The 243793-nt window shown below is 43.9% G+C and overlaps 1 protein-coding gene across 1 annotated transcript; it reads right to left on the bottom strand.

Annotated features, from left to right (window-relative positions):
• Window positions 1-10221: 10221 nt before the first annotated feature.
• Window positions 10222-184240, bottom strand: DGKG (diacylglycerol kinase gamma). Its single transcript, XM_054982781.1, has 26 exons — window positions 184083-184240; window positions 138858-139208; window positions 134930-135006; window positions 120765-120930; window positions 115868-115930; window positions 113980-114237; window positions 106361-106531; window positions 99916-99965; window positions 97657-97731; window positions 96461-96580; window positions 88063-88180; window positions 84230-84318; window positions 83113-83229; window positions 76322-76420; window positions 75501-75617; window positions 73196-73269; window positions 71961-72035; window positions 70980-71065; window positions 67797-67886; window positions 65504-65664; window positions 60783-60847; window positions 46669-46759; window positions 31344-31545; window positions 20918-21038; window positions 19685-19745; window positions 10222-18083 (listed from the first exon to the last, which is right to left on the bottom strand). The coding sequence occupies exons 2-26, from the start codon at window positions 138922-138924 to the stop codon at window positions 17985-17987; spliced, it is 2712 nt and encodes a 903-aa protein (XP_054838756.1). The 5' UTR covers window positions 138925-139208; window positions 184083-184240; the 3' UTR covers window positions 10222-17984.
• Between the last annotated feature and the right edge of the window lie 59553 nt (window positions 184241-243793).

Here is a 243793-nt window from a genome sequence, read left to right as displayed (position 1 = left end):
TTTTGTGAACACTCGTGGGGCAGTGGATAGGCCAAAGGGAAGCACCTTATACCGGAAAACCCTTCGCCGATAAACGAAGCTCAGGTATTTCCTGTGCTCCTCCCGTATCCCCACGTGAAAATAGGCGTCCTTCAAGTCAAGGACTGCAAACCAATCCCCCTTCTTCAGCAAGGTGATCACAGTTGCCAGCGTGACCATCCTGAATTTGGTAACCTTGAGAAAGGTATTAAGGCCCCTCAAATCTAAAATGGGACGTAAACCCCCATCCTTCTTGGGTACCAGGAAGAACCTAGAGAAGAACCCTTTCACAGATTCCTCATAGGCCACCTCTTCCACAGCACCCTTGGCCAAGAGCGACACGATTTCCGCATCCAGCTCGGCCATAGTGTTATTCACAGCTGTCAGGGGAGAACTGCACCTAGGCAGCTCAATGAATTCCAGCCCGTATCCCTTATCAACAATAGTTAAGACCCATGAGTCAGATTTTATTGACTCCCACTCGAAGAGGAAAGGCCTCAGTCTGTCCGAAAAATTTGGGGATACGGCTGGCGTGTCCCGTCAGTACTGCCTTCCGGGACCCTGCTGATCCCTCTGCTGGGCCGGTGGCTGTGACGGGCGAGACTTGAACGGCCTACGCCTCCTCTGTTGTTGTGCAGGAGGATAGGTCCGTTGCGGGTAGGCCTGATATTGCTGGTAGCCCGGGTGCTGCTGCTGGTACCTGCCCTGGTAGTGATATGGGCCGTACCGGGGAGCGTACCGTGGCTTGGAAGTGGGTTTGTCCAAAGGAGCCAGCCCCAAGGACCGTGCCGTCTGTCTGTCCTCCTCCTTCTTTTTTAGTGCCTCGTCGGTGGAAGTGGAGAACAGCGAGCCCCCTTCGAAGGGCATACTCTCTACCCTGGACCGCACCTCGTGCGAGAGGGTGGTGGACCTCAACCAGGAGTGGCGCCTGAGGACCACCGCTGAAGCCATTCCCCGAGCAGCAGTGTCGGCAGCGTGGCTCCCCGCGTTCATCTGTTGCTTTGACAGCCGCACCGCCTCGGTCTGTAGAAGAGATACCACCGCCTTCTTGTCAGGTGGGAGGTCACCAACATAGGATGCCAACTTTTCCCAGAGATAAAGTTGATAACCAGCCATAATTGTCTGGTAGTTGGCAATCCTAAGGCCCAGAGAAGCGATCGAGTAGTGGCGCCTGCCAAGTGTGTCAAGCCTCCTGCCCTCCTTGTCTGGTGGTGCAGAAGGCGGGCCCGAACGCCGAGGATGGAACTCTTCCGTGACCAGTGAAGAGGGCGGAGGGTGTTTCACCAGTGCTTGTCAGGTGCCCTGCTTGATCTTATAAAGCTGCTCGATCTTCTTGGAAGTCGCAGGCTGGTCACAGGGCACCTTCCAAACCCTCTCCACAATCTCCTCAAGGCCTTCCAGCATGGGGAAACCGATGGATGCTGGATTGTCCCCGTAAATTCTTTTCAGGAGTTTGTCCTTGGTCTGGGGGGGTTGCCGATGAGATGTCCATCTCAAGCGCCTGCGCCATCCGGGCCATCTGGTTTGAGTAGATCCTCAGATCTTCGTATGGTGAGCTGGTGCTCGGCGCCACATTGTCATCCGGCGAAGGCTCGGAGCAGGACTCGGAATGGTAGTCCCCCATGCTCTCCCCTTCTTCACCTTCGGAACCGTGCTGTGATTCCTCTCCCTGGATCGGCGGAGGGAGCCACACTTGCCTTGATGTAGAAGGCCTCGGTTCCGAGTAGGAAAAACCGGCAGGTGCCCCTTCCCACTGGCAGTGGTACGTCGGGGGGGAGATAGGAAGCCTGGCGATGACGGGAAGCGATGGAACGGTCGGAACCGACACTCCCCCCGGACCGACGCCATTCACGGATGGAAGCAGCAGCGGAACGACGGGCAGGCGATGGCCGGCTCCTACTCGCTAAGGGGCTCGGTTCCGGCCCCGGAGAAAACTCGCCCGGCACGACCTCAAACGCCATCGGTTCCGGTATCGGTTCCGGGACCTCCTCCGGTTCCGGGGAACCCAGGTGAGGAGAGGGCGTGCGAGGGAGTATAATGACGTCCTCTGGTGGAACGGGACGCGGTGACCGGTGGCGATGCTTAGTTTTCTTTTTCTTGGCCGGTGGTTCCGACGAGGACCTAGGAACTGAAGGGCTCTTCATCATTGAAGCAGACCTCAGCTTCGACCCCTTTGCACTGACCGGAATCGAACCGGACGTCGGCTCCGACCGGGGGCTCGGCACCACGATCCTTGGTCCCGAAGAGGGTGCTTTCGGTTCTGAGCGGGTGGAAGATGCGCTTCGGGGCGGCCTTGCCGAACCCTGCGCTGGTGAGGCCGCTCTCGACGCCAAGGCACTTGGGGGCCGCGATTTCGACCCCGACCTCACTGAGACCACCGAACCCGCTCTAGATCGCCGTTCGGCAGAGGGGCTAGGGCCGGCCTTGGACGAGGGCATCGGGGTGGCCTCCGACATAACGGACTTCCACAAGGCGGAGTTCAGCCAGGCTTAGCGATCTTGCCGGGCCTTGTGGGTGAACCCCTGGCAGACTTTACATGCGGTCACGTTATGGGTCTCCCCCAGGCAAAAGAGGCACAGATCATGGCCATCAGTTTGTGCCATCTTCGTGTGGCACTTCACACAGCACTTGAAGAGCACCTTTGAGGCCATCTCCAGGGGCACGCTAAAGAGGGGTCAAACAGTCCGAGTCGTAATTACCAGTTTCTAACAAAGTCCGAATCAGCAACAGTTCGTAGTCAAGAGTTCCGAAGTCAAGCCAAGAGATCCAAAAAGTCACAACTATCCAGAAGATCCAAAAACACGCCAAAGGTGACAGAGCAACGAAGCTCACGTTCTCTCCAAGCGGCGGCAAGAAGAGAACTGAGGGAAGGGGCCGTTGGTCGCTGGAGGAGCATGTGACCATTTGGGCGGGAAAACGGTCGCTGAGGCGCGCGACAAACGGCCCCTTCGGAGCTATAGAAGCTGTAGAAAATTCTCCGGCGGCTGGCCTGCACCTGCGCAGTCCCCATGTGTGGAGGCACAGAAGAACAAAGATGAACAGATTGTTTCCAGGTTTTGCCTTCTTATGGAAGGGTCAGGGTTTTCTTCTTCTTATTTAAGGCTTATCTTTAATTTGAGCATATTTCCTGGAATTATGTAAATGTGTCTGATGTTTAATGGTGGACAACATCCTCTGAAATGGCATCTTAGAGGTGGGTCCCCAATTTTGTTGAATCTTTGGGCACTTTTGGACTTTTTGGAATAGGAAGTGGAATCCACTGCAAAATTTCTGCTACAGGAAAGGGGAGAGGATCATAAAATGGCTGCCGTGGGGTGCTGGGACTAACCACGGAATGTTGGGAAGCTGCAAGGCAGACATCCCTCTAGGATGGAGGCAGCTGCCTCTGCTGCACGAGTACTTCCTGCAGACAAAAAGGTGATACCTGCAGCAGGATCCTTCTGAAGGATCTCCTGCTCCAATGAGTTGGAGAAGAACCCAGAAAAAGGGAACATTTGCTTTGTAAAAGGCACAAATGTGTGCCAGGAAATGTAAAAGTGAAGGATCACTATCTTATAGAAACAGGCTGCTTCTCTTTTATGCCCACAAAGAGCCAGGTTGCCATTGAAATTAAATGATCATGATGCTTCAAGGTTATCATCCCACACAACTGAGTGGGTACCACCGGAAGCTGTCCTTTGATTCTCTGCAGGTTCCATGGCAACACTGCAGGATTATCATAATATCTGATGAGAAGACAAGGACTTGTCTGATGAGGAGACAAAGATTTATTTTAAAATAATGGTTTCAGCTGGAAGTGCTGTTGTGGATGCATGACAATGAAGAAACTATCCATCCATCCATCCATCCATCCATCCATCCATCCATCCATCCATCCATCCATCCATCCATCCCTCGTACACTTCTGTCATTTAATGTGGCCTACAAGGTGCTTAGCAATCTTTGTGCCAGTTAGGCTACAGAACCCATACTTTCTGGGTGGATCCCAGTGGACTGCCTGACATAGATGGTGGCTTGGTGGATCTCAAGAGCAGCATACTTTTACTTGTGATCTTACGTTAGATGACTTCAACTACCAAAAGGCATAGAATGCTAACTGGGATAGATAGTAGCAAAATACCGCACTAAACTTAGAAGGAATGGCTTCCTATCCCCACCTGTTTACAAGGCACCCTGCAGAGATACGGCCTTTGGTCATACTGCTGTTGTTCCTGCCATTCAGGTCAGAAGGAAACTACTTTAGGGTATTTTTTACACCAGTGAAAGAGGATTTAACACTTTGCTCTATTGTGGCTGATGATAAGCTAGGTCAAAACTCAAAATTATGTGTCAAGGAAAATAAACACTGCAATCAGAATAAACTGTGTAAATGAAAAATATTTGTGTGAACTGTGTATGTTAGGATAACAAGACCCAGATTTTTAAAGAATCTGAATGTTCTGGTCAGGACAAAAATGTGGAATAATGCAAAGTAATGAAAAGAAAGAAGAGCATTAATGTCCACAAGAATTAGAGGGGGGGCGGGCAGAGAAAAATAGTCATGGTAACGGCTAGAAAGCTAGAAACCAAAGTTCCATTTTCTGGTCAGTAAATTGCCACCTAGGGTTGCTAGCCTCCAGGTGGGGCCTAATATTTAGACCATAGAGAAAATCAGAATGAGTTCAGCAGCACCTTAGAGACCAACAAGATTTTCAGTGTAAGCTTTTGAGAGTCAGAGCTCCCTTCAGCAGACTCCTGAAAGCTTACGCTCTGAAAATCTCGTTGGTCTCTAAGGTGCCACTGGACTCAGATCTTGCTGTTCTATTGCAGGCCAACACGGCTACCTACCTGAAACGATGGAGAAAATGGCAGCTTCTTCTATGATATCACACCCCTGCTGAGTTCCCTCCCCAAATTCTGCCGTCCTCAGACTTTACCCCAAATAGCCAAGAATTTCCTTACACAGAGTTGGCAACCCTATCGCCAGCCCTTGTTTTATAAAAGTGTCTTGCAGCACGGTCCTATGTAGAGTTACACACTTCCTAGCCAGTGGTTTTAGAAGGGTGTAACTCTTCTTAGGATTGTACTGTTTGCAATAGCTCATGCTTACACACTGTCAGCAGCAGCACATTCTGTCTGGATCCTCTAAAATTTGGACTAGTTGGGCGAGGCTAGTCAGTAGAGCATCAGAGTTTTCTTGGGGCGTCTGGTTGGCCACTGTGTGAAGCTGGATGCTGGACTGCAGGGCTCTTAATCTGATCCTGCACAGCTGCTCTTCTTATGTAATCCTCAGGATGCAACATAAATTGCACAGCACCAGATTCTGCTTGTGTGGTGGACCACATACACCCAGCCCTGCCTGGTTTATGAGCTGGATAGATGGGGGGAAACTCTTTAAAGTAATTATTTCCTTTCTCTGTTATACTTGTCTGCTGAAGCTTTGCAGCCCCACGCTGTTGGAAAGAGGGGAGGGCAACTTTGACTAAATTTAGCTCCCTCTCAAAAAATCATAGGCTCTAAATTTAACACAATACCTTTCACATGGAGATTTTTCTTTGGTTTTGGTGGCATGTGAGTTCTTTCCTGCTGCTGCTTTTTATTTTTGTTCTTTAGAAGGAAAGGCACTGATTATTTTTATCTGAATCTTTGATTTATTCAGTGACTTAAATCAGGCTTTAAGAATGGCATGTGCATTTTAAAAAATGAAGGGAAAGTATAGGGACTTTGCCCCACCTCAGATGACTTGTACTGCTGGCTTCACTGACCTTGTCTTTGGACTTCAGCTCTGTCCAGAGCACAAAGAGAAGGAAACCCAGACCATCCTGGGATGTCGACAAATCAGTCTCATTTGAAATCCTCCCTTCTGCAGCATCATAATTGTCTGGAGAAAAGACTATTAATATGCGTGTGAAGACATGGAAGAACTGAGTAAGCTGTTTCATAGATAGAATTTTTTTTATTTACTTAGACAATTACATTCCAATTAACCCTTATTTTTCACAGGAACATAGAAGTAAGCCTTGTGTAAAAACTATATGGCTCAGGGGCTAGAATGTTAGCCTACTTAGACTTGAGAGGCTTGTTGTGATCAAATCCCTGTTCATGATTGTATAAAGTGTCAGTCTAAGAGACCCAGATTTTAATCTCCACTCTGGTCACTGGGTAACTTTGGGCTAGTCACACACCCTCTCAGCCTCATCTAACTCAAAGTCTTTCTACACAAGACGCCTTGGCGCGTGTTTCTCAAATGTAGGGAGATGCGATGTTAGCTAGGAAGCATAGTTTTAAAAGACAGAGGTGGTGGAGATCACACCTCAAAAAGTTTGTTAATTTCATCTTCGTCTCCCTGAAGGCTCTGTCAATTTCACCTCTTTGTCTCTGTCTTTTTAAACTATCTTCCTGGCTAACATTGCATCTCCCAACATGTGTTCTTCACGTGATGGAAGTCTTGTGAAGAGAGACTCTCACATGGATGTTGTTATGAAGGTAAAATGGAGCAGAGGAAAACAATATTATAAGCCTCTTCTGCTCTCCACTATAGAGGAAAGCAAGGTATAAATATCTCTATAAATATGTTCATCTATGAAACTGAATGGGTGACCTTGGGCAAGTTGCTTTTTTGAAACCTAACTTAGTTCACATGGTTTTGGGAATAAGAGGGGAGAAAGTAGAACCCTGAATGCTGCGCTGAGCCCTTTAAAAGATGAGGAGTCAATAACTTGCAAGGACTGGGATCTAAAAAAAGCGAGGGAATGGACTGCCAAATATGTTCTCAATGATAACAGTGGTAACAATAAAAAAGTATTATGGCGCATATAGTTTTGTGAGCCCGCAGCTATAACGTACCCACCTTGAACATTAGTGTACAATTCAGTTTTGAACATGATGAAAGTTTAAAAGTGAATGAAATTGATATTGCTGTTATAAAGCAGGAGGAAACCTTTTGTTATACAGGAATGTGGACTCTAAAAATAGCATGAACATCTACAAAGATGGCAGGAAGGAAGGGTGCTAAATATGAGGACTAAAATAGGCATTTGTGGTTTTTAATTAAAAAAAGAGTACTAAATGAGACAGGATCAAGTGTTATAGAAACATGCAGAAAGGGTGGATAGAGAGAAATCCCTCCCCTGCATCGTAATACTAATTTGATGTTATCCAATAATTCTGATCAACAATAGGATCAGAACCAATGAAAAGCGATATTTCATGCAACTAAGAACTAACATATGGGATCCTCTGTCCAGGCTGTGGTGATGACCAATAGCTTGCATGATGCGAGAACATTTAAGACAACTTCAAGGAGGATAGGTCTACCGATAATTATGAACCCGGAGAGCTAATTGGAATCTCCAAAGCCAGAGTCAGGCAATGTGCCTCCCAGTTCCAAGTGCTGATGACAGCTTGTAGGGAGAGAGCTGCTGTTATCATGCCCTCTTTGTAGGTACACATGAGTGTTTGGTTGGCCATTATTGGTAAGAAGATATCCTGCTGCCCAGGTATGCCTTGGCATCCTTTTATCAAGTATAACTCCAATTCACAGAAAGTCACTTCTCATTCCAGGTGATTACAATAGGACAAGTCAGTCTTAACTCAATTTTCTGATAGATTTCAACAAGACTTGGTTGCAACTAACTTGCTCTGGTTCAGGGCCTCAGTGAGGTATGGGGAGGGAGTGGGGGGAGATATGTATAATTGTATTTATTTGTCAACTTTATGGTTCATTCTTCCTTCAAGGAACTCAGACATTTTAGCCTCACAGAAACCTCATGAGGAAACTTAGGTTGAAAGGTGAGGAGATACTTTACTCCTGGAATTCTACTGGAAGGGGTGTGTGTATTGAAGAGATGGAGCAACAACTCTTGCCTCTCCTCCTCTCACAGTGGGTAGAAGATGTTAAAAGAAATGGAGATCCTGTGTTTATTTCAGTTTGGGATTTCCCTGTCTCTGTAACACAGCAAGGGCATTCTGATATCAGGATACACAGTCATTAGATCAAACCCTGTTCCACTGTGAAATCTGAATGCAGGAGGTCCAACAAACTGAAGTTAGTTGGTTGGCAAGAAATGATGACATCAAAGCAAGGATCCAGTCAGTTTTTCTACTAGTGAAAAAGAGAGGAGAGTTGCCTGTTTTGACCACCAAAAAGACTGTGCTGGAGATCACAGGACCTGCATGGACAAAAGTGATGTGGGACAAAGGCTGTAGTAAGGAAAGGGTTGCACAAGAAAGCTGGATCCAAACCAAGGTTTGTAGCAGGTTTGTTAACTGTAATTTACATTCAGTGTGGTTTGTTGTAAAGTCTGAATTCACAAACCACAAGAGACACTAGAGATAAAGATGTATTTTCTGCTGGGAGATAGCAAGGAGGCAAGGACTAGACAAACAAGAATCTGAAAGATACATCTGGTAACTTCAGTTTACTGCACAAATAAAAGTTTATTGGGGCATCTGAATGCAGCCAGAACTTGCCAAGAAAGGAAATCTCAGATTATTAAAAAAGTGTGCGTGGTTAATTGACAATGCCAAAACATCAGATTTTGTTCAGGTTTGGACTGGCATTTGATGCTGTTGATTGCCATAGGTATTAATTGTGGGCTTGATTCTGCCAATGACTTGTTATGTTATGCTCTTTTGAAAATGCAGACAATGGCATGAGTGCTTAGAGAGAATAACTTTGCTAGCTACTGGACACATCCTTAGCTATAGGCTGGCTGAACTCACTGTTGGTTCCCTACATCTGTGATCATGGGTAAGATATGCAATTCTAATCGTGCGTGCATGTTTCAGAATGTATTGTGAGTCTTTCTCTTGCAAAGTGTTTTAAGCACAAAAGGCAATATGAAAATTGACCATAGTCAGGAGGACTGAAAGGAAACTAATTAGCCCAATTTCTCCAAATAAGGTTGGAAGAAAGAAGACAAACAGACTGTAGGGCTGGACTGATCTGGAAACACCTCCATTGCATTCAGTGTCTACTCACTATTCTATTTGTTGAAAAAGAACGTGAAGCAAGTTTTCAGTAGAAGCTGAAGTAAGCACTGTGCTGATTGGCTGACTCCTCATGGGATCACCAGGAAACCTCCCACCTCTCCTTAAAATAATTTTGCATGGTAAAAATGTTTTTTTTTTAATGAACAATGCAATGAATGAATGAGTACATCCTGTGCACTTACAATTTTTTTAAAAGATAGCTTGCTTGGAGTAGGATGGGAGAGGCAAAACTGATGACCCTTGGTGGTAAGCAGATTTGTCATTCCACTTGTAAAGCCTGGATTACCATGCAACTAAGGGATATGCTATGAGTTCTGCTATTTCTGTTATTACTCTTTGTCCACTACATTTTTTCTAGTTATCTGCTAAGTCAGCTAACACTAATTGCTAAGTTAGACATATAAACTGGAGAAAATCTTGACAATAGGAAGCAACTCAACAAAAATTTTGCACCTATTGTACAAATACTGTTGTAACAATAGGTGCAGCCCTGACCACAAAATCCCATCCCTGTGTGGAAGATACCCATGAGAGCCCCTCAGATTGATCTGAGGCTGTGGCATACCTTTTCCCAATGTAATTGACTCCCTCTCCAAGGGGAGCTGCAGTTCATCCTGTACGTGCTTGTGGAGGGGTGCTCCACAGGGCATGTAGCAGCTCTGAGGGGTGAGATTTGCATCAGGAAAACAAAGAGAAGTATTAAATCCCCTTCCCTGCTGATATGATCCCTCCACTGTGGTGGCTGTTAACCCTTAAAACACCCATGGGAGATCCACTGACATCTCCAAATATTTAGTTTGATCCTGGTCTCTGCTTTTTACCACTCTTTGTGTTGAATCTACATGTTTGTGTTCCAGCACCTGTGCTAGCTAAGGAGTAACATTTTAGCAGATGATTATCTGGTGATCTTCAGAGCTTCTTTCTCACTTTCACTGTACTTGTCTTGATAATGAACACTGATGCTCAAGTACCTTGGTAAGCGAGAAGATACAAGACAGCTGAGAGTCGAGAGATCTGCTTGTCCTTCACAAGTGATGAGCTGATCATTCTCTGGGGAAATGGTTCTCAGGGAATTCGTATGGTGGTGCCCAAGGTGCGCACGTGACAGAATGTGATTTCCACAAAAATTGAGTACCCAGAAAAGGGCCACAGAAGTGATTGCTACTTCTATTACTCCAAAGGCATTCCAGAGTCAGCTGTTGTGAGAGTCATTATCATTTTATTTGATGTAAAACCACATCAGTTAGGATTTATATATATAAACATGGGCTACATTACACAGCTCAAACAATTCCATGCAGGGAATCACAAGTAGATTCATGGGAAAGGAGGAAGAGTAGGCCACGCTCAGGAAGATATACAGTACATCTCATGGAGTGTGTGGTGGGGGACAGGGTTAATCTGCTTTCTGTATTCACACAATACACTAGGAGGGAAGTGTGCATTCAGTACAGCCTAACAGAGAGATGCTGCATTTTGCCCGTTTACAGGAAAGGTTCTTTCTGGCTGTGTGGACTTGGTTAGTGAGATGCTAGTGATAGTGCAGTCCAGTCCAGTCACTTCTCCTGCATCAGAGGCAAATTTTATGAACACCACCACCTGGAGTTTTGTTGGTGTTTTGGCTTATTTGTATGCTGCATGTGTTTTGTGAGACTGTTGGCTTGTTCCTCCAGAGAAAGCCTTCTGGAGATAGACAGACACCTGCCCCCCCCCCTCACTAGGCAGTAAGAATGACAGAAGCATACGCTGATTTACCCTTAGTCCATATGGGTTTCAATAGCAAGGACATGATTCCTGAATATAAGCACTGCAAGTGATGGGTACATCAGCACTGGGATAGATGCCTGGTAATTCAGCACCCCTGTGATCAATGTTAACAGTTAATTCAGTCAGCTGCTCCATATGACATCAGAGAGAGTGCATGAATTTTTTTACACAAGTTGGACTGGTTCACACAAGCATGTGCATTGCTCAGAATTTTCATCACTCGATGACTTGACTCAGCTGAATGTGTGAAACATCTCCTTGGGAAAGCACTGCATATGAGTAGAGACTGGATGATGCAAAACATCTGTCCATGGTGATGAACCTGTGATGGCTCATGCTTCATCATTCACACATGCAAGTATCAGCTGAAGCGGCAGTCAATGAGTGATAAGCAAGGATGAGCTAATTGGTCCTTAAGCCTGTCAGAGCAGTAGTGCATGAAAGAACTTCTTGTGGAATGGAATTGTTGAGTAGCAATCCCCTAGAATCCAAGGCGGGTGGGGGGGGAGACTATATTGGGCTGGTTCATGCAGGAACAGGACTGAGAAAGGTAACTTGGCTGTTCAGCAGGCATTTTACAACAGAATAACCCGGCCTAAGGGAACAGCTGCTCATGAAACTGATTCAAGCTCAAGGTGGCACATTTCCACATGACAGGAAACAGGGTAAAGAAAGGGACAATCTGGGGAGAAGCCTCCATTCTGGGCAGTTATTTGTCAAGGTAAATTCACACCATTTATCTAGGCAATATCCTAGTATGCACTTCAGAACACTGAAGCACAAGACAGGGGATGAGAAGAGAGCAACAATGCTGGGTTTGTGAGGAACAGAGGGAGAGGGCAAGGAGGAAGATTGACAAACAGGCAGGGAGAGAGAATGAAAAAGAGCAAGAAATAAGTATGGTCCAGCAAATAACAGGTATGACTACACCTGGAACCGTTACCACAATGTTATTTCTTGAAATTGCTTTCCTTGCTGGGTTCTATGAAACATTTTGTTTGTAGTTCCCCAAATTCCTTGGCCAAATCCTGCATGCATAAAACTGAAGGAAAGTTAACAGAGCTGTTCTCAGTCACCTCAGAGTGCAGCCTGCTTTCTGCAAAGTGCTGAGTCCCCAAAGCCTCAGCCACATGAAATAAACCATGCTGGTAATCTCTCCAGAGGCGCTGATGCCACTTTCCACCCGAACGGCCCAGAGGAGCTTGACATGAATCGAGCACCAACTGTATGCAAAGGCATCTGCGACATTCACAAATAAACCTTGCTTTTGCTGGCTGTCAGCCTGTATACTCTGCCTGGGCTGAAGATCAAGCAGGGCTAATGAGTCATCACCTGGAATAAAAATCCCACAGCTGGAATTCAGCTCAGTCATTCTCTTGACAATGCAAAAGCCAAACCAGGATCTGACTTATTCTTGAGCCACCTCAACCCTGCACAGTGGAAGGAAAGGTTGCCACCTTTTTTCCCCCTAGTAGGGCACTTGGTCTTCTAACTGTACCAGGAAGCAAAAATCCAACAGATAGTTTTTTATGGCATGCAGATGCAGTGATGGAAATGGCTTTACCGTTTGAATTTCTACCCCCTCAAAAGAAATGACAATTAGGAATAAGGAATAGCTGGTCTATACCTTGGAGTTGGCTTCTTACACAAAAAGCTGCTGTTTATACACAGGTACTTATCGGTTCACAAGTCACAGTTTCGAATCATTCACAGTTCTGATGAAAATGAGAAAATAACTTTTCAAGCTTTCTCATTCCAACACTTATGAGATCATTGATGAATCTATGGATTAAATTAGTCTCTGTGAGGCAACAAATAAAATCAGAGACAGTGAGAAATTTACTAGCCTATGAATTTATTCTGGATATGTTTAGATCTAAGCAAGGCAAAGAAAGATCAAGTATATATATGAATTACAGTTGGTAAACAGTCCTTGAAAGCCTGCTTGTCCTATTACAGATATAATCCTATGGACACTTAACAATAAATAAGTCCCACTGAGACTTGTTATTTCTGCATAAGCTTGCATAGGACTTGCCTGCATTTTTTTAAATGATCAAACACCAGGAAGATATTTGGAAAATATTGGCATCAGGTTAGAATTTCATGATAAAGGTTAGCATCCTTTATGGAAATAGGCATGCCATAACTATTTACTGGCTACTAATCTGCAAGCAGAATGCTACGAACCATTCTATGTACACATCTGAAGAGATCTAAATAAGAACACAAGCCCAAGGTGCTCATTTTTAATAATACTAAAGCCACTATAGTTTTATGGATTGAGTACTGGATTTGGTTTCTCAACTACATTTTGTTCCCCATCATTGTTCTACCCACTAATATGCTGAGAATCTGATGTTCTACTCCTCGTATCCTACCTTTCTACCAATTCCCACTGAATTCTGTAGAAAGCTATTACATGGTTTGCTCTTTCACAGTGTGTTTTTCATTTCTGCATATGTTTGCACCTTACTGTCCACTTATTGATGAAACTGGCTGCCGGTGCTGTGCCCTAATAAAAGAGTCTGTTACAGGCCAGTGCCTTCAATTGGCCAAGTTATCCTTGGCACCAAGTAGAAGGCTAAGATTAATTTAAATTATGATCGTCTGATTGTGGCCAGATCATTTTGTTTTTAGAGCTGCTGTAGTGCTCTGGAACAATTTCTGCTGCCCAAGCTCCTCTCCTTAATTGAATGTTTGCCTCCAGTTATTTTCCTTTCATATCTGTCAAGAGTAGAGCTTGCTAGATAAATCATTGTTGTTTCTTAACTCTCTAATATATTTTGACAATTTTTTTCGGCAGACTTTTAGACATTTGACAGTAGTCTTTTCCTTTTATATTTTTTGCTTGGTTTCTAGTGTTATCCTAAGGATGCCTACTCAGAATCTTATACCGGTCTATTCAATGGACCTTACTCCCAGGAAAGTGTTTTAGGATTGCACAATTAACATTCTAAAGCTGGGCCCTGTTTAGTGGGGCATTGTTCCAAGTAAATATATTTAGAATTAGACATTACAATTCTATGCATGCCTAGTTGGGAGTTAAGTCCCACTGATTTCAGTGAGATGTACTTCCAGGTAATTATGTAAAGAACATAGCAGATCGTTCACTCATTAGCTTTTGTATGCTAGGAAGTTATTCATCATGCCTATAATTCCTAGGACAGTTTTTTTTCATTCACTCATTTTTTGGATCTTTTATCACAGGAGTTAGTTAGAAGACATAGTTATTCTTTGGATGCTAAAAATTATGGACAAGCACTTATATACTGCTATCACTTTAGTTGTCAGTCAGCATTCCCCAACATGACTTTGAATCAGAAGCAGTGAGTTTCCCACAGGGAACTAATTTTCCAAATCCACAGGGCCCTAATTGGGTTTGGGACCATGGCACATGGGGGCTTCAGCTTCCTTCTGCACCATTTTCCTGTCCTGAAATGACCCCAGGGGTGGTATTTGTCCATTGGGAGTTGCATGTGTACTGATGGGCCACACATACAGCTTCCCAACAGAACAAACTGAGTCCTCCAGGACTATTTCATAAAAGGGTAGTGCACCATGGTCCTGTTCTAAATTGGGGCCCCATGCATAAGTTCCTAGCAGGGAACTCACACTGATATGTGACAGACTGTTTCAAAATCAGATTGGGACTGCAGACCCAACATGTGGAAAACTGTAACTTGTAATTTGGCTCTAACACTGTTCCTCTGGTTGGATTTCTATTCAGACTTTAGGATAAACATTTACGAACAGTTCTTTATACAAGAATCTATAAACTACATCCCACCGTGATTCTTTTAATGATCTATCATAACAAGAGTGTCCCATATCAGAACTCATTCCGATTGAAATGCCAGTTATCTCTGGTTAAGCCGTCTAGATTTAATTCTATACTAATCAAGCTTCTATCAGTCAGGTATCATTTAAGCAACATTCTCTTTAGTTCTTCAATATGTTAGTTTGCTAATCCTGACTCAAACCCTCTAAGGGATTTAGTTTTTCATGGCTTCCCCAAAGTATCCTAGAAATGGGAATTGTAGTTTGAGGTTGGTGAGAATTCTGTTAGGGATCATTAGACACTCCCAGTCATTCCTGAATTACCTGAGGACAGGTACTTAGAGAACAAACCAGTAAATCTGTGATGCAGATGTACCCTCTGATGGATAAGATGCAGATGTTCCTTTATCACTAGCCTGAATCCTGGACCATGGGCTCTTGTTATTGTGAGCATTATCTTTCCATCTGTATCTGGTATCTAATTTTACTTCATCATCGCCTTACAGGTAAACTGTGTTAAGATTTATCTACAGGGAATAAAAACTCCCAAGGAGACCAGCATTCCTATTTTCTTGTTCTACTTTAGCAACCCATAATCTGAGACTTCTGGCTGTTGTGCTCAGGAGAATTTCTTTTTGCTTCTTCTTTACTGTATGCTCATTAAATTACACCAAACCAAAGAGCAAATCAATGGCAGGAAGAAAACTATGTTTGAGAAGAGAGCGCAAGCTGTATTTGTATCATGCATATTTTGATCATTCTGATTAAGAACCAAAATAGAGAAAAGAAGAAAAAACACAGAAAGGGTAAAGATGTTCAGAGACAATTAAGTAGAGCATGAAGGAAACTATGAGAAGGATGAAAGACAGGCAGGCTACATAATACAGCTCAAAATCCCATGTGGGAATCTCTTGTCCCACAAGGGCTGCTAATTCTGGGTTGAGAAGTTTCTGGAAATTTGGGGGTGGGCCTGGGGAAGACAGGGTTTGGGGAGGGGAGGGACTTCAGTGGGGTATAATGTCACACGGCCTACCTCTCAAAGCAACCATTTTCTCTGTCATCTGGAGATCAGCTGTAATTTCAGGAAAGCTCCACATCCCCCCTGGAATTTGGCATCTCTAAGCCCCACATAAGAACAACTAGCACATGGGCACACTGTCTGTTGCATGTAAATAGGTTCTCTATGGGAACTGCTCCACGGTATCAACTTGATAAGTGGGCTAAAAACTCCTGAGAGCCTGTAACTAAAATTTCCTTAACAACAGGCATTTATGTGGAAATATAAGAACCAGCCCCCATATTCATTACACTTTATTCTACATTTCACTTCTAAAACCATCAGAGTGCTCTCAGATACATAGCAGCAACCTAGATAGGGCACAACTGAAACGTTTCAGCCCCTATGAAGTCTGAGAGGACAATACACAATGTCTACGGTGACATACTATGTTGTCATGGATGCCAAGGTCTCTACTGATCTCCTTATCTGGAATGTTTCATTATTCTTCCAAGTGATGGCAGATGACTTCATTCAGAAAGAACTACATTGACTGAGAACATTATTTCTTCTTATTGAATAAGTTAAAAAATAGGCAGAGTTCTGCTTTCTTGACTTTTAAAGAACAACTAGAAATCACATTCTCTATGTGGTCTGGACAAAAAGAGTGTCAACTAACCCTTTAATATTCTTCTATGGTTAAAGGTGTATGAGACTAAAGTCCAACAAAGATATCTCACAAAGAAAGGAATTTACACAAGAACAGCTTCTTCTGTCCCAGGGTATTTTTTCTTTGATGATATAATAAAAATTCTATTTCATAGGTCTGTTTGTCAGCTATTTGAAACATAGTACAGTCACAAGCTATTGACCGATTTCATCCCCTTTCAATTAAAACTGCTGATCACACTAAGAAGGTACGTGGGCTACTGTAAATAAGTCTAGCATAGATTGTGGTGAACGTTCCTGACACCTTCTACTTTTGGCTAATTCAACATCTGATTGACAGCCTACACAGTTAAAATAACTAAAGAAACAAATTATACCCGTTTCCATCTCGTGTCTGTGAACTATTTACAATTCTTTTCTGTGCCGTAATGTTACAGAAACGAAATGCATGAAAAAGGTTCTTTCTTTGAACTCTGAGCTTGAGACCATGAGACCAGGCTGGCCTTTTAAAGGCAATCAAATGTCTGCTATAGAAATTGCACATGATTTTGTATTAAAGTCATATCCCAGGTTCAGGCTATTGTCATGCACTCAATACTCAGCCTACATTATTTGCCACTGGATTAAATCAGTCTCACGAGAAACACTTCAGAAAGCTCTCTCTTCATAGAAGCTGCCAGGAAAACTGAGACATTTCACATATATTAAATGCATTCAGGCTGAAGTACCCACTCCCCAACAAACCTCCACATGTTAAAAAAAGAATATAGTAATATTAACACTGAGGTCTAACATCTAAGCTCAAAGGATTCTCAAATTTTGTCATAATTTTACCAAACTGCACTTGGCTAGTCATACATTTTAAATACCCTGAGTTTGCTTGCTGCTTCCAAAAAAGGCTCCAGCCTTTTACTCATTAACTCACTCTTTCTGGTTTCCTCTTGGCAAGGATAGCTTTCAGTATCCATGTGTCTCTGAAATGGAACGCCTAACCAGCTTCTACTTAAAAAAAAGTTACAACCAAGCTAGCAAAAGACGTTGTTTCAAGAGCTGTGAAAACAATGTACCTCCTCCTTTCTTTTCTTGCCTCCGCAGTGTTTTCTAAACGAAGTAAAAATAAATAACATTTCTAATAATGTGTAGGACCTGGTGATGACCACAAGGGCAGTGCAGTGAGATGCCAAATGTCTTCTGACATACTTTGCAAAATAAATAAGTGAACCTTGGTTTCTTGCCTAGTTTAATGGATCAACAGCAACTTCTGGGGTTCTAAAGTGTCCAAATAAATGGAAAAGATCCCAAATTCCATCTGCAGCACTATGTCAGACATGCCGTTTCGATGTCTGTTTGTTTGCTTTCTGACAGGGCTGTGTACTTCATGGATATGCAGATCAGCTTTCCTTCCAAAAGGCCCAACTTTTACCACAGCCCAACCAAAACAGCTGAATTTTCCCTTCTTGAACTGTGGCATCATGCAGGAGAAAAATCCTCCTGAACCACCAATGTTAGTGTTATCCCTGCCAGTGATATTTAGAAAATGTGGCTATGTGTGCATGTATATACAAACCCACATCGCTATTTCAGTTTGACTGCCGAATGTCAACCCTGTTATTTTCCACTAACGGTTCATAATGCTGCCTCCAGACTGATGTTTCCAAAGCAGATACAGAAGCCAGGAAATCTGAAGGGATGAAGGTTTCTTTTCCACAGGCTTTCCCTGTGAGTTTGCCTGGCACAGAGAATGGCCATTTTTGAAGAGTATTCTTTGCTTGGTTGCAGATTAATCTCGAGTTCGGTTTTTTCTCCTGAGGAAGAAGAAGCTGGTCTTTTGGGGAGGGCCTAGCAACATTGGCACTTGGCTTTTGTGGGTAATTTTAATCTGAAAACAAAAGAATTAACATCAGTAGTGTCTGGATTAGACTTGCTATTTCCACACAGTCAGTATTCCAAGAGGCTACAGAGAGGGAAGACTTTTTTTTTGTCAGCAGAACTAATGATGCCGTATTCTCTACTGCATTCGGAGTTTTGTGAAATTATGGACAAATTTACAGATCAAGTCTGCTGCATTAGAATCTGGGTCTAAGTGGAAGGGGAGTAGTGCTTGAAGGCTCAAACTCCTATCCACATAAAGCTACTGCTTAGAAGAGTCACCTCTTTGGAATCCTTGATCTGAGGCTAGACTAGACATAAGAGATTCATATGTATTTATTCACACCTGCTCATTCTGATGCAAAACAGGAGGCTGGTTCTCTACTTTAAAAAAAATATATAGTAGAGTATGAGAGTGTGGAGAGCTAAACTCTACACCTCCTGGTTGATCATTATGGGAAACAGAATGCTGGACTAAATGGATGACTGATTTGATCCAGTAGGACTCTTCTTTTTGCAACTAGAATAAGCTGCAGCTGTGAAAAGACCATACTTTCTGTTCCACCTCCTCACTTGATACTTGAGGCAGCTGGTGATGCTTCAGCTAGGAAAGAATTCCAAGCAAGGAAGGAAAGGACAAGTTTGTCAAGTTCTCTAAGTAAAACGAGCAAAGGTGTTTATTAGAATACCTGTTGAATGAGAGTGATGGCTCTGAGATAGTCCAGTCATTAAGCTCTATGGGTGGCTGTGGAGGCAGCAAAGGATCAGGGCAATCCCAAGAGATGGCTCAGGAGAGGCAGGCTTGCTAAGAAGCCACATCAGGCATTTCTTGTTTGACCAACCATCTGTCACAAGGTTAGGGCCTAGAAGGCATGTGAAGGCTGGGAGGGAGCTACTATAGAAAATCATGCACAAAGCGAAACCAAATCTCCAGATGTCCCCAGGTGCTCAGCACAATTGTTTTTGGGAAGATCTGTAAACAACCACTAGGCTCAATTACATCTTTAGCTGTACTGTGTAAGCCTTTATATGGTCAATAAGAAAAATACCCTTGGTGCCATTCCCTTAGCACATCAGTCTTTTAAAAGTAGACACGAGTGCTAAGAACTTATTTGGCTTATTTTGTAACATTCTGATTTCATCAAGCACAGACAATTTGTGGACCATACTGTTCTTTCAACATGTTTTACACATCCTCCTTTGATCCTCAGGTGGATGACACAGATGCAGATACACTGAGCATCTCCAATAATCTCCAGAATGTTACCGTGATGTACATAGCCATAGACATTTCTATTTAACTTATCTTTGAATTTCCATTAGGAATACAAATCTGACTGCAATGTCTGTCATTAGGACATGACATCAAAGGAAATAGGAAAGCATGACTCCTTTTCCTAAAATTGCAGGAGGGTTTTTGCTAAGGCATTTTAGATGTCTAGTTTCTTTATTTCCTTTTGGAGTGGAAATTTCATTTGAAATTCCATCCTTTCTCAGGCTCTGCTAGGTTCCACCTGTATTATAGTATCTAGGAGTAAGCATTCTATAGTGTATAGACTGACAGTGAGCTCCATTCATGTCATGTCCTTTTCATGAGGTTCAGCTACTCACTGTGCAGGGGGGCTGCATCCAGGGCTCTCCATCCACTTGCATGGGCAACAGCTTGGTTGTTCTGGAAAATGCAAACAAGACACAATGGAGACATTAAGGGTGTGACAAGTGCTTGTCCGGCAGGCATAGTGCTCCCCTATCTCCCTGCAAGCTGGTAATAAAAGATTTATGACAAAGAACAAGGTTAGATGCACAGGCTAAGCTTTGGGAAGGTCCTGTATTGTGTGTGTGGGTTAGTTAGGGCTTCTAGTAATACTGAACGTGGAGATGTCAGCCAGAGTTGGGTATCCTGTTGATGGGTGGGTACAAGGATTGCAATAAATTTGAATAATTCAGATACTTAACATACTTTGCCTATCACTTATATGATCCTGCATGGTGAAAAGCTACAGTGGGTGGTGGCTCTTATACTTTTTCTAGAATATTCTCAACGTACAAATAATCTAGGCTTTTTTTCTAATCTAAAACTTGTCTTTGTGTTTCTGTTAATATTGTTGTGTCACCCCCTTTTCAAGTATATCTCTGCAGCCTTGAGGGGGCTAGGTACTTAATGATCAAGGTAGTAGACACAGAAATGCATTCATGAATAGGCTCTTCCTCACAAGCAGGCTATAATCCTAGATCCTGTCTGGAGGAGATTTTTGAGCTACAGCCTCCTGTTACCCTTCTAAATTGGCCACTCATGGCCTCCACATCCTCTCCTGAGCTGCACCCTGCAGCTTGGCCACTTCCCACATACATCTGGTACTCCATCTGCAATGCAGAGTGCTGTGTGGGCCTGTTAGACCCATTTCAGCCCTATGATTATCTTTGTACAAGATATAAATCATAGCATGGAAGAGATGTCAGAGATTCCCATGATGCTTTCCTATCAGTCTTGTGAATTATTATTATTTTATTTATTCATCTATATTCCACCTTTCTCATTGGGATCCAAAGCAGAATTTCATGGTTCAAAGACACAGAACCCTGTTCAGAGCTTCCAGGAGGCTAGAGTTGCTAGCTCTGGGTTAGGAACTTCCCGGAGATTTGTGTGTGTGGAGCCTAGAGAGAGTAAGGTTTGGGGAAAGGAGAGACCTCAGCAGGGTATAATTCCATAGAAGCAATCCTCCAAAGCAGCCATTTTATCCAAGTGAACTGATCTCTGTCATTTGGAGATCAGTTGTAATTCTGGGAGATCTCCAAGCTGCCCCTGGAGGTTGGCAACCCTAATTTAGGCCCAGGGGTAGGTACCTGATGGTGACGGAGGAACACTGGGCCAGCCTCTTCCCAGCACTTTTCAGTCCTGTATAGATCTGCCCCATCTCCATAGCCCCTTCAAGTCCCACGACTTCCAGGAGCTGATCACTAAGGTCTGAAGAAAGAGAAACATATTAATAAAGCAAATGAAAGGATGCGCTGGTTGCCTTGTACAGGCATAACACAGAAGGGAGTGTCATGGGGGAACTGTAACAGAAAAGAGAGTCTGCTGAAGTTCTTTGTCAGGTTCTCTATTTGTAAGAAGGCCTCAGGCTCAGTCCCTGGCAACTCCATTCTTAACTGGACCGAACAGACTTCTCTCTGAGGGTAAAGTGATTCTTGATGCTGCATCTCCTTGACTAGAATTCCAGATGTGTAATTTGGCCCTGAGAAGCACCCATTGGGAGAGGGTGAGTGTGTGATGCTAGGGAAGGCGGGGGGAGGGGGGAGTCAACTCTTCCCTCTTCACCATTCCCCTGATCTAAAATATCCTCTTCCTGTGTAGGTTGCTGTTAGCTCTGTAAAGGGAAAAAACAGGTACCCATGGCATGCCCATTCCCCCTTCCCCCACTATGGTTTGAAGCAGCCTGGGGCATTGTCTATTGCAGAAATAGCATGGGGGAAGAGTTACACAGCACCCCTTACCCTGGGCCCAGTCCAAACTGGAGCCCTCTGCAGCTGATTTTTAGGGCCAAATGACACCCTTTGAGTTCCATTTGCAGAACTGCAGCATCATGGATACCTTTATCATGGGACTAGGAGTAGAGTAGGAACTACTGGGCTGAATGGTCGGAGTCCACATGAAGCAGTTCCCAAAGTGTCAAAGCAAACTAAGGATACTTGCTTGGTTGGGGGAAGTGGAGATATTAACCTGGAAATGGTCTCTGTGACAAATGGGGTTCCTCTCTCTTGCAGGTTCTCTCTCAGAAGCCCTAGTACTGATGTTAGGATCACACTGTGGCACAAGCAATAGTTGTGCCACCTGTCACTCATGATCTCAGGGGTGCTTTTTGCACACACCTGTGGCAATCATACACTCGCATTCCAAAAACTATTCCAATCACAGTAACCCAGATAACTGGGGAAAGAATAGCATTTTCCCAGCAACAACGTATTGTTCATTGTCTGCTAGAAAAATGTTTTATCCTTAAAATAGAAGTGCTTCTTTTAAGCAGATCCTGGGCAGCAAGTGAATTTGTGTAACTGGTAATACCCCTGAGCAGTTCCTATTCATTCCAGTGCAATTTGTAGAGAATAATCCTTTAAGGAACCACTATACCCCTGCACTGAGACTATATTACCTTGCACATCCCATTGAAATGGAGACTGTTCAAAACCAATCACACACTTGATGCATAGGAGCCAGGCAACTTCTCTCAAGCAAACACTCCTGTTCCAAGGATACAATATTGTTCCAGCTTTCACAATGATGACAATAAAAAAACACTAGGCCTTGCTGTGTCCCTGTGTACAGTAGACTGAACTCAGCTGTGTGTATATGTAGTTCCCACCCCCTGCCTTTCTATGCCTTTATTGTGAGCAGAAAAGAGATTGTTCCAGATCAGCATTGAAAAGCAGAAGACATACATGGGAAAGCCAAGCAAGCTGGAGACACTCATCTGTTTCACGCTCAATCATTTGTCCATGCCAAGTGTGCACCTGCAGCTCTTCTATCTAGAACCAGTTCCATTCAGTCACTTTCCCTCCACATTGTCCCAAGCCAGCATTTTCAGTTCCTTAAAGCTAAGCCTGGCTTGAAAGTCCTTGAGAAATCATTGTTGGTGGCCTCATAATATCTCACAGCCTGGCTTTCCTTCCTTTGCTCTGGGGAGACCATTGGATTAGTATGTTCCATCTCCAGTATTTGCCAGACTCTAAAACTCAGAGCCAAGCTACAAGTGACGCCTTACACAGGTTGGACACTTGTCAGCTTCCCTCAAGTTTTGATGGGAAATGTAGGCATCCTGGTTTTATAGCTTGGCTCTCCATTACAGCTGCAAGACCAGGATGTCTACATTTCCCATCAAAACTTGAGGGAAACTGACAAGTGTCCAACCTGTGTCAGGCATCACTTGTAGCTTGGCTCTCAGTGTCAGAATGTTTTTCTAGTATGGTTCTTTTTCCAGGGATCAGGGAAAGTAATTAATTTATGCATCAGAGCCACTTGTAGCTCAGATTTCAAAGGGCTCTACTGTTGCATAGGTATGTGTGTGCTGCCAAAGGCCGCCACAGATCAAGCCGATAGTGGACTATATAAAAAAGCTACATCATTAAGCCAACCCTTTCACGTGACTGAAATATGATTTCTGAATAATCAGGGTTTGTGCATACTACAGAAGTAGATGTTCAAAATGGCAATCATCAACAGATCTGACAACCACCCTCTACCAACTTTGAACTGATATGCCAGTGGATTAGTTTTTGAGCAAGTTACCCCTTATTACCAAGGTGGGCAAAGCCAAGGTTGTATGCAGCAATACGCTGCTGCTGAGTGCCAACTTTTTCATGAACTGGACTTTCCAGGTGAGTGTGGGAAAGTGGGATAGGAGAAAAGCCTAGGTAGATTGGATAGGAACTTCAGGTCTTCTGTTGTTGACCTCTGCTACATTGCTTTGAAGCTGCCGTTCTCCAACAGTTGCCTCTGTTACTGGAAGACCCATTTGGAAGAAATATGACTTGAAAAATGTGCTAACTTCTGCTCCAAACGGGGCTTGTACCAAAAGGCTTGCTTTGAGGATTGCACTGTAAATTATTGCAGACCTTGTTGCCTATTTGTTTCTGCCTCTGTCCTTGACACTTGCACATTCACATGCATTAGTCATGTTTTGGAAGGAGGGAGGGAGGGAAGGCGAGAGTGGGGGGGGGAGAGAGAGCACTTACTGTTCCACCACTTCTGCAACTTCCTTTCCCTCCTTACATTGTAGCCTGTGGCGATGTTAAAACATCCTCTTAATTAGTCATTCTGCCATGCCTAAGTAACGCCTGCTATGCCAAATTCCTTTCCAATGTTTTCCGTTTTCTCCCACATGTATATAGATAGGTCTCTCTCTCATATTTTCAGCCAGTGACAGAGTGTTGCAGAGGAACAGGCCCTGTGATCTGCAAATTGAAGGCTTTTCATGGCAGAGCTTACCTTTTGCCTGCAGCAGCTCCACCCTGCCCCGCTGAGCCAGCGTCATTATTAGCTTAAGCCCATTAATATTTAATTAAATTACAAGATCCATTTTCTATAATGCCCCAGACTCAGAGGAGACTGGCAGGGATTGATTAAATATGCAGCCTCTAAAGAAATTCATGGTACAGAGAAATAACAGTCCCCTGAAAACTGCTGATTTGGAGTGTGGCATGTGTTACTCTCCTTCCTTGAGTTCAATTTATTCATGTTTGGAAAAGTGAAAAGATTGGTAAAAGTACAGGGAATTAAACAGGTAGAAAGGACTCAAAGAGCAGCATGTAGTCCACCCTCCTTCTTCCCAAAGGACTCAGCCATCCATTTTATCTATGTGCAATCCATGGGTCAAACTGGAAAATTCAGAGCACTGTGTACATACAGCACAAATAGACTGATTCTTGCTAAGAAACTGAGCCATATGGGGGTGTTTCTTTAGCAGCAATGTAGGCACTCTTACTGTATCTCCCAAGCCTGCTGTTGATGCTCCTCTTGGGTGTCCCAAGGAAAGGCATCTAGCTCTTCCTTCTGGGACTTCCTTCTAAAAGGAAGCCAACTATGTTGGGTACCGTCAAAGGTGAGTTAGACCTGCTCATTCAGCTTATGAGGATAATACGTGGTAGACTATCAGTAAAAGGGCTGGCTAATTGTCAGCGTGTGCTCTGCCACATCTGCAAAATCTGTTTTGCCTCCTACTGTCTCTTTCAGCCTCCGGCTTGCTCAACCAGCTTGGGATTCAGTCAGAACCTGAGGAGGAGTGTCACACTTCAGCAACCACCCGTTTTTTTCTAGATAAGGAAGCAGAGTTTCTGCTGCAATTCAGCTCCAATACCTATCTTGAATGACTGATCTTGGTTTCCTGGATTCTGAGAACCTTTAATCCCTGTGAAGTTACTATTGGCCATACATGTCCACATTAACATGCTTGCACTGCTTATTTGTTTTGTAAAATGGCATTGGGTCAAAGATTGTACCTTCTAGACCATGCTATAATTTGTTGCTGAATATAAGAATCGCACCCATTCCTTACCTTTGAATCCAATCTGACTATTACTGCCAGAACATTTGGGTTTATGTCATAATCTAATTATTAACAAGATTCTGAACACTGTAATTTCCCTTTATAAGGCCAACTCCAGTAACCAAGATGGGAGGGGCAGCAGGTGGATCTCCTTAGTGTATTACAGTCTCCATCAAGTGTTGTTTTGACCTTGACCTGTAATCAGATAAGACCTGGCACTTAGTTGTCAACTGCAGGCAGAGGGCCAGTTGGGCTCATTTTGATATTAGGATACAGGACTTTGGAGAACAAGGTTAAAAGCCATGGGTGGGGCAAAGTTTCAGCCCAGAAACCCGCCCCCCCCATCTATGAGAGGCAAAACTCATACTTCCTTATCAGTGTAGGGTCTTCTTAAGTTTGTAATCTGTTCATGTGCTGATCATTTCCCTGATATTAACCAACAGGGAAGAATTGGTAGATGAGATGAAGGTGGTGGGGACCTTAGGGGGAAGTGACCATGTCCTCCTTGAATTCCAGTTGCTGTGGGGGGCCCAGGAAGTTCATAGCCAGACTCGTAGGTTAGATTTTCGTAGGGCCAACTTCGATGAACTCAGAGGCTTGATGAGAGTCATTCCATGGGGGAATGTGCTGGAAGGGAAAGGAGCAAGTGAAGGGTGGGCCCTTCTCAAACACGAGCTTTTGCAAGCTCAAGCCCTCACTATCCCAGCAAGATGGAAACATGGTAAGGGCTCCAAGAAACCGATGTGGATGTACAGAGAGCTCCAGAATAAGCTAAGGGAGAAAAAGGAAATGTTCAGGAAATGGAGAGAAGGACAGACCTCTAAAGAGGAGTATATGAGGGTTACTAGGTACTGCAGATCAGCCATCAGAGAGGCCAAAGCTCAGTATGAGCTGGGTCTGGCCAGAAGGGCTCACTACAATAAAAAAAACTTCTACAGATATGTGAGAAGCAAACGCAAGGTAAAAGAGGCAATTGGACAGCTGTTGGGAGCAGATGGAGAAACTCTGATGCAGGACAGAGAAAAAGCAGACAGGCTTAATGACTTTTTTGCCTCTGTTTTCTCCCTGAAGAACTCAGGCATATCGAGAGATAGTAGAAAATGTGGCAGGACACCTGAGTGGCTAATTGACATTGACAGAGAGGTAGTGGAGAGGCATCTGGCTGCACTGGATGAATACAAATCCCCTGGGCCGAATGGAGTGCACCCAAGAGTGCTGAAAGAACTTTCTAGAGAACTTGCAGAACCCCTGTCCATCATCTTCAAGGCCTCCTGGAGGACTGAGGATGTGTCACAAGATTGGAGAAGAGCGAATGTTATCCAAATCTTTAAGAAAGGGAAGAAAGATGACCCGGGAAACTACAGGCCGGTCAGTCTGACTTCTGTTGCTGGGAAGATATTAGAACAGATTTTAAAGGGATCAATCTGTAAGCATCTGAAGGATCGCTCAGTGATCCGGGGAAGTCAGCATGGTTTTGTTCCTAACAGATCTTGCGAGACCAACCTGGTTTCCTTCTTTGATCGAGTGACCAGCTTACTGGATCAGGGGAACTCTGTTGACGTGATTTATCTGGATTTCAGTAAAGCTTTTGATAAGGTCCCCCATGACATTCTGATGGGCAAACTGGAAGACTGTGGAGTGGACTATAGAACAGTTCGGTGGATAGGGAACTGGTTAGAGGACCGCACTCAAAGATTGGTGGTCAACGGCGTTTCATCAGATTGGAGGGAGGTGTCCAGTGGGGTGCCGCAGGGCTCAGTTTTGGGCCCGGTACTTTTCAATATTTTTATCAATGATCTGGATGAAGGAGTGGAAGGGCTGCTCATTAAATTTGCTGATGATACCAAACTGGGAGGAGTAGCAAACACCCAAGAAGATAGAATTAAAATTCAACAAGACCTGAATACTCTGGAGAAGTGGGCAGCTGTGAATAGGATGCAATTCAACAAAGACAAGTGCACAGTATTACATCTGGGCCACAAAAATGGGAAGCACAAATACTGGATGGGGGATACACTTCTGGGCAGTAGTATATGTGAAAGAGATCTTGGGGTAAGAGTGGACTGTAAACTAAATATGAGCAGTCAGTGTGATGCGGTGGCAAAAAAGGCTAATTCAATCTTGGGTTGTATGAAAGGGGCCATAGCGTCGAAATCGCAGGAGGCCATAGCCCCTCTCTATACTGCCTTGGTCAGGCCGCACCTGGAGTATTGTGTGCAGTTCTGGAGGCCTCACTTCAAAAAGGATGTGGCCAAAATCGAGAGGGTGCAGAGGAGAGCGACAAGAATGATCAGGGGTCTGGAGACTGAGCCCTATGAGGTAAGGCTGAGGGCCTTGGGAATGTTTAGTTTGGAGAAGAGGAGGTTGAGGGGGAACATGATTGCTCTCTTTAAATATTTGAAAGGCTGTCATTTGGAGGAGGGCAAGGAGCTGTTCCAGTTGGCAGCAGAGGGTAGGATGCGAAGCAATGGGCTTAAATTACATGCACAAAGGTAACGGCTGGATATTAGGAAGAACTTTTTCACGGTCAGAGCAGTTCAAAAGTGGAATCAGCTGCCTAGGGAGGTGGTGAGCTTCCCCTCACTGGCAGTTTTCAAGAAGAGGCTGGATGAATACTTGTCAGAGATGCTTCAGGCTGATCCTGCACTGGGCAGGGGGTTGGACTAGATGGTCTGTATGGCCCCTTCCAACTCTATGATTCTATGATTTTCACCCAAGGTGTCAACAAGATGCTTATTTGTTTGCTGAGGTTTCCTAAAAACTGTCCGGCTACTATCAAATGAATTAAATTTCTGAACAGAAATTTTAATCTGTACCTGGGAATTTCCTGAGGGAATGGAAATCCATCCTTGCCTACAAACAGCATGCTAAACTAGAGAAGCCATTCTCCTGCAGAAGAAAGATTTCCTTTTCCTCAGAATTATTTTGCATAGCAGGTAAAGTTTTCTTGTCACTGCATCTTCATAACACAAAACTTCACTGACTGAATTTCTACTTATTTGCTAGCTGTTAAAAATTTGAGCCTTTTTAAAAAAACAGCCTGCAGCCCTTTGCAGCAGCAATCCACCCCCAGTGAAATCTAGACCTACTTCAATCCAGAATCAGGACTGGGTTTCGACTGTCTAGCTACCTGTTAAAAGCCTCTTCCCATGTCCTGCTGGCAGAGCTGAGGCAGGTGGCCACCAGAGATGGGACTTTTTATTGGTGGCACTGTGCCTTTAGAGTACTCTCTTCTTGAGGCTTCCATGCATCTACCTTACTTTCCTTTATGTGCCACGCCAAAACATTTTGGTTGCTTCCACATTTCCTTAATGAGACGGCCTGCTAATGGAACTTTGGTGGGTTATCTCACTCATTACAAACGTCATCGTTTCCCATGCGTGAGCAGGTTGTGATGGTCCTGGGTTTTGAGCGTTTTTTGTGAAACTTGTTTGTTCCGTTTTCATTTTTGATGCCGCTTTTTTCGCGCTATTATCTAACGTATCAATGCATCTGGAGGCTTTTTTGCGCTTTTGAAGTGCCCTCCACAAATCCCCAAAACCTCCTCTTGCCATTACCCCTCCCACACAAGTGTCTGGCTCACATGCGCAATCGTGTAAGTCCTCCCTCCCTTTTTTTTACTTTTTAAAATGGTCCTTGTGCTATACGATACAGAGCTTGCTACACTGAATCACTCAGCAATCAGACTATCAGTTTAGGAAAACATTGGGAACAGAATGCCATTTCTGATTTTATTTCAAACTAGCATTAAAGCCTGTTGTTTTGGAAAATATAACAGCTCCTAGCAGCGCTTCCCCCCACTCCTGCACCTCTCCCCGTAGCATTAGTCAAGAGGCAGATGGGGAAGAGAGCAGGGGCTCCCTTCTCCTCTGATCCCTCGGCCACTGCTTGACTTGTGCACAGCCCTCTCAAGACCCCACCAAGGCGGCAGAGAGCACCACCCCTACTGCTGTGGGACGTTGGGAGGGCCTCACTGCTGCACTAAGAGCTAAACTACAAGTGATGAATTACACTTGCTTGGCAAGTGTAATTCGCCACTTGTAGCTTGGCTCTGAGCCTTCCCGCAGCCTGTGCTGAGCTCTTCCAGGCCTCTAGAGGCTCCAAGGAGGCCGCAGAGAGACAAACCATTTTGCCCCTCACTTGCTTCTTATCCCTGCATACTACACCTCCGTGGGGATAAGGAGTGAGTGCTAGGGAACATGGTTTGCCTCTTATATAGTAGGATATGAAATCGTGCAATTGTGCTACTCTGCTGTTTGCATATTTATTAAACATTTTTGCATTTAAAACTTCGGGAAATCAATGGTAGAGAATGGAGTACTACACATGCCCAGTTTTTACAGAAACTGAAAGACAGGACAATGATATAGCGCAATCCCGCATGCGCTCTAAAAAAAGAAAAAAAGGAAAGTTGGGTGGGACTGCACCAACATCATTTGTGATAAGGTGCAGAAATAACGCACTTTCTGTTTTGGGACCTTTTTTTCTTCTGCTATGAAAACACACAAGAAACGCATGAGGATGCTGCATATGGAAGGTGAGTTATGAAAGCGGGTTGGGAAGACTCACCTTCGGGACAGAGAAAGCCTGAAAAGAAAGGAACATGTGGAAGCAACCTTCATTTCAATCCAACCTTTTAACTTAGGGGTCTTTTTAAAGCTGTTTTTATGAGGCTTCTTGCCTGAGGTTTGTTTTATAAATATCAATTTATGTTGCTAAGCGGTGTTTGATGCCATTTTCATTCACTGACTTTTTTATGCTGATGGTTTCATGATTTTATTGTATTTTTTCATTTTGTGAGCTGCTTTGGCTAGGTCTCTGGAGAGGTGCACATAAAATGGATGAATGAATGAATGAATGAATGAATAACTTTTAAAATTTATTTATTTAATTTATTCATTTAAGTCCCAATGGGGACCCAAAGTGGTTTACAAACTTTTCCTCTCCACCACTTTATGCTCACAACAACCCTGTGAGGTAGGTTAGGCTAAGATCACTCAGCAAGCTTTCCATTGGGATTCGAACCATGGTTCTCAGATCCTAGTCTAACACTCTAATTACTACACCACACTAGCAATGCTCGTTGGCAGTTTCAACTGGATTAATGGGGACATTTTCATGCAAAAGAATTACACAAATAAAAACAGATTAAACATAAAATATGGGTAAATAACAGAAATTAGTGGGAGAGAACTTTAGTCTCACTGGGCATTTTATCTTTGACTAGTGGGATGCCATAGGCCAACATAGCTATGTCAAAGGACAATTACAAAGTGAAGTGGTAGAACTCAAACTTGTAAATAAATGTGACAGAGTATCGCATTACTTGAGTAATAAGCACAAAACCTTTGAAGTTTTTCTATGCAAGACTTTTGAAAAGACTAAGAATGGTGAAAGGACTTGGAATAGTTCTTGAAGCTCTTCCATTCATTTTAATGGGACTTGTACAGGGTTACAGTATCTTATTCATTCATTTACATGACTTATAACCTGCCTTTCTTCCAACCAAATGGGACCCAAGGTGGCTTACAAGAAAGGATTTAAAACATCACATACAGAACAATAAAGCCAAGAAGAAAATTAAAAAACTTAGCACAAAGGTGCAAAAATTGCCATGTACCCCCTCCCAGCATGCCCTCTTGAATAACTGCACTTTATAAAGCCTCTTAAAAGATACAGGACCGTGCAGTCCTCATGGCCTCAGGAAGCCCATTTCACAGCACTGGCTCAGCTTGACTGTAAGAACAGCAATTCTCAGCTGTTTTACAGCAGGGTAGAGAGATGGGAAATTGATGGGATGACCAGAGCTCCCACATGAGCTCATACCAGAAGAGAGATCTTCAGGTATGAGGAATCCATCCAGGTCATGAAGAGCTTTAAAGCTCTTCACGGGATTGTGCCTTTGTGAAGCTTTTGAATAAAAAAGTGAAACTGTCTCCTGTTTGGATGCCTACTGTATTGACAACAAGTCTGGAGGTCAGGATAAGTTGAATTTCTGTTATTTATCCTTCTCAGAGAGTCACTTTGGTTTGCTGAGCATAGATAAACTCATCACTTCCACTGGAAGTGCCTTCCTTCAGCTGCACGTCACAATAAATTTAGCTCTTTGGATGTCTGAACATTGACAGATATTGATTGGTTGTGGGACTTCTTTTGTGGCAGAATATATCTTAAAATATCTCTAAAACCGTATGTTTCTCCGACTGCAATCCCAATGGTAAGAACCTCACCTTGGACACAGAACTTGAGCTCTTTGGCATCTGTAACGACTGAGGATTGTAACTTTTCCGGTACTTTCTTGCTCATCCGGTTATAGCTGCGTTGTTTCTTGGTTTCCCCCCAGAGGTTGGAGCCTCCATACATGCTGGGAATGTTGAGGACTGCAATACCCTCCAATGAAGTGCTACTCAGATCCAGAACCGTTCCATCACACTGGCAGATGGGGAGGGAGACAAAAATGTTTAATGTGGATTGATAGGCGCTGAACATTCTGGGTTGGTGTTTTTACTGTGTAATCCTTAACAAAGTCACACCCTCTAAATCAATTGAGTCATTATTATTCATTTAAAAAAACATATTCCAGATGCCTAAAAATCCAAGTAGCTCCCACTATACAAACAATACAATGCAAAAATATACCACTATCAACATACATCATCATGGCAACAATATAAGACAATGGGGTTTTTTTTTTGGAAACAGAAAGGCTTTGCATTTTGTCTTAAATCTTAAGGACACAGCTGAAAAATCCCTGCTCTGTTTTAAGCATGCTTACTGCCAGAATCTTGAGCAAGACCCTGCTGAGAGATCTTAACAAGCAGAATGGGGTCCATGTGTATTCATATGTGGATACAACTTTTCTCACACCTTTCTAAGGTTTTGAAGGTAAAAACCACCAGCTTGAATTAGGCCTAGGAACAAAATTAAACCAACAATAGTTGACATAAAATATGTGAATATGTTCCCACTTCCCTGCTCATGAGGCACAGTATCTGATACCAGCTAAATGCCATTTTTAAGGGCAGCTTCGCCATGCAGAAAACATTACAGTAGTCAAGAGCCCTTTTTTCCAGGAAAGGATGCAATTGCTTATCAGATGCAACCATTAAAAATCACTTTTTGTTGTAGCTGCCTTCTATTGATCAAATAGTAAAGTAATGATGAGGCCTGCAAACTCTTTTTGACAAAGTTAATCACTGCCATCACTATCAGACACCTACTAGAGCTTAAGTTTCCTACCAACAACTAACTATCTCAGTTTTATCCAATCCTCCCGCTTAAGGAGCTCAAGAGTGCTGCACAGGGTTATTGCCTCCTATTTTATCGTCACAGCAGCCCCACAAATTAGGATAGGCTGCTAGTTAACTAGCCTAAGGACACCTAGAGAATATGTCATTTTGTCAGAATCTGAATTCCGTTCTCCCTAGTCCTAACTCTCTAGTCATTTCTAATACTGGCAACATCCACTCTGGTAGATTTGTTGGTACTTTTCATAATTGTGAATGAAGCCAGAAGAGTGACCAGACTAAAATTTCCTTGGGGAGACTGTCCCTATACTGTGACTACTGAAACATATTTCCAGATCTAGTTTTAATTTGGGAACCTTTATCACATACCACACACATTACCATGGTTCTTATTTACTGGGGACAGTCCCAATTCCTGATCAAACATTGCCTTAGTTTGGGCCTTTATGTGGTGACTTGTCAAAATGGTGTGTGTGAGACAATTATTAGCATTCTCTTTCAGCATTCAGTTTCCTTTATGACTGGGGAATGGTTATGGATTCTATCTCTAGAGCACATTCACTAAGGTGTTATTCAGTACACAGCCTGCAGTTTTCTATCCCTGTAACTGCCTACAAACCTACACACCATAAACACGATTCCTGATTTTTTTGTAGGACAACAATATTTTTCAAATATATTTTAGCCAAAGAACCATCACTATCCTGGTTGTGGCTGTTTGCACTAAGGCTGCCTCACCTCCCACCGTGGTGGGATGTTTTCTGTCAGCAGCCTGTTTTGCCCACTGCTTTAAAAAAAACCAGCAACATGAGCACATTACTTCTGGGGGAATCCATGAAGTGACATAGCGTAGCTCAAGGAATCACTGGAAATGATACCATACAATTTCCAATAATTCTCAGAGCTACCATATGTCATTTCCTGATTTGCCCTGGAAAGGATGCAGCGATATAGCTGACATTGCATAACCCCATTCCCCCCCCCCCCAAATCCTCCCGCTGGTTGCTAAGCTTGACTTGGAAAGCCTACTTTCCACACAGTTATTTGTACTGGGTCCAATGCTGTTGGGAAGTAGGGTTTTCCCTCACTTCCCCACAGCATCATAGTTTATTTGTACATCTGGATTTTTTCCAGCTTTTCCTTAACCTTGCACAAATCTGCCATCAAGTTCCCCTGAGCTGTTTTTCAGAAGGGTTGCACCCACAAACCCCTGTAGGGAGGGTGTGGCCATGCACCAGTGGGATGGGCTGAAGGTTTCTGTCATGAGACCCAGCACTTGGGAGGGAATCCAATACCCTGGGTAGCCCCACAGTGATAAAAGAGCATTAACACTAAGGGGAAAAGCCTCAGTGGCTGACTCATGCCTGGGTCAAGTAGCATCATCGAGCTGGGTACATAGACAGGTGGTTCACTGCAGCTTGGCTTGGAGTAGACTGGATTCTCCCCTAACACACGGTGGAAGGTTGGGAAAAGGGGGCACCCTGTCTGGAGCTTGAACTACATGCTAGTATTTTGTAAGGTGGAAAGTTTCAATAAAGGAGAAACATGTTAGCTGTAGACTGCCACCTTCCATTGCTTGTTTCGCTAGAGGGAATGCCGGGGCATCCCAAGCCTCCTGTGAGGTCCAGACAGAGTCCATAAATGATGGGATGATGTGCCCTGTTGCCTCTCTTTTCTTTGGATCTCTCTGCTTCCAGACATAGAAGAACTGAGCTGTTTGATTCATCTTTACATATGGGAAAGCTTGACTTAAAGAGATTTGCTACAAATATATTTCAGAAATTCTGGGCACCATGAAGGAATAGCAAGACAGCAGCAGAAACCTACATTAAAAAACAAATCTACTTTGGTCTGAATATAAGAATGATAAATAGCGAGAGGTGGGTGGTGCTTCAGACCAGAAGGTTGCCGACAAGCTAAATTCTGTCAGTTCTGTTGTTTTTTTATGGGCACATTAGAATTGATCCTCCTCTGTGTTTGGTAGTGGAGGTCTGGTAGGCTGCATAATGTGATGTAGATGCCATATATTCACACAACACAGGAATGAATGCCCAATGGACAGCGAGTGTGTTTCCCTCTTTAACCCGGCTTTGTCTCTCTGCCAGTGTGCTACAATGGCCTCTTTGAGAAGGGGCAGCTGATGGGTTGTTGGCAGGGAGACTGGAAGTAGAAATTTGCAACTGGGGGAAAAAACAGCTTCATTTCCAGGAGTCTATACCGTAACTGATGCCAATTTCCAAAACAAAACTGCTATTTCTCTCTGCTCATGACAGATGCCTGGAGCCAGAGGGAGGGCAAACTGTTACTTTTAGCTTGAAACACAGCCAGATTAACATTTTGCAGCCCTGAGATTGCCATTTCCTGAACATATACTTCCAAAAGATCCAGAATAGGGAATTGTGGGCCACCTATTTCTACCAGCATTAAGTCTAGGGGCATCTCATTTTTCTATACCCAGAAAATGCAGTGATGTATAGAAAGGAATCTACAAAAGGTTAGAGAACAGAACTAGCAAATTAGGATTCTTTTTTGTAATTTTTTTTGTCTCTGGATATACATTGCATAATCTCACTGCCAGTGCTTAATTCTAAACAAGAGACTCAAGTGTCTGTGAAATTGGTATTAATTAACCTGAAGGCCTTCTTCCTAATCCTAGTATGACTGTGATTATCTGTGGAGGGAAAGGCACTTTGCACATGTGCAAAAAAAACAGGGTTTCTCACCTGTAACTGTTGATCGTCGAGTCTCTTCTGTGCAGACACACATTGGGACTGCGCAGGCGCAGGCCAGCCGCGGAAAAGATTTTTCTAGCTTCCAGAGATGTGAAGGGGACGTTCGGATCCACCGCGCATGCGCGCCGGTGTTCCCGCCAATTTTGAATGCATATATATCCGAACGTCCCCGGCATTCCCTCAGTTCACCTGAGCCGCCGGAGAAACTAAGTTAACGAAACACTCACAGCGGGGCAGGCGGGAGGGAATGTGTGTCTGCACAGAAGAGACTCGACGATCAACAGTTACAGGTGAGAAACCCTGTTTATCGTCTTCGTCCTTCTGTGCAGCCCCACATTGGGAGAGTAACTAGCATCTCACCAATGGGGGCGGGTGTGAGTGTCTACTTGAACAAGGACTGCAGGACAGCTGTGCCAACAGCCGAGTCACGTCGTGCATGCACATCCACAGAGTAATGCCGGATGAAAGTGTCCGCAGAGGACCATGTCGCAGCTTGGCAGACGTCCTGGAGCGGCACTCCTCGCAGGAAGGCAGCAGAAGCAGCTTGGGCTCGAGTGGAATGAGCGGTAACCAACAAGGGACACTGGACTCCAGCATGCTGATAGCAAAGTTTAATCGTAGACACAATCCAGCGAGAGATGGACTGGGCAGAAGCAGGAGAGCCCTTGCGAGGGCCAGAGTAACACACAAACAGGGCAGGAGACTTCCTGAAACATTTGGTGCGGTGCAAATAAAACAATAAAGCACGCTTTACATCCAATGTGTGTAGTGCTCGTTCCCCTTGGGATGAGGGCGTTGGAAAAAAGGAAGGGAGGAACACCTTTTGCTGTAGGTGAAACCTTGAGACTACCTTAGGCAGAAACTCCATGCTAGTGTGGAGCATGACAGTACCAGGGAAAAACTGCAGAAAGGGAGGGTCACACCGCAGGGCGGACAGTTCCCCCACACGCCTAGAGGACGTGATTGCCACCAGGAAAGCCACCTTCTGAGTGAGCAAAGGCAGGGGGCAGGAAGATAGAGGCTCAAAGGGCTGGAGCATCAGTCGGGAGAGAACCAGGGAGAGACTCCATTGTGGAATGGGATGGGCCCTAGGAGGGAAGGTCTTGAACAGGCCCTTCAGAAACTGCTTGGAAAGCCAGTGAGTAAAAACGGTCTTCCCATCAATCTGCTCATGGAAGGCAGAGATTGCAGCCATGTGGACTTTAACACTGGAAAACGCAAGGCCCTGGGAGCAGAGATCCAGGAGGTAGTCCAGGATGACAGGGAGCGGGCAACTAAAGGGAGAAACCCCCTTTGGGGCCAACCACCGGGAAAAACGTGACCACTTCCTCTGGTAGGACAACCTGGTGGACGGTTTCCGGGCATTCAAGATCACCCCAAGCACCCCAGAAGAGAGGTTCATTCCCGGTTGCCCAGAAGCCAGGCAGCCAGATTCAGTACAGCCACATCGTGATGCCACACCCCGTCCCTGGTTAAGAGGTCCGGGGCGTGAGGCAGGGGGAGGCATCGCCCCTGGGACAGGGAGAGCAAAAGGGGGAACCAATCCTGGCGAGGCCACCGAGGGGCAACGAGGATACAGCGGGTTCGGTAGGCCCTGACCCTGGAAAGAACCTTGTACAGGAGCGGAAAGGGCGGGAAGGCATAAAAGAGCCCTGGGGACCAAGGTATTTGGAAGGCATCCCCTAGGGAGTGGCGGCCAATGCCGGCCCGGGAGCAGAACAGCGGGGCCTGTTTGTTGCGGGCAGTGGCGAAGAGGTCGACCAAAGGCGTGCCCCATGTGCGGAAAACCTGGTCGAGGTAGACCCTGTTTAGGGACCACTCGTGCTGAGGCAGAAACACCCTGCTCAGCGCATCTGCCGAGGTGTTGAGCTCCCCGGCAATGTGCACGGCCCTGGGAAGGACGTTGTTGGCCACGGCCCAATTCCATAGAGTCGTTGCCTCCTTGCAGAGCTTGAGCGAGACCGTTCCCCCCTGCTTGTTGAGATAGTAGCAGGCCGTGGTATTGTCCGACAGGACCTGAATCTTCCTGTTCCGAACGGCATCTGCAAAAGAAGCGAGGGAGTAACGGATCGCCCGAAGCTCAAGAAGGTTGATATGCATGGATGCCTCAGATGGGGACCAGATGCCCTGAGCCGAAAGCTGTCCACAGCGCCCCCCCCATCCCAAGTTGGAGGCATCGGTATAAACTGTGACCTCAGCTAGGAAGGGGCCAAAAGGACAAACCTCAGACAGGTTTCCAGGGACAGTCCACCAGGCCAGAGAGCGCAGCACCACCCTGGGAATGGAGAACTTCTGATGCTGGCCCATAGTGAGGGGGTTGTACCTCCGGACGAACCAGTTTTGCAGAGGCCTCATATGCAGGCGTGCAAAGAAAACCACCCCAGTGGAGGAGGCCATAAGGCCCAATAACGTTTGGATCAAAAGGGCAGTTTGGTAACGGTTATGCAGGAAATGACGGGCTAAGGAAGAAAGCCTGGTCAGGCGATCTGGAGGCAGGTAGGCTCTGCCCCGTGGTGAGTCTAGATGAACCCCAATAAACCTAATGGCTGTGCCCGGAGTAAGGATGGACTTATCCCTATTAACCACCAAGCCCAACTCAGCCAGTACAGACAAAGTGAGGGCAATATGGTCCTGGAGAGAGTCAGCTGAGGGTCCCACTAGGAGCCAATCATCCAGGTACGGGTAGATAAAGCACCCCCTGGACCGTAGGTATGCCACCACAGTGGCCATGCATTTCGTAAAGACCCTGGGCGCAGAGGCCAGCCCAAAAGGCAACACCGTATATTCATATACAGAATCCCCATAGGCAAACCGCAGATACTTCCTGTGGCCCTCAAAGATGGAGATGTGGAAGTAGGCGTCTTTCAAGTCTAGGATAGCTAACCAGACGCCCACCTCTAGGAGCTCCATGACCCGTGCCAGGGTCAGCATCCGAAACTTCTCAACCTTTAAATAGCTGTTGAGGCCCCTAAGGTCCAAAATGGGCCGGGAACCTCCATCCTTCTTATCCACAAGGAAGTACCTCGAGTAAAATCCCCACGGGGAAGCAGCGACATTGACCACCCGGACAGCACCTTTGTTAACCAACTCTATAACATTATTGTACAACATAACATCACAACATGGAGAACAACGGGGAGGGAGAGAGAGAGGAGGTGCATCTGTAAACATTAACTTGTAACCATGGGCCACAATGGACAGGACCCAAGTGTCAGAAGTAACACGTTGCCAACAGGGCAAAAAAGGCCGAAGCCTGTCCAGAAACTGGGCAGCAGAGGAGGCGTCCTTGGAGGCCAACAGGGGAGCGTTCAGGCTTAGTCAGAAGACCGAGGGCTTCTGCACCGAGGTCGAAGGCTTGGGTGAAGAAGGCTGTTGCCTGCCCTTGGACCGGCCGGAGCGCCGGGAAGAATGACGCTGCTGGGCTGAATAGGATCGGTGACCGTAGGACTGGCCCGAGAAGAAGCGCCCTTGACGCTGCTGGTAAGGTTGGTAAGGGGCCTGGTAGGATCGGAACCGACCATAACGATACCTCGGACCCGATGACTGAACCGAGGGGGCGACTCAGAGGGACTTGGCCGTCTGCTGATTCTTTTTCATCAGGGAGAGGGATTCATCCGTCTTCTCCGAGAAGAGCTGGGGCCCCTCGAAGGGGAAATCCTCCACTTTCGCCTTCTTTTCAGGCGGCAGGGCAGTGGACCGGAGCCAGGCGTGTCGACGCAGGACCACCGAAGTCACCATCGAGCGCGCCGCGGAGTCGGCAGCATCCTTGCCCGCTGTCATCTGCTGTTTTGACAGCCGTATGGCCTCTGCTTGAAGGGCCTTCACCAAGTGGCGGCGATCCTCGGGGAGATCGGAAAGGTAAGAGGACAGCCGTTTCCAGAGGAACAGATTGTAGGACCCCATAATGGCCTGGAAGTTGGCAATACGGAACCCCAAAGACGCGGACGAGTAGAGTTTCCTGCCCATGCCATCCAGCTTCCTGCCTTCTCGGTCCGCCGGCGCCGACGAGGAACCGGAACGGAACCGAGCCTGACCCTCCTCAGCCACGATTGAGGAGGGTTTCGGATGACTGAAGAGGTACGGGCAATCATCCTGCTTTAAACGGTAGTACCTCTCTACCTTCTTTGCCGTCGCGGACACGGACGCCGGTGTTTGCCAGAGCGCGAGAGCGCTGTCAACAAAATCCTCCACAGGGGGAAACGCCACCGACGCGGGGGACCCGGAATACAGAGCCTCCAGTAGCTTACTCTTGGGCTTGGAGGTCGTGGAGGAGACGTCTATCTCCAGCGCGGCAGCCATCCGCACCATCTGCTCGGAGAACAGCCTGTAGTCGTCATTCGGAGACGATGAACGGGGCCCACCCACGGTGTCATCCGGGGAAGGATCAGAGGCCGCATCTGAAGAACACTCCGACGGGGACGCCAGACCTTCCTCATCCTCGGAATCTGAAAACTCCGGCGAGGTTTGTGTCGGAACCGAGGACCGGTGAGCGCTCGGGGCCGATGGACAAGTCGCCGGAACCGACGGTCGCAGAGGCAAGCCAGGAGGTGGAGGAGCGGATGCCGGGAGCCCGACTGGCTGAGCCGGAACGGAAACCACCGGAACCGAAGGGTGCTGCAGGAAGGGCAGCGACTGCTGGAACCACGCCACAAAATCCTGCCAGGAGGTCATGTTCCCAATCCCCGCGACAGGCTGGCAAGGGGGCAGAGGAGCAGGCACCGGGGCGGGCCAGCGAAGAGGCATCGGAACCGACGAGGTAGACGGTAATGGAACGGAGGCCTCCGAAGGCGCCGGGGCGGAAGGCAGGGAGCGTTCGAATGACTGGAACGGTTCCGTGAAAGATGGGAACGACACGAATTCCTCGGGAACCGACGGAGGAGGCGTGCAGGGAGGAGACGGGGTGTGGAGACTCACCACATCGTCAGGGATCAGGACCGGTCCAGATGGAGTACCAGGGCGCACAGTCGGAGCCGGGGATAAAGCACGGCCCTTGGCCCTCGATTTCGCCTTGGCCTTCTTGGGCTGGGGTTCCGAAGCAGCCTCTGCGGCCGAGGGCTTGGAGGAGGACTTCGGCTTGGAAGCGGAACGCTTCTTGGCCTTCCGGTCGGAAGGACGATCCCCGGAACCGGAGTCAGGTCAGGCCTCCGGAACGGGTTGCCCCGTCGGTTCCGCGGGGAGCTGCTCTGGCGACTTACGAGACGGCGCCGGCGACGGAGCAGCGGAGCGGGGTCTATCTCCCGAAGAGCCGGATGGCTTGGGGGGGAGAAGGTTAGCATCCCACAAAAAAGCCCGGAGCCTGGCCTTCCGATCACTCCTTGCCTTCGGGGTGAAGGACATACAGATGGAGCAGCGCTCGACAACATGCCCCTCGCCCAGGCAGATGAGGCAGAGCTCATGGCCGTCCGAGTGCGTCATTTTAGTGCCGCACTTAAGACACTTCTTAAACAAAGAAGTTTGGGACATAATGAACGGTATCTCCCACCGACAAGGGGAAAAAATACCGACCAGAAGATCACAATCTAAAACTCCGAAGAGACGCTGAGAGGATAAATGCTAGACAATAGAACCTTTTCGTACGGCGGCGAAAAAGGAACTGAGGGAATGCCGGGGACGTTCGGATATATATGCATTCAAAATTGGCGGGAACACCGGCGCGCATGCGCGGTGGATCCGAACGTCCCCTTCACATCTCTGGAAGCTAGAAAAATCTTTTCCGCGGCTGGCCTGCGCCTGCGCAGTCCCAATGTGGGGCTGCACAGAAGGACGAAGACGATCAGTCTCTTCTTTACTACTTACATGTTTGATGATTGATCCCAGGAACTGAAAACCGATTCTGGGGCTAAATCCTGATGAAGCCAAGCATCAATCAAGTGCTGCCTCCTGCAAAATGCCTCAAATGCTTCTGGTGAGATGTTTGCTTTATCCATTCCACTTCTGATTTCATCCTCTCAGGCATGAAGCCTTATTGCCTTGCAGAAAATGGAATCTTCAAAAGCAACCACTCTATTGAAAGACAGCTTTGTATTTTGCTAGGCTGGCTGGCTCACAGAGCAGAGACAAGCCAAAAGCAGACTCAAAGGTACCAATTCTAAGAACAGGGGAATTTTTTTTGTCTAATTCGTATCGTCAGGAATAGGCAATTTCTATGGTTTACTTACATATAAACTGTTCCTAAATATCTACCTCCTGCCTAGAACACTTTTCCACTGCCTCTTTGCTCTGAAAATTAAACCTTTCCTAAATGCTTTGCTTAAATTCTCCTTACTTATTTATAGGTCATTGACCTAACATCATTTATGAAGAACTGTGTTCAGCTTTTTAAAAGTCTGATTCTAGATACTTTGGTAAACACCAGAATTTCAGTGAATGATGCAACTTTCAGTAATTCTTATTTCATTTGATATTCATATTCTGCTCCCCCACCAATGGGAACACAAAGCTGCTTACCACATTGTTTTCCCCTGTTCCATTTTTATCCTCAAAACAACAACCATGTGAGGTAGATTAGGCTGACAGTGACAGCTACAATGTCAACCAGTGAATGAGCTTCCCCAGTAGAGTGAGAATTTGAACCTGCATCTCCCAGACCCTAGTCTGACAATGAGATCCGACTTCCAAGCAGAAGGCAGGCAGATCTATAAAAAACACATTTACTGAGAGGTAAGTATCCAATTATGGGTTTTCAAGAAATAACTTATGATATGATACATTATATTTACTGGTAAGATTTTTTAAAGGATGCCACTGGGAAATGTCAGAAAACTGACATCTATTGGGAAATCTCAAGATCAGCTGAACACCTTTGTTAAATGACAATTGTTTGTCATTTTTAATTTACTGTCGTATTTAACAGAAAATATCTATCACTGCATAGCTAGCTGAAATAATCATATGCTCATCCCTTAGGTCAGCCTCTGCAAAGAAACACGTCTTTCATTACATGTTCATCCTTGAGGACTAGTTCTTACAAATAGGATGAAATTGTAAAACTGATCCTGCTTCATATTACATAATTAAATGTTTCCCCTTGTTAAAAAATCATACACATACATTTTCTCCTTCTAGCAGTCTAAAAGTGCTTAAATACAATTTTTTTTTAAAAATAGTGTTATCAGGAAGAAGGTAGACTAGAACACTGACATCTAGTTTCCTTTGTGCAGGGAGGAAGGAGCATTCAGTCCCAGGAGATGGTTGGAAGCCCTTGAAAGGCAACCTTGCTGATGCCAAGTAGGTTTAGGCTTGGCTGGTGTCTGGATAGTAAACCTCTGGGGAACTCTTATGTATGCTATTTTGAGTTCCATGATGGAAAAAATGTGCTTTGTACATGTAATAAACAAATGATATGAACTTTATGGGTCAGGTCATGGTATCTGCATACATTTTTCTGACTTTGGCAAATGGGATCCATATAATACAAAATTAACTGGTAACATACATAACTAATCACAAAGTGACAAGAAATACACATAGATATACAAAATGGGGGAAAATGAGAAGATGTTGCCCAGATGAAAAGGATCTAGGTAAACAGTGAATCATAACTGAACTGAATACAATTTCAGCAGTTTATGACTGGTAGGATGGAGGATGTCACTTTTTGGTCTGCATTTATAATAGCACTGGATGCTATCACATGAGAGGTAATTGTACTGTTCACCCAAAGCACCCTTTAAGGAACAGAGAATGACTGGCCCGAGGTCACTCAGATCCTAGTCCAACACCCTCACCACTATACTAGTGGCATCTTTAGAAGATAAAATAGGAGAGGTAGGGAAAGAAAGGACACCTGTCTCCTCCTCTTCCTGAGCTGGAAGCAAAACAGGAGCTGCAGAGTGAGGATGGAAGTCATAGAAAAAGGGAACAGAAAGGAGCCATAAATAAGCACTGAGCTGCACGTCATGCTCACATGTGGGATTTCTGGATTAGACCTTGCCTGTCCTTAACCAGCAATGTGGATTGGTGAGGACTATTCCACGCTGAAGCATCATGAACTGGTGCTGGGATGGGCTGATGCTTTGAACTGTGAGTCCTGGAAACAATTCTCTCGGTTCTTTAAAATGAATGAGAACAACCTGGATGAGACTGCAGGATGCCAATTGTCCTCAGATTTCATGACCAACTTCGCACAGTTGTGTGGTTCCTGAGGTACACTCCTGCAGTGCCACAGAGGATGCTGGGGAGCACCTCTCAGGTGGTATAAGGCCTCCAAGCTGTGGTGTTCCAAGGTATCCTGAGGAAAACGATCCTGAGCAGCTGAGACTAAACCAGGAACTCGTCAATATATGTGCTGTTGATTTATGTGGTGAGCTGTTAAGGCTACATGTCAAAGTGTTTCCTGGCCTGCATAATATTCCTAGGCTCAGGAGGGATCCCACCCACTGAGGCCAGCCATTAGCTGCCCCTGACCTGGAAGGACTGTAAAGGCTTCCAGATTGCTGGGTGTTCATTTGAGCAACAATGGTATCTCTGTGTCCAACTCCTACTTGTGACTGCAAATTGCTGGTGTCTGGTTCCTGCTTGGTGAATGTTCAAGGGTTAGCATTGAGACGAACTCATTGGCACCCTTAAAAACATTGCCACCCCAAATATCTATGAGACTAGCTTCCATTACTGGGCCAGCCCTTCCCAAAGCGGCTGTTTCTTTTATTGATGGTTTACACTTGTCAGGGGAACCGCAAACTAATTAGCAAAGTGTGTTGTGGCAAAGTCTGCACCCAACTGAGTGTTTTAACTTTAATGAATAATGAATGAAAGGTTTGTTTATCTAGTGATGAAGAAAGCAAGACGTTTACCAAAAACATACCTTACAAAAGCCCCAATATAAATGATAAAATAACAGAGCTCTTAGCAACCACTGGCAAAATGGCTCACGCTCCTCTCTCATTAAAGCCTGTTTCCATGTAACCCAAAGATGGCTGTATGTGTAGGCACAGAGTTTAAGCACACACTGCGTAATTCTACGCATGCTCTGAAGTACAGCTGTGGAGAGAGGCAGTGGGGTGATGCATAATTCTCATCCCTAAAACTGTCCTCAGAGATGAAACCAGCCCAGATGCCAGTTCTGGCAAAATGCTCTTAAAGGGAATCCATCAAAGATGTGTACAAACTTTTAAAATGTCACTCTCAGTATCTATGGTTGTTTTTCCTTTTGTAGCACTGCTGCCTCCAGTATCTGTATGCAAACAGGAGCTTTTTTTGCTATAAATCACCCTCTTTCTTGTACCCAGAGCATCTCATGATGTCACAGCCAAACAAGATGTTGCTAAATGACTGGCTGAAGCTTCCAGATGTTTGTGGGAAAGAAAAGCTTCTGTTTACATGCTAACAAAAAGAGAGCAGCAGGAGATTATTGTTAACTGGAACATATTTCAGTGTGTTCAATTTGAAGACTAGCTCATATTCATAATTGTGGGCCAGAAGCACGACACTGTCCCAGCTCTCTAATTAGCAATAAGATGACGATTGTTTTCAAGGAGGCTGTTGAAGTCACAAACCCTTAGAGGAACAAGAGATGCTCCTCTAACATCCCATAAGGCAAAGTTTTACTGGAAAGATTTCTCCATACTCCCTTCTGGGCTGTGGCTTCAGCTATCAACATTTGTGGAAGAAATGAGGCAAAATCTACCTCTTTCTTTCTATGCCTCTTCCCTGGCAGGGGCAGCTGGGAAAGAGAATTTCTTTATACACCTCTAGCAGTTATTTATTTATATTTATTTTATACCCCACATTTCTCCTCAGTGGGAATCCGAAGAAGCTTACATCATTCTCCTTGCCTCCATTTTGTTCTCACAACAAACCTATGAAGAAGGTTAGACTGAGTGTGTTTGGCTAGTCTAAGGTTTCCCAGCAAGCTTCCATGGCAGAGTGGGGATTCAAACCTAGGCCCCCCAAATCTTAATTTGACACTGTAACCACTAAACCATACAGGCTGTCATCAAGGTAGCCTTGCTTGTGGCCTAAGAAACTATACTTCCTTTTATGCTGTCCCCCACAGAAGGTGCATCTGCACATCATTGGACATTGCTCTGTCATTACACCACAGCAACCATTTGGAACAGATGACTTATTCACAAAGGATAATCCAGTTTGAATGACATTGCAAAGAACACTCAGTATTCAGTGATGTGTAGATACAGCCCTACTCCTGGCTTCTGGACCAAGCCATCCAGGATGTATGGACTGTTCTGTTCTAAAAGCCTTTAAATACAATCATATGCATTTGTTATTTATCTTCTGTGGTTCCAGAGCTGTCTTTCACACTTGTGTTTCTGTTGCAGGACATCACATTTTGAAGCATTCAAATCACAACATTTTCAGGAAGTGTAGTATAAAAAGACAGCCAAAAGCTCTGTTGATTTCACTTCTCTACAGAGCTGGAAAAGATGACTCCTCAGAGGGTTTGTTAATTTCTTCTTGCCCCCTCCCCAAGGCTCTGTCAATTTCACCTCCCCTTCTGGGAGAACATGTAGATCTTTTCCAAGGATAGAATGCATCCACTGATGTTGTGCTTACCATGCAAGATGAGGACAGGGATGAGTGTGTGTGTGTTCCTCTGTGACCAATCCCATTTTGTAAAATCCTTTCCAAATTTATTTTTAAAATTAAAATGATAGTTGAATGATGCATGCTTTCATAGTGCACTATAGCATTTCTGTGAATGTTACACCCTCTTTTATATGATATTCACAAAAAATGACAGTGCACAACAAATCAGTTGTATAATTATTGGTCATTATCAAAAAATATCAAAAAGGTTCATGCAGAATCAAACCACCCAGTGCAACAGAGCACCTCCTGCTGTGCTGCTACAGGTTTGTTTGTTAATAAAGATAGGTAGAAGATATATCTCGATAGTGTTGTGATTTTATACTGATTTATCTACTGCCAAAGTTTTAAAAGCCAACTAAAAGCCCACCAGTGGCAGAGGGAAATGATGGGAGTGATGGGGATAGGGAGGATAAATGACACCGGATGTGAAAGGGAAAGGGTAGAAATCTGCACTTTCCTGTAGACACTGCAGGCAAACCCACTTTGACTCCAATCTTTCCAGAAAATAGATTTGGGAATCAGCAGGGGAAACCTGGGTAAGTCACAGAATGTGATGGAAAGTTCACTGATGGAGGAAGATGTTGTATGGTCCCCCAGAAAACCTTGTTACAGTTTGAGAGCCAGGGTGGAGCAAATCCTGTGTGGAAACAGCCTTCGTCTGCCATGTGGATTGTAAGTTATTAGAAAACAAGCTCTGAAAACTGGTCTTTACGTTATGGCATACGGGTCAATACCGTTGAAAATACTGGGTCATATCAGTAGAAGCTCCATTCTGCTTTTATATGGTATAGATGCTACATAGTCACCTCCAAGAGGAAGCTTCTTTAGCAGCTTCCAAATAGCAGATGTAGATCACCATTTCAAAGAAATAAAATGCAGCAAAAAGGGTACTTTTATTGGCATCTAATTACTGTACAACATCTGGAAAACAATCTCATCCAATTCTGACAGCTCCTCTAGGTATCAGACAAATAACAACACACTAGCACAACATAGGAGCAACAGCTCAAAGACAGGTGGAAACTCACCTCGATCTCTACATAGTCATGGAGCTTTTTGCAGGTGGCAGCAAAGGTTTCAGTCGTGCCGAATTCAAAATACCACAGTTTATTCTTCATTCTGACATAGAGACATAGAGAAGGGGGCATCAGAGAGGAGATATTCAAGGGAATCTTTTCTCTTTTTTGACATATGCTGCCCTGCCTACCAATTGCTCAACTTGGTGTCCATTGCAAAAGATGAGCAGCAGTAATATGCAGAGAACTACTATACTATCACTGGAAACAGCTAGAAAAGAACATCTTTCTCCTTCCAGAAAACAGGACTCTACTGTGATTGTCCTTCCCCTGATTGTCTGAATAAGCTCTCTAACCTAATGTAATGCACATCAAGATTTGGACCTCTGACAATATTTCAGAGCTGCCTCTGTTCATTATGCTTGGATCTCTTCCCAACTCATGCATTCCTGCAGACCACCCTGTGCTTATCTTATGGTACAGTCAGATTAGTTTACTCTCATATCAGTCTTGTCTGGTACTCCCAAATACCCCACTTCAAAAACAAAATCATGATATCCAATCCAGATACAAGAGATGGTAGCAAGGAGCCTTGCTATGGAAGGATAGCCATATTGCTGTTTGTCTCACTTTAAAACATGTGGCTGTGCAGTAGATGCTCAAGAGGCAGAGCACATGGCCTCTTGAGTGAAAGAAAGTGGAACAATGAAATAAAATTAATGCAAACAATTCATGTAATGGTGAAGCATTGCGGCAGGTGGGTAAACTTGCTGGTAGCTGCAGTTTTTTAAAAAAAGGATAGAAGGTTATTTCCATGCTGAAATGATATATTGAAAAAGATGTCTCGGTCTCTAGAGGGTTAAAAACAAAAATCCTGAAAAAGTTACACAATAGCCTGGGCACTAGACAGAAAGGTCACTCCTTGCCATTCATAGGTAATAGCCAGCTAAATTTCACTTGGCAGCAGAAGAGTGATATTTTTCTAGGTACAAAATATAGTATACCCAAGAGCAAGGGAAATATGTTATTTTAAACAAAAGGAGCAGAAACGGTGATGTTTGGACTTCATGCAACAAATTGGTCATATCCTCATATTTGCTAATCCTTTTATTTTATTTTATTTACTTGGGCTTTTCTCCCTAATAGGGACCCAAAGCACCGTACATCATTCTCCTGTCCTCCATCTTAACATTAACAATCTGGAAGGCTCCAAGGAAGATGGGGGTTGGTGCTAGATGCCATATTAGAAGTGACTACACTAAATTCCTGCTGTGGGCTGAAGTAGAAGTACCACAAATGTAGTTTTCCAGGTAGCATCTTGAAAGGTATGCCAGAAACTCAATGTCTTGGGCTTTCTCCATATCATTTAGAGTGCAGCAAATGCTTCAGGAGCAATCATGGGTCCACCAACAGCTTTAATTCACTGGAGGGGTAGAGAAGAGCCATTTCTTAGCTGTACTCCAAGGGATGGGGATGGGGTAGGGGGACATGGCAACATGAGATTCACTCCTGAAATCCAGTCAACCAGGCCATGCAGCTGACCTCCTTTGGCAAAACTCTGGAGTGCCAGCTTTTTCGTTTCCAACCATAGAGATGGAAGAGACAGCCAGCACGTGCAATAGCTACAGGGAATCTATATTTATATCTCCTTAAAAGCTCTTGGTTTAAGTTGGTGCTTAAGACTATTACTTTAATCAGTAAGACTGACTTGTTTTGAAAGTATTGTACAAAGTCAAATTTCAAATGCAAAATCAAAAAAGTGACTGAAATTGAAATTCTACCATATTTCAAACGTGCCAAAAATTACGAGGAAGACTTGATAATAATGATAAAGCCTGCATCTACACAGGGATTTTTCTTACCATGGATAGCAGGAAGCCACTGCAGTAAAGGGGGAAGTCCAGCTAATATTGGGCTCAATATGGACACAACTTGCCAGGCTCCCCCTCCCTCTTCACAGTCACTGGAATAAAATATAAACCTCATGTTCTCCAGTTTAAAGGGAAAATATTGGGATGCCTGTGGGATTAGGCTCAGTAGAATGGGTTGAGGAAAGACTTTAGCCTTCCCTCCCATGCCTGAGCTGAAATGGCTGCAGGGGGCCTGCTTGGTCTGCTGTGAGTCTCCATGTACTGCTGAGTGTGTGTGTTTTATCCTGGGAAAATGGTATGGGAAGGAAGGCTGAAGCCTCTCCTCTCCTGGTGCCACACTCCCAAGCCTAACTGAGCCCCATTCACTTGGAAACATTAGTTCCCTGGTGTCCCTGGATACCACTCAAGTTAAACAGATCATCTGCTTCGGCCCTCATCTAGTTCATCAAATGCATGCTGCAATTCCCCTTTTGAAGTACTTTGCTGGAGAAGGGAGACTTTCAAGTTAGCACAAAGTGTTTTGGGAGACACTGTGTGTCATTAAAAAAAGAGACACACAAAGACAGAGGTAGGAGGCAGGGATGCTGAAAGCTCAGCCAGAACATCTACAGTCCAAAATGAGTACTTAACATTGCTTTGTGGTAAGATCGGTCCTGGTACAAAGCCAGTGTGGATCTCCACTGTGAGGTGTCCAAAAATTCACCACATAGTGGAAAAACAAATCCACCTGAGCCAGCTGAATACTTCAATTCTTTTGGGAACAGAGATCAGGTATGCTGTGTACACTTCTAATGCTAAAATCGTAGCTCAAAACCAATGTTGAATCTCATGGGGACAATTCAGCCCTGGAGAAGAGACTGAAATCATTAATGCTAAACTTGATAAAGATAGGAGCACAGTGGCTCTGTGTTCTTGCTAGATAATCATGTTCTCATACCCAGAACAGGAGAATAATCAATGCTGCCATGCTTGGAAAGGCTCTCTGATTAAATATGAGTCAGCAGAGCAGCACTGCAGCTGGAAGGATAAATGCCAGTAAGTGATGGGTTAATATGGATCGTTGTAAAACACAGTTATTAATTACTAGTTCTTGAGTGATGAATACTTTGAGGTAAGGACCCTAGAATCTGGGTTCAGATTATGATGTCCCCTAATCATTACGTCAGCACTATAACTTTAGCAGTGGCACTGGGGAAATTGTAGCCCCTTCCTTGTTTTCAAGTCATGGCTAAGATGGCATCTGCCAGGGATATTTTAGTATAAAGTATAAGCTTGTGTCCTATTTTCTGTTTCTGATGATGGAAGGGCATTATTGTCAATGGGGAAGGGGGGCAATTTCTGCTGATTCCCCCTTCCACTGCAGACATCCACCTTGCTCCCTGTGCTGTTTGTGAGGTTTTCCTAATCCCCAGAAAAGACAGTCAGAGGGCTCAGTATGATACAGTGGGAGGAGGAAACAAGCAAGCCCATCTGCTAGCTCCATTCATAGTCAGGGCCCAAGCCAATGAGTTTAGATACCACCGTTTGAAAAAAGTATACTTTTGGAACAGAGAGCAATATGTTTATTCAGATCTATCTTGTTTTAAAGAGAGATAATTCAACAAATAGTTGGCCAAGTTCACTCAGATGCACTCCTCCAAAGGTCCTGCAGAATTAAATGGAATGTGCATGAGAATTGTGCTCTTCCATGACATTCATTTCAGTGGGATTTATACACGAGGGTGCCAATCTCATATCAGCAGGTGCAAAACCTGTTAAATGGAAAGACTCTGAATTGGATAATCAGCCCAGGAGCTTTGCTTTATGCCCTAAATGAGGACTTTGGCTGAAGACCCCATAAGCAAATCGAAGAGAAACAGCATTACTGCTAGAAGCCTGGGCTGGATGAGAAACCCGCCCACGTTCAGTTGAGAACGAAAAGGCAGAGAAGACAGGTTGATTTACTAAATGCAAGCACACACGTCAGGCAGCATTTATTTTCATCCCACTATATGCCTCATCCTGACACTGCTGGAGTTGTAGTCAGGAATCTGAAAATCCAAAGATTAAAACTCTGAGTAAAGAATTACATTTGCAGAAAGTTGGCTCAATTCACATTTGATTGATTTTTATTTACTGCTTTTCAAAAAAATGTTTGAAAATGTTTTAGCCCTCAGATTCTGCCAGAATGGTCTAAAGAAAGAAGTCCAGAAACAGTATGGAAAAGGCAGGAAGAGTCATGATGTAGCGCAGGAAGGTCAGCTCAGTATCTAGAGAAACCGACCAAAGGCGTTAAGGTGCTTCTCACAATCCCTTGTTACGTTCTACAAATATGCACTTTCGGAACGGAACACTTGTGACAGGAGAGAGAGCTCTTCCTGTTGTATACCTGAACACACAAAGCGCCGTCTTCAAAGTCTCATGGAGTCTCACCCCAGACCTCACCAATCTCGCACCCCAAACAAAACCCTTTAACTAGATTCTGGGGAAGTTTCCTCTCCTCTGCATCCTGTCAGGTCCCCCAAAATAAAGAGGTACCCACTCCAACAGCAAAATACAAGAGTGCATACACAAGAGTAGGGGAACACAAAAGTCAAATATATTCCAATTATTCAGCCAAGTAAAGAAATAATCCCCATACATAGAGTAAGAATACTCTCCGAATTCAAAAGGATATCACAAAGCAATCAATGTCATAGTTATTAAATAACAAAAAGTAATTTCTATCAGGAAGACATCCTACAGGTAGGTGAACAATATAGCTGGTGCAACAAAACTACAATTAGGAAGACATCCCTCAGGTAAGCTTCCACAATATCATATAAACAGGTAAGTACTGTGCAAGTCCTTTTTTAATATATCTGTTTATTTTGTCATAGGTGGAACCAGTGATGGCCACCACGCCCAGCCAGCCCCCTCACCACCAGTGGGAAAGGCGCATGGCTGGGCTGTGTGCCCACTCCATGGCCTTCTGGCTGGGCACCAAGGCAGCGAGAAGGCGGGTCACAACCCAGCTGGAGTCTCGCGCATCCGCTGGGATGGGGCGCGCCTGTCCCTAGCTCTCCCAGGCGCCATGGCGTGAGGATCTAGCTGGTACCGCAACTGCCAGCTATACCATTGGGCCAAGTGCGCAGGGAGTGGGGCTGGGCACACGTGGCTCCAGCTGAGCTGTGGCCTGCCGCCTTGCTGTCTTGGCTCCTAGCTGGAAGGCCACAGAGCGGGCACACGGCCCAGTTGGAGCACAGGCAGTGGTCCCATCTCCTGGCTGGCCTCCTAGCCCACGCTACCCCAGCTTGCCCTGGGGGAGGGTGGGCAGGCAGCGCATGGAAGGTGGGAGGGTTTGAAGCCTCATCCGAGATGGGGGAACCCTTACTCCCAACAGAGTGCAGGGGAGCGGGTCCGGCTGGCCACCACCTGCGCACTGCAGTCCGGCTCTGGAGATTTAAACACCCCCTCCTCCCATCACAGTTCTGAGAGCTTGTCAAACAGATGCCTACACTTCCCATGAAAACTTTCGGGAAACTGACACATGTTCTCCTCGTGCCAGGTATCACTTGTAGCTTGACTCAAAGTGGGCTGGGATGCTGGTTGTGACTCAGTGGCAGAACATCTACTTAGCACGCAGAAGGTCCTAGGTTCAACCCCTGGCATCTTCACTTAAAAGTATAAAGTAGGTGATATGAAAGCCCTCTACCTTGAGAGCCACAGCCAGTCCGAGTAGACAATAGGGACTTTGATAGATTAGTGTTCTGATTCAGTATAAGGCAGCTTCATGTGTTTAGAAGGTGAATGTGAGTTCAGAAGGGTTCTCACCACAATCAGCATTGGGAGTTTTAAATGATTTTTAATGGCAGTGAGGTGAATCAGAGATAAGACAGCCTGTTTAGGAAAGGAGAGTTGCTTTTACCTCATTTTAGGAGAATAATATCTCTCATCATCCCTATTTTTTAAATTATGTGTCTGATAGCACCTCTCTGGCCCAAGATGACATCATTGTGGCTGCTAGGACCATGGTAACTTAATAGATTTTGTTTACAGGAAGTGCCTTTACTCTGCACTTCACTCCTGTACCAAAATTCTCACTCACTCCCTAGAAAACCTTTCAGAGGTTTAAAGACTGGTGTAATGCTATAAACACAGCAACATCAGCTGCTCCGCTTTCAGCCACCTGTAGGTGTAAAAACATCTCTGGAACTAAATAAGGCAGTCCTGAGGAAATCTCTGATATTAAGCATCTCTCTGGGAAGTGCCCTGACTTCCCAGTTAAATGCTTTTCATTGAACTGGGAGGTGCCCTACTCCACCTTGCCTTTTAGAAAAGTTGTATTCTTAGAGGTAAACTGAAGAGGGAAAGATCAGAACAGTATTCACATGAGAAAATAAAGTCATAAACTGAATCCCACCTAATGGGACAGTGACCAGGATGGGTCCACATAGAAACATTTTACAAAGTAGTTTTTGTTAATGTCTTAGGTTAGAATCAACAAACAATAGTTTTCAAGGCTGCTTCCACCCAGATGTTTTGCTCCACTTTGGCTTCCTCACTGCAGCACTACTTTTGGTTTCATCCATATAATGCTGCCTTGTATTTTTCCTGTTTCGGTGTTTGCCTCTGCTTTGCTGCAATCTTTCACAAACCTAGTTTGTGAAAAGGTTACAGTCAACGAGCCTTTGGAGATGGGAAGGTGCAAATTTTTGCAGATTCTGCCCCTGTCAATGTCATTTTCCTTACCTCAGCTCCTGCAGCTGGCATTCCCCTCTCTCACTGGAAGACTTTTTTTAAAAAAACTGGGCAATTGACATATCACTATAGTGTTTTAACATGATAATAATCTATTGTTACTGTATACTTGCTCCCTGCTTTCGTTTTTTTAAAAAAATGCACCTTTCTCCTTATAACTCTGGAACCAAAAGGGCTAGAGACTTGCTTTAAAAAAAAGCTGCAATCTAGTGCATTGTTCAATAGATATTATAATGCATTATAGACAGCCAGTTTGGTGTAGTGGTTAAACGCGCAGGACTCTAATCTGGAGAACTGAGTTTGATTCCTCACTCTTCCACTTGAAGCCAGCTGGGTGACCTTGGGTCAGTCACAGCTTCTAGCTCTCTCAGCCCCACCTACCTCACAGGGTGTTTTGTTGTGGGGATAATAATAATGTACTTTGTAAACCACTCTGAGTGGGTGTTAAGTCATCCTGAAGGGCGGTATATAAATCTAATGTTGTTGTTGTTGTTGTTGTTGTTATTACAGCAATCTGTCAATTACCAATTCAAAAAACCTCACCTGAAATAAACCCTCCAGTGGCAGAATAGCAGCCAAAGGTGGCTGTAAAATGGAAAATTTCCATGTGCATTTGTAGCAGCAACAAGAGCTATACAGAAAATCATCTCCATGTAGAAGCAGCCTGTGGAGAAATGTTTTGCTTTTGAGGTCTGGACTGTACAAAACCTTCACCTTTAGCTTTAAAAAGTTTTTCTCTTCCCAAAGAAAAGACTGGAGGCAGAAGTCAAGTCAATTGCTTTCCAGCCTCTCTCAACCAAGCACTTCAGAAATGCTAATGGCTCCCCTGGCTGGAGACAATTAAATGGTCAGCACACGCCTCCAGCTAGAAGCTGAGTCCTAGCAAGGAAGAGAGATTTGGAAGCCTTAAGATGTTAGAAGGTCTCTTCCTGGAGATTTCAGAAAAGGCTTCTTTGACGGGGGGGGGGGGGGGGGAAGCGGGGAGGGGATAAGCAAACAGATATTAAAACCCTTAGGAAGGAAGGGAAAGGTCTCTTTGGCTGATTTCTTCTAGAGCAGGAGTTCCCAACATTTTTGAGCCTGTGGGCACCTTTGGCATTTTGATACAAGGTGATGGGCACAACCACAAAATGCCTGTCACAGAAGGCAGTGCCAACCACAAAATGTCAGGGACTGAGATTATACATAACTCTAATTGCACTCTTCAACATTACAGGCTCAAGCCCTGTTTAACAGGATGCCTTTTAAAATGAAGATATTATTTAAGAATATTTCCTTGAATACATACACAGTAACACAGTGAAGATCCTTGTGCTGTGGTAGCAACTGTCGCTGAAGCAACTTTTAAAAAATCTGCATAGCACTCAGATCACCAATGTGCAATCTGAAGTCTTGCTGGGCCCACCTACTTTCTGAAAACATTGAGTGTGTACCAGGAAAGGTGTCAGTGGGCACCCTGCTGCTCACAGGCAGCGTGTTGGGGACCCCTGATCTAGGAAGAAGGGGCTGTTACACCTAGGCTTCTGCTGAAGGCTGCCATTGCCATGTGAGGAGCAGACAAAGAGCTGGGTGCCCGACTGGACAAAGATGGGAAGGTAATGGGAAGCTTTTAAAACACTGGAACTTCTAAGTTAAAGAGCCTGCCTTAGCATTGGAGCAGTTAGGGCATGTACACACACAGATGGAGGAATTGCATGTTTACACCTTTCTTTTGACTCCCTTGCTCAATCTGCTGCTGTTCTGAAAATAATGTGTGGACATTTTCTTTTTAATAAATATTTTATCATTTTTAAATAGTAGTTGTCCTTTATAACACAGAGACCTCCACCATTTGAACGTGCTATTTAAAACAGCCACCAAGAGGGAGAGGGAGCTATCAGTTGGCAAACTGCTAATTTCCCAGGGGTGTGTAAATTCAGTAAGCTGTTCCTAGAGTAACCAGATCCTGGATTAGGGATCCCAGACCCCCGGTGGCGGTGGGGGATCTCACGCTCCCCACACCCTGCCCCCACTTACCTGAGCAGTGGAGGGGCATGCACCTTCCTTGCGTACTCCCCTGAGGCACGGTGCACTCCCGTGCGCCACAGCCACCAGGATCGGGCCCGTTTTGGCCCGGATTGGGGCCGCTGTGAAGCATTCCTGTGCTCCGCAGTGCTCAAACCAGGCCCGATCCACAGCAAACTGGGCCCGTTTTCAGCAGCTGCAGAGCGCAGGAGCTCCGCAGCGCCCCAAAATGGGCTCATTTTGGTGTGGATCAGGCCCATTTTTGAGGCACTGCAGAGTGCAGGAACGCTTCTGTGCTCCGCAGTGCTCAAAACTGGGCCCAATCCGCGGCAGAACGGCCTGTTTCAAGCACATTCTGCAACACCCGACTGCACGATGATGTCACCCCCCCATATGATGTCATTGTGCCTGTGGGGGTGCATGTGTGCGCGCTCTGCTTGCACACACACCCCTCTCCCTAAAGGTAAGTGCCAGGCCCCTGTCCTCCCCGCCGGGAGATTGAAGGGGCCTGGCAACCCTATGTTAGCTAGAAGGAGGTGCAGGCCTTAAAACACAGGGAAAAGGAGCTGGAAGCCCTGGTACTCTCTACACGTAATTCCTACAAAAGCCAGGTGGTGTCAGTGGAATACCAAAATAAGGAGAGGAAACCCTTCTGTGTGCTGGGAAAGTCAGGAGAGTGGTGCAGGCTGGGCAGAGACCTGGAGGGCCACTGGAACCTAGATGCTTCAGAGGCCAAGATGGAGCAGTGTCTCCAAAAAAAGGCCTCTGAAAAATTATCAGCTATCCTCAACCTAACTAAGACCATTATAGCCTTTAGCCCAAATATATGTGTCAGGATTCAGAAATATCTACCAATTCTCTCTACAGCTTGGCTCATAAGTTCTCTAGGAGAAGGCTATGGCTGAAGGAAAGCACCTGATGGGATTCAACAGATTTGTGGATAATCCACTGTAAACTCATCTCTTAATATTTGGGAGTATGTAGAAGGCATCCAGCACTTGCTTTACACATTTCCTCTAAAATATCTAAGCCTTGCCACTGTCAGAGATAAGATCTAGTGGCTTTCAGACTTTGTATGTTCAAGGAACACTTTTCACAACAACATCTGCCAAGGCACACTTGAGCATCTGCTAGGCAATTAGTTCCATTGCATAAGACTCTGGAGCATATTCTAGGCTGCACAGACAGGTCACGGGAATCACAAATGCTTCGCATGAATTGAGAATCTCCCTAAAATGTGTCCTAACACTTCCATATGGCTGTACATTGCAGAGATGAGTAGCTGTGGGCAAACTATCATGTAGGGAAGCCTACCCAGTGCGGTTCTTCTCACTGAGAACATAGGGACAGATGAAACTGTATTATATTGAGGTAGGCCATTGGTCCATCTAACCCAGTATTGCTTTTTCTGAGTGACAGCTGCTCTCCTGGGTCTTAGACAGGTAATTTCCCCTCAGAACTGCAACCATTTACAGCTGGAATAGAACCTAGGAACCTTCTGCTTGCAAAACGTGTTCAGACTGTCAGCTATAAAGAGCCCATCCCCTCCCCCAATCCCCACAGACAGAAAAAAATAATTCTAACGCTCAGGGCAAATCCACACGCCTTGGTGCGTCCCAGTGTTGCGCTAAATGTTTGCTAAACACCCGGAAGTACAGCGTCTTTCTTGTGCAATTTCAGAAATCACGCTAGAAAGACGCTATACTTCCGTGTGTTTAGCGAACATTTAGCACAACACCGGGACGGGCCAAGGCGTGTGGATTTGCCCTCAATATCCTTGCTTATCCCTAATGCCTAGGTCTTTCATTACAATTGCTATGTCTATTCCCAAATTGCTACTGAATCAAAACTGTGTAGACAGGATGCCCATGGATGCTGGAGAGGAAATCCACAGTTAACCTGAAGAAGCCACAAATAAGAGGGAGAGAAGCATAACAAGGTGAACAGTGAGTAAAGAGAAGTATGTGGCTTTTGAGTGAGGGCAGCTTTTGTAAAAAGGTCAGGAAACAGGCTGGAGACCAAGCATTTTGTGGAGGACAAAGGGAAAAGAGAGCAATTGGGGGCCAAGAGGTTTTCAGGTGTAGGGGCAGACATGGGACTTCTACAAGGCTGGGGCCTGTTCTTTCAGTTCCTGGAACACACATGCACCAAAACCAAACCAAACATTTCTCCATTCATGTTAATAGGGAATTAATTCACCAATAAGGATTCTAACTGCATAGTAACAAAACTAATCCCTCACTAAGGAAATCTTAATTTCTTTGGAAGAAATTGTGTGAAATTGCAGATGCTTGTAACAGATTTTTTAAAAAAATATTTGAAATTCAGATGTCTACAACAAGCAAAATTTCAGGTTGAGAAGGGTAGGGAGAAGGACGAAGACCTGAGGAGTATGAAGTGAGAGCGGTCAGGAAACTAATGGCAAGAGGTCATGAATAGGGGTAGAAAACTTTGCATACTGGCTGATGGAAACTCCACTAGCAATGCAATTCTGTTTCTCCAGTCAAAGCCCACTGATTTACAATTGTGTTACTAGTAGGATTGTATTGTAAGAGTCCTACCACGTTTCCCAGTTTTTTGAGGTATGTGTTTGTTTTCAAAACAAAGTCCACAGTCCAAATTTGTAGCATACTCCATAGTTTGCACTGTAACACATAGACAAGAAATAACCTGGGTCAGGGACAGAAACTCCTTACTAAAAATGTGTGTGGGAATTTCATATTTCCCCTACTCATTTTGTTTCCAAGTTTGCATTTGTACGTCCACTTTGAGGGAGTGCCCAAGAATTGCATGAACAGTCAGAAAATGAGACAAATTAACATGTGCTATCACCTTTGGTTTCTACTTTCACTTCAACAATTTTTTCCTGTTCTATAGTTTAAAGGACAAGAGAGACATTTGTTTCAGAAGGAAACCTGGAGTGTGTTGGGGTGGTCTATATCACTTGTGAAGAATCCTTTGAGTATTTACTGAATGTCTCCTGCACAGGCCACAAGGGACAATATCCTGTTATTGATGCACCATTTTTTATGAACTACAAATGCAACATGAGCTATTTCTAACCTGAAATGCCTTGCCCTGACAGCCTGTCCTTGCTGGCCCTGAAATTCTGATGTAATGGTGATGAACAGAACTGGGTTAAAAGTCAAATTCTAGTAAATTTTCCGTGTAAAGTTTAAAATATCCAGTCGTGCAAAATGTAACAAGTATAAACCATGCAATGGTGTAGGGTCACATTGTTCTAGGGTCGCATCCCATAGGCCAGATGTAATGAATTGCTCCACAGCATTTCAGTTGCAATTTCTGGTCTTTAAAGAACATACCACTGATTTACAGGTAAGTTAGAGTAAAGGCATAAAGAAAGGTTTAAGCAGAACTGGCAAGATAACCTACATGCAGATTCTCAAATAAAGGTAAATAACCAGCCACTACAAACAGGTTGGTTTCTGTGGGCAAAAATCACATTATTTAACTGGAAGAGTTTTCAACTGCCATCCCACTACAATGGCATAATTCCCTAGACCACAAGTGGCCAGTTTTTGTATTCTCCTGGAGGTACTTAATTATCCAGGCAATGAACCGAAGTCCAGGAGCCTGAATCAGTCAGTTAATTAAGTGCAGGCATATATATGGATGTTTCTTCTTCAGATTTTAACCCAAGCCAGAACCTAGGAATAGCCATCCAAACCAGTACAGTACAGAAGAAGTAACATCGCACCTTGGTTTATGCAAACAGGGCAGCCTGCATTGTTTGTACTTTTCTTCCTCTAGCCTGTTATGGAAAGGAGCGTGTGCTTGTCTTAGGGTTAGAGATGGGCACAAAACGAACCATGGAACAAAATTCCGTACGGAATTGCTGGTTCGTTTGCACTGAAACATGTGTTCCATGGGAACGCGTATTTATGGAACAAATGAATTTTTCCAGCCGTTCTGTGGCTGGGTTCGGAGGTTCACAGACCCCACACCAGTTTCAGCCCATTGGCTGAACCCAGCGTGGCGTCTGTGAAACTGACAGCCCCTGTGCAGGAGAAAGGGGCTGTCAGTTTCACATACCCTGTGCGGGGTTCAGCCATGGGCTGAAACCAGCGCGGGGTCTGTGGAACTGACAGCCTCTTTCTCATGCTGCCTGGGCAGCCAGTTTGTCAGTTTCACAGACCCCGCACTGGAACCGGCACAGGGTCTGTGAAATGACAGCTTCTTTCTCCCACTGCCCGGGCTGTCAGTTTGTTAGTTTCACAGACCCCGCACTGAAACAGTGCAGGGTCTATAAAACTGACAGCCCCGGCAGCAGGAGAAAGAAGCTGTCATTTCACAGACCCGGCACTGGTTCCAGCGCAGGATCTGTGAAATGACAGCTTCTTTCTTCTGCTGCCAGGCAGCAGAAGAAAGGAGCTGTCTGTTTCAAACACCCCACACCTGCTTCAGCAGCCGGTGCAGGGCAATTGAAATGCCACGGAACAATGAACCACAAACTGGGAAAAGGTCGGAAGTTTGTGGTTCGATGTTACGTGGAATGCTACGAACCACGAATCACGTGGTTCGGGTTTTTTTGTTCCGTGCACATCTCTACTTAGGGTACATGAAGTGGGTTGCTTTTAATAGCTGCCAGACAGTAATAAACAGAAGTTTCCTTCATCATTGCTTTTCCATGCTGTTGATTCCTTCCTGTCATGCAACTCTTGAAGGCACAGAGCCTTTATCCATATGTAGGGTATTTATTTATTTCATTTACACTTTATTTTTGCTCCAACAGGGATCCAAATTTACTTACAAAATTCTCCCCTTCTCCATTTGATTCTCACAACAACTCTGTGAGTAGGGGTGTCAACTCCCAGATGGGGCCTGGAGACCTCCCGGAATTGCATCTGATTCCCAGGCCACAGAGATCAGTTCCCATGGAGAAAATGACTGCTTTGGAGGGTGGACTCTATGGCATTATACCCCATGGAGGACCCCGCCCTCCCCAGCTCCACTCCCAAATCTCCAGCAATTTCCCATCCTAAATTTGGTAGCCCTAACTGTGCAGTAGATTAGGCTGAGAATGTGTAACAGGTCCAAGGGCATCCAGCAAGATTCCAAGGCAGATGGGGATTAAAAATTGGGCCTCCCAGATCTCAGTGTGACACTCTAACACCAGGTTGGCTACTCTAGGCTTACAAAGGATGAACACAATTATACAGTGGCATTGTGCTGATATGCTGAGGAAATTTTTTGGCCAGTACTTGAAGTTCTGACAAAATAAATACATCCAGCTACCTAGCTTCTAGCAGAACAACAACAGAACACAGAGCCAGATGGAGGTTCCACTAATTAAGCTGCCTCCATCCTAGATAAACACAGCAATGGAGAAAAAACTATCAAAGCTAAATTTCCCACCACTACCCGTCTGTCTATCCAGCATCCCCTTCCCTATCTAAGGAAAAACTTTTTAAGCAATACCTCAACTAAGCAAATCAATTTTTCCTGCTGTAAGTTCATTAAATGCCTTCTCTTTAGCACTACAATGACACTTGATATAGGAAAAATATTTACCTGCTGTTGAATTTTTCAGGATGTTTTTCCCTCATCATATGGAATCTGTGTGCAATGGATGCATCCTGTAATGAAAGAGAAATGGGCGGGGGAGGGGGAACAGTATGGCTAAGGCCTCCCAGATGCCCTGACCTGACTAGTTCAGGAGAGCCTGATCTCATCAGATCTCAGAAACTAAGCAGGGTTGGCCTTGGTTAGTAATTGGATGGGAGACCTCCAATGAAGACCAAGGTTGCAGAGGCAGGCAACGCTAAACCACCTCTGTTAGTCTCTTGCCATGAAAACCCTGCCAGGGGTCGTCATAAGTCAGCTATGACTTGAGGGTGCACTCCCAACACCACAAGGCCTCCCAGATAGAGGAAAATGTCTTGCAAATGTTCTGAATAAGCCTCCCCTGACATACAAAGTTCAAATTCTGAAGCTGCAGATTTTGCATGCTGCATCCCTTAAATTGGAGTCCTGGAGCTAGGCTTTTATACTGCTTAATCTTAAGGCTGGACTTGGTGACAAGCTGTGGTTGCAAACCAACAGATGGGATCTGGAGTTCTCCTGTATTTATAACTGATCTCCAGATTACAGGTATCAGTTGCCCTGGAGAAAATGGCAGATTCACAGGGCAGATTTTATGGTGTATCATAGATTCTAGGTGAAATCCCTCCCTAAATTCCCACCTCCACAGAAACTACCCCCAAATCTCTAGGAATTTCCTGGGCCAGAGTTGGCAACCCTATGACAGGCCCATGGTATATATTTTTCGCAGTATGATTAGAGATGAAAGACACAGCTTCCTTCCCCACATACTCAGCTTATTCTGTAAACTTTTAAAATGTTAATATTGTTAGTATTGCTTTTAAAAAAACCCCTTTGGAGGCTAAGTGTTCCCCCCACTATACAGGAACTCTTTATATATTTGTCACTAAAACTGTTCCCTCTCTAACAATGTCTACCATTTTATGAACTTTAAAAAATGCTATAATTTGAAAGTGCCGCAACTCTTCTCCTTTAATGGCGAACATTTTTTTAAAAAACCAATCTATTGCCAATCAGACCTTCTTTTAAGATATTGGATTGCAAAGCAGTTCTTTCAAAGTGTCTGATGTGGGTATCTGCTTTGTCTATACAAATTATATACCATAACCTGCCCATGGAACAAACAGGTATCTTTTTAAAAAAATCATCAGAGGTTCTCAGAAAGCAACAAAGAATGTATCCAAGCAGCCCAATATGAATGCTGTACGCCTTTGTAGACTAGTCCTTGGACAAACTAGTCCTTCGACAAACATGTTATTTCCCTCATTTCTGTCATGTGCCTAGATACAGGACTACTGTGTTTGTGCAGACATAAAGCTCAAGTAGTTTCTGAATGACCCCATAACAGAGAGTGGTCACAAATAGTAACACAGGGGGCCTCTCTTGCCATGTCTGGGTTTGAAGAGCTTTAGGAATCCATCCAGGGATTAGCAGGCTGTTCATCACCCACAAGTCAACTACAGGCTAGAGAGGTGTCACTAGGCAGGGCCTTGGCAAGTCCATAGCCTGTAATCCAAAACTTCCTGTTAATGATATAGCTGCTGGCTCACATTTTTTCACAGCCCAAAAATAAAGGAGGAAAAATTGGAAGCAGCATGTGGCAGCCTAGACTGGAAGAGGCAAAACGGCTTGTCATCATCAACGGCAGTATTGAAAACTGAAAAGGCACCTTGTCAGCACTGGATCCCATGGCACTGCAACTTGTATACTTAAGTCTCTTGCCCTGCTCTAGAAACCTGCAAGGTGCAAAGTCAATCCTTGGGTATGGTGTTTCCTATTGTGCTAAAGCAATCTTCCCTAAAGATCTGCAAAGTGTTCTATTTAAAACGACTGAAAGTTTTTAAAGACAATATTAAAGAGGGGCTACAGAACCTGAAAGCTGAACATACTGACTACAGCCATTCCTAACACACATTGCTCTTGTCTGTAACACATTTACAACAATCATCAATCATGTATAAATGGAACCTTAATATAACATGAGACCATGTTTAAACAAATGCTTTCATGTTATTATCAGCTGTTTCCACTCACCATGTCAGAACTGAACTAGTCAGCTGTTGTGAGAGGACTTTCTTTTTTAGCAACCCAAAAATTCAAGTAAAGTGATATCTTTTAGCAGACCGACTTATATCACTGCAAGAATATGAAAGTCATTGAGTTACACAGGCCTCTTTAACTGAGAACAGTGGAAAGGGAGTTACATTTTAACTACAGAAATCGCCTCACTGCTCTAAATGGTTCCCATTTTTCGAATATTTAACGTGTAATGATATTCATCCTCCCAGGCACCTTTCCTTTGTATCCTTAAACTAAAAGAAACTGTTGCATTGTAATCACCATTGTTTCATCTGCTGTTAGACACTATGATCCTGTTACGCTCTCTCTTATCTTGTAGACTATACCAGTGTTAATGTAAGCTGATTTACAATATTGAATCTTAAAGCATCTTTGTATTTGTAATGTTTATACATTTTTTTTAAAGAAAAGAAATTGCCTCACTGCAGCAAGGAGGCATATTCACTAGAGCAGCGAGATCTTTAACATGAGACAATAATATAAAAATATGATTGGTTCCTAAATTTAGCTGATTCTTCTCATTTTCAATCATGTATCATTCTGCTAGATCATGACGTTATTGTGCACCTGCATGATAAAACTCTATAAGTCTTTAAAAGTTGTCAAAAATTTAGATGAGCAAGTTATTAGTGGTTCATTCTAGCAATTAAAGAGTAATTAATCTACCTTTGTTCAACTACTTTTAATTAGATGTCAAAGGGGCTGTTTTCACACTACTAACCTGCTTCTGTGATGTTGCAAAATATCATGCAAAAACTGCGGAAGATAGCGTCTTCTCACAAGAGTTTTGCACGACGTTGCGCAAAACTCTTGTGAGAAGACGCTATCTTCCGCGGTTTTTGCGCGACGTTTCTCAACATCACGGAAGCAGGTTAGTAGTATGAAAACGGCCACTATAAAAGGAACAGCTGTGTTTTACACATCCTGCTCATAAACTACATTAAAGTTCATAAAAATTCACTAGAATATATATGTATAACTAGCATATATTAAGATGGGTAGCTGTGTTAGTCTGTCTGTAGCAGTAGAAAAGAGGAAGAGTCCAGTAGCACCTATAAGACTAACAAAATTTGTGGTAGGGTATGAACTTTTGTGAACTTCCTTGCAACACCACATTCCTCACAATGATACAGGGAAGAATACACATTTACCCTGCATGTCAAATCTTAGGCCTAGTTCCCTTAAACTGCTGATGAGTGGTAAACCTGTGCCTAAGGACTGGTCTAGAGAGGCAACAGAAAGAGATGAGGTTGCAGAGTGCTGTGATGGTAGAGTGGGCTCAGACTGAAACCAGTTTATTTATTTAAAAGTGAGGGATTACATTTTTCAATCTCCCTATAAAGAGAAACTAGCAGTGTGTGTGAATGTCTATGTTTAGAACCTCTCTCCCTAATGTGGCAATTTTCCTTGAAGGTAATTTTTTTTACACGAGGACTGGGTGGCAATAAAATGTGGTGCTTCCAACTACAGTCTGAAGTGGTGTAGCCCACCATACCACTTCAGAATTTTACCACCTCGGTAGTGGTGGTGGAGAGTGCTGTCATAGCTGACTTATGGCAACCCCTGTTGGGGTTTTCATGTAACAGACTAACAGAAGTAGTTCACCATTGCCTGCCTCTGCAATCCTGGTCTTTGTTAGAGGTCTCCCATCCAATTACTAACCAAGGCCGACCCTGCTTAGCTTCCAAGATTACTCTTTTGGACCAGGTCTTATATCACCTTAGACTGCAGTTGGGGAAACCACGTGATGGAATGTTCTTCTGTACCCCTCCCCCAAATCCTTGTGCTCAGAAAATTAGTCAGGAAGGTATTTTTTCATCTAGTTATGCTCCTGAACACCCTATGTACACAATGTTTTCAAAGGCCAGCTAACTAGGTCATGTGAGCCTTCTGAAGATCAGCTGACCACCTGACTAAGCCACATTATCTCTCTGGAGGCCACTACACCAACATGACTTAATGCACTTAGCTTAGTTCTCCACAAAGAAATGCCATACATTATCAACATCTTTACTTTTAAGCACTAAATAGTGATGAACAGCATGAAACATGTTCAGAGATCACTTCAGAATTTAGAATAAGGTTTGTAATTGCTTTTTGCTCTTCTCATGAAGAGTACCGTCTACACTAAAATAATACTGGTGCAGAAGAGAGACTTCTCAAATCAAATTAAGCCTGCAGAATAAACTCCCACAGGGTTCTAAGAGCCACTGCAACCCTGAAACAATCTTCATTCCCAACTGCAAACATGCTTTTAGCCTTGTATTTACTAAGATGAGCATTTTACTGTGGGATCATAAAAAGAAATTGCACCCTCAAGGTATAAGTGTGAGCTGGTTGAAGGTATTGCTCATTGTGTGCAAGCATTGCACCATTACCTCTGGTAAACAAATATGGTAAGTCTCTGATGTACTTAGACCCTAAGCAGCAAAGGGGCAAAATAAATTGGTGTATACGTCACATGCAACAGTGCTTACACTGAGCCACTTTTCACTCTTATAGCAACTATTGTTTTGCCCCCAGCCTAACTTAATGAGGCATTCCAATATTACAGGGATCTGGAGTATGTAGAGTAGGAGGCCAGAAGAACAAGATCAATACAGATTGCTTACCACGCCTATGGAAAAATAGTTGTTGATGATGCTGTATGGGACAGGGTCTCCGTTCTCCTCTTTGTCATTGGGGATCATGTCAATTTGCCACCGGTCGAGCATTACCTCAGTACTATGCTCAATGTCTTTCAGGATTTTTATTAAGTTGCCTCCTTCATAACCTTGTGAGGGGCAAGAAGAGATGGCATGTGTTGAGGAACGGAATGTCAATGGGAGATTTTGCCAAGCCATTAATGGTGACAGTACTGCTGCTGAAGGACTGGTGACCTGCACAGGCAATGGCAGAGGGGATATTGCTTTCTTTATTTAAATCATTTCTATGCTGCCTTTCATCCTCAAGGCAGCAAACATCAAAACATTAAATCAGCATTTTAAATACGGTGTATTGGATTGGATGTCATCAATATGCAAGTGGTATCCTGCTCTATATCTCACCATCCAAACCCAAGATGAAGCAGTAGAGGCAGCCAAATGGCTGAATGGAAACAAATTGAAATTGAACTCAGACAAGATGGAAGCGATGCTGGTTGGGAAGGTGGAGTCCTTGAAGGACATTATACTTCCCACCTTTGTTAGGGTTCAGTTGACTCAGTTAAGAGCCACGGGGCTACACTAGATCCAGAGCTTGCTGCTAGAGAAGCAAGTAAATGCAGCTGCAAAAAAGGGCCTTCTTCTGCTTCAGACTAGCCTGAAAGATGGCCCCCTATCTTGATATGGCTGATATAGACACCTGAATTCATGCCATGGTACCATCAAGACTAGACTACTGTGATGCACCCCACATAGGTCTTCCCTCAAAGTCGATTCAGAGATTCCAGCAGAACATTGCAGCTCATTTACTCTCAGGAGATAGGTGGAGTGTGCATATTACTCCCATTCTGCAGTCACTCCACTGGCTAACGATCAGTTACCAGGCTCAATTCAAGGTTTTAACTATTCAAGGTTTATGCCCCTCATAGCTGCAGAACCGCTTCTCCCCCTATATTCTGTGAGGGCAGCTTCACTCATGAGAACAGGGCTTTGTGCGGATACCAGCTGAGCAAAATCAACAGCTAGCTGTATATGCACCTTCTCTGTGGTAGTTAAAACCTTAAGGAATGGCCTGCTTGAGGAGGTCCAGAAAGCTCCTACTCTCTTGGCTTTCTGCAATCTATGCAAAACTGGATTATTCAGGAGGACTTTATTACTCAGGTAATAGGGCTGTGCTCTAAGAAATGGCTCAGAGAGATGCCTTGGTGTAGAGAAACAGGGACTATAGTCTGTACTACTGGGAATGTCTGTTAACACAGATATGCTCCTACTGGTTAGTTTCTGCATCATCAAAGAGGTCATGTTTAATTATTTATACTTTGTTTCAGCAATGTTTGCATCTTTCATGTTTGGATTTATGCTTATTTTCAAATTTCTGCAGTCCATACCCTATTGTATTTGTTCATTGAATGTCCTAGCTGTTGATCACATTGACTTGCATTGCCCAATCTACCTTGAGAGTTGGGGGAAAGGTAGACTATAAACAAACAAACAAAAATATTGATTTTATATTTATAAAACAATTAATTAAAAACTTGTACACATACAAACACTCATAACAATACAACCAGGGAGGAGGGCCAATAACAGTTACTGGGGGTACACAAAAGAAAACAAAAAATTCTTCACCCGCTGGAAGACAACAATAGAGGGAGAGAGACAAATCTCCCTGGGGCGAGAGTTCCAAAGTCTTGGCAACTCAACCGAGAAGGCCCTTTCTCAAGGGCCTTGGATGGTGCGAGCACCTGAAACAGGGCCTCCGAAGATGACTGTAGTGGATGGGTCTGTTTGCATGGGAGAAAATGATCCTACAGGTATGCTGGCCCCAAGCCATATAGGGCCTGAAAGGTCAATACCAGGGAATATGATCAGCAGTCACAGCAGCTACAAAGCTGTTAATGATTTGAATCCAATGACAGTGAATAGGAAAGGAGGACTATAAATAACATAACTCCTCTGGATCTATAAAAATTAAGTAGACAGTTGTTAGTTGGATAGGACTGCTGCATGCACAGTGGCTATTACAAGATTTTGTTTTGGTGCATAGTGTATAGAGGCCTGGTTCAATGTAATGACAGATGAGGAGCTGTCAATGATGGGCAGACTCTAGTAGTGCAGTGCATGGACAATGACGTGTGACATTAAAGAAAGCTGGCAGGTTTCAGCAGCACATGGGACTGATGGCAGGAAGGATCAGTGGCAAGATATGGTGTGAGGTTATCCTGAATAACCCTACAGTACTGAGCCAATTCAAGTGGCTTACCTCCTCCCCAACGAAGACAGCGGGCAAGGTCATTTCCTGTTCCAAGAGGCAGTATAGCTACAGCAGGGTGCTTGGTTAAGTTTACCTTATCTGAAAAAAAAGAATTAGGTATCAGAGCTAACAAGTCTGTTTAATATGTCTTCCTTCTCTCTTATCATTTACCCTGAAGAGGGGGAGCTGGAAAAGATAGTAAAAGTTCAGAGATTTCTGGAGGAGGAAGAGGGGGAGAAATGATTGCAATTGTACTTATTGGCAATGGTTAGAAAAATACATCAAGGAGCAGAGTAGGCAAGAAGAAGAGGCAACACACACCTAGCAAGTTAGCATATGTTGAGGGGCAGGTTAAGGAGGCTTTACGTCAACCCAAGGTAGCTTAGTCATGAGAGATGTATTCCACCTGTGGATTCCACCTGTTCATCAGGTTTCTTTGCTTGTAAGAGCTACTTGATTTCTCACCCCTTATGGCTGGAAGCCACTGGAAAATGACATTTCTGATCCCCAGAAAGAACCTTACCACCTGTGTGCAGAATTCTAGATCTCAGGGACTGATTGGAAGGTTCAGGGTTTCAGCAAAAGAGGACAATCAAGCTATTTTCTATTTTTCAAACTATTTTTAAGAACATGATTTTTCCCCTGACATGTTTTCTAGTCTCAGTGGGTTGGTCCTATGGGTGCGTGCCCAGGTGCCCCCCCAACTTTCCTTTCCTCCAGTAGTGCTCTCATTTGCACAAAACTAAGGGGACAATTTTCCCCACCCCACCCCCCTCCTCACTGCAGCCCCTGTGTTTCATGGTAGTTTTTCCACAATGCTCCCTGGTTTCTGGGCCTGTGGATGGTTGTTGGGGGGAAAGGAGAAGGAGGAAGAAGACTTTCTTGCACTAGCTTTTTCTACTCAAACCTGTAGGATCCAATCCTGTATTTTTCTGTCTCTGTCCAGTGACTTCAGACTTATCAATAGTTCCCCATATGTAATGCAGTTCAAAGGAGTATAGGGTTTCCCCTTTCTCTATTCTCTTCTTGCCAGTTGTTCTAATGCTTTCCTCACTCCACTCTTCCAGTACTGCTGCCTGCAATCCACATAGACAAACTGAAGGGAGAGGGAGAGACACACACATAGAGGGAGGGTGAAGAATTCCCTTCCCTTACCGCATGCTCCTTGCTGCTATAGGTGCTGCTATGGAAGAGGGAGGGGAAAGGGGAGACATCCTCAGAAGAGGGGATGCATAAAGCGAAGTAGATGCTCTGATGTAGAATTCTTCATATGCAGCTGCAGACTTTATTGGGGAGTTCGCACAATATTTCTGCTTGTGAGATTTTAGCAGCTACAGTGCAGCAACATGCCTGCACATACTAGATATAAGAGCCAAATCACATGTTATGAGAGTAGATGCATGTTTGAAAACACATGAAGGGAGTTTAGGGTTGCCAACTCCGAGCTGAGAAATACCTGGAAATTTAGGGGTGGAGACTGGGGAGGGCAGGACTTGGGGAGACACCTCAATGGGGTATAACGCCATACAGCCTATCTTCCAAAGTAGCCATTTTCTCCAGTGAGATTGATCTCTGTAGTCTGATGATCACTTGTAATTCTGGGAGAACTCTAGGAGGTTGGCAAACCTAAGGGTGAGGGACAAGCTGTGGAGATGGGGAGATTTGGGAAAGTCACTTCTGGAAGTGACATCATTGCAGTGGGGCATGGAGGTGCACACGCCTGTTTGCCTGGGATGCCTGCTGGCAGTGGGTAATCACCAGATGGCTTGCCTCCTTCTGCCAATCACCAGCGACTGGTGGGCAGAGGGGCAAAATGCCAGGAGTTTACCCACCACTGGCAGATGCCTGGCAACCCTAGTTGGCTCTTTTATTTAAATAAAGCGTGTTAGATGTTTGTTGTACTCAGTAGGGCCCAACTACATGTTAAAGGTTTTCCTGAGGATGTCCACAGGTCAGCTCAAGAGATGTGCTCTGGATTTTTGTACTTCTAGACACATGGGGGCCCAATTCAGACTGGAGCCACAGTATATAGGGAAAGGGGCTTAGATTCTACCCCCTCCCTGGTCTTCCTAATCTCCAATAGTCTTAGGGATCTGCTGCTCACCCTGTTTGGGAATTTTACATGCTACCAATCAGTATATCTAGCTGGGGCCATTTCAGATCAAGAATGCAGATCTAATGCTCTCCGTTGCTGCTCACCATTGTCCTCCTGATAAAAATCAAGCCTGCATGTGCCTGGGAAAGACAGAACTCCAGGACAGATTACTCCAGCAGACAGGCAGACATTCCCAGGGGAAATGTAATGTATTGGACCCTGAGTGAGCCTGTACAAACTCCAAACAACTACCAAGAACATGTTCACAATATGGCAGGGTGCATTTGAACAACTGGTAGAATCTGACCTTGGAAAGAGGGAATGAGCTGAGCTCTCTCCCTTTTCAGCTTAAGCTGAAAATTTAACAGACTATCACAGCTGCCTATAATGATCTGCATTCACAACCTACATTGAATTAATGAAGGGTATTACTGATTTTTCTGGAACAACACATTTTTCTAAGAACAAAACAAATCCCTTTCATTTGGAAAAATGCTTTACCCTGATAATAAAACAGAATCTGGGCAAGACATATGTGGATTATGTACTAAAGGGGATGGGAATTGGAATCAATGTAATTTTTACTTTGCACATATACAAAAAACACTCATTGGAGTGGCATTTGCTTGCTGGTACCATCAAAAACTCCAGAGAGCTGCCTCATTTATGTCTATAGTACAGAAACAAAAAGTGAGTCTATGTATTATTAAAACTAATTTACATGCAGCCTGGGAAATGCCCCAAACATTTAGTTTATCAGAAATTCAGAGAAATAGTGTTATCTATTGTCTAATAGAGAGAGGCACATTGTGAAGCTGGATATTTAAAATCTGCAGGAAACAGATATGAATAAGAAAAGTTTTGTGAAATCTTAATGGGTTGGATCCAGACTAAATTTTCCAGTGGCAGAATGGAAATTCCTTGCCTCCCCCCTCCCACGGCAGCCACTGATCTCCATGAAAAGCTGATCCTGGGGGGATAAAAAGCCCTGAAGAATGACTTGAGGGGGCTCTGTAGTGGGAAGGGTTCATCACTGGAAACTACCAATTTAGTTTGGATCCAACCCAATGTCTAGGATGTTTCTGGGATTTGTTTACCTATGCAGTCCAGAATCCACCCAACGGTCCCATCCCCTCCACAGGCCAGAATCCGAAAGTCTGGAGCATCACGGAAAAAATTTAATCTAGGAAAAAATGGAAGGAAAAGAAATGAGAGCAGGTTAGAGCAGGGTGTTTAGCATGAATTAGAAAGAATGCCAGTCAGAGAACTGTTGCTTTTAGAATGCTAGGATTTTTCACAAATGTGAAAGTAAAGAATGACATGTTAACTCAGGTCTTGCAGATTCTTAAGATTACAATAGTATTATTAAGTACAAAGTGAAAACTGATGAACCAGGTTTGAATTCCTGCTCTTTGACAGAAGCTCTCTGGGAGACTTTGGACCAGTCACACTCTGTCAGCCTGCCTTATAGGGTTGTTGTTGTGAGGATAAAATGGAGGAGGTGAGGGGCAATGTCATAAGCCCATTTGAATCTCCATTGGGAAAAAGTGGGGTATAAATTAATTTGTTAATTAAATTAAGATGAGCCATAAAGAAATACCTATTCAATATTACTTGGGAATACAAAAGGTCTTTATAGATTTCTGCTTTTGAATGCTCTTTGGACTGATACATAAAATCCACTCATACTTTAGGCACAGTAAAATTTAGTTTCAGCTAATTCCCATTGAAAACCATTTAGTGGCAATCAACTTTTGCTAGATTGAGCCATTTGTATTTTAGTGTAATATACACATGCATTCCTCCATTGGTCTGTAGACACTCAGAGCCTAGAATTTACTGCAGGAAGACAGACACAATAAGCATAATAAACTCTAGCATCTCTGCATACCTATGTTTAACAACTATTAGCAGGTGAAGTTCCTCTAAGACATGTTAATAAACCACTGTGCAGAGGAAGGGGGAAAGGGAAATTCAAGAGAGGTGGAGGATAGCAAAATGGAGATAAGGAGGAGAATGTAACAAAGACACAAATAGATGCAGGATAGGTCTGTTTGCCAAACATTGAACTTCAATACCCAGGAGTGGGTCCCCCTCGGTCCAGGTTGTAAACTTGTCTAGGGTTGAGTAGATAATGAAATTTCCGATGGATCCTGATAAGTAAGAAAAACAAGAAGTGATAGCCCTTAAGAATGAAAACCAAAGCAGATGACTACTGTTTCTCAAGGTTAGCTACTCATCTTCTATCCCTCCACCCCATTGCCCACCCAAACTTGCTCCTGGCAGCTCCATCAATATAGCAAGTATTAAACCAGCTAGCTGCTTGCTTGCCAACATGAATCTTCTAAATGTGAGTTCAGCAGTGAATTCTAGTGAATTACCCAAATGCCTTCAGAGCAGAGACATAGAGACCTATCCTATCAACAACTGAAGCTGAAAAGTAGTCAACATTCTTTGTTGAACTCTATGGTTTTAGCATTGAGTTTCCACTGAATCCTAGAGTGGCACGACATAACTTCTGGGTTCATCCTGGAAATGATGTCACACTGTTGATGTGATGGAGATTTCTCCCTTCTCCGCCAGCCTCCCAAGCAGTAGTGGGGGTCAAGGGCTGCAAGCAGAAGATCTTGCACAACCCAGCAATCCTTGCAGTGGCCTTCAATGCAGGGGTAGGTCCAGTCGCATGGTGGCCTCCAGAACTGGGCTGGTCCTAGTTGTATGGTGGCCTCCAGTGCTGGGCCAGGCTAGGGCTAGTTGCATAGTGGCCACTGTGTGTCCTGGGGCAGGTCCAGTGGTGTGAAAGCTGCTGCCAAAGGCCAGGGTTCATAGGTTCCCACTGGGGCAGAGGATCTCCTGCCCACAGCAGCCCATTGCCGCTCTGGTGGCTAGCAAGAGAAAAAAATCTAAAATATCAGTGTAAGGCCACAGCATGATGTCACTTTGGGGGAAAATATGAAAGTGACCTCTGTCGTCTCTAGGAACACTGTGACAATCTCTAGGACCTCTGAGACAATCTCATACTCAAACTGAAAACATGTGAAATAGCAATCAACATTCTAGCTAAGGTAAGAATTATACTTCCCAAGATGTACAAATATTATGGTTGAAGTGCAGAGATGGAGCGAATATACCTGAGGCTGCAATTCTAAGGGCATCTTCCTGGGAGTAAGTCCCATTGAACAAAATGGGACATACATTTGAACAAACTTGCTTAGAATGGCTCCCTCTATCACTTGCAATGATGTGCATGTATTGCACTAAAGCCTGATTTCTTAGAAAGGTGCAATTTCTCCATAGGAAAGAGGCAACATACCTTTCTCCTTGTCTCCCTCCACTCTTGGGGTTCACAAACACCAACAGTGGATGCGTTCCAGGCCTAGGGGTAATCTAGAAAGCAAAAAAACAAAACAAACAAGAAGCCTTCTTGTATTGCATACAAAACATCATTCATGCAGAATGGGTGAGAATGAGTCATGCGGCACTGCTACAGAGAAAACAAGATGAGCAATGGGCCATGTGTTTGGTCAGCAGAACTGAGTGCCATGGGGGAATCCTGCAAACAGAAAGGGAGTCACTGAAGCAGTGCACTATCCTTAGCCACATCCATTCTGTGTCTTGTCCTGCAGTTGAAGTCCCAGACTACTATAAGCCCCAGCAGCGCCGACCCGACCCCAGTGCTGACCCAACCCCAGCAGCGCCGACTACTATAAGCCCCAGCAGCGCCGACCCGCCTTGATCCAGCTGTCTACGGAGATCGTCCATCAGGGCGACCAGTAACGTCTCCGTGCCATTTCCTGGACGGAACCCGGACTGGAAGGGATCAAGGGATGAGGAATCATTCAGGAAGACCTGCAGCTGGGAGAGGGACCGCCTCTCCCCATATGTTCCCCAGAGGTCGCTTCGATCAGCTAATAAGCATCTGCTGATGGTCCCCGGCCCCAGGGAGGTCCGTCTGGCCTCTACCAGAGCCAGGGCCTTTTCAGCCCTGGCTCCGACCTGGTGGAACTCCCTGTCTGAGGAGACTAGGGCCCAGCGGGATTTGTTATCTTTCTGCTGGGCCTGCAAGGCGGAGATGTTCTGCCAGGCATTTGGTGGGGGCTAGGCTGTCCTCTTGTCAACCATACCATTGAAGAATGTCCACCACCCATGCAGGAGCTCACAAAGTCTGATGCAGGGCATTTTGTAAGACCTAGGCCCTGAATTTTAATATTTATATCCGCCACTGAGAAATTTTATTGTATACGGAAAAATGTTTTAAATGTTTTAATTGTTTGTTCATGATGTTTTTATTGTTTTAAATTGTATGTTGTAAATTGTTGGTTGTTACACCGCCCTGAGCCTGCTTGACGGGGAGGGCGGTCTACAAATGTAATGTAATAAATAAATAATAAATAAATATAAGCACTGACCAATATATACTAGATGCACAATTTGACTTTAATGAGTTTATAATCCACACATACAAAAACATAAGAAGAACCCTGCTGGATCAGACCAGTAGTTCATCTAGTCCAGTATCCTGTTTCATACAGTAGCCAACCAGTTACTGTGGAGGGCCAACAACAGGGCATAGAGTCTGAAGCCTTACCCTGAAGCAGCCTCCTGGCACTGGAATTCAGCGATTCACTGCCTGAGGAGTCCAGCTGACCAGATGCAGGACAGGTAGGAAGAACTTAGAGAATGTGAGCATTAATCTCTTATGATGCACAATTCAACACAGTTTTACTGCAGCTCAGGACAGACTTCCTGGGGAGCCTAAGAAAACCACAGATTGCTGTCTTTCCTCTGGTGTGCGTTTCTGCATAAATGATGAACAAAGTGTCTTCCCTCATATGCATGCACTATCGCACACAAACAAGGAGTCTTCCACACATGTTATCTGCACCAAGTTCAATGCTTCTGGGAAATGCCACCCCCCTTCCCTACAGCATTGTGTTGCATTCATTCATGCATCTCCAAGACTTCTCCCAGCTTTTCGCCAATCTTTCTCATACCTGCTTTGCTCTGAAGTTTGGGAAAAGATTGCAGTAAAGCTCAAGTGGCTTTGTGTGGGTGGGAAAACTTGAATTTTCTGACCCACATAGCGGCCATTTTCCCTGATCTTGCCCCCATGGCAGCCTCTCTCTGCCACCAGGGGCTTTTCTTTTTTAAAAAACCTAGCACTAGAATCTATATCGCCATGGCATCATCCCTTGTAATGAGATGTGTAGCAAGTTCTCTGAATTCACAGCTTTCATTTAAAAAAGTAAGTATCTAACTCCTTCCCTTGCAGAGATATAAGGAAAAAGGCATATCTTCGTAAGTGAAGGGGCCAGAGACCCACTTAAAATAAAAAGAAAAGTGGGAATTCAGAGAACATGCTACATCAATTGTCACAATGGTATATTGATATAAAGATATTCTTCTGCCATTTTTAAAAAATGATTGATGCCCTGGTGGCCTCGGGGAGGGGTGCAGTAGCTACTTCTGGGGGATTGAGGCTGTGGCGAAACCTGCCACATGGAAGCTCTGCTGCTGCTACACTTTTTCTGTAGCCACACCAGCAATGGGGAAACTACAAAATCTCATCCCTGAGTGGAAAGCACCTGAGAAAGAAAGGGAACTCCCATGTGTCTCACCTGCAGCCCATGCCCATCCACTGTCATAGTGTTGTATCTGAAGGTCAGGTTTGTATCATCTGGGGTAGTGCTGGATGGTGATTCACTGTCTGATCTTCTTGGGTGAGATTGCCTATCCTTTGGAATAAGAAAAAATGCATAAGAAGTTCAAAATATGGATGATGACCTGCACATAAAAAAGGACTGGAGAATTCACAGAAACAGAAAAGAGAGACCACTTAATTGCATTGATGTACAAAGCCATTCCAAAATATCATGCAATGCCAGAGCAAATAATATACCACATATGCTGTCAGAATGCTAATAAGTTGATAAACCATCAATAATACATTTCATAAAATTTGAACAATTCCTTTTATTATAGTGATCTAGCAACATAAGGTTCTGGAAGTCCTCAGTATAGCACTATAAAATTGGCTTGAATCTCTGTTCACACAATGGCTCCAATGTTCAACCAATGTCTTGCTTCCTAGTTTGATTTTGTTTCAAGACTCCACAGTTAGGCAGTCTCCACAGCTAAAAATATATGAGAAGCCCATCCACTTACCCTAAAAAAGTGTCTCTTTAATCATTACAAATGCCTCATGACTGTGTTAGGACATCTTAAAGAGTGCATTAATTCAACAGACTGATAAAGCCATCTCAGCTAGCAAAGTAAATTTCACAAAGATGAAATGCCTGTTATAAATCATGGCTTTAAATTAACAAAGTTAGCCTGGGTAAATTAATGGTACAAGATTTTAGAGGTCTAGTTGTCTTAATAAGCAAGACAGAAAATCCCAGTAATGAAGCCTGTGTTATGAGCGCCAAACCAGACTCACCAGAACCACGGGGCAGATGTGGGAAGGCAATAAGATGTGGTCCTTGAGCTGCCCACCATCACACTCTGGCTTCACATGAGAGGCACATTTGTTGTGAAGCTGCAAGAAGAGAGACAGGGTTTGAGCATGAATAATGAATATTGTTTATTAGGGACAGAATGGGAAGTTGAACACATAAAGCTGCCTTATACAGAATCAGACTATTGGTCCATTAAGGTCAGTTTTTTCAACTCAGACTGGCAGTGGCTCTCCAGTGTCTCAGGTAGAGATCATATATCATTTATAACAAGATCCTTTAATTGGAGATGCCTGAAATTGAACCTGAGACTATCTCCATGCCAAGCAGATGCTCTATCACTGAGATACACCCCCTCCCAGGAGCAAGCCAAACCAACCTCTGTGAGTACCAGCAGTGCAGCAGGGAGTCACTTGACTTGGGGTTTTTTGCCACTGGCTGGTCCAAGCCAAGTGGTCATGTGCTGCTAAGAAAACCACAGGTGCTTGGTTTGCTCCTGGTCACCAGTAGCCCTACAGGGCAGCAGGCCAATGTGAACCTCCCTGGTAAGTTTAAGGGTCAGTCCTCAATAAGAATAAGAATGTACATGTCCTTCTCTAGAATGTGTAATATATCATATATCTAATTCCAAACTGGGCTATAGAGTATGGGTTAATAGATTAGTAAAATGGAGGTAGGGACAGGTAGTAGAGAGGCCACTTGATGGGGTAGCAGGGGGAAAATGGGTGGAATGAAATGGTGTCCCACAGCATTGTAATGTCACTTCCGGCTGCAAATCCAGAAGGGACATCACCACACTGAGGAATGCTTTACGATTTACTCAAAACTCTATGATAAAAGCCATAGTGTTTCAGGTGAATCCTAGAGCATCCTGCAATATGGTGATATCGCTTCTGGTTATACAACCAGAAGTGATAATGTGGTGCCATGGAACATTGTTAGGGTGAGACTCCACCCCCTTGTCTCCCAGGGGTTGCCAAGAGAGGGCTGGCAACCCTAGATAGGAGGGCTACGTCTAAAAGACAGAAGGAAGCCCTGAGTTTGCTGAAAAATCTGGTAAAATACATCAGGGGATTAAAGTGCCAGGGGCTCTTGGAAGAAACGGATTTTCTGGATCCATTTCAATCAGCTTCAGGTTGGGATTTGGAACAGAAACTGCACTCGTAGCCTTGGTAGATGACCTCTGTTGAGAACTAGATAGGATGGTTGTGTGACCTGGCTAGTCTTGCTGGATCTCTCAGTGGCCTTCGATATCATCAAATACATATCCTTCTGAGTTGCCTGAGTGGCCCTGGGACTAAGGGGCACCGTGTTACAGTGGTTTGAATCCTATCTGGGTGATCAGCCACAGGAGGTGGTACTGGGGGACTCCTGTTCTAGCCCATGGCCTATGGAGTCCCATAGGGCTTGATTTTATCCCCCATGATATTTAATGTTTATGTGAAACCACTGGGAGAGGAAATCAGGAGGTTTAGTCTTTGATGTCACTGACTGGTGGATATGACGAACCCTTTTTCCCACCAAAATTCAGTTTGCCTGCTTTTGCTGAGTAGCCCCAAGTAGCATGTTAATCTTTGTGGTTTGAAAGTATGTTTGTCCCACCCTGACAGTCATATATAATTTTGGCTTTTTAGCCCAGCCCAGGAACTTGTTGCGGAGAAGCAGGAGCCCTCTTCCTTTTTTGCAAATGGCACGAGAGGCTGTATAATGCTCAAAAGGAAATAACAGCTTTATTTAACGGAGCAGGAATTGAATAAGTGTAGTCAGGGCATGCAAGTGCTGAGGTAAACTTTTGTTGGTAATACAGAATATACTTTGAGTAACAGACAAAATAATTTTCTTGAAGCTTAGTTTCTTATATCTTTGGTTCTTAGCAGTGAGTGGCGTTTACAGCAACAATGTTTCTTCGCAGAGTTTTCTATGACAGCTCAGGTTTCCTGGAGTTGTTAAAAAGCAGTTTTCCCTTCACAACAGATCTGGGATCCTTCACAGAGCCAAACCTCCTTTAGAAACTGGGCAGGAATTAATCTTCTTCTCCTAAGAAGACGTAGCCCTTCTTCTTCTGGCTTGAAAGGGGGCCTAACTTTCTACCAAATCACTCTTGCCAAAACACATTCCCAGTTCTATGGTGTCTGTGTCAAGTGGGCTTCAGCTTCTGCTGACACTTATACTAACAGTACTTAAATAGAATTCTTCTTCAGCACAGTGATGTTACTGTTAAGGCAAAAGTTTTCCCTTCCCTCACTCCAAAGGGGAATTTGTCTGACCTCCCCTGTCAGACTCACTTACAAACTCTCTCTGAATAATCCTGTCAGAAACCAACTGTCAGACCTTCAGCTTGGTTCTAACTGACCACTCAGAGAGCAGGGAGCAGCCTTTCACTAAAGCTCTCCATTCTAAGCAAGCATTAATTCTTTCCCTCCAAGTTCTGTGATTGCTGCACTTAGGAAACCTGCTTTCAAGTGCAGTCCACCACAGTGGATGATACCCAGCTCTACCTTTCTTTTCAATCTAATTCCAAGAATGCTGTTGCCATTCAGAACCACTACTTGCAGTCAGTAATGGGTTGGATGAGGGTGAACAAGCTGAAACATGATCTTGACAAGTAGGCTTGCCATCACCTCACCAGGGAAGAGAAAATCCCTGCCTCACTGCTGCTCTCCAGCCACACTCACCTGGCTGGTAGGAAGGGGAGGCATGGTGGGAGAAGAAGCGCATGCATGTGCTTCCCTATCCTGCCGAATTGACTTCAGTGCGCCTGGCATTTTCTCCCTTGTGCTGGCATCAAAAACCTCCAAATGGGCAATTTTGGGCTTCAGTTCTTCCTTCGTGTTGGAAAATGTCATTTTCCAGCACATGGGAGGAAACTCTGACCACACTGAAGCCAGTTCAGCAGGACGGGGGAGCGTGTGTGTGCATAAAGTGGAGTAAATATCATGCTGCCCCCCAGGCCCCTGCACTCCTGTACCCTAGGGCCCCTGGCACCCCTACTGACAAAATAGAGGTTCTCTGGCTTAGTAGAAAGGCTGATCAGTGATGTGAGATCTCCTGTCTTGGATGGGGTTACATTCCCCTCAAAAGTCAAGATTACACCTTAGGAGTACTGCTTGACACAGAGGTCACCTTAGACAGCCAGGTGGCTGTGGTGATTTGAAATGCATTTGCCCAGCTTCAGCTCATACATCAGCTGCATCCATTCCTGGTTCAGTCAGATCTAACCACAGTGATTCATGACTTAATTTGACTGGACTATTACTGTGCGTTTTACTTGGGACTACCCTTGGACAGCATTTGGAAGCTGCAGTTAAAACTGAATGCTGCAGCTAGACTGCTGGTCAGGGCCAGCTATCAAAAACATGTGATCCCAATATTACAGCAACTGCACTTGTTACTGATCTGCTCCCAAGTCTATTCAAGGTTAGAGATGGGCACAAAAGGGAAAAAACGAACCTTGCGTTTCGTAGTTCATTGCGTTCCACGAACCACGAAACACAAACTTTCACAAACTTGTCCTGTTTTGCGAAATGATTCATTAGGTTTGTGATTTGTCAGATCCTGGGGCCCTACAATGGCCCCGTTCATACCCAGAGATGCCAAGCTCACAGGAAGACTTCAGCAAGCTCTTCTCCAGCCACCCTCCAAGTAGCTCTTTTCAGGCTCTCTTTGCTGACTTTTCCCTCCTGGCCTCCTGCTTTCTGCCGCTGCTGGAAGAAAAGTCAAGTGGAGCGTATCTGCTTGGGTTTTCCTCTCTTCAGCTTCTATTTGCTGACTTTTCCTTCCTGACCTCCCGTCCTCTTGCTGCTCTGACATGCCCTCCCCCCGCCTCCAAGTTCTCGAAGGAAAAGCTGCTCTGGGGAGCTTGGGGGCAGGGGTGGGTGGGGAAGGCATGTCAGAGCAGCAAGAGGATGGGAGGTAGAGAGTCAGGGAAGGGATCCTGAAGCTGGCAAGCAGCAAGCAGCAGCAGAAGGAGCTGCTGAGGCTGCTGCTGCTGCCGCCACTTCACCATCCCATTCTTAAAAACGGAGAAGGGAAACAGAGAGGGGAAGGAGTCTCCAACTACAGTTCCCAGGTAAACTTGCGCAGACTCACCACATGTAATTCATCATTTGTAGCTTTGCTCAGCTCTCAGGTTGGCAGGGAGAGTTGCCTAATCAATGTTATGTGGGCTAAGATTGGGGTTTCCACGGCAACAAAAGGTCTGCAGACATTCCAGGAGTATGTTGCCTAGGGAATCAATGGATCGGCACCAGCCAATCTGACATCATGAAGCATTTACAAATCGAACAAATTGGCCCCCAAAGTCGTGGATTTTGTGAAAAACATGGCCCCACAAAAGGCATTTCATGATACACGAATCAGCCCAATTCATCACAAAATTTGATTCGTATTTCGATGCACGCCTATGTCTATTCAAGGTATTGGTTCTATCCTTTAAAGCCCTATATGGTTTGGGGTCAGGGTACCTGAAGGACCGTCTTCTTCTATATGTTCCTGCCCAGGAGTTAAGATCACAGGAAGAGGCCCTTCTGACTGTCCCATCAACCAAAGAAGCTCAGTTGGTGGGTACTGTAATACTACTTTGGCGCTTTCTCCTTTAACCTTCATCAGTAGGTGTTTCAAGTCTTCACTATTTTCTGCCAGTGACATGGTGTCATCTGCATATCTCAATTTGTTAATGTTCCTTCCACCAATTTTCACTCCACCTTTTTCTATATCTAATCCTGCTTTCCTTATGATATGCATAGAGGTTGAACAGATAGGGATATAATATGCATCTTTGTCTAATACCTCTGCCAGTTGGAAACCATTCTGTTTCCCCATATTATGTCCTAACAATAGCCTCTTGTCCAGAGTACAGGTTGCGCATAAACACAAACAAGTGCGCCCCCTGTCCTGCAGGGCAGGCAAAAGGCAGCGTGGGGGGCTGCGAGGCTGCCCGCGCTGCCGCCTGCGTGCTCTGGCAGCTGCTCCCAGTGCCCCCTCCCTGGCGGCGCCTGGGGCAGACTACCCCCCCTCAATCCGGCCCTGGTTAGGTGCCCAACCAAGAAGGCCCTCTCTTGAGTTGTCACCTGCTTAATCTCAGAAGATGGGGAAACCTGAAGCAAAGCCTCAGAAAATGACCATAATGGTCAGGTAGGTTTGTAAGGGAGAAAGTGGTCCTTTATGTATGTGGAACCCAAACCACACAGGGCTTAACACCAGCAATTTGAATTGATTTGGAGCCATGGTAGATGAGTGAAGACTAGGGCTGCCAAGCCGCAACTGGGGGCAGGGGATCACCCACTCCCACCTCTTGTTTCCTGCCATCACTCATACAGCCAATGGGAGAAAGATAACCTTTAAAAAAATTACTACCGTGTGATGGCATGATGTTACTTTTGTGGAGGAAAAACAGAAGCTTTACAATAGTTTTTAATAATTTATACAGAGGTGTGGTACACTGCTGCCACTGGTGCCCCTATGCCCTTGCCCCCCATCTCTTGCTGGTTGCCAGGCAAAGCCAAGACTATAGTAATCGGTCCCTTTGACCCACTCAATTTAACATCCTGGCTACAGCATTCTGCATCAATGGAAAATTGCAGCAATCTAATCTAGCTGTAACAAGAGCTTGTACGACAGTGGCCTGATCTTTCCTGTCCAGGAAAGACAGCAAGTGGCTTACCAGTCAAAGCTGATAAAGGCCCTTCTGGCCAAAGGTGCTACCTGTGTATACAACAATAAGCCTGAGTCCAAGTGCACCCTCAAACTATGGACCTCCGCCTTTAATGGGACTGCAACCACATCCAGAACAGATCACACTTTAAATCACAGACCACACCTTCCACTGATGAGTAGCTCTTCCATCCTGTTGGGATTGAGTTTCAGTTTATTATCCCACATCCACTCCGAAATGACCTTCAGGTACTGGTTCACTGTTTCTACAGCCTCCCTACGCAACTGCTCGCCCTTAGCTAATGATCAGAGATATTCTGCCTCTGAACAGGGAGATTCAGCCTAGTCATCATAGCCACTAGTGGACCTGTTTCCATGAATGTGTCTAATCTCCTTTCCAGGCTAGGCTAGCAGCCATCACTCTATTATCTAGTAATGAATTCCTTAAGTCAATTATGTGATGATTTATCTGCAGGCCTGACAAACCCCCTCTTCCTGTTCTTGACATTTTATTCTACAAAGCCAATTGGCACACCCAACCAAACACATGGCAGGGATATTCCCGCCTACTCAAATTCTTCATTTAGAGTTGAAAGAAATGAAACTGTCTCTTGGAAGAAAGAAACAAGGCATCCTGTGTGCCGTAAAGGGGGTCAAAGAAAGACAATGACTATGATTGCCATGAGAGTGATGCATCACATCACTGGACCCTGGGTAAGCTTTTCTGAGGAAGCCAGAGTCTCTCTCTCACACACAATATATTAGAGACTTTACATCCTTTACATTCTTTCTTTCATGCAGCAGTCACAGAACTGCTGCATGGACTGATACATGCCAGGCACTGGCAGTGTTCTGTGCCTTTTGTATTTCTTCTTGATCTCATGAATGCTAGGCAAGCAATTAGCAAAGTATATTTGTGTTCCAGGACTCCTCAGTAGCATTCTGTGTGATGTCATTTTCATGCCATTTTCTCCCTCTCATTTATTGAGAGTTTGCTGTGATCATTACTAACACTAACACTGATGAATCTTGGCCTGCTGACTTAGAAGGAACGTTGCCCTGGACAGTTTAGCCTTCTGATATTCTTGGTAAAAGTAACACCACACGCTCTTCATGTACTCACTGTGATTTGGCACCATACGCAATGTAGTCCGGTAATGCCCTGATAACACTTGATGCTTTTATGACACCGATCACACTTGGCTGGGGAGTTCCCCTCAATCCATGTGTGCTGCATCACCTAGAAAGGCAGGAGACAAGGTGACCCATGCTGGAGAAAGAAATCCAGGTGCTAAATGATACACTGAAAGCAGAAAGGAGGAAAAAAATTCATCTGGAAGGTTCAGTGGAATTGCATTCATTCCCATGTCTCAAGGAAATTCTTGCAAGTTTGGGAGAAATAGAGGACTCAGTAAGTTTGGGGAAGTGCCTACTGATGCTAAGGACAAGCTTTGACTATTCATTATATATGAACAGATTTCATTTCTCCACTGTGATTTTAATTCTCCAATCAGATTTGCCCTACTGTAAAGCAAGTTAATATTGGCGTAAAGGTTCTACATAGCTAGCCACAACGTCACAATACATTATTTCACATGCTGCACATCTTTGAAGTTATTTGCAACATCTGGGAACACAAAATCTGGCTCTCCACTGTGTCTCTCTGACTCCTATTCCTGCCTTCTGATTCTATTCCTATTCTTCTTCACCTTTTACTGTTTCAGTGCAGCTCCTGGTATTGGCTATTACTTTGGCCAATTGATGCATCTTTGGTCATCCAGTTAGATTTGTGACAGAAGCATTCACTTATCTAGGGTACTTAATCATGCTGCTGATGTCCATGGTGGGAATACAAATACTTTTGCACTGAGTTTGAGGAGCTCAGAACAAAGAACATCTCAAATCCAAGAGCTCCTTGACAGATACTGGCCCAATGATTTTTTGCAGTTGGAATGGTGCTGTTGGGCACCCACTTGCAGAACCTCTTCTGTAGACTAAAGAAGTGACATTAAGTGAGTTCAGTGACAGCATCTGTCCTTATGCTGGCACTTGTGAACTAAACTAGAGGCACACGAAACTGATAAAAAGGTTAGGTACAAAATGCAGGAACCTTTTTTTGGTGCTGTTGCACTACTCTAGCTGTGTGGACAGCATGTTCCACATTACAGATAGTTTAGAGCAGATGAAGAATTATCAGCATCTAAACACAAGCATTATTCATTCATAAGTGCTTGACTTACATTGGTATTTCTCTTGGATTTCACATACGTGCTGATACAAGGGGCAATCTCTTTGGCTACGCATCTTTCATGGACTGTGTATTTACAAACTGTACAGAAAAGGGGAGGAAGAGAGAGAGAGAGGGAGAGAGAGCAGCTTTAAGTCTGCACTGAATCCATAATATAAAGGCTACAGCCATTTAGCAAGATTGGCTGTAAAAACTATAATTAAAAATATATTTCCCAAGGCGGTAACTGACTATCTTAATCCTTGGGTTGGTTGTATGAGTAACGTGCAGCCAATGGGTTCATAACTGAGCTAAGCCATAGACTCACTGAGTTCCTTTAAGTCATGCCTCCTATCCTGAATTTAACATGAACATATTCACTGCTCTGGGTGAGGCACTTATCTGTCTAGAAGAGTGGTATATAAGCACAGTTGTTATTATTATTATTATTATCATTTGTAAAGCTGTTATTGAAAGTTGGGTGCCAGAGGGAGCAATTTTAAGCAGATCTGCTCAGAACTAAGTCCCATTTTATTCAATGGGGCTTACTTCCAGGAAAGTGCTCTTAGAATTGCACAGTAAATCACTTTTAGAACTCTGAAATTAACATGTGCTATATATTTGAACAGCATATGGCCTGGAAGAAGGGAACCAGAACAGATAAACTCCCAGAAGCCATGTTTATCAGGGACTGCAAGAAAAATGCTTCTTTAAACTTACAGGGACCGTGCAAAACTTTAAAAAGTAATGATGAGAAATGGTTCCAGGTACTGGGAGAAACGACATCATGATGTTTCAGGAAACATTATCAGCACCAAAATGATCTGTGTTGGAAAGTGGTTAATGTGTCAGAGAACCCATGTGGAATAGTAGTCAGGGTGTCTGACTAAGAATGGGGAAATCAGGGTTCAAATCCTCACTCTGCCACGAAACTCTGTGGGTGATCTTTGGCCAGTTGCACTCTCTCAACCTATCAGCCTAATCTACTCACAGGGTTGTTGACAGGATAAAATGGAGAAAGGGGAGCCATGAATACAGCCCAGAGATAAGGTAAGATAAATATGATATATAAATTAGATAGATATGGGACACAATGTTTGGACCTTAAACAGTATTGGATGGTGGTTAGAGTATCACACTAGAATCTGAGAGATCCAAGTTTGAGTCCCTACTTTGCCTTGGAAGCTTCCTAGGTGACCTGGAGACAGTCACATGCTCTCAGCCTAACCTACCCCACAGGGTTTTTGTGGGGATAAAGTGGAGGAGAGGAGACCAAAGTAAGCCTCTTTGGAGGGGGGAGGGGAAGTATAACCAAAGTACATAAACATGAGTTTAGTTCTACCATTAAGTCATGCCCCAGTCTTTTAGAGAAGATTTTACTGATGTGCATGCAAATAAGAAGAGTGCTTAGGCCAAAATCACTTTCTAAAGTCCCAATCAGGCATGACATCAACCTTATGTATACTTACAGGTACCTTAATTGTTATGTCTGTTTGTGCAAGCTTATCTTCATGTAGGTTTGGTGCAGTATAGTGGTTAAGAGCGACGGGACTCTAATCTGGAGAACCAGGTTTGATTCCCCACTCCTCCACTTGAAGCCAGCTGGGTGATCTTGGGTCATAGCTTCTAGCTCTCTGAGCCCCACCCACAGGCTGATTGTTATGAGGATAATAACAACATACTTTGTAAACCGCTCTGAACGGGCGATAAGTTATCCTGAAGGGTGGTATACAAATCAAATGTTGTTGTTGTTACTCCTCTTTTCCCATGCTTCCTCACCATTTTTGTGTTCCTCTTAGTATGATTCTGCATCTACATGTATGTGAGTTGTCTACCCCTAGTTCACCAAGGCTGAAGTGCAGAGTATCTGCTGTGAGTTAGGTTGATCTGCTTTTTTGTCTGCGTACTTGCATTTCACAAGGGTCTCTGGAGGGAGGAACCATGTACCAATGTTTTTTATGATTTGGCTTTTTTATGGGATGCGGGTGGGCAGCTGTGGTCAGTTTTTTTAGCATCAGATAACAGATGGACACATATGAACTTAAGTAAAATCATTTGCACATACAAGCTCAGGTTTCAGCTATTGACAATGACTTATTCCATTTAAACACACCACTTGACATTATTATTGATGCCACCTTGTGGCCATCTGGTGATGCCAAAAAATAAGGAAGTATGCATGAAACTGCACAGAATCATGGGATAGCATTCAGATAACGAAAACTGTACTTTAACAAAAACGTGTGTTTGGGCACTGGGCAGGGAACATGAGGATAAACACAAATCTAGCTGGAACAGCCCATCTCTTCCATGCACAAAGGTACATGTGAAACAAGGAAACATAAGTTTACATAAAAGATAATGTCATGTCTGCTTGGGACAACAAGAAAAAGGGGAGAAAAAACACAACCCTGTAGAAGAAGTTAATGTAGAAGAAGAGTAAACAAAGAGGTTGGAACAAAAAAAGTCAATTAAATATAACTCCAATGTGATAGAAATGAAAAAAAAACCCAACCAGTATATAATTTAATTCAACAAATGAAAGTGCAAAAGTATGATTAAAAATATCAAGTGTGGTTCAACATATAAGTACCATACCCTTGTATATACACATAGTAAACTCACATGTATACTCACAGAGAGACTCGCCTAGCATTGACCAGAGCCAGGGCCTTTTTGGTCCTGGCTCCAACCTGGTGGAACGCTCTGTCTGATGAGACCGGGGCCCGGCAGGACTTCCTTTCACCAGGCCTGTAAGACAGAGCTGTTCTGCAAGGCGTATGGTTGATGCTGGGCAGGGCCCCCCACCGGTCCCTCCCTATCAGGAAATAGCTACCACCTGATCCTTTTGTGATATTTTTTTTAGGGACGGTTGGATGATGGATTATATGAATTGTTTCCATGCTGCTGCTTTTTGTACCCTGTATTTTAGATTTTAAATTATATATTATTGTCTATTGGTTTTAAAGTTGAAATGTTAAAGTTTTTTATAATGCATGTTGTAATCTGCCCTGAGCCCGCTAATGCAGGGAGGGCGGAATATAAATTGAATATAAATAAATAAGTTAGTACCTTTTATCTTCATATGTATAGAACCAGAACCAAACATGTTTTGGCCCGAAGGCCTTCCTCAGTGGCACATATTGATACAAAGCACTTCATCAATATAGTTAATAAATCCAAGATACCTGACCCTCCACAAAATTGACACAAGGATGTTTTATTTAAAAAAAAGTGTGGAGAAAATGCTACCACTGAGATTAATAGTACAATCCTATGCAGTTACTCCAGCCTAAGCCCACTGATTTCAATGGGCTTAGACTGGAGTTACTCTGCATAGGATTGTGCTGAAAATGTACTAACATACCTGTGTATGCGTTAGCTTACTATGTATATGTACAAAGGTATGGTACTTATACTTTGAACCACGCTGTGGATGTTTTTAATCATACTTTTGCACTTTCATTTGTTGAATTAAATTATATATTCATGTTTTATTCATTTGTATCATGTCTGCTTAGGCTCTGAAACTACAGAAGGACTATATTGCTTAATACTTGAGCAATAATTTAGCAATTTGCTGTGCTGATAAAAGGAATCTAAACATCTTCAAGCAGTAGAGAACTGGGTCTTTAAGAAAGTCAGCAGTGCATGGCAAGTGAGGCGGCCTTGGAGTACAAGAGTCTTGGCTTTAGCACCACTGCTAGATCCATTTGGATTTGTGAAACAGATTTAGATATGAGTGGCTTTTCATTCATATCACAGCCAAAGCATCTTTAGCCCAACAAAACAAGGGCAAAGGTAAGTCTCAATGGGCTTGGGCACATGGTATATCACAGCACTTACAGGAACAGCACAAGCCTTGCTTCCTGACCCCCAGGAGCATGGTACGACAGAAGTTGCAGTAGGCGGGCTTCTTGAAGTGCTTCAGCCTCCAGGCATGCTGACCATCGTCCTTTACATTCTGGGGGGGGGGGCACACAGTCCATAAAGAGTTAATGGGAGGCACAGAAGGAAACCCAGCACAGCTCAGTCTCCAGAGATAAATTCACATAAACATTACTTTCTCGCAACTTAGTGTCAGTTTAGTGGTACCTTCAAGACCAGCACACATGGATTTCTAATATTGTACAAATGCTAATTTTTGAAAGCAGTTTTTATAGAGCGATAGTTATCTATAGTATACATTACTTTTTTACTTCTCTTATGTCTGTTCAAACAAGTTTTGCTAGGTTTCAAACCTGAAAAATATGCTTGCCCAAAGATCACTGTGAGATAACAAAAATTTGTTATTATGGGCTGGAATGGCTCTTCATGTTACTTTCAAGTTGCTGAAAAAGCTATTGTCTGTAGGAGAATGGGTGGATTGAGAATAAAGTCAATCAATATGACTCAGAGAGTGCAGCCAGAACAAGGATACCCAAGAGTCCCTTATTACAGGAATGTGTGTTATATCACTTCAAGTATTCCTTTCTGCATTGTTCTGGGGCTGGCATCTCCAGTTGCGAAATGAGGGTATGCAAAGAAGTGTCCCACCAGTGAACCACTTTTCTCACCTTTGACTCATAAAAGCTTTTCCTTTGTGTGTGTCAGAAGATATTTGTGAAAATGAATTCCTCAAGTCATGCACTCCTACACGTTGCATCTACAGTTGTAAACTATAATTTTGCTTAGCAACCACATTGTACTCCCCTCCCAAGTGCTGATTTCATACTCCCATCTTCCTGAGTGAGAGACATATAAACATTTCCTGATTTTAGAATGGAGCCCAGTCCTTCAAATCATTTTGTCACAACATCCTCAAATCTCTAAGAATTTTCTGAGCTGGCAATCCTAACAGGAATTAATGTTCTCTTACATTTTCACTGGCTTCCAGTTTGCTTCTGGGTATCATTCAAGGTGCTGGTTTTGACCATTAAAGTCCTAAATGGTGTGAAATCACAGTATTTGAAGGACCTTCTCCTCGATGGTTGTTGGGGGTTTTCCGGGCTGTATTGCCGTGGTCTTGGCATTGTAGTTCCTGACGTTTCGCCAGCAGCTGTGGCTGGCATCTTCAGAGGTGTAGCACCAAAAGACAGAGATCTCTCAGTGTCACAGTGTGGAAAAGATGTAGGTCATTTGTATCTACTCAGGAGGGGTGGGGTTGAGCTGAGTCATCCTGTAAGAGTTTCCCAGGGTGTGGAATGCTAATGGCGGGAGGCTTCACTGAATCCTGAGGAGGTTCTTTTGCATATGGATTGGTGCTTGATGTGCTAATCTTCTCTGCAGGGCTATTGTCGGGTGTGGAGTGTTTTGTTGGCCTGGTGTTTTTCAGAACTGGAGCCCATACTCTGTTCATTCTTAAGGTCTCTTCTTTCCTGTTGAAGTTTTGCTTATGCTTGTGAATTTCAATGGCTTCCCTGTGCAGTCTGACAAAGTAGTTGGAAGTGTTGTCCAGTATTTTGGTGTCCTGGAATAAGATACTGTGCCCTGTTTGAGTTAGGCTATGTTCAGCCACTGCTGATTTTTCAGGCTGTCCAAGTCTGCAGTGTCTTTCATGTTCTTTTATTCTTGTCTGGATGCTACGCTTTGTGGTCCCGATGTAAACTTGTCCACAGCTGCAGGGTATACGGTATACTCCTGCAGAGGTGAGGGGGTCTCTGCTGTCTTTTGCTGATCGTAGCATCTGTTGTATTTTTCGGGTGGGTCTGAATACTGCTTGAAGGTTATGCTTTTCCATAAGCTTTCCCATCTGATCAGTAATTCCTTTGATATATGGCAAAAACACTTTTCCTGTAGGTGACTGTTTTTCCTTGGTTGTTTGATTCATCCTGGGTTTGATTGCTCTTCGGATTTCATTTCTGGAGTAGCCATTTGCCTGAAGTGCGTGGTTTAGATGATTAATTTCCTCATTGAGAAAGCGCGGCTCACATATCCGTCTTGCACGATCCACTAATGTTTTCATTATGCCTCTTTTCTGTCGGGGGTGGTGATTGGAGTTTTTGTGTAAGTACCGATCAGTGTGAGTTGGTTTCCTGTAGACCTTGTGACCTAACTGAAAGGTTAGGTCTACAGGAAACCAACTCACACTGATCGGTACTTACACAAAAACTCCAATCACCACCCCCGACAGAAAAGAGGCATAATGAAAACATTAGTGGATCGTGCAAGACGGATATGTGAGCCGCGCTTTCTCAATGAGGAAATTAATCATCTAAACCACGCACTTCAGGCAAATGGCTACTCCAGAAATGAAATCCGAAGAGCAATCAAACCCAGGATGAATCAAACAACCAAGGAAAAACAGTCACCTACAGGAAAAGTGTTTTTGCCATATATCAAAGGAATTACTGATCAGATGGGAAAGCTTATGGAAAAGCATAACCTTCAAGCAGTATTCAGACCCACCCGAAAAATACAACAGATGCTACGATCAGCAAAAGACAGCAGAGACCCCCTCACCTCTGCAGGAGTATACCGTATACCCTGCAGCTGTGGACAAGTTTACATCGGGACCACAAAGCGTAGCATCCAGACAAGAATAAAAGAACATGAAAGACACTGCAGACTTGGACAGCCTGAAAAATCAGCAGTGGCTGAACATAGCCTAACTCAAACAGGGCACAGTATCTTATTCCAGGACACCAAAATACTGGACAACACTTCCAACTACTTTGTCAGACTGCACAGGGAAGCCATTGAAATTCACAAGCATAAGCAAAACTTCAACAGGAAAGAAGAGACCTTAAGAATGAACAGAGCATGGGCTCCAGTTCTGAAAAACACCAGGCCAACAAAACACTCCACACCCGACAATAGCCCTGCAGAGAAGATTAGCACATCAAGCACCAATCCATATGCAAAAGAACCTCCTCAGGATTCAGTGAAGCCTCCCGCCATTAGCATTCCACACCCTGGGAAACTCTTACAGGATGACTCAGCTCAACCCCACCCCTCCTGAGTAGATACAAATGACCTACATCTTTTCCACACTGTGACACTGAGAGATCTCTGTCTTTTGGTGCTACACCTCTGAAGATGCCAGCCACAGCTGCTGGCGAAACGTCAGGAACTACAATGCCAAGACCACGGCAATACAGCCCGGAAAACCCCCAACAACCATCGTTCTCCGGCCGTGAAAGCCTTCGACAATACATCGACCTTCTCCTCCCTTATCAACAACCCTGTGAGAACCTACCTTGTCTGAGGTAAAACTGGTAGAGACATATGTGACGGCCTTTTTAGCTACTGCCCTCAAGTTACAGAACTCCCTCCTCCAGCCAGTAAGGTTGGCGCCTTCTGTGAAGATGTGTTCCATAAGGGCTTAAAGTGATAGAATGACTATACCATGCCCTCTTTTACTGAGTCCTCTGTGGTTACATGGTGATAAGGTTTTAAAATTTTTTAAAATGTTTTATGTTTTTATGACTGTTGTGAGCTGCCTTGGGTGTCCTAAATAGGGATGAAAGGCAGCATAGTCACTAATTAACCATTATATGGATAGTCTCTTATATTAACAATAGATGTTAGCAATTTTGATGAAAATAGTGTCGGTTCAGTTTTGCCACATTACTATTCCAATGTGCACACATGCACATGCACATACACACACAGTTTCCCAGCAACTGCTGTATAACATTTTTATCATCACTTTGTGTGCTTATTTGATCTGGGAATAAAGGATAATAGGCTACAGTACAAAGAAGCTGTTTACACTTGAATAAGGACAGTGCCTGTGCAGCTGAAGGTCCATTGGAAGAAAGATTTTTCCTGCAGCAGTTTCTGTGTTTCAAGAGGCAAGCTACTTTTAAACTAGAATAGTGGCTTGCTTGTTCAAGAGAGGGAGAAGGTCAGCAACAAACTTACTCATGAGCAAGCTCTCTCTATTTCTCTCTGGATTGTGGCCAGTGAAAAAACTGATGCTGGTTAAAAGGCTGTCTGTGCATGAGTGTGTGTGTGACTGGATTATGGTTGCCAACTGCCAGGTGGAGCCTGGAGATCTCAAGGAGTTAGAACTGGTCTCTAGAGTACAATGAGCAGTTCCTCTTGAGAACATGGCAACTTTGGAGGGTGGACTCTGCTGAGGCCATCGCCCTCCTCAAACTATGCCCTCTCTAGGCTTCACCCCCAACATCTCAGGAATTTTCCAACCCAGAGTTGGCAACCCTAGATGGCATCAAGCAAGAGCGCATGAAAGCTGAAATGTATTTATTTAAAAAACAAAACTTTGAATTTCTCCAAGATCAGATATCTGAAGCCAAATATTTGAATGAGGTGTTATGGCTCATAATAGGAGTGCTAACTGAGAAGAGTAGCTATTAATAAAATTATGTGCTGTTCCTAGCTTGCATTTGCAATAGAGTTTTCTCTTGAACTGCCAGGCTTATGAAACCATATGGCGTCTATACACAAAAGTTCACCTGAGAACAGAACTGAATTTACATTTAAAAATTTCTCACTCTAGCTTTATCCCAGTACTGGCAATGCCTATTTAGTAGCATTCTGCCTTTACATCTATGCATTCCATAGTATGGAATGTTCACATCAAATTCAGCCAAGAAGCTCAGACATGACCTTGTGCCAGTCACTATCTCTCAGCCTAACCAACCTCATTGGATTCTTGGGGGCGGGAGCTCCATGTATGGCACACTGATCTCTATATAAGAAGGGTAGGTATATGGTTAGAGTTTTGGACTAAGTTCTGGGAGACCCATGTTTGAATCTTCCACTCTGCCACAGAAGCTTGCGCTGAGTAACCTTGGGCCAGTTACTTTCTCTCAGCCTAAAGTACTTTACAGGGTGGTTGTGAGGATTATGATTGAGGAGGGGGGAGTGGTGTTGTAAGCTGCTTTGGGGTCCCATGGGGCAAAATAATAAATATATTTTACAATTTATTGACAAATGTCAGAGAAGTAGCCATGTTAGACTGCTGCAACCCTTTAAAGACAATGAATTTATTGTAGCACAGGCTGTCATGAGTTAGAACCCACTTCATCAGATGAATGAAACGGTACAGCCAGTTGGCAGACTGGATGTAACATTTCACGCACCTGATAAAGTGCATGAAAAGCTACAAATGGCAGAAAGGTGGAAAAAAAGAGGCCACAAAACCCAGCACCCCAGGTCACTCAGAGGTATGCTACATTACATTGTAGAGCAGAGGTGAAAACAAGATCCCATCCAGAGCATAAAGAATCCAATCACAGCAGGTATGGATTACTTCCAACTGTTGATGAATTAGCAAAGGAAGATGAATCTGAATACTGTACATAAACTGGTAAGGAGGGACAAGTACTTTCCAAAGAGGGCTAAACTCCTCTTTGATAGTGTCAAATCTGCATTTGAATACTAAGCAGGTTCCATCTGGAGAGTCCCTCTGAAAATGTTCTGTTCAAATAGGACAACATTTAAGACTGTTGTTGAATGTCCGAGGAGGCTGAAATGTTCGCCCACTGGTTTCTGTTTTTAATGTCTGATTTGTGAACACATATTCTCTTGCATTCAGTTTGACCAATGTAAAAGCCAAAGGGGTTCTGTGGCTCCCTAAAAGCATATATCACCTTAGAGGATAGGGTTGCCAGGTCCAGGCTGGGAAATTCCTGGAGATTTGGGGGGGGGGGGGTGGAGCGTGGAAAGGGTGGGCTTTGGGGATGGGAGGGGCCTCAGAATGGTATTAAGCCATAGAGTCTACCCCTCCAAAGCAGCCATTTTCTCCAGGTGATCTGATCTCTTATCACCTGGAGATCAGTTGTAATTCCAGGAGATCTGCAGCCACCACCTGGAGGCTGGCAACCCTATTAGAGGATGAGCACAGGGAGGGGCTGTGGCTCAGTACCAGAGCATCTGCATGGCATGCAGTCGGTTCTAGCTCAAAGGATCCAGAAGACGGGAATGTGTAAAATATCTTCCTGTGCTACCTTCATTCTAGGCAGCTTGTTGCTGCCTGGTTCTTATTCTGCAAGCTCTTCTACAGGCCTTTTGCCAGCCTGTGTCTGATGTGTGCCTATTTCCAAGGTATTTATTGGGTCCACAAGGCCTGACAAAGACCCAGCTGGAAGAATCCTCTGCAAGCCCTACTGAAATAAATGGAAGGTGCTGCATATTGGGCAAATCTGCTCTACTGGCATTTTTCTTCAGTCCCAGGAACACTCCCCTGAAGCAAGAGGTTGTTCTGTTAATGGATTCAGTCCTGCAAAAAAATGCTTATTTCTGTGGGATTGCCTAGGAGATCTCCCCAATGGATTCTCCTCTATATCTGCTTATTTACTGGACAATTTATTTATAGACAAGCAAGCTTTCACATAGAACAGTATGCAGATACTCAGGCCCATTAGTTTTCTCTCACAGACAAATGTTAAAAAAAGGAAGTTTTTCCAGCTTTTGGAGTTATGGCGCCCTCCCACGGTAATTCTTTGTAAAACAGTATTCTTTCCCCCCTCTTGCTTTACTATAATTGACTGTGCTAAGTCTTATATCCATTTCACCTTAATGGGGCCTATGCAAGAAATACTTCCAGAAAAGTATGCCTTATTTATTCTTTTGCCAACTTCTGTGCTTCTTTGTATCAACTATAATTTTCTTTTCTCCTTCAACTATCAACTTTCTCAAGTTGATCATTTTAATTGAAACTAGTAGAATGTCATGTGTTCTGTGTGAACTGGAGGTGGGCATGGTCCAGAAAACAGACCAAAATTTTGCACAGTCTGGCTTGGTTCATAGCTCATGAACATGCAGTTCATGGGACTCACCTTTTTCATGAATTTTTGTCTGTTTGGGCTGATCTGTCGGTCCATGGTCCATGAGTCCAGCCATTCTGGTGCCGATCTATCAATTCCCTATGCAATGGAGGGAACATCCACAGACTTTTTGCAGCCCTTAAAAACTTGATAGGCAGCTCTGCTTGCAGAGCAGAAAGCTCCCATTTGGAAATGGAGGGGTGGGCGTTCTGCAGCCAATCTTAGCCCTCAAAACCTTGATAGGCAGCTCTGCCTGCTAACCAGAGAGCTCCCATTCTGCTCTATGGAGCAAGGAGCAAGAATTAATTTCCTAGGCAACGGAGGGGTGGATGTTCTGCAGCCAATCTTGGCCCTCAAAACCTTGACAGGCAGCTCTGCCTGCCAACTAGAAAGCTCCCATGCTTCTCTATGCAAGCAAAGGGCAAGAATTAATTCCCTAGGCAACGGTCTGTGTGGTGAGTGAGGGGGCTCTTCCCCCACCCTTTTCTGTTTGATTTTGCCTCATTGCAACTTTTTGGTGCTGCTAGCCAATGCAAGTCAATTGGCATTTGTGACTCCAGTATCTACTGGAAGTTTCCTGGGGTCTGTAACTCAGACATCCGAAATGCAATCTTGACCAAACTTGGAGGGTGGCTGGAGAAGAGGCTGCTGCTGATTCTCTGTGAGTTTGGGCTCTCTGGGTGTGAAGAGGGTGGAGACAGGGCTGCCGGAAGTGATGGACCATGGACCGACAAACTAGTCCGTGAATTGGGCTGGTCCATGAAAAGTTTGTGGTCTGTGAAAATCGATGGACCTCGGGCCGGCGGTCTGTGGGGTTTTCCCAGTCCATGCCCACCTCTAGTGTGAATAATGATATTTACAACCAAGCTGGCAGAAGGAGAACAGTGGTGGTGTGGAAGTATCTTGGTACATGTGAATGATGGTGGAAGAATTAATAAAATTACAGTCTGTGTTATTCAATAATTCAGTTATACATCATTCAAAAATAGCTCCTGCCCTGATCCATCCTGTTTAAATTTGTCATAAAAATCTTTTGTCCAAGCTTTGTCCAAATATTGGGCATGCCATTCTGTAACAGTTTGGGATATTAGCTGGCCCTGATTCCAAGCTTTAATTTTAAATAAAAGTATCGAGTTTGTGCAGATAGAGAGATATAAGGCAAAACACACACCCAATATTTTACTCAATCATTTAGTGAGTCGGGGTCTGTTCCCACTTTCCATCATTCCAGGCTATGAAGGAAGTTACTACTATTATTGACATGTTTGCTCTCTCTCTCTGCAAGCATTGTTGGTTGAGAAGTAAGTTGTTGAGCTAACGGTCAAGTAAAAATGCTTCCTTTGATTCTTCTCCAACTTTGTGTGGTCAGTTTTTCAGAAGAGATGCATAATGACTGGTGGACAATATATTAATGGATGCAGTTGATTTGCAAACAGTGCATATTGTGTGCAAATTCAGCTGCATGGATTTAGAGAACTTGTATATGGCAACCCTAATCCTATGTGAAGCCAGACTAAATTGCTAATCACCGTTTCCATGCCCAGCAGAACCAGCAAAGGGATGGTGGTCATGCCACCTCGAATCCATTCTTCTAGTGTCACAGTTCCATCATGATCATAGTCTATTTCTTCCATCATCTCCTTCAGGATCTGCAAAAGAAAATCTCCTTAGAATATCATATCTTCTGTCACATCCTTTCCCTGAACTGCAGATATTCCATTGGTTGGTTACAGAATGTGTTGGACTGGAGAATGAAGAAACAAAATCTAGCATTAATTAAAAGAGATAGTCTATACACAGCACTAATCCTGAGCTACATGTCTCTCAGGCTTGCTTTGTTTATTCCTTTCTTTCCCACACTATGAAATCATGACTGATAAAGAATGCACTAAGAAAAACAGAATATCCATTCCTTTCCACTTAGTCTTCTTTGTTCCTGTCTCAGACATCCAGGGTTTTTTTGTGACATGACCATCAGAGCTGAAATATGCCCAGAGAATGAAGCCACTGGAGAATTCCTGTCGGTATTTAAAATTCCTACATATATAGATAAGCTAATCCGAATTCATCTTGTTAGTTCTCAGCCAACAATCTACTCTGAGTAGGGAAAGGATGTGACAGAGGATACAGCTTTCTAATGGTGCAGGAGAAGACACTGGGCAATAACATCCCTTGAAACCCAAAATTTCCAGCCTGATGAGAGTTCCCATATAAAAGGGACACAGCTGTAGCTCTACCATATATAGAAACTGGGACAGAAGTACTGGATCTAGCAACGAAGGAAAAAAAATACTAAATGGAATGTAGGAATGAACATGACAGCATTTGGGCTGGATTTTTACACCTCAGTGAAACTTGGATATAGAACTTATTTGTATCTGCCTGGATGTTTCACTCCCCCATCCTTTTCTTTTGATTTTTTTTCTTTCATTTTTCCTTCTCCCACCTTTTCTCCCGTCTGTTCAGGGCTAGTGAAGAGGGAGGGTTTATAGGAGGGAGTGGTTGACTGATAGTAAGTCTTCTCTATCATACATTTAAAAATCAACAATAAACTTTAAACAATAAAAAAGATTAAAGAAGGAATACTGTTGGAATACCCATCATGGGACTGCAGTAATAATTTCCACAATCTCAAAAGAGTCTATATAGCAGGTCCTTGAGATCAGGGCATAGCAAGATTACCCTTTGTGCTTTAACTCTTACAGTGCTCAACAGTGAAACTTACTGGCCTTAGTTCTGTGGAGTCCCATTCCAGATATTCTGCTACATGAACCATCTGATTGATAATATGATCCAACTCCTGAGCTCAGAAATAAAACAGAAAGGGATGGAACGAAAAAAAATGTAACTGATTATATTTTTGCAGTAATATAAGTAATAAGAATGTTGATGTCAGCAAACCTATCAGTAGATGAAGAAAAAACTTTTTTTTTAAACGAAGGCCAGTGAACGCCTTTTTCTGTTAGCCGCATATTTGAGGCAGCAGTAGGACATTTGCAGGGTAATATTAGGCAGAGTTACTTCAGTCTAAGGCTGAATCCACACGTCTCAAGTTTTCCACTTTTCCCCCACCTATTATTTGCTTCTCAGAGGGCTGTTCACATACTCTTACCTCAATCCCGCCATTCTCTCGCGTCTTTCACATTGTGCCTCAGACGAATTTGTCACGTGTTCAAACGCTTCTCTTGCGCGGTTCTCACCGTGGATGTGGACAAATAGAAGTGTTTCACGAGGAGACCGCCCCCTTCAAACCACCCCACTTCCTTGTTTGCAGCCTTTCCGGAACACCATCCCTCTTTGCCATGCAATTATCAAGCTTTTCCACTCTCTCCGCAGCATGCCTGCCTGCCCACCCTTTCCCAGCATTGTTGCACAATCCCGGCCATAAATCTTAATCGGGGTGCTCCAAAATCCCTGCGGAGACATCAAGGGGTGGCATCATTTCCATTTCCGTGTCATTTTTAGGATGCCGGACAGTCAGAAATATCAGTGGCTGTTAAAATTAATTTTTTTTAACTGCTGAAATTACCGTTATAGCGGAAATCTGTCATTCTAACATTAAATTCAAGCGTCAAATAATTAGTCTGCCCGTTTGGAGAGTTTGGATCACCCCCACCTTAAATATCAGTTCAAATTAGCCTGCCAGAATAATGGTCCAATGGATTTCAAAGAAGAAGGCATAGAATAACATTAACCAATCACAGGCATCATAGGGGTGTGGCCTCACCATAGCAATTTAGCAAAAAACCGCTATAGCGGAAATCTGATGAAAAAAAGAAAAAAAAATGAACGTGATGTCATCGGTGACATTGGATCTAAACCTGCCCCGTATTGCGCGATTCTACCAGGGATGTGGACGAAGTATCACGCAAGGCAGTGGCAGTAAGAGAAGGGATGTGAACATAGACTGGGACATTGCGGGATAGAATCCAGCGCGATTAATGCACATGAAAAGTGGAAGGTAGGGAAGTGTGGATTCGGCCTAAGTCCATTGATTTCAATGGGCTTAAGACTGGAGTTACACTGTTTAGGATTGCACTGTTTGTTTATTGTTCTTGGAGATTGTGAGGATAAACCATTTTAAATACTAGAGGAATGTTTATTTATTGTATTTTTTTTTACTCCACCACCTACAAACTGGTTTACTCTAATTTAAAACCAATATAAGTTTAGTTGATACCAAGATGAAGTAAAATGCAGTTTTTTGAAGGGTTTATGCCAAAGATAAGAAAAACAGTCTGACTTCTGGGAATTTCTGGTAAGACTTCTGGGATCCTGAGCAAAATGTATTTGTAAGGAAGCTGATGGGAAATTGAGCGTAAGCAGTAAGGAAGTCCTTGACATTCTCAAAAGTTACCTGCAAGATACTTTAACATAAATGTCTTTCATAGCCTTGGTGTCAATATGGAAACTTCTGTAAAGTGCTGAGAGCCTTCCCATGGGTTATGATCAATCAATATGGAAAGTTTAGCATTTTATTAATGTTGCACCTAGAGTTTAAAAGGTATTTGGCAACTGGATTCTTTTCCAATAAGAATATCATGATGAGAGGTCTATTTGTTTCTGGGTATGGCAGGTTCCCTGATTCAGAAACTTCATTATGGGACCTTATCTCAAGATGGGTGTGTTGTGATTCTACACTAAGGAAGTTTCAGGTAGGAAGCAGTGTTTGTCTGTAATAGATGAGCAAAGTTTGATTCCAGTAGCACAAAAAGGGGGAGATCTGTGATTAACCCTGAAGTAATTTTGCTTGTCTTTGAGGAGTGGACATTTCTTAGGGTCTTCATCCTCAGAACTCTTAGGCTCAACTCTGTTTCAAGGTCTGAATCTCAGGAGATGTAGCAGATTCTGGCCATGACTTCATCAGTGTCCATGTGGTTCTCTGCACAGGACAGGACAGCATCTCCAACAAAAGAATTTCCAGGCATTAGAGAGAGAGTTGAATCCTCCCTTGCCTGAGAAAGGCAATGCAGGTATGTCTTACCGAGCTGTCCAGGAGGCCGTTGCCATCTGTGTCATAGAGACGAAACATAACTGCAAAAGAATACAAATGCAGACTGATAAAAAGGCACAGGCATTATGAACACAGGCATTATGAACACATTCACTTGCTTCTATGCTTTTATAACTGTATTAGGGTCAACAAACCCTAATGACACTACAGTCTCCAATTAACACTACATATTGGAAATACTATATTTAAATAAATATCCTTAAAACACACACACACACAAATATCCTAACTCTTGTCCACAGGTTAAGCAGCAGTAGAATGCCTTTCTTATCTGCAAACTGGAGCAGAATACCCGTCTAACACCAAAAATGATGATTATACAACAACATTCAATTTATATATCACTCTTCAGGACAACTTAATGCTCACTCAAAGCGGTTTACAAAATATTATCCTCCTCACATCAATCATTCGGTGAGGTCGGTGGGCCTCAGAGAGCTCCAAAAAACTGATTGACCCAAGGTCACCTAGCTGGTTTCAAGCAGAGGAGTGGGGAATCAAGCCCAGTTCTCCAGATTAGAGTCCTACTGCTCTAAACCACTACACCAAACTGGCTCTCACACCAAACTGGCTTACAGCTAAGACTGGCCTTTGCATTTGGTTACTCACCTTTATGAGCAAAGGAGGCAGGAATATGACAGTGAGTACTATGGCTGTATTTTAGGCACCTGATCGATCAGAACTTAAGAGAATTCTCCTTGTGCTGTTGCACTGGTACAGTGCACTTGAATATTCTATGGAGGTACCTAAGCCGCACCATTACAATTTGTTTTCACTAAAGAGAAGAAAGGCATGGGAAGGATGTTTGCTTCTTATGCCAGTAATTGCATCTACATCAAATTACAGAGTCATTAGCAAGAGGAAAAATCCTCCAGGCTGCATTTCAGCCATCATCAGTAAATGAAAGGGAGGAAAGCAGGAAGCCTGCGTGGCCTGGATAGAGCCTTGTTGAACGGAGCCGATGCAGCAGGAGAGGAAATTTTTATTTGAGGGATTCCCAATAGAGGAATAAGAAGAGGAGAAATGAAGCAAGCTGTGGGTTTATAGAAGGGTTACAATGTTATTTTCAGTTAAGAAAGCTGACTCTACAAAAGTAAGTTAGATAAAGGGTAAACTGGTGAGATCTGAGGTGATGATCCTATATTTATTTGGTTTTTTTTTAAAACTAATTAGCAGTTTTGTAGTTGCTTTGCAGATTGTGGAAGCATTACTAGCCTCCATGGAGGGGGTGGGGGGAATCTGTTTTCTTTCATGAATCTAATTGTTCCATGAATTTGGAGGAGGCAATTTACATCAAGAACATTGCAGTGGAGGAACTGGTTAAATACTTCCTCCCTCTGCACCACTTTTTTTGATAAGCAGCTCTACTCATCAGTACATATTCCCCTCCCTCTCTATATCTGTTGAGGGACTGCACTGCGGGAATATAGGTGCATGTGCTACAAATATAAAAGCCATCACTCTCTCTTGCAAGGCAGGTATCAGCAGGCATTGTGTTCCCCTCTTGAGCATTTTTGTTGGGATCTGTACCTCTAGAGTTCCATCACAGAACTCCAGCATCATCTAAATGGGAGGGCTGTATTGTAGGGATGGGGTCTCAGATGCTTTGCTAATAAGTTAGGGACTGTAAACTTCTCCACTATGTCGCCTTATATATCATCTGTTGTTTTAAATATGTATTCCTATGTACTACCTGTGCCTCATGTTGACTAATGTCAGTCCTAGAATTGATTATGTTCTGTTCAGTATTTCTTGAACTCTGTATTGGATCCTTGCTAATACTATGTCTTTTTAAACTTGTATCTATTTACCCTATGATATTGTTTATGGAAATGTCCTTGATACTGTATGGAAATGTCCTTGATACTGATTGTACTAATCTCATACTGTATAATCTGCCTTGAGTCTCAGTGAGAAAGGTGGAGTATAAATGACATAAACAAACAAACAAGCAAATATAATTTCGGCCTTATTTACAGCCTTCAAGGGAAATGGGGCATCTTTCTATCAGCTCTTCTCCTGTAACTGAAGTAGCACATTGAAAGATCAAGGAAGTTCTTCATTGCTTCTCCTGGCATATTGACCTTGTGAGATGATGAGAACAAACTAATTCTATGTATAGCAATGCACCAAGCGTGAGGCACAATAAATTGTTTCAGACAAAAAGAAGCCAAAGAACTCCAAAGACTGCATGCACTTAAACCTACTCTTAAATTAGCCAAGAGAACCTGCTTTACCTATTTGGTATGTCATTTGTCCTTGGAACACAATTATCAGTAGACTCAACAGAATGCCAGCCAGGTTAACAGAAAATAATTAACAAATACCAAAACCAGCAGATTAACCCCATTGACTATATTATTATGGAACAGTTCAGTGATCACAACATTTATTTGGACTCCATCATAATGAGAATGTAATCCTCGCAGTGTTAGATAGCCAGCAGTAATTTTCTCTTATTCCTAGCACTGTATTTTTCTGTTTGTTCTTTTTTTTTTAATTTTTTTTTTTAAATTTCTAACATAAAACCTACAAAAAACTACAGAAATATAAAGGGAAAAAGGGGACTGGGGAAAAGGAAAGAGCAACATATAAACAGAAAACACACACTACATCTACATGTCTTGTATTCCCTTCAAGCTGCAATTTTTCTTTAAAGTTAACTTTCTAACATGCTATCAGATTGGTAGATCTTATACAATACAGACTATATTCAGGATCAGGTCTTCTCCCCCCCCCCCGCGTCTTGGTCTCAGTTCTCTCTGCGCAGCTACAATAGCTGCGCTCGTTCCCTCCTCCCCCCCACTCTCCCTTTCAGACTTTGGACTTTCTTCTTGCTGAAACTCCTGATGGTTAGACAAAAAGTCTCTCAGCTGTACTTCCGATATTATCTTGTAGGTTTGATCCTTGTATCTGAACCAGATGCCTTCCGGAAACAACCATTTGTATTTTACATCACATTTCCTCAGGAAAGCCGCAAGTCTTTTATACTTAAATCTTCTTTTACGAGCCAAAAATGGAACATCCTTCAATATCTTAACCTTATTGCCCAGATAGTCCAAGTCCACATTATACGAATTATATAAGATGGTGTCCTGAGTCTTCTTAGATGAAAAGTCAATAATAATCTCGCGAGGCAGCTGACGCTTCATTGCATATTTTGAAGATGTCCGATGGACTTCCAAAATATCGCTTTTTAACTCTTCTTTAGTTGCCTTTGCGAATGACGCAAAAAGTTCCGACACTAAATCTTTTAGATTTTCACTTTGCTCCTCTTTTATGTTCTGGAGACGCAGTACCGTTTGGGCGCGGTCCACTTGTAATCCTATTATTTGATTCTCCAAGAGCTTCACTTCTTTACTTGTTGCTTTCATGAGTACTACGTTTTTGCGTGCAGACTGCTCTGCCCCAGACGCTGTTTCTTTAATGGTTTTCACTTCGCTTTCCACTGAATCAACCTTTTGCCCCATTTCATTTAGCTTCGCTACAAAGGGCTGCATAGCTTCAAAGACCGCTCGTCTGACCATCTCTTCCAGGGTTTCCCCCTTCCCCTGTAACATCGCCATCACCAATTTACTCATCGCAGGGCTCTGCTTTTTCGTCGCCATCTTAGGGGGGGGGCGCCAGCTAAGTTCCGAAACTCCATGAAGGGGAAGAAATCCGCACCTTCTTAGCTTCAACTCCCACCAATCCTTCGCATACGCTTAGAAATCAGAAGGGATTCGCTTACTTACAGGTTTTCACCTTAAATCTGCTTATTGCCGTTCTCCATGGCCTGGAAGCACGCGAAGTGCTGTGCAAGTCTGCCGGCCTCCGTTGGAGCAAACGGGCAATTTACCCCTTGCATTGCTTTCAGGGGGTTCTTCCCACTGCACTCCGGACCCTGCCTCCCTCACTGGGAGTCCTGGGGGTTAACCCTCGCAGGTCAACCGCCCGGTCAGGCTGCTCGGACGTTTCCTCCCGGACCTGCGGAGAGGAGCGTCCGACATGGCCGGGAAAACGAAACCGAATCTATTTTTCTGTTTGTTCTTGATTCAGTACAATAATTCTGTACTGAATTTATCGTCTGGTCTCAGCTCCATGTAGTATCAGTTTACACATACTTACTGTTCCAGGTACTGCTCTATTAGTTCGTCCTCCTACAAGAAATAAGCCACCTGTATGCTTCACTTGTAATCCTTTATGCAGATTTCATCTGGAATTCTTTGATTTCATCCTTATTCAGATATGGGGTCTTTTAAAGATGGTTAAAAAGCACATGAGAACATGCCAAGAGCACCAGAGGGCAGTGTTGTGCAGTTGTTCTCTAATATTAATCTAAAACTTAGTCATAAATTATTTACAAAGGTTTGGTCTCTGTGCATTGTAGAAATTAATAAAGAAGCAGCAGGAGTAGCAAGCATTTCTTCTTTTTATAGCACAATTTCTAGGCATTCAACTTATTCATTCTCTTTTTTTTACAGATCATGATAAGTAGTTCAGCTCATAGAGCAAACCAGACTTTATGTGCAGTTTCAAAATTGTTTCTGTAATGTGCAGTTTCAAAATTGTTTCTGTAATGAGAGATGAGCAACTTGGCCTCAGAAAATGTCTAGCTGTACATACTGTCAGTACTCCTTATACTGCAAAGAGCTGCATAATTACAAAACAGCACTTCAGGTTTGTCCTTGCACGATAAGCCTAGGAAAGATATTGTGAGTAACCCATCTTGGCAAAACATTTCAGCCCAAATGTATTCACAGGCTGTCTCCCAAAAGTCATAGAATCAATCAAAATGTGATGTCAGAAGAATTGGCCTCTAGAGAGAACATAGAGTTGGATCCAGCACAAAATTTCTGCTTGTGCTAGGGCTCTCACGCTTGTAGAAATACAAGAAAAAGACCACAATAGCTACTTGCCGTAAGTCACACTTATTGTATCCCCACTTGGATTTCCATTTGAGCAAGATTTTGTGCAACCAATTTCTGGGCACTGTAATATAGAGACTGGAAAGCACAAGATGTTGCACAAGATCTAGCACAATCAGAATTGTGTGTTTATGTTTCTGCTTGTGCATCACTGCATCCAAGCCATAATGTGTAAAATTATTTGCTACTAGCAAATGAGCTTGGCACAGATAGCAAGGTATGAGAAAGCAGGGTGGGTGGAGGGAAGGGAGAGACAGCTACAGCAATCTCTGTGATGGTGTGAATCAGCCCTAAGATGTGTTTGCCAAATGATGCCCCTAAGTACTCACCTCCCTTCATCTTTTCTGGAACTGGGATAATAAAAAATGAAATAACAAGAGCTGCAAGTGCCCGCTGACTTTAATTTCAAGTTAAAAACCAAGGTTTAAAATTCAAAATCAAAGATGTCCTGAGCCAAGAGGAAAGGTTGGGTATAGATATTTTAATAAATAAATAAACTTTGAAACTTCGCTTAATTTTGAATGTGTATGAAATTTCAGTTCTTAAAAAAACTTATTTAACTGGCTAGTTTTAAGATCAAAATGTTAAAAAGGCAATATAATGTATTCAGTGTAGCTCTGATGGTTTGGAAAGAAGAAAGGCCATTTTGTAAGTGCTGTTAACTGAAGGATAACTGAAAATTGATAATGCTAATCTGATGTCACTTAAGAGTCAACAGCTGACTGTCTTCAGTGATTGCTCAGTAACTGGATTTCAGGGATAGTGGCTAATGGTTGACTAACACCGGGAGGACCAATGTTGCTTGCTACAACTAAAATATTTTAAGCCAATAATAGAAATATGTGTGAGGGAGTCGTTATGTTTCTTGAGGTACTAAAAGCGGAAGCTGTGAATTTCCCTGTTAATTCTCAGGCTCAATTTGCTCTCCAAGATATAAAGAATGCAATAGTCCAGCAGTTTTAGAATTTGTTCCATAAGAACAAATCGTTTACCCTTTCCAAGTCTGTCTGACGCGCGCGCGCGCGCGCGCACGCACGCACACACACACTATTATTATTATCTATCTGGTCGCAATGGGAACTGGCAGATTCAAAGAGAAAAGTCTACAGCCTGAGGTCTGTTTTAGGCCTCTGAAGGAGAGACACAAGAAAAGCAAAAAGGACATAAAAGGAAGAGTTGGGGACCAGGAGGAAAAACTCCAGCCAGCAAATACTCAGGGATATCACATAGAATAATGTCATATAGCTGGCATGTTTGCCTACAGTGCTGTCTGGATGCTTACTGTGACAGTGGTTCATTCACAGGATGTTCACCTACTTCATTCACCTTGTCACCTGATTCATTCACTAAATTGGCTCTTGCCCCCACTTGCCAATTTATGGTCATTTCCTGTCTCCCTTGAATGCTCCTGACATCAACCCATACTGCCACCTGTGATCACAGCATCTACATGCTTGCATCTGATGCTCTAGACACATACATTCTTCTTGATTCCCCCAATCACTTACACTCCAGCTTATCCTCAGCCCGTCCCCTTTCCAGCAGTGACAGGTAGCAGACAATGTCCTTCAGGTAGACTACCTGAGCCAGTGGGGGTGGTGAGTGTGGACTGGCAGTTTTCAGGGAGTTGTTGCTCTTTCGGAGGCTGAAGGGTAATTTCTTCTCCAAGCTTCTGGAGCCTATAGTGGGAGACAGATGTTCACATAAGTTTTAGAAGTACAAAACAGATATTGGACCGTGCAATTAGGTGGAGATCATTTTAAATTACTCATCCTTATTTGGATTGATTCTGCCAGGGGCACAATGACCTCAGGAGAGTTCACACAGACTTTCCCCCTTGGCCCAGTCCTTTATGTCTGCTTTATTTCTAGCAATGTAAACTAACCTGGAGTGCATCAGCTAAAACATCCTAATTAGAGATGGGCATGAACAGGAAAAAAACCCAAACATGATGTTTGTTGTTCATTGCCATACACGAACAATGACTCACGAACAACCATGAACATGGCCCTGTTCACGGATATTTCCGTGGTTGGCTGTTCGTGGGGGCCAGCAGGCTCTCCTCTAGCCATCATTCAAGTCAAGATCCCTTCTGTACCACTTCCAGAAACTTGACCTGAGCAGGTACCAGGAAAGGTGCCAATAATAAATAATAGTTTGGCCCCAGAGCCTGGCAGCAGCCCTGGAACTTGAAGGGGTAGATCCCTACCGCACCACTCCCAGAAACCTTACCTGAGTAGGCAGCAGGAAAGGTACCAATAATAAATAATAGCTTGGCCCAGAGCCTGGCAGCAGCCCTGGAACTGCTATCCCTATCCCACCACACACAAAGAAAATTCAAGCTCCAATGCACTCTCTCTATCAAAATGCCAACAGCAGCTGTCTCTCCCTTTCCAAAGCCAGAGCTGAGAGCCCCCCTTCCCCCTGGTCTTTGTTCCCTTATAACAAATTTGGAGCTGCACACTTGAAAGGAAGACCTGCCTATCAAGCTAAATTGGCTTGGATTGGGGTTTCCAGGGCAACAGCAGGAGTTGAGACAGAGTTCAGACAATCCCTGCCTAAATTGCCAAGGGAACTGATTGCAGGTGCCAGACTGTCTAGCTTGACAAACAGCAACAAACAGCAATGAACAAGTCTTGCAATGACCACCTGTTGATTTAGAATGGGGCCTCACAAACAGCTTGTTCTCAAACAGCAGATTGGGCTGTTCGTGGCTTTTTGTGGTTTGTATTGCTGTTCATGCCCATCTCTAATCCTAATCCCTGCAAGATGGACAAAACCAACCTCCTACCTGAATTTTTTTTCATCTGGTTCCTTATTTCTAGGAAAGCTGCAGATAAAATTGTCCCAATTGAATGTTGTGAAGCTATCTACACCAGTGCTCTGGAGGCTTTGGAATGACTAAGGGGGTATTCTTCTGGCCATGGGGGCAGTGAAAATGCTGGAGGCGCTGTCTTATCCTTAGCTGGTTGTTGTGGATTTTCCGGGCTGTATAGCCGTGGTCTTGGCATTATAGTTCCTGACATTTCGCCAGCAGCTGTGGCTGGCATCTTCAGAGGTGTAGCACCAAAAGACAGAGATCTCTCAGTGTCACAGTGTCACAGATCTCTCACTGTGACACTGAGAGATCTCTGTCTTTTGGTGCTACACCTCTGAAGATGCCAGCCACAGCTGCTGGAGAAACGTCAGGAACTACAATGCCAAGACCATGGCTATACAGCCTGGAAAATCCACAACCACCATCGTTCTCCAACCGTGAAAGCCTTCGACAATATATCAATTTATCCTTAGCTGTTTAGAAGATGATCTAAAGATAATAAGGTAAATACTGAGGAGAAAAAACTAGTTAACTGTTCAGCGAATCAAGGCTTGTTGATTTTAAATGGCCTTTAGGAACTAGATCCCCATGGTGATTTTACATGTGCGAGGCATAAGGGTGCCAGTGTAATTGATTATATCCTGGTCTCCGTAGATTTTCTCCCACAGATATGTGAGTTCATGGTGGATGACTTTCAAGGAGGGGACCATCTCCTTTTGAAACTGAGTATTTCTATCCCCATTGCTGGAGTTACATTAATAACAACACCATCCGATCCTGAACAGAGATTGAGAGCTCTGATATCAATGAGATGGACATTGGACTCAGCCTCCATGGCAATTAACATCATGAATTCTGAGAGTTATAGTTCCATTCTTGAGTAGCATTTTAAGCAGAAAGATATATGTGGTCTGCTCGATCAACTAATATTTTAGATCTCTTTAAACCAGTCCGTGTTAGACCTTTTTTGCTTTATAGGCATGATTGTAAAAACAAATGGTTTGACAGAGAATGTAGAGATGGTAGATATATGAGGTCTAAATTACATTTGTTTAGAAATACCAAGCTCCAGAAACATCATCTAGATTTTATTTCTCCAAAAAAGATATTTAGGACAATGGTCAGACTTAAAAAGCAGGCAGCCCAGCAAAAAGAATGGGAGATGCTAATTGAGACCATCAATAGAAATGATTCACAAATTTTCTGGAGAATAGTCAATAGGGGCTTATCTGTTGTCTCTAGACCATCTGAATGTATTACCTGTGCATTGGAAAAAGTATTGTACTTCTATCTTTAGAGAGACACTTAGTTCTGCCCCTCAGACTACTCAAATTGAACCCCTTTAACTGACTTTTGGCCCCCAGTTTCTCTGGAGTCTGTGAACCAACTGATCAGGCGACTGCGCTCTGGTAAAGCACCTGGACTAGATCTGATTCCAATTGATTTGCTGAAATCAAATTTTGTTTGGTGGAGCAATATTCTAGCCCCTTTATTCACACAAGTTAACAAAACAGGAATCCTGCCGGCCTCATGGAGGCACACTATAATTGTGCCAATATATAAAAAAGATCCAAGAAGTGATCCCGCTAATTACCAGCCAATTAGCCTTCTCTCATCTTTGGGTAAAATATATGCGGCCTATCTCCAGCCTGAGCTACTGACCTGGTTGGAAGCTGAATCTATTCTTCATCCTGAGTAAGCAGGTTTCAGGAAAGGTGCTTCTCCCTTGGACCGCTGCCTTGTCCTTTACCATCTAGCTGAGAAATATTCATCAAAGGCAGGTGACTGTCTTTATGTCACATTTATGGATCTCAGAGCTGCCTTTGATTCTATCTCTAGATCCCATCTGTGGACCAATCTAATTAATTCCATGATAGACAGCTCCCATGGCTTATCTCTAAATTATATGAAGAGTCTTCCATGCAAGTACGCTGTGGTCCAGAGGGTTAGCTTACTAACCACATCCATCGTGCGAAAGGAGTAAAACAAGGCTGTATATTGGCCCCCATGCTTTTAAATCTTTATGTAAATGACATGGTGCCTTTTATTAAAAATATGCCCACCGTGCACCTTTATTAACTGGCTGGGAATTACCCATACTACTATATGCAGATGATGCAGTCTTACTATTGAGATCTGTAGGCCTCTGGGTTTTCAGTAAACTATAACAAAAGTTATGATCTATACCACAAAATTAAGCCATACCCAGAAAGCTTGGAAAATTAAAGGTAGTGAAATTGAACTAACAACCAAATTCAAATATTTGGGAGTAACCTTTATCTGAAACCTGTCTTGGAAACCACATCTTAAACTAGCTAGGCATATAGCCAGACCAAATTCAAATGCTCTCATTAGGTTTTATTTTTCAAATGGGGGCCAATATATCCTGATGGCTATTAGAGCATTTAACGCAAAAATAATCCCACAGTTTTTATATGGGGCAGTTATCTGGATAAGTGAAGCTTTTGAATTTCTGGATAACATACTGACCCAATTTATACAACGGATACTGGGAGCCCCAAAATGTGTGGCAGGAACTGCACTTAGATTGGAACTAGTGCAATGCTCCATTGAATTGAGAGCTTAGTTGTCTGCTTTTAAATTAAGGCTAAAGGTTCTTTATTCTACTCCATCATCTGGGGGTCTCCTTCATTTATTGAAGTAGGAAAACTATAGAAGCACTTGGCTAAGGCTGATAGATGAGAAGCTAGATCTGCTTGATCTCCCTTTCCTAACGCTTACCAGAGGTACTCAACAAGAGGCTTGGAGATTAAGTTGAAGGCTTATAATGTAGATAGGGACAGCACAGCTGCTCCAGCTAAACGTGTCTGTTCACCTCCCTCTCTAGAAATTTCTCCTTCGCTAACCCCCCCTTCATACTTAAGCCATCTTATGATCCCCACTTACAGGTTTGCGTTCAGTCTTGCAAGCTAAATGCTTTTCCATCAGCAGAACTAATGGGACGATTTACCCAAGTTTCTTATTCAGATAGACTCTGTCCATGTGCGTCTGGTATGATAGAGACCTTAACCCACTTATTATTGTTTTGCCTCCAATGGACTGCTCTTAGGTTCCACTGGATATTTCCTATTTTATTAAAATACCATTGTCCACTGGAGTCAAGGACAATTTCTCAATTATTGGCAGATACTATTCCGGAAATAACAGTCTCAGTGGTGAAATTTCTGACAATAATAATTTCACTGAAACGCAAATAGGGTTCAAGTAAGTTTTAGGAGAGACTCAGACTCAGGAGAGACTGTCATCTGCATTTAGATATAGTCAAGTTTTATTTTTCTTATATTTAAATGCTGAATTTTAATTATATGGTCCATTTTATCTATTTTATAAAATATCCTATTTATTCTATTTTATAGATCCTATACTTTTAAGCTATTGTTATTTAGTAATTGCATATTTGTACTTGATTTTAATTATATTAAATTATGCTTAAGGCCTCTGGCCACATAAGCAAAATAAATGATGATGACTAAGAGGGTATATGTATTCCCCCTCCCATACACACCTTTAACCTCTCCAGAAAGAATGTCAAGCATATTTCTTCCCAAAATTACTTGTGGGGTTCAATATGTTGGTGTGTTACTCAGTTTGTGATTTATTACTACTATATAGTGGTTTTCTGGCATTTTATGGCTTGTTGTGTTATATGCATTAGTTGGTAATGGTGTAGATTATGAACCATTTCAAGGGCACGGTGCATGGGGCAGAAATGTTTAGATGTTCATAAAAAATAAACACACTGCAATTAGGCTAGGAAGTAGGATTGCTAACAAGCCTGAACAAAAATGTTCTGTCCCTTTAATAGAGCCTTAACATGTGGAAATGGGCACTGAAGCTTTTCATAGCAAGGAGATGAATAACATCAACTGATAATTAATATCCTGCTAAGCCTCTATTAAAGGGACAGGGCATTTTTTTCTCCAGGCAGCTGAAAACCATAAAAGGAGCTCACTGCGCATGAGATGCACATTATGTTACCATTAAAGGAAAAGGTAGTCCCCTGTGCAAGCACCGAGTCATTACTGACCTATGGGGGACGTCACATCATGACGTTTTCTTGGCAGACTTTTTATGGGGTGGTTTGCCATTGCCTCCCCCAGTCTCTACACTTTACCCCCAGGAAACTGAGTACTCATTTTACCGACCTCGGAAGGATGGAAGGCTGAGTCAACCTTGAGCCGGCTACCTGAACCTGGCTTCCACCAGCTAATTATGTCTCCTTAAGTTATCTTGTCCTTTACTTTTGGTCCTGCCATTGAGATTCCTTGGAAATTAAGCACCAAACTTTTGTCTATTCCAACATTATCAATGCAGATCAAAAATACTGTTAATATTTATATACATAATTCTAACAATCTTGTTGCTAATGATGCATATGGTAACATTTCCCTGCTCAGCAACCACACTGGCTTCTCACCTCTTTTCATAATCAACACTGACTCCCTGTGCTGAATGTTAAAACTCTTCATGGCCTTGCTTCACCATTTTGTTCTGTGTTTGCTTCCTGACATGCTCCTGACATTCTAAGGTCTCCTGCTCCTCATTCATCACTGCTCTCTTTTATGCCTGGAACCCCTTTACAGAACGACTGTGTCAAATATAACACACCGTTTTCCTTCAAACCTTAATTTTATACTCACAATTTCTGTGAAGCCCTTGCTTAATCACTCAGATGCTAGCACTCCCCGCTCTCTCAAGGGTTCAGTTTGCTATGCCCCAGACCTTTTCTGTTAATGTTCGACTTACGTGGAACAGCCTCTCAGATGGGGCGAGTTTGGCATCTACCCTTGGGACCTTCCAGTAAGGCCGTAAGACAGAGGTATTTAAAAGAGCTTGTGGAGCAACTTGAAGGTTATAGTCATGGGCTCTGACTTCTGTTTTAATTGACTGATTTTAATTATTTTAATAGATTATTATTTTTGCATTGCATTTACTATTGTTATTTGGGTCCTGGCTGTGACTGGAGAAAGGTGGGTATATAAATATCCATAAATAAATAATAAATAAATATCCCCCCCAACCCCCGTAAAGTCTACATTTACTCACATTCATCCCCTTTGCCCTGGCTTCTCTCTCCCCTTCCTCTATTCTATTCCCATTGCTGAGTATTATATGAGTAAGCTCCTTGCAGTGGGGGCTCGTCTTTTCTGTTCACACTGTAAATCACAATATGCATTCATAGTACCATATTTAATACTGCTATAATTGCTAATGAACAAGGACCAGTTCATACAAATTTTTGCCATAGCAAACTTGCACATTCAGGACTGCACATGCCATGCTTGAAGAAGGAACTTGTGGTACATCTCTTTTCAATATATGTAAATGGAGGATGCTCCAAAACCAGAAATCTCTGCCCACAGAAGTTAAAACAACAGTCTACAATGACATTACACTGTTTATGCAAGCTGTCTGCTCACACACAATTAAACCAGCAAGTCCACCATAGTATCTAAAGTATGTCCCAGCCCTATTACTTCAGATAGAAGACAGACATGTCCTGAGAGAACAAACCAAAGTGAAAGACTAAAAAGAGGCAATGAAGAAATTGGCCACTCTGTGCAAGCACAGATGAAAGAAACTCTGGGTTTGGGGGACTGAAGAGACTTGCATGCTCTTTCACTAGCCCTACACTGGCAGAAGCAGTTCTGTGGAAGCAATGAATCATTCCCTAGCTTCCCACCCTGTCTCCTGTTGCAATGGAATAAAGATGTTGGCTGACAGGATCTCAGCAGGAAAATAGGCCTTTCCACCTCAGAAATAAACAAAGGTGCTATGATGCTACAGAATCTGCTGTGTTTGAAATATCAATGTGCTTCACAGCTGGGCTCAGGCAGCTGGTGGCATTGCTGTAGCTAAATTAGCATGTTGTAAATACAATCTTGTGTTTGCAAAGACAGCAACAACAAGCTTTCTTTCAGTGTCTCAGAGGAAACTCCTAGGGTGCCTGTCTACCACTGTGGAGGAAATGGATGTGGCTGAGCCTGTGGAGAGAGGATGTTGGAAGCAACACAGATATTAAGTCCATGAACAAATTGGTTTTTGAAATTTCTCTATGCCTGAAAAAGAGCCTTTTGCTTTCCAAATTCTCCTAGCAATCTAAAGTATAGCAGCTAGAACTTCCACTTCAAGTTTCCTCACCTGACTTCGCTAATGGACTTTCATTACTGCTAACAGAAAGAAATAGAATGTCATGACTTTGGATTTTAAAACTGATTCCCCAGATGCATCTTGAGGAGCCAGAAAATGATAGCATTCACACAAGTCCACAGAAACACAAGAACTCACCTGGGGATTGCGGACTAAGCAGAGAGCCTGAGGAGATCTTGGAGGACCCTGAGGAGTTGTGAGTAGAGGGGGGGCCAGCAGTGGATTTCTGTGATGATGACCTGGACCAGCTAGGTGAGGCATTTCCTAGGGCACTGTTGTTGGCAGTTGGAGTGGGACATAGGGATGATGGTTGCAGCTCTGCTAGGTTTGCCTGGGGGCTTTTGGATTCAGGCGTGTGCCTTCCCATGGCGCTCAGCAGAGTCTTCCCATTGATCCCTGTAATTCAGACACATCCATGGAAGAAATGTGAAGTCAGGACTCCTGAATGAACTTTGTTCTTCTGTGCACACCAACCGTTTTGGGTAAGGACTAAGGAAGCGGATAAGTTAAAAGGAGTTTTTCTTCCATAATTTTTAAAAATAATTTTATTTAAAAAGGAAAAAAAATAAAAAGCTTATACAAAGTAATATATTTAGGCTACAACAAAAAGAAAAAGAAGCATATACAAGATATATAAAAGCACAACTAAATTACAAAATACTACTCCTCTCCCTCTCCTTAGTTACTTATACCCAAAATTTTATACTTAACATTCTATATTCAATCTTATACTTACACATTTTATATTCTGAACGGAGATCTTAATTTTATAATTAACTTATGTCCATATTAACTATTCTTTTCTTAATTTCCAACTACATAATAAAAAACCCTCTCATTTTTCCTGAAACTCCAGCATTGATCTGTTATGCATATAAAAAGTTAGCTTAGCCATAGATGCATATTCATGCAGTTTATCCATCCATCCATCCATCCATCCATCCATCCATCCATCCATCCATCCATCCATCCATCCATCCATCCATCCATCCATCTTTTTCATTATTGATAATCAAAACAATGCTTTGCTATCATCATATCTTGTAAATGTGCTATCCATATGAACAAGAGGGTCAGGTGGGTGGCCATGTTGGTCTGCAGTAGATGAGCAAGGTATGAGTCCAGGAGCGCCCAAAGGGAGCTTGACATAGCCTGAAAACTCTTTCTTGGTCTTGAAGGTGCTACTGGACTCAAACCTCATTCATCTTATGAACCATCTGACATACACTGATGTTACTAGAACTATAAATCATTAGAAAAAATTAGTTTGGTAACAGATAGAGTACAATTTGAAAAACAAACAATTGTATTTTCCTGAATATTTAGCGAATGACATTATGATTTTTTGTTGTTGTTCTATCACTGCTGCTAATGTTTAACTGGAATGTGTGTTCTGGTTATCCAATCGTTTAGTAAGCCGTCTTCAAGAGGAAAGGCAGGATAAACAAACCGACTGGACCAGGACTAGTCACTCTCTTTCAGTATAATCTATCTCACAGATTTGTTGTGAAGATTACAGGATAGGAGAAGAACAAATTGCCTTGAGCTCCTTGAAGAAAAAGCAGGTGAAGAAATGTAATAGACAGATCAAGCTCTGCTTGTTTCCTCTGCAATAACTACAGTGTCTGGGTAAAGGATATTCCCTTTTACCATTTTATTTATCTGTTCAGCCTGGGTAGTAGGTGACCACCTGACCATGATACCAAAAAAGCAGAACTGAAAGAAAGATTTCATGCCCACTGTTTCCTGGCAGTGCATAACAGTTACTAATGCCAGGCCAGATCAAAATAATGGGAGAGTTTTAAAAAGCTTTGGTACTCAAGTAGTGTTTGCTTGACATGTTTACTTAGCCACAGCATGTCTCTGTGCAGGATTCCAGACAGAGGGAATCCCTGGCAAAGAGGAGAATAAGCAAGACAGTACTGGAAGTGAAGTTGAGTACAGTTCTATTTATGTCTGCAAAATTCCCTGTTAAAAGTAGAGCATGGATTTCATATCCACTGAGTGAAGCACTCAGTGTTGATACCTGTGACTGGAGCGCAAGCAACTTCAGTCTGGATGGAGATGCCGGTATCAATAGTCTTGCCCTCTAGATGAAAGAAGTAAGAAGAAGAAATACACAGTTCAGTAATGGATGTTTGTTTAACATTTATCACAATAAAAGTTTGTTGCAGCTTTTATTACAAGCCAATGCAATAACAACGATTACAATATTTCAGCTAGCCTTGGGAAAGCACAGAGAACAGAAAATATTTGGTTAGTGTTGAAAGGGGTTGGATGGACACATCCTGCTCCACCTTCAGTGTAAAATATGAGCAAAGTGTTAGGGAGTCAGGACTAGACATGGGCACAAACAGCTTTACGAACAGAAAAAACCCACGAACAGCCTAATCTGCTATTCTCGAACAAGCTGTTTGTGAGGCCCCATCCTAAACGAACAGGTGGTCATTGCAAGCCTCGTTGTTGCCTTCAGCAGCCATTCAGCAAGCCGGACAGTCTGGCACCTGCTGCAATCAATCCCCTTGGCAACCGGAGGCTAGGAGGGATTGAACTCTGTCTGAACTCCTTCTGGCTTTCTTTCTGGCTTTAACCCTTCAAAGTACTTCCAGCAGAGAGTCCCATTTTTGCCTCTGTGAAGAGAAAATGACAGCCAGCGGGGAGACCCATGGATCATGCCTTTCCCGGGGTGCAAGCTCTCTGAAACTTGGGGGGGGGGGGTGTCTCCAGAGGAGAGTGAGGACTATGTCCCCTGCAAATTTGGTGGGTATTGGACACTGGGAAGGTCAGTTTGTGGGGTGTTTAAAGGGCCCTGCCCCTTGCACGTGGCAGGAAAGGGCCCTTTAAACTATCAGCAGGCAGGCGGCAGGGGGGAATCCCCTCCTGCTGCCTGCCCGCTGATAGTTTAAAGGGATCTTTAAAGGGCCAGGTAAGTAGGTTTGAGGGGAGGGGGGCTAAGGGGGGTTGGGTGGGGGGTTGGCCCCCATGAACAATGAGCATGTCCGGGAACAGTTCATGTTCATCTATGTTCGTTGTTCGTTGTTAGTGGATGGCAACGAACGACGAACAGGGTGTTTGGGGGTTTTTTTCCATTAGTGCCCATGTCTAGTCGGGACCTGGTCAAGGCTGCAGGCAACCCTTTCTGCTCTAGGACTGGAAACTGTAGAGAAACTGAAAGCAGTGAGGAACTGAAGATGGTATGAAGCTGGAGCATGAAGTACAGCCAGTACTGCTAATATGTTGACCAAGCAAGAGCAAAAGACCAGGATTTATAGCAATTCAGGTCAATCTGGAGGCTTCATTCTGATTGCCAAATGCAGGAGTCAGTATTTCACTCTATTTTCTTTTGCACCTGAGCCTGTTAGGGCAACTCTAGACAATATATCCTCTGTGATTTCATACAAATGTCACCTGAGTTTAATTTGAATGTATAGCTGCACATCCAGTTGTTTGCTTGTTCTGCAGTACTGTATGTGTCTCTTCCATCCACTTGAAGTCCTGGTTGTATGGCCATGTTTCTCAGTGTTCACTCAGACAATGATAGATTTCTTGATATAGAGTGACCTTTTTCTAAAATTTGCTGTTCAGACCACAATAGCAATTTTACTCAAACTGCAGCCAGATGAATCAGCCTGATACAGTTGACAGATTGAGCTTGTAAAGAGCCAAAAGGCTGGGAAGAGAGGAGGAGGTGCAGGGGCGGCGGGGTGGGAGACAGGAATCTGGGTGGGAGAGGAAAAAAGAGACATTGAGAGGGATGCCTGTCCAAACTCCCAGAGAAAGGAGAAAAAATCGCCAAAAAATTGCTCCCAAAATTGCCAATGGCTCTTTTTTAGAGCAAGAGAGATCCATCTTTGCAAAGGAGACGGGGAAAGATTTAAATGCAAAAAGGATGAAGTGGAGAATTGCGGAACCAAGCAAGACACTGTGCTTTTTTTTTTTAAAACAAACGTGTTGCTCCCCCCGTTCCTTTTTTAGAAAAATGATTTCTTCTAACACTAGTCCCCCTTTCCCCTGTAATCTTTAAGCAGAGATCCCTGGCTTGTGTTTTTTTTTTAAATTGTTTGAAACGAAAGCCTGAGCAGAGACACAAAAAAGATAAGTCCTTCCCAGCAAACAAACTTTAATGAAAGCAGGAGCGAAAAGAAATAAACGAGAGATTTTGAATTGATTAATTTGCAGAATAGTAAAGGAGGAGGAGTTGTAGAGGGGGGAGAAAGAGAGAGACTGACGGGATTTAATCTTTTTTTTTTAAAGCAGAAGGAGGACTAGCAGTCAAACCTGTGGAAGTTCATGCACGTGTATGGTACAAGTGTGACTGCAGGAACAAGTGTACATCTTACCAGAGAGTAAACATGTGGAATTCTGTTCACTTGCATGAACTTGTGGAGGACGTATCATCTAGAGGTGCCCTGAGGCTCAAGGAACCAGTAACTCTCTGAGTTTGGTCTCAGATCATGAGGCTTGAGGTTCAAATCCTTGACAGTAGGAAGCTGAAGGGAATAGGGTTGCCAGCCTCTAGGTAGGAACTGGAGATCTCCAGGAATTATAACTGATCTCCTGATGACAAAGATCTGTTCCCCTGAAGAAAATAACTGCTTTGAAAGGAGGACTCCATGACATTATTCCTTGCTGAGATCTCTCTCCTTGCCACAGCCTGCCTTCCTCAGGCTCCACCCTCAAATCTCCAGGAATTTCCCAACCTGAAGTTGACAACCCTAGCTGTAAAAGTTAATTTTGTACCCAAAATAATAACTGCCACATAGTGGATCCTTGGTTTTCAGTATGTGATAAAATAAATTTTTCTTCCTTTAATCTGCTCACATGCACAACCACAGTTTATGTTTATCACACCACTACAAAACTACATGGTAGCTGTAGTATCGGATGTAATAATGTGAGGCACCTTTGAGTTGTTATTAATAACCAGCATTACTACTAGTCTGCTTTCATGGATGATGCCACAGAAGATTGCTGAGTGCTATTATAATTAAGGCTTTCACTTAGCACACTTACTTCTGGTTCCTGTGGCTCAGTTGCAGAGCATCTGCTTTGCATGCCTCAAGTAGACTCCCAGCATAACTGAGACATGGTTGGCATGGATGGTTGACATCCCTAACCCTAACCCTAGGCCTCTCTGAAATAGTGATGGGCCGCATGCATGAAAGGGCCACACTTTGCTCTGAATCTTTGAGGGCCAGTTTGATGTAGTGGTTAAGAGTGTGGGATTCTAATCTGGAGAACTGGGTTTGATTCCCCACTCCTCCACTTGAAGCCAGCTGGGTGACCTTGGGTCAGTCACAGTTTCTAGCTCTCTCAGCTCCACCCATCTCACAGGGTGTTTTGTTGTGGGGATAATAATGACATACTTTGTAAACCACTCTGAGTGGATGTTAAGTCATCCTGAAGGGCGGTATATAAATCAAATATTATTATTATTTATTATTAAGGTCTTCTTTTGGAGTTAGAGATTTGGCCTTAACCATGGACTGACCACTACCTGATAAAGTCAAGGGTGAATATGTCCCTGATATTCCACAAAATTGGGGCCCCAGCTAAAATGGTCCGCCCACAAAGTCTCATTGATCCTTCTGGATTCCTAAATGTGCTGGAGGATTTTAGAATTCCAAACTCAGGCCCTATTGGGCTGCAGTGGAAGCACGGAATTTGAAGTGCCTTGAATCTACTGACAAGATTACTCCTTGCCAACCCCACCCTCCCTTGCAGAGAAAACCAGCCCCATGGTTCACCACAGAACTGGGTGATGGAAGATCTGTAAAAATGCTGGCACGAAACTTGTGCTGAAGCATGCTACAGAGCCCATTGGAAGACTTATGAAGCAGTGGTAGTAGCAGTAAAAAATGTTACTTTTCTGCAACCATTGCGTCAACTAAATCACATCTGTCTCAACTGTTTAAGGTATCTCGGCATCTTTTGACCTCTAAAGCTGAACCTTCACTGGGTCAAGAACAAACAATTATAGTAACATTCAATTTATATACCGCTCTTCAGGACAATTTATCACCCACTCAGAGAGGTTTATAAAGTGTGTTATTATTATCCTCACAACAATCACCCTGTGAGGTGGGTGGGGCTGAGAGAGCTCCGAGAAGCTGTGACTGACCCAAGGTCACCCAGCTGTGCAATGGCCTGCCTGAGGAGGTCAGGAAAGTTCCCACTCTCCTAACTTTCCACAAACTATGTAAAACTGAATTATTCAGGAGGGCTTTCTAGCCAGATTATAGGGATGTATCATACGAAATAGCCCACAGACATGGAACTATGTCCTACTCTATTGAGTACTGGCAGACAGGTACCTACTTGGGAATTTCCACATTGCAAAATATGCCATGTATTTTAGTTATGCTTGGTTTCAGAAAGATTTCATCTCTATACTTGGCATTGTGTTTGTTTTTCAATTTTTTTTCTGCTTCCATGTCCCATTTCACTGAATGTCCTAACTGCTGTTCATTATTGTACCTTGATCAGTGAATGTCCTAGCTGTTGATTATATTGTATTTTCACTTGCACTGTATAATCCGTCTTGGATCTCAGTGGGAAAGGTGAACTATAAATAAATAATAATTTCTAACTTGAATTTGATGCCACATGCAGTGCTCAATTAAAGCCTCACAAGTGAACAATTGATTCGATATGTGGTTGCTAGTGAGGTGTGATGGAGACCGGACCTTTGGACACTTACCGTGAAGGGTCCTTCTCCTCTGAGGAAAGGAGTACATCTTGGGTGATTCCCACCATCCAATACCCAAGATGTCCTCCGCCTCAGAGGGAGAACGGACCTTTGGACACTTACCGTGAAGGGTCCTTCTCCTCTGAGGAAAGGAGGACATCTTGGGTATTGGATGGTGGGAATCACCCAAGATGTCCTCCGCCTCAGAGGGAGAAAGAGAATTCACGCTACTCACCAAGTGTGTTGAGCTGGGAAATGCTGGAACTTTGCTGCTGGCTTTCTGGAGAATTCTGACAGACTTTTCTCTTAAAGGACATGAAGAGATGCTGGCATAGGTCCTCGGGAATGTCCACCTCCAGGTATGTTCTCATGAAGAGTTGAAATCCCTCATAATCAATAGGCTAGACAGGGAGGAAGGGAATAAAGCCAAGAAGCCCATTAGAAATCCCAGCACCACAGCCTCTTGCACTTTGAATTTGTCTTCATTTTATAGAGGTTACCTGCCATTAGGGCTTTTTTTCAGCTGGAACGCGGTGGAACAGATTTCTGGCACCTCTTGAAAATGGTCACATGGCTGGTGGCCCCGCCCCCTGATCTCCAGACAGAGGGGAGTTTAGATCACCCTCTGCACCACTGGCGCAGAGGGAAATTTAAACTCCCCTCTGTCTGGAGATCAGGGGGCGGGGCCACCGGCCATATGACCATTTTTGGCAAGGGCAATTTAGACTTTAAAAAACTCCCCCCTTGTTCCAGCTGACCCAAAGTGACATCATTGTGCAGTCCTGAGTTCCACCGCCTCTTTTCCCAGAAAAAAAAGCCCTGCCTGCCATATTGAGTTGTACAGAAACAAGGCTCTTCCCATGCAATGATTGGAAGAAACCACAACAGTAGCTATTGTAAGGACATAATATATACAAAGGTAACTCTGAGGTAATGAACAGGTACCACCAGGGTTTTTTTCAGGGGGGAACGGAGTTCCGGAACCTCTTGAAAATGGTCACATGGCTGGTGGCCCCGCCCCCTGATCTCCAGACAGAGGGTAGTTGAGATTGACCTCCGCGCCACTCCAGCGGCGCCGCGGGCAATCTAAACTCCCCTCTATCTGGAGATCAGGAGGCAGGGCCACCAGCCATGTGATGATTTTCACCAAGGGCAACCCACTGAGTTCCACCACCTCTTTTCCCAGAAAAAAAGCCCTGGGTACTACCAAATATGTGAGAAAAACATGCTCAGTGGACTTCAGTGGGAAGATATCTGGGACAAAGTAGAAGAACGACTAAATTATTTTCAGGTCCATAGAAATGTCTCTTTCCTTGAGATCCCCAAGTTATTTTTATAAAGGGATTAAAACTGTAACATAATGGAACAGCTCGTAGAGAAAAGCAAGAGTCCAGTAGCACCTATAAGACTAACAAAATCTGTGACAGAGTATGAGCTTTTGTGAGTTACAGCTCACTTCTTCAGAAGGAACAGCTACATAGGTCACTTTTTACAAGGGATAGGATACTATCCTTTTACTGCGTTTTCTTCTGCCTTTGTAACCCACTTTCTGCATTATGAATTACCATGTCTTAGAAGTTTTTATTGCCCTAGGAAGTTTTTGTTTGTTTGTTTCGAAGTCCATAATCCTAGTCCTACTGCATTGCCTATTGGAGGTCCTTGCTGTTTGTTTTTATATCTGCCCTGAGGCTCAGCAAGAAAGCTGGGCAATAAATGAAGTAAATAAATAAAAACACCCCCACATACTTTTACGAGCCAATTAAAATGCTGTTTTTAATCTCAGACCCAGGCTACTTCCACATGGCAATGATTCTCCAGGTAACTTTCATTGCAAAAGCATTCACATGGGCAACAGAGCATTTGCACAGCAGTTTCCCCTGCACTTGTCTTGCCTCAGCCCTCATTGCTGCCATTCCCACTGGAGGGTTTTATGGGATTTTTTAAAAAATCAGCAGTTCCTTAATTGCTATAGCATTATAACAATCTATTGCCATGATCTACAAGGTCCCTTCATTTTTTAAAAACACACTTTTTGTCCTTCTGTTGCAGAGTTATAAGGGGAAACAAAAGCTGGGAACTAATAGATTGTGGCAGTAGATTTTTATAATATTATTGCAACATGTTAATTAATGACCAATTTTAAAAATCCTGAAATAACCATCAGGGGGAAATGGCAACTGTGGGGATGAGGTAAGGAAAATAGGAAAGAAAATGTGGATGGAACTTGCAAAAATGTGCCCCCCAAATGTGGTTAATACTAAACCAGGTTTGGGAAAGATTGCAGGAAAGCAAGGGAAAATGTGGAAATGGGATAAACAGAGAAAGACATCACATGGATACTCCTGAAAACACTGTTGTAGTATCCTAACAGGTAACATGAAAACAGTCAAGACAGGGCAAAAAATTCATGTGGAAGCAGCCTCAGTATTAATTAGTGGGCAATTGAAAATGTGTATAAATGCATATGAAAATGAGCAATGGCTGTAATAAATGTAACAACTCTAGATTTGGGAGCAAGGTTTAATTGGCATTGTGCTTGCATGGCTCCTGCTTGGGTGTGTGTATGGGGGGGGAGGGGGAGGTAGCAATCTCTTCCTGAACCATGATCCCTTGAAATCTCAAGATTACTAAAAGTGGCTTAAAAGGGTGCTTCTAGGCCAGTGGTGTGTAACTATGTTTTGAAACAGCCCAGATAGTTGTGGCTATGACAGCAGCATGATGGGATCCTCTTGAATCCTGATAAAGTAGATAAAGTAAAATAAAAACATGTGTTGTGATAGCTACACTTCAGAGACTCATAGTGTGGATTTTGCTGTTGCAAATCCATATTTACGTTCCATGTCCATTGAAAAAATCAACAAAGAGAGGAAACATATTTATATCCCAAAAACCCCCATGAGAAATGAAGACAGAACAATAGGGACAGAAATACACCAGTGTAAACACACATGTGCATATACATTAAACAATATTCTGAAGCTCTTCCTGATGTTTTTCAAATGACAGTGATGTATACGAACATATGTACCCACAGGTATGCAGCAGAAATGTACTGAAAGATGTGATACACATAGCACTGATAAACAACTACAAATCTCTCTCCATCTCTGTCCTCCAAGCTGAAGAAGGGTTACATTGCAGGAGTACACACTATGCATTAGTACACAAGTTTAGACAAGAAAAATACATTTTCTTTACACAAGAAAACAGGCAATGCACATACATTTCAGCAGCTGTGGTACAGACTGGACGATATGCACATGTGGACAGCAGAAGCAGTGCTTGAAAAGGAGATGCAGCTAAATCTCTTGAGCACACATCACAACAAATAACAGCATCAGCTGCAAGCAGCCTTGACAAGTTCATACAAAATTTCCTTGAAGGTGTTGGTGGAACGGATCTGGCTGTTGGGCTGTGAAACAGCAACAGGGCAGATAACTCAAATTGGCTCCTTTCTGGGCATTATTCTACTTGCAGTCCAGAACACATGGCATCCTGGTTCAGATCCAGACCAGAGGTGATGGAGATTGCTTTGTTTTGAGATAACCAGCTGACATACAACACTTAGGAGTTCTACAACTTCATGATACCACGACTTTGAAGGATGATATTGATGAACCAGGCATGTGTCAAAGGCAGCAAAGAGTCTTTCTGTATTTATTTAGTATATTTTTATCCTGCCCTTCCTCCAAGGAACTGAGGGAAGCATACATGATCCGCATCTCCCTTGTTTATCACCACAACAACCTGTCAGGTAGGCAATGCTGACGGAGGGACTGGCCCAAGGGCACCCAGGGAGCCTCATGGCTGAGTGGCAATTTGAACTTGGGACTCCCAGGTTTGGGGGCCGAACTAGATCAGACATTGCCCATGAGAAGGGCCTAGGTTCTCTTGACCGGACTCTGATCATCTAACAGGCAGTGGCTGGGAAGTAAGTTTGCAAGTGCTGCAGGAAACGGATTCAGATCAGGGCCATGGCACAAGGAGAAAAGGGGCTCTAGCTTACCCCTCATGCCATTTTCTTGAACTCAAATTGGTCTCAGGGCACTAATTGCCTTTGCACCCAAAGTTTTTTAAGATTATTTAAAGATGATTTGAGGCTCATTTGTGTTTCACATAAACAATTTTGACCAACTTGTGCATAGTAAACCGAGTTTTGCATGCATTTTTGGTGTGTGGATAGTGATATCAATTTGCATCACTGACAAAACTTCTCGGCTGATTTGCCTCTCTGCTCAATGATTCCCTGGAATTTTGCTGCTCTTTTGAAGAGTGCTGACTGAAACTATCTGCCTCAACAATAAGCCTACTTGAATATGGAGGGTTGTCAGTTTTTGCAGAAGCAAACATGCAAAGCAACAATTAAACACAAAAAGGGGTAACTAGAGTATGGAAATCTTACTTGGTTCAGAGTGTCTTGTTTCTGAAGGAAAGAAGAGTAGAAAAAAGACAAAGCATAGTTCAGTGAGCAAATGCTTAGCAGCAGAAGGAACAGGAGTAGCTGCTCTGCTGGACACAGTTGATTCAGACATTCAAGGTGGTTTATGGTACAGCCCTTGACTGTGCCACTTCAGAATGCACACAGGGAATCAACTGTTGGAAAGCAACCACACATCAAAATTTCCCTGCAGATGGAAACACTTAGATATGAGAGAAGATTTCTGGATGAGCCCTCTCCCTGATATATGCTTAGTCAACAGCTACCGGACAGGTTGTGCAAGGAAGAACTAACTATTGAAAGGATTATATAAGAATCTTTTTTATTTGCTTTCTCATGTTTGCATGCTGTCTTGCTTCCAAGAAACTCATGGCAACATATGGGGTTTGTTTGTTTGTTACATTTGTATATTGCCTTTCTGCCCAAATAGAGTTCCCAAGGTGGTGGTGGTGGTGGTGTATAGAACTGTTCTGCAAATAGTGTAACTGTATTATAAGAATACTAGAGGAGGGACTGTGGCTTAATGGTAGAACATATGCTTAGCATGCAGAATAGACATGGGCATGAACCACAAAAACCCCGAACTATGTGGTTCGTGGGTTTCCATGAACCAGGAACCACAAACTCCCATGAACTGGGGCAAGTTCCCAAACCAGTTCGTGGTTCGTAGGGTTTAAGTGCTCCTTTCTGGCTGCTTAGCAGCAGGGAAAGAGGCATTGGATCGTTTAAAGGGCCCTTTCCTGCTCCTTGCAAGCAGCAGGTCTCTTTAAACTATCAGGTGGCAGACAGTGGAGGAGCCCACAGGGGGCGAAGGAGGCCAAAAACAGCCTTCTTGCCCCTCAAATGGCTGCCGTGACAGCCATTTGAGGAGCGGGAAAGCCATTTTCAGCCTCCTCCACTGCTCTGCAGGCCCATGCAGTGGTGGAGGAGGCCAAAAATGGCCTTCCTGCCCCTCGCGGGAGGAGGAGGAGGAGGCCATGGAGAAGACAAGGTAAGTGTGGGGCTGGGAGGCTTGGGGTGGGGGCTGGGGCTGGAGCATTTAAAGGGCCCTGCTGCTTGCAAGATGAACCAAACGAACCAGTAGACCAGTTCGTGGAAGTTCGTGGAAACAAGCTTCCACAAACCACTGGTTCACAATCCATGAACCAGGCTAGTTTGTGGGGGGTTTTGGTTCGTATTCAAGTTCATGCCTATCTCTAATGCAGAAGGTCCCAGGTTTAATCCCTGGCATTTCCATTTGATACTCTGGAGAGCCACTGCCAGCCTGAGTAGACAATACTGACCTTGACAGACCAATAATCTGATTCAATATAAGGCAGCGTCAGGTGGGCTGCTTCATGTGTGTTAGGGAATTTCTATGACTCCTATTCTAAAAAACCTATATATGAGCATTTATTGGAGTGGGAACAATGTGTTCCCACTTTTCAGCTCTGAGCCCCTGCTTTGGGACATCTAGTTTTGGTATATGCAGTTAGTAGTGTGCTCTAGGCCATGTCAGGGCCCAAGCATTACTTTTTTGCGCCCAATAAAAACTTGTAATTATCTCTTCCACACATTAGCACCACAGTCTGTCAACCCATACGTATAATGTCATCAACCATAAAGAAGTTGGTTTTAGATATTAAATTACTATTATATATTCTAGTTTTCTGAAAAATGTTCACTTTTGCTACTTTTTGTCTAATAATAATATGCAGCTTGAGAATCCTACAAGTTTGCTAACTATTTTGTAAATTTTGGGTCACTAAATAGAAATTATCCTGTTAATGCCTTTAAAAAAATTCCAATGGACCAATGCGTCTGCAAAGATTAGGTCAATTAAAGCTTTGCAAAATCATGAGCTAGCCCCCTCAAAGTCAATTTCTTGTGCAAGCTTACACTCAATAGACAAGATCACTAGTTAGTTCTTGCCTCGTTGCAGAACACGTGAAATTTTTGATGAGTGCTAGCTTGTTGAAACTTCTTTCAGCTTCTTTCACAGGCAATGGCAATGCACAAAGAATCTGTAGGGCTATGCACATTTCACTTAACATTAGTTGCCTCAAAATCACTCTCTACACTGAAATTGTTTTTATCTTGATTTTGTTCATATGTTTCCCTAGGCACTTTACTGCTGATTATAGGAAGGCCCTGTCTGACTTGAAAAACTGGAACTGGTTTCCTTTAGCTTCTCCCCCCTCCCCCTTTGTAGTTCTGGCTGCCTCCTTTGTATTTAGAGCCACCACGAGACATGGCAGCATGGAGCGTGAGTGTTTGTGATTATGACTGAATTAGACACATATTTTTTACCAGAAAATTCTACCACCACCAGCTAGGGTTGCTAGGCCCCCTCAACCTCCCGGCAGGGGACAGGAGCCTGGCACTTACCTTTTGGGAGATGGGGGTGAGCGCACACGAAGCACACGTGTGCGCCCCCACAGCCACGATGATGTCACTTCAGGAGTGATGTCCTCGCACGGCCCCTGGGCAGGCCCATTTTTGGGCTCTGCGGAACACTACTGCGCTCCACAGCACCGGAAACAGGCTGCTATGCTACGGATCAGGCCCATTTTTGAGGCACTGCGGATCGCAGGAGCGTTCCTGTGCTCTGCAGCACCTCAAAAATGGGCCCAATCCATGGCAGAATGGGCCCGTTTTGGGTGCTGCTGAGTGCAGGAGCGTTCCTGCACTCCGCAGTGCCCAAAACGGGCCCATTCTGCCACGGATCGGGCCCGTTTTGGGGCGCTGCGGAGCGCAGGAGCACTCCTGCACTCTGCAGCTGCTGAAAATGGGCCCATTTTGCCATGGATTGGGCCCGTTTTGAGCACTGCGGAGTGCTCCCGCGCTCCACAGCAGCCCCGATCCGGGCCAAAACAGGCCCGATCCCGGCGGCTGCAGTGTACAGGAGCGCACTGCACCACGGGGGAGCGTGCAAAGAAGGTGCACCCCCCCACACTGCTCAGGTAAGTGGGGGCAGGGTGTGGAGAGCGGGGGCGCGGGATCCCCCGCCTCCACCGGGGGTCTGGGATCCCTACAACCAGCAGCACTTGCTCACATTGTTTTATGGTGCTTTGCCCTTCCCACAAGGTGTTCCTCTCTCCTGCCTATGCAAAAGGAAGTCTGGAACTGGTAGGTCTTGATATGATAGACCTAGGAGGCCCAGCAGTTCAGCATATTGCTTGAGATTGCTGCTCTAACACTGCTTCTGATTGGTTCCAGCAAATCTCACAAGAGCTGGATAAAAGATACCTTGATGATACATGAAAATGAATTTCAATGAATGTCCTCAGGCAAGATCTACAGTTTATCTTTACTTCCCGACCCCCCTCAGGGTAATGGGAACTGCAGCTGAGTCTGAACTACTTTGCACCTAGAGTTGCCAACTTCCAGGGGGAGCCTGGTGATCTCCTGATGACAGTTCGCCTGGAGAAAATGGCTGGTTTAGAGGGTAAACTCTATAACATACCCTGCTGGGGTCCCCTCCTTCCACAAACCTTATCTTCTGCAGGCTCTGCTCCCAGATCTCCAGGAATTTCCCAGCATGGAGCTGGCAACCCTATACTGTATCTCCCCCCCCCATCCTGCCCCACTACATGCAGGGGCCCTGCTGGGTCTTCTTATTTGCAAGTAATTGTTCCCTTTTAGTTTGAATCTTTTGTTGAATCTTTAATAATAATAATAACTGTGTTTATATAACACTCTTCCAGACAGAATAGTGCCTCACCCAGAGCAGTGAACAAGTTAGTGTTATTATTATCCCCACAATACAGCTGGGGGGCTGGGGCTGAGAGGAGTGGCTTACCCAAGGCCACCTACTGTACTCATGGCAGTAGTGGGATTTGAACCAGTGGAGTGCTGATTGGTAGCCGAACTCTTAACCACTGTGCTACAGCAGCTCTAGTTAAGACCTCAGATAATCTTAGTCTGATGCCAATAAACAGAATTAGTTGGTGGAAAAAAAATGGATGTTATTAAACATTTCTAACCAAGGGGCTGGAACAGCCATGCTCCTTGGTGTCCTGTATGAGTTGTGACCTGCCTGGACTTTGCTCTTCTTCCCTTGAGCAAATGCAAAGTACTCCCTATTTTCCACTAAGTCTCCCCAGTGCACTTGTTGCCTGCCACCATAAGCACCCACTCTCCCGCCTTGTGCTCTAAGTCCCTGCAGCGGGAAGCTGTCAGGCAGAGCATCTGGCCGCCTCCCTACTTACCTGGATTCATGAGCAGTGCAGCTGGAGGTTATGTAGGGTGCCTGGGGAGTGGGGCTTATCACCATGGGGGTGCATGATGATTGGTCCCCGTGGTAGTTGCCATCTTATGCCCCGTCGGGTTGCATGGGAGGGGCTGGGTGCCAGGAGGGAGGGGCCAAGTTTTCCCAGTTAATGGGCGTCTATGGGCTATGCTGCCTTTTTTGTGGCATAACTTTCCACCACTGCAGGGGCCATTCCTGAACCTGGGGCAGCTTTGGAAGCCAACTAACTCATGGCCCACCCCCACCCTGCCCCCTCTTTCTAACACACACACCCCACACGGCAAAATGGGCTATTCATGAAGGGTTTCCAGTTTAATGAAAAAGGAAAAGTTTGAATCTTATATTTGGAACTGTATTTTAAAACTAGTGGCATTGAAGAAGAGGGTGGAGGAAAGGTATGTTCCTCACATTCATATGAAAAGTGACTTTTGCTTTGCTGAAAGGCTTGGCTTACCCTCAAGAGTCTGGACTAGTGCACTACAAAGAATATATTATACTGCTGAAAGGCCATTTTGTGCCTACTAACAATTTCCTGGTGGAACAATATAAATTTCACCTAAGAGACCAGTTGAAAGGAAAAAGTGTTAGAATTTCTTTCAGATTTGAAGAAACAGAGAGAGTACTCTTATGCTTGTCAGACCCCACACTGCTTGAATCAGAGTCTTTCCAAGTACCGCTACAGGCCACTGAAGCAGGCTACTTTTCATACAAATGTAACTCTACTGGTCTGGAGATTGAATTTCTGTTCAGGCAACCTGCTTTCTGAAGAACAGCAATGACCTTCTTTGATCGAGTGACCAGCTTACTGGATCGGGGGAACTCTGTTGACGTGATTTATCTGGATTTCAGTAAAGCTTTTGATAAGGTCCCTCATGACATTCTGATGAGCAAACTGGAAGATTGTGGAGTGGACTTGTCCAAGGGGCGCCGGCGCCGCGCCCTCGGACTGGGCCGCCCCCACCTCCACCATCGCCCCCACCCCGGCCGGCACCCACCTGCAGTCCCGGGAGCCCGCCAGGAGCCTCACCAGGAAGGACGCTGGCAGGGCCGAGGGCTTGCGCCCGGCCCGGATTGAGAATGAGCCAGCCAGCCAGAGCTCATGGCCGCGGCCGCTGGCACACCGCTGCCGGAGACCCGGCGTCAAACGGCCAGCGGCCGAAGAAGGAGGAGGCCGTCTGCGGGGGAGGGTCCTCGGCCCTGGCGGCAAGGGCACCCGCAGGAAGAGCGCCAAAGCCGCAAGAGGGGCAGGGAGCAGCTGCGCGGAAGGCCAGGCGCTGGTGCAGAGGGCCGGCTGGGCCTACAACTCCCAGGAGGCCAAGGGAGGAGGCGGGAGCAGTGGGCCTGCGGGCAGCCCGCACGGCCGCCTCCCGGAGCAGGCCATTGGAGGGGAGAAGGGCCAGGGGGGAGAGGGGCGGAAACAGGGGCAGGAAGGCCAATGCGGCAAGGGCAGGTGGGGCCAGCGGATGTGGCCACACCTGGCCCAGGTGGTGGGAATGTCGTTGGGGGCGGAGACCGGAAAGGAGGGGTGGGGGTGGCCCTGATGGGGAAGAGTATTTAGGAGAGCTCAGCTCCCTGGCCGAGGAGGATGGATGTTCATGGAGGTGCCAGCCGACCCTGACGCTGAAGGGACGGCTGGCCGGGTGGAGCCAATTGCTGACTGGCCTTGCCAGATCAGATGGTGGCCACTTTTCTGAGGACTTAAAGGGAAACGCTCTTTGCTGACCTACCAGGCACCTGCCCGCCAGGCCATCCGCCCGGCCACCTGGAACCCAGCACGGACCCGCCGGGGGTGTCCCGTTCCGACCCGCCATTATCACTGCCGCCAGGGGGCGCCCTCCAGCCTGACAGGACTATAGGACAGTTCGGTGGATAGGGAACTGGTTAGAGGATCGCACTCAAAGAGTGTTGGTCAACGGCGTTTCATCAGATTGGAGGGAGGTGTCCAGTGGGGTGCCGCAGGGCTCGGTTTTGGGCCCAGTACTTTTCAATATTTTTTATCAATGATCTGGATGAAGGAGTGGAAGGGCTGCTCATTAAATTTGCTGATGATACCAAACTGGGAGAAGTAGCAAACACCCAAGAAGATAGAATTAAAATTCAACAAGACCTGAATACTCTGGAGAAGTGGGCAGCTGTGAATAGGATGCAATTCAACAAAGACAAGTGCACAGTATTACATCTGGGCCACAAAAATGGGAAGCACAAATACTGGATGGGGGATACATTTCTGGGCAGTAGTATATGTGAAAGGGATCTTGGCGTAAGAGTGGACTGTAAACTAAATATGAGCAGTCAGTGTGATGCGGTGACAAAAAAGGCTAATTCAATCTTGGGTTGTATCAAAGGGGGCATAGCGTCGAAATCGCAGGAGGTCATAGCCCTTCTCTATACTGTCTTGGTCAGGCCGCACCTGGAGTATTGTGTGCAGTTCTGGAGGCCTCACTCCAAAAAGGATGTGGACAAAATCGACAAGGTGCAGAGGAGAGCAATGAGGATGATTAGGGGTCTGGAGACTGACCCCAATGATGAACGGCTGAGGGCCTTGGGAATGTTTAGTTTGGAGAAGAGGAGGTTGAGGGGGGACATGATTGCTCTCTTTAAATATTTGATGCAGAGGAGTTAGCCGTGTTAGTCTGTGGTAGCAAAATCAAAAAGAGTCCAGAAGCACCTTTAAGACTAACCAATTTTATTTTAGCATAAGCTTTCGAGAATCAAGTTCTCTTCGTCAGATGACGAAGAGAACTTGATTCTCGAAAGCTTATGCTAAAATAAAATTGGTTAGTCTTAAAGGTGCTACTGGACTCTTTTTGATTTAAATATTTGAAAGGCTGTCATTTGGAGGAGGGCAAGGAGCTGTTCTAGTTGGCAGCAGAGTGTAGGACGCGAAGCAATGGGCTTAAATTACATGCACAAAGGTACCGGCTGGATATTAGGAAAAACTTTTTCTAGGGCCGATTCCAGACGACTAACCTTAAATCGCTCCATGCCGCCCTCTTCCGGATCGCGACGGGGAAAATGCGAAATATCGCGTTTCCTCGCGCGAGTTTTGCGCGTCGTCGCGCAAAACTCGCGCGAGGAAACGCAATATTTCGCATTTTCCCCGTCGCGATCCGGAAGAGGGCGGCATGGAGCGATTTAAGGTTAGTCGTCTGGAATCGGCCATGGTCAGAGTAGTTCAAAAGTGGAATCAGCTGCCTAGGGAGGTGGTGAGCTCCCCCTCACTGGCAGTTTTCAAGAAGAGGCTGGATGAATACTTGTCAGAGATGCTTTAGGCTGATCCTGCACTGGGCAGGGGGTTGGACTAGATGGTCTGTATGGCCCCTTCCAACTCTATGATTCTATGACCAACAATGATGGGATAATGGGTTGCCAGCCTCCAAGTGGGGTCTGGAGATCTTCTGAAATTATAACTGATCTCCAGATTATGGAGATAAATTTTCCTGAAGAAAATGGCAGCTTTGGAGGGTGGGTTCTATGAAATTATACCCCACTGACCTCCCTTCCCAAACCCTAGGCTCCCTACCCCACCCCCCAAATCTCTGGGAATTTCCCACCCCAGAGTTGGCAACCTTAGGGTATCCCCTAAGGTAATAGTTCCTGAGAGCAGTGGGAAGGGGTTGTGATGTTATAATTTTAGCAGTGGATTACTGGCTCTCCAATACATTATTACTGCAAGGAGAAAATAGTGGGAAGGGTATTAGACTATGGAAAACTAAATTATACAAAAGAACTGTAGGAAAATGACCCTCCCCCCAATCCTCCATAATGGTCAACTTCCTCCACACCCTCTGCTGGAAAGCAAATTTGTTCTTCAAAGAGATTTTAAAGGTAATTAGTCATTAGACCTAATGGCAAATGCAGTAATTTCACTGAGGGGGTAGTAATGAATTATACTTACATCAGCTGCTTTGTGCAATACAAATGAACACAGTAACAGCTCCTACCAGGGGATGGAAACCGCAGCAAACACTCTTGGTGGAAAACAACACAACCCACTTTCAGCCACCCACAACACAGCATTCACCCTGTTCTCTCCTAAGTGCCTAACAAGTAATCTTCTTAATATGAAGCAAGCACATTTACGATTTCTGTTGCTTCCTTTGTTGGCTTGTCCTCAGAATTTCTTCATGTATCACGACTTTCCTCACAGATTCTTTGTGCCCACTTCATCCTTAATTTCATTTGATATTGGAGCCTTTTGTGTTCTTGAATAGCTCTGCAGTTCTCTCCTCTCACCTGGGAACAACCTATTGTTATAACACTTATGAATCTCCTTTTTCTATAACTCTGATAATCTGCCCCTTTTTTTCTGGATCATTGCCCTTCAGAAAAGGTTTTCCCACCCCCACCCCCTGGGAATGCTATTAAAGGAAGGGTCATCCCGTGGTATATTTTTCTATCCTCCTCCCAGTTTAAAAATAAGGAACACTCACACACAAGCCAAGATAAAACATAATAATACTTTAACATGTAGAATATAATAAGGAATGAATGTTATTTATGTTCCTGTTTTGACTTCTCAAGGGCAAAAATGCAAAAAGAAGCAATTTTAATGCCATGAAAATGCACAAAAGTATCTCCATGCCCACACATTTTTCAAATTAGAGACTTCTGATTTCCAGCTAAAATCAACAGTTGTAATTGTATGTGCAATTATGATTATCTTGGAATATATGTCCATAAATAATGGTAGTGAGATTAGTATTTCTTACATTTACAGGAGGGATTTTTAAATCCAACATCCAGATTACATTTACATTTGGAAATGTTTATTTTTCCTGGGAAACACACAGATGCAAACACATTGACCTGTACTTCACTTTGATAGCTTTTACAAATTTTATTTTTAAGTACATTTTATTTACTTGCATGTATAGCCTTGGAGTAGATTTTAAATAGACTGACATATCCCTTTTACAATTTACTTTTACAATTTACTTACAAATAAGGTAGGTATTAACACTTCGAGTCTTTGACTAGCTTATTCCTAGCCCTCAAAAAGTGTTCCAAACTGAAACTTTGTATTTTACCCAAAAGACAATTGGGATCTAGAGCTGCAGCATAGGTGGAACATGCTTTCATGGCCAAACTAGATGTAACGGCATCCTTGTGCTCCCCAAGAAGATGCCATCTCATTTAAAAATCAGCAAGGCATTCTTATCGCCTCCCCCATACTTTTTCAAGTACTGAAACACCTGTGTGTGTGTGGGGGGGGCATTTTGCACCTGATAAGACATGGGCAAGGGGACAACAGGCCTCAGCCCATTGTGCTGTAGGCTCTCATAGAATTTTTAATTGATTTTAATATAGATGGCTTCCTTGTGGTGACCACAAGAATGCCCTCACACATAGTTTGGCCTTAAGTTGCAAGGGTTCTTCTAACCTAATTAGGACTGCAATACTAAATATTAAATAAATGGACTCACTTCTCAGTAAACATGCTTAGTGGCTTGTACTGCACACCTGCAAGAATGTTCTTCATTAAGATAAATGGCAGAAAAGGACACAGCTGTGTTTTCACTCAAATATCTCTTTTTGTGAGTATATTATTTTAATTTTTTTGCCTTGAACATCCAGCCTGAAGAAGAGTTCTATAAAACCTGAAAACTCACAGACTACATTGTTAACATTGGTTTGACCTTAATAAATGATCATATTTCACTGAGCTACATATCTAGCTGAATTTGATTTTATATATATTCAGGAATATATTCACCACAAGTTTCCTTACCTGTTCTGGATTGTATTTTGAGAGGATGCCATCCCCATGAAATTCTTCTAAAACATCTTTTAATTTCTTTGTGGAATCTAGATGGATAAAATCCATAACACTAAAAATTACTATACAGTCCTCTACTGAGAAGATCCCTGCAGTTTGTCAAACTTAAGAATGATTATAAACAATTATTGGAACTCCTTTTACGAAGTTGTAAAAATCATGCCACAGCCCTTTTTATTTCCAAGGATACCATGTCTGCTTTCTCTTAAAAGCTTTTTAATGAACTCTCAAATGTGTGAGCTACTTAAACTCTGTATTTACAATACCCTGGATGCTTTCTTTGAAGCAGAAGATTTATTAAACTTGCAATGACAAATGTGCATGGAATAGAGAACCGCTGTCTTATCTAAAATCCCTTGGTACTATAAGACCTGGCAGACAAAGGTGCCTGTGAAAGTTTACATATTTCCTCCTCAGAAAGCACTTCCAGGTATGAAAAAGCATTCAAACTATATATAAACCAGCACGACAATCAGATTCTCTGTGGAACCACTTCCTGTTGAACAAATCCATCATATAAGGTTTGAGTCAAACTGTGGGTGGCTGGGTGGGTGATATTTCATAGACTTTTCTCCCCATGTGAAAAGTATCTTTGTCTCTTTTCAGATAGGCAGAGAGAAGATATCCTCTGGCACGTAGACTGATTCCTCAGGTTTGCCCCTCCCCCCAACACCAGGCATTCCTGAGATATCAACAGTGTGTGGCCTTTTATAGTTCCAATTGGCTGCAGCTTTGGTCTTCCACCTCCTCCAACAAATTGCTCTTCTTCATCCTTGTAATGCTGATGTTATCATATAGCGATTTGGATACATTTGGCTTTGTGATAAGATCACTGAAAATCAACAAAGCTAACTGGAGGAGAGGGTTCCTGGGTAAGCATTGCACTCACTCTGAACTACCTTAGTTTGCCTCACTGATGTCACATGATGTCACTGTTACTAGACAGAAGGAAGCCAATTCTAAAACAAAAGCTGATTCCAAAATGGGATATTTCAGGGAAAGTTCCCTCTCCCCATTTTTGTGCAGAAAATGTTATATGGATATAGGCTTGCCAGCCTCCAAATGATAGCTGGAGATCTCCCAGAACTACAACTGATCTCAAGGCAACAGAGATCAGTTCCCCTGGAGAAAATGGCTGCTTTGAAGGGTGAACTCGATGGAATTATACCCCACTGAGGCCCCTCCCCTCCCCACCCTCTTCAGGCTCCACCCCCAAAACTTCCAGGAATTTCCCAACCTGGTCCTGGCAACCCTATGTGGATAACATTTGGTTCAGACTGCTTAGAATGTAACAGGGATTAGCAGTCAGCAAATTATGTCCCTTGCTGAGGCTAAGAGGCTAGAGAATTGCCTACAAGATGAACTTGCTATCATTCCCCCTTCACTCATAATTCTGGGAATGTTGCCGGAACAGTGATTCTTTCTCTCTTTTTAAGCTTTCCAGGCATCTCAACCACAGAACTCTGGTTCAATACAATCTTTTTTTGTGGGATATCCAGCAAAGTTAGAAATGACATGCGAAAAACGAACAAACAAGTCTCCAGAAGGAGACTAACTCAGACTGTGTGAGACTGGGACATGTGTAATGAAAAGGATGCCCCACAATTCTGGACTATGCTCAGTTATGCTCTCCATTTCATCATGGAGATAAGTACTTGAACACCTCTTGCCTAAAAGCCAAACTAGATGTGATAAGCAACCTTATGGCAGCCACAAAGATCCCATCTGATTCTGATTTGTCCCATAGTGGCTCTTGTCTCCCTTTGTGCCTTATCAAGTACCACAATGACTCCCCCCAACCCTGCAGCTGTTTTGGCACTTGAAAAGGCACAGAGAACATCATACTGCAGGCCTGATCAGGATCAGACCCTGTCTAGTTTGGCCTTAAGGCTATCAAAGTCTTGGGCTCAACTCTGTCTTTGCAGCTAGCATCAAATGGGTTCAGTATGAATTCCCAGCAGTCATTGGACATGTGTCGGGTATTGTACATGATATAAATGAATGTTGGGTCAAGTAACCTAAAGAAGTAGTTTTAGGATGACTCACTTTTTTTTCAAAGTAGTGCTGTTCCTGGAAGTGACTGATAAATAATGCAATGTATAGCACCATTTCTGAAGGTGATTTCCTTACCTCACTCACCATTGCTACTGCCTCTGCAAGGGAGGTTAGGGAGCAAACTAAGGAATCACTAAAAGGGGTAAAGGAGGGTGAGGTGGAGACAGTGGGGTGGCAAAAGACAGACAGACAGACTAACACTGCAGGGGTCAGAGATTCACATTTCCTATCCATTTCAGAGCCCATGCACATAAATTAAATGCTTGGTGGCATCCCCGTTTCCTCTCTAGCAATAATTACATCTTGGCTCTGCCATGGGGGTAGCAGCAGTTTCCTTGCTGCTATTTCTGCTAAGGATCATAGAGAACTCGAAAGCTGCAGAGGACTTGAAAGTGGCTTGACTCCCTATGCTCCCTGCACAAAAAGGAGAGTAATTTTATATGACAGGATAATATCCTCCATTATTTCTGTGACTAAAAATATTCGAGAAGAGTCCTTTCAAAAAATGTCTGGGTGGATGCCAGTTTCTTTTTTAATCCTCCTCCTCAGGCTTCCAGACCCCAGGATGTGAGAAGTCCCCAGTGGGACTGCACAGTTCAGCTGCCCTGCATTAGGGGGTCAGCCCCAAAGGATCATAAGAGACTGAAATATCACAAGAAAATGCTCAGAAGCAGGAATCTGTTTTCAGATGTCTAAACATGTTTCTAAAAGTAAACAACAAGGCTCAAATGCTAAAGAGCCAATCTCTTTGATGGTAATGTATGCTGTGATGTTTGGGCAAAAGTTGCTGAAATTTTAAATGCATAGTGATCAGATCAGCAGGAAGAAATTGTCCTGGACATTCCTACTCTGGCACTTCATGCAATCCCACATGAAATCTGTCTAGCATAAGCAGAGGAGGCGGATGCATGAGGACAGATTGAAAGGAAGTCTCCTTTGAATTCAACATCCTCCGAGTGGAAATCTGAATAGTCCTTGCAGAGACTAAACACCCCTTCTTCCCGCACAAAGCACCCTACCAACTAGGATGTGGAGCTGCCTCATATTCTGCATGGTGACATGCTGACATGGTCCTTTCTCTGCTGCCCTTTCAACTGCTCTCATCTGATCACATTATCCTTAGGTGGCAGGCGCACAGTTCACCTGCTTTTTTCCTCCAGGCTGATGATAGCCTTCTGCTTACCAGCCAACATGGAACAGCAGAGGATCTGTGACATTGCACCAAGTTAATTACTCTCATCATGAGCCAGATCTGTATGTGCTTTCTGCTGTGAATTTTGCTGAAGGCTGAATGCTCAGTACCAAAATACTCTGAGCATATTTTCATAGGAGCTTCCCACATTCCTAATTTGGCACTTTAGTGAGGGAAAGCAGTACCCAAACAAAGTAGCATAACTGAGTGGTGTTCTGTGCACTGTTCCCTTCCGTGCAGTATGCCACCCTTTTGATCCTGTAAATCCTTTACAATTGTGCTAACCTAGCTTGCGTACTAATCAATGCAGGGAAATCAGTGCAGGTTCCATACCTGTGTGGTATAGCTTGCAAAAGGGGAACAGAGCAGATACGTTGCATTTGTAGACCTCTCCCATTCTCTCCAATGTAGTCAGGATTTAGGGTTATGTCCCGAAGTTTAGTTAGTGCACCTTACTGAATGTACTGTATTGCCCAGTGTTCAGTGGCATCTCTCTCAAAATCAATACAAAAAGATTGTTTCATATTGCATCTCACAAATTAATGGTGCCACTCCTATGGGAAGAATGACTCGATCAGAACATAAAGAACCCAACAAATGCTGGAGTCAAGACAAGACAGGCAGGGTACTTACAATCAGAATACTGTTGGAGCTGAGCAAACTCTGCCGGACTGAGCGTAATCCATGTGCCATCACTCATCTTTCAGGTCAGCTGTGGGGAGACTGTGTCCACCTTTAGCAAAGGTTCTTGGAGGAGCTGCACCTTTGGAGCTAGGATTTATTAAGTGTCATTGCTTCAGGTCAGGGCTGCAAATGCCTGCTGTTGCCACTGTTGTCATCAGATGTACCCAGCAGAAGAATTGAAAGCCTGGTCAGCATGAGGGCTGATGTTTCCCCAGTTCCTTCAGAACCATTCTTTTAACCACTGTACTTAAAAGTGTCATCGGAACATACTCCAAGTGGGGGATCTCTGTGTCTTCAAAGCTAGAATTAAGACACAGAAGTTATGATAATCACATCATTGTATTAAGGTGTTTCCTTTTGCTGGCTTCCAACAAAGGGACAACTGCGCTTATAAAAATCTTGTTTAACCAAAGAAAGTAGAAGCCATAAAATATTGTCACTCTTATTTTGAAATTGACCATTTTCAATTAGATTTGAAAACCATTGTCAGAGACATAAAAGGGCTCTAATGTATATAGAAGAAATTAGGTAGAGAGACAGAGAGCACCTGCCCAGTCAGCCCTGAGCAGGAGGTGCCCAGTCAAGCTAGGCAATCAGGCAGGACAAAGCTGGTTGAAGTGAGGCTGGACAGACAAGCCCCATCCCTCACTGTGGTAAGGCTGGGCTAAGTGGAGCTGGGCCAAGACAGTACATCCTCTTCTTTGTGGCAGAGAGGCTGGGTGGGTGCATCTTGTCTCTCAACACGGCAAGGATTGACAGGCATGTCTGGTCCCTTGACACAGTGGGGCTGGTGAGGGTGGACTGGGCAAGCATGTCCCATCCCTCACTGTAGTGATGCTGGATGGGTGTATCCTGCCCTTTGACATGGGGATGCTGGACAGATATGTCCCATCTCTCACTGCAGTAAGGCTGGACTGTATTGGGGTGCATTAGTGGGCAAGTCTCAAGCCTTGTCAATGATGGGCCATGTAAGCACAAGCCAGGAGGGCATAGCATCTGGCTTGTGCCCATCCCTCTCCTTGGGCTGGGGGTCTCTAGGGGGTGGTGACATGGGGGGGTGACATGGGAAAACCTGGAAGTGACATAACACCGGCTGCTCAATGGCCATTTCCCCCCCTCCTGCCACTGCTCTGAGCAGCACTGGGAAACAAGATGCAAAAACAAGGAAGCCTGCTTCCTCACTGGGGGGTTGGTAACCTTAATACGTTTAGTCTGTTACTGAAAAAAAAAATCTTGCGGCACATCACAATACCTTTGGTACTGTGGCATCTTACAATGTTACACAGAAGAGCATATCAGAATAAGCTTCTTGGTGTAAAACAAGTCTACAACAGAGCCTGCCAGAGACAGAGCCTGTCAGGTATCAGATAAAAGAGGGTCACAAAGGTAACAAAACCCTTTGAGCTGCTCTCTGTGTCCTATTCAGCTAATCTGTTACGTATCCAGGATAACAATCCCTGAACTCACTTTGAGCCAAAACACACGTTAAGAAAAACCTAGGTTCAGCACGTGTTCTCTTACCTCAAGGTTTGCTGGGATCTGTAGGCGTCCTGGAAGCTTAAAGTTTAGCATTTACAGAGCAGCAAAAAGGGAAAGGGAAATACAGGCGCCTGTATTTTAAGCTTTAAGCTTCCAGGACGCCTTTAAGCTTCCAGGACGCTTACAGATCCTTTAAGCTTCCAGGACTTTAAGCTTCCAGGACCCCTACAGATCTTTAAGCTTCCAGGACGCCTACTTTAAGCTTCCAGGACTCCTACAGATCCCGGCAAACCTTGAGGTAAGAGAACACGTGCTGAACCTAGGTTTTTCTTAACGTGTGTTTTGGCTCTTTAACCCCAAGTGATTTGCTTACACATTCAAAGGGTGAATCAGAAGTCAGAGAGAGCTGAAGGAGAGTCAGCAACCCCAGGTGAGATCTCAGGTTTTCACTCAACTTCGTTCATCTTCATTAGGGGTCATACTAGGCTTCCGGGCTAGTTGGTAACATACCCTGAGGTGGGGCATCTACCAGGACCAGGGCTTCTGGCAGGGTTCATTGCCATCAACCCCCACCAGCATGCCTCCTTGGCCACCTTCCAGTGTGCCTTTCCCCTGCCTAATCAATTGCAAGTGCTTAGGGTTTGCCATAGCTGGTGACCTCTCACTGGCATCCTATGTTCCCCACAACCACTCCTTTGGGTAGCAGGAGAAATTCTTTTAAAACACCATTGTTGCACAAAATATGATGTCACTTCTGGGGAAACCTGCAAGTAAAGTTACATCATTCTAAGAATCTTCAGAAACTCTATAGTTTTCTTGCAATTTTTAGAGTGGTATAATATCACTTCCAGTTTTCCCTAGAAGTGACATCATATCCTGCGCAATGGTGACATTGCGCATGTACCCACCCACCCCCATCCTGTTGGGTGCCAACCATTAGCTGGCAAGCCTGTAAATAGGCTTCCCAGGCCTCCTACTATAGTGAGAGGCCTCTTCCTATTGTGGTAGTGGGAGAATAATAAAAATAAAAATACTGTAGGCCTCTGAATTGATATGTCACTTCTGGGTACAACTCAGAAGTAACAATGGATAGCTCTAGAATTTACCACAGAGTTTTAGTCATTCCTATCAATTGATTACTAGAGCTATCCATACCCATAAAAACTACACTTCCTGTTATCCATTCCTGACTGTCCAGGCTGCCCAAAACTGCCAGGGAAGAACATGGACATGGTGAAAGCAGTACTCCTAACAGTCACAGCAGCGGCACGTCCAGCTGCCACACACTGCCTAGTGCCTTGCAGGAAAAAACATGCAAGTGGCAGTCAGCATACAGTGTCGTGAATAGGCAAGGGAAGGAAGCACAGGCAGGGCAATACTTGGATGGGGGTAGGAAGGGAGGTGTGAGTGAAGGTCCTGGTGAGGAACAGAGGAGATCCAGGCCCGTGGGTACCCTTTGCCCAGGGGCTGTCAAAACCCAGAACTGGCCCTGCTAAGCCTGATAAGGTCAAGAGGAATAGGATACTCTTGCCTAACCATTTATTTCTGAAGTGGGCTTGAGAGTATTACTCCTTACTATAAACTTAACAAACAGGCAGGTTAGGGGAGCTAAGCCATGTTGCTCTCTGAATCCTGCAGGGCTGTAAATAGGGCTACCAGGCCTCTGTAGCCAACAGCGGGAGGAGGGGTTGATACTTATTGGGCTTCAATCTCCTGGCCAGGATGTGATGATGTCACTTCCAGAAGTGACATCATTGCACTTGCCTTGGGAGTACTCCCATTCTTCATGCAGGGGTGATTCTTCAAGAATCAACCAGTTTGGGGCTGAAATCAGCCGTGTGTGAAGTGCAGGAGCACTCCTGTGGCCAGCATGATGATATCACTTCTGGAAGTGACGTTTTTGTGCCCCTAATTGGGAGCGCACACACTGCTCATTTGCCTGCCAGTAGTGAGCGACTGCCGGGCAGCTTGCCATCTCATAAATGGCAGACTGAGGGACAAACTGCCAGAAGTTTGCCCACCACTGGTGGGCATCTGGCAAGCCTAGTTGTAAGCAGTGCAACACAGAGACATTAGGTTCAGTATTTAGCTCCTCTTGTATACATTTTTTGTTAAAATATTTTACAAATGAAAATATGAATGTGTATATAAATAAATGTGGACCCCTCTCCCCCTTTCATCCCTCATTTGACCCTAAGTATCAAATAAGCAAAACTGCCTCTAGGGCAGAGGGAAACAGCAGATCCTAGAGCCGTGGTGCTCACTACCCGCATCATAGTCCCAGGAAGAGATCGTATACCCCCAAGAATCCCCTTCCAGCTAATACATAGCTGTCTTCCAAAATCCAAAGTACTGTTTTCTGCATATATGTAGCCATCAAGGAACATAAAATTCTTTTTGTCAAAGGCCCTGATTCTCAGAAGGCATCACCTTAGACCATTCTAATGTAGAGCTTTGGGAATGTAGGTGGTCGGATGGAGCAAAGCACCACTTAATCTGCATGCTGGGAGGAGTGTATGGATGTAGCTACTTCGTTCACTGTAACCTTAGTGGGTTGTGGAGCATAAGGGTTGTTTATTTTGAACTGGAAAAGGAGACTGGGAGAAGCTTTTTGGAAACCTTTGTTTTTATTCTAAGCAACTGTTATATTGTGAGAAAGCCTCAGCTGAAGAAGCAGCAGGCAGGAGCTATAACAAGGGCAAGTTCTACAAGACTCTTCAGGATTTTGCTGCTAAATTCATTTACTTTGGTGCAAACCTTTTCCAGGCCAAATTTATTTCCTCCTGTCATGCCTCAAGTAGGGTGAGCCACTGTATGCTGCCACCACTCTGGGATTTAGGGTCCCTTGGGAAGGCCCAGAGTACTCTTCCAACCCTTCTGACCTCTGTAGCTTGGCCAATAAACAGGCATGAGGACCCAGCAGAGTAACAACAAACAAAAGGATTTATTTACAAGGAGGTCAGTTAATATCAAACACACAAGCAAGGTGCATTAGCAACAACAGATGAGTGAAAGCAAAATAAATAAAAGGCCCTAGCACGACTAAACTGTCCCTCTGTCTGTCAAGCCTGTCTTCTCACCCTACCTGGATGAGGGCCTCTCTCCCTAGCAGAAACCTCCTCCGGCCTGCTCCCTGGGGGAAAGAACAGAGGCTTTGTTCCTCCCAGACTTATATAGCACTAGCCCCCTGTGTACTGATTGGCCAAAAGGGGCGCCAAAATGGCCTAGGGGCTCCTGGGAATTGTAGGCAGGCCTACTCCCACGGCTAACAGGTTTCTGAGGCCTTGCTAGGCCTTCCTGGCACAGCCAGATCATGACACCTTGACAGGAGGTTGATCTCCAGATTGTCTTTTTGGATTAGAGCTGATTGCATCTGTTCTGTGCCCTCTTAGTCTGCTGGCTGAATTCACTCATGGGAAGAAATGGCCCTGGAACTCAGGAACTGCAATGCACTTCAGATTCTGCAAGGAGACCTGCACTCTTAGGGGACTGTGAGTAAAACCCTGGTTTGATAGGCCTCTTATCCTGGGACTCTGGGTCTTGGGTGGGGAGTGGAGTTCCATATCCATATCCCTACCTGTTCTGTTTATCTCTGTCATAATAAATATAGTTGTACTTATACCAAAGTGTGTGAGCACAAATCGGAGCATTTTAAGAAAGGAGACCCTAGACCTTAAACTCGCCCTTGATTACAAAAACTGGGTTACACTAATAAACCCAGTTCACTCTAATCAGACTGCAATGTTGCAACAGTATATACAGTTAAGATTAGAATTCCTTTCTCAGGATAGCAATCCAGAGATAAGAACCTCTGAAACTGAACTATATAAATAAGGCCTTGAAAGCTGAGTCTTCCAGCAGTAAGAAGTATCTTATTTTTCTGAAACTGATTTGTTCTTTATTGTAAAACAACTATATTATCTGGAAAGTTCTTAGTGCTACTATGTACATATGAAACTTCCTATTTACATATGAAATTCCCAATTTGCAACAAAGAGAAAGAAGTACAACATTAATTACCAAAGGAGGGAGAGGAAAAGAAGCCTAGAAACTAGCAAATTTAAGCAACTGAAAACTGCCCCAGGGATTTTGTGCTAGTACTTATTTCAGTCTTATGAAGTCCTCAGGCTATCAAGCTATACAACATTCTAAATCTTACTTGTAGAAGAAATTAGAGAAAAGGTATCTCCAAGCACCCATACATATAATGTTAGTGTTTCCAGAAAATAAACTTTATTCAGTCTTACTGCTTTCAAACTGAACCAAAGTGCATTGTGGCAGATCCTCTACTGATAGAATGAGCAGGAAATTTTGGGGGAAGCTCTGCATCCTCAGAAATAAGCACATACACAAGAAGTGTATATAAACAGATAAGCCAGAACAGTGATTTGAGATATGCTCTTTAAAGACTGGCTGTCAATTAAGAACAGAAATATAGTGTTGCCAACTCAGGCCTGGAAATTCCTGGAGGTTGGGGGGTGGAGCCTGGAGAGGACAGGGTTTGGGAAGAGTAGGAGCATCAGTAGGGTGTAATGCTACACACTCCACCATCCAAAGCAGCCATTTTCTCCAGGGAAACTAATCTCTATGGCTTGGAAATCCAGGGGATTTCCAACCACCACCTAGAGGTTGGCAACCCTGGATATGAGTATTTTTCAAATGTCTCAAGCAGATGCTGAAATGCTGGCTTGTTTAAGGCAGAATTTTGAAAAATGCTCCCATACATCAAGTTTAAACAATGGACATTCCTGAAGTCACTTGTTACTGCTACACGGTAACAGCTTTTGATGCAAGATAAAGCATCGATCATTTCAGGTTGGTCGGAAGGACCAGGCTAACAATAAACTGTAATGTCTAGGGGTGTGCACCAAAAAAAAATCCAGGTACTTTGGATCTGAGTTTCAGGGATATCACCCACCCACCCCATCCTAGACTTCCTAGACAAGCATTCCCTGAAGGCAGCCATTTGTTGCTGCTTTTTGGTGCTGCCTTTCATCCTTGGGTGGTCCTGTCACCAAGGTCCCCATACTTGCATCCTCCTCCAATCCCAGTAAATCCCCACCTCCACCCCAGTGTCCTTTCCATTTTTATGAAATGGATCCATGAAATCTAGGAAAGATTCTCTAATCCAGTTTGGCAAGATTAGAGAATCCCTGATTTATTTGGCCATTATTCCCTATGAGGAAAACTATCTGGTGATTGAGGTGGTGGTGGCATTTTTCAGGCAAACTCCACCAAATTTGCAGGGAGCCTGCTCCTGATTGTTCTCCAAAGACACCTCCCCTCAAGTTTCAGGAAGATTGGACTCCGAGGTCCAATTCCTAGTCATTCTCCATTGTTTCCTACAGTGGGAAAATTTCCAAGCTGGCTCTTAGGCAGACACAGAGGTGAGGCTGCCACTGGTCAAAGGCACACTCCTAAGTGCAAGCTCAACCCAGAGAAAGCTGAAGAGAACCAAAATGAAGCTCCCTCCAGAACCCAAGTGGCCCCTGAACAAACAGCCTCCAGATACTCCTCATTGTTTCCTATGGCAGGAAAAAAGTCAAGCTGGCTCTCAGCCAGAAACACACAAGGGCAAGGCTGCCACTGGCCAAAGCATGCTCCCAAGTGCGAGCTCGACCCAGAGAAAGCCGAGCAGAACCAAACTTAAATGAGGGAATGGAATCCCACCAGAACCAAGCTGAAGCAAGGGGACCAACATCAAACCAGAGAATCACATCCAATCAGCAAATTCCACCAAAACCAAACTGAAGAAAGGGGCACTGTTGCAACTTAGCCCAACAGAACCACTGTCACTCACAGAAGCCAGGCAGAATAATAATTAAATAAATGAACAACTGTCTAAAACTGTTATAACAAACAATTTGGCAAAAGCCAAAGCATGCCCCTCCCACTTCAGCAAAATCAGTTTTTAAAGATCAACAGTAAGACAAAACTTGTCCCTTTCTTCCCCTACTTTCCACCCTATCCCTCCCAGACACCAGGCCAAGCCCCCAAGATGGAAAACCAATGAATCTACAACTCTCCAACCAGTTCCTCCAGCAGCCATTGCAGGTCTCTTAGCATCGCAGCAGTGGCAGGCAGCAAATCCACTGGTAAATTACTTCCCAAAGGCAAAGAGAGCAGGGCCGTTTCCAGACGGCCCCCCGCCTCGTGAAACGTCGCGCGTCGTCGCGCAGAAAACGCGAAATATCGCGTTTTCTGCGCGACGACGCGCGACGTTTCGCGAGGCGGGGGGCCGTCTGGAAACGGCCCAGGTCAGGCAACAGAGCTAGCAGCAGTCTCGATCCAAAACCAGACGTCACAAAATGAAGGCTTATTTGTGCCAAGCCTGCTTTTTTGTAACTCCCTTGCAGGTAGTTTGAAAAAGGCTCTTTCCTTATTAGAGAATTGCATTAGCCAGACAAGAAGAGCCCCTGCACAGATTGGCCACTACTTTCCGCTCCCTGCCTGACCCCTCTGTCTCCTCCCCCTCCTGTCTTGGGAAAAAATGTGGAAGAAAACAGGGAAACAGCCGGTCAAGAAGCTGAAGCTGCATTTCCCAGGTTAACCCAGATTTATAAAGGGAGCTTGATCCAGGATTCTCTCATTTGATCCAGGAAAATCAGATTTAGCTGAATCAGCATAAATCCAGCTTTTTCTCCTGGTTCCTGGACCCAGATTGCACACCCTAGTAATGTGTAGTGCAGTCTAGTGGCTTATTTAAGCATGGTGATCCTGGTGAGGCAAAATAACTCTCTTGTGGGACTTTGCATCAGTACAGCTTCTTGTACTAATGCAAAGTAGTTATGCTTTCTTAGTTAGCATACCAGAGACAAGTAGCCTGGGCAGGTGTCATAAGACACCTAAGAATGAGTAGCTGACCTAAGAATGAGTAGCTGATTTGCACAGGCAGCAGTCCATCTTAAATGAGAAGATGGGAATGTATAAAGCCCCACAGGTAAGTGTTTTTGCCTTGCCAGCATCACATTTAAATCACCATGTGAGAAGGGAGAAGCTGTATCCAAATTTATCTCAGCTGTTAGAGGCTTTACGAAGACACTGTCTCTCAGGCTCTGCCTTCCACCTCTTCCTGGATGGTAATAAAATTGACCTGGCTGTCTTACAGGATTGTTGCAAGAATTTTTGTGACAATGAACATCAAATACTTTGTCCACTCTAAAGTGCTACATCAAATGCTAAATATTTTATTTTTGTTTTACAGTCCACCTTTCACATTGAGACTCAAGGCAGATTATGTAGTGTAAGTCAATATGGTCAATGGCTGAGACATTTGACAAACAATACAATACGGTATGGATTACAGAAACTTGAAAACAAGCAGAAATCTGAATACAGAGCTGAAATGAAACATAAGCAATGTGGCATTACATATTGAATGATGCTGAAACTACCCAGTAGGAGCATACTTTCAGCAACAGACAGTACACAGTAGCATAGTCCACAGTGCCTTCCATTTACCAAGTCATCACTCTGAATCATTTCCTTACAGTACAGCCGTCCTACATGTGTAAGAAAGTGTTTCTGAATAATTCCATTTGGGCGAGAGGGGCAGTGGATGCAGGAGTATGTGGTCCTTTCCAAGGGCCATTTAGGCTTCCCAATCTTCCTCTGCCTCTGTTTCTCCCCTAGTCCATTATCATAGATTGGGGTTTTTTTTACTGCTTTTATTGCTGTTTCGGTTAATTGGGGGGGGGGAATTGTTGTATTTATTGCTTTTACAAGTGCAGGGTAAAATAACATGTAAATAGACAATTTTAGGTGCTCCAGTGTGGGCAGCAAAATGGACATGATTATAAGATCCTGGCATCTGTGAAGACCACTACTTGTCAATGGATCCTAGCTCATCTTGGCTTAAAATCTTTAAAAACCTCATAAATGAGCCCTTGATGTCTATCATAAACCAGGGACTAACTCACCTTCCCTTTGGCACTCAGACAGGCAGTCTTTCATATCGACAGGACCACCTCTCTCCCTATGCTCCACCACAGCAGCTTCGTTCATCTGAGCAGGGCCTTCTGCAGGTACAACTGGAGAGAAAGAAGGCACCACTGTACTCCTTCTTGCCAGACTCAACCCTCCCCAGCCAGGAGGCCAGTGCTTCTCTCCAGACACACTACGACTCAGCTGGCAGTGTGAGGCTAGGCGCTGCTGTGCTGTTCTTCACCATCCTAGGAGTCATCAAGAAGGAGTACAGATAATGATATGCTTCCCATCACTAACCCCACCACACTGTGCCATCAGGGCAAAGCCAGGGTGCCACTTTGTGTCCCCACTGGGGATAACGCTGGGGTACAGGTGAAGTAACTAAATAGTTAATGAAGAAACAGATCTTGAAATACATCAGTGCACAACTGCAAAACATTTACAATAGATTTTTGAGAGAGAGATATATACTGTGGAAGTTTGCTAGGTGACCTTGGCCCAGTCACACTCTCTTAGCCTTAATTACCTCACCGGGTTGTGGTGATAAAATAGAGAGGAATGTTGTAAACCACCTTGGGTTCCCATTAGGGAGAAAGGCAGCATATTAAACAAACAAAATAACTAACAACAGTGATTAAGTAATGTTTAGACCCTTTCTTTTGAGGTCCCAGTCCAGAAATTATATAATATGTAGATGAGGTAGGGATGGTGCGAGAAGTCAGTGATTGATTTGCATCTATACACATATTATATGTATTTATTTTTATTTATTTTCATTATTTATGTTGGAATATATCAATGTCTAGTATCCTACTGGGAGCAGCAAGCTGCAGATAGATAGGACTGTAGGTGGAGTACTTTCTTTCTTAAGGACTTTTCCTCTTTATTTATCTGCAGAATGCTAATTTTACACTTTCCTTCTACTGTTTTATTGTTTGCAATGGTCTTTGGCAAAAAATGCAAAAAATCCTGAACTGAACACTTTCCTTCTAGAACACTCCACACTTCACTCTCCCTCAAACTGGCTAGGCAGCTAGAGTTATCTCTTCACTTTCCTAACAAGAGATGTTACATCCCTTGGGAGCCAAATAGTTAAGAATTGCTTCCAAATCCCATTTTGTAGGTCATTTTTAGTTAACTGTGCTTTGCTCCCCCATCGCTCTGGAATTTTATGGCTCAACAGAAAAGTGCAGGAGCATGCATATTCCCACCTCTAGGTACCTTCCCCCCACAAGTCAGGTTAGCTGGACCTAGGGAGTGGCAGGTAGGGGCAGGAGGCTGGTAACCCTATTTCTAACACATGTAGTCAGTTCTATTAATAAAACTTTTCTTAATTTAATCAGTTTAGTTTCTTAAGGTTGCCGTCTTCCAGGTGGTGGCTAGAGATCTCCCAGAATTATAACTGATCTTCAGGCAACAGAGATCAGTTCCCCTGGAGAAAATGACTACTTTAGAATGTGTACTCTGTGGTATTATACCCTGTTGAGGCCTCTCCCTCCCCAAATCTCTAGGAATTTCTCATCCTAGAGCTGGCAACCCTAGTCCCAACTGCTGCAAAGGTATCCTGCCAACAGGGTTATGGGCCCAAAGGACCGGCAGCAAATTGATTAAAAAAGATAAATAACTAGAAAGTATTCAACCATGAGTGAATGCAGAGCAAAAGCTACAACAAAGGAACAAAGCTGGCAACCACCTACAATGCACAGGAGGTTAAGTAAAAAACAAAACAAAAACAGGCTTCAGTGCTGCTTACATCATTTTGTTGTCTGATTTCTTTCTAATCTATGCCCCCCCTTTAGTTTTCTCCTGTCTCTTAGAGCTACACTACAAGCGACGAATTACATGAGGACGCTCACATGAAAGGAGTCGCAATGTTAGCCAGGAAGCTGAGTTTTAAAAGACAGATCGGAAGGTTCTGTCAATTTCCCTTCTGTACAGAGCAGCAAAGATAGCTCTTCAGAGGGTTTGTTTATTTCCTCTTCTCCTCCTACAAGGGGAGGTGAAACTCACAGAGCCTTCCAGAGGCGATCTTTGCTGGTTCTGTAGAGAGGGGAAATTAGCAAAGCCTTCTGATCTGTCTTTTAAAACTCAGCTTCCCGGCTAACGTTGCGACTCTCTTCACGTGCGTGTCCTTATGTAATTCGTCTCTTGTAGTTTAGCTCTTAATAGTAGGGTTTCTATACCAACCCTTGGCACAATCCATTGCTAAAACTATTTTGCTCCCAGAAATTTTAGGAGCAGCAATTTTCCTCCCATTACATATCAACCTCTTACTCTTTGGGTGGCTCCCCCTCTGTTTGCCTTAAATCCCCCAGCACCTAGGTGAGCAGGGAAAGATCAGGAAGTATTTGCAGGGGACGGTAATGAGGAAAAAGCAGCAGGAACTTGGACTGTAGCAGTGCAGCTTTTACAGTGCCAGAAGCCAATTGGGGGCTGTAATGGGAACCTGCAGAGCCAGAAGCATAGAGAAGGAAGATGGATTGGGCCTATGGATTCTGGACATATGTAATAGTTAGAGTATTAGTCTACAATCCAGGAGACTTGGGTTCAAATCTCCACTTTAGCATGAAATTTGCTGGATGACCTTGGACCAGTCATTCTCTCTCAGCCTAATAAGGTTGCCACCTGGACAGGGGAAAAAAGAGTCCTTCTCTTTTATAGCAGTTTAATAAATGGAAATGGAGAGATGAAGCTTTCCATGACATGAAGTTAAATAGCATCACCTGGTAATTTCTGGAAGATCAAACTGATATTAGAGAGGGAATTAGAGGGACCAGCTTAAAAGTTAGCCACCCTACAGCTTAACCTACCCCGTAGTGTTGTTGTGAAGATAAGGTGGAGGAAGGGAGAAGTCTATACAGTATCCTTGCATAAAGGGAAGGATAAAAATGTACTAAATGAATAAATTTGTTCTCTGGAGCTCAAAAACATTTAAAGTATTTTTTCCCTTTAAGTGGTACAAGCAACAGGAATTTGAAAGCTATTCCACCTTGAAAAAGCAAGCTTTGGGGGGTTTGGCTAGGCCCCAAGAGCCACTCTAATCTACACACATGCTCTGGGCATTGAACAGTTACACCACAATCAGACTGTATCTGCCGGCACATAAACCACACATAATGGACTGGGGATCCCTTAGCTGAAGGCATCTCATTGCTGTGAGAATGTTTAATAAGATATCAAGGGGAAAGAGCCAAACACTTCTTTCTTCTACAATCTGATAAAAACTGTGCTCGGTTCTTCTGCCTGTACAGGCCTCTTTTTTAAAAAAATTATATTTCTCTTCATACTCTTGTTAGTCAAATTCTTTGCCAAGAAATGAGGTCCTTTAAGAAGCTCAAGCAAACTCCCATTTGTTATATTCAGTTTTTGCAATAAAAGAGAAACACCACAGGCTGTCATCCCATGGTTCCCCCCACCCCTCAGCAGGAGTCTGAGGGGGCGTGTGGGTCATCAGCTTGGCAGGCGGGTCAGTCGATGCTCGGACCAGTGCCCTGTGCATGGCTTTGCTCCCTAAGCTGTCATCTCAATAAAGTTGTGGCCTCTTTACCTGTGTCTGTGTGTTTTTGTCCCCGTGCCCCCTCCCCGCTCTCCTCCCCCACTTAGCACTCACCTGCACACACCATAGGCTTGCTGTTAGGGCACTTCTGGCTGTTAATGAGTTTTGGAGTCAGAAACAGCATGGTGTGCTCTGAATAGCTTATACGGAGGTCCCAGATTTTTAGGGCAGGTGCCATCATGCAATGGCTGCTGCCAAGGTAGGGCCATGGCCAACTACTATGGTTGCCATGGGAGCTGGGATGAAGCATTGTCTCATAATGGAGGCAGAGTTTTCCAAATGGGTGTCCCTGCAAACACAAAGCTCATGCCTCCTGCATTATTATGATGTAATTCCTGCTCCAGTGAGGTAGAGGAAAACCAAGGCTGGCTCTTTGCTTTGGGGAAGAAGGAAACACAGTGGCAGGTGCCATGGTGCCCATCATGGATACCACATTGGGTATCATTAAGATGAGCTATATATACTTTCCTACTATCTCATGACTGGCTTTACAAGTTCTAATTAGCAAAGCACATGGCATTGTGTGCATATGTATTGACCTCAAAAATCTATTTTAAATGTTTTGCTGTTATGCATCGATGTATTTCCTCTCCATCTATTTATTGATTTCATTTATACCCCAACTTTCTTCCCAATGAGGACCCAAAGTTAATTACATTTTTCTCCTCCATTTTATCACCACAATAATCCTGTGAAGTAGGTTAAGCTGAGAGTGTGTGACTGACGTAGCTTCCATGGCAGAGTAGGCATTTGAACCTGGGTCTCCCAGATCCTAACCCAACACTGTAATTACTATACTATACTGCAGGGCTTTTTTTTCAGGGGGAACATGGGGGGAACGGACTTCTGGGGCCTCTTGAAAATACTCGGCAATAGTGCTTGAAAATAATATGATTTCAAAGAATCCCATGTGTTTCTTCCTCATTTCCCTCTTGAGAGTTCCGCCACCTCTTTTCCCAGGAAAAAAAACCCTGCTATACTGTATTTAATGATACAGCAAAGAGTTTCTCTAAAGGATTTGGCAAGTTTACTTTCATTCTCTACAATAATAGTTACCCCAATGAAGAGAGTGATCTCAAAACATTTGAGGATATATCCCCAAATTCAGGCTGGGATTTGGGACTGAAGCCCCTTCTGCACCAGGGACATAACTCCTCACTTTCCCTGAAGTTAAATCAAAAGATATGGAATTGGCTTGTATGTGGCCATTCACACCTCTCTAAAACTCAATATTAAAATCTTTATTTTTGGTACCCAGATATTTAGCCCCCTATACAATATTCCCACCCATGCCAAAGCAAAAAGAATAAAAAGAGAATTTCCCCCTGTACTTTTAAACCAGCATTTCATCGAGCCTGCTCTGTATTTAAAAAAAAATTAAAAAGAGGAATGAGGAAAGAGAGAAGTGGGGAATGGAAAGGAGGGAAGGGGGAGTAGCTGGCTAGATGAGAGTAGCCAATAACAATGCAGTGGGCTAGCAGGGGGCGGGAGAAAGGGTGTTGTGACGGTATTGGCATTAAAATGTAAGGATTGCCACATGCTGCATCCAGCAAGAGATAGGTAAGGACTTGAAACAGCAGCAGGAAGCAGGGCCGTATTATTCATAAAGCTGACTAGGCTGAAGCCTAGGGGGCCTGCAGGGACTAGGGGCCCATCAATGTTTTTTGCTGAGGCATACCCCCACATAAATTATAATTAATTGATTCTCTTACATAACCTCTATTAATAAGATAATTAATGCTTCCTTACTGAAGTGAAACAAATTGTCTCTTATATTAAAACAATTATCCATAAGTATATATTTTTAATAAATAATAAAAAATGTATTCACTTCAAAATATTACGGTATTTAACAAGTATACCCCCAAAATGTGCTTTCCTGAAAAGTTCTACTTGCACAATAAAAATATATTAAAAAATTATGAATACAATTCTTCAGGAGACCCTAAAAATGGATATAGGGCTATGTACTGCGGTCTAGTACCTACCGTACCAGGGTCAGGCTGTCAGCTGTAGCATGGTGAATGATTGAAATGCTGGAGGGGGCCCAAAATATTTGAAAGTCAGGGCCCCGGCCATGGGTTAATACAGCCCTGGCAGGAAGGGAAGTTGATTAACAGGTTCCTTTCCCCTTCTGTGGCTAGCCAGAAAGAGAGAATGGCAGTTGGTCTTAGAATGATGAGGTGACAGTTGGTGCTAACAGAATGAGGGGTTGACAGTTGAAGTTAAGAATTAGAGTGTTGGAGTCTGGCATCTGACCAGAGAGGATCAGCCAGATACAGACACAGCCTCACACAGAGGAAGAAACAGAAAAGTGTACCCTTACAGTAAAATTATCAGCTTTATGAAGCACTTTTAGTCCTTGTACTAAAGAGGGACAGGCAGCACTAAATTTTGCTGAGATACAAGCGATCTGAGATCTTGTAGTGGGCCAAGAAAGTGGGTAGAAAGAGTCCCCTCTTCAGCCAAAGGAATCCGGTTGGTATAACTCCTGCCCAGTTTCTGAAAAGGGTTTTGATGCAGTAGAATAGCCTGAGGTCTGCAGTAAAAGGGAAGGCATGTTGTGTCTGTGCATAAATTGGAGCACCTAACCTGTGAAGAGGTATCCAATAAAGAAATAACTTTTCTTTAAAGAGTTCAAGTCTGATAACACCAACCTCTCTCATCTAAGCCAGCAACCTAAGAAACTAAACCATTTCAAGTGTTTTGTGCCTCACCCCAGTGAAGTAATCTGTGCAAAAACCTCTTACTCCAGCTTTTAAGTACCTGCATACATTCCTGCCTATCCAATTTCTCTGTAAATAATCCTTCTGTTTTCCTTTTAGAACTCCATAAGCCTTGTGTACCAGTTCCATTTCTAAGAGAAACTCAAACCCCTGATTTTCCCTCTACGTAAACTTGGCTGGGTAACCAACCACACAACCTTAAGGGTGGGACAATAAAGGAAGTTGAAGCTACAAACACAACCACGCTACCAAAGGCTTCCTAGCCCAGTAAACAGCTTCATATGCTCTGGGAAGAAACATTTACCTCAAAGTAGAGGAAGGTAAGTCCAAGCTTGAGTGAGCCAAGGGTCTGCGACATGGTAGAACACCAAAAATGGAATGAAGGGTATGCAAGGAGAAACAGCCTACCGCAAAGCAGATTTTTTTTTTTTAAAGTTGGGGTATAAGTGCTCCCAGAAAAGCTGGGGGAAAGTTGCATAGTGGTCAGAGTAGCTACTCAAGCGGTGGCCAAAAATTCCACTATAGCAGGAGATGTCTCAGTGGGTGCCTCTGCTCTGACCTCTGCTGCTGCTTGGCAAGATGGTGGTAGAAAAATGAGCCAACAATTGCCGTTGCATCAATGGTGTGACATCATTTCCTGGACAAACTCACATGTCATCAACAGGACAGTGCTTCCCATGTCCCCTTCCCCCAGTTTCTCACTGGGTACCAGCCATCAGCTGGTAATCCTATTTGACACTCCTGAAGCTGTGGTGAAGATTGGCACCTTAGGAAATCACCTAGGTCCACTTAGAGGGCACGCCACCTCGAGACCTTTCTGTGCTGTTCTGTGATACTAAAACTTACATATTGGATAACTCTAACATGCTGTACATGGGGCTGCCTTTGAAAACATCTTGGAAAAATCAATTGGTATAAAACGTGGCAGTGAGAATTCCATCAGGGATCAGCCATTTGAAATACATAACAGTGTTAATTGCTAGTCTAGTTGTTTCTGGGTCCAATTGAAAGTGCTGGCTAGTACTTAAAAAGCCCTTTACAGCCTAGGGACCTCACATTTATTGAACAGCATCTCCAGGTATACTACCACAAACCAGCTGTGTTGCTCAGTCAGCCTTCTCCTTATGGTGCCCTCTTTTACGATTTTTCTATGGCAACAAGTAGATCATGGGCTTTTTCTGTGGTAGTTTCCAGTCATAGGAATGGCCTGCTGAAGTGGGTGCAGAGGAGGCCTTTATGAACTGATTTAGAAGGAATGCAAGACAATTTGATTTCAGAGGACATTTGAGGGACAGTAAATTTTTTAAACAGATTTGATTGCGTTTTTAAATTCTTTTAATTTGTGCATTGCTTTTATTTTGTTAATGCTAAGTTTTTGTGTTCTATTTGAGTTTTTTTTCCTGCTTGTTTATCGTCTACCTTTCTCACTGAGATTCAAGGCATAGTGCATTGTGCATAGTTAGTTGCCTTGGGTCAAAGGAAATAAGATGTATGATAATATTTTAAACACACACATTTATTTGGTGGGGGGACCTCGGACCTCGGTTCTTGGTTCTCCTCCCATGCTTTTGTCTCTGGATTGGTAGCATTCATCTCTTTCTTGGTCTGTTACCAATCATGCACAGAGCCTGGGGAAGTAATATGGTTTGGAATGTTATCAGTAGTGCATGGAATGGGGAGGGTCCATCTTTATTCACTGTATTGGGCATCCAGGTCTATAGCCTCTGACAACTGAGAAACAAAAGCTTTGCTAATCAGAAGACATAAAAGACAAGGGCAGGCAAGCAACCTTAAGCAACTGAATTCCATTGAGCATGAACAGCTGGACAGAAAACAAGCAGCCAGTCATGGTTCCTATCAAAGAAACAACCCCATGAGGCCTTTTCCAACATCCAAAGGGCACATCAATTAAATAAGTGGTTGACAACACAAATATTAAGTGCCTCCAGATAGTGTGAATACCAATACAGCTGAACCAATCTGAGAAGTGAAAAGCAGGTTAACAAACATGTGGCATCCACAGCCCTTAGAGGACTATTTTAAAAAAATTAACAAGTGACAATTCTGAGTGTTTGCATTAATACCTTGTTTCCAAGACCCCATGTCATTTAACTGCTCTTTAGCACTTGTTCAGTATGATCCTAACCTTGTTTACTCAGAAGCAAATCTCTTGAAGTTCAGTGGCATGTAATATCTGTTAAGTATGTTTCTATTACTGCCATGCTGTAAAGAAATGAAAGTGTGGCAAAATTCATTATTTTCTTCGTGACAAATACCTTTTTAGACCTTCCTGTTTAAAGGCAAAAGATAAGATGATACGTATAAATCACTGCTTTTTATTAATTTTAATTCCATTAAAAACCATTGTTGAGATTAGAACTGTAGCAAACTTTTTCACGTTTTTTTATGCCTGTCTTCAGAAGGTGGTACAAATTTCTAACATAGGCTTCATCCACACATCATTGGATACTGTGCTATCATTGTGCTCTATCATTCTCTATCATCGTGCTCTATCATAGAAGTTCAATCACAAAGTTAAATCCAGTTATGAATGATTATCATAGCACAATGGCACAATATCCAGTGATGTGTGGATGCAGCCAAAGAAAGATTTTAAGCAGGGCTGGTAGTGGAATGAGGCCATTTAATAACAACTGTTATTACAGTTGTTTTAGAAGTGGTACTTCTGCTGCTTATTAGCACTGCCGTTTGTATTGTTTTAATCTGCTGCTTGTGGTATGATTGCCAGCTCTGCTTAGGAACTCCTAGATATCTGGGGACGGTACCTGGGGATGCAGGATTTGAAGAGGGGATGGAGCTCAGAGGGGATTGCGATACCCCTACAGCCTGCCCTACAAAGCTGCCATTTCTCCCAAGGGAAATTGTATGATTTTAAGTAAGTATGTTTGTGTGTCTTTAAATGCTTGATGTGGTATAGAAGAAGAGTGGGGTGAGAGGGATGAGTGAATGGTACGATTGGTTGATGATTACTGACAGTGTGGGAGGAGTGAATGCAGTTTTAGGAGAGGGGGGGGATTCAGTCAGGAGAAAGCAGGCAAGCAGTGTGTAGCCTGAGCCTTGTTTATGTTGTCTGAGAGAAATATAACCTATGTGGAAACCTGAACTGGTGTTTGTGAAAGAACATTCAGTCAGAAGAAAGTAGGCAAACTGTGTGTGCGCCTGAGAAAAGGTCTTACTTGTAACTGAGAGAGATATTAATAACAAAAGCAGGCAAGCTGTGTGCAGCCTGAGCTTATGTATGTTGTCTGAGAGAAATATAAATTAAGTTGAAACCTGAAATGGTGTTTGTGAAAGAACATTCAGTCAGGAGAAAGCAGGCAAACTGTGTGTGCGCCTGAGAAAAGGTCTTACCTGTAATTGAAAGAGAAATTAATATCAAAAGCAGGCAAGCTGTGTGTGACGCCTGAGAGATCTGTGTGACTGGGTTTAAGTAAGGTAACTTTAAGAATTGAGAACTACTCTTTTGAAACCATCAAGTTTTAGAAATAATATGAAACCAATATGCATCTAAATAAAAATAAAAGTTTACTTTTTTATATATCCCAGAGTATCTGTCATTCCTATATCCCATTCCTTTCCTCAGGGCCACATAGTACCACGAAAAAGCCTGACCCTTGGGCACGTTACTAAAAGGAGAAATTTAAGTTATTCTGGAATTTAATTCCTGGTGGCAGCAATCTACCAAAAAGAGGGTGTAAGAGAAAGATTAAAGGCAAAATCTACCCAAGAGAAAGGGTTGTAACAGAAATGATCAATTGTCATTCTACAAGAACTCCCAAGATCCTGCCCCCCCTGAATTTGATAGCCTTAACCTGTGGGTAATTTCACAATTGTCTTTAATTTTACTTGGCTGCTTCTCTTGAGCAATGGCATTTTAAAAATTGTTTCTATCTGTATCATCTGTTTTATTACTCATAGTGCAAATAATCATTTTCTTGTAGTTTTAATGAACTTCTGTAAGCCATTTCAGATTTCATGTTTTGACAGAAGCAACAGTGAATTTTTAAAAATAAGTCAAACAGAGCATGTTACAAAATTGTCATGATTCAACAAGTGAGGGGGGGAGGGAGGGAAGGAAGGAAGGAAGGAAGAAAGAAAGAAAGATTTTTGCCAATGTAATTTTAAGGAAGATCCCTTCCTGACTCTACCAATGAAATCCTAAACAAGTTTACACCCTCTGATCCCATTGGCTTTAAGAGGTGTAACTTTGCTTAGGACTGCACTTCAAAAATAGCAAACAGATGAATTTGACCTAATTGTTCTGTACTGCTACCAGAAGCAGAGGAACAAAGCATCTTTCCTGGCGAGATGCTGCCAGTGCCAGGAAAAGACAAAATTAATTTGATATAATGTTTATTTAGAAGTAAGTCCAACTAAATTCAATGGGATTTACTTCCCACTACAGCCTAAAGTGGTATTATATGTACTTTAAATTCAGTCGTGCACATTCTATAGTTACCAGTCATAATTGTGGCCCAGATCATTTGATATGCTCCCTGATCTTGCCTGTACATCCATTAGGAGAGCAAGACTGCATCTTCTCACTCTGCTCCTCACTACACTTAGGTGTGCTTACCCACCTCCAATCCCTGTCCCCATCAATTGATATGCTCCCTGATCTTGCCTGTACATCCATTAGGAGAGCAAGACTGCATCTTCTCACTCTGCTCCTCTCTACACTTAGGTGTGCTTACCCACCTCCAATCCCTGTCCCCATCAATAACATGGGTACATAAAACTGAAACAGGGTGTACAACATACGTAGCCACAATAGCATGGTGGATTCTCAGATTGTAAAGTAGGATATGCTGTTCTGACCTGCACATGATGAACTTTGTGTGCATCTGTTCACTTGAAATGCCCACCAGGGACACCAAGAGCCATCACATGCCTTGGACAAAGATGCCTTCTAAGCCCCTCGCCCCACTCTGCACCACCCAGAAGAAAGCCAAAATATCACATGAAGACAAATCACCTGATTTGCTGCTAGCATAAACAAGCCAATATTTGTTTCTCTCTCTGTACATCATACATTCTCGCCCATTTCATTCCTCAAATATATATCCCACCCACCCTCCAAGGGGCTTGGGGTAGTGTATATCATCCACCTCTCATTTTATCTTCACAATAATATATAATAATGGAATAGCTAGGTTAGAGACTGACTGAAGGTCATCCACTGAGTTATTATTTCTTTATTTGCTTCATTTATACCTTGCCTTTCTCCCCAGTGGGGATCCAGAAGCTTACATTGTCTCCTCTCTTCCATAATATCCTCATAACAACCCTATGAAGTAGGTTAGGCTAAACATGTTACTGGCCCAAGGTCACCTACCAAGCTTCCATAGTAGAGTGGGGATTTGAACCTTGGTCTCCCAACCCTAGTCCAACACTAACCACTACACTATGCTGTTCCACAACTGAATAAGGATTTGAACTCAAGCCTTCCCAGGCCTATGCCACTGCTCTCACCACTACACCATTCTACGTACCTACCATCAGCTTCTCCTGTTGAAAAGGCTCCTTGCAGAAGTTCTCCTTTTAAATACTAGATGAAACTGAAGGAAGTACAAAAGGATTGTAGCTAAATGTTGGTGGCTGTTGCTTAGCTTCACCAACCTAAACAAACACTGTTTACTTTATAGTGTGACTGGATGGAAGTGTCCCCATTCTCAAACAAACAGGAGGGGGAAAAAGAGAAACATGCAAAAAATCAACTGCGATGCAAAGTGGGGTTTCAGATGCCACTGTTGTTCTATCACCATTTGTGGTTTGTGCCACTGGCAATCAGCCTCTGGATCTTAGGGGCAGTTTATAGCCTGAGTACATCAATTGTAGGCAAATGTGGAATGAAATTCCAAAATTGGAATCTTGTGGAGGAGATGACCACCAAATGCTTATCATGCAGCCTAATCCAGTGTAGGATAACTTTCCCAGTCATAACTAATGGGTATACGAGAAAGAATTAAAATGAATAGAAAATGGCTACAATCCTATGAGCACCTTCCTGGGAGTATAAGAACATAAGAAGAGCCCTGCTGGATCAGGCCAGTGGTCCTCTGAGTCCTGTCTCACACACTGACAAACCAGTTACTCTAGAGGGCCGACAACACAGCACAGAGGCCGAATGAGATCTTTCCCTGATGCTGTCCCCAGCACAGGTATTCAGAGGTTGACTGCCTCTGAATGTGGAGGTTTTGTTTAGTCACCATGGCCAGCAGCCACAGATAGACCTATCTGCCATGAATCTCCCCTCAATGAGCAAGCCTCATTGAATCAATGTGGCAATTACTTCTGAATAAACATGCGAAGAAATGCACTGCCAGTGTGCATGTTTCCAAAAGTACAATGATTAAACTGAGCCTGAGTTTGAGAGGAGGGTGAGACAAAGGTGAGGCAGGAAAAAGAGGGACCTGGTGGTAAGACAAAATGACAGCAGCATCAATGAGGGTTACTCCCAGGTTACTGGTCATTGTGTATGCACTTGTGCAAGCTTCAATTATAAACTTTCCAGCTCTATTGTTTCCCTCAAATGCTGTCCTTTTCTGACTATTGCCAAGGTTACTTGGCAGAAAGGAGGATTTTTTACTTTGTGTAATGTTGCAAGATTTTGGATCCCATAATTACTAGGCTGCCAGTTTCAAATGGGGGGAGGGATTCGGCAATCATTCAGGGCACAAATTATTGCAAGTTAAGCACTTTAGTGCCATTGATTTCAGAGGGAAAACAATGGACTAAATGATGTTTTAACTTTTTATTGCATTTCTTTGTATCTCACCCTATTAAAACTACGAGAATGGTTTCGATTGCTTTCTGCAATCCTCCTGCATGGTGAGAGTGCTGTGCTGACCCTAAGTTTTAATCCTCCAGCTAAGAGCCTTTAGAGCACAGCCTCTTTTCTTTCAGTGCCGTGTTGAAGGCATGAAGCATAATGTTTTTGACACAGACCAGAAACAGAAGCTCTGGTGCTCGGACTGTGCACTACTAGAAAGCATTTCCTCTTGATAAAGCCCGGGCTCTGCTGCCAGCATTCTTCTCAGGCACCTATGACGTAACACAGAAAGCAGCCTTTTGGGCATGGACACAGCAGATGAGAGAGCAACTAGTAGGAAATCCTCCAAGGCGACGCTATTTTGGAATTTTTTTTTTTATGGATTCATTTTCTCAACCTGGTCATGATTATGGAGGAGGATGGCCCCTACAAATTCAAGATTTTCCTCCTCCAAAGAAATGGTTGTGGGAGCCCAGAAGGCATCAAGTTGTTTTGTATTTCTGCTCCAGTTTATGGTAACAAGAAACCATAATAGCAGTTGCTGTATAATGGGATTGAATGTGCCATCAAGTCACTTCTAAGTTATGGCAACCCTATAAATTATAATAATAATAATAATATTTGATTTATATACCGCCCTTCAGGACAACATAACACCCACTCAGAGCGGTTTACAAAGTATGTTGTTATTATCCCCACAACAATCACCCTGGGAGGTGGGTGGAGCTGAGAGAGCTTTGGAAGAACTGTGACTGACCCAAGGTCACCCAGCTGGCTTCAAGGGGAGGAGTGGGGAATCAAACCCGGTTCTCCAGATTAGAGTCCCGCCGCTCTTAACCTCTATACCAAAATGGCTCTCCAAAGAATCTCCAAAGAATACATCACCAAATGACCTCAAAACATCCTATAATTAACAGCTTTGCTCTGATTTTGCAAACAGGAGGGTATGGCTTCCTTTATTGAGTCAATCCATCTCATTTTGCATCTTCCTCTTTTCCTACTACCTTCTACTTTCCCTAGCATTACTGTCTTTCCAGTGAGTCTTGTCGTCTCATGTGACCAAAGTATGGTAGCCTCAGGTTTGTTATTTTATAGCTTCTAGGGAGAATTCAGGCTTGATTTGATCTGGAACCCAGTTATTATTTCTCTTTTTCGTTGTCCATGGTATCTGTAATACTCTCCTCCAAATGAATAAATTTTCTTCACATCAGCTTTCTGCATTGTCCAACTTTCATATCCATACTGGGAAATACAAATTAAATTGAATGCTGAGAAGTGCAATTTGTTGTTTTGTGTTATGCTGGTCTAAAGACCGTAATAAATTCTGACTGATTGATTGAATTATCTTGGTGCCTAGCAATACATTCTTATCCTTAAGGATCTTTTCTAATTCCTTCATGGCTGCCCTTCCAAGCCTCAATCTCCTGATTTCTTGGTTGCAGTCTCCCTTTTGGTCAATGACTGAGCCAAGGAATATAAAATCTCTAACAATTTCCATTTCTTCATTATCAGCATTAAAATTGTGTAATTTCTAAGTATTATTTTTGTCGTGCTTTGGCACTTTCTCCCCTAATCTTCATCCATAGCCACTTTAAGTCTTCATTATTTTCTCTGTTTTGATAATATAGCTCAGTATTTTCTACAACCATCACTTTTATCTACCTAGTGTATTTTTATCATTTCTCCAAGGAGCTCAGTGCAGTATATACAGTTCTCCCTTACAATGCTCCTGTGAGGTAGGTGAGACTGAGAGGGTGGGACTGGCCTAGAGTCATCCAGTGAACTTTATAGCAATGTGGGAATTTGAACCTGTGTCTCCCAGGTCTTAATCCAACACCACACTGGCTATATTAAAGTTCCATATATCAGAAGCTTTGTCACAAGCAAAGGTGTTCATATATGCTGCCTCCTCTGCAAGACATTATGGGGTATTAATGCCATTAAAATTGGTGGGACCCTAATACCTGTTCACCATTTGTGCACCCAATACCTGTTCACCATCTAGTAATACTTGTTCTGCTATGATACCTGCACATGAATCAGGCCTTATGGCCAAGATCCTGAGATCCCTGTGGAGTGACTGGCCGTGACAACCTGTTCCTAAGCAACCTTCACAACTTCATTGTAGCTCCCCTTTATCATTATTACAATATGTTTTGTCCTTGTTAATTCATGGCCTTCAGCTATCTCTTCTGTGGGCTTCACAGGCTACCCAATCATACTATCCCAGATGGAGGCACCGTACTCATCTAAGGGCTTTGACAAGCTACAACAAATCAAGTTGTCAGTTTTTCACTCATCACCCTTGAATAAACAGATAGACAGATGATCCAAATGTTGGTTTAGCCTTTGCAGGTGCCATAGGATAAGTGGATTATCTTGCTTCCCTTTGTGGGGTTTGCCTCTAGCAACATTTCCATCAGACACAAACTTTTCTGTACAAACTCTGGATTCCTTCCATGTTCTTACCTTACTTTTTATTGTATGTATGTATTATACTGCTCCCAGTGTATTATGTTTAATTTGTAATCCACAATGACTGTGAGTGAAAAGGGGGTACTATAAATGAAATAAATAAACTATTCTCCATACCAGCTATACAATGTTCTTGCAATAAATCAAGGTGGACAGCTAGAGATGACGGGTTTACAACAGTGTCAAACAGACCTCCCCTACAGCATATGGGGAAAGGGTTAGCTCCTCTTGGCTCACCTAAAGACTCAAAGGCCTCTCCACCTATCCAGATCGTTATCTTGCACCATACCCTATCACTGAATGAAAGGCTTTTCTGCATGCTTGACTTATTCCTAATTTTCTTAGCAGTTGATCCCAAAACATTGAAATTAGATTGGGTAGGAGTCTTCTGCATGTCTGCTGTCCCTGTGCATTTTTATAGTAATGGAGTTGGTTTGTTTTCCATCTCATGTGCCTTAAATAATCAGAATTTGCAAACACAGGTGCTGTCGTCATTGGTAGCACTATCAGTGACATCGGAGCATCCGCTCTTTTTTATTTTTTGCACATGCTTATATTGCTATACTGCTATAACGCCTGATTTTTTAAAAAAAAGATTGAAAATGAACACTCTGCCAGTCTTTGCATGTGAAAGCCTAAAAGGAGAGCAGCTCCGTCACCCATATGTAAGAGCCCCCACAATGGTCCAAAATGGACAGTCCCACCCAGGCTGATGCAAAACGAACAGCCGGATGCCAGCACTGGAGAGGCAAACTGACCTCTGTTGGGATGGAGCCCCAAGCAGCAGCAACTACGTGCTTTTCAAACTAAACTGATTTTTCTGGCACCAGAAGTGGCCACCCCACTCCCCTAGGCCACTAGGACTTTTGAATTTTTTTAAAAAAACTCTTAATTTGTATTATATCAACCTGTCATTGTGATAATAGGTACAGCAGGGTCTCGGAATTCTCAGCTGCTTTTTTTTTTTTTGAAAAAGTAAGTCACTAGCCCTTACCTTTGTCGAAGGGTCACTATATTGATATGCAATTGATGAAAAATGAAATTTGAAATGGTGGGATGGGGGAAGGAAGTGTGGGGAGGAGTGGTTCAAGGATAACAAATGTCCAATTATTGAAAAATGGGTTGGAGGTAGGTGGGAATGGGTGGAACAACTAAAACTCAAAGAAACCAGTGCTTGGAAGGAAGCACACATTTAACTGGCAACTTCTCCTTTACTGTTTCTATGATTCATTCATACAACTTTTTTACCACATGGCCTTACACAGCTCCCTTCTCCCACTCCCCACTCCTACAGAATTGTTAGACAAATCATTAGATCAAAGGGAGGATTATTTAACGTTGATTTATCCCTTTGGATCCATCCACTCTGGTTAGAATCAAATACTAGCACACACTGTATGTTCTGGAGAGGTAAAAGCTATAGTCCAGTACTGGAAACAACCTCTCTGTGTCTATATTAAAGGCACAATCCCTATCTGGCAGCAGATGCCCCCTCTTCCCAGGTTTGTCTGCTGCTGAAGGGGACTCTGCTGTACCAGTGCAGATGAGGTCTGGAGTTCACTGGGAATCAGATCCCTTCTGGCAACCAGCAGAGAAGGCAGGAGAACTGCAGGGGATGTGGGCACACCTGCAGGAGATGTAATGACATTGCCAGCAATGCATTTATATCACTTCTGGAAGCCAAATACATGAGTGGTTCCAACCCAGTTGAACCACTCATGTATTTGGGCAAAAACTCTATGATTTTTACTCAAATAGTAGGGCTTCACCTGGTGGCACCAGTGCATTACTAGTGATGTGACAATTTTTCTGGCAAGGGCCTGCGTGTCTTGGTCCTTCCCATTTCTCTCCATTTCTTCCCTCTCTGGGCAGCTGAGTGGCATTGGGGGCCTCTGGCAGGGGGTCAGGGGCTGGCATACCTAATTCAGCTGATCTTCAGAGATCAGTTGCCCTAGAGGAAATGGCAGCTTTGGAGGGTACACTCTATGGCATCACATCACAGCTGAGCTCCCTCCCCCACCTCTGCACTCTCCAGGCTCCACCCCCAAATCTTCAGGAATTTCCCAACCCAGTTGGCAACCATAGCTGCATAGTCAATTATGATACCAGGCAACTCCACAACCCACTAATTGGCTGTGATTCCCTCCTCCCTGGTAGAAAAGCCACCTTCTTATGGGTGTGTGTGTGTCACATGGCCAGGGCCGGCATCTTCATTGAGGCAATCCCAGCAATCGCCTCCAGCGCTGAGGCACTGGAGGGAGCACCGGGGGTGGGGGCGCACACCGCGGAGCTGGCGGGGACATGCGCTACGGAGCTGGCAGTGTGCGGGCGGCTGACCGGGAGGGATGGGAAGCTGCCCGCATACTGCCCCGGCCACCTGCCATGCCTGGCCCGCAGCTACTGCAGCCTCCCAGCTCTCTCACGCTGCTGCCAACATGCGCCACCGGTCAGGAGCAGCAGCCATGGACCAGGTGCAGCAGGTGTCCAGGGTGGCACATGGAGCAATGGAGTGGGAGGGCTGGAAGGATGCACGTGCGCCTCCCCTGCCACCCGATGTGCCTGGCTGGGCTGGCAGCCTCTCAGCCCTCCAGCCCAGCCACCCGCCACCCTGCAGTTTGGGTGCGCGTGCGCGCATGCTCACAGGGGCAGGAACAGTCCTGAAGCTGCCCCCCCGGCCTCAGGCGCCAGGAACTCTGGCGCCGGCCCTGCACATGGCAACCATGTTAACTATACTGCACCAAGAAGCACTGCAGAGTCAGGAGTCATGTGGAAGGAAAGATACAGGGAAAAGCAGCCGAGCTACATGCCCCTCCACCAGATGCGAATGCGAATGCCCTTGCATGTGAACAAGAGCAACACGGAGAGTCGTCTCCCTGTGCAAGCAGCCAATATGTTCAGCAGCTCTTATGTCTGCTTTGAGAGCATATTGCTGAATGAATAAAGCAGGATATAAGACCTAAAATAAACGAATTCACTGCAGTCTCTGAAGATTCCTCCCCATTTTTCTGTATTTCCTTTCCCCTCTTGGTTTCTTTCACTCAGGAGACCTGCTGCAGGTTCATCTGCACACAAACTGCTCCTGCTTAATGTAAATGGATTAAATAGTTGATTTAGTTATCTCCATGGCCCCATGTGACTGTGCTGACTTGGATGTGCTGAGATGAATGGTTCTGTGCTTGCTTAAGCAGGTCATACCACTAAGGGCCAAGTTGCATGTTTTATGCAGCTGCAAATATTTAATCCCCCCCTCTTTAAACTGAACACAGTCTTCATTTCAGCATAGAAAAGGCAGAGCAGGCAGGGAATGTACAAAATGTTTGCTCTTCTGAGTGTTTTCTTCTCAATATCAAACTCCCTGGCTATTTTTTTTTCTCCACAGTAGAAACGATCTGTTTGTCCATCTCTATGTGTTAAAAAGCAGGTGGGAAAGTATGGTTTTGAATATTAAAGAGCACTGAGACCTTTTTTTGCAAAGGTGCTTTTTGCCGCTTTTGGCCCAATACCTCTTTGTGGTTTCTTCTGAATTCCAGACACTTAACTCCTTCAGATTTCAATGTGGTGTTTTCAAAATTTATCTTCCAATATTCTGCCTGCACTCCCCCCCCCATGCAGTTTGGAGATGGCTTTTTCAATCATGCAGAATTTTCCACACACACCCTCCTCTGTCCTCTGTTTCATCCTCCTCTTCCCGCTCTCTGCAGGCTACTTCTTGCTGATTGGTCTCTCCATCCTCCTCCCAACTCCTCCCTCCCCTTTCCCCCACATCTAGGGGATCCCAGGTCCCCTGGTGGGGGCAGGGGATCCCCCACTCCCACCCTCTGCCCTCCCACCCACCTAGCTGGTGGGGAGAAAGGCAGGGGAACAGGCTTCCCAGGTGCGCTCCTGGTACAGCGTGACGACATCACTCCCAGGAGTCAAGTCATCGCATCGCCCCAAGAGTGCTCCTGCACTTCACAGCGGACCAATTTGAGCTGCAAATGTTATAAAGTTTTCTTCATACACACACAAAAAAGTACATCATAACAATATAATGACAATTAATTTGTGTTGTTGTTACAGGGATCTCTTTTAGGTTTCTATGCTTTTTGGGTTAAAAGTTCTGTGTTCGGGGTGATTCTGTGCCAACACTGCATGAATGCCATGTTGAGTTTCTTCTCGTTTTCATTTCTCTCTTTCCCCCTCTACTGCTAACCACTTAGTGCCAAGTTCCTTTGGTCGTTGTAATGTCATAATGTCATAATGTAATAACACAACTGAGCATACACAAAATTTTTAGAAAGTGTTGTGGTGATATGATGGCACCAGTGATGCCAATGATGACATTCACACTTCACTACATAACCTTCTTCATTTCATGGTGGTGTGGACAAAAAAAGATGGCACCCACACCAGGATTAAAAACAGTGTGAGGAAAGGAAGGTGAAACACAGTACATGTGTAGAAGACTGGCCAGTTATCTTACAGGGAAATATCCCAGTGAGCTACTGCCCTACAGTGCACTGATATCCAGGAGCAAGCAGAGCCAAACTCCAGCAAATCTGCTAGTGCTTTCAGGAACCATTTGGCCCAGACTGCTCAGCAGCAATGATAATCACTTCCATCAGTTTATTACAAGAGTAAGCAATGGGTGAGCAAACATCCACTCTTGGTGCCACTGACCTGAGTGACACTTAGCAGAGCAGGGGCTTCTCAGCTTGGCTTGCTCCAGCCCATTTTAACTTCCCAGTCCACCTCTGAGCACACAGCTGAGTGTAATGTGTAGTTTGGCCTTAACATTGGCTGCTGTGATAGCTCTAAGGAGGGGCAAGGTGACTTCTAAACAGATGTGGTAGAAATATGATATAGCCTTTTCCTTATTGTCATTTTAGTACTTCATTTGGCCAGAATACAGGTCTTTTTGTAATCCCAGGTTTGCAGGAGCCACAGTTAACCTTTCAGTCTATCAGCTTTAGCTGATTTTGGCTGCTTCCACATGGAAGCTCTTTTCCTCTTTGGCTTCCAAACAGGAGAGCTTATTTATTTATTTATTCTGGAGCTTCCGCACAATGCTGTGCTGTAATTACCATGTTTCCAGGGTTTCCCTGTTTTCAGCATGATCTTTCTCAGATCTCCTTTTTAAAAACACAGTCCAGGCATATTTGAATGCCATCTGGAAGGAATGCTGCACATTTTCCTGCCTTGCAAAGGTTCTGCTCACATTGGCGCCATTTCCCCAAAGTCAGTGTTTCATAGGCACCATTTCCCTTTATTCCACCCCCCTACCATGCCAATAGAGGGCTTTTTGGATTTTTTAACAATAATTGCTATAGTGCTATAATAATCTATTCCAGCATCTATGTCAACTTCTAAAAGAATCACTGTACTTCTATAGTATATGCATGAAGAAAAGAAAAAAGGGAGGGTAGTAAGTTTCCATGATCAACTGTGATGATCATGCCCCCAAAGCTAATACAGAATTGCTGTGGAGCACATATCAAAGGAAGAAGGTATGGAACAGACTGAGGAAAATGTGCAGAAAACTCCCACGTGCTGAAGCTCTATCATCAACATGCGTTCCTCTGCATTCATGGTGATGAAAGCAACACGGAGACTCCTCACCAAGAGGAAGCAGCCTTTGGGTACTTCTATGTGAGTACTATATGCATTCCACATCCATCCCATTATGCTGTTAAGCAGACATCATTTCTAAACTCTGTTAATGTGACTCCTTCCCTTCTCTTTCTCCCTGTGACTCACAATGTACAGTGGAATTTGATGCGTCTACAGACGCATTAGAATGAGGTTGTGTTGCTCTATAGGCCAGCATAATAAGATTAATTTTCCAGTGCCCTGCCCCCTTGCTGTGTTTTCATGCTGGCTCAGAATAGGACTTGTATGTAAGAGTGGTTGCAATTTAAAATTATAACATTATGCAGTGACATCACTTCTGGAAGTGCTATCGCTGTGCCAGCTCTGGGCCGCATGCACGGCGCTTTCTACAGACCTGCTGCTGCCCCGTAAGTGACGACCCATGAACCAAATGAATTGGTTCATGAACCGGGCAATTTCATGCCCGTTCGAGGTTCATGGTTCGTGAAACGTGACAAACCACAAACTGCAACAAACCGCCATTTTCCCGGTTCATGCCCACCTCTAGCATCAACTCATGTTAGTAGCAAGAAACAACGTTCTGGTGGAGTAGCCATGTAACCAAACTAACAGGGCATCCTGTAGCACAGACCACCACCAAATGTGTGGAACAAACTTTCTTCAGTTAGAGCCCATGAATTCTCCAAGTTCTTTCCCAAACAGATAGTTTCTATGTATTGTCGAAGGCTTTCACGGCCGGAGAACGATGGTTGTTGGGGGTTTTCCGGGCTGTATTGCCGTGGTCTTGGCATTGTAGTTCCTGACGTTTTGCCAGCAGCTGTGGCTGGCATCTTCAGAGGTGTAGCACCAAAAGACAGAGATCTCTCAGTGTCACAGTGTGGAAAAGATGTAGGTCATTTGTATCTACTCAGGAGGGGTGGGGTTGAGCTGAACCAAGCAACCAAGGAAAAACAGTCACCTACAGGAAAAGTGTTTTTGCCATATATCAAAGGAATTACTGATCAGATGGGAAAGCTTATGAAAAAGCATAACCTTCAAGCAGTATTCAGACCCACCCGAAAAATACAACAGATGCTACGATCAGCAAAAGACAGCAGAGACCCCCTCACCTCTGCAGGAGTATACCGTATACCCTGCAGCTGTGGACAAGTTTACATCGGGACCACAAAGCGTAGCATCCAGACAAGAATAAAAGAACATGAAAGACACTGCAGACTTGGACAGCCTGAAAAATCAGCAGTGGCTGAACATAGCCTAACTCAAACAGGGCACAGTATCTTATTCCAGGACACCAAAATACTGGACAACACTTCCAACTACTTTGTCAGACTGCACAGGGAAGCCATTGAAATTCACAAGCATAAGCAAAACTTCAACAGGAAAGAAGAAACCTTAAGAATGAACAGAGCATGGGCTCCAGTTCTGAAAAACACCAGGCCAACAAAACACTCCACACCCGACAATAGCCCTGCAGAGAAGATTAGCACATCAAGCACCAATCCATATGCAAAAGAACCTCCTCAGGATTCAGTGAAGCCTCCCGCCATTAGCATTCCACACCCTGGGAAACTCTTACAGGATGACTCAGCTCAACCCCACCCCTCCTGAGTAGATACAAATGACCTACATCTTTTCCACACTGTGACACTGAGAGATCTCTGTCTTTTGGTGCTGCACCTGTGAAGATGCCAGCCACAGCTGCTGGCGAAACGTCAGGAACTACAATGCCAAGACCACGGCAATACAGCCCGGAAAACCCCCAACAACCATCAGATAGTTTCTACTTTACATATGAATGTCAGAGTCTTTGCTGTACCTGAACTGGATGTGGGAAATGATTTCCTCTCCCCTTTCTTTGTTGTTTTAGAGCCTTGAAAAGGACAGCTAATCATTCTTCTAAAAGAGTTGTGTTTATTTAGCTGAATATATATTTTACCATGGATCAGTGAAAGCCACAAATTGGCTTTCCAGCTCTTTTCAGGACTGCTCCCAGATACTCCCTTTCCACAGTAGCTTACTCAAATTGCAGAGGCACAATTGCATGGTATTTGTACCTTAATGAATCCACCAATAGACTACTGGATGAAAGTTATTATTGTGTTGTTTCATTTCACTATTTGAGAATTACTTTGGGTTTTAAGTAGACAATTGCCTAATTAACTTAGAGCTACAAGTTATCTATAAGATTCTTTCTTTCTTTCTTTCTTTCTTTCTTTCTTCTTTCTTTCTTTCTTAGGTACAAAGCCCAACATGTCCATGTAGTGAATATGGCATTATAGAGAAAAGGCCCACAGAAAACAACACCATACTGAACTTGTTTACAGGTAATGTTTTACTATCTTCATGGAAGCTTTTAAAAATTTCTAACAATGGAGACAAAATGTTGATCAGTGTAGCATGTAATCAATGTGTATTACCATTGATTAATGATGCAGTCCAAAGGAAAATACATTTAATTTCCCTGCCCCAAAATCAAACCATTCTGCTCAAAATCATTCTCATTACTCATGTCTAATCTGAATTATAGGATTAACTGTGCAGGGGGAGAGGATTGCCTGTTTGTTTGTTTTGTCAGTTAACTGTGCATAACAGCCAAACAGCAAAAGCCTGTTTGACATTTTATATTCTGCAGTTCACTGCTTTAGATGAATTAACCTAGTGTTAAGGGATTTTTAGAATAGCTACTAGTTATCTAGGTGAGGAACAGGCAGGAAATAGGCAACAAACTACCACTGTTCTATAGAACAATTTCCAGTGAATTCTTTTGACACTATTGTAGAATATATGTATGTCGTATGAGCGCACAGATTCTTTGTGCACTGCCAGTGACTGTGGAAGAAACTGAAAGAAGTATTAGCAAGCTAGCGCTCATCAAAAACTTCAGGTATTCTACAATGGGGCAAGAACTAGGGTTGCCAAGGGCCCCAGGAGCCAAAGTGGGGGTGCAGGGGGTGGGGCAGCTGGGTACTTCCATTCACACCATGAGAGGAGCTGCAGGGCACGCTGAAGCCCAATTTAGTAAAAATTGCCTCTAAACGGGTGATTTTTACTGTATTGGGTTTCAATGCAATCTACAGCTCCCCTGTTGCACTGAAAAATGATGTCAACCACCAGTTTGGAGGCAGTTTTTATTGAATTGGGTTCCTCCATCACCAGCATGATGGGAGAGCACAGGAGCGCATGCATGCGCTCCCCCCACATGCATTTCCCCCCTGCAGGCCATCTGAGTGGGGCTGGGGGTGGAAGAAGAAATTGATGGGAGCAGGGGGCTAGATCATGATTCTGCAATGAGAAAGGCCAGAAAAATAAAGCATTAAGTTAATTGGCCTAACCTTTTCAACCATGCTGGCCCATTAAAAACATTTTTTAAAACATTGACAAGATAATCCCTTTTTAGTGACCAAAGTTACAAAATAGTAAACTTGTAGGACTCTCTGGCTGAGTTTTATTATTAAACAAAAGCAAAAGTGGCATTTTTCAGAAATGGAGAATATGTAACAGTAATTTTGTAACAAAAACAATCTTTTGTTCATGGTTCATGGCATCATATGTATGAGATGAAAGATTATTTTGTTTATGAGTGTAGGGAGGAGGCATTTTACAAATGTGTACCGGGACAGTACCTTGATGACACTTTCATTTACTTTTTATACTGATAGCACAATACTGATCTATAAATCTTCCTGAACAATATATAAAGTGACATTAGAAAAAAGTTCCCTGTGATGTGAATGTGCTTTGATTCTTTTTTTTTTTAATGTACACCTGACTATAGAATGTCAGCAAATAAAACACGGACAGCCACATGGGCTTGAAACATAAATCTCTCATCATTATTGTCTCTCTCAAAGGGATCCAAGCAGAAGGTGAGAAGTAATACTTTAGCACTTTCTTACTGGTACTACTGGCTTTCTTCCACCCTTGCAGTGACACCTCTCTACTGGCTGGCTGCTCTGTTACTGCCTCCTCCTCTCAGGAGACAAAACACCCCACAGTTGCCTGCTTCCATCTCAGGCACATTCCTTGTAAGAATATCAGAAAGCCAGTACTCTTGGTTCTTCATAAATTCTTTGTATTCTACTGTTACATTGCTAAATTTCTCAGAAATGTGTAGATCAGAATGGAATAAGAACAGTACCTTGGGTTTATTTTTATGTCTCCAAAATGCATATCTGGTTTGTCTATTATAATGATGTCAAGAAATCTTTGCATTTCAGAGGCTGCATGTTCTTCATGTCGATGCTGTCATATTATAATTATAATGGTGGCCATTCTGAACAGCATGCACTGATTGTGAGCAACAGCGCTGAGCTCAATCAGTGTGTCTCTAAAGGCAAAGCTGCAAAGGAAGCTGAAATTTCATGACTGGTGTGTAATTTGGATTCCAAAAGCAGCCTTTATGGTGCCATTGGGATTGTTGAAGAAGTGAGGAGCACAGCTAATGCTACCCCATTTCTGTAATAGGAAATGCCCTTCAGAGGCCAAATTGTGCGTGTCTTTTCGCTACTGGGGCTCAAAACTGTTTTGAAGAAAGGGATATTCAACCCAGAAAGCAGCATAGGGAGGATTGTTCCTCCATCAGCTATCTTTTAAGGGTCAAATAATAACCTTTTGGAAAATTTCCAAAAGGCTTGTTCCCCTCTCCATTCCACACTTCCCTGAGGGCCCCCCATTTGTGTTATATCTATTAGCCAAGTGAGTAGCGTGAAGCCTATTTCCCCCCTAAGACTATCTAAAAATGTCACAGGTGTGCAGTTCATCAAAGATGTTTTCGTATGTGGAACGTAATCATTTTGCTTCAATACACGCAAAGCCTTTGTTGGCTACAGTGCAGTCAAACAACATATCTCTCTTCTATTTTCTGTTCTGTATTAACAATGATCATGCATTTTTACATAAAAAGCATAGCAGAGGCTCAAAAGTGAAGCTTTATATGAAACTCCAGGATATGCTAATAAATGTACAATTAAGAACTTTCAAATTGCTTTATTAAGTTTTAGCTAAATTTGCTTGATTAAAGATTAAGACAGTTTATTCACATTTTAGGTATCAATAGATCAATATAGCTAGCCAGTGTGGTGTAGTGGTAAAAGTGTTGGACTAAGATGTGGGAGACGCAGGTTCGATTCCCTGTTCTGCCATGGAAGCTTGTTGGGTGACCTTGGGCCAGTCATACTCTCTCAGCCTAACCTACTTTACAGGGTTGTTATGAGAATAAAATGGAGGAGAGGCAAATGGCATAATGCTTTGAGTACCCACTGGGGGGAAAGGTGGGGTATAAATGAAGTAAATAATTAAATCTCTAATTCTCAATATGTCTCCATTTGTATATTCTTAAATCTGGAGACTGGCATCATGAACAGACAAGGCAGACCTTTCTAGAGGTCTGGCCAAAGCACCAGGTTTGCACAAAAATCTGAAACCTAAAAAAAAAAAGGGGGGAAGGGTGTTAACTCTCCCAATAATAAAAGCAGAGCCTGTGCCTTTAAGAAATGAATGCCCTGTGCAGTGACCATGGGCAGGTTTGCTAGGTAACCACAACAGTATTGCCAGCCTTCAAGCCTTGGTTTCTGTCAGTAAAAGGCAGGGGGAGGGGGGAGGGCTCTTTGAGAGAAGACTCATTAGGGCCAGACCCAGTAGTGACCACTGAGCAACTTGATATCATACAACTTGCATGAGTCACCCAGGCCTGTCTGCTTGCTGCTGTTCAACAGCAGCCACCTCATGAAAACCAGTGTGGTGTGATGATCAGAGTTTCAAATGAGGATCTGGAAGAGTCAGATTTGAATCCCTACTGTGCCTTGGAAGCTTACTGGATGGCTTCAGGCCAATCACACACTCTCAGCCTAACCTATTTCACAGGGCTCTTGTGAGGATAAAATGGAGGAGAGGAGAATGAATGTTATGCCCCTTCTGTCTGGGGACTGCCTGCTGGCCCTCCATCATTCTGAAGCTGTGCCCTCCAGGGCCTCCCACTTACCTCTGATGTTTATGTCACCTAGTGTGCCCTTTGCCTGTGATGGAGAATGTTACCCTTCAGTAGCAGGGCCAATTCTCCCCAGTGTTTCTTCTCCACCTGGGTTGTGGAGCCTTCTTTTACCCCCAAGAGCTTGCATTGTTGCCAAGCAGGCCCCCTCCCCTGCTTTAAGGCCTGCCATGAACTGTGTTAAAGTTTCCTGCATTACTGTTTCACTACTGCTACACAAAGACTGCTTTGCACGTGTGTGCCCTGATACACGTGTCAGTTTCCTGCCTGCTGTTTAATTGTCTTGCTGCTGCAATAGACTGTGTAGTTCACTGACTCCATGTTTGGTTAACTGCACAAAGGACTCTTTTTCTGGGCAGCCCTGCCCTGACCTATATCTGGACTTCCCAGTGTGCGTTTGGACTTTATTACAAGTGTGCCCCGTGCCTGCATTGCCATCTGCCACGGACCGTGCCTGTTCCCTGCCTTGGACTGTGTTTTAAGTGCTGTTTCCCCTGCCTCCATGGAAGCCTGCCTCATATGGGCCCAAGCCGCTGCTAGCAGCCGGGCGCCTGCCGGGGAAACCTCCAGCGAGCCTGGCTAGGCGCTCCCTGGTCAGTTCCCGCCTGGAGCCTCCCGCAGGTCGGTCCCCGAGCTTGCCCTCGCTACCGGGCAGCCTGCTACCCAGCCCCAGCTATGCCCAGCCGGCATCCATGTTCTCAGGCACCCAGAAGACCCTGAGAGGAAGACTGCTTTGGGAAGCCATTTCGGTGAAGCGGGCACACCACGTCCGCAGCGAGAGCCCCTCGCCCCGCTCTGCATATCTTAGGAGCCGCCCCGGAGAAGAACTAAGTGCCGACCATCCCAAGCACTTAGAGAATGCATCTCAAAGAAACCTCCGCATTCCAGAGCTGATGACATCAGGACAAGCCTTGTCCGCTGGAACATCCTTTCAGCCCACTTGGATTTCCCCCACCCTCTTTTGTCCCCTCTTCCTGAGGTGTCACTTATCACAATCTGATTACCAAAGTGGCCCATCCAACCCATTAAGTAGCCCATTAGAGCCTTTGTTTTAAACTGTGAGAACCATCCAGTACAGCACTGGCCCCAGGGTACGTTTTGGGGTATTTAAGCTGGTCTCCCAGACCACTCGGTGCTTAGGCCATTCCTATCCAGACCCCCCCCTTTCTGTCCGTGGCTCAGGCCATTCCCTATCCAGACCTCCTTGCTGTCCGTCTGTGGTCCCAGTGCTGGCATTGGGCCACCCTCGCTGCTGTGTCTCTGCTTCGCTCCAGGATAAGTGACTATTCCCCCTATCATCGTTGGGAACCAGCTAATGCGAACGTCTCTGTATTTCATACCCTGTATTTCTTAGGTCTTGTGTGTTCTCTGTATGCTTGTGCAAGTTTAGGCTTACGCCACACTAAATACACGTGTTTGGAACCTATTTGTAGTCTGCCTCTTTTTCACTAGAGTGTCTGGGATCGGGACCTCCGTAGACATAGGTTAAGATCCGCGCTAATTTTAAGTTACAGACTGCTACAGCTAATTCCCCATTATAAATAAAGAGCAGTTCTGGTAACAGCATCAGCATCTGGGCCAATGGCAGCCACACACACCCTTCTCTGGATCATCCTTCCTTCCTACTGGCCAATCCTGGGCCTTTACTGGCCTGGCCTCGGCATGGCCCACCCTTTGACATTCCCCTGGGATAGTGTCTCTCCTCCATGTCTGCTTTGTCTGTCTGCTACAGGCCATATTCCTACCACTGTCCAGCTTGAATCCTGGGCACACCTGAGGCTTGTTGTGGGCCAGAGGGGAGGGATCTGAGAGACACTGGCCGTTTTCACATGCGCCCCAGGAGATCCCTCAAACTCCCAGCATGAAGCGTATCCCTAGCACGATCTCCCGGCACAATCCCCTTTAATGGCCCGACGACATCAGAAAAAGGGCCATTAAACGGGATCGTGCTGAGAAATTGCGCTAGGAAGATGCTTTTATGGCATGAGTTTTGCCCGATCTTCTGGGCGCCTGGCCGTGTAAAAACGCCCCCAATTTCAAATATCCTCTCTGCCATGAAAGTTTGTTGTGTGACTTTGGGCCAGTCATTCTCTTTCAGACTAATCTACCTCACAGGGTTATTGAGAAGGTTAAAATGGAGGAAAGGAAAATAATATAAACAGCTTTGGATCCCTGGTGGGGAACAAATGAAGTAAACAAATAAATAAAGCTTAAGACTGGGGAGCAGGTAAAAGAAAGGTTGGTTGGTGAGTGGGAAGGAGAGAAGGAAGCAGGGGAAGGAAGGAGGATACTGGGACTGCCAGGAGAGAGAGAGAGAGAAAATAGTGTAATGGGATATGGGAGGAAATGATATGATCTGTGCCCCCCCCCCCCCCCATGTTCTGTTGTATATTATAGACTGCAGCTCTCTTTGTTGATTAAGCCTCACTTGCTGTGAGGTAATGGATAGTGAATTTTGAAACAATAGAAAATCCAATATGAAAATCTGCATGAGCACAAACATATATTCCAGTACTCTTTTCAGTGCTATTATGTAGTCTACTACAGTGAAAATTTCCAGAAACAACACTACATTTGGTAACATTTGATGAGAGAGAACTGGTGACTTAATAGTTTCTTGTGCTTTAACTATGTAAGCAGACCAGAGTGGAAGCAAATAGAAACTCCCTTCTGCATGCAGAAAAGCCCTCATCAGATTGCTGGGAGCCCCTGTATACCAAGATGCGTCACCTCCAGACAACTCATAGCTGCCTCTTCAAAATTGCTTTTAGCTGTCTCTCTCTGTCCATCTCCCAAACTCTGAGGGGTTACAACTCAAAGGCTAGGGCAATCAAGGGACATTACAGTTCTTTTGTCAAGCCCCTGACTTCCAAGGTGGCATTTGGGAAAAACATCAGTGATAAGGCTCCTTCACAGTAACAAAGAGAATCCAACTCACAACATACTTGCACTTTGATAGCCTTACACTGATGTGCTCCTCTAAATATTAAATGTGGTTGTCCTGGCATATGAACAATAATTTTTCTATCTGTTTTATCTACCTGTTCTTATTTTGTTGGAGATGAAAACATTCCTCCATGAAAACCCTGAAACATAACTAGAAAGCTGTTGTATATGTTTTTATACGTACTGATTTTCTATATACTGTATTTCTATAATGTTGCCACTAAACAAAATGCACTATTTCCCAGTCATAATTATTTTAACGTGTATTATTGTAAATTCATGTGAATTTGGTCCCTGTTCAGATGAAGAAAAAAAAGGAGTACACAATCCTTTGCAAGGAACTGATCATTGTACTGTACCTGGTGGCAAGCTAACAGTGCAATCCTGAACAAAGTTACAGCCTTCTAAACTCACTGATTTCAGTGGACGTAGAAGGGTGTAACTCAGTTTAGGACTGCGCTGTAAAAGAGGGGAAATGTGGATTTATAAAATATAACAGATGGACCAAACTTCTTGATTCCATAAAAAGTTTTGATATGTAAAATCTGAAAAACAAAGATTTTTAATATACATGTCACACATTTTTGCATGATTTCCCCACAGCTACCCAGTCATTTTTAACCTCTTGTCCCAAATCAGGCAAAAAGTGTGAAAGCGATAACCTCAGACATTTAAACTGTTGGTGTGCAATAAGAAAAATCCTGTATCATGAGATGTGTTTTAACAACAAAACACTTTTGCAGGAAACCTTTTAACCCAAGGTCAAGAGGCTAGTTGGCTCAATCAGACCTGATACTGGGAGATCAGTAAATGAAGCTCCTTGAGGATTTTCTTCTCTTTTAAATACAAGGTGTGTATAGAATAAGTTTGGATTGTGTGATGCTCTCCCCTCTGGGTTGGCAGCGCCCCTGGGTTTGGGGTCAGCCACTGCCCCTTTAACTGCAGTCCCTGCCTTCTCAAGGTACTCCTGTCTCTTCCTCGTCTCTGCACACTTCTCATCTGCCTCCTTACTCTCTGCCTGCTTGTGGGGGGGGGCTCCCCTTTTATCCCTTCACCAATCCCAGCCTCCACCTCCTAGCCCCGCCCCTAACAACCTAGCTGTTGCCTGGGCCGCCTTAGGCAGTCACACCTGTGGCTGCTCTGCTGCTGGCTCTTCCAGGCTACTCCCCGCCCCTTCTAGCCTGCCTGTTGGTTTGCTGTGCTGCCAGGGCTGGATTGAGGGGAGACAGGGGGGGGTAGTCTGCTCCTGGCACCACCAAGGAAGGGGCGCTGGGAGCAGCTGCCAGCTGCAGAGGGCAGCAGAGCACCCCTTGTCTTGCAGGGCAGACAAAATGCAGCGCGGGGGGCTGTGAGGCCGCCTGTGGGGAGGCGAATGGCGGGGGCAGCTTCCTAGCTCCACACGCTGTCCCGCCGTTCCATCCTGCGTGATGACGTCACCAAAGTGATGTCATAACGCAGCACGGGGAGCGCGCGTGCTGCACGCACGCACAAGGTGGTCAGCCTAGGGTTGCCCTGGGTGCGGGCGACCCTAGATCTGGTGCTGTGTGCTGCAGCACCTCTCCTGCAAGCCTCTGGGTGGTAGTGTGGCCTAGTGTCTCCTTTACTGCCTTTGGCCTGCTGCTTGAGTTGGTGCTGGCTGGCTGCCTCTGCCCTCTGTCTCTTCTCCCCCTGGCTGGGCTGTCGTTCTTCCCCTGGGCTGAGGGAAAAGGCTGCCCTGGAGCCCTGACTGGGTAACTGGCACTCATTAGGACCCAGGAGGCGTCACCTAGCCTGCCTCCTGTTGTTGAGGCTTTGCCTGAGCTTCTTGCACCTAGGGCTTTGCCTGAACTTTCTGCACCTGGGGCTTCTTTGGCATTCTTGGCTTTTTTTGGTGTCTCTGACGTCTGTCCTCTCCTGGCTGGGTGAGTGTTATGGGTGGTAGGGCTGGACTGGGGGGCTGCAAGCCTAGTTTTTGGGGTGGGTGTCCCTGCTGCGTTCCCTAAATCCAGCCCCAGCACCGGACAGATTGGGATTAGGGTGAACATAGGGGTTGGGTTTAATTATCCTCGCCTTGACATTTTCCTGGCCAGAGACACTCCCGTGAAGCTACTGCTGTTTGCCCTGTTGGGGCAAACATACTGGTATGAAGTATCAAATAGTCCTGTAGGGTTGATTTGAGAGGGGAAAGTGGAATGGGGGGACAGCTCAACCCACCTACCACCCACTGTCAGGATGTGGCCCCAATCCATATAGTGCCAGGCAGACCTCCACGCCTGCCTTTTAGTAAATTAAGACAATTTTTGTTTGAGGTTGGCTTTATCATTTAACATATCAAAAGGCAAAAAGAAATAGACCATCCTTACAAGCTTTAGAGCATGTTCCTTCTATGGATGACGTGAGCTCCTCTGATGAAGTAACCTCAGATGAAAGCTTGTACTAGAATCTCCAAAGTGCTATTGCGCTCCTGCTTCTTTTAGCTTCCAGTGAATGGGCACCTCAAAGTTTGTGCCTCATCAAAGTCATATGGAACTTATGGTTGAGACTTGTTCCTGCAGCTCTATCACATGTGAGGCAATTTCATGATTAACAAGAAACAACTGAATTAGTTTATTCTTTGAAGTTACAGTGGCTGTTTTCACACAGCTTACCGGCCTCCTTGTGAAGTTAAATGGAGGAGGGGAAAACAATGTTGTAACTTGCTTTGTGTTCCCATTGGGGTGAAAAGCAGGGTATAAATATCTAAATATGTAAATATAGCCTAATAATTATTTCTGATATTTTAAATGTTTTCCCCTATTTTTCCCCTTTGATTCCCATGCTCTTTTAGTAGAAAAGAAGCCAAGAGTTTTGCTTGAAATCACAGCACTGAAAATAGACACTGTGTACATGGGGACTGAAAAGCAAATGTTCTTGGACCAGGAAAAAGGCAATTTGGTTCCATGTTTAGTTCTGAATGCTGGGTGTCCTGGTAAGTCAGACTCTCTCATTCTTGGCTCCTCATCTGTAAAATGGGAATGATATCTACCACAAGGTTGTTATGGAGGTGAATTTGATAATGACTTAATGGACTTTTTAACAATGTAAAATGCCACCAAAATTATATTAATAATTGTTATTAATATTCCACCCCATTAGTTCTTCATAAAACAGTATGGAACCAAATTATTTCAAGTATCCAACAACACAAAGTGCTTCACAAAGGAGCAGTCGGTAGGTGTTGTTTTATAATTTTTGGAACCTTGGGCTCCAAAATCGGAATTTTGAATACACATGAAGCTCCCTTAAATCAGAACGTTAGACTATCAAGGTCAGTATTGCCTCTTCTGACTGACATGACCTCCCCAAGGACTCAGGCAGAGGCCTTGACCATCACCTGCTCCCTGGTTCTTTTAACTGGAGATACCTGGGGTTGACCCTGCCAACTTCAGCATGCAAAGTGCTCTTCCACAAAGCCACAGACTCACCTCTAGTTTTAGTTTTAAACTTATCCCCTCCCCCAAGTTTCTAGTTCTTAAAACGAGGAACAGTCCAGTTAGCTACTTTCAAGTCTTATTGATTTTGGCAGAATTTATTTAAGGCATTGCTTAACTCCTATGTTAAAGAATGAGATTTAAAAGTGCTTAACTTTGATCATTTTTTTCCTGCTTGCTAAGTTAAGACCAAAGGGAGGGCAGCATGGGATAAAGGCTGATCTTGTCAGATCTAGGGGGCTAAGCAGGTTGACATATGCATGGGGGGACCACCGAGGAAGACTGTGTAGCGGAAGGCAATGGCAAACAATCTCTACTTCTCACTTGCCTTGAAAGCCCCTGGCTGGAGTTACCATAAGTCAGTTGTGAATGACAATTCATACATATGTAAGTTAAAGCCTATTAGGATACCCAAATCATATGTTCACTTTTTAAATCAGAAAACTTCAGAATTAGGGCCATTTTTATTCGTTTGGTTGAGTGCTGAATTTTATGTGTTCTTAAAAAAAATAACATATTACAATACTAAGAATAAAATTAGAGTCTTCCTACCTCTTCTGGATAGAAAAGGTATTATTTGGTTCTGTTAATTTTTAAAAAAGTAAAAATAAACCTCCACTTTGCCTTATGCCGATACTAACTTAAAAATAGTGTGGAGGGTCAAATATATCAGCCAGCTTGGAGATGGAACCATCAAGTTGCGCCACCATTCGTTTTGCATTTTGAAAGTACAGTTTACTGTTATCCAGCTGGATAAAAGCGTCCTTCTCATCTCCAAATCCAGCCTGAATTGTGTGCCCGACCTACAGCATACTGGAGAAAGACTATTCCAAGGTCTTTAACATGTGACTGTTCCATAATTCCAACCTCTAAAATATTAGTGTATGTTTGAGTCTCAGTTCCTTTGAAGTAGCTTTCCTCAGTGATTTGCATGTATTATTAAAACAGAAAGAGGTTTGTTCTTATACCTGGCTTAGCAAAATCTGTTGGTCTCTAAGTGTTAAATTGGGTCCATTGTATCAGAATTAGGCAATCAATGATACCAAATTATGTGTTGCCATAGAACTTCTGGTTCTAGGTCTAAGTTGAAATGTAGACCCATAATAGTGATAGCTTGTGGAATCAGAGCAGTTCAGAATACCAGTGAATATGGAGTGAATGGATCTCGGCATTGTCCATCACATGTCACAATTGTGGTATGTTTGCTTAACTTTTGAGCCCAACTCTCAATTCACCATACATTTACTGCAAAACTACAATTCAGCCTGGATCTATCACTTGTGTACTGATGACCATATAGGGTCATATAAATTGACCCTAAGACTGTATTTCTACCTGCAAACCTGTACTAGTTACACCTAATGCATCAAACCTATGAGTCCCTCCCCCCATTACAGTTCATTCATCCTATATCTATCTCAACTGCAGGAAGTAGTGGTAGTATAATAGCCACTTATGGTGATATCAGTTGGTAGAGGGCCATCACACTGTTCCTGGATAAACAGGTACACACTTAAACAGATTACTAGCTCCCTTGAGTCTAACTTGCAAAAGTCTACCTTGCAGATGTGGCTTTAATAAACAAAATGCAACAGGATTTCCAACTTGCTTGAAACTGTGTCACTCTTGCACTGCAGAACAACAGAAAACTTTAACCTCTGAAGTGAAGCTCTGGGATGTAGCAAGTTAGCAAAGACGGATCCCATTTTATAGATCATAGAAAAACCAATGAGAACAATGCATGGGAGGAAGCCCACAGCTACTATCTGCCTCACCCAGAAGAAGTCTTTAATCTCTGGAATGCAAGGTCCTGCAGTGGGCTCTCACGGTTCTTCTCCCCGCTCCCCCCCCCCCCATTCTCTCACAAGATCTGTCCAACCCAGTTAACAGGCACTAGTTTCCTTCCTGACAAGACTCAGATACTAAGCAGAGAGTGTGCATGTTATTGGTATCAAATGCCCAGTGTCTTCTTCAATTGCATTAGACCCAACAGGCTGTAAAAGAGCAATTAAATTAAAAAAGAATCTCCCAGCCGTCCTGCTGCAGTCTGCAAGCTAAACCCTTCTCTCAGTCCTACCGCAGATGAACTCTGCACATTAAGCCACCAGCCAGGGCTTCTCTGTTTGGCTGCAGCATGAGCTCCAATGAAACAAATATGCAGCAGCGATTTCAAGCTCAACAAGCACAGACACACAAAACACATGTGCAGCCACATGAACTGCAGTTTATCTTCAAGATTTCAGTCTTACCGTTCAAGTTGCCGGAGGCTTCCTTTTGGTTTCCCCCCACCTCTCTTTTCCTTCGATTTTTACTTGGGAAGGCAGCAACATAAACAGAGCAGATGGCTTTGAATAACCCAGCCTGCCATCTGTAGCCTTGGCCCTTATAATCCGGGAGGTGTAGCTGGCTGGCTCCTTGGGTGGCAGGAAATACAGGCTGCTGAAGGGGGCAAGGAGTACTTAGAAGGAGTCTCTTCTCCTCAAGGCTGCTGGCTGTGCTTTGTGGATGGAGCTTGTCTTTGCTGGCAGCTACTCTCTCTGTTGGTCTGAGAGCTTCCCCACTCAGCCTGACAGCTCCAGCAACTACAGTTAAGGTGGCTCTCAATCCCTAGCTGCAGAATTTTCTCCATGTAAAAACAATACAACAGGTTCACAACCAGCTGTACCTGGGTCTGTCAGGCAACACAGGGACTCTGTCTTCTCAGCATGAATGGAAGAGAAGCACCCGACTGCAGAGGATAAGCGGGGGAACCAGTCATCCCTTGGCTTCGTCTCTCTCTTTGCATGTTTGCTTCTTCATTTAGTGCCAAAATGCATTGCTTGATAAGGATGAGCAAGACTGAGCATATTTACGCTTGGCAAGAGTGCTAAGTCATCCATAAATCAGGCGTGGTATAGTGTTGTCCCCACCTCTGAGTGCTTCCCCCTTAAATTCATAACACAAATTGAATTGCCTCCCTACTTCCAGTTAATTCACTTTCATTTCTCATTCGATTTCATATGGACTTGCAAACCCTAAGAGGCTGGAGCCCTGGTCTGATATTTCAAGGCTGGGCTGAGCATAAAGTGAAGCTCATTCAGATATGTTTGAGCATCAGCAGCTGTCTGCTCTGAGATACTTAAAGACAAGATCTCTGAAATCTGGCCTCTTGTAACATCGAGGAGGTACCTGTTAAAAATTTAAACCAGTTTCAAACTTGTTTGATTGTCTTGATTCCCACAAATACTTCCATCTCTCCTCTAGTTGTGTATTATGATGCTGGAGCACAGGGGGGGAGGGGGAGTACTGTGTGGCTGAACCCCACTAAAGCATTCCATTTAAGACAGATGCTGCCTGCAATTGATATGCTCGTCCGTTGTGAGATTTTCCTGTTGTTTGTATACATAATTCTTTGAAGATCTGCTGGTATGAACTGGTTCTTGGTGCATGTTTTCTGCATACACACATACTGTTTGTAACTTCCCTGCTAAGAAGCTTTACCTATTCTAATTGCACAAGATATAACACAAAGAGGCGCATCACCAAGTCAAGAAAAGGGCCATCTCTGTGATGACACCCCATTTATGGAACTCCTAGACAGTTCTGGTGCTTGATCTATTAGTTTACAGCTCCAGACCAAATCTTTTGTATTCACCAGACATTCAGATTTGGTTAGTTTTTGCTCTGGATGACCAGCCCACCCACACAGACCGGCCAAGCATAGGATGGCAACTGCCATGGGGTCCAATAAGCATGTGTCTCCATGATGGCCGAGCCTCTCCTCAAGTGGCCAATTGGCTCCCCAGGAATACTACAAAAGCTATGGGCGCGGCTTCCATAAACCCAGGTAAGTAGGGAGGTGGCCTAGGCTCTGTCCATCAGACCCTTGCCACTGAGCGCGCGAGGCGGGAGAGGGTGCTCATGGTGGCAGACCATGAGTGCATAGGGGGGACTTGGCAGAACTCAGGGAGTACTTTGCACTTGATCAAAGGAAGAAGAGTTGAGATCTGAATGTCTGAAGAACAACGGTCATCCAAGTTCCCTTGCAGGTTATCTCATCCCGGAGCCCAGGCTTGGAAAGGGGCGAGAGATCGCGGACAGGTAAGAAGCAGACGGGGTGGCAGCTACCCTGGCTCGCCCATTGGTGTCAGCTGGCCCTCTCACCTGCATCCTCCCGAATGCCAGCTTCTGTAGGTAAGGCTAGCCAATGAGGGGGATGGGGCAGCAGCTGATTGCCATTGAGGCTACTGCCCAGGCAACCACTCTTGACCCAAAGGGGATGGCTGAGCCAGACACCAAGTTGGGAGATCCAAACAAAAAACTCCACCCGGGGCCCCTCCCAGCAGAGGAGGCAGGGGGGACATTGGTTGGGGTGATGGGTCTCTCCTAACTCCCTCTTGTTTGCGGAGGCTCCATTCCAATACTATCTTCCTCTAGGGATCAGACCATCCTGATGCAGAGTGCACTATCACCAGAGGGCCAAGCATCAACTGGAGGCACTCGCCACCTGTGATACAGGAGATGCTGATGCTGGTGCCGCTCCAAACCTGCCCCGAACATGGCAAACATGCTGGTGCCGACACCTGCCCCGAACATGGCAAACTGGGCGGGGCCCCAGGTCGGTATGGGTCCATTGCCACATATGTCTCCCTTTCCCTTGCAGGCAGGTCACTACTCATCAGCGAGGCCAAGGAGTGTGGCTGTTCCACCCCCTGGTGATCCTCCTCAAGTGCCATTCAGGGCCGGCCCAGGGAGCAGTTCCTCAAGGCAGCCCACATCTCAACCTCACCCCTGTGAGGGGAAGACAAGGAATGGATTTTGCAGCTCTGACTGCTGTGCAAACTGCCTTTGCTCCCTTTCCAGTCAAGGGACATTGGCAAGACACCTGTCCAGACAACCTCTTCACCTTTTCCAGTTTAATAAAATGTGTTAAAAACCAACAACCTGCCTGTCTCTTTGCTTGCCTGTAAATGACAGTAGCTCCCTCCAATTCCCCAAGGGGATGTCTTTTCACACATCCCAGCGAATGATTCCTGGTTCACGGCTGGGATGGATGGCATGGGCCCTGCTGCCAGAAGGAGCAGGTGTCCAGTGGCGCCTTGGTGCCCCATCCAGTTTCCCTGCCCCCTTCCCCCACTCAATGTAACTTCAGGCAATGAGGTAGGAATTGTAGTATGGCCTGTGTATGTCTGGCCAGGCCAGGGGGGGCACCACTGAGGACTCTCATTCTCTGACAGACAGAGCTGCTGGTGTCTGATAAGCCTGGCAGGGGAAGGGTGGTGGTGGTGTTTGCTGCTGGGAGGTGGGGGATGTGGAGCAACATCTTGGGATCTCTGGGGGTCCTCCTCCAGGAGGATGGACCACCCTCCTTTTCACTGTTTGCGGAGGCAGAGATGGACTTGGGAAATCTGGTACGGGGATGGTGGTGGATGATGGTCTCTGGAACAGTTTCTCTGGTCCCACAGACTGTCAGTCCACTCTGGGGGGCTGACCCCAGGACCGGAGCATGGCACTGCCCATGGGCGTTTGTTGCTTCCATCACCTCCAGTGGGCCTTCTGGCCTCTTGCATGATTTCCAGTGGGCATTCCTGTCACTCATTGAAGAACCCGCCCTTCCCACCTGCCACTCTGGGACCTGGGGGCTGATCCCAAGTGCAGCAGACTGCAAGTGTGGCCCTCTTCAGGTCCTGCTGTTTATCTGGGTTCACTTTTCAGAGAGGGGGTGCATGTTCCTTGGGGCAGCAGTGGCAGTGGTGGAGTTTGCCAGCGAGTGGTGTTTCTACCGCCAGCCTGCCCCTGTTGAGAACGAGGTTGGACGAGCAGGTGTGTGAGCACCCTGTCTGCACTATCAGTGTCCCACCCCCTGGGGCAGAGCTCCTCTCAGGGCAGGCACCTCTGTTGGGGTTCAGCAAGTCCAATTGTGGGGATCTCTCCCTGTGGGGTGGGGATGTGGCAGCTGGAGACAGGAAATGTGGCCTGGGACTGGCTATGCCTTTCCCTGCCACATGGCACTATCAACTGCTGCCACCCTGGAATTGGTTGATCCTGGCACCGTTGCCTCGGCAACGATGGCACATTCACTCCTGGCTGTGCCTTGCCTGGCTGTTGGCTGGCCCATCTCTCCTGCAAAAGTCCTTAGGAAATAGACAAGTGGCACTGCATTTACACTGAGGCATGGCTGCAGGCGCCGGACAGCACCTTAGGATTGTAGTGAAAGTCTGAGAAGGTTGTCAAAAGACAATTCCTGGGCACCTTTTAGCTAAAAAAAATTGAAAATGAGAAGTCCTTTGTTTATGTTATAATGAGATCCATACTCAGTTTCAGAAAAAGAACAGCAGGAGTTTATCTTTATCATCAGCCCACTTTACATTAGTGCCTTCTTGAGGTATTTGTAACACATAAACAACATCTCCACAGCAAACATCTGGCAAACTATGCTGGCTCTGTTTGATCACGCTGAAAATTGTACCACTGTAAAGAGTGGATAACTCTTCCTGATTCATCGTGTAGTACAACAACAATTTGCAAAAGACCATTTATGTAGACCTGGTGAATACAAAGTTCAATGCATATCTCATGTATGTGTACAAGTGCAGCTACATACCTTCCCTCGACCTCTTATTTTTTAATTTTTTTTTTTAATTTCAAATTTGTATTCTGCCCTCCCCGCGAGCGGGCTCAGGGCGAATAACAACATATTAAAAATACAATTAAAAATTCATGTTCATTAAAAACAACATTTAAAACAGGATGGTGGACAGCCTTCACAGGGAGGGTTAAGATTTATACACCCCTTTTTTCCAGGCTGGCGGAGGCCCAGCCTCAGCCATATGCCTGGTGGAACAACTCTGTCTTGCAGGCCCAGCGAAAAGATAGTAGGTCCTGCCGGTCCCTGATTTCAGCAGACAGAGCATTCCACCAGGTAGCAGCCAGGACTGAAAAGGCCCTGGCTCTAGTCGAGGCTAGGCAGGCCTCCTTGGGGCCAGGGACCACCAACAGCTGTTTGTCCCCTGATCGGAGTGTCCTCTGGGGAATATATGGGGAGAGACAGTCTCATAGATACGCTGGTCCCAGTCTGCACAGGGCCTTATAGGTCAATACCAGAACCTTGAATCTGATCCAGTACTCCACTGGCAACCAATGCAGCTCGCGTAAGAACGATGTTATATGCACCTTATTTGGCACTCTCATAATCTCTTCAGTTGAAATAATAGTGACTGTGATTGTGACAATGTGATGACAATCAAAATGTAGATTGCAAATTAATGCTTTGCAAATTGAAGGAACAGAATAAATGACAGACAGTATGAGTTGCCTAGTAAACCCCAGAAAATGTACAGAAGATAGCTTGAAGTAATTGCGTTTCTGAAATAAAGAAGAATATCTCCTGTTTGTTTCTTCTTTACTCACAATGGAAACTTCATTAATGGTAAGTAAGTTTGCAGACACCCAATGATGTAGTAGTTAGAGTGTGGGACTAAGACCTGTGAGACCCAAGTTCATAATCCCCATTCAGCTATGCTCACTGGGTGACCTTGGGCTAATCACATTCTCTGAGCCTAACCTACCTCCATAAACTTGTTCTGGGAATAAAACAGGGGAAGGTAGAAAAATGTAAATCTATCTAAACTCTTTGGAAGAAAGCCAGGATAACAATGTAGGCATAGGCAGTGATTAGTCCTGCGTGTATGTTTCTCTTTATACTTATAACAACTAGTGTTGGCAACTGCCTGTATTAAAAAATAGAGGTTCCATGCCATGAAAAGTGTCAGCTGCCCATTTCTATACATTAATCCTCTATTAAAGGGACAGGACATTTATCTCCAGGCCTGTTGGCAACCCTAGACCTTGTGAATTAGCCTAAAGGAGAATGATTGGTTCAAGGTCACCCAACAAGTTTTGGGGCAGCATAGATATTTAAACCCAAATCTCACAAATCTTTATCCAACATTCCATTACTCCACATTGGCTGTGTAGTAAATCTTCATGAATCAGTTGTCAGTACTTGTTTTTGGTGCATAGGTATTATGTGCTACTTTTCATTTTGCCGCTAAATGCACAGCTCATTTTTTACTTTTAATATTATTGTAATTCAGGAATGCTATGGTGGGCCATGAGACCACAGGAGGTAATTAATTAAACTGGAAGTCATCAGTGATGGCACAGGCACTGTCCACTATGTGCTTCTGACAATCACATAAAATGTACACTTTTGACATAGGAGCATTGGTTCAATTTGGGACAGGAGGATTCAAATGTCAGGAACTCTACTATGAAAATACAGAATATATCCATTTTGCTACTACAACATGTACCTTGTGCAACAACAGAAGGAAAACAGGAACTTTATGAAAATACATTACTTGTACACAGGGTTCATTTCGAGGGAGAAAACGCAGGAACGCAGTTCCGGCAGTTCCCCAAAGAGGTCACATGTTGGGTGGCCCTGCCCACCTGACTCTTGGCCATTTGGGGCCCATTTCATCCTGGATTGGGCCTCTGATGGGTGGTGGATCACTCTCCTGTTTAGCAGCGGCCAGATCCTGACCATTTGGGGCCCCTTTTCGGCCATTTTCAGCCCCTTTTTGCCATTTGGGGCCCAATTTTGGCCCTGGATGGCCAGGATTGGGTCCAAAACAGCCAGGATAGGTGATGTCAGGGGGTGTGGCATATGCAAATCAGTTACACTAATGACACATTTCTGGTGATGTCAAGGGGTGTGGCATATGCTAATGAGGTATGCTAATGAGTTATGCTAATAAGTTCCTCCAGCTCTTTTTCTACGAAATGACCCCTGCTTGTACATATGATTGTGATTGTGATTCTATTCTATTCTATTCTATTCTATTCTATTCTATAAAACATGGCAATGTGTGGAATATGGGAACAATTAAAGGGCCAGTGCAACATTGTCTCTTTTCTTAATTCAGGACAGGCCCCTCCTGTGCACAATACTTCTGGCACCTTGCACTGGAGCTGAGTTCCAGTCCTGAATCAGAAAGACCCAGACTACACTGGGTCATCCCACAATACATTATGGCAACCCTTCTGTCAAAGGCTTCCTCCTTTGTTCTCTTCTCTGTCAAGTTCCTTTAAAAAACAAGGCCTCTGACCATTTCCCTCCATGCCAAAGGTTGAATTTTCCAAAGGAACAAAACAAACCACAGCAAACAAATATGTCAAAATAGATAAAAAAAGCTTCCCCCTTCTTTCCATGACGTGCATGCTTTAATGTTGAGAGGCGACACTATTTCAGGCATGCTGTATTATTTATATCTAATCATATTGCGCTATATTCATTTTGGAAGGGCGTATATTCAGTCTGCTGACTTCAAAAAGCTGGGAAAAGACAATTAGAGTTTAAACTGAAGAGAAGTTGATGGGGAATAATCTTACCATCTATTACACACACACACACTCACACTCACGCACACTCACACACACTGCTTGCCTATTATGTGTATTGAATTCAAGTTTTTCACAAACAATTTCCATCAACTTGCTTTTGTCGCACTTTGCTGTTTGGTTAGAAACTAGGGGCAACTAATGTGATGTGAGCACGCAGAAATATACCATAAACATTTAGAAAAATAATTTTTCTTCTAACCAGATAAGGAAAACTTGAAAATTTTGAGAAAACTGGGGAGGGAACATTTACAGTTTTATGTATTAATTTCCATGATAATTCTCTGTACAAATTGGTTTATTTTTCATTTGCACAATAACATCAGTGTAAGTCTTAGGTATTAGTCCTGAATGTAAAAGATATATTATAGCCTCTCTATCCCAAGTCCCTCAGTCAAAGAATACTTTCAAAGTCTACAGAAGTGCTCATTTCTAACAACAGCCTATTTAATCAAATGCCTTAACTGTGGCATTCAGCCATTGCTGGGGTCACATAAAAATACATGGTCCTGAAAGGCCTTTTGGAAGAATCCCTTTGCTAGACATTCTAGAGACAGTCTCAGCCTGCTTATGTGCTTATTTTCTGAGGAAAGATGGAGCTCCTTGGAGAAGAGCAGAACAAAAATGTGATAGACAGACAGACAGTTGTCTTGCTCTTGCTTCAAGTGTACTTACACTATCCATTGTGGCCCATGCCTTCTGCAGAATCTGGACACGTGATGATGCCTTTGTTTCTTGAAAGCTCTGTTCATGTCAGTGCAATCACCCAACAGTGACAGTGAGTTATGATGCCATTGATAATGTGCTTCTGTAAGCAATTTTAAAAAAATAAATAACTCGTCTGGATTCAGAAATCGCCCCTTCTGTGCCGTTTTCTCCTTTTCCTAAAAAGCCATGTTGCAAGAGCTGTGGAAATTTCCAATTACTATTAGCTGGTTAAGTTCCTTCCTGGGAATAATTAATAGTTCCCTTTGACATTTAAATACTGTTAAGCACTGAGCCATTCTTTTGTTGGCCAACAGACAACAGTGCAGGGGGAAAACATATAGTCCCATCCCTGCTGAGAATTTACAGATGTAGTAATAAGACCTTGTCTCCTAGAGTGGGTATGTTCTGTTCCTTAGAATAACCAAGGAACCTGGTTGGTCATGGACTTATGGGAAAGTCTTCCACCTGCCTATTTAATTACAACATCAGGAAAGATGGACTGGAGCTCAGTACTCCAGAACTGTATTCTCTTTACCTTACTACATGGAGAGAAGGAAAGCGGGACTGCTTGTATCCTTTGTCTCATGGCTGATAGGGGCAGTTGGGGAGTGGATGCCCACTAGGGTTGCTAGGTGTCCAGTTTTCACCTGGACAGACCTGGGCCGTTTCCAGATGGCTTACCTTCTGCCGCTCCATGCCGCAACGTTGCGGCTTGCCCTGGGGCAAACACGAATTATCACGCGAGTTTTGTGCGACGTTGCGCAAAACTCGCGCGAGAAAACACGATATTTTGCGTTTTCCCCGGCACGAGCCGCGACGTTGCGGCATGGAGCGGCAGAAAGTAAGCCATCTGGAAACGGCCCAGTATTTTCTTGGACTATCCAAGAAGACTTTATAGAAAATACCAGATATTTAAATGTCTGATTTGTTTAAACGGTGGGGTGGAGGAGCGACCAAGGCAAGCAAGATGAGCAGCAATGCCAGCTGCTGCTGTGCCTGGGTGTGCAAAAATTTTGGTGGGTGGCTCGCAGTGCCAACAGGTTGCCATGGCTGCTGATATGTCATGTGGCTGGCTGGCGCCTCAGCATCTGGTAGGAGGGGAGGGCAAGCATGGGCTCTTGCAGAGGAGAGTGGGGCAGGCTCAGGAAGGATCAGCCTCCTTGCCTCCTCCCCCTGTGCTTCCACCCAGCAGCCAATCTGCTGCTGGAGGGCACAAAAGTGCAGGCATTTGCCAAGGAGAGCAGAGCTCAGGCTTTGCCTCCCTGCCTCCACCCCCCTCCAGTTCCACCCAGCAGCCAGTTGACTGCTCAGTCACCTCAGCCAGTATCACACTCTCTGTCTCAAGGTGGCAGGGCACTTACTTAAATTTCCCATGCAATCCACTTCCTTCTCGCAGTCGTCCTCCTTTTCAAGTTAATGGCCAGAGTGAGCAATGGAGCCTGCCTGAGCTAGATAATTGACAGCGGTAGGATGAGGACGTATGTTGATACCTTCAGCTCTCACTTTCTGTCTTATCCTGAAACAGGAAGATTCAGGTAGGATTCCCCCCTCCCCCTGCCAAATCTCAATATTAGAGAATGATTAAATGTTCAGAACACACACCCCTTTCCTGAAGGCAGCTTCAGGCTCCCTTGACAAAAAAGAGCATTTAAACTCTGTTGCCCTCTTCCAAGATGGTTGCATTACTTGCATTGCCACCATTCCCACATTATTCCTGGGCTCAAGGGACACAGAGGAAGTGGAACAGAGGGGATTGGGCAAGCCCAAGAGCAGTCCTCATGCCTCCATAGGGCTGCCAGTCCCCCAGTGGGGGCATAGGATTCCCTGTTCCCAGCCTCCACCTCCTGCCCCCACTCACCTGGCAGGTTGGGGGGGAGAGGCATAGGGAATGGGCCCAGGAACTCCAGAGCATGCTCCCTCATGCTCCAGAGCCTTTCTTGTCATGCTGGGAATGACATCATTCCTGGCACGGTGGCCTTCATTTCCTTTGTTGCACTGGGAATGATGTCATTCCCAGCGCAGCAAGGAAGGCTCTGGAGCACACGTGTGCTATACACATGAGGTGAGGACTCCAGGAGCGCACCCCCCATAACCCCCCATCCCCCATTTTTAAGGCCAGGGAGATCTGGCAACCCTATTCCTCCATCCCCAAGCAGTGAATCATGCAGCCAAGGAAAGTGAGAAATGGAGCCCCGGGAAGGGTAGGAAGGTGAGTGTTTAAATGGAGAAACGTTGTTTGCCCCATGACATTGGACTGAATGAAGCTGATGGAGAAAAATTAGATGGGGGAGGGGGGCAAGTGTGTATGAACTGGGGCGCAGGAGAAGGGGAGGCACTTTGTACATGATGCAAGGTATCTTACTTATTGTAACATAATTTAAGTAGACCGTGGCTGCAATCCTAAACTAGGCTGTAAGGCCCACTGAACTCCAAAGGATTTACTTCTGAATGTGCAGGTTTAGGGTTGTACTCGGTGAAGTTGTGTGCGAAAATGCTATGTTTTGGGCCAATTTTGAGCCCACTGAGACCCCACAGCTTCCAGTTTTCAACTGGAAGTGATGTCATTGGGGCCTCTGGAGAGTAAGACATAGAATGTGTCTGGTATTTGAGTTGAAACTATCTAGCAAACTTAAAGCCCACTGGCAGCACATGCATGAACATACATGAAGCTAACATACTGAATCAGACCATTGGTCCATAAAGGTCCGTATTGTTTACTGAAACTGGCATCAGCTCTCCAGGGCCTCAGGCAGAGGTCTTTTACCTCACCTACTGCCTGGTCCTCTTAACTGGAGTTGATGGGGTTGAACATCCAAAGCAGAGGCTCTTCCACTGAGCTGAGATGAGCCACAATGAACCACATCCCCTCCCTAGCAACATCACATCTTGGAACTATGGTTTGCTAGACCAATTAAAAAATCAGTCGAATGTGAATATAAGAAAGGTCAAAAGGCAGAAAAAGTAAATTTGGTCAGATAATTTCAGTAAGCTTACTTTTGCTTCATTGCCTAGACCTTTCTGACTTTCTGTCTTTTGCATCTGTTTAAAGCATGTACTATTCTGCAATGAACTTTATTCCTCACATTTGCATTATGTCCTCGAGGTTATCCTATTTTATCCTCACAATCCTGAGATAGATTAGGAACAGTAAACTGGGGGGGGGCGGGTACCTGAGCCTAGATCTATGTAGTTCAAGTTCAACACTACAGCTTTTTCTGAGAAGAAGTTGACTTCCCTGTGTGGAGAAATGCCCTCCACATAAGAATTCACCTCATTATTTCCATCATTCAGACTACCTTCTATGTGTAGTCAGGGACCAGCTGGAAACTAGTACCTAGCAGGAAAGAGGGACTGAAGAAATGAACCATCAAGCTCCCAGCACGTGTTGCCAAGTAGGCCCCTCTCCTGCTTTAAGGCCTGCCATGAACTGTGTTAAAGTTTCCTGCATTGCTGTTTTACTGCTACACCAAAGACTGCCCTGCACGTGTGTGTTCTGGTGCACGAGTCAGTTTCCTGCCTGCGTGTTAATTGCCTCGCTGCTACAATAGACTGTGTAGTTTCCTGACTACATGTTTGGATAGCTGCACAAAGGACTCTTTTCCTGGGCAACCCTGCCCAGACCTGTACCTGGACTTCCCAGTGTGTGTTTGGACTTTATTACAAGTGTGCCCCGTGCCTGCATTGCCATCTGCCATGGACCGTGCCTGTTCCCTGCCTTGGACTGTGTTTTAAGTGCTGTTCCCCTGCCTCCATGGAAGCCTGCCTCATATGGGCCCAAGCCGCTGCTAGCAGCCGGGCGCCTGCCGGGGAAACCTCCAGCGAGCCTGGCTAGGCGCTCCCTGGTCAGTTCCCGCCTGGAGCCTCCCGCAGGTCGGTCCCCGAGCTCGCCCTCGCTACCGGGCAGCCTGCTATCCAGCCCCAGCTATGCCCAGCCGGCATCCATGTTCTTAGGCAGCCAGAAGACCCAGGGAAGAAGACTGCTTTGAGAAGCCATTTCAGCGAAGCGGGCACACCACGTCCACAGCGAGAGTACCTCGCCCCGCTCTGCATATCTTAGGAGCCGCCCCAGAGAAGGAACTAAGTGCCGACCATCCCAAGCACTTAGAGAATGCATCTCAAAGAAACCTCCGCATTCCAGAAGCTGATGATATCAGGACAAGCCCTGTCCGCTGGAACATCCATTCAGCCCACTCGGATTTCCCCCTCCCTCTTTTGTCCCCTCTTCCTGAGGTGTCACTTATCACAATCAGATTACTAAAGTGGCCCATCCAAGCCATTCAGTAACCCATTAGAACCTTTGTTTTAATCTGTGAGAACCACCAAGTACAGCACCAGCCCCAGGGTACGTTTTGGGGTATTTAAGATGGTCTCCCAGACCACTCGGTGCTTAGGCCATTCCTATCCAGACTTCCTTGCTGTCCCGCTGTGGTTCCATTGCTGGCATTGGGCCACCTCGCTGTCATGTCTCTGCTTCGCTTCAGGATTGTGAGTATTCCCCACCATCGTTGGGAACCTGCTAATGCGAAAGTCTCTGCATTTCCTACTCTGTATTTCTTAGATCTTGCGTGTTCTCTTGTATGCTTGTGCAAGTTTAGGCTTACGCCACATTATTAGTAAATACACGTGATTGAAACTATTTGTAGTCTGCCTCTTTGTCACTAGAGTGTCTGGAATCAGGACCTCCGTAAACATAGGTTAAGATCCGCGCTAATTTTAAGTTACAGACTGCTAAAGCTAATTCCCCATTCAAATAGAGCAGTTCTGGTAACACACAGAGCACTCAAGCTCTTGGTTAGGCTAATGAATGGCTTACTAACACACATCCTATTGCAAGGTCACACCTGAAAAGGAGAGAGACTGCTAAGAGCCAAATAACTAGAAAAAAAACCCTCTTCCTTTTGGGGCATAAAGATTCAAATAACCCCCAGGCAGAATGGACCCCCCCCCCCCCACAGTAGTTTATAAATTCTCAGAACACAAGGAAGAAACTCTTGTATTCACTCTTCCATTTGAGGCAACTCTTTGTATGGGCACAAGGCAAACCATGATGGACTAAGCTTTTACCTAGGGACTCCATCTCTTCCACATGGCCAAGGACAATGGGAGACAAGGTCCATCTTAGAGAACCAAAGTAATATTGGACTTTAAACTACTTCAGCTTCAAGTAATACTAGACTGTCCTAATAGGACAAGCACCTAATAGGACAATCACCTAGTGTAGGACAAGCACCTAATAGGACAAGCACCTAGTGTAGAAAAACAGGACTGCTTGTTTTCATCTTTTCTTTGTTCCCTTGCTCAGCCTGAAAGATTGAATAGGACATATATATCCTTTTATCTATTTATGACCGTTTGCAAGATCTGACCAATGTTGTCAGTGATAGGATGACTTGGAGGTCATTAATCATAGGTTCGCCATTAAGTTGGAAGCAACTTAACAGCACATAACACATATTTTGAATGTGCTGAGAACTGTGGAACCACATCATATCTATTTGGTCATGTTATCAGGAGCATGATAAAGTGGGGGGGAGGCAGCATGACAGCTCACCATCCCTGGAATGTGATAACTCAAATTTGTAAGGTTGTGGTACATCTAGACTTGCCAGCTCCAGGTTAGGAAATTCCTGGATATTTTGAGGGTAGAGTATGGAGAGGGTGGCGTTTGGGGAGGGGAGCGAGCTCAATGGAATATAATGCCATAGAGTCTACCTTCCAAGGAACTGATCTCTGTGGCCTGAAGGTCATTTGTAATTCCAGCAGATCTCCAGCCACCACTGGAGGCTGGCAATAGCAATTCTAGGTACATCACCCTCATGCTAGCTTGTGGAACAAAGAAAGCTTCTATAGCAACTAGACAGTGCTTTTAAACACCAGCACAGATACAGAGTGTTAAATGTGTGACTACATTTGGCAGGAGATACTCTCTGAGTCACTGAGTGGATACCAGTTTGTTTTGGGGGTCCCTTGGGGAGTGAAGGGAAAGAGGCAGTATCACCAAGCAGAGTCTTGGGACAGCTGCAGGGTTTTTTTCTGACCTCCTAGGGAGCCAACCAGAAGGAACTGGAGGAGCTTGCAAGCCTGTTCTTTCATGTCCCACATTGTCTTACTATCTGGCTCCTCCAGAGCTAAAGAAGCAAGTGAGAAATACATTTCTACAAACCGGGGGCTCGTAAAGAATTGCATGGGAAGGGATAATTTATTTCAAACATATTTAAAGCATTTATAAAGCTCTTTCCCCCAGCAACAGGAATGTTAAAAGTCCTCTCATTTCTCCCCTTCTAGGATTTCCCTTCCCCTGTTTCTATCCTTTAACTGAATCCCCTCAAATTTCCATGGTTCCTGGAACATACCGTGTCTTCACAAGATATTTATCTTAACCAGGACATTCCCCCTCCCCTTTGGGTTAAATAAATCTACAGTATATAATACATAAATATTGTTAGTGTAATTACTTTCACACGCCTCAGGAGCTTCTGGTTGGCTTAGGGTTGTCAGCTCTCACAGTTGACCAAAGTACCTGATGGAGGGCTTTCTAATTTTGGATAACTTGATCTATATCAAACTGTCAAGTGATAGGGAAAGTTTTGTTAAATACAGGCTAAACTGTATGGTAGGGGTGTGCGATTCGGGTTTCTGAAACCCGAAAGAAACCCGAAACAAACTTGTTTCGGGTTGTTTCAGGTTATCCGAAACGTTTTGGGAAACCCGAAACGTTTCGGGTTAATCGAAAGAAAATAACCCGAAACGTTTTGGGTTGTTTCGGGTTTTTCAATGGGAAAATGCCTCCGTCTTCCTGGATGCCTGTGGGAGGCATTTTCCCACCAAATCATCCCAAAATTGGTGGGGACCTTCCTCTAACCCCTCTCTAACAACCCCCCAAGTTTCAGACGGATTGGACTTTGGGGGGCCATGTTATGGCCCCCCAAACCAGGTCCCCCTATCCTCGCATAAGAAATGGAAGGGTGAGCATATTGTTAGCTTGCTGCTGCTCATCTTCTTCTTCATTATTTCCTATGGGGAAAAAATGAAAAGGTAGGCTTCCTTTGCCAGGGGTGGCATTTTGCATGCAAAATGCCCCCAACCCTCTGGGGCCCTTCTCCCACCCTTCCTCCCACCCCCCACCAAGGCACAGCCTGCTCCCACTTGGGGGGGGGGGACATTTCATGGCCTCCCCAAGTAGGTGCTCTTTTCTCTACTACCTACAGCTGGGGGAGGCTTGTCTTGCCAGGGGTGGCATTTTGCATGCAAAATGCCCCCCCCAACCCTCAGGGGCCCTTCTCCCACCTCTACTCCCACCCCCCACCAAGGCTCAGCCTGCTCCCACTTGGGGGGGCATTTCTTGGCCTCCCCAAGTAGGTGCTCTCAGCCCCCAAAGTCCACCCCCTACAGCCCCACACAAACTCAATTCCGCCCCAGCTGCCACACACAGACCCAAATCCCCACATTAGCCCCTCACAGACGCAAATCCACCCCCAGCAGCCCCACACCCATAACCCCAGGAACAGGCTGGCAAAGGCCAGCCCTCTCCCTTTGTTCCCTATGCTGGGAACTTCTAAACTCTCTTTCCCTCTTTAACTCACTTAACATCAGAGAATCACAAAAGCACAATTCCTGTCAAAAACACTTTATTTCTTGAACAGCTTTAAGATACACAGCAGGGGGGGCACACCAAAGGACATTCCAGCATTCCACCTCACAAAAATAACACAACTCACTTAACATCAGAGAATCACAAAAACACAATTCCTGTCAAAAACACTTTATTTCTTGAACAGCTTTAGGTTACACAGTAGGAGGGCACAACAGGACATGATAGCAGTGTACTACACAAAATAATACAACCCACTTCACCGTTTTTGACAGCAATTGTGTTTGGGTGATTCTCTGATGTGAAGTGAGTTGTGTTATTTTTGTGTAAGATACTGCTGCCATGCCCTTTGGTGTGCCCCCCTGCTGTGTAACCTAAAGCTGTTCAAGAAATAAAGTGTTTTTGACAGGAATTGTGTTTTTGTGATTCTCTGATGTTAAGTTAGTTGTGTTATTTTTCTGAGGTGGAATGCTGGAATGCCCTTTGGTGTGCTCCCCTGCTGTGTAACCTAAAGCTGTTCAAGAAATAAAGTGTTTTTGACAGGAACTGTGCTTTTGTGATTCTCTGGTGTTAAGTGAGTTGTGTTATTTTTCTGTGTGGCGGACTGCTGGTGTAATGTGTCATAATGCTTTGCCTACTTGTACTTTGAAAGGGAGAAAATAATTTTTAAAAAACTTTATTTTGTGTTGTTCGTGTTTTATTCTTTGTTGTGCAGTTGGTTCCCATCATAGGGAACAATGGGGCATGTCTGTAGGTGGTGGGGGAATTTGAGGGAGCGTGTCTGTGGTTCAGGTGCTCTTTCACAGGGACGAGCTGGCACTCAGAAGTGTGCCCACCATTGTGGCACTCCTGGGCTGTGCAGAATTGCCCAGGGAAAGAGAGTTTAGAAGTTCCCAGCATAGGGAACAAGGGGAGAGGGCTGGTCTTTGCCAGCCTGTTCCTGGGGTTATGGGTGTGGGGCTGCTTGGGGTGGATTTGGGTCTGTGAGGGGCTAATGTGGGGATTTGGGTCTCTGTGTGGCAGCTGGGAGGGAATTGGGTTTGTGTGGGGCTGTAGGAGGTGGACTTTGGGGGCTGAGAGCACCTACTTGGGGAGGCCATGAAATGCCCCCCCCAAGTGGGAGCAGGCTGAGCCTTGGTGGGGGGTGGGAGGAAGGGTGGGGGAAGGGCCCCTGAGGGTTGGGGGGCATTTTGCATGCAAAATGCCACCCCTGGCAAGACAAGCCTCCCCCGGCTGTAAGTAGTAGAGAAAAGAGCACCTACTTGGGGAGGCCATGAAATGTCCCCCCCCAAGTGGGAGCAGGCTGTGCCTTGGTGGGGGATGGGAGGAAGGGTGGTAGAAGGGCCCCAGAGGGTTGGGGGGCATTTTGCATGCAAAATGCCACCCCTGGCAAAGGAAGCCTGCCTCTTCATTTTTTCCCCATAGGAAATAATGAAGAAGAAGATGAGCAGCAGCAAGCTAACAATATGCTCACCCTTCCATTTCTTATGCGAGGATAGGGGGACCTGGTTTGGGGGGCCATAACATGGCCCCCCAAAGTCCAATCTGTCTGAAACGTGGGGGGTTGTTAGAGAGGGGTTAGAGGAAGGTCCCCACCAATTTTGGGATGATTCGGTGGGAAAATGCCTCCCCCAGGCATCCGGGAAGATGGAGGCATTTTCCCATTGAAAAAGCCAAAAGAAAGCCGAAACAAGCAGAAACAAAGCCGAAAGCCGAAAGCCGAAACGGCTAGCCGTTTCGGCTTTTGCCTGTATCCGAAACAGATTCTTGTTTCGGGTAAACCCGAAACAAGAATAACGAAACAGTGTGCCTTTGCACACCCCTACTGTATGGTAGAACACGTTATAGAATGGTTGCCTGTATCTCTGTTTCCCTCATTTCCTGTTCTATAGATATGATAACCAGTTACTTCAGGATCTGAAACTGATGGGAGACCAAACCTCATGTAGAGCAGCCTGGTTCCATGACAACAACAATCTGCATTTTGTCCCCAGCGCATGCTGCACTGAGTAAATCTTCAGATATATGTCAGTCATCTGGAGTTTGCCATTGTTCACTGGAATGATCCCATTGGCATTGCAAAGATTTTGCAAAGGTATCCCACACATACTTTGCCTCAGGAACTTACCAGTTTTGGAATTTTACAGAAAAAGCAAAAGCCATTTTGAAGCAGAAAAAGAGGTCTAATCGGGCGGTCCAAATGGCTAGACATCATGTAGCCTATGGTTGCACTTTGTTACATAACGACAAATGCCTAAAGGCTTTCTATTCAACCTGTTTCTCATCTGATCACATAAATGAATTAAGTGATACATAAAAAGGTATCATAAAACTTGGATGGACTGTGAAGATTTGGTCTCCTTTAAAACATTTAGTACAAAATATAGGTGTATAATCTGCATGGCACAAGTCAGCAGGTTACAGTAATTTTAGCACGTGCATAAAGTTACATAATAAGCAAAAGAATAAAGCATAGAAGTAGGGACCTCAGCATATGTACATGAGGGGAGCTGGGAACTTGCCACTCTATGCCTTTCAATAGTATCCATCCTAGAATTTGGGAGAAAGGGAGAGAAAGCTTTGCCATATTTATGACACCTCCAGCAATTCATTTTGTAATCTATCCAAAAAAGAAAAACAAAACACAATCAGGTTTGTTTGAAGAAAAGTATTCTTCATAAATCCAGCCTTCTTATTATTCATGGTTTTCTGGTGCCCCCTAGATATTCAATGACATTTTTGGTCACGATTTTTAGGCAGGGTAGCAAGAATCTGAAAGCTCTAATGTTCCTGAAATAATTGCCTGAGTAGGACACCTGCTGTGGATTTAATGGCCACTTCAGCTACACCTACTGTACAGCTGGGCTTAAGCTCAGTGCCTAAAAGCTACTTATGTGCAAAAAATAACTTAACAGGCAGCGATTGGCACGTAGCAACTGGCACGCAAGCCTTTCTCTTTTCTTCCTCCCTGCTGTAACACCTTTGAACATGAGAGCATGATGCCAGACTGGAATTTTCTTTGTTGGCTTTGATTGTGCTCTCCCCAGCCACTTTATATCTTGGGATTCTAGTATAGTTAGATGAAAGTGAGATCAGAACTTAGGCAATAAGAAAGAAGCTAGTTGAATTAGACTCCGCTGGTGCTGCTGGGTGCAGGTGGACAAATCTTCCTCCTAGTTCTAGAAGGGCAACTATAAGTAAGGCTTAATTTGAGCTAAGAAAAAACATGGGTCAGCTCCAGAAGCTGCATCTAGGGGTCAGTCTTGCAACATATATTAATCATGAAGAGACCAGGGCTGGATCGAGGGGTGGCAGGGGGGTAGTCTGCCCCCGGCACCGCCAAGGAGGGGGTGCCAGGTGCAGCGTCCAGCTGCCGGGAGCATGCAGGCGGCAGCGTGGGTGGCCTCCCAGCCACCCCGCACTGCCTTTCAGTTGCCCTGCAGGACAGGGGGAGGCTGGTTTGCCACATGCCCCATCCTGCAGGGCAGGTGAATGGTGTGGGTGGCCTCCCAGCCCTCCGCACTGCCTCCACCAACTCCGTGGTGCACTGGGGCACCCGGTTTGATGCGCAGGTGGCACGCTCCACCCAGTGTGATGTCACGGAAGTGACATCATCACGCAGCACCAGGAGCATGCACACTGTGCGCATGCGCGAGGGCCAGACTTGGGTTGCCCTGGGTGCCGGCAACTCTAGATCCGGCCATGGAAGATACTGCATTCCTCTGAGCAGGCATAGTGACTCTCACATATCTTGCAATTCATTTCAAAGTCAATGCTAACCTCCAAACTCAGAAATGTCTAGCGGAGCAATTGATAGATGCATTTGCAGCCTTAGCACAGCATGTAAGGGGCCATCATAAACTCTGATAGGGAAAGCACTGCACACTCCAATGGCAAATTGCTGCCTGTCTGAAAATGTGTCTGCTTTGCTAGAACTGCAAAAACAAAATCTGTACTTCTCTGACTCTTGTCTGCCCACTATGGCACGATTTCCTCCAAACATGTGAACACCGGGTTGCGTGAGGCATACGCAATTTGGCCATGGATGTGAACGGTGGATTGAAAATTGCGGGATAGGAACCAACGCAATCTTTGCATTTGAAAAACGGAAAATAGGTGAGTGTGTATTCAGCCTATGTGTTTCATCTATGTTTTCACTATATGTTTATATTTTGTAAGCCACCTTGGATATTGTTGAAAGGCAGCACATAAACGTTTTTAAAAATAAAATAACTAACCTCCAGGTCTAGATTTGGCCTTGAATTGGAATGTAACAGGGGAGGGGGTGGGGAGAAAAGAAAAATAAGGAAAAGAGAAAAAAGAAAGCCTTAAACTGGCTGTGTTTCTCAATCAGACAATGATACTGATTGCAATATTACACTTCAGGGAAGAAAGATCCTATCTCCTACTCTACTTCACTCCTCTCAGGTGTGGGATAGATTATTGGTGACAGCTGGCCCTCATAAACCTTGAACATACAAAGCTGTCCTCTACTGAATGAAATAGTTCCTCTAGTTTATTGTTGTCTGTTCTGCCTAACAGCAGTTTTCAGGGTCTCTGTTACAGCAAGATCTTTCCCAATGACTGGTACCTGAAATTCTTTAACTGGAGGGGGTCAGTGACTTGTCCTTGGACTTGCTGTGTCCAAAACAAGAGCTCTACTGAATAGTCACAGCTCCACAATCACAAATTTGTGTTGAGTACTAGCAAGTACTGGTAGACCTCCAATCAATTTGCCTTCCACAGATTTTCTCCTGCAAATTTTGATAGCAGATATTCCCCATATAGTCTGGATTTTTGAATATTTGACCTCCAAAGATTCTACAGTAATAGTCAACATATCAGTATAATAGCTAACATCTATAGCATTCAACATTTGATAGGATGGAGTAGACATCAACATTTGACATTATCAGATCTGTAAAAATTACTGTGACTCTATCTGAAAGCTAGCATGGAATAGCCTAGCCATCAGCACTGGGCTCTGTCCAGCAGAATTTAGTAAATGTTATTTATTAAACTTTTAGTTTACTCACTCAAAAAAGGCAAACACTGATTTGTACGTGTGTTTTATATTCTAAAACTTCGATTCTTGAATTTCAACAGCAATATTTCAAAATTTGAGATTTGGGCAGATTTTGAAATTCAGGAAAATTTTGTTTCTGCTTTAGCCAGTACTTATAGTTTTATGCCCCATGATCATGGTCTTGTTTGGAGAGAGAAAAGTAACAGCCATGAAAGGTTGTATGAACTGGCTATCAGTTTTTGTACCATCCTATATGTATCACTGTGAGAAAAAAGCTTTTAATCATTCCCCCTCCCTGTAGAGAAGCAATCACTGAAGACCACTCCAATGTCAATTTCAGTCAGACCATAGCCAAATGTGGAAAAGTGGTCTCAGTCCTCCTCCAAGGATCTGCTTAAGGACTGCAAGTTTTAGAATTTGGTTGGCTTTTAGTGGCCATGACGAGTCAATAAGGAGATACACTGGGTGATAGATCAGCTTTAGTAGTAGCCATTTACTTATCAAAATAGTTTAAAAAGTAAAAAGTTGGCTAGTCAGTACATAAGCCTCTTTAAGTAACGGCTGGATATCTATTTTTAGTTTTCAAAAAATAAAACAAAAAGCAAAAATATTCTGTCCAAGTTCTTCCAACCAATACTCTTATTGATGCATGTAGAGTGCATACAAGCACTCTGATCTACAGGCCCTCCCTCTCAATCTATTTAATTCTAGACATCAGATGTTCAAGAGAATATTAGTACCTCAAGAAAAGAAAAGCCAACCATCAAAGTAGTTTTTGTTTTACAGAATTGAAATTTGAACAATAGTTAGGAATACTTCCTTAAGCAGTTACCCCTTCAATGGATTTAGAAGGGTGTAACTGCTTAGGACCATAACACTATATAAATGAGCCACTTTATTTTGAACACTGTTTTTGCACTTGATTTCTGTCCAGGTTTTACATTAAAATAACTGTAGAATTTCTACATCTTTTGCAAAAAAGGTATACCACACACTGAAGAATAGATTTGTTATGCTCCAAGGAGCCCATGACTTAGATTCTTAGAAAAGTAGAGATTAATGAGGCCACACATTTATTTTCCTGGCTGTGATACATGACAAAGAGACTCTACTGAGCAGCTGCTTAGCTCATAAAATTGCTAATTTGGTTACAGTGGTATTTTCAAAGCCTGCTTCCTGTGGCAGAGGCCAGCATGGAATCACTGGCAAAGATAACCAGATTTGACTCTTATCTGTTCTTTATAATGCATTTTTCAGTCATTTTAAGGATTAAGCAGTGGGCAAACTAGGTCAAATGAACTGCATAGAGATTTTTCAGTATCCTTCAGCACAAGGGTTTTTTATTTTAAAAAATCACAGCATAGCAGCTGGGTGATATTGGCTTATTTGACATTGATCTTAGGGGTCTGCAAGATTTTAAAAAGTTAGAGTTAGATTTGGGAAATTACCTCATAATAATAATATTAGTATTAATCATATTTGTTTTTATACTTGTTATTTGTCTCCAGGCGGATTTGTACTTTCATATTTGTTTCGATTGGTATCAATAGGCAACATATTTTGTATGTAACTTTCTTTTGTTTCCCTTCCCATTGTGATGAAAGTATCAAGAATTATACCCCTAACCTATACATTCTTCTCCGCCAAATTCCAGATGAATTGGAGGAAAAATAGGTTTTTAAAACCAGAACACATTTTCTTAGTATCTCATCCAATTGGGATGGAATTTTCAGGGTTTGTGTCCTTGAGATGAAGGATCTATCAAACCCAATTCCAGGCTGATAGCAGAAATTATCCCCATTTTTGATGTCATAAACATTCTTGTTTGCAGTGTGGACATAGTGAGGTGCTTAGAACTGCTGGAAGCAACCAGCATGGAGCAACTAGTAATCAGAAGTCCCAAGACATGTAGGCAGACACACAGCTTTTGTTTGCACCCCCAGGAACTGACAGGCAGCCCTATAGAGCTGTCATTTGGAAATCTCAAGACTGGGAAGGTAGCACTAAAGACAAAGCAGACATGTTACTGATTGCACCCTCTTGCTGGAAGAGAGGTAGGACAGCACAGAGGACAAAGACTGGCCAATATTCTCAAAGTATAGTCATTCTCTCTTGCTTATAGTTCTGCAAGTATGAGCACTGGATACAAAGAGTGTTTGGTGGAAAATCATTTTAATTGTATATGTTCTTTAAAATGAGTGATACATATTGTGGATGATAAAGAAGTATATGCAGTCCACTCAGTGAGTGTGAGAGGACCACACAGAACTAGCCACACCATAATATAATGTTTACATTATGTATGTTGCAAAGCAATGCAATATACATGTTGCACTGAGTTGGTATTAGCAGTAAGAGATGGGGAAAAGGGAAGGGAAAGGAAAACCTTGCAATTAGCCTAATGCATTTTCCCTCACACACTCTGTGGTCACTATCAGTCAGTGATTGCTCATTAGCAACTGTAGGAAGCAAAGAAATCTTCCCTCTAGAACAACAGAAGTAGCTGCCCTTGCCCTACCAAGTTTTCCACATGCATTACCAATCACAGCCAGCCCCACACACCATTTCAGGCTGCTGCGACAGGGGAGTGTAAGATGCCTTGAATTATACCCAGGGGACCCAAATCTGAGAGAAGTATACTCTTTCCCAGGGAAGGAAGTAATAAACCACTTAAAATGCCAGCTGAGTGGAGATGAGTTTCCTGCAAGTTCCCGTTTGCCCAACTGTCAGGAAGGGGCAAGATGGATGACTATTTGGATGATCTGAATGGGCCAATAAAGGAGAGAGACATTTAGTCCACGGTGACTGGAGAAAAGAGTGTTGAGTGACCCATGAGGGATATCATTCCCCAAAATTAGGATTAGGTGAAGGGAAACCCATCCAGCTGGGGCAGGAAGTGTTGAAAGATTTGGACACCCTGTTAGCAGTGCTCTAGCTGGACCAGGAACCAGGGGGAGAATAGAGTGACATCTGTACTGACTAAACTCTGCACTGACTAGCCTCTATTTTATTTTTCTTTCTTAATTCTGCAATAGTGCTATGATACACTTGTTAAAGAAACGGCAGCATGCTATGAGTCTAGTCTGTAAATGCTGCTGTAAAGTAGTTTAGTCCACTTGCACATTAGGGGGAGCTGTGGAGCATTCTCCAGTTTTTAGAGTTTATTGAATGTTTTCTCTTGCCATTCACAGGGCCAGCACCTCCATTGAGGCTAGCCCAGCGACCGCCTCCAGTGATGAGGTGCTGGAGGGGGCACCAGGGCTGGGGGCAGTGGTGTGCACCACGAAGCTGGTAGCAGCAGCATGCGGGCGGCTGACCGGGAGGGATAGGAAGCTGCCCATGTGCCACCCCAGCCGCCTGCCATGCCTGGCCTGCAGCTACTGCAGCCTCCCAGCTCTCCCGCGCTGCCGCCGCCGCCAACACACATCCCCGGCCGGGAGCACCAGTCGTGGGCCAGGCACGGCAGGCATCCGGGGTGGCACATGGAGCAAAGAAGTGGGAGGGCTGGGAGGGCGCACGCGTGCCTCCTCAGCCACTCGCCATGCCTGGCTGGGCTGGCAGCCTCCCAGCCCTCCCGCCCAGCCACCCGCTGCCCCGCAGTCCGGGTGCATGTGAGTCCTCCCCACTCGGCCTCAGGCGCCAGAAACCCTGCTGGACCTGGCAGTTCAACCTACCTTTCCCCCCCCTCTTTGCTGTGTTTAATATAGTGGTTTGGTGTAGAGCCAGTTTGGTGTAGTGGTTAACAGCAGCATGATTATATTCTGGAGAATCGGGTTTGATTCTCCTCTTCTCCACTTGAAGCCAGCTGGGGGACTTTGGGTCAGTCCCAGCTCTTCTAGAGCTCTCTCAGCCCCACCCACTTCACAAGGTGATCGTCATGAGGATAATACTAACATACTTTGTAAACCACTCTGAGTAGGCATTAAGTTGTCCTGAAGGGCAGTATATAAATAGAATGTTATTGTTTATTGTTGTTGTAGTATCAATATGTGTTAGTACTTGTGCTCTGAAGGTCTTTCTGTTGCATTAATGGCCTGCAGTCAGTTATTGTCTTGCAAAAATTCTGTTGCAGTAAATTCATTGAAAGGAAATTCCAAAGCATGGATTGGATTATTTCCTGAACTCTGCCAACAATACTAATGGACTTGTGTTCTAGAGTACAAAGCTGTGTTATAGTGAATAAAGATCTTTCTCTTTTAAGAACTCAGACTTTGTTCAAAGGGCCTCACCTGCATGTCCTGCTGTTTCTTCCACACAAAAGCTACAATCCCCTGGCTGGTCTGGGTTGATAGCAAATGCGAAAGTGGGATGGGAGCCTGGAGTGTCCACACCTCACTCAAGTAAAGGGAGCCTAATCAGTGCTCCAAGCCACTGGTAAACAAGAGAAAGAACAAATAGGCTTAAGTGGTGGTGCTGACCCAGAATACCCAGTGGAAATTGGGGATGAAGAAGAAGTGGGGCAAGCCCTTGCACAAACAAACTGGTCCCCCTGCCCACTGTGACTCAGGGCCAAGCTACACATGATGAATGACACTTGAACAGCAAGTGTATTTCTCCCTGTTCACTTGCCCTCCACTCAATCCACTTGCCGTTCAAGTGTCATTCGTCATGTGTAGCTTGGCCCACAGTCACTTTTGTTTTGCTGCTGTTGCTGCTGGGATCATGGCCAGAAGCAAAGATCAAGTGGAGATTGAGGGCTTTCCCAAATCAATGGGAAACTAAGGGGCTTGAGTGTTCTGTCTCTATGCTTGTTCCCTCGCTCTGCATCCAACCCTCCCTAAATCAGAGAGTTGACTCTCAAAGAGGTAGCCAGATCAGCAGGGGTGGACTCTGGCATCTCCTCCTAAAGAACTTAATGTGCCATTGTTGTTGTTGATCTACAACACAGGAGAATGTTTTCTGGTGCACTACCAGCCCAAGGGTTTGCCTTATGTTCATGTCAATAACCTTTACGGAAAAAATGCACCCCAAGTGTCAACTTACTATCCTAGGGCCAAACTAAACATGACCATATCCCCAGGACTCATCAGTGGATGTCACCACCATTTTAAAACCTAATGAGATTACTTTAAAATGCTGGGAGGGCCAGCTCCTGATTGGGCCCACAACATGGCATGATGTATTCTCATGTGTCCCTCCCTACACACTTGTGTGCCTTTTCAAGTGCTGAAATAGCTGCAATTCCATTGGGCAAAGGGAAACTGCCTCTCCAGCTTAGAAAGAGTCAGTCAGTTTCCAAAGTCTTTCCCAAGCCACTGAGATGGCACAATAACAGGTAGAAAGTGAAAATGCTGAGCAGAAAATTGTCTTGTTTGACAAGAACTGTTAAAAGTTGACATATCTGTCACATTCATATCTCCAAATATCTACCCTTCCTGCTTCAGTGCCCCCCCCAACCACATCTAGATAGAGAGCTATCGAAATAAACTGTAAGACTGGAAGATTAACTGGTCCCAAACATCAGAAATTATTCTGTTCATATTCTGAGCTTGTATAATATTTATGAATGGATGCTGTTTGGATTGATCTTGATTAGTAAATTACTGATTGCACAACTCTAATGGGTATCTGATGTATGACTGAGACATAAGAGAAGCCATGTTGGATCAGGCCAATGGCCCATCCAGTCCAACGCTCCGTGTCACACAGTGGCCAAAAACCAGGTATCCTCAGGAGGTTTGCCAGTGGGGATGGGACACTAGAAGCACTCCCTCTGATTGCCCTTCCAAACCACTATTATTTATTTTATTCAGAGCATTTACAGTCACCCCTTCTTAACCAGTATTGGCAACCAAATACAGCTTACAAAGCTCTAACAGTTTAAAACAAGCAAACAAAAATTAGAAAGTAAACTAACATAAAATAAATAGAAGACATTTGAAGCTTTTATAAGTACTAAGATTATTTATTTATTTGTTTGTTTGTTTGTTCGATTTATAGCATGCCCTCCCCACAAGCGGGCTCAGGGTGGGTTACAGCAGCATAATAATACAAAAAAAGACATTTAGATAACGTTAAAACTACGGTCATCAGCACATATATACAATCAAAATCCCAGGATGACAGCCCCTTCCATTCTTTCCCAATCAGAATGTAAACAAGGTGGGGGAGAGGGGGTACAAGCTGGTGTCGCCACAGTGGCTACGCATCTGAGGGGCAGATGATTGTATAGACCCCCATTGGTGGGAGACCAGTAGGGAGGCATTTCTAAGAGACCTTAGACTGGCCTCAGCTGTACACCTGGCAGAACATCTCTGTCTCAGAGGCCTGCCAAAAGGATATAAGATCTTGGAGGGCCCGAGTGTCTTCTGACAGAGAGTTCCACCAGGTTGGGGCCAGGACTGAAAAGGCCCTGGCCCTGGTCGAGGCCAGCCGAACCTCCCTGGGGCCAGGGACCACCAGTAGATGATCTAAGTGCTATCCAGGATATATATGGGAAGAGGTGGTTCCTCAGGTATGTTGGTCCCAGTCCATTTAGGGCTTTGAAGGTTAAGACCAAAACCTTGAACCTGATCCGGAACTCCACAGGGAGCCAGTGCAGCTGCTGCAGGATCAGAGTAATATGTGCCCTATATGGTATTCTCATCAGGACACGGGCAGCAGCATTCTGGACCCGCTGCAATTTCCCAGCAGGCCCAAGGAAAGCCCAGTGTAGAGTGAGTTACAGTAATTTAATCTGGAGGTGACTGTTGCATGGATCAATGTGGTTAGGTTGTGGGTGGACAGACAAGGCGCAAGCTGCCTGGCCTGCAAAAGATGAAAAAATGCAGACTGGGAAACTGCTGCGACCTGGCCCTCCAACGATAGGGAAGAGTCCAGTGTCACTCCGAGACTCCTGACCAATGGGATGGGCACAAGTGGTGCCCCATCAAAGGCCAAGAATCGGATCCCCAAATCCAGCAACCCATGGCCCATGTACAGGACCTCTGTCTTCAACGGATTCAACTTCAGCCGGCTCTGCTTCACCCATCCAGACATGGCCTCTAAAGTTCTCGCCAGGGCATCTGGGGCCGAGCCAGGCCATCCATCCATCAGCAGATACAACTGGGTGTTATCAGCATATTGGTGACAACCCAGTCTGAAACTCCATACCAACTGGGTGAGAGGGCGCATATAAAGATTGAACAGCAGGAGGGAGAGTATTGCCCCTTGTGGTATGCCGCACACCAATGGCAGGTGTGCAGATAACCTCTCCCCAAGTGCCACCCTCTGTCTGATGAAATTAGGTGGCTTTTACTAACCACGAGCAGCCCTTATCACCCTCTCCCCAAGTGCCATCCTCTTCATATCTGAGGTGCTGGAGAACTAAATCTGACAAAGCTCTCCAGCCCAGTCCTCCAACAGTCCTGTTACTGCCATGGCTGCTGTCTCTAATCTCTAACCACTAGAACTCTTGTTATCTTTTAAGGCTCATCAATATTGGCATGTTTTACATTACCTCTACGTAACAATTAATTGTGCAAGGAAGCAACAGTGCATCCTTTTACTCCAGACACCTAGATAATTTATTCCAGTAGAACTCAAACCAGGCTACTTTATAATCCAGTATCAAAATGGACCGACTGGTGCTCATTACATCCAATTAGTACCAATGCAATAGAAGAAACTACACAGATACAGCATTTTAGATGAAAGACCACTATTCTGGAAGGAAGGTGTACAGGAGAGACACAAAGATAGTGCAAGTTGAAAACTAAAAAGAAATGAAGCAAGAGCTGGTTTTGGTCTCCTCCAATAATCTTGTCGCAGAAAGAAGCCAGATGGGCTTGATTTTCCCTATTCTCCATGGAGGCAGTGCCGGCAGCCACCTTGAGCACTGAACTCTGAAGGAGGTGCCGTGCCAGCCCCTGACAACCCCCCCCCCGACCCGGAAGCAGGCCGTGTCCCCGCTCGCTTCTCCGCCACTGCCGCCTGCCTCAGCTCAGCTCCTGGCGAGCCGGATGTCCAGGCGGCATGGCAGCGAGCGTGGAAGTAAGCGAAGTGGTTTGCCTCCCTGCCCCTTCGCTGCTGCCGCCCGCCTCAGGTGAGGGGGATGCTCCTGCGTGATGATGTCACAAGTGATGTAATCATGCAGGGCCAGAACGCGCGTGTGCAAAGTGTGCATACAGGTCAAGGGGCGCAAGTAGGTATCTCATCTCAGGTGCCAGAAACCCTGGCACTGGCCCTGCCTCTGTTGCCCTAGTGGTCTAGCCCTAGTGGTCTAGCTTTTTGAAGATTTATAGTTTAATCACCAGTGGGATTTGGGAAGTAGTTAATAATGTATATTCAAAGTGCAAATCTTGCTTTGTTGCTTTCTCAGGCAGACCATCCGAGAACATTTGGCAATTTAAGTATAGCTACAAAACCAGAGCATGAAAGGAAGAATATTCAGAGGAGAATAATTTTTGGTTGTTGGGGTTTTTCCGGGCTGTATTGCCGTGGTCTTGGCATTGTAGTTCCTGACGTTTCGCCAGCAGCTGTGGCTGGCATCTTCAGAGGTGTAGCACCAAAAGACAGAGATCTCTCAGTGTCACAGTGTGGAAAAGATGTAGGTCATTTGTATCTACTCAGGAGGGGTGGGGTTGAGCTGAGTCATTCTGTAAGAGTTTCCCAGGGTGTGGAATGCTAATGGCGGGAGGCTTCACTGTATCCTGAGGCGGTTCTTTTGCATATGGATTGGTGCTTGATGTGCTAATCTTCTCTGCAGGGCTATTGTCGGGTGTGGAGTGTTTTGTTGGCCTGGTGTTTTTCAGAACTGGAGCCCATGCTCTGTTCATTCTTAAGGTTTCTTCTTTCCTGTTGAAGTTTTGCTTATGCTTGTGAATTTCAATGGCTTCCCTGTGCAGTCTGACAAAGTAGTTGGAAGTGTTGTCCAGTATTTTGGTGTCCTGGAATAAGATACTGTGCCCTGTTTGAGTTAGGCTATGTTCAGCCACTGCTGATTTTTCAGGCTGTCCAAGTCTGCAGTGTCTTTCATGTTCTTTTATTCTTGTCTGGATGCTACGCTTTGTGGTCCCGATGTAAACTTGTCCACAGCTGCAGGGTATACGGTATACTCCTGCAGAGGTGAGGGGATCTCTGCTGTCTTTTGCTGATCGTAGCATCTGTTGTATTTTTCGGGTGGGTCTGAATACTGCTTGAAGGTTATGCTTTTTCATAAGCTTTCCCATCTGATCAGTAATTCCTTTGATATATGGCAAAAACACTTTTCCTGTGGGAGACTGTTTTTCTTTGGTTGTTTGATTCATCCTGGGTTTGATTGCTCTTCGGATTTCATTTCTGGAGTAGCCATTTGCCTGAAGTGCGTGGTTTAGATGATTAATTTCCTCATTGAGAAAGCGCGGCTCACATATCCGTCTTGCACGATCCACTAATGTTTTCATTATGCCTCTTTTCTGTCGGGGGTGGTGATTGGAGTTTTTGTGTAAGTACCGATCAGTGTGAGTTGGTTTCCTGTAGACCTTGTGACCTAACTGAAAGTTTGCTTTGCGGATGACCAAGGTATCCAGGAATGAGAGTTTTCCCTCACTTTCTTTCTCCATTGTGAATTGTATGTTCAGGTGGATGTTGTTGAGATGATTCAAAAACTCCATCAATTCTTCCTCCCCATGGCTCCAAATGATGAGAATAATTTTTGTTCTAACTCACAGGCCATTTGGAACCTTGTAGAATCTGTTCAGATACTAAAAGGCCAATCCAATGATCTGGAGATAAGGTCTGTTCGTGGTTAGTAAAAGCCACCTAATTTCATCAGAAATCTTTTTGGTTTTTAAGGCCACCAAATTAACCATAGAAGCCAGATGATTTGCTCAGCTAAATGAGCTGCCAATATCACAGACCAAATAGTCTTTAGAGATGTACCAGGTCATATGCATTTGATTGTCTGTTAATTTGCCTGATTCATCCAATGAGAATTAAATCTAAGTAGGAAAGCGAAGCCTTCTTTTATCCTTCTTGTACACACATAAAACCTGCAAGGAATAGGATGTTCAGCCCTCTTTTTTCCCTAGCCATTTTCCCTTCTCCAGGTTGTGGAACTGATATAACACATGGGAGACCACAATGAAGGCAAAGAAGCGTGAGTGAGGTGGGGTTAGCAGCTTGACTTCTTTTAATGAGATCCATCTGCTTAGAGTGAACAGGAATTGGCAGAATTCCTCCTGGCGTGATGGCCAGCTCCTCTGCCAGACATTTGTACTGAATAATCGTAACTGGGCTCTAAACTGGCACAAGGCACCAGGGACTTCCCTGGCTCAAGTTGCAAGTCCAACACACAGCTGAGTCACAGGTGCACACACTGTCATGCATCCCTGAGCTGATCCCTGTCATCCACCCATCCTGGGGTTGCTATTGCAGCAGAGTGTGGCTACATGACATTGCCTTGTCCCTCTGAGTGGTAAACTAGGTTTTTCACATTGAAAATTAATGCTGTGATGTTCTAGGCTGCCTGTTATGTGAGCAGTTTCCTCTCCTGTTTGAACATTGTGTGCTATAATAAGGACAGCTTCATATGTTACAACTTGATTATGTAGAATTCTAAAATATCTACATGGAATACCTTCTTTCGTCACTCATGCATGTAGCATTCATGCCACAAAATTGTGATTCCATGCATCTGCCATGTAAAGGCTGCTTTAGCTACTTCGTAGCTTGTGTATATGAATGAATGAACCCAACTGCCTCCCAATCTGTAAATCTCTCATAAGCACATACTTTAAACAAGTCTTGATAGGGTACATTTTAAGAGCAACCTTGATGGGCCAAGCTTTGTTGTATATGAAAAATTGGAATTGTATTTATTTATATTAAGTCTGAGTAATAATACCATTCTCAATATTTATTATTAGGAGCCACTGAATGAAGTATGGTTAAATATAGTTTGTACTCGAAGCCACGGGGGATACAATTGTGGTATCATCATTAACACAGTGACTTCAAAATATTTTGGAAGGGACTTCCGGTTTGGGATTCATGGAGGTCTAACGCAGCTCCATTTGTGGAGCTGACCGGATTGCCGTTTTAACCGGCCGGAGGGGTGAAAATAACCCGCGGCCGACTGCTCTCAGGCGGGGAGCAGGCAAAGAACGCTCAAGACCCTAGGGTGAGTTAGATCTCGGACGAGGGGGGGCTCTACACAAGGAGTCTCCCCCCCGATCCTTGAGGTCCCACCTTGCGACGGGTCGGCTATAATCTCTGCGGCAATTTTGGGGCCAATTCGGCTGGCATAAGACCTACATACCCAAGCTTCGATCGGGGAGGGAAGTCGAGAGGAGAATTTAAGATCGAAACAGCGATTACAACCCGAGAAAGCTGGAGAGAAGGTAAAGATCGCTATCTCTTGAAACGGGACAGATTGACAAAAACAGAGAGGAAAGAAAGTAGACTTTTAAACTGCAACAGACTAGTGAAAAGGAGGTGAAGACTCGGCAGGAGTTGTATTTTAAAAGAGACTAAGTTTAAAGAAGTTATTACAAAAATCGGACTATTGTTTTGAATACCTGTGGTTTTGGAGCTGTGGGAAAAAGACACCATCGCGAGACCTGCTGTGGGAAGACGGGAGACAGGAAGTGCGTAACAACAATAGAGCGGCTGGAGGGAAGCGGCCCTTGCCAAAGGACAGGAAGTGGGGAATCGCCATCTTTGAAAGTGGAAGGGTCGTGGCTTCAGCGGAAGAGGAAGTAGGCCATCTTGGATTATAATAACATAGAGAAACCATAGAGAAAAGACGCCCGACATTTTGGATATAAAAAATTAATTTTGGCAAAGATTGGGACATTTAAAAAAAAAAGGAAAACGTTTAATTATACGCCACGGAGCTGAGGAAGAGAGCAGATTCGTGGGAGCGAGCTAAAGCAAGCCCCACGATGTCGAAAAAAGAGTGGCAATCGGCAATAGAAAACTTGGACAAAAAACTTATAGACATGATGAAAGAACTTAAGGACACGAAATTGGAGCTTATTAAAGAGGTCAAGGAAGTTACACAGACAGTAAAGTCGGAGCTGTCAGAAGTGAAAAAAGGTGTGGAAACGATTAGCAGTGAATTACAAGGAACGCAGCAGAGAGTTAAAACAGTAGAAGACGCGATGGAGAATTTAATAGACACGCAACAAACAGAGATGAGGCTGGTGAAGGGGAGGATGTCAGTTGCAGAAACTAAACACATGGAGAAGCAGCTTCGTTTTCGTGGTCTGCCAGAAGTGGAAGGGAAGTCAGCGCAAGAACAGATGACTGAGGTGTTGGCTGATTACCTGGGGAAGGAGGAGGAGGAAATTGTGGCTACCCTAGATGTGGCGTATCGTGTGAACTCGAGAATTGCAACCCAGAGGAAACTACCAAGGGATGTGATTGTGCAGTTTACAACTAGAAATATGAAAGAGAGGATTGTGACCAAACAATTTCAAGATCCATTGGAGATTGATGGCAAGACGATTATTATAATGAAGGAACTGCCCAGATCAGTGTTATTGGACAGGAAAAAATATAGAGTGCTAATTCAGACTTTGAAGGACATGAATATCAGATACAGATGGGAGTTACCGGAAGGAGTGTCCTTTGAGTTTGGAGGGGCAAAAAAACGTATCAGATCTGAGCGGGAGATGGAGAGATTTATCAAGGACAATGAAAAAGACTTACCAACAAAACCATGAATATGGAGTGTAAAGTATTATCTTGGAATATAAATGGACTAAACTCACCGAATAAGAGAAAAAATATTTTTCATTGGCTACTAAAACAAAAATGTGATATTGTTTGTTTGCAGGAGACCCATATTAGAAAACAGGATGTAAAATATTTAAAATCTGGAAAATTGGGCAAAGAATTTGTAGCGGCTTCCAACAAGAAAAAAAGAGGAGTGGTGTTGTATATAAAAGAGGAGCTGCAGCCAAAATTTGTTATGAGAGATGTGGAAGCTAGATTTGTAGCAGTGGAATGTAATTGGAACTTAAAGAGAGTGTTGGTAGTCGGACTTTATGCACCTAACGGTGCAAAGGAAAGCTTCTTTGAGGACTTAAGGAAGCACCTAGACGATCTTGTATATGACCAGATAATTCTTGCTGGAGATTTCAATGGAGTGACAGATTTGGAATTAGACAAAAAGACTACAAAAGCACAAAAGAAAAGAGGATTATTGCCAAAGCTTTTTTTTGAGTTGATTCAACAAGAGACTCTCGAAGACGTATGGAGGAGAGAATATCCTAAAACCAAACAGTTTACTTTTTATTCTGCAAGGCATCTTACATTATCAAGAATTGATATGATCTGGGCCTCAAAGGACTTAGCGCTATGGACTAAGGAGGTAGAAATAATGCCGATGGTAGGCTCAGATCACAACCCAATTATGTGGAAATTTGGAAAAAGGAGAAAAAGGAAAGCCTGGAGAATAAATGAGGACCTGTTACAGGAAAGTGAGAATATGGAAACACTGAGAAGAGAGACTAAGTTTTTTATACAATACAACGTGAATAAAGAAGTACCAACCAGTAAAGTTTGGGACGCGTACAAGGCGGTTGTAAGGGGCATACTAATGGACTTAAATGGTAGAGCAAGGAAAAAGAAAGAGGAGAAAAGACAAGAGATTGAGGAGAAAATAAAGGCCAAAGAAGTACAGTTAAAAAAGAGACCAGGGAAAAAGAAAATACATCAGGAAATCAAAATTCTTCAAGAACAGTTAACAGCAATGAGTAACAAAGAATTGGAGTGGAACCTTAAAAGACTGAATCAAAAAGCTTTTGAGGGTGCTAATAAACCTGGGAAATATTTGGCATGGCAATTAAAGAAGAAAAGGGAAAAGAAAATAATAAATAAAATTTGTGAAGAAAACAAAACGTATTTGGAGCAGACTACCATTAGCAGAGCCTTTTATAAATTTTACGCTAAGCTGTATAATAAAAAAGAAGTAAACAAAGAATCAATAGCATCATATTTGGAGAAAACCAAACTTCCAGAGATCTCGGAAGCTTGGAGAAATAAGTTGAACAGTGAAGTAACTGATGAGGAAATAAATATGGCAATACAATCTGCAAATCTAGGAAAGGCGCCAGGGCCAGATGGACTTACGGCTAAATTTTATAAGACAATGGCCAATGAACTGGCACCATTCCTAAAAGAGGTGATGAACGGAGTTTTTAGGGATCAAAGAATTCCAGATACTTGGAGCGAAGCGAATATATCATTGATCCCAAAAGAGGGCCAAGATCTGACTAGCGTGAAAAATTATAGGCCTATATCACTACTCAATAATGACTATAAAATTTTTGCGAAGATATTGGCGGAGAGATTGAAGGGGTGGCTCTCGGAAGTCATAGAGGAGGAACAAGCAGGCTTTTTGCCAGACAGACAAATAAGAGACAACTTAAGGACAGTGATCAATGCTATTGAATACTACGACAAGCGTTGTGACAAAGAGGTTGGTTTCTTCTTTGTAGACGCTGAAAAAGCGTTTGACAATTTAAACTGGGATTTTATGTTTGCCACTATGGAAAAGCTACAACTGGGAGAAAGATTCGTCAGAGCAATCAAGGAAATCTATAGAGACCAGACTGCAGCAATTGTAGTGAATGATGAATTGACCAAAAAATTGACGATTAGTAAAGGAACAAGACAAGGTTGCCCGTTATCTCCATTGTTGTTCATTTTAGTATTGGAGATTCTGATGATACAAATTCGACAAGATGAGGAAATACGAGGAATAAAAATAAAGGACTACTCATATAAGGTCAGAGCATTTGCAGACGACATAATGTTAATTGTAGAAGACCCATTGGAGAACATGCCAAAAGTGATAGGCAAGATCAAGGAGTTTGGAGATTTGGCAGGTTTCTTCATTAACAAAAAGAAGTCAAAGATATTATGCAAAAACATGACTAAGCAGAAACAACAATTGTTAATGGAAATAACGGATTGTGAAGTAACTAGTAAGGTGAAATACTTGGGAGTTGAGCTGACTGCAAAAAATATAGATTTGTTCAAGAATAATTATGAAAAATTATGGACTCAGATAGAGAGAGACTTGATCAAATGGAATAGATTGAACCTGTCATGGTTGGGCAGGATTGCAGCAGTTAAGATGAATGTGTTACCAAGAGTAATGTTTTTGTTACAGACAATACCAATCATCAGAGACTCTAAACAATTTGAAAAATGGCAGAGGAAAATATCAGATTTTGTTTGGGCAGGCAAGAAGCCTCGAGTGAAAGTAAAAGTTTTACAAGATGCAAAGGAGAGAGGCGGAATGCAACTGCCCAATCTGAGACTTTACCATGATGCAATCTGCCTAGTTTGGCTAAAAGAGTGGATGACATTAAAGAATAAGAAACTATTAGCCCTAGAGGGATATAAAAAAATTTTTGGATGGCACGCATACCTATGGCATGACAAAGTAAAGGTCAACTCGATGTTCCTGCATCATTTTGTAAGGAGAAGTCTATTTACAATCTGGAAGAAGTACAGAACTTACTTACAAGAAGGAACCCCCTTGTGGGTGGTTCCATATGAGGTGATAGATCCGAGAGCTGTGGATAATGAACAACAATGTTTAACGTATAAAGAAATAACTAAGATTGAAGTATCTAAACTTAGAATAAAGACGCAAGAGGAACTATCACCTAACTATGATTGGTTTCAGTATAGACAGATTAGAGACTTATACAACTCAGACTTTGCAAAAGGGGGCATACGAACAGAGAACTCGGAACTAGAGCAGACCCTTCTTAAAGAAGACAAGAAAAGAATATCCAAGGTATACCAAGTATTGCTGAAATGGTATACTGAGGATGAGATAGTCAAAACACAGATGGTGAAATGGGCTATAAATTTCAATAAAGAAATAACAATGGAGGCATGGGAATACTTGTGGAAAACTACAATGAAGACAACGACATGTATTAATATTAAAGAGAACATTTTCAAAATGATCTATCGTTGGTACATGACACCAAAGAAGATTGCGCTAGGGAATTTGAATACTTCTAATAAATGCTGGAAATGTAAGAAACATGAGGGCTCCCTCTATCATATGTGGTGGTCGTGTGAGGTAGCTAGGCAGTTCTGGGGGGAAATAATAAGAGAAATGAGTGAAATTTTACAGTTTCAAATAAATAAGAACCCAGAACTCCTGCTGCTAAACTTGGGAATGGAGGGAATTCCAGCCCATCATAGGACGTTGATTTTTTATATGACTGCAGCAGCTAGACTTTTGTATGCGCAGAAATGGAAAGTACAAGAAGTACCAACTATTGAAGATTGGATCTACAAATTGCTGTATATGGCTGAAATGGACAAGATGACAAGAAAACTGAGAGATCTGGACTCAGGGCAGTTCAACACAGACTGGGAGAAGCTGAAACAATACCTGGAGAAGAAATGGGAGGTGGGAGGAAAACTGTGGCAGTTTGAGAACTACTGAAATATAATAAAAGTATAAAAGAGAGGGGTGACTTTACCGGGGGAGGAAGAGAAATGTGAATTTATAAGCAGTTAGATTAATTGATTGAGATATATATAGATATGTATAGGTCAACTGATAGAGAATAATTAATGATAAGGTTTAAACATGAGGATTGACTAACTAATAATATTTTCTTTTTTTTTGACAAGATTTATATGCACCAAACTGAATGTATAGAAGAGTTAAATTGATTGAGTATCTGAGGAGTTATATAGAATTACCATAAAAAGTTGAAATGAGTAATATATAGAGAACAAATCAAATTGTTTGATTTAAATGTGGGAAATTTTTATGGTTTATGATATATAGGTCTATATAGAATTATTCAAAACTGGAAAATGGGATAAATTGTTTATCTAAAGACGTATAGTTTGGGTGTATAATAATTAAAGGAGTTAATGATGCACTGCTTAATATAATGGAGAATGTATATCTGTTTTAGACAGAGGAATTTAATAGAAGTAAGGGAAAAGGGACAGAGGGTGGGAAAGCTGTTGGAAGTCAACAAAAGGGGGGGAAAGGGAGGGGGTTAGAAACGAAAAATTAGGGGAAAATTGACTGTAATGTAAAAATAAAAATGTTCTAACCCAATAAAAAATTTTTTCAAAAAAAAAAAAAAAATATTTTGGAAGGATATCAATAATTTATCTGTCTCACTTTTCCTCAAGCTTTTGACACATTAAAGGAAAATGCTTATTTCACTTTTTATTAATCTTCACTCAGTACAAACAACAGAGTGAATCACAATGATGGATCCAGTCCGCAAACATTCTTCTGCGCACATCTGCAGAGACTTCATGGTTATGTTCATCTTTGCCGCTGCTTACAGCATCCAGACTTGAGCAAGTTATCCCATCCTGGTTTAAATCCTCGATCCATCACTATGCACTCCTAGCCATGTCAGATTGTTATCAATAGTTCTGATAATAATCCGTTTGGCCTAGGAGAGAGGGTGAATGGACTGAATTAGAAAGATCCTTCCCTAGAAGGACCAGTGCTGTTGCCAATGGCATGAATGAAGAGGTGTGTGTGTGTGTCCTGGTTCCAGAATGAACCTTTCCAGCCTATGGAAAATGTGCATTTTTAATTCAGCGAGGGGCGCACAAAGGGAGGCCTGTTTCTGGGTGTTTATGCCCTAATTGCATTTGGGAGACAGCACACAATCAAGTAAGCACACAATCAAGTAAAAAGCATATCTAAATTCAATGGAAATCAATAGGACTCAAACATACTTTTCACTTCATAATTTAAAGCCATTTACAGTACAATCCTAAAAAGAGTTGCCCCAGGCTAAGCCCATTGATTTCAATGGACTTGGACTGGAGTAACGCTTCTTAGGATTGCACTGTTTGTTTAATAGGACTTAAACACATTTCTTACAGTTGTCAACTTCCAGGTGGGGCCTGGAAATCTCCTGGAATTAAAACTGATCTCCAGACAACAGAGATCAGTTCCCCTGGAGAAAATGACTGCTTTGGAGGATGGACTCTATGGCGTTATACCCCACTGAAGTCCCTCCTTTCCCAAAACCCTGCCATCCCCAAAGTTCTATCCCCAAATCTCCAGGAATTTCCCAACCTGGAGTTTGTAACCATATTTTCATTGGATTGCACACGTGACATAATAAATATGCAAACATATTCCACTTTCCTGTACATTAATCTATGGGTGATCTATTGCTTCAATATAAAGGGCTAAATTAGCAGTAAAAGTATGAACCAAGCAACCAGTACTTGTCAGAATGCTTTGAGTAGCCCAGCGCAGCACTTTTATAAAGTTGGCAGATGCTAAACAAGAGCTGGTGGTCAAATTGCCCTTATTTTATGATGTTCATCTTCAAAAATTAATTTCTCCAAATGTGAAAAAAAACTTACACTGCATATGAACTATAAAATGATGAGAGAGGTGAAAAACAATATATTTAAGGGTTTTTTAAAAACTTGCTTCTTATCCAGTCTCCTCTCTGTTTGGGGGGATCACACAGTTGATCATTAAACTGCTAAAATATAAAACTCTCCACATGTCTATCTCCATACTCCATTTGATTTCATTCTGTAAGGGGTGGGCCAATTGCTGTGTTCTGATTTTATGCTGGTTAAATGTGTACATTTCACAAAACCAATATTGGACTCATTAAGACACAGATCAAAACGAATTGGGAAAATGAAGCACAGGATGTTCAGTGTATCTGATCCTAATACACTGTGACATTTCACACCACAACAGCTGCTTTATATTGATGCATCTTTTAAGATAAGAAAATGCTGACCTTCCACTGTTGAGGATTTTTTTTGGTTTGTACCTCTGGGAGATTTTGAATGGGGTATGTGTGTGTGTGTGTGCATGAATAAACTGTAAGCCCCCATGTACATACTAACATTTCAGATAATAGCCATGATCCATTAAGGGAAATCTATTCCATGTGGATAGATTTGGGTGCACATATGCATCAGCAGCGTGATGCTCATATGTGCCTCATTGAACTGACTTTGCTTTTTGATACAGATGGGTGTTTACATCATTTTACTGTTGTGTGTGCTTGCAAGTACAAGTGGATCAGGGTTATCATCTCTGCATAGCAGTACTGCAAGTCATAAGCCTAATAACATTTCAAAGTTTTTATACTGAATTAGAGTCATTGCTGAATCTGGCTTGGATCCACTGGAGTGCTTTTGTGGATGGATGGATGGATGCTCACCCATGTAGAATCTCTCTTTTGCCTTCCGTTCACAGAAAGCTTTTGGTGGATCCAAGCCTATACCTTGCATTTTCCCATCTTACTTATATTTGACCTAACTGGCTTTAAAAGTGAATTAGTACAGTGCTTTTTTCCCAATGATCTTAGAACTGCAACTAAGAAGGCTTTGAAATTAATGCTGGTTCATTTGCCTACCGTGTCAGATACACCCTAAAAGGCAGTGTTGTCAGCTGGCCAGGTGAACACAGCAATGAGAAGGACAAAAAACCTTTGCCATATGCTGAGGGATGTCTGTGTAAAAAAGAAAAGAATTGGCCACACACCAAGCTACAAGGTTTCCAAATAGAGTCTGAATCCCAGAGAGAGAAGTTCCAGCTAAATATAGCCATGACAGAGTTCAGAGTTGACTTTTTTCATCAAGTACACTCAAAATAGCCTGGCAGAAGCAGATTCCAGTGTTATAAACCAGTGTGCATATTTGGGGAGGGGGGATGCTAAGAGGCATTTCCACAACCCAGAGGAAAACAACAGAATTGGTCATGGATAGATAGGGTGGGGCATTCTTTTCTCTGTTAGTTGAGATGGGGGGGGGGGCTGAATGAGTCTAGAAATCAGGGCCAATCTTTGCTCATTGCTCTGTGACAAGAGACTTCAGGGAATTGAGAAGCTGTAACATGTCCCAAATGCCTCACAAGGAAGGACAAAAAAGCATCTCCAATGTAATTCAAAGGCTGCAGGTTTACAATCAGAAACAGAATGTGGCTTTTTCAGGCAAGAAAGGATTCATTTGCAAAACACCTTACCTTGGGGAAGCTGTGAAGGTCATCCTGATAAGTGATTTAGAAAACAGCAACAGAAGGAAAATGAAAGAAGCGCATGAGCATCATTAAGGATTTTTAGATCATTTAATATCGCCATCACTGTGTATAGGAAACCCTGAAGGAAATAGGAATGAAGAGCATCTCTTTTCTTCTAACCTCATTGCATGCTGAAGTGGGACAGCGGTGCATAACCAAGCACCAACCCAGCACAGTTGAAGCACACATTCCCTGGCACCACTAAGTCTCCCTCTTGTTTCAAAACCTATCTGGTTATTCCTCAAGAGACCTATATCTCTGGTAGTATTAATCCTTAAAAAGCTGCTAAAACACACTGCTTGCTGGCAGTTTAATGTTAAAAATTTCTGAGACCAGTCGTTCAGACACTACTGTTTACCCCCATCCCCAACCCTGCAGTTACTTCCTTGCACACTCACTTGACCTGAGGTACCATACCACAAAGGTCACATTTCAAGCATGCGGTTTAGCCTGGGGTGACATGTTGGAACACATAATCTGTAATGCCTTTGTTTCTCATATGTTCTCACAAACTCATATGTAATATTATATTTCTGTCATGCCCTTCCTCCGCAGCTAGTTTGCTCATACAACAATACGGCAGGGGTGGGGAGGAGAACTAAGGTGAGGCGTGGTGACTTGTCCAAAGCCACCCTGTGAGTTTCATAGCTGAGTAGGGATTTTAACTGTAAATTCAATATCCTAGCCCAGAACATCTGTGAAGAGCCATGAGGCTCAACCCAGAGACTAACTGGTCAGGCAACTCGTTCCTTGATGTTTGCAGCACCAGGACAGCCAGACAGAAGAGGGAATCCAAGCTGGGACCCTATCACCTCAGGAGCCTCCAAAGAACCAAGTGACACCACAGTGTAAATCCCATGCCACCATCTGCTATGAAGATCTCAGATCTGTTGCTGTCCCCTAGCCTGGGCAACCTGTTTCTCAGGGAAACCTGCCCATTTGTTGCAGCCTCCAGAAAATTGTCAGTCCTTGGACTCAAGTACACAATAGCAGCATTATTATCTCAGTCCAATTAGCATGTAACTATTTGGGTGGCATGGATTTTGTGTGGAGTTTAGCATACAATTGCTATACACCCAGACACAAGTGAGGTCTCATTTATCGCCAACTCCAGCCAACTTCTTTTAGATTTGCAGTGACATGGCAAATTTTGATCAAATTGTGAGATGAGTATGTAGTGCAGACGGCACGTGACTTCTCCCCCGTGTTCAACTCAGTCCATTCAGTCCATGTGTTAGCTTGGTCTTTGCCTTGGACTCACTGATGGTGAAGTCATCTATGCAATTTGAACTATATGACTTGAACTTAATGCTCACAATTCTTTTTCTTTAGTATTTTGTAAGCATCACCTCCAAATATAGTAATTTTTACAGGTTAATTAAAAAAAACTACTTGAAACAAGCAAAAACTCAACAAACCCTGGTCTTGTGAATCTGCCCTATTCACTTACATCACTGATGTCTGCTATTGTTGTCCAAGGAAAGATACTAAGCATGCATTGGCTGCTGTTCTAACCCCAGATGGCTGAAGCTCAGCAATCCCCAACATGGTGCCCATGGGTGTCCTAGAACCCTCCAATGTACTTCCTGGCATCCACTGGCTGACTTCCATATAGGGTTGACAATATCCAGGTGGGGCCTGGAGATCTCCCAAAATTACAGCTCCTCTTCAGATGACAGAGGTCAATCCCCCTGGAGCAAATGGCTGTTTTGTAGGGTGGATTGTATGGCATTGTCCTCCGCAGAGGTCCCTCTCCTTCTCAGACCTTGCACTCCCAGATCTCCAGGAAGTTCCCAACTCAGAGCTGGCAACATAGTTGGCAATTCCATATTCCTTCTTTGTCCCTTTTCAGGTTTCTGCCTTCCCTTTGGAGCTTTATGGTGTCTCCCTGACTCAGCTAGAGAACCACATCCTTCCTACCTAATACCTGTTACATCAAGAAAGCCTTCACACAAACATTAAATAAAATCCACTTATGGAATTTCAACTGGATTTCTCAGAGTTTCCAATTCCACTTAGACTTGTAGATGATAACTAAGGCAACTCACCCCACAACTTTCTTGAATTGGAAAAATATATATTCGTAAGCTTGGGCAGGTACACTGTTACCTGAACATTTTCTTACTTCTTCACAAAAACTGAAGTCTTCTATCCCCTGCCTAGAACATTTAATTAAATTGAAACTATATTTAAAAACATGTATGGGAGAAGGTTAGGTCACCCATGGCAGATATTTTGTAGTTGTGTTCACTATTGTTTCTCAGAATTTCAAAAGTGTTTACAGGGAGTCCCAGTGTAAACTCTTAACAGAATTTTCTGGGAATCCATCAGGATAAGACCAGACCACCTGACTAGCAACAGGTAAACTTGCAATGATTTTTTAAAGTGTGAATAGACTACTTTTAAAGGTATCTTTAATGACAAAAAACTATGACTGTATTGCATGAGCAGACTGCAAAAGCGGTGAGTGTTTTACTTGGAGAGTGATATGTGTTTCATGTGTTATGTTGCCACAAAATACCAAAACTCATCTACAGGGTACATAAACATCCAGATTTTTGTTTCAACTGTACAGCAGACATTAATGTAAGGAAACAGCACATAACTAGAAAATGTGTGAAGGATTTCTCTAGAGCACAAACAGCAGCCCATCTTCCATACAGCTCTCTTTGAGGAAATCTTTTCAGGTAGCTTGTAAAAAACAATTCTCCAAGACTACATGCAGCTGTCATCAGATGGATTTTTAAAAATGCTATTGCTAAATAATAAATGGACTGAAACTAGATCTCCTGAAAGAGTTTCAGGTAGCACCACCCAAGGACTGAATTAGTAACTCCACTTAAGATTTTGTTGAAAAGATGTTTTAGCTGCATTTTTAATATCCCATTACTTTCTGATCACTGTGGTCATGCAATGTGTCTGTATCAGTCTCAGCAAGAAAGATGGACTGTAAATGAAATAAAGAAAGGAACCATGACTGATCCCTCGAGTACTAGCCACTGTACAGTTCTCATGATTAGCTGGAAAACAGAAAGAAGCCCCTCGTCATTCAGAAGGATCATTTCTGCAATGGTTACACATATCATTGGCTGTTGTTGCTGTACCAGTTTCAAAGCAGCTTTTCCCCATGTTTTCTTAGACCATTTTTGCAAAGAAGTTTCTAAATGCAACTGATTTTTTTTGCAGAGTTTGTAGAGTATGCTGCATTCCCTAAATTCCTCTCAGCAAAGCATCCCTTTTCCTGGCCACACAACTCCTCTCCCATTTCACCTGAGAAGTCTCTGCTCTCCATTTTTTAAAAGCTTCACTACTGGTCAGCATACTGATATGCCAATGTACCAATGCACCATTTTGGGCATATTTTCCCATCCTTTTATATGTCAGCCCCTCCCGTGCGCCAAAAGTACCTATTTAAAGTTGTTTGAGGGGTTAGGGGGGCTAGCAGAATTCATCCTGCCCCCTTTTTGTAAATTCCCCTTTCTCCTGTGACATATCCAACTTTCCCAAGAAAGGGGGGTGAGTACTCTCCTTTAACACACACCCCTCCTGCCCGACCACCCCCCTCCATGATGGATCACATGGAGTCCTTCCCTTCCCTGCTCCATTAGAATCTACATACATGTGCTTCTTCTACCTCCTCCCCCAGTTACATTATTCCCCTAAATTTGCAGTGTACTGCCCAAGTGGATGCTTTTATTATTAAAACCAACATTTACGTTTGCAAAGGAGTTTGTATAGATTTGGTTTTTACATCCCCCATCTTAAATTCAGCAGTCAAGAGACAGAGCAATGAATTGTCCCACTGGCAGGACGTGGTAGCAGGCGTGGGTGGGGGCGGGGGTCATCACCATCACCACTACAAGTCATAAAATAAAGAAAGGGAAGATCTGTCTGCAGCAAAGAAGGAAGTGGAGGGAAGGGTTTGGGGGAAAGAGAGAGAGAGCAAAGGTGGGAGAGAGATGAGTCCTCCAAATCCACCAAACCAAGGGAGCCCTTCACTCCTGGATGTAGCATCTCCTTTCCAAATGATGGTGTGGGCACTGCTGCTCCTTTCTAATCCAGAGGTAAGCACAGCTTTCTGTTTGCTACAGCGGGTTCCTTCACAGAGCTGGAAAGAGGATGGCAGAGGACTGCACGCAAACTCACTGTGTTGATATACCAGGAACAGTGTGTTGTGGACTCAGCAGTGATGAAAGCATTGATAAAGGACAAAACGATTTTTTACTGGCTCCAATGTGCAAAGGAAAGCCCAGCTCAAAAACTTAGAAAAAATTGTGAAAAAATAGAGGAATGCTTGCAGTACAGATTCAGCTTCTGAAATCAGGTCAGCATGAAGCACAGCAGAAACAGAGGCAATGCAGAGCAAATTGTTTAGTGCAGAAGTCCAAGCTCTGTCCTAACTTAAAGGTACAGCATAATGCCACCACCTCTGTGTACAAGCAAACACTTGAGGCTAAAATGGTGGCAACGTAAAAGACAGTGCAACTTAGAATCTCTCTACATGAGATGCCTGAGTGCATGTTCGTCAAGTGCCAGGAGACATAATGCTAGCCAGGAATCGTAGTTTTGAAAGAGCTGGAAGAGATCACTCCAGAGCAGACGGATTCTCTCACAGCCATGCGCCACATCTGGAATGCTGGACTGTTTCCCCTTCCAGAGCCTTGGCCCTGCCGCCCTCACTACTTAAAATTCTGAATTAACCAAGCCTCGGCTGGGCAAAGGCTCCAGAAGGGGAGACAGTTTAGCATGGCAGAGGACTGTGAGAGAATGTCTGCTCCGGAGTGATCTCCACTGGGCTTCCCAGCTAACCTTGCACTTGATGAACATGCATCCAGGCGTCTCATGTAGAGATACTTTAGTGATTGGGGATGGGACTGCATATTGTTTATGAAAACATACTCCCCAATAGTAAGCACGATGAAATCTTGTCTGTAATCATGAGGCTGCAATGTTGGTTATAACGCCTTTCCCACCTTCAAATATGGCTCAGAAGCAATAATGAGGTACTCCATTCTGACTATTACAAAGCACTATTAATATGCTGTAGAGTTTGCAACTCTAGCCAGCATGCAGGAGAGGCTTTTTCCTTTGAAGGAGAAGAAAGGAAGAAGGAAGAGCTTTCAAATGAAAGCCTTTACTGAGCCTTGCAGGGAGATGAACCATAAGCTATTATAAATGAATGTTCCTCACCAGTGACAAGAGGGTGATAGATGTGTCTCCCATAAAAATAAACCTCCCTTAGGATTGCTATCTTGCATGGATCAAAATACTGATGGACAAACCTCTACAACTGCAAAGGGAAGCTTTTGTTTAATTTATAGGGTGCAGGTTATATTTAGCTAGCATATTTTCATGAAGTAGCTAAACCCACAGATAAACCAGGTTAGTTTAAGCATGTTCTCTTTGACCCTGCTTGTTTTCCTTGGTTTATCAATGTTTTCATTAGAAGAAAAACAGACAGGAGAGACACTTCAAGATTCATAGGTTTGCTGCTGCAAAGTGGTTTCAAACCATAGCTTGCATCAAAGATAGCTTGGAAAGCAAACCATAGTTTATGTTTTTAAGTACATGCAAACCAAACTATTCGTTCTCACCCAAATTTCTTGAGAGTCTTCAGATGCTATCCTAAATCATGAGAGTGTCCGGCTACTCTGTTTCACACTGCTGCTGGCAAAGACCGCGTGTGTAGTGGTTAGAATGTTGGTCTAGGATTTGGGAGGCCCGGGTTCAAACTGCTGCTCTGCCATGGAAGTTCTTTGGGTAACCTTGAGTCAGTCACTCTCTCTCAGCCTAACCTATCTCACAGGGTTGCTGTTGAGATGTAAGCCACTTGAGGGGTCTTCATTGGGGAGAAAAGGCAGGGTATATATAAATAAATGAAATTAATTTATTGATAAAACAACACCAAGCAGCCTTGTTATAGCAATTTGGGGCTGGTGCAGCTGTGCCTGCTCAGAAAGCTGCAGGCTTCTCTCAGTGCCTCTCATGAAGCACACTCCCGCTTCTTCTGCCATTCTGAAACAGAGCACCTACTGAGCCAGATGCTTTAGCATCTATTTGCATGCAGGGCACAGGTTCAATACCCTGCATCTCTAGTTTAAAAGGGCCAGGATGTAGGTGGTATGAAAGTTCTGTACTTGAGATCCTGGAGAGTAGCTGGCAGTCAGAACAGACAATACTGAGCTTGATAGACCACTGATCTGACTCAATATAAGGCAGCTTCATTAATGATTAACATGTTCATGTTGGCATACATACGCATTGGGACATTCTGTATAATCCAAATGCTATGAGATTACTGACCAAAGTCATTTTGCAGTGGGAAAACAGTCATACAAACAATCTAATTCAGTGCATGAGAGGCTCAAATGCTGCCTTGCTATTCCACCAATGGATGTTCACATAAAATTTAGATAAATACCTTGTCTTTTTCCTGTTAGAGATCACATGCTCCGTAAAAACCAGCAGTTCAAAACAGCAGCTGTATCTAATATTGGTAATCCTTCTATAAGCCTCTCACTAGAATCCATCCCGAATGTATTCACAACAGACTGTGCCGGTGAATCTCAAATTAACACTATGCCATCACCACACAGCCAGAAGAATTCTCTAATTAGCACAGCTGAGAGAATAATAGGCAACATTTCCTGCAAACATTTGTGTTTGGGAACAAATTTAGATTCAGCTACATCTGTGACCCTTATGTGTTTGCTTCTGGAGGCACAGAGTGACTCAGCCCTGACTGGAGGGACAACTTGAAAAGGGCTTGCTATCACAAGAATGTGTCCCTTTGAATTGCAGTAAGCTAGTGGTAGGTGCAGTTGTTCAAAACAGAGCCCTAGAATTTTATACCTACAGCTCCATTTGATGCATAGATTGTAAGAGATGAGCCCCAAATTATTATTATTTAATTTGGAGCCTTTTCTATTTGAAACAGAGGAGAGTGCTTGGGGAAGTTAAAAGATTTCATGGCACCCCTTCCTGGCATGTTTTGCTGCCTCTGCAGCTTCTTGCTTCCCTTCACACACACTCCTCTCGACTTCACAATATACAAACAGTGTGGCCAAGTTGAGGGGTGGAGTATTTCAGTTCAGCATTATAAATGAGAAACTGGGTAGCTTTCTTTGGGGAATAGGTGTTGTGTTCCACATAGTGATTGGAGCGGCTGTGAAGAATCAGACCAGCGATACTTTTAGTCTAGCATCCTGTTTCACATAATGGTTAATCAGATGCCCCAGGAAGGCTTACAAACCGGGCATGGAGACACCAAAGCCTCCCTCAGTTGCCACCCCCATCCCCAGCACTGCTATTCAGATGGCTACTGCCTCTGAACAGGATGGTTCTATTTAGTCATCATGGCTGTGTTAATAAACTAAATTCAGATCCTGGTTTAAGGAAGCCAAACTAAAGAGAGGTGTGTTCAGACAATCTACTATCCTTTGAGTTTAAATAAAACATGACATCATGTGATGACTGAGTTAGGCCGATGTGCTTCCTGTTCCATCAATTTTGCTTCCATTTCTATTGCATTGAGAACAGTACCCCATAGCAGGAAAGTGAAGTGGGAACGCGTAGAGGAACAGGGCAAAATGGACAATGGCTGCATGGAAGTACCTGCTTAATTCTGTAGCTGTATTTCACATGTATCATTTTGGTCTTCAATTTGTGGTTTGGCTCTTTTCCTGCAGGTTTTTTTTTAGTTTTCTGTTGTGGATTCACTAGCTGTCTTGAGGACTCTGCTCAGTGTTGCATCTGTAACATTAGTAACTCTTTTCTAGAATGTCTTCTAAATGCTTAATATGCTGCATGCTTATATGCTGTACATGTGTCTGTAGCTGGGCTAACCTGTTTGAGTTATCTGCTTTGCATGCATTTATAGTTCTGATTTTGAGTTTGGGATGTAGTTGTTCGTAATATGTTAGATTGATCTATGGTAGCCTGAAATCACGAGCCAGTGGTAAAGTCATGCAATAGTTGTAGACCTTGAGTGAACAGAGTATCTTCTTCTCTCTTCCCTTATCTGGGCTCCACTCTCCAGTCTCCCAGTATTCTTTGGTCCCCTCAGATCCAACCAAGCCTTCCTAGCTTGGTATATGTTTCTCACAAGAGAATGGGAGCTTCCAAAGTGATGTAAGAATCGTCAGGTTGGGGAGTTTTCTGAACAAAGCCTTTCTCGCTGGTATTCATTCATCATTTTTATGAAACTGTTGTTCAGTGGAACCCGGAAACCCAGATGCTTTTATGCTTCTTTGGGCTGAAGAGATGCAGCATTTTCTCTGTTTCAGATTGTTTCCTTCCATGAGAAAATCTTCTCCTGCAGGCAGCAAGCAGAGGATAAAAACCCACCAAAGCCACCAAGCTATAGGAATCGGCATTATTTGCTTTTCAGGGCAAAATAATTCATCATCTTTTTTTCCTCCCTCAGTTTGACAAGCTATGCCAAGAAAAGGACCTGGGAATTTGCAAATGCTCAGGCTGCTTTTCACTTGGTTAAGTAGGGAAAGGGGTAAGGAAGTAGGGCTGTTTTTGTGCACATGTGAAATATACTCAGAATTGAACACAACCTGTGCCTTAGCTTACTAGGCATGCTGGCTCAATCAGTGTATATTGCCACAGTACATCTCTAACGCAGGGTCGGTAATTGGAACGTGTCTTGACTGTTAGGTAGATGATTATACTGCATTACTGGAACCATTTAGGAAGCAGGGGTGTGTGGGATTCTTTTATCTGAAGATCTTTATTAAGCAGAGGGCATAACCTTTTGAGTCAACACAACTGATTTCTGCTACAAATACTGATGAGCTTAGATGTTTTGAAGAATCTGCCATCTAGCTAATGCCCATGGGAGTTTTTGCTCAGCTATACCAGGATGCCCCTAAGCAGTCCCTGAAGAATGGAAATGGAAGACCTGGAAACCTGTTTTATTTTATTTACTTCATTTACTTTATTTACTTTATTCACTTCCTAGTGGGGACCCACAGTGGCTTACATGGTTCTCCTTCCCTCCATTATGAACATGTGAGGTAGGTTCTGCTGTGTGTATGTGACTGGCCCAAGATCACCCAGCAACCTTCCATGGCAGGGTGGGGATTTGAATCTGGATTTCCCAGATCCTAATCTGACACACTGAACACTACACCAGGCTGAACAGTGAATTTAAAAAAGGGAAAGAGCAGTTCATATGGAAAATAACTATCTAAGCTCCTGTCCTTCATGGACCAATAATACCTTTGTAGGTTACTTTTCAATCACCAAACTTCCCTTTGCACTTTCACTAGAAGTGCTTCGATAGCACAGCCATAAATCTAGATACAGGAATTTCATACCCTGTGGGCTCTAAGAATTTAATATTGGGAATTCAAGAGTAATCTGCCTTCTGTCCTGCTACTGATTCTGCACACCAACTGGCTGGACATTGTCCCCACCCTTAAAAGAGTACCACTGGCATCAACCACAATGGTTTCTTTTCTTGCTTAGAAAGTTTCACTGGCAGAATTCAAATTTCCCCTAAGTCCAGAAGGAAAGTTGCTTTGTGTGTTAGAAATGCTCCTTCTCTAGCACTGTAGCAGGGTTGCCAACTGACCAGGAAAAAATGGCCTGGTCTGGTTCTATGTCTTTCACAGCCCAGCCCTTTGAGCAGCTGGTGAATCTTTCCACCATATGGAAATAGTCATCCATTAATGACAGCAGATAAAGCTACAAGAGCAGCGGCAGCTCATTTTCCTGGTTACAGAGTTCACCAGCACCTATCTTGGGTTGCCAATGAGATTGAAGAAAATTTTCCTGTCCCTTTAACAGCAGCTTAATTCGATGTTTATCTCCATGCTATGAAAAACTTCTGCTGCTCACTGCTTGCTGGCAACCTTATACCCTTCATTCTTGAAAATGGCAACACAAATCCTTAAAATCAAAATGCAAACATGCAACCAGGCAGGATTTAAAAAAAAAACATTTTAACTACCCCTTGAAGCCATCACTGGTACTAGTATATCATCTTTTTAAAAAATCAGGGCTCTCAGTTTTCTCTGCGTATCATTCTAAAGGAATGCAGCGTACCAAACAGGTGCTTGTACTATGGAAAGCAGAGGATGGGGTGGAAGTGGAGACAGCTGGAAGCAGGGCAGGCAGTACAGCACTGACTGGACAACTACTGCTCTTCTTCTCTGTGCCACCTTTGTGGTTTCTGCCCTTTAAAATGAGGCAGGATGCTTTGATGGTGGATTTAGGCAGGAAAAGAATTGGGGGATAAATTAACAGAAGTAGGGAGGAAGAGTGAGGGAGAGTGTGAGAGAGAATGGGTATTCTTGCTTGTATGAGTTTAATCTTGGTACAAAGTAGAAAGAGCAAACTGTGGATGCTGTCATCTCTCAGGCTTTGGTGCTATACTTAATGTGTCTTCTACATACTTACTCCTTTGATCGTAATATGTATAGCATGTGGTATGACCTAGATTGTGGTTTGGCTTGCTTTCTTGATATATCTTCTCTGTATGTAACTTATTTTGTGTTTTCTGATCTTGGCATAGCTGTCTGGATTGAGCTGATCCATGAAAACCTATTACTGTAGGTGTGATGGAAGACAAGGGGCTTCTGAGTACATGCAGTAACTTTCTCCAGGTTCTGTCTTCAGACCCACCAATTTCTGACCCATCAGGCCTTACCTCAGGGTGGATAAGTGGTATGTGTAGCATTACCACTCTTTGGACACTAGGAGGTACAAGACCAAGGGGTTTTAAAAAGCTTGACAATCCTGCAGTTTACTTTATCCGTAATATGAGCTGACTGCTGAAGATCAGTGTGGAGATGAAGTCTGATTCCCTGCCCCCCTCCCCCAGTTCTTTCCTATGATCAGGTGAAAACAGATGAACAGAATACAAAATTTCAAGCTGAAACACTGTTACAGCCTGTGAGATGGATGATGTGAACTAATAAAAAGTTTCTCACAAGGTCATTGCCTTTTGTTTTGAAATGTAATATATAGGCATCCCAAAAGAGCCACAGGAAAACCGGATTTGATGCTCATGCTCCTGATTTTCTTGTGGCGAGTTATTGTTTTTCTTTGCTTCACTTTGTTCAAATACTAATGAAATGAGCTAAATTTCAGTGGGAATAGTAAATTCCCCTGTAGGCTATCAGTTCCAAGAAGGATTGTGGTTCTGTTTACATGATCATTTACCCTGAGGTAATAGTTCTTCAAGCTTTGTGTGTATGCTTCAAGGGGGAATTCAGAGGCTGATGTGAGCAGCTAGAGAGTAAACAATCCCTGAAAAGGCTGGAGTTTTTTTTACTTATTCTTCTTTCACCTGGGAAAAAATAATCATGTAAATAATGACAGAATAAATGCAGTAAATAAATGACTTGTAGTTTATGGTGGGGTAAAGTTCATAATCCCACAGAGAAACTGTGATTTGTGAATGAATCACAATAGTCAGGATGAGTTTCTGGCTGAAATACCTCAAGAGTTCCTTATTGTTGGGGACTGGAAAAATGATATCCACATAAATACTCTGGGTTAACCTGTTTTAATATTAAAAAACTGAATAGATGAGTTTAAGGATGACACTGGGGTATGAAAGTGAGGTCTTGATTAGCTTCAGAATGTGGGCTTTTTCAGGGATGTGGGAAACTACAGACCAGTTATCTTGAGTTGGTACTCCTATGGTTGTAAGTTTAGCAAAAATGCTGCTTTTATATTCTGCATGTAAAAACTGTGGAAAACAAAATGAGAGGCTGAGTCATAGTACCAGTTGTGGTTGCTATGTGCTTTCAGATGCCCCACTGGGACTTGAGCTGCTGGAAATTCGTGACAGCTAAAAGAGCTTTCATCAGAGAATGGCAGGTGTATACCATAGATCAGAAGGACAGTGTCTCTAATTAATACGTTGTGGAGAGTTCCTCATTTGCAGATAACAGCAGAGGTCTGGACTTTTCTTCCCTACCACTTGGTGTTTTTTGAAGTGTCAACTGAAGTGTCATTTGTAACTGGATGCTGAGCAGATACCCATTTCTTGACTGTTGCCTAGAGACTTCTCTTAGGCCCTGTTTTTACATGACCAACTACAACTGCTGCTTCAAACTGAATGCCAATAGTCAGTCATGTAAACATAGTTATACAATAGCTTTGCTGAGGCAATTCAATTTATTTACACTGAAACTATACCATCCAGGAAATTCATTTACTGTTGAGCATGAACTCCACCCAACGGACACCATAGAGATTCCTTGGAAAGAGAAGCCCAGTGCTATCCTGTGTTTGATGGTTGTTGTGGGTTTTCCGGGCTGTATTGCCGTGGTCTTGGCATTGTAGTTCCTGACGTTTTGCCAGCAGCTGTGGCCACAGCTGCTGGCGAAACGTCAGGAACTACAATGCCAAGACCACGGCAATACAGCCCGGAAAACCCACAACAACCATCGTTCTCCGGCCGTGAAAGCCTTCGACAATACATCTATCCTGTGTTTACTACAAGATGCCACATCCTTTGTGCCGTAATGTCCACAGGTATTCAGAATACCTCGTAAATAGATGAGAGGTGATACATTTGTGTATTCTAGAGGAGTGATATTCAACCTTTCCAAATGTGGTCTGAAATCATGTGACAGGAAGAAGGAAAAATTATGATCTCACCAGAGTCAAGACCAGTACTATGGGTAGCAGACAAAGGAAGCTGAGGACAGTAAACACAAGCTGAGCACCAGTGGAATACCATAATGTGTAACAGCCCAAGTATTAGAACCATGAAAGGATCCTCTTCACCACTTAATGATGTTGTTTTGCTGCCCTTCTGCCACTCCTCTCAGTGTGCGTGCATGTCGTGTAGTGCCCTTTTTACATATGCACCTAACAGCAAATCTCTCTAAAGGGCAGTTAAAAATGGCTGCTTTGTAGGGCTTGTGGTTCTCCAAGTGGAGTTCACCCATCCACAGGATTTCAACCCCCATGGCTCAAAGACCACGGTCCTACACCAGAGTAGTAACATGACTTCTTCAACAGCTACCTGCTGCAGTGCATCCTAAAATAATTAGACAACTGAAATGGGTCATCTGAAATGCAACGTGCCATGCCTCCTACCTGCACAGTGTTCAGAGATCATTTTACACCTGTGGGCAAGAAGTCTGCCCATCTTCTCATGGTGAAAATAGTGGAAAGATGTTGGAATTTTAGCAAGTGTCTCACTTGAAAGTGTTAAATTGTTCTGTTATTTAGTTAGTCAACTAGTTTGCATAGGACCACTTAGCTGTCGAGTTAAGTTTCCCACCATAGAAAGAGAAGTCTTTATGTTTAATGAAGAAAATCTGGGATTCACTATTGGGTAACCTGTTTATTAACTAGCAACTTATATTGAGGGTTAATTGATCTTTGTTCATTTGTGAAGTATCATTCTAGTCTCACCATCAAGATGTAGGAGATAGTTAGCTATTCTTTATTTTCTATCCAATGTACCTTTTACAACAACAACAACAACAACAACAACAACAGCACTTATATACTGCTCTTCTAAGATTAATGCCTCACTCAGAGGGGTGAACAAGTTAGTGTTATTATTACCCCCACAATACAGTTGGGAAGCTGGGGCTGAGAGGAGTGGCTTATCCAAGGCCACCTACTGAGATCATGGCAGTAGTGGGATTCAAACCAGTAGAGTGCTGATTTGTAGCAAAAGCACCTAACAACTGTGCTACAGCAGATCTTATCCCTATACGTAGCAAAGCATTTTTCTAGAGCTAAACACTGGGGTCTGTTCTTATTATATTCTAATGTGCAATAATCTACACTGCTGATTAAAACCCTACAAAAGATTATGGGATCTTTGCCTTTTCAGGGGGCAGTCCTCAGCAAGGCAGTGAATCTTTATTTGCTGGTTTGCAACCTTCTGTTCTACACTGTATTTGGGGTACACCCACCAGCTTCACATCAGAGATGCTATTAGAGTATCCACAGACTCTGTAGTACATGGAAGTTGTGCATATGTTTCAGTATGTAGCCACTGGAGCCTTGTATTGCCAACTTCCCTGTAAGACAGAGAAGGCATACCAGCAAAGCCTGAACCTTACAGGGCTCTGCATGTGAGCCAGACCAGAACAGTGATTCTTAGAAACAGTGCAGGACTCTTGGTTGAAATCAGGGTTGCTTTCTCATAGGGATTTACCCCTCTGGGAGAGAGCATCCACATCTCCTCACGCTTGTGGGGCTGCCATATTTTTTCTCTGAAGAACCTCCTGTTATCCAACTCATCAGGAAAACAGTTGCACATGGTACATTCATGTGGACATTTCGCCTGCAACCAGTATGGGGGAAGGGTTGGAGTGAATCTCCACTCTCAAAAACAGTACAGGGCAGCTCAATACCCCATGCCAGCTTCTCACAGGGTTTTCCACTTTCCCACCTGAGTTACGCAGTAGCTTTGCAGCATGGCTCAGCTGGGAAAGGTAGGGAAAAGAGGGGTTTGGGCTGCAGGGGGTACTGAAATGACATTGTATCTGTGCTTCTGAAAAGGGTAGGAGCAGGATGGAGGCAACAAGCACAGCAGGAATGGCTGCATGCAGAAGCTGTTCTCATCTGTTCCCAGTACACTGGGTGCTTCCACCATAGCAGAAGCACTTTTGCAGCCCTAGCTGAAAAGTCCAGGACAGCCAAACTGTTTCTGGAGCAGAAAACAATGATTCTGCCCATCTTGAATTACTGGCCATTCTGGTCACAATGACATCTAAGCATCTTTCAACAACATTCTAAATAAGCCCCTGGGTCTCAGGGCCAGTTCAGATGTTAGTAAATTATTCTGTGTGGTACAGAATGAGAGGCCCTGGAAAATATAATGTCTGAGCTTGCAGGGTCAGAAACTATGCCACTGCCCTCAAATGAATTACACAGGAAAGTATCCTGTAGAAGGCTAGATTAGACATTGTTCTGTCCTACATGGTTGCAACCTGCCAAGGTCCCTGAGGCAGCAAAGAAACAGAACTTGGTGGGAACAAATGGTGAGTGGAGTAGTTTGAATAACACTGGGATGGAATAGGTGACTCATTGCATAGAGAATCAAATGACCCAACTGCCAGTCAATATTCTACAAGTTAGGACACAAGAGACAAGATTCAGGTCTGGCCTGGTGAAAGGCGTGATTAGTCAAAGCAGCAACCAAAGGTGTAATGCAAGGTTCCAATTACCTGGCTAGAGAGGCAATCTGTTCTGTTCATTTGCTGAAGAGAGCCTGGGACCTGATCTTGCCAAAACTTATCTGGTCCTCCCTTCTCCTGATGGTCTTCTTGATCATCACTGTAGGGAGGCATCCCATCAAGTTGTGTGGGATATGGCGACCAAGACCGGGGAACTGCCTGAGCTGTCAACTTGATAACCCCTGCAAATGTCTTGCACAGCATGGTCTTTGGGCCAGGGGAGTCTCCTTTGCATACTGGATATTGCACTCCCCTAGCTTTTGTTATCAGGATGTGATCTGGCTCAGTTCTGAAAGGTGTTACTTCCTGCACATGCCTGTATCGCAGGGGCCCCTTGGGTCCTTCTTGGTGGAGTTATTTGTCTGAACTAAGCTTACTTTACACCCTATCTAATGTAATATTTAGAATCCTTTTAATTGGCTTGTAACAAAAGTGTTCTTCTACAAGCTTCTGGTTTTCTTAGGTCCCGCCATTTTAACAGGATGTTTGACTTGGCTATCTTGATATACTGTTCTTCTCCATAGTTTTTTCCCGCTTCTGTGTGCACTTCTTTCTAAGGTCAGCCTTGTTTGGTTTCACCTATACATGGCTAGCATTGTACACAACACAGAGAGATTGGCATGCAAAGTTTGCTTGAATTCTGAAGGATTTATCTAGGATAGTACTCATAAAAAAATAGTTCCTGCAAGTTTTAGACTTGATTTTTAAGGTTTGGTTTCAGGTTTGGACCATGTATTTGTGGGCTGAAGCTAGGGTTGCAAAGAAGTCTGAGGAAAAAATGTCCAGTGGAAATGGGCACCTGAAATTTACATGGCATAGTGGTAAACAACAGCACCTACTCAATAACACCCCATTAAGCCTCTAATAACGGGACAAGATTTTTTTCTCTCCAGGCAATTGGCAACCCTATCTGTACGGGAAACCTGCTTCTATTTATTTATACTGGAGAATATGCACAGCACCATCTTCCATAAAACATATTAATAAAAGAGGAGGTAACATTGCTTGTAGTCTAGTCTCACTAGCAAGTCAAACAACACTATGCTAGCACAACATGTCTATCCGGGCTACCTGATAGAGGCCTTGCAGGGCTGAAGGTGGACTGGAGAATGGCAAGGAATAGAGGCTGGGGGGAAGAGCCACAGAGGCAGTATTCCAGAAGGATACATAGTCCAGGCATGGGAGATCAGCATAACAGCCTGATTCTCTGATCCAGGGAGATATGGCTCTGCCAGGAGTGGAATCAGTGATGGCCAGACATGTTTGCTGAGCTGCTCATTCCCCCTTCTCAGGAAGAGGAGCCCAACCTGTCCTTAAGTGTAACAGGAAGTAAAGAGCAAGTACGGGGGTGCATTTTAACAGTTGCACCATGGCAGCTAAAGCACAGGCAGGATTGGGCAGTTACCAGGTTGTGAGTTCAAGCACAATATATTTATCTCATTGCTTGCAAAAGCAATCCATGGGGCAGTGGCTTGCTGCCAAATAAATCAGGGTGGCTGTAGCATCTCTACTCACACTTTACTAAAGGAGTAGCCAAACAGCTATAGTGCTCTGTAGGTAGTGACATAATTTCAGAACAACAGCAATGTCTCTCCTCTTGCCTTTTATACAATCATTAGATTTTGGGATGCCAGAACAGGACATTTTCTAAGGTGTAATCCATTTTGTATTATTCTATCAGTTTACTTCAAATGATGTCTGTAGAGCAAAGTGCAGGGCAACTGAAGTTAAAGCAAACCTGATTCTATAATCTGTGTGTTCTTTTTCTGAGAATTACATTTTCCTGAGTCATAGACAAAGTTTTAGCAAAATACAGCAGGAAAGAAATAGCTGCCAATGATTTCAGCACTTGCATGATTTTTTTTGTTTATTTCTGACACGAGCTTGTTTACAGTGCAAACCTATGCAGTCAGTTACACCCTTCTAAGTCCATTGACTTCAATGGATTTAGAAGGGTATAATTCTACACAGGATTGCAGTGTAACAGTGTAATCCTAAAATCACTTTCTTGGGAGTGAGTGCCAGTGAGTAGATCTGAGTAGGATTCTGAGTAGACTTGTTGTTAGGAATTGCTAAGACCCCAACTAGACATAATGGTGGTCACAGGTCTGACTAGTGGCCAATGTTATGGTGGCCATAGGTCTGCCCTGTGGCAGCCAACACCATTTTAGAGAAGAATTTGGCCACTTTAAAAAGCCATGAGGCCCCGTGGCATAGTAGGACCAGCTGATCTTGCCCTTCCTTCATGCATTCTCAAGTACTGAAATGTCCCATGGCTATTTTGCACTTGAAAACGTATGCACGGGAACAAGACTACCTGGTTCAGCTGCTTCATAGGGGCCTTCACATTTTCTCTAAAAAATTGTCAGCAGCCACATCGGACTTCTGGCCACCATAACATCTACTTTGCCTCCAAGTCCCTCAATTGTGGCTGTCCATCACCAGTCTTATATGTATGACTTCCTTCAGAGATGAATATTCCTTTTTCTAAACTAGACACTAAGAGCAATTTCCCCATCTGTTTTCAAAACTCTGTCTAGGAGTTATAAACCCCAGAGTCCCTATTAATGTTTCAGACAGATACATATTAGAGAATCAGGTCAAATAGGGATTGAAGGTTTTGATGGCATGTTTGAACAGTAATTGAAATTACTTCTCTGCTGCCGCCGCCATGACATTTGACTTAGCACTGATAACTTAATAACTATGCATGCATAAGAGATGGGTAGAGCCTCACTAAAGTGGGAAAAAAACATTTGCTCTATTTTCCTAATTGCACACACCAAGGGAGTTTTTGAAAAATGCAAAACTAAATTGCAAACAGCTTCTGGTTCAACCAATTTTATTTCTAAGGGAAATTTTAAGATGTTATTGAATAGCCATATATTCTGAGAACAGAAGCTAGCCTCACTTCCTGTTTCTGTTGTACTGCATGTGAATATTTGTAGATAAAAACACATTTTTCACACATTCCAGTTTAGATTACAGCATTGTACTCTTTGTGGGACTGCCCTTGAAGATGATTCAGAAACTTCAGCTATTGAGAATTTTGAGACTGCTGCATTGACTTCTGATTGATTCAGGGCCCAGTTCAAGGGTTTGACTTTTGAAGCCTTAAAAATCCTAGGTCTCTTATCTTAAGGAATGGCTCCACTCATTTGATTCTTCTGCCTAGTACTTAAGATGGATTAATAGGTTGTGCTGGAAGTTCCAGCTTATGTGAAGATTCATTTGTTTTCTGTAAGAAGGATGGCCTTTTGTTGCAGTCGCAAAACTTTGAAATACCCTCTCATGGGGGTGTTTATGATTCTCTTTCTGCATTCCTTTGAAAGATAGATCTTCATTTTCAGTGGGCCCTCAGTAACCAAGTTATGAAACTTCTTTGTTTCCAATGTGCTGCGATTAGTTTTTCTGGGCTACATGAGGCTACACAGGGCAGTATGCATAGAAATGCCATTGACTACGAGCAGGGCTTTTTTTCTGGGAAAACGGGTGGTGGAACTCAGTGGGTTGTCCTCGGAGGGCAATCTAAACTCCCATCTGTCTGGAGATCAGGGGGCAGGGACACCAGCCATGTGACCATTTTCAAGAGGTTCCGGAACTCTGTTCTACCGCGTTCCAGCTGAAAAAAAACCCTGACCACGAGTAACATCCAACAAGGACCCCTGATAGTAAGACCCAATGCAGTGTTGCCAGCTCCAGGTGGTGGCTGGAGATCTCCTGGAAAAGGAACTAAGGCTGCTAGGTTGGGAAATTCCTGGAGATTTGAGGAATGGAGCATAGAGAGGGCAGGATTTGGGGAAGGGAGGGACCACAGCAGGGTATAATGTCATGGAGTCCACCCTCTAAAGCAGCCATTTTCTCCATGGGAACTGATCTCTATCACCTGGAGATCAGTTATAATTCTGGGAGCTCTCCAGCCACCACATGGAGGATGGCAACCCTAGAAATGATGACTAGGCCATAGAGATTAGTTCCTCTAGAGAAAATAGCTGTTTTGGAAGGTGGATTCTATGGCATTATATACCACTGAGCTCCCTCCCCATACTCCACCCCACAAATGTCCAGGAATTTTCCAACTCAGAGCTGGCAACCCTATG

The sequence above is a fragment of the Eublepharis macularius genome, chromosome 6, assembly GCF_028583425.1.
Source record: "Eublepharis macularius isolate TG4126 chromosome 6, MPM_Emac_v1.0, whole genome shotgun sequence".
NCBI classification, from domain to species: domain Eukaryota; kingdom Metazoa; phylum Chordata; class Lepidosauria; order Squamata; family Eublepharidae; genus Eublepharis; species Eublepharis macularius.
This window is presented reverse-complemented; position numbering and strand designations above follow the sequence as displayed.

Coding starts and splice junctions, on each gene's coding strand:
- DGKG (XM_054982781.1), bottom strand. CDS start 138,924: ATGAGTGATGGCACATGGATTACGCTCAGTCCGGCAGAGTTTGCTCAG. Junction 76,421..83,112: donor GCGTATGGTGCCAAATCACA/GTGAGTACATGA, acceptor CTCTTCTTGCAG/CTTCACAACAAATGTGCCTC. Junction 67,887..70,979: donor GTGGATTCTGGACTGCATAG/GTAAACAAATCC, acceptor CTTTTTTTTCAG/ATAAGGTAAACTTAACCAAG.